This window comes from Hirundo rustica, chromosome 9 (genome assembly GCF_015227805.2).
Source record: "Hirundo rustica isolate bHirRus1 chromosome 9, bHirRus1.pri.v3, whole genome shotgun sequence".
Taxonomy (NCBI): domain Eukaryota; kingdom Metazoa; phylum Chordata; class Aves; order Passeriformes; family Hirundinidae; genus Hirundo; species Hirundo rustica.
The window spans coordinates 19,538,038-19,826,395 of record NC_053458.1 but is presented as its reverse complement, the minus strand read 5'-3'; the positions used below and the strand labels follow the sequence as shown (position 1 = coordinate 19,826,395).

General features: G+C 37.5%; 1 protein-coding gene and 1 long non-coding RNA gene across 5 annotated transcripts; one reads left to right on the top strand and one right to left on the bottom strand.

Annotated features, from left to right (window-relative positions):
* The first annotated feature begins 75,534 nt into the window (after positions 1-75,534).
* COL11A1 (collagen type XI alpha 1 chain) lies at positions 75,535-205,352 on the top strand. 4 transcript variants are annotated; one of them, XM_040072550.1, is made up of 68 exons: positions 75,541-75,928; positions 90,198-90,365; positions 94,390-94,603; positions 97,026-97,188; positions 109,499-109,627; positions 119,899-120,015; positions 120,285-120,431; positions 120,625-120,720; positions 122,899-123,144; positions 125,706-125,768; positions 126,322-126,363; positions 126,747-126,809; positions 128,358-128,432; positions 129,705-129,788; positions 129,954-130,010; positions 132,378-132,431; positions 133,872-133,925; positions 134,039-134,092; positions 134,672-134,725; positions 137,964-138,017; positions 138,132-138,176; positions 139,519-139,572; positions 139,661-139,705; positions 140,137-140,190; positions 140,674-140,718; positions 141,828-141,881; positions 143,971-144,015; positions 144,987-145,040; positions 145,121-145,165; positions 148,461-148,514; positions 149,431-149,538; positions 152,168-152,221; positions 155,182-155,235; positions 157,348-157,392; positions 157,523-157,576; positions 157,666-157,710; positions 160,054-160,107; positions 160,922-160,975; positions 164,927-164,980; positions 165,905-166,012; positions 166,752-166,841; positions 167,136-167,189; positions 172,798-172,905; positions 173,402-173,509; positions 174,571-174,624; positions 178,106-178,159; positions 178,873-178,980; positions 179,576-179,629; positions 180,554-180,607; positions 180,706-180,759; positions 187,124-187,177; positions 187,639-187,746; positions 187,933-187,986; positions 188,254-188,307; positions 188,817-188,870; positions 194,016-194,069; positions 194,434-194,541; positions 194,623-194,676; positions 195,722-195,775; positions 196,646-196,753; positions 197,369-197,422; positions 197,511-197,546; positions 197,656-197,709; positions 198,497-198,746; positions 200,374-200,486; positions 201,728-201,796; positions 202,451-202,684; positions 204,357-205,352. In XM_040072550.1, exons 1-68 carry the CDS (start codon positions 75,814-75,816, stop codon positions 204,501-204,503), a joined length of 5,571 nt encoding a protein of 1,856 aa, XP_039928484.1. In that variant the 5' UTR covers positions 75,541-75,813; the 3' UTR covers positions 204,504-205,352. The 4 variants fall into 4 exon arrangements, with proteins under 4 accessions (XP_039928485.1, XP_039928484.1, XP_039928486.1 ...); XM_040072551.2 differs by lacking the exon at positions 120,285-120,431 and having other exon boundaries at positions 75,535-75,928; XM_040072552.2 differs by lacking the exon at positions 122,899-123,144.
* An 8,597-nt stretch (positions 205,353-213,949) lies between these two features.
* Positions 213,950-285,174, bottom strand: LOC131378610 (uncharacterized). The gene is made up of 3 exons (XR_009208141.1): positions 285,033-285,174; positions 282,364-282,448; positions 213,950-214,005 (listed from the first exon to the last, which is right to left on the bottom strand). It is a non-coding gene; the product is annotated as an uncharacterized LOC131378610 (long non-coding RNA).
* Positions 285,175-288,358: the final 3,184 nt, after the last annotated feature.

The window sequence follows — 288,358 nt, the reverse complement described above, 5'->3', positions numbered from 1 at the left end:
AAGAAGGGTTTTTTTTTTTTGGTTTACAAGACTAAGGTCTTCCAAAAGTTTAAGTGGAAAATTTGCTTTACCATTTTACAATTACACATAGGAAATATCTGCTGGGCTGCAAGTAAGACCACTGGCAGGAGTGAGTGCAGCCAAGGAATCACTTCACCTCATCCCACCAGTCACCCACCGCCTGCGTTTCTCACCCTGGCTGATTAATGGTGTGCTGGCCCCACAAGGCAGCCTTGTTCTTCTCCAGAGTTGTTACACTTCAGTAGTTGTGAGTTTCTTTCAAAAGTGCCAGAATTAAACACAAGTTATAAAAGCCCCATTTCATTTTGTTTCAGGAGTCCATCCTGGTGCTATATTATCCAGAATATCTGTGGAAGTTAAAAGACAAGCTTGTTTGGTCAGGATTCCTTTGCCATTTCTGCCCTTCTCCATCAACATCCCTGATTTCCTCTTTCAGCATTGTTGACTTACAAACTAAATATATCAGTAAGTACAAGACTATTCCAGACTACTCCTTTAGCTCTTCACTGTCCCATTCACCTTGTTCATTGTTCAGTTTTATACTCTGCAGGACAAAAACCTCTGAGTATTTTCTCTTTGACTGTTCTTGCTTCTTTCTGCTGTTTTTAACAGTTGTGAGTAGATGTCCCTTCTGTCTTGCCATTCAAGACTGGAAAAATGCTAAAGCCCTCTTTTCCCACTGATTTCCCCCCAGTCCCAGCTGTGGCTCAGATGAATTAGCCAGGTAAAGCCAAAAAGTTCAGAAATGCACACAACGTTTCTGCCAGCACTAATCCCTCAGCGCAATTTGTATAATGATAGGAAAAAGGAACCAGAAATAAAAATCACTGAATGTAGAGAGAACACTGAACTTTTATGCAATATGTAACATTAAAACTATTTATTACATTGTATGACAACTTGTGTAAGCTTGTAACCAAAAGAATTAATAAATAAAACCATTATTAAAGCTCAATTGTTGGCAGTATTTCAATGTCAAGGGAGCCTCTCATCATATCATCACTTAAATTACTGCCTTCTAATAGTGCTTTTTTAAAAAATGATACAATAAGATTTTATAATGGTGTACTGTAAAATTTACAATTTACTTTGCAACAAAATATTATTTGTTTAGCTAAATTAAAGATGAGAATCATTCTGGGGAAATGCCACTTTTATTAACACTGGGGTTCTTTTAATAAATGATACCTGAGCCCATAAAGACTGTGGTTGGAAATAGATCATAAAGAATGTTATCCCACTATGGTCTGCAGCTCTGGTGTTGCAGTTTTGATTAAGATAATTTGCAGCTTCAGTAAAAGATCATCTTCTTACTGTCAATTTTGAGATACCAGTGCACCATATGATGCTAAGAAATAGATGAATGCAAAAAGGGACATTTCTAGAAAAGCAGACTTGAATATAAGCAATAAGTAAAGCAGAGTGTATGTATAATATATGGAGTCTGTGATGATCCAGAAGATTTTGCTGCTTCTCTAAAAAATGGCAATTAATCTCCTCTGATCATAATACTATCTAAGAGAAAATATGAAAACATACATTCTTCATTGACAGCCTGGTTCAAATATATGGATATGGCACATGGGACAGCAATTAGTGAACAGAGTCAGTATTATCCTCTGCAATCATTTCCAAACAAATGAAGAAAGAGGGCTGCAAAACCATATGGTACATATATTATAAAGTAACCTGTTCCATTCTTTAGACTTACTATTACTGCTTTTGACACAGCTACAGGAAATAAAAAGCTACTGGAATGCAGACCAGGAAAATGTATTCCCAGAAGGCTTCGTAGAACTAGAAGCTGGAATCATTGAGTGGAAACAGACTTTGCAAAGCAGTCTCCTATTCTTTGCTGCTTAGATGATCTGCTCAAATATAAAATACACTCTACAAATGTGGCCATATTTGGTAGCTGTGCTTTCAAGATACTTATGGAAAGAAAATAAAAGAAAGGAAAGAGAAAAATACTTTTAAAAATGGTAAGCCTCTTCATAGAGAACTGTACTGTAGACTAGAAAAGAACTGTTTTCAAGAGAGGAAGCACTAAGTCAAGCAATCCATACTTAGGATGCAATATTTGATTATTTTCCTTCTCTAGCAAACTCATTAAAGGAACCATGTTAACACATATGAAAAATATATGATCCACAAATCCTGTAAAAAATTGTTTTTTATAATATTGAAGAGTATATTGCACACATGCTGAGACATTTAAATCAATACTTCATTAACATAAATATTTTCAAATATCCTTCTTCAAAACATCTAGCATCAGTGTAGCACCCTTGTTCTGAAATGGTAGTAATTAAACAGGAATGAAAGTATACATTCTATAAATGAAAGAAAGCTTGTGAAAAAAATGAAAATTTTACTTAGTCTGCCAGTGATTTGAATTTCATTGCCAAATATGGGTAAAGCCTTGGCCTCACTGAAGGAACTGTGTCTATTGTTCATGGATTTAATCCCGTATGTTCAGAAGGAGTTAGAAGGAATTGTTACATCCCATACTAAATAGAGCCTAGAAACACTTAAGTTTTCATCAGAAAAAGAACAATAGTCTGTATGTAATATCACATTATGTGGTAATTTGTAATTTAGTGTCCTAGGTTACAATGTAAAATGTGCCCAAAGTATGTATTCTATCACCATCTACATGAAATGTTGTTGTGCACCACTGTTTCCCGTGCCCCCTCCCTCCAGACTATCTTCTGTTAATGGCCCATCAATACCGTCCTGCATGACTCATAGATAAATCTCCCCAGGAGCTATCTCTGTTTAATAGGCAATCAAGGACCCATTGCAAAACTGATAAAATGATATCAGTCCATTGTGAGATGCTCCGCCCAGGGGGAGGAGCCAAGCATTCCCACCTGGATATAATCGGGGCCTTGGGACAGCACAGGCAGCCTTACCCACTGGATTCCCAGAGGACAAGAGCTACCAGACCTTTCTGCAAGAACACTGCTTCAACAAGACCACTTCATCTGGACTGCCACCACCACGGTTTCAGGTTGTATTCTGACTCTGTCAGTGATCTTTTGTACCATTGCATGTGTTTTATTTTATTTTACTTTTTTTTTTTTTTCCTCTCCTATTAAATTGTTTTTTTCTGACTTGGAGTCTCTCGCTGGTTTTGCCTTCAAGCCAGCACATATATTTTGGCGCCCAACGTGGGGCAGGAGGTACTGAGAGAAGTCAGAATTACAATTTTGTAGTGAGGAAAAAAGAAACAGCTGTCCGCTATGATGCTCAACATGCTTTCATATATCTTATACCTAGCTCTCTACATTTTCCCGCACATGGGGCAGTATTTGCCGGTCTTAATGCTCATGTGTAGACCAGGGTATGGTACCAGAATTGCTGTATTGGTCTATTATGTTTATTGTATGATAACCTCTGAGGCAATGAGCATCATTCGGAATATATACTCTATTTTGTGTTCTTGTCCTGGTCCAGAATGCTACATCTGGGCTCTCAATAATCGCACCCAGCCCCTGTGGGGAGGGGTAAAGAATGATTTTTTCCAGTCTTTTAGGTATGGCACAGCAGTTTTCAAAAGTATTGAGTTCTCTCTAGGTGCCAAGGACAGCATAATATTGTTGTTAGTTCTGCTTTGCCTTCTCTGCACGGCCTGCACCATGCTCACCATGTTTAGAAATCAAACACTACATGGGGTGGTGCAGCGTCTCCTTGAGGAGGAGGGAAAAAGAAACAAATGCAAAACAACGGCATCCGTGTCTACACAAACTGTCGTAGAGGAAACAGGAACCGCATCTATGCAGACTGTCACAGAAGAGAAAAGAACCAAAAACAAGGCAACAGTTTCTGCATCTACTCAGACCATCACAGAAGAGAAAAGAACCAAAAACAAAGCAACAGTTTCTGCATCTACTCAGACCATCACAGAGAAGAAAGGAACCAAAAACAAAGCAACAGTGTCAGTGTCTACACAAGCTGTCACAGAGGAGAAAGAAACCAAAGGTGCCATCAGCATCTCCACACAAACTGTCACCGAAACAGAACAACCTAAACCAGTGGCAGTTGCCCCTGTTCAGAAGAAGAAATCAAAGAGCAAATCAGTCCGCATAATGACTGATGAGGATGTGGCAGGACCTTCACACTCAGCAGAAGAGACAGAGCCAGAGATCATCACCCGCTCTCTATCCCTGGGTGAACTGCGTGACCTGCGGAGGGAATTCACCCGCCAGACAAACGAGTCCATCCTGACCTGGCTGCTCCGCATCTGGGACGCTGCAGCCAATGACACCATTCTGGATGGAAGTGAGGCCAGGCAACTGGGATCGCTGTCTCGGGATGTGGTCATTGACCAGGGGATCGGGAGAACCCAACAAACTCTCAGCCTCTGGCGGCGACTGCTAACAAGTGTGAGGGACAGATACCTTTGTAAAGAAGACCTCCAGGTGCACCAAGGAAAATGGAGCACAATGGAACAAGGTACCCGATGCCTGAGGGAATTGGCTGTGCTAGAGATCATTTTCTCAGAAGACGAGAGATTTCCTAAAAGCCCAGATGATGTCCAGTGCACATCGCAGATGTGGTTGAGATTTGCACGGCTTGGACCAGAGATGTACTCCCGTTACCTGGCAACGCTGCAATGGAGGGAAGGTGAGGACAAGGTGGGCGTCTTGGTCAATAAACTAAGAATTTACGAGGATACTGTCACCGCCCCATTTCGTACCCATGTCTCATCCGTGGAAACAAGGCTGGCTGAGCAAGTCCGGAGCTTGATTGAAGAGGGCCATCAGAAACTAAAAAAGGAACTTAAGGAAGAAATTTACCACATCTCGCCAGAACCAACAAGAGTCTCTGCCATTAGGAGCAGGTACCCACCAGCCAGGGAGAGAGGATACACTCCACGGGGTAACCTCTGGTCTTTTCTTCGGGAACATGGAGAAGACATGAGGAATTGGGATGGAAAACCCACCTCCTCCTTAGCAGCCCGGGTACGTGAACTGAAGAGAGAGACACCTACCATGAAGAGCTCATCTAGAGCCAACACTGCTCCAGTCTCAAAGGCACAGAACCCCAGACAGTATAAGAAGAATGATATGACTGATCCACTTGAAGGGACCTCAGGAACATATTTACAGGAAGAAAGCAACGTGTACCATGACCAGGAATAGGGGGGCCCTGCCTCTAGCCAGGTAGAGGAAAGGGACAATCGGATCTATTGGACTGTGTGGATCCGATGGCCTGGCACATCTGACCCACAAAAATATACGGCTTTGGTTGACACTGGTGCCCAATGTACCCTGATGCCATCAAGGTATGTAGGAACAGAATCCATTTCTATTTCTGGAGTGACAGGAGGGTCCCAGCAGCTGACTGTATTGGAGGCCGAAGTGAGTTTAACCGGGAATGGGTGGCAAAAACACCCCATCGTGACTGGCCCAGAGGCCCCATGCATCCTTGGCATAGACTACCTCAGAAATGGATACTTCAAAGATCCAAAAGGATATCGCTGGGCTTTTGGGATAGCTGCTGTAGAGACAGAAGACATCAGACAACTGAGTACCTTGCCTGGTCTCTCAGATGACTCCTGTGCTGTGGGACTACTAAGAGTTGAAGAACAACAGGTACCAATCGCCACAACAACAGTACACCGACGGCAATACCGCACCGACAGAGACTCTGTGACTCCTATCCATGAGATGATTCGGAAACTGGAGAGCCAAGGGGTGGTCAGCAAGGCTCGTTCACCTTTCAACAGCCCTATATGGCCAGTGCGTAAGTCCAGTGGAGAATGGAGACTGACTGTGGATTACCGTGCTCTGAATGAAGTCACCCCACCACTAAGTGCTGCTGTGCCAGACATGTTAGAGCTTCAGTACGAGCTAGAGTCCAAGGCAGCAAAGTGGTATGCGACCATTGATATTGCCAATGCCTTCTTCTCCATTCCTTTGGCAGCAGAGTGCAGGGCCCAGTTTGCCTTCACCTGGAAAGGGCGTACAGTACACCTGGAACCGACTGCCCCAGGGGTGGAAACACAGCCCCACCATCTGCCATGGACTGATCCAGACTGCACTGGAAAAAGGTGAGGCTCCTGAACATTTACAGTACATTGATGACATCATTGTATGGGGGAACACAGCAGGGGAAGTCTTTGAGAAAGGAGAAAAGATCATCCAGATTCTGCTGAAAGCTGGTTTTGCCATTAAGCGAAGTAAAGTGAAGGGACCGGCCCAAGAAATCCAGTTCCTGGGAGTAAAGTGGCAAGATGGACGGCGGCAGATTCCCACTGAGGTCATCAATAAGATCATCGCCATGTCCCCACCGACCAGCAAGAAGGAGACACAAGCTTTCCTAGGCGCCATAGGTTTCTGGAGGATGCACATTCCTGAGTACAGCCAGATTGTGAGCCCTCTCTACCTGGTCACCCGCAAGAAGAACGATTTCCACTGGGGCCCTGAACAGCAGCAAGCCTTTGCCCAGATCAAGCAGGAGATCGCTCATGCGGTAGCCCTTGGCCCAGTGAGGACGGGACCAGAGGTGAAGAACGTGCTCTACTCAGCAGCCGGGAACAATGGCCTGTCTTGGAGTCTTTGGCAGAAGGTGCCTGGGGAGACTCGGGGCCGACCACTGGGATTCTGGAGCCGAAGCTACAGAGGATCTGAAGCCAACTACACTCCCACAGAGAAGGAAATCTTAGCCGCCTATGAAGGACTTCAAGCTGCCTCAGAAGTAATTGGCACTGAAACGCAGCTGCTTTTGGCACCTCGACTACCAGTGCTGGGATGGATGTTCAAGGGAAAGGTTCCTTCCACGCATCATGCCACTGACACCACATGGAGCAAATGGATTGCCCTCATCACACAGCGCGCCCGTATTGGAAACCCGAATCGCCCTGGGATTCTGGAAATTATAACTAACTGGCCTGAAGGTGAGACTTTTGGATTATCTTTTGAAGAAGAGGAAGAACAAGTGACACGTGCCGAGGAAGCCCCACCATATAACGAGCTACCGGAGACTGAAAGACAATATGCCCTTTTCACTGACGGTTCCTGCCGAATTGTAGGCGCTAACCGGAAATGGAAGGCTGCAGTATGGAGCCCCACACGACGAGTTGCACAAGCTACTGAAGGACAAGGTGGATCAAGTCAAATTGCAGAACTTAAAGCCATCCAGTTAGCTTTAGATATTGCCGAACGAGAGAAGTGGCCAAGACTCTATCTCTACACCGACTCGTGGATGGTAGCTAATGCTCTGTGGGGATGGCTGAACCGTTGGAAAAAGGCCAATTGGCAGCGCAGAGGGAAACCCATCTGGGCTGCTGAGATTTGGCAAGACATCGCCGCCCGAGTAGAGAAGCTGACCGTTAAGGTTCGACACGTGGACGCACATGTGTCCAAGAGTCAGGCTAATGAAGAGCATCACAACAACGAGCAGGTGGACAAAGCCGCCAAGGTGAAAGTATCACAGGTGGATCTAGACTGGCAACACAAGGGAGAAGTATTCTTAGCCCGTTGGGCCCATGATGCGTCTGGTCATCAGGGGAGAGATGCAACATACCGATGGGCCCGTGACCGAGGGGTGGACCTTACTATGGACAACATCTCACAGGTCATCCACAACTGTGAGACCTGCGCTGCAATCAAACAGGCCAAGCGGGTAAAGCCTCTGTGGTACGGTGGACGATGGTTGAAGTACAGGTATGGGGAGGCCTGGCAGATTGACTACATCACCCTTCCCCAAACCCGCCAAGGCAAGCGCTATGTGCTAACTATGGTGGAAGCCACCACTGGATGGTTGGAGACCTACCCTGTACCTCATGCTACTGCTCGGAATACTATCTTAGGCCTTGAAAAGCAGGTCTTGTGGAGACATGGCACTCCTGAGAGAATCGAGTCAGACAATGGGACCCATTTCAAGAACGGCCTTATAAACACCTGGGCTAGAGAACATGGCATTGAATGGATATATCACATCCCTTATCATGCACCAGCTGCCGGGAAAGTTGAACGGTGCAATGGGTTACTTAAGACTACCCTGAAGGCGCTTGGTGGGGGGACTTTCAAAAATTGGGAACTGAACTTAGCAAAGGCCACCTGGATGGTCAACACTCGAGGGTCAATCAATCGAGCTGGTCCTGCCCAGTCTGAACCCTTGCACACAGTGGATGGAGATAAAGTCCCTGTGGTACACATGAAAGGCATCTTAGGAAAAACTGTTTGGATTAATCCCACATCAAGCAAAGGCAGACCCATCCGTGGGATTGTTTTTGCTCAAGGACCTGGTTCCACTTGGTGGGTAATGCAGAAAGATGGGGAAACCCGTTGTGTACCACAGGGAGACCTAATTTTAAGTGAGAACTGAGTGTAGGGTTTCATTCTGTATATGTGTATATTTATCTATCTAGCTGTAAGAATGTATTAATTTAGGTATAATGTAGATGGTCATAGAATAAGGGGTGGATTATGTCCTAGGTTACAATGTAAAATGTGCCCAAAGTATGTATTCTATCACCATCTACATGAAATGTTGTTGTGCACCACTGTTTCCCGTGCCCCCTCCCTCCAGACTATCTTCTGTTAATGGCCCATCAATACCGTCCTGCATGACTCATAGATAAATCTCCCCAGGAGCTATCTCTGTTTAATAGGCAATCAAGGACCCATTGCAAAACTGATAAAATGATATCAGTCCATTGTGAGATGCTCCGCCCAGGGGGAGGAGCCAAGCATTCCCACCTGGATATAATCGGGGCCTTGGGACAGCACAGGCAGCCTTACCCACTGGATTCCCAGAGGACAAGAGCTACCAGACCTTTCTGCAAGAACACTGCTTCAACAAGACCACTTCATCTGGACTGCCACCACCACGGTTTCAGGTTGTATTCTGACTCTGTCAGTGATCTTTTGTACCATTGCATGTGTTTTATTTTATTTTACTTTTTTTTTTTTTTCCTCTCCTATTAAATTGTTTTTTTCTGACTTGGAGTCTCTCGCTGGTTTTGCCTTCAAGCCAGCACATTTAGCTATATTGATAATAATAATAACGATGGGATTGATAACATTGATAATACAATCAGGTTTGCTAAAGATTGCCATCTTGACAAAATTAGGGTGCTTTATATGTTTTACACTGAAGTATACATGCTTGTAAAAAGGGAAGTAATTTGCTGACTTATTTAAACAGGTCAGTGAATATCTCCTTGAATTGAGATATTTGTGCTCTGATGAACAGTCACACATGGCTTCTCTACACTTGCAAAACCATTCCAAAACACATAGGAGCTCCCTATGTGAGTGTGCTTGTAGGGCAGCTCTTTGGGCTGAGGAGAGCAATATTCAGTGGTCAGTGCTTGATAACCTCTGCTAGAGGATTTTATCCCCCAGGACAGTGTTATCTAAGGTCCAAATTTCCCAGAATTTATTTACTTTTTGTGTCTGGAAATTGTGTCCCAGTACAAGCTATTGCCCTGCTGCTAATTATTATTTGGAAATAAAGGAACTTGAAGTTGTTCTGACAAGGAAAAATAGAGGTTAAATTTGCTGTATATATTTTCTATCTTGTCAAGTTGACTCAGCAATCTAAATGAAACTGGTTTGCTGTAATTAGTGTACACGAAGAATTCATTTCTGTCCTTGAAATCGAAGATTAAACAGGGAAATACTGACAGAAGCAACAGATCTCCAAGGTATTGTATCAATCTCATGGTCACATCCAATTCTGCTGATGAAGAAGACCATGAAGGGGGTCACACCCTCCACTCAAACCCGACTGATTAAACACAAGTTGCCCATCAGCTGGGAGGGTGGAAGGGTGGACTCGGGGAGCAGGGGGAATGAGCAGTGACAGGGTGTAAATGAGCCTCCAAGATCATTTGTGCCTGGAACTGAGGGTACAAGTCCAGACTGCCTGTCCCCCAGCCAGCATCCCCAACTTCTCTGTACTCATCCGATTGGACATCTGCTTGATCCATGTCGATTTGCGAGGACGGTAGGCCAGGCTCTCGGAAATGAGACCAAGATGATCACCTGCTGCATTTTAACTCTGCTGTTTCTCTTTAATCTGTCAGCTCACAATTCACTGCCTATGCTTCTGCAACATCTCTGTGGAATTATAAATACACACAGCCACTCAGAACATTAAAGCAAAGGTCCCAAATATCCCACATCTGACTGCATGCTGGCCAGACAAAAAATGGGAAGTTCAATTGCTAGAGGGTGAAGAGTGACAACATTAGCTTTCCTTAAGAAGATGTAAAAAAAAGAATTGAATGCATACATAATAGAGGCAACTGCCAGCAAAGAAATTATGTTTACTTCCCTCTGAATTTCATTGTTTCCAAGAGACAGGAGTGGCAAACAACAGAGCTAAGATAGGTGTAGGTAGGCAAAAGAAGGTGTAATGAGAGATATTAAGGAGCAGAAAAAAAAAATTGAAGAAAAAGAGGGTATAGGCCAAAGAAATTTCTATTTTGTGCATCATCTTTAAGGTAAAAAACAAGGAGAAGAATGTGCTGAGTAGGTGAGAAGTAAATAAATGGGTTCAAGATGCTGAAAGGAAATGCATTTAGAATAGATTATTATGACGATTTTGGCAGCAACACCTTAGACTGGAAAAGTCCAGCCAGGGGAAGGCAAGAGTTGTCAAGGAGATGATGAGGATGAAGCAACAGCACAGGAAACTAAAGAAAGCAATAAGACTAAGTCTGCAGAAACCCTTCACATCAGCCAGATTTGAATATACTTAACTGGGATGTATGCTTTGGCTTCTGTGATGAATGTGGATCTATGTCAAGGCAAAAGACATCATTCTTTAGTTATTCTCAGATTTATGCTTTTATAAAAGAAAAAAAAAATCCCCTTTTGTTTATCCTTCAGTACTTTGTGAAAATGGAAACAAGGAAAGCGTATACTCTTTCGGTTAGTGGATAACATTCCAGTAGGAAGTATATAGGGTTCCTATTTATTCAAAGGTATGAAATGTCACTATATTTACAACAAAACCTCAGTTTGCAAAAAAATATGGTGAAGTTTCACTTGTTTGAAATTGAGGAATGCTAGCAATGATGCTACAATTTTTTGCCACCACCCAAAATTAGTAGGTTAGAACAACAGGGCTGTTGCCTGTATTTCTTCCTCATTTTAGTTGCTGTGGTTTCCGGAGGTGCCAAATCAGCCTTTCTGGCTAAAAATTCAAAGCCTGCAAGAAGAAAAAAATATAAAACTTTACCGTTTATAATGAATGTCTTGGGTCCAATCCTACAAACATACATGTAGGTAATTTTACTTGCATAGTAAATCCCATTTACTTCTCTGGAATTATTCCTATTACTAAATTTCCTCATGTATGTAGGAGTTTAGAAACCTGGATCTGTTCTTCACGGTTTCTGCCATGTGCTGGCCATGTTTTAGTAAGGGAGACACTTAAAAAAGATCCCAAACAGGAGCATGAAGGAGTCCAAAGGAGCAATTGAGAAATGGTCAAAGCAATGTAACAATGAGGACAGAAAGACTTGTTCTAGAACTAAAGCTGGTGACTTCTGCAGGAGCTACATAAATGCACTGAGAGTCCTTTAAAATTTTGCTTGCTCCTTTCCCTCCTTTTTGCAAATGAATAGAGCCATTCATTTCAATGGAACTTTTGTCTGTGTGGGTCTGGAAAGCTGTCTGAGGAACTTGCACAGCTCCTGGTAGCAAATGTTTGTAGAATCCCAAATGTTAGACAGTCTGTAATACTAATCTGGATGGCCTCAGTGCAAAATAAAGTGGCTCCCTAGAGAACACCCACCACCAAGACTAAACCAAACTAAATGTTTAGCTATACCAAATCATTGGATACTTTTAAATATTAGCAAAAGGAATCATAGAATTGTCCTTCCTTTCCCTAGGCTAATCTACAGCAGTATTGAGGGAGGTGGAAAAAAAAGCATGTGAATTCTAAGTGTTCATGTCAAAAAAAGAAAATGAACATAAGGAAGTTCGCCATTAAAAATTTAGTGAACTGCCTTCACTAAAGCAACAAACGCCGAAGACCAAGGTCTTACACGCTCTCAGATGCACACTCATAATGAAAGACCTAACTCTTTCATTATGAGTGCCACTCACTCTGCCACTGTATGCACTTTCTTTTCATATCCTGAGTATCAGTTATAAGCAGGATTTGATGAAATCCTCTTTAGTATCTGAAAAGACATGCCAAGGTCTAAGACAGTCATGCTGTAGAACACAGGACACCTCTAAGTGAAGTTTATTTCTCTTATGGCTTCTTCCTCAGAAGCTCTGCCTATCTTCCATCTAGTCGAGATTTCTACATACTTTCAGGGACATGAAAAATTCCTCTCAGCTATCAATCATTCCCTCTATTCATTTTGTTCATTTCTGGTCTCATCTCTTTTGGAAGCTTCTACACAAAATGTTTGCCACTTGAACACAGGCTATCCAGGGATCTTTGTTTTTGTTTTCTGTGAGGCTCCCAGTTCTCAGGAGTTACCTGAAGACAGTTTCTCCTTGACACACCGTTTAGCAAAGCTGATAAATAGTGAAGTAGAGTGACAACTAAGAAGTATTTTCTTAAAGTGAAAGAAACAGTCCATAAAATATCATAGCAAGGCCAATACCTGCTTAAGCAATACATGTTGAATTAATATCTTTAACTTTTTTGTTATCTCAAGGTTTCCATTCTGCCTGTGTAGTTCCTAATACATTAGCGACCTTACCAAGTGTTGCACATTTTGGAACTACTACAGTTCTTGAGTTATTTCTTTACATAGGAATAGTTGCATCAATACTAACTTGCCCTCCCAGGAGGGCATTTAAGACTGACAGAGCACACAATTCTATATGTGCATGGAGAAAGTGAAAATAAATAAAAGATGTTTTCTTACTAGTGTTGATTACATGGCTGCAGTATGTGACCATCTCTTTCCAGCAGAGAAAGGTACCTGCTTGCAGTGAGAAATTATGCATTTTATTTGCAGCTGCATTTTAATGGAGCAGGTTTAAGTAGCTTCCAGCTGTCTTTGGAAGGACTTGTCAGAATTTTCCACTGACAGGAATCTAGAGATATTCAGGAAATAGCAATAACTTTAATAAATCATGAACTGAAACCACTGAAAGCTGGAACTATTCAGTAGCTTAAGATTCAAGGAGGAGGGGAAGAGAGAGAGAAGCAAGCATGACAGAGTATGTTTGGGTTAAAAAAAGCACTTTGAAATGTAACACCTCCTGTTGTGCAAGATGACTCAGAAAGGCAACAATTATTTCAGGAGTTGTTCTGGGGCATAAAGCCGGTGACAAAATATCCATCCTTGGTGCAGGTGGGCAGGTCATATCTTACCTGACATGTCTCCCAATGAGTGGGTGTGTGCACACACTTTCATACACAGCTGTATGTACCAGAGAGAATATAGCTCTTTACACAAAATGTACTGTAAGATATCAGTCAGAACTATCTCTTTCTGAAAACAAAACAAAAAAAAAAAAAAAAAAACCCAAAACAAAACAAACAAAAAACCCCCTTATATCTTTTAGGGACGCATTTTGCCTGAAGTTTTTCTTTCAAATTTCCTCACTCACTTTTGCAGGCTCAAGAAAATTTCACCAAACAGGAAATATCTATAGTTCCTAGTGAGAGCCCAGAGCCAGCTCACAGGGTACACATGAAGTTGTGTGAGTGCTATCAACTTTCCTGGACTCTTGAAGTCCCATTTCCACGTCACTGAAGGAAAAGTGATTTGTTGCTGGGTTATTTCAGAATGTCTGATAAATCACTGCTTTATGTCAACAAATTGCTTTTAGGATTCTCTGCCTTGATGCTCAGAATGAGCTCATGAACTGAGGTCCCGAATTGTAGCTTTTAGAAAGACTCAATAAAAATGGACCTTTATAAAGGAAGTAAGAAAATTCTTCTTTGTTTATTATAATGGCAGTCAGGAGGTCAGCTTCAGTTATCCCCACATAACCCCTCCGAACTTGCTCAATGGGGATGCAGCACTGCAAAGCCAGGGCAGAGCTTAGCTCCGTGTGTACATTTCAGGAAGAAACCTTCACTACAGAGCTCAAAAGAATCCTTGTGCTCTCTGAACCAGAGGTATAAAGGGGTGCTTGTTAATATTAGTCAACACAGTCCGTTTTCTGGAAAAAAGAGCAGGGATCTTGGTAAGAACCTGTGGCAAGGCAAAATTTCTCCAAGAGGGAAAAAAAAAGCAAATGAGAATTATTAAAAAAAATACAAAAACACTACCTACTCTGTACATCTTTGTAATTCTACGACATATTCCTATGGGATTGACTTTCTGCAGGAAAAAAATCAACAGCTCAGTAACTGACACTATCATGTAGTGCTTTTAGCCTTTCAACATATTTTTGATCTTTAACATAAAAATTATTCTTTTTAAAAGTCAAAATGCAGTCAAAATGCTTTTCTTTTTTACAAGAGAAAAGCTAGTATTATCTCATTACCTGTGTGAGTCCTGTTTATTCCAAAACCTAAAAATTGCTTTAAATTGTTTCCTGGAAGAGAAGGAAAAAAGAGGCAATGCACTTGTGTGTGTGAGGAAGAGAGATAATGAAATCTTCTGTAGGGCTTTGAGAGAAAGTTAGATTTATTTAAAATTTTTTGAAAGGAGCTTGTATCTATAGGTGTGCGTAGGTCTGTAATAAAACCGGGAGTGGGTGGTACCCTGCTGTATTTAGCATTCTGCCCCGTCCTCTCACCGTGCCGGTGATCTTGTTTGGTTCGGCAGCTGCCGCCGGGGTCAGGTGAGACCGTGCGGGCCCCGGGCAGCGCGCTGACCCCGCGGGACGCTGCAGCACGGGCAGGGATGGCACACACGGGGTGGCACAGCCGCCATCCCTCGGCAGGAGCCGTGCAGGGCCATTCCCTCCTCCCACCCGGCAGCCCGCAGTTCACAGGCGTCAGGGCTCTGTGACACGGGCTGTAGGTGGGTCCGCTCACCTGGGGGGGCTCTTCCCGCAGCGTCCCGGTGGAACAGCGCCACTCGCCCCGCTCCTGGGGCTCCGCGGGCCTGCAGAGGGGGCCAGAGCATCCGGCGGGCCGTGACTGCCGCGGAACGTCCCGCTCCGGACAGCCTGGGAAGCGCTTGGGACAAAGAGAACCACAACGTCACGCAGTGTTTCAATGTACCATCGCCCTCTGAGGCATTCTGCTCATTGCAGTTTTTACTTTAGTAATTCACCAGCCGTTTTCAGCGTTCCCAACTCTTTGAAAATGCTAATTTTTTTTTGTTTTCAGCTGTGGAACGTGTGCCAATAAAGTCTTAATGATCTTTGTATTTTTAAAGCATTTTGTCAGAAGCTGAATGCAATATGACTTTTCCAAAACGGTATGGAAATCATGATCCATCTGCAAATTCTCTGTGTACCACAGTCATTTATTACTTCATACTGAAATTTGAAACATGAGAACAAAGCAGAGGCAAAGCCAAATAAAAAAGCCACACGAAAAAGGAACATCTGCAAAATTCTATGAAGAAAAATGCACAAATGTTATGAATTAAACCTTTTCTGGCTTTTCTTACAACTGCACAACCTCATGCTCAGCAAGACAGGAAGGACTATCAAAATATTTCCTATTTAATATGAAGATGTAGAAGCCCAAGCCCATACTATTTTTTTGAAACATTGAAGATGTAGAAGCCCAAGCCCATACTATTCTTTTGAAACATTGAATAAAAGTCTGCTGGCATACTCCAGAAAATCTAACAGCTGATAAAGAATGAAAATGTGAATCATAAAATGCAATATAGAGTGCAAGCAATTTTAATTTAATTTTTAACAGAGTCTTGGCTACGGCTAAGTTGACTTTGTTGAATCAACATTTTTAGCCAATGGAGAAGATGCTGCATTTCACACCTGGAGAGCATGCAGAAACTTGCAAAAAACATCTTTTAATTGGAAAACACCAGTTTGTGGAAAGAGAAAGTGCTCATGAGAACAGGAATGTTTCTGTTTTAATTTTGTTAAAGGATTCGGTGTTATTCAAAAATAATATGCCTTTTCAAACACTACTCTGGACAAACCAAGTCATTATTGGCGAGTAGGGGAGGATGACAAAGGAAAAAACAGGTTGAAATAGTAGCCAGTCATTCATCTGTAAACTCTTTCAGTCTGCTGGTTTATTGATCCTTTCTAAAGTTAAAACTTGTCCTAATATTTAGGAAAGGAAATCTCAAAAATCTGGAAGATAAACTGCTTCACAATCAGTAACTGACTGCTTACTTTGAGATATGGTCTATACCGCTGAAGTCAGTGTGAGAAGGGTTGGGACAAAAATAAGGTAAAAAAATTCTGGCCACAGAGCAGATATTACAAAGCAAAGCACATTTCAGGTGGATTTTAGGTGGTAAAATGCTAGATTACATACTTGCCAATTTGTGAATTATATAAGAAAATTGATACATTTATCTTATCTAGCAGGTGACATTCCTCAGTACACTTCCCAATATCAGCATAACAGTTGTCATATTCTGACAAATACTAATATGAAATTCTTCTTGTCCTATATATTACTGACTTCTGTATTGTAGGGTTTTGCAGGTGGGTATTGTGTGGCCACACTCTGTATGGAGAAGAAAGGAGCTTGAAAAGAAATGTCATACCACTGAAATATGCTGTGAAACCCCTTTCTCTGCAGTGAAGAATGAAACATTGCTAAAAAAACCTTCTGCTGAAGGACCATTCCCACATCACAACTAGCACGGCCTGTGCCATGTGAAAGGCCCTGGGAAACTACACTTTCAGTTTTCCTTTATTGTACCTTGCCTTAGGGACCCTTAAGCAAGAAAATATCTTGTTTCCAATAATTGGGTAGAAACTGGAAATATCTATGCAATCTTTGCATATTCTTTAGCAAAAATCTGTAATGGAAAACAAGGAGAGGTGTGCTAGCAGACAAACATTTTCCTTATGCTTTTCTGTACTCTCACTTAGAGTTTGCACGTGAAACCAGAATTTATTTATAAATAAAATACATCACTTTTCCCCAAAACAAAATTATTCTGGAAGATATTGCTATTTCTAGAAGTGACATAGAAGTGGCAATCATCAGAAGAAAAGTCCTAACCATCAGATAAATGTTATACGAAACAAACATTATGTGTTTGTGTTAAACATTTCTGCCTTTATCATTGCTATTAAACACAGTGAATGATATATTTGTACGTAGGTTTACACTTTTGACAAAAGTAGATTTGTTTTCAAGCCAAAGGCTGGATATTACATTTACAAAGACCATGGTGTTATCAACACTGGAAGCATATGAGTAAGAGTCTTTCTTGGAAAATGAATCTGAAGAAAAATTCATAAAAGCATTCATCAAGGGTAATAAATATTTTCAGAATCAAACTAATTAAATAGAGAAAGGGTGACCAAGTATTTTTCACAGAACATTAAAATCATGCACAGAATTAAGCTGCCTGAGAGGACACAAGCTGGGCTGTATCACTGTCCTTTTCATAGCAGAGATTGGGAAAGAACGTTCATAAGTTTTCAACACACTAAAAAACCACCCCCATTTCCTACCTCTGACTTACTCATTCCTCAAATCTGCACTCACTGAAGTACAGGAGCGCAGTGGGCCTGTGCCAGTAAGTCCTTGGGGGATGGAAATGCTGGCAGTGACCGTTATATTCTAGACTGTAAAGAACCATATGTCAGAGCTGCTGGTGACACCTTAGTCACCAGCTGTTAGCCACGTTCCAGCCTTTACACATAGATAGTCAGAGCTGCAGTTTCATGATACTAAAATATTTCTAAAATCGTAGAGGAGAACCATATTAAACACAGGAAAGTGTGCATAGACGGCATAAATTGAAATGTTCACGTTAATTTTCACAGACAGGGGCTCCCTTTAGCTGGCTTAAAGGTTCATGTGCTTTGTGGTCAGGGTAAAGAGAATTGCTGTCTTTATTTGCAGTTCAACTTGGCACTGAAGTAGCAAATAAACTTTGTCTATGGCTGCTTTCCAAAGCAAACAGAACTTTTATCTCTACTTGAAACTTTTATTAAAACAATGAGTATCACATCTAGCATTTATAAATTCCTTCTGTCCTGCACTAAAGTGGAGCATACAGGAAGGATAATTTGGGTAATTAGCTCAAACTAAACCCTGGGTCAGAGGAAAATTCATGCAGAGTGCAATGTGTTAATGTGGAAAGGTGATCAGATGTTGTGCTACTCTGTTCGCCCTCTTAACTCTACCGTCTCCAGAAAAAAGAAACTTGACTCAACTGCAGTTCTCTTGGGAACCCCGCTCTGGCAAGGTTCCTTTTCTTCCATTCACAGTGAACCTCCTTTTAGAAGTCATAATCTGCCCTGGAATCTGGTTTCGTATTTTGAGTCAGAAAAATACTAGCTCATTCTTCTCTTTATTCCACAGGATACACAATTTTTCTGATGCTATCAAGTATATTTAACACCCCAATAAAGGTATTGGGATCAACTTTTTAAATATTTAACTCTAATATAAATCTTGGACTCTCTATATAGAAAGAACATTTACTTGAAGTTGGATCCTTGATATTCAACACTGGTAATAGACTGTTCACTGTTTCCAGCCATTCATGGATGTATTCCAGATAAGTCCGTGACACATAAAAGAATTTTATGCTACTTGAATACTCTTATGGTAGCTGGAAGCATTTTTCAACAAAGGACCTCACTCAGGGTGATATATTTGGTGAACAAGCTTTCCAAATTATTCTTCATGAGGCTGCACTGTACTACTACACACTGGTAATGTACATGTTAGAGATGTTGTACTCGGCACAGATGTTCCACCAGCACAAGTATTTCAGGCTGAGAAACTGCTGGCCATCAATCCTGCATTATTTAAAAGGAACCCTATTTATATATCTACTGCCACTGGTATGAGATTGTCATGGAGCTGAAAGAAGTATTACCCTGACATGACAATTTAGTAAATAACAAACCCCTAGTTTTGTGGACAAACAAGAGAAAGATTCTAGAGAATGCTAACTGTAACTTCTTGACATCTTCTTTAACAAGAAAAAAAACAGGCACTTTAGGAGCAGGCAGGCATTGATTTCCTTGGGGAGGTTGATTGTCTGAGCAATATCACTTTTGTAGTATATTTGCTACATGGGGCAGAGGAACTGCAGCAGGTTTATCCTGCAGGCCTGTCTCACTCTGACCATATCAGCCTCTGTCCCACCACAGTATCCAGGAAATTAGGAAAAGATTCATTAAGTCTATTATTTTTCAGTGCAGGGTATTTCTTTCATTCCTTGTCCAGGTAATTTGGATGGACTGAGCCATTCCTAAAATCTCACACTTTTCTCCAGTATGCTGTATTTTTATGCATCAACATCACTTATCTTGTGCAAAAATTAGTATTTTTATTCCAGCTATTGCCTGCAGGAGCAGAGTCAGAATGAACCTTTTACTGAGTCCAGGGCTGTTTATACAAAATATAACTTTTCAGTATGGTGTGTTGCATCTGTGCTACCATTTTTCTGTTGCTGGAAGCTATCTAAGAAGAACACTGCGGATGAGAGGTAGGCAGAAGCAGAGCCAGAGTGATCTGGGCATTGCTGGCTATGCAGCCATGGCAAAACTCAAGAACTACCTAAAAAGAAAGTCAGATAATTGGATGTCAGCCTGAGGTAATATCTGTGCTGCTATGACAGCACAGGCAGCTCAAGACACTGGCATTTATCTTTTAAACATGACCTAATTGCCATTTCTTCCATTACTGCTAATTGTTCTAAGTGGCCCTTATGTATCAAGCTCATGTCTGTTGAATAACATCTGCTCCCTGCTCATGATGAAGTGTTTCAAGCTAGAGAAAATTTTTCTCATATGGATCCTGTAGAGCATTTGCTCTACTCTTTCTGTCCTGTGTGCTAGGAGGAAGGGCAGTGTGCAGAAGTATGTGTTTGGCCTTATCTGCAGCTGGAATAGATTCTCTAGGCAAAGGTGAGAAGCAGGAAGGACCCTGGGGTTACAGCAGCTACACTCAATATCCTCAGTGCCTCTCTGCACTGACACACCTGATTTTGGGACTAGATTTATAAAGATGCCCCAGCCTCTGAGTCTCAAAACCTCTTTGAGTCTCTAAAACTAACTAAAAGATTCAGAGAACAGAACAGAAATAATATAGCAGTAACACAAATTGCAATAGAAAACTTTAACATAAACCAGGTTTTGAAGAGAAGCATTCTTCTTCCATAAAATGGAAAGAATCACACCTCATTCATCATATGATGAATGCAATCAGAAATTGTCATTGAATTTCATCCATAGATATATGTAAATAACAAAAAGGATTGCCTCTTTTCCTTTCTTTTGTGCAGCATGTACAAATTCTGTTGTATTTTTTCCTTTTTGTTATTATATTGCCAATCCTGGATGAAAGAGCTTACCAATATATAAAAAGATCTGGATGGAAATATAATACCTGCAGTTTTGTAATTTGTCTTTTCTAAAACCCCAAAACACCATGCATAGCTCTTCCAAATTGAAATCTGCAGTTATGTCCCAGCCACAAAAACATGCCTATGTTACCATGTGGATCTCAGCAATTACAGTTTGTTTCTGTAATCTTAACCATATAAAGTCTCCAAACAGTTATTTTGGACAAAACATATTCCTATGTTGTTATTAAACCTTTTAAGATCACTTTCTATGAATTCTATTATTTCAAATAAACAGGTTGGTATTTCAGAGGGAATTAAAAAATAAGTAGTTTAGAAAAACTTGATAGTACACGATTGACTTTGTTTTGAAGAATGTTTGAGTAGGCAAGAGTCTTAAATTAGTGGAAGTTTGTGAGCCAGGTCTTTGGCCAAAGCCGTTTATGACCCTGCCCATATTGACAATTTTTCTCTAAGCTGCTCTAGAGGTGACTCCTCAGTGCTATGAACTGTATCAAGCTCCACTGCCTCTGGATTCAGCTTGGATGCACTGGGGTTTGTATGTTTGTGCCAGCTAAGATTAGAGACCAATCTGCCAACAGGCCTTGTTTTATGAGTCTATGTTATACCTCCCTGTCACATACTGTTACTCCTTACATAGTGCTGAATTCATGCTACCGTCTGGGTCATCAGAGGGATATATATTTATTAGTGTGTCCGCTTTTGCAAACACCATACTATGTTCTAGTGGTAAAATCTTTTGCAAAAATAATTTTAAATTACCATTATTTTGGTAGCACATTCCATAAGTTTCTGAGTTGTGAGTAATTACATACGCTTTATCTAGGCAATCATGTTTTTAAATGATATGAACTGTGCTGGTAACTGAAAACAATAAATAAAAATGTAAATTGGAGGTAGTTGTTCAGAAATTTTGGTGATTCTGACACAGCTGGTTTGGGCTGAGACTTTTCTTAGCCTTGTTCTATAAGCAACAATTTCCCATTAAGAATCATTTGTAAAGTGAAAGGATGGCATATTTGATAGCATTGCTCTCGCTTCAATAAGGGCCAGGAGGAGCTATTTCAACTGGTAATATGGTTAACGCATACTTTCTCAAGGTAGTAGCTCTTCTGTGTTTCCTGTCATGAGGATATATGGATTTCATTTTTTCACTCTGCTCAAGAGTAGATCCCTACTGACAAAAGTAGGGATTTTTCTGTTTTCAATTGAAAACTGTCAGGTTTTATGGAAGTAGAACAAGTTCCCCGTGGGGGCGGGGGGGGGGAAGAAAAAAAAAAAAAAAAAAGACATATTTGTGCCTTAAAAAAATTAATCTAAACTAATTTCAGAATAGAAACTTTTAGATAAATTCCTCTCAGCTTTCGACACTTGGTCTCCATTTCCCTCACTTTCCAAGACAGGTTTTATCAATAGCGCTCTTTGCTATGTGCTGGTAAATGTCTGCATAACTTATAAGCCACAGGCATCCAGGACAGAGTGAAGGAACAAGCAGTACCTGATCAAGGCATAAAATAGCAAGTGTTTGTGAAAGGTATGAGGAAGGTTTTCATGCGGCACAGTTTATCCAACTGTGAAAACATTACTCGGGATATTAGAGAGCGGTGCTCGGAGCTCTTTTGGCTGCTGACCAGGATAAATGGTCCAGGCAGAGGAGCTGACTGCAGATTAGTTACATATAAAGAAGACACAAAGAAAAAAGAGAAACATGACCCAAGAGAGAGCAGCATGTGGGTTGAGAGATTAATCAAGCATTTCCTGAGTTATTTTTCCCTGTGTCCTGCTCCTCAGTGAACTCTACTCTTTCCCTCCTCAAGTAATCCCACCTAGCACAGTTCTATGGGTTTACACACAGAGTTGCAAATGTTATCACATCTTTTTCTTCAGGATGCTCTCTGGTTTGAGACACAACGATACAATTGCTGAGAAAAAACCAACAAACCTCAATAGAGGAAGGGCACAAAGTTCAACTCTACCACCACAGCTTCTCATTGAAAATATTATCTGAAAGTCACAGGTGAAACAAACAAATATGGCTTTTCTCCATCATGACATCTCCCTCAATCACAATTCCATGACTTTTTCCACACTCTGAACATAATTCTTACTCTTACATTTTACATTTACATTTTACTCTTATAATCTTACATTTGATTCAACTGTGTGTAAGTTTGCATCTCAGATGATCTTTCTGCACTCATCGGTACTCCAGACTCATCACTGAATGTCCCCTGAGAGCTCGTCAGTCATCCCATTGCCATTCTGAGCTGTGTTCAAAGAACAAACTGAATGAGATTTATTTCAAAGTGAGAATGAGTTTGTTTAGTGATCTTGACAGGCTGGAAAGATGTCCATGTTCCAGGATGCTCATTTGTATACTAAATTTTCATCCTGTTTGGATCTGGCTGATCACTTTTATACAAAAGCATTATTTTGTCACAATCTAGTTAGGAATAGTTAAAAGCCCTGCCAAAAAATTATATCCTAAACCCAGAAGAAAGCTGACATATCCTGAAATCTATATGGAATTTGGTACTCTTGTCTGCTCTTGATTTTATAAGCAAACTGCTCAGGTACCATTTAAAACATAACTATGTGAAACATGGGGTACCTTTGGATTGTTTTTATTGCCATATAGTAGCGTGTTTTTCTGTTGCTGATAATTCCAGCAAGCTGGAAACCATTCTACTTCCGACCCACCCAGCCTCTCTGAAACAGTAGGTCTTGACTGCTGAAGTAATGTTGTACAGAAACTACTGGAATATAAATCTACCACAAAGACAATTGAAGGTGTGCAGTATTCAGGACATACTCTGCTCAGCACTTTTGCTGTCACAGAAATGTACAGCTGCAGTTCCTTGCAGAACTCAGCCCTTAGTGCATGAAATGAGGCATTTTCAGCTATACACAGAGCAAGGTTTTGTCTGACCTTTTCACCAATTATGAAGGATTGAAAAACCATAAAAGGTACCCTGGTGTAGTGATTTTTTTCCCCATTAAGGTACTCTTAATTGAGTTTTCTACTCTTTTTTTCTGACACCTAAGCTAAATATTCCTGTTGTAAATTAGAGTGGTGTTCTTATGATTTTAAAATCAGAGGACAGATAATCAGCTCTCTAATGAGCTTATGCACATGGGAGAGTCTCACACTGTAACATGACATTTGAAGACCTTTTCCACAAATCTTTAATAATTTTAACTTTGCCAAAACATGATCAAATTTTCAACTCTGCCAGCTACAATATGCTTTTCCTCAGCAGCTTCTAATGGTCTCCTGTGGAAAGTCTGATCTATTGTTTTTGTGTACAGATAAATGCAATTTATTATTGCTAACAATGGCACGTACATTAATGATACACTGGTTTCCACACAGGATGATATATATCATCTCCTTGCTATCCCACCTTTTCATTTTTTCTACAAAGTAATTAGCAAAATGTTTGACAACCTGCACTTACACGCCTGTGTCATCACACTTGTTTCCGTGTCACACTGCAGCCTATGCGCAACCTCCTGCTCTGCAAAAATGAACCCATCAAGTTCAAGTCTATTTCTTCATGCTATTTAATTCTTAAAACAGTATAATTGCAACACACTGACTACATAAAGCATTTTCTATCATTCATACTTGCTTATTTGAATGTTATTCAAATTTGTAGAAACCAGTGAAGAACAGTGTCATTTTATTAGCAGCAACACTGATTCATGCTGCCTAGTATGTTTTTAAATGTAGTTCGTCGTGCTTACAACACATTTTTATAGACAGTTGCTTTGCCATATGCATGCTGTGCTTCACAGAACCATTTTAATGTGTTGGGTTTACTACAATTAAATCTGTTTTCTGCTGGGCATTAATCACTTGGTTTTTATGATAAGTTCATATATCTTAAGTAGATGCTCTTTTACGTCTTTTATTACAAAACACTATTTTAAGATATCATTTGAAATTCACATTCCTGTGTTGCAGTAACAATGACAGAACAAAAATGGAATTGGAATTCCCTTTCAGAAGGACAAATATAAAGGAAAACATGTCAGGACTGTCAGTATTAAACTCCTCTTTAATTCCTCTATTATACCATTCCCTAACTCTTCAAAATCAAATATTTGTTATGCTCTCCAGTTCTACACCAGCGTGATTAATGCTTTCCTCTGTGGACCATTTTTAGTAGATTGTTATAACTTTCTCACATCATAATTTTGTGTGGCTTTCCCAAGTGACAGACAAAGATCAACCACCCATTCTCATTCTTGGCCAGGTTTCCCCTTAGAATACTTTGATTACTCCATTCTTTGCAAACACTACATTTTTCATTTTCCAGAGATTATTATAATAAAGATATGAGTTTGTAGAAGACTGCTATGAGATAAGTTTTCAGTTAACTTAATTTCATAATGTGTGCCAATGCTATACATAGTTATAAATCCGGAATAGATAAAGGCCCTATGTCTTGGTCTTAATGACAACTACAACCAAGTTTAGTAATAACTATGACAAATTCCACTTTTATAAGTGAAGTTTTATTTTTTTGTTTGAAGAATTATGGGGGTTTTATCTGGGGGGGGTGCGGTTTCTCCCAACAAATCTTCAAATCTACTTTTGTTATTTGGAAAGCTCATTTGAGAGCCCCAATGGACCTTGAAGTCCTTCAAGATTAGAGTTTTAAGCTTTCAAGTATAGAGTTTTATTTCTAGTTAGTAAAACATTGTAAGCATTAAATTATTGGTTGCTAAATATTAAACTTGAAAAAAAGAAGTTGTCCTTTACATTTAGCTATGGTTAGTCAGTGAAAATTGTACATTTGAAAGGTGTAGTTCTATATTTATTTGAAGTTGAATCCACTAAACCGCAAACAAATGGTTTTCTAGTCTCCTGCTTCTAGAAAATCAAATAGAAGCTTGCAATTACTGGAACTGCACAACATCTGCTGCTACACATATCTGCACACCATCTTCTGCAGGAGCTGGAGGAGTAGGTATGTCTGGGAAGTAGGTCAGCATTTTTGGGGTTTAACATACTTTATAATAACTCTCCTTGTTTAAAATATTGTTCAGTGATATAATGAGGAATTGAGAAGCATTCATGATGTGCTCCTACTTGAGTTTCTCCTGTCTTCAGCATATAACAACAACAAGAAGTCTTGTCATTAATTTGTTTGATTTGGAGCAGGTCTTTGGAAAAAATGGTCTTAGTTCTTCACAGATCTTGAATTTTGTATGGCTGTAACAGTTCATTTTTCTTTATCTGATTAAATGTCTGTGGAAAGCTGTTCAAACAGGTTCATCAGTAATATATGTCAACCATATAAAATTAGGCCAAGCACTGGCATCTGTTAGCAGCTATTTTCTTAGCTTGAAAAGTTCAGAAAAGGGAGAGCAGCAGAGAAACCAGTTCTGTCAGAGAACATTGAACACTAAACTGAGCAAGTCAGAGGAATCACAGAATACTCTGATTTGGAAGGGACCCACAAGGATCAGCAACTCCAACCTTAAGTGAATGACCCATGTGGGGGCCAAACCTTGGCATCAGTGCCATGCCCCAACCAGCTGAGCTCATCTCAGGGTAAGCACTGCCAATGGCACAAAAAGGCAGTGAAACATCCCATCATCACTTGAAATGCAGGTTTATGTTTGTTTTCTGTTGGGTCTTACATAAAGCTTTCTTTGTATCTACTGTATAGTCAGCTTGCAGTATGAAAACTGGAAAGAGCCACTTTTCTCTCTGTAAGGATATTTTTTATCACAAAAGTGTTTTTGCCCAAAAGAAAAATGTTTCAGCACCTTTTTGCAGACTTTATACATAAAGTATGAGTTCCGTTACAGTGCTAGAAAGACTGTAGGCCAACATATTTTTTTAAAAATTAATGTAAGATCCTGACATTATCAAAGTGATTAAACACACAGTAAAGGTTTGCACTCAGAGTGCACCATGCTTTGGTTATTCAGTGTTATTTTTGTGATATTCTTAAAACTGAATGAGGGTTCTTTTCCTCTTTCAAAAGCAACCTGAAATAATTTCATTTTATTAAATCCATTTTTAAATTAAAAAATTAATAGTGGACCATTACATCTGCAGCAGTATTGCAGCTCCAGATCTCACAAATATTATATAAGTTATGGGAATTATAAACCAGCTAGGAGGCCTATTTAGGATGAATAAAGAATCAAAGCAATGTCCCTAGAGAGCAGTACAGATATTTAGTTTATTGGAATGTTTTGAAATAACAGTTTAATTCAGATAAGAAATAATAATTCAGATTTGGGTCAAGCATATTTTAAAGACTTGAATTAATTTTGGCTTTCACCATCTGAAAAAACAACTCAAAAATTTTAACATCCATTAAAAAGTTTTGTTTGCAAAATCTGCATTACCTATTGAGAATTTATTGTTGTTACATGAAATATCCAACCATTTCTAGTTTAAACATTGTATAAAATTCTGCTTCTGCTAATTAGACATGCATCAGTCCCTCAGCACAAAGCAATTTTACCATGTGATGTTCTAATGTGAAAGGCACGGCACACGAAAAAACATCGGGTTTGTAGAATGAATATTTAGTTATTCTTTAGGTTGTCATTTGTGGCTTTATGAAAGAACAAATGTTAAAAAAAAGAGAGAAAGGCGTTCTCTTGCCAGTAGAGAGGGATACAGAAGATTACAATACAACGTACAACATAATCATATATTTACTGCACAAAACCAACCACAGAAATATATACATTCATTCTGAGAGCTACAGCAGATGTTCACCTACTTGAAGTTAAGGCCAACAGCTAGCCCTCCCCACCCCATAAGGCACTGCCTAAGGGGAGAAAACATCAACAAACCAAACAAAACCAAACAACAAAATCAAAACACATACATGGCTTATCTTCTCTATGGATCTCAGCTCTCAAGCTGCTCAACTTGAGGCTTTTGTGTTATAAGATGACCTAAAAGAGCTAAAAATATTCAGAATATGCAGGTAGCTGCTCTGTAACTTATTTCAACCAATGCATTACGAGGGTTTTGAAAACTGCCTAGCTGCCAATAAAAGCCATTCCCAACTCACATTCCTTTTAAATGTCACCTGCAAAGTAAAAAAAGGAAGCAAAGTTGTTCCTCCCTTTTATCACCTGATGTTTAGGTTTTTTGTCCATGAAATTCCAACCACATTCCCCTTCAGCCTGATAGGATTCAGATATAGATTGCCAAGTGAGAGATGTGGATGTGGGAGTCCACTGCCATGACCTGTTGTGCAATTTCCATTAAACAGATAGAGTCTAAAAGTCAGTAAACCATGTGGAGAGGGAAAAGTAGAGGAAGGACTGCACCAGCACAGAGGAGGAAATGGACCAGTTCTGATTTTGGTATGAATGTAAACTAGAATAATTTTTGCTTGCTCTCTCCATAAGCACACTTTAATCCACACACTGGCCTCATTCCTTAGTCCTGAGTCAGTAACTCAACAGAAGGATTTCCCGAGGCATGCAAGCAATAGGCAGCATCAGAGGGAAAGCCCATTCCTCCCTGTCCTTGCCACTCTCTACCAAGTGCTCAGGTGTGCTGGAGCAGGTCACTCTGATTCCAAAGGTTCATATGTTCATACCAAAAACTGGCTGTAGAAAGGACAAAATGGCCACCCCATCACTTAATCAACAATCTACCCCAAATATCTGATAAAATTATTTATTTATTTATTTATGGGCACTAAAAATAAAGGGTGATAGCACTCCTCCTACCTTCCAGCTACTGCAGTTAGAGTCCTGCTTCCAAGAATGTTAGTTAAGACTTCAGCTTCTTAGACAGTTGTGTCTATATAGGAATACAAGAACAAAACTTTATGTTCTTTTCCACTTCTTGTTTGTCTGGATAGCTTTCTGTCACTATTTTAAAGCCAGTGTGTATTCACAAAAATTGTTTTACCACAAGTTTTTCCCATGTCTGCATTTATTTATTCATTTTCCCATAAGAGAAGAAATAAATAACTTTAGAAATGGATTGGAATCAGTTCATGTACTAATCATTATATATATATATGAAGATGTAAAAAAATAAAAAAATGGACATGCCTGTTGCCACTATAAACAAAATCAATAGACTCTCAGACATGAAAATATAACATTTACTTGAAGGAAAAAAGAGTTCTGATCTTTCAATTGTCCTTTTAATACAACCAATTTAAACAGCTTTGAGGGAGGAAAAATAGAAGAATGTTCTAGTTGTAACTGGTGTTCTGGGCCAGGTGGCCTCAATATGCTGTGTAATTGTCAGTTCCAGTTTTCCACCCACCAGAAAAGCCTTCAATGTCTGTTACTGCCCTGTTCAACTGGTTATTGAATGCACAAAATGGTGTCTTCATTATTAGAAATTCATTGAGAGCTACCAATTGCACCACTGAAAATCCCCTAGTTTGCAATTCAAGAAGACAAAATTATTGTTAATAGTAATAAATTGTTTCAGAAAAAAATCAATTTGGAGTTGGTGTTCTGGGTATACTGATGGTATCCCCTTATTACTACAGATATATGTTTACACTCATACTTGCTAGATTTAGCTTACTTGCCACAATGAATTATTATAAAAGTCAAGGACCAAGCAGTTTCCATCTACAGAAGTGAATAATGATTGAATAATCTTTCTGGATCTTGCCAGTAGTAAATTTCTCTAGATTTTGGCTCACACATCTTTCCCTTAATGTCTTAGGTGACAAGTAAATTCAGCTTGAAAGTTGTAGGAAATACTAGTGCTGGCATATACTCAGTAGACTCAGCACATCCATCAACACCATGTATTTGTCCTCAAAACTGAATTATAAATTTTTGTTCCTTAGGTCTCCTAATGTCCTTTTCTAAAAAAAAAAAAAAAAAAAAAAAGAAAAAAAAAGGGAGTGAGAAAGATTACTCTGTTTCTCTGCCTGTGAATCTTTTTCCTTTGCTTTAAAAATCTCCTTCTTGGTGACCTACTCTACAAAAGATTATTATCAAGTATTTTTCTGGGATGGTAATGACCATGTCATATCCTTCACGAGTACTGTAAGGATTTTAAGCAGTTGAGTGTCTCATGGGAATGTAAGAAATCCTGCCACCATGTATCTGCAGTTACAGACAGACAGCACACAGGCACGGGTAGCACAAAACCCCCCAACGTCTGTCATTTGGTTTTGCTCTACCTTGTATGCACATTTTATAATGGCAACATTTCCTCTTCAAGATGGACTGGGGGAATTTGGAAGTAAGAAGTGTGTTTCAGATAGGGACTTACAAATTCAGACCATGTGCAGGGAGGTCTAATTTGATTGGTCTAAAATTAGAAAAAGCAAATCAGGTTTTGGCGGGGTTTTTGTTTGTTTGTGGTGGGATTTTTTGTTTTGTTTTGTGGTGTTTTTGTTGTGATGGTGGTGGTGGTAGTGGTGTTTGTGTGGGTTTTTTTGGTTGTTGTTGTTGTTGTTTTGGTTGGTTGGTTGGTTTTTTGGGGGTTTTTTTTGGGTTTTTGGTGGGTTTTCTTTTTTTTTTTTGGCTGGTTTGTTTTTTTAATTACTGTTACACCTTTGACTCCAAACTTTAAAGCTGCTGGTAGATATTAGCTTTTGGAGGAGGCTTAGATGGAGCCTGTCTTGCTTTAGCTCCTTGCAAGATCCCAATCTGTAGATAAGTATACGGATCAGTGCTGCCTGACCACAAGGATCTCTTCATATTTCTTAATTGGCGTATGCTTTAATTAAATGTACCTAAATTTCACAGAAAAGGACTATTGAAGGATTTATGATAATGGAAGTTCTACCATAAGGAGAAAATTACTTTCTTATCACTAAATATTTTATACAATGAGTACAGCTTTGCTTAGGGAGGCAAATACACTTGTAAACTGTTATGTCCAACCCCAAAATGAATGTGTCTGTGTCTCTCTCATGACACCTCTAGTGACTTGAAAAATATTCCCAGATAAACACAGCACCTATATGGATTCACAGCTTCTGCTAAAGCAGTCACTGTAACATGTAAACCACTGCTTTCAGACATGGGAAACATCCTGAAGCAGGTAAATTAAAAATTATTTTTACAGATTTGGAACAGTTGTCAGTGCACCACACATCTACATAGATTTATTTTATTTCACCCCAGGATCAAGGTGCAATGTCAGATAGTAAATCCTGTGAAGACACAATAACATTATAGAATTCATGCCAAGAGCTCTTTCCACCTCTGAGGCTCCCTTGCATTAACTATCAAAATAGCTGACTGCTATTTCATTCACTTGCCCTATAAAAAGCCCTCAAATTTACTAAAATTAATCTCTAAAACACATAAAGACACAATTAAAATCTTTGTGAGTTCATTTACATGGTTAGTATAAGTGAATTTAACAAAGAAAAAGGCAATTGACCAATTATAATTAACAATATCAGTTTCACCAAGAAGTGATAAACACTTCGTTGTACTTCAAAACTGGTATTTTTTATAGAGGCAGAATGATCCACCTTGCTACCCTATATAACCCTCAGATTATACACGGATCAAAGAATGAGAGCTAAGAAATATTTCTCAAAAACAGTTGGAATTTTAGCATAATTTAAATTAATTTTACTCTGGATACGATATAATTATTGCCTGGCAATATCATAATGTTCTGCTAAGGAGCTGCAAGGTGCCTACTTCCAGTGAGACAGAGATTGGACAAAAGCCAATGGGAAATCTAAATTTCACAACCTAATCTCTTGAAATGAAATCCTGCCCCCTCTGGAAGTCAAGGAGAGTTTCACTCTTGAATTTAGTAGGAAGGATTTAATCTGTAAACAGAAGAAGATTTCTTTATTGAGATCCTCTGCTTTTGTATCCTGTTGGCTGATACCTTTTTAAAAAGAAAGTTCAGTCATCTCTGTTCAGTCACAGTCCTTAGTTTTGCAAACCTCAGGGGTCCAATTAGAAGTAAGAAAAATTTAAAAGCTGTATTTTGCCACTTAACCATGGAAAACCATTTTGTACCAGACACATAAAAAACACATTTAATTGTGACAATGAATTTGCCAGCGTGAAGGAAGTTCAAGTATCATGGTTAAAAGGTAAAGTTTCCTAATGCTGCACTGTTCAGTTTTCATGGACTTTTACACTCTTATCTGAACTGTTCACATTAGCTAACTGAACTGTATAATAATTAATCATGATTTTCCCTTTCTAAGTAGCGAAAAAACAATACTATTTATACTTGTTCTACTCATTTACTTTTTAGATTACTCAAACAGAAATCCAACATATTTCACTGTTTATTGACAGACATCAAACACTGAAAATGCGTTTAACGATTCCTTCTGGCAGAGTCTTTCCTAATTACAAAAGGAGCCAAGTTCAGTGCTCTTATTTAGTTACATTCTAAAATGTTTCTTGGACTCTCTGCAATCATTTTCTTCTCATAGACTGGATGATGTCTCCAGCATGACTAGTCCAGACTCTGGATGCACGCTCTCCTGACTTTATAACAAATACTTGTGTCTGCCAAATTCAACTTGCTACAGCTTCATCTACACTGTAGTTGGAATAGAAAAAGCTAGGATATGCAAGCAGAGAGTTTGCTACAAAAAAAAACCCAAAACAAAACAAACTTCAACAAAATTACTTAAAAGACACCACAGTCTTTTAGGGGGAAGTCTCAACTGAGATGGATTTCAGAACGCAAGAAATACTTAAAAAGGAATCAAACATCTTGTCATCACTTGTCAAGTGGCTCTTTTAACACATCTGTACCTGACAGATTGCTCTCCCTCCTTCCAGGAAGAAAAAGACAGTACAACCAATGTTAATATTTACATTAAACAGGCACAACAGTCTCATGAACCATCATGATGGACAAGAGAGGAAAACCAGAGACTGTGCTGAACACGTGAAGTAAATTTTTGGATATGATCACTAGCACAGTCCACTCTCTGTTCTAGTGCTTTTTACTTCTAAACAGGTCAGTTTTATAACGTCAAATAGTCAATGTATTCAATTCACTTTTCTTCAGAATGATCCCTCCAAAGCTTTTACCCCATAATTTGCCTCTTCTTACCTACTTTTACTAGTTTCTTTGTTATAAAAGCTCCTTCAATCATTGTGCCAAAATGCAGCCCAACAAATGTTGTGGTGATTCCTGATATGTGTGAAAATTTACATTAAATGTTTCATGTTGACTAATTTAATTACTTTTCCAAATGAGAAAGCCAGGAACTAGCATTGAATGTTTTCTGCCAAGAGAGAATCTGACTCCCTGGAGTAAGTTTTCATGAGAAAAAAATATGGCCAGCTCAAAGTTAGGCATTAGATGAAAACAGATAACCTCTCCTGCAGAAAAATTACAAAACTCTTCTATCACATCCCTTGTGTCAGAAGACAAGAGCTGAAAATCAGCAGGGCTAGGAACAGTGGCCAAGTGTGTAATTTTCAGTGTAGACTGTTGAACTGTTACTTTTGCACGTCTCTCTGTAGTCTGATGTGGACAAAACTCAGATTCCAAGTGTGAGTGCTGGGACAAAGCAGAAGTAATGAAGTGTTACAGCCCAATAGGGAATGTAGGTTAAGGATTTAAACAGGCAAAAAGTGTGAAGGGCTGATGCAGATCAGTCCAGCTGCCAGAAAAAAGGAATAAGCAAGAGGGAAAGTTACCTGCAGTTATCATGTCAGAAGAGGCTACCCAGGCCTGGAGTCAGGACAGTGGCCAGTCATTTACTAGTGCTTTGAAATCTGATTTCAGTTTAAACTTTGGAAAAGCCAAGCTAACATATCCTTTTCACTGGATTGAAGAGTGAATACGCAAAACATTGAAGTTATCTGGAAAAGAAAAGGACAATGTGGGGCTGTGGATATCCCACAGGAAACTTTTAATGATAGCAGTAAAATAATAATTAGAAAAAAACAAATAAGAAAGCCCAATCAACAATAAAATGCATCAACATATGTTGTATAAAACTGGAAGAATTACAGCCTAAAAAAAGTGGTGACCTAAAATTACTCAAGCACCTCTCAAGATAATAATAATGCAGATCCAGTAAAAGATAGTTAAAATAACAAAAAAATGTTTACAATAACATCTCTAAAGATAGCAAGACAAGGGGTATGAAAATATTTTTCTTTGGATCATTTAATCTGTGGAATTATTTCCTTTCCTCCTGTTAGAAATATAATACTGAACAGAATGAAGGTCTGATGAAGAACTGAAAGCAAAGCAAGCAGGAAGGAAAGTACAATCCCAAAGGTAAATGGGTGTAATATGGAGGGGAAAAGATAAGATTTAGAGCTACAATATTACTCTCCAGTCAACTAAAGGAAATGTAGCTTTTTTTTTCTACCTCTATTACCCTCCCCACAGCCCCAAGATTTTAACTGGGTTCCTGATAAGCACAAAAAATTTTCTGATCCATTTGAAGAATCTGAAGTTATTGAAACTCAGCATTAAAATGTTTCTTTTGCCTAAGAGTAGCAGCTGGTAAGAGTATTAAAACACATCACACAAAAGTTTAGGAACAGACAGGATGGCCTGTGAAAGTGGGCAAGACTGTAAAATAAAGCAAATGTGCTACTGCAAAATTCTTTTGCCTCATTTCATGAGTGTAATGACCCAAAGCAAGAGACTAAAGTCAGGTTTGGGGCACCAGAGTGGCACTTGCTAAACACGTCATAACATTTCAATGCTTGGGCTTTAGACAGCTCAGCTACCCTAGATCACCATCCTCTGCTGAGAATTCCAGGAGAAAAAACCCAGCATTTGCTGCAGAAGTAACAAGAGGGCAGCCTGCCAGACTAACTTTTAGAATAACTGGGAAAAAGAAAACAAGGCAACAAAAAAAGGCCAAATATAATTTGAAAGCCAGGCTCTTTTAAAGATATAACTAAAGTACTTTGGAGTTTTGAGCCTAGTAGTGGGCTAGAATAATACTCTCTTGTTGCACTAAAGCTAAAGATGGAATTGGTTCAATTGGCTGCTCTAAAGGCATATCAAGAAACCATTTTTCTAGTGGGCATTATTTTCATATGCTGGCACCTGCATTCATCTCTCAAAATGAACAGGGTGAGGCCATAGACACATGTAAGAGATTGATTACTCTAATTAGAAGGGTTCTTTATGATTAGAACTGTGATATAAAACAAACAATTGAAAACCATAAATATCAGCTGTTGAGAGCCATCCAAGAGGTAGGTATTGTTACAAGAGTAATTCAAATATTTTGCTGCCATATTGGAAGATCAGAGGTGTGAGTCCTCCTCTCTGTTCATTTTTCAGATATTTCAAATAGCTCAGCATACAGAAATTGTCTGCTTTTAACATTGTTTCCAGATGTATTCTTGGCTAGCTTTCGTCTTCTATTTGGACTGATATGAATGACCTGAACCTTGGGAACACAATTATACTCTGGGACAAAAATGTTATTCTCTGCAAATAAAGAGCAAAAAGCTGCAAGGCAAAGTTATGTGGTGACTTAACATCTAAGTTGCTCTTCACCCCAGAAGACAGGGCAAAGGAAACTTTGATTACTCCACCCATTTTTGAGTTTCTATGTATGAACATATTCCAGCATATTCAAGGAGTTAATTAGATGGCTTCAGATTCAGTCTTACAGCACCGAGTGCCCATTAAACTACAGACTAGCAATTGTGTTATTGTCACACTTTTTTTTTTTTTTTTTTTTTTTTTTTTTTTTTTTTTTTTTGGGAGAAAAATAGACTAATTGGAAAAAATGTAATTGAGCTAAATAATTAAGACAAAGCTACAGAATCTGCATTTCAGCAGTGGTGACTAATCCTTCTGGTAGGGCAGGCAGGACACCCTCAAGTATTAGTATATGGAGTGTAACCCTAGAAAGATGACAGTGTATGTGACACTGCTGGGTTTGTGTGACACTGCTGGGCTGTGTGTGTGACACTGCTGGGCTGTGTGTAGTAGAATCAATATGCAACAGATCTGCCCAGAGTCTGCTTTCAGCCCACACTAAAAACTCTTTGGCCCAACAGTGACTGAGGCTAGATACAGACTGCCAGAGCCAATATGAGTAAATATGGCCAGTTCCCAAGAGCTGTCATCCCCAGAGCCCCATGGCTGTCTTCTGGCCAGCCTGCTGCTTCCTTAAAGCCAGACTTGAAGCCAGTACTTGACAGGAGGGGACTTCTGGCTTCTCAGGAATAAGCATCACTTACCGTATCACAGATCCCAGGAATTATCCCACTGATCCACAAAGACTCAATAAGCTGTAGTTTAAGCAATGCTGCTTTTGACTATTCAAGTTTCAAGTAGCTGGACTTCATCTTCCAGTGAATCACTAATCTGAGAATTCTACTATTCGGTGGGAGAACCTCTTTTTGGAGCTAATGACCGGCCAGTAATATTTATACAAGGAATTCTCTGGGGACCTCCTGTCACATACCAGCTATATATCTTCCATCTAATAAAAAGTATATTTCATCACTATACAAGAAGCCATAGCAATAAAGAGAACAGCACAATTGCAACTTCTAACCAGCCCAACAGAGAATGGAAATCTGGAAAACACAACACTGCTCCAGTTAGCAGCGCCCCAGGCCTTACCAGTGTATTTTCATCACTGAGTTTATTTCTACCATATTTCAGTTACTATTTTACAATTACCGGTATGTCCCTTACTGTATTGATTACTTGGATGATGCATTCCAAACAAAACTCATTCAAGCTACAGTATTTACGGATGAATTTCATTTGAGACTCTTGGTTCTTTAGAGGAATAAAATGCTGAGAAAAGGCTTCACCTTCCTGGTGGATACTGGGCTGTTTTTCAGAGTGAGTGCTCACTGAGAAGAAACCAGTCCCTGTTAACACTGAAACCAGCAAGGCTGCAGTGAGCTCAGAGGCAGTCTTTCTCTCTTCCCTGTAGGAATTATTTTTATAAGACAAAATTACTTCCTAGTTTTGATGATGGAGTCTGTGAGTCTGTTCTTCATGGAAGAACCATACATGTGCAGCTCACGGACAATCATAACTCTTTAGATCACTTTCTGCAATCTCCAGCTTCTCTTATATATGACTAAATATGAATTCAGTTCTACACAAACATCTAAAATGAACCCTCCTCATCATTCAGAAGTGGGATATTAAAACCACTAGACATTTGATGTTAAAGCATAATACACTAGCTTTTTTAAACTTAACTTGAAAAGGAACAATTTCTTTTGCTGTAAATAGATCAAATTTGCTTAATAAAACAATTATCTTACATATCACTGATTTTCATTTATTAAAACAAAAAATATTGTTCCTTCCAGTGAAAGGCCAGTATGAGTTCAAATATATTTCATGTCTCCTTTTAACAATTGATGTTTTCTTTTACCTAAGGGCAAGCATTAACATTTGAACACCATAAATTTAGTCTCCAAGCCGCTATGCTATTTAGTCCACTAAGAAAATGCACAGAAACTGTTTTGCTAAGCAGTTAAAAAAATCAGTTTAAATAATATAGCTGCTGAAATGAGCATCATTATTCAACTTTCTATTACAAATACAGGCAGTGTTGCAGTGCTCAGGTAGAATATGAGAACAGCTTTCCCATTTTATATCTGATTTCTGCACAAAATTTTTTTTTTCCCTCTGGAGAAGGCAAAGCTGAAAAAACACGGGTTCTCCCACCAGTGGGAATCTCTGTCCCATCAAGCAAGAGGTCAGTAGTTTATTGCTGTGGAGTCAAGACCGGCTCTTTCAGAAATGCTCCTTAATCATTCTTTTTTTGTTGTTTGTTGTTTGGCTTATTGGTTGTTTTGGTTTTGCAGCACTGGGGGGAGAGTAGAAATTCTTGTTGGGATGGGTAACAATATTTTCAAAAGTCAAACAAACAGTTGTGTCACCACATGGAGTTGTACATACTAGGAACTACATTTACCTCATTTTCTTGATAGGTTCTAAGACCACCTTTCATATCCACTTTCATCTCCCTGTTCCCAAGAGAAGTTCAGCAGATGTTGGACAGAGTTGGAAGATTTGCCATAGCACTGTCCTTCTGACCGAACAGAGACTGGTGACAACTGAGGTCACACACCAGCCAGGAATCACACCATTTCACCTGGCTGTCTGAACAACTCTTGCTGAAAATAAAAGCATAAAAGAGAAGCAGAGGCCAGTGCTTTAAATTGTTAGTCTCCTGCCCATGCAGCTGGGGTGCTTATTTTGGTTTGTCTTTAGGAATGAAATAGGCTGATACATTTTCGGTAGGTGGGGAATCAAACATACTAGACCAAAAAGTCAAAGTGAGTTGGATAAGTAAACAAAATATATCAAAGGAACTCAACTCCTTGGCAGTGGTAACAGTGGATTCCAGTGGAGCTTGTGTCTGGAAAATTGGACTCCAGGGCCCAAAGGGATTAATTTTTCAAATTTATTTTACTTTCCTGTTGCAGATTTGGAACTTTGTACTCTTAGGTCTTCCACTCATTTTCTTTCTCCCTCTAAGAAATGGATAGCAGGTCAGAGAGAAAAAGTTAAAAATATGTACTAATTACACAGTCGATTGAAAGACTTCCTTTCAACTTGGTACTATAAATAGGAAAACAAACAGAGCTATTGACATTAGTCACTATCAGAAAGGAAATTATTTCTCTGATTATTCCACATAAACTGTTTTGCTACAATTCTATTTTAAACTCATAAAGTAGCTACAGTACATAGTAAGGTAACAATTTTGTTATATTACTGTTATGAAATGCTATTTCACTATTATTCACTATTATTCGCATTGTAAGACTGCTTACAAACAGCCCTAAAAAGAGAATGTGAGCACATACATACTGTAAAACCTTTTACTAACGAGGACCTGATAACAATGTCCTTCTGGGACACAGTGCATTGTTTTGGGAAACCAGTAATCTTTAATTCAAACTATAAATTACAATGACTTGGCATTCCATCAAAGTGAAGTCTTTGCAAGCATAGCTATTTTAGTTTTTTCTCTGGCATCATTAAAGAAACAAACTCTGGATCCTCTGCCCAAAAGCTAATCAGAAGAAACGTGACAACTTTCAGATTAACAATCTTTAGAGAAATGCTCAAGGCTTCAAGTATGCTTTTTAGTCTTTTATTTGAATGTCTAGGCTTCTTTGAGCCTAAGCAAGTCTCACTTTTATAGTGGGGTTTTACTGCAAGGAACCCTCTCTAGTAATTTTATAGAATCATAAAACAGTTTGGATTGGAAGAAGTCTTAAAGATACTCTCATTCCAATGCCCCCATCATGGATAGGGACACATTCCACCAGATGAGGTTTTTAGTGGGCAAAACCAAAGTGGCAAGAATACCAAAAGAAATGTTTTTCTCTGATGACTTCATTCAGCTCATCTAAAGAAAAAAAATCTTCATTTATTTCTTTCTGTACTGAATGCAGCTCTAAATGAGTGCAAGTTAGCAGATGAAAGTCTGGTTACCACAGAGCAACAGTCAAACCCAAATCCTACAGCTGACTAGTTCATATTTGCATTTTTTTAACTAAAGCATGATTTCTAATCCAAGTTCAGTGAAATTGTTCATCTACTTGCAGACAGATCCTTTCTCATCAAGAGGTATTTTAAGGTAACACACATCACTACATTATGCCAATTCTCTGTTGCAGACATAATTCGTTCTGATTTGACTGAAATTTTAATCAGCTGCCAGGAGAGAAAGTCCTTCACTGGTGGCATTCAAAACCAGCTCATATGCGAGCTGCCTTGGGAATTAGAGCTTACATTATTGTTATAGCTCTGAATGCACATACAATGCATTTTTATCTTGCACAGCTGAAAAAAACCAGTTTTTTATGCCTTGAAAATTAACAGAGACTAATCTTATAAAACAGCTACAAACTGTATTTACACATAAATGAGTGAAGTGCTACATATAGATAAGCAGCAACTTGAACTAAGCTGAGAGGCAATTACATTAAAAAATCGGGTACTTAACCTAAACCAAACAGTTTTAGAAAGTTTTTTTGAAGGCAACATATCCTGTTTGGAGTACAGCAAGCAGTGCCTGACACAAAACAAAATTAAATCCTTCTGTCCTACAGAGTCTGGGAAAAAGCTTCTCCAGAAGGTTGTATCACACTCTGGGCATCACACTTCATGTGAAATGTATGGGGAGAATCAGGCATGGAGAAAAAGTGCAAACTTTTTGGGTATGCAGAACATTTGAAAGAACTGGGTTTATTCTCTAAAGAGCAGACTAAGGAAAGGTACAGTGAAGCACTGTGGAACAAACAAAGGAGTAAGTTGGTCTTCATATAAGAAATAAGACCAAATAGCTCATTCTCAGTCTGCAGCAGGGGAACTTTCCAGCTGTACAGCCAATGACATTGACAAAAAAGATTGTGTGGCATGTTCAGAACTCAGTTTTCCTTCCCTGGGACAGAGACAAACTTCTGTGCTCTATATTCCCCTAAGCCTTATTTGTCCTAAACCTCATTAAATGAGATTGTACTCAATGCTGTGCAAGCCCTACATAATGTAAACACAGACACATATATAGGTATGAAAAGTATTCTCCTGAACAAGAATCAACAACCAAAGCTACTTCTTCAGAAAATGTAACTTGCAACTCACACCTAAATAGGGTTTCATCAATAGAAGACTGACTCAAATGAATTCACAGTGCCTCAGCACACTACAACAGTATTGTGGTTATTGCTGATTTACCCTCGCCTTGAAATATAATTCAATGACAAGGATGAATTACTCCAGTTTTAAGTCTGTATTCCCTGAAGTCTAGGATAATAGCATAATTTAGTTTGGAAAGGACTTCCAGAGATCATTTAGTCAAACCCTCTGCTCAAAAGAGTACTTAGATCAGGTTGCTCAAGGCCTTGTACAGTTTGAGCCTTGACTATAGCCTAAGAGAGAGATCCCAACACCACTCTGGACAGAACATTCCAGTATTTACCTATTATAGGGGTTTTAATGAACTTAATTTGCTTTCCTTATTTTGAGGGATGTTACAAAAGAGTATGTCTATATTTATAAACTTGTCTTCAGGGGAGTTGACACTGAATATCAAGACATGTATCAAAAACACTGCTAATAATGTAGTTTTACCAGGCCCATCACCACATTTTCACAAAAAAAAAACCCAAATGCTTGATGAATTATTCATAAATAGGTGTTTCAGTGGGTAAGGATGACCAGGTTTGTTCTGCAGTAAGAATTAGTTAAGCTTTCCTGGATTTTGCAAGATTAGTTTTTCAAAAAACCAAAATTACTTTAAATACTTTCATTAATCATTGTTACTGAAACAATCCAGAAGCAATGAGATTCTCTCACATATAAAATTTATTTCTTTTTCTCAGTATTTGTTAAACTTATTTGGGTACTGATTGTTATATCATACAAGTGCCCCCAAACTGGATTATGGAACCTTTAAACACTTGAACTTCCAGTCAGAGTCAGTCATGAAATTGGCAGTCCAGGAATTTTTAAATCTAAGCTTTTATACTGCACAATCAGAGAATTTGTGAAACAAAATCCAGATTTGTTTCCAAATCCCATCTGAAATTTCTGCTTGATTGTTGAAAATGCTGATGGAAAGTTTCCTGTGCATGCATCAGTGGCTTATCACCAGATATTACAGGGCTGAGTTAGCCTGACACTTACCCAATTTCTTTGCCTGATTAAAATATTTCACACCTGCTGCCCATGTACCTGCACAGCCTGAATATTCTATAACCAGCATGTGCCTATACTGCTGACTATAGAGATATTTTCTGCTCTGTCTCTGAATTCTCATCTTTCCATGACCTCAAAAAGTAGAATCCTGTGAAGGTAAAATTAAGGACTTCGTAGAATATACAACAACTTCATTCTCTGCCATCTTTAAGGACAAATATACTCATTAATAAAGGGGAAAAAAAAGAAAAAGAAAAAAAGAAAAATAGGCAAACACCCCCACCAAACTCAGAGTTAAGCCCTGATAAGATTTTATCACTGAATTTACTTGGTACCAAACATATTGTAAAACTATTCTAAAAGAGAACATAGGGATTCTCCTGGGTTCTCACAGGTACAAATCATGAGGACATGGAGACATATTTGAAGGGACTAAATAATCTTCATTCCTTCCTGAAATTCTTAAAACTCTAATCATGTTCTCAAGAGGAAAATTAAGAACAATTAGGTCATATGCTTAGTCTTTCTAAAACTTCTACCTTAGTGTTTGTTGCAGCAAGGTACACCACACTTCTTAGAAATACTGGATACAGCCATGCAGCAAGCTCTGGAAATTGGTTTTTAAGTACCAGCTTTCATTCATACATTTTTCTTTCAGTGATTTATTTAAAGCAGTTGAAAGATACAGCAGTGGTTTTGCAGTAATGAAAATTCCATTTCTTGTAGCACTTGTGTCTTGGCTCCATAGCTGCTGATTTGCTCCAAAATATATTACATAATAAAATGGAATTTCCAGACAGAAGTCAGTACTTTGCTGCAAGATATATATCAGGGAAAACCTCTTCTAACGTTGGCTGCTAATTATATGCTATTGGTTCTTGACAGAAATACTTTCTGGATTACATTTATTTTTTTGTTCTCATAAAGATATTTAGAGAAGACTCTATAGCATACTTCCATTTTATTTTCCACACAAATCTATCCATCTTTTACTAGGACAAAGTGAGACTTTATAGTGAGTGAGTAAGTTTGGACTCCAGTTGGAATTTATTTTTTTCACATTTTTTCCTAATTTTGACCATTTGAGGTTTAAAAGGTGGTTTGTGAGGGAGGCATACATCAGAAATAGCAGAAGCAGCAGAACAATATGCCATAATAATCCAATATTTGATGCTGGAGCAAGGAAGAATTGCCATTTCTAAGGAAAAGTGGCATGTAGTATTCAAACAAAAGTGAAATTCAAGATTATAAACAAGTAATCTACTAGTTATTTGTTTAACTTAATCAAATTTTGTATATGGAATGCATCTACAGTTCAAGGGAGGAAGTGGAAGGAAGTCCCAATTTTATTTAACAGGGAAAAAAAACACCAAACACCCAAACAAAAAACAAACAAACAAACCAGTTACATTGATCCCAGAAAGTACACAATTTTAAAAAATATGTCCCAGTGGATATTTTAATAACATGAAAAAGCATGAAAAAATTAGAATTATGTCAATATAAAACATTATGTGATGGTCTAATTAACTGTATGAAATATGTAGGTAAAATATATTAACCTATATTCGCTATAGAACATCATCTAGTGAAATCACAGATTTTCCAAACTAAGAGGAAGATCAAATCATAAACTTATGTAATCAGATTCTTTCTGTGTGAGATACAAGCTTAGCACCACATCCTACACTTTTCTAAGGGAACGAGATGTTGGAATGCTGAGAATTGAATAAAGAACATATAGCCAGTCCCATCCCTTACATTTTTTCTCAGGAAAAGCAGATAAATCAGACTCTTTTTATTTTGGCTTTGTCTAACAGCTGAGTTAAAATATACTTTCAAAATTCATTTAGAAGACAAATATGTATTGATCAATGTGCATTCATCCATTCATATTCTTGAGCAGCATAAACTTCCAGCTGTTCTATATATAGAGAGATTGGATCAATTTCTACGTCTTTGACTAAAGTATTTTATCAAGTGGTAATAATCTCCCTCCATTCATTTGTATTTGGTAAAGAAACTCTATTCAGTTTGTCAAAATATCACCACTTGGGAAGACATACAAATCCTAGGCAAACAATGCAGTAGAAACACACTTAAAGTAATAAATATATCTCATTTTTAGGAGAGACTCTTTAGCTAAGTATTTTTTCTGGAGATAAAATGCCAATATTGTAGTTTGAGGGGTAAATGAAAGGGGTCAGTCTAGAAAAATTATAATCCAAGTGACCTTGTACACAAATGATACAATTCTTCAGTGCTTTGTCTTTCACCTGTGTTAAACCAGAGCCTAGGTGTTGCTGTCACCATGGGCAGCATTTGCAGAACCTCAGGCAGGGCCAGGCTGTGGGGACAGTGAGGGCCCAGGAACACCCTGAGTGCAGCCCAGCCCCTGGCACAACTGCCCCACAGCTGGCACAGCCTCAGGGTAGCCAGCCCAGGCTCAGAGAGGTGCTCACAGCCACAGCTCCAGACCCACAGCTGATCACCCAGAGGACTTGTGCTTTGCCCAGGAAACTTCCCCTCCATGAAAGGGTGAATCTTTTTGAAGAAGAAATTTTAACATTTTGGAAAAGTTGGTTGCTAGCGTGTTGGTTGGTGGGGGGTTATTTTGGTTTGGCTTGGCGTTATTTTAAGGTTCGAAAATCAAATCTTTCAAACAAATGCCAGAGGAAATAATTTGTCCTTACCAGACTCCTTCCTTATGTCTTGCAACTGTCACCCACCTCTTCAGTTATGTCTTCAGACACCATTCTCACCGCAATCAACTTCTAGCTCTCCAATCCTGCAGTGGGATACTGACACCTACAATTTAAATAAGAGATGAAGCTACAGCCGTATGTACATGGCAACTTTGATTTCTGTCTATCACTTTTCACATACACAGAGTTTACTTTTGCAATATTTTAAGATTTTTCCCTAAACACATGCTACCTGGAGGTTTTTTATATGAGACTAAGGTCTGGTATTAGTGAAAATGGAGCTTTTCATAATAAGTATTAAAAGGTCTACTAGTACTCTGATTGAGTTTGGAAAGATTCTTTTTTTAAACCAACCAGAATCCTGGATCTCCTTTCCCCAAAAGAGGAAAGACTATTTTTAACCTATTCCAACTCTAATACCTTCTCACATATGAAAAAGACATCGAGCAGACATGGTGTTCCTTGAAAAAAAGTAAACTTTTTACATATTTATGGGACCCCAATGTTTCATTCGAAACAGTATTAAAAGGTAAAAAAAACCCCACAAACCTAAAGTTTTTCCATATATGTTCCCAAACTTTTGCTCTTCTACAGTAAAGCCTCACTGGAAGAGTAGTGCACAGGCAATAAAAGTTTATATACTTCATTTTTGATCATTAACTCAAAAACTGAACTAAGAAAGCAGCATCTTATTTTGTGAAATCTCTAAACACCCCAGAAGGAAGAAGAGCCACCACTTCCTCCCTGGCTTTTTAAAATTTTCCTGTCACCCAGAGTTCACTCCATAGACCTCCAGTCTACAGCAGTCATAATGTTCCTTTGTTAGAAGTAAGTAAAGATATTTCACAGATGTGGTGTTAAAATAAAATTTTACTTCCTTGTGAAAGAGACAGAGGTGACCTTGCCAGTGGGTGAGGAAGAGTAATCTGTAAGAACCTCAGTGCAACAGCTACTGAATTGCACACCTTCACGTCCTTGGCCTGCAGCTGCAGTGAGCATGGCTTTTCAGGAATCTGGACAAGTGGGTTTTTTGCTGGACGTAAGGGTCTACTTAGACCTCACCTGAAATTAGTTCTCACCTCTGTGTTATCTCTGGCACATAAATTAGCTGGACATTACAAGGTCACTTGGCAAAAAATGGGTAAACAAAAGGAGCAAAAGAATAGTATTTTCAGAGTCTTCTCAAAGCAGTTACAAAATTATCACAAGGCAAAAATTTGGCAAAATACAGACTTGGATCAAAACTTTTTAGGTCTTCAAAAGCAAGCTGCAAGTATAAATGGGGACACAAAAAAATAGATAGCTGTGAAAGAATGAAAGAAATCCCCTAGATCCAGAAGGGGAAAAAAAATGTAAGAATTTATTTCCTAATTTAAGAAAAAATAAGACTGGACTTGCAAGAAAAGGTAACTGAATACCATCCCAAATGGCTGCATAGTTTTTCCCCCAAATTACACAGAGCTTCCCTCAGAGCGAGTTCTAGGATCTGTCTTGAACCTTAGGAGTAATTGATTTTTGATAGACCTGATTGCTTGTGGATTACCTCTGAAATCAGGGATTAAGAATTATGTGGCCCATACACAATGCCTTCAACAATTTTTCCTCTTAGACAAGTAAGAAATAAAGCTGAGATAATTTCCTACTATAGTGTTACCTGTTGCCTTTTTAAGTACTGTTGTTTACTTTGTTTAAGTAGTGCAACAGATTCCACAGATTTTGTTTAGTCTACAGGCCATCTTCTGAGCAACCATTTCAAGAACACATGCCAATAATTAGCTGAATATTTACTGTATGCCAGAGGCTTTAAGAGGAAAAAGAATCCTTCAGCTGATTGTAACAAATAGAATAATATTGCCAAACAAAGAAAAATATACAATAATATTCTCAAATAGGTATTTTATGGTTATGAATCAATATTTTTTTTTGCATTCTGAATTCATCATGATCTCCACTAAATATTTCTCAAAATGCCCCAGAGGCAAAATATTCAAAGGGCCTAAGGAATGTATGTGCCTTAATCAGGTTTAAAAATGTGATTTAAGGTAATTTGTTAGCTGGATACTTTTGAAATTTTTTTCCTGTCCTCTATATTTAAGGTACATCCCATTGATAACTGCATTAACATCTTATACTTTAAGTAGAACCACTTTGGGTAAGTAGTCAAATTCCCTCATATTTTGTAGTGTCCAGAAGACATCCCAATTCTTTGTGATTTCATGTGAAAACCATGTGTACTCACATGCAAAAGATGTGAGTATGTGCAAGACATTTCACTCAAAGGTAACACCAGTAGAACACAGATTCTACGAAATACAAAGCTGTCATGGGTACTCCAAATTCTGGTTTTGTATTAGTTCATTCTTAGTGACCTTATCCCAACCTCCTAGGTCAGGTTTTGAGTCCTCCACATACTGTAACTTCCAGGAATGTATCTACAAAGCTCTCATTTTGGCTTCACTTAATAGTCATGAATTGTGTTACACAGAATGAGTCAAGCAAATGTGTACATAAGCATGTAATTTGCTGATTTACCTTCCCATTTCCTTTTTTCCCCTTTTAGCTGCTTTTGAGCAAGCCTGTTAGTCCCTCTTTTGTTTTTCCAGAATTGCATGTGGAAGCAACAATAAAATCAACAATACCCTCACGATCTTCTTCTGTGTCCCAATGGTTCAGTTCAGTTTTTAGGTAGAAGTCTCTTTTTCAATATATCTGCTTTATTTAAGATGTAATTAGAAGCATGAGGCAGCTTTCCCCAGTTATTTCTGAAGCATCTGGCATTGACCACTACTTGCCTTCTGTATGTCAATGTATATGTTCACAAAATTAAAACCAGACTAAGATAATCCTTGACCAAGGTAAATGCCAAATTTGCATTCCAGGATTCATAAGTAATCTACATCTACTTCACAGCATAGGCATCCTCATCCCTTCATGGACCTCTGTCTCTACTATTATGAAAAAAGAAATTAAACCAAAGGCAGCAAGTAATAAAACCAGTAGATGGATGACAGAGCAGCCTGCTAGTGACATTCCTTTGCCTCTGCTCCATTCTTACCTCTGTCACATTAATTTATGTAAGCAGTGACAAGAAGTAGAAGAAAAAGCATATAACCAGCATCCATAACATCTGACACAAATATTTTAGTTACAGTAGAGGGAGTGAAAGAGGGAGTTTACAAACTTGGGGTTTATTTTTAAGTTTTGTGGAGTATACACCAAAGAAAAGATTTTGCTCCACTAAATAGTTTATCATGCACACCTGAAGTTAATTCATACTACCACATCTACACCATTAATTCTTCAATCAGTTAATGAGTTCCAATTAAGAACTGTCCAAAAATACAACCAGGGGATGTGACACTAGGGCAGAGTGCAGAGCCCAGGCCTAACCACAGACATGGCTGCCCAGTGCTGTCCCTCTCACACCTGGCAGGGCGGTGGGAAGCTGGCACAGCTGCTGTGCTGCTCCTGAGGGGCTCAGGCAGTCCCGCTGTCCCTCTCACACCTGGCAGGGCGGTGGGAAGCTGGCACAGCTGCTGTGCTGCTCCTGAGGGGCTCAGGCAGTCCCGCTGCCCTCTCACACCTGGCAGGGCTGTGGGAAGCTGGCACAGCTTCTCCACTGCAGTCCCAACTGGGGGATTCCTCTGCCCAGCTCCACTGCTGCCCACCTTGCCAGCCAGTGGTGCCACCTCTCTGTCCTCCCCAGCACCCTCCTGGGTCTGCCAGGCAGCTTGAGGCATGTCTCCAGCTTTGTTAATGAACCAAACCATAAATATGTAAAAGGCAGGAAAATCCCAGGCTGCTGATTTTGGTTTATATTCAGTTAGGGGCGGGAATCTTGCTGAAGGTTGTTCACACTTGTTGTTCTCCAGACTTGGTGCTGTTCATCCAAATCACACCACAAAGAAACAAATTTTCATTGTCCACTTCATCTATTGCCTTCTCCATTGATACCTGCAAGTTCTATTTAGTTCTCAGGAGGTTTTTATGAGCAGGAATTAAAAATGTTCCCAGGAAAGTTGCAAGGTCACCTTTGCACCAGGTGTCTGAGGGGCGGCTGCCGTGAGGAGGCCTGGCCGGCTCCACAGCACCCACAGTCAGACAAGCTGGGCCCTCAGGGAAGATGCTGGTGCCTCTCTGAAAGAGTATGTAAGGGGGAAATGCCACAAAGCTGGTGAGCAGTGATGAAAAAAGTGTGGTAAACAGCCCTGTGACCATGAGGTGAGAGAAGGAGGGGTGGAGGAGGCAATCCAGACACTCACCATTGTGGCTGGATATTGATTCTTGGCACTGCTTTTACCAGTGACCTTGCCAATATATTGTGAAGAAATCGTAAGAGGGTCATTGCATAAGAGGGTCATGGCCACCTATGCCACCATGGCAATACCAGAGAAACCTCACTAAGGCACTGGCCTTTGTCAGACTCCTCTAGAGCTCTGCCTCCACCTCTCCACGTACAAAGAATTCCTGCACATCAGGCCCTGTCCCCTTATATATTCCTCTAATAACCTGAGCCTCAGTCTCTCTCCTATGTGCCATCCACGCTTACTCATCTCCTCTGTGGGTGGTGGTGTCAGCATTTTGAGATGCCTGGAGAAATAAATTACAAGTTCAATTCTGCCGTTTCAAAGGCTGCTCGCCTTGCAGATCTTGCTGTGTTTGTGCATCTGTGTGTGCGCTCACATGAGTGCAACGCCTGGAGCTGGGAGTGATGGACGAGTCAACACAGGAACACAAGGAAAGGATCCCAGAGCAAACTTCCAGAAAAGGATCACACAAACATTTTCTCAGTATAAACTCTTTAAGTTCTAATTAAAAAATAAAAATAAATTTAAAAACCCAAAATAAATAATAATAAAAAAAATCAAAACAAAACCCCACAACAAAACAACACAGAACTTAATTCCTTTCTCAGCAGGCTTTATTATCTCAAAGATAGAGATTAGGTTGAATTCAATTACTGAGTTAAAAAATAAATATCTAATTTAAATAATTTTTGAACAGCAGATTAAGTAATGATATTTCCATAACCTACATTATGCATGCTATGCAACTTCTCAATGCGTAGAAACAATTTTTTTTTCTTTTTAACGATGAGATAAATTGCTAAGATCATCTTGATAAGCAAACTCTGTGATATAAAGTTTTGAGGTAAATAACTATCTACTCCAATTATGGCACATTTCTTAGCTATACCACAGGTATGCTATAAACCATATATATCTGTTTGGCATTCTGTTTATCCTTGTGGGAGATCCAGTATCTGCCATCTCTGCTTGTCTGTCAAATCCCCTCAGCTGCTCCTTGTGTGTGCTTGCCAGAGATGTCTTGTGTGCTGTGCCCTGCTGAGGCTCCCTCCTCCTCTGCTCCAGGCTGGCTTCCAACTTGTGCCTCACTTTGCCAACTGGAGATCTGCCTAAGCTGCTCTGTTTTGTTACTGGTCAATGTCCATTAATAATACCACTTCACATCATCTCACTAATCCAAAAGCCATCATTACTTAAATAAAACACAATCAAGACCTAATAGCAGGCCACCCTTATGCTGCTGGATAAGTACAAGCCAAATCAAAAAGAAAAAAAATCAACCTAAGGAAAAACCAGCAGCAATAACTACAAATAGAATTTACCAAGTTTTGGATATAAGAAACATAGAACAAACTTAGCAGGATAACATACACTCCCTCCTAATGAAATTTCTAATGGTCAGATTTTAATTTTATTAATGATGATGTAAGTCTTCAGCAATTCTACTGTTTTCCCAGATAACCATTCTGGATTTGCCCCACTGGAGCCAAGATCAGCATCCGGCCTCTGACCCCATTCTCTCACTTAAAAGCAGCTGATATGAAGTATTTATTTAGTTTAGTTTACGCTTTCCAAACTTCTATTAAATCTTTTGGGTTTGGGGCAAATTTATTCCTAGGATATCACTTAAGTTACTATCACTCCTTTCCTTGGTACTTAAGATTTATCTCTAGCAACGGAAATAAAGTGTGCTAAAACAAATCTGAAAAATACTGAGGATATTTTTTAAATGTGTAATTTTTATAAGCTCAAGAGTACTAATGATGCCCTTCCTAGTGTTCACCAGACATCCCTGTTGGCTCTAGCAAGACTTTTACCTTACACAGAGATATCTATAGAAGCTGACAGACCGAAGAAGCTTCTCATTAAAAAAAAAAAAAAAAAAAAAAAAAAAAAAAAAAAAAAAAAAAAAAAAAATCCACCCATCTGGGACCACTTTGCTATTTTCAGTTTTCCATCTTTTCACTAGAATCAGAAAGAGTCAGTTGCAAGAAAAAAATTTCCTTCTCTTGTTGAAATTCAGAAATATATAAGTCAGCACCACTGTGGTTCTCATCTCAGCTTTCAGCTTGAGGAGCTGAACTGTGGTCACTTGTTCTCTGTAACTACCAGAGAATTCAGGAAAACTGTTAAGATCAAATTATGCCTTTTCAAGGGCAGGCAACTCACATGGTAATGTGCTGAGCCACCACCAAGGAATGCTCTGGATTCTATTAATACAGGGGCAATTTTGTAGCATTTTCTCTAAATATGTAGCCTTACAAAAAAGACATTTTCATGCAGCTAACACAGGAAAATGTGATTGGAAACTTACTGGTTAAGTATAGTAACTTTGGCTTGAATAAGAGGACAATTATTCTGGAGTTTGTAATTTAGGAATTAGCAGTTAAATCATGAAATAGGTTGCTGGTAAACACTAAGTATTAAGGATTAGAATAATAGATATTTTTTTGTTACTGATACCAAGAGAGCAATTCACTATCTGTAGTATGCATGCATCAAATGATTAGACTTGCATGCAGTTTTCAGGGTATGTGTTCATGAACATTCATTTACATCTTAATTTTTTCTGAAAATTTTCTACATTCATTTACATTAATGCATGTTAAATTAAAAAAAAAAAAAAAAAAAAGGTGAAATATCATATTTTAACATGGCAACACCTAACAAGCTCTTGAAAACACATTTTAAAGTGTGTTTCAGCTCACTATAAATGTTTTGACAGAAAGTTTCCGAACTGCTTTCTCAGTAGCTTGTTATCATATAAAATATACTAAAATATATCTGTTGTATATACTGAAATGCTTTAGATAACCTGGAAGGAGTATTAAATTTCTTAAACACATATTGCACAAGTACACCTTTTCTATGGCTAATCAGAACTAGAAAGCAATCACAGCAAATCTGCAGTCACTATGAGGTGTTTCAAACTGTTCATCTAGAAAAACACAGTTTCTATTTGCAGTCCAAAATCTACAGTGCCCACAAAAACTGTGCCTTGTCAGAGCTCCACTGTGTTAAGTACCAACCCTCCCCTGCTACACAGAGTACACAGAGCTCCAGTGTGATTTCACTGTGTGAAAATGGCAGAATACTTTGGCCTTGGTAAAGAGACCTGTGTTTCTCAGACTGCCTGTATGATTTTAAATATGCATATAACATCTTAGAATTACTCTGGATAATTTTCTGAAAGCTATAGTTCAATACTCGGATGCTGGCAAAAAGACAAAAATTAAAAGAAATAATTCATCATTCAACACCGAACTAGAACTGTGGCACACACATTAAAACTGCTTCGAGTGATCACCTTCCACAAAAGGATGCTTCAGTATCACACTATGTAACCAGTTCAAGCAGAAGTATGGAATGTTTTCTGAACAAGGATAAATTTAAAAGATCAAGAAACTTCACCTTTGATATGAGTTGAACTAGATGTAAAAATTAAACATTATAATAGAGAAAATGGTCAGAAATTATTTTTCAGTGTTTCTTATCATTCAAGAAAACTGGTAGTCACATAAAGAAGTGATCATTCAGTAGATTTAAAGTTAAGAATAGGAACTGTTTTTTCACATATTGAATTTTGAAATGGTAGCATCTATAATGTCAATATTTTGAATGCAAATATACAGATTCAAAAAGAATTAAGCAAATTAGTATAAAATAGGTTTGTCACCAGCTTTCAAACATGACAGTAGAGACATTCTGAAGAGGAAACCTCTTCTATAGCAAATTCCTTTAAACTGGGATAGTGCACTGAGAGATGTTCTTACCTACTTGTGAGCTTCCACTCTTGGCCACTCTTTGGGACAGAATAAAATGTTAGATGGATCGTGGATCTAACACTTTACCTGTACTTTCCATTTTATACAATGGCGTATGAATACGTAAAAGCATCCTACTACTTTCCAAAGATACTAGAAAAGGAATTTCAATGATACAGCTTTCCCAATGATCATACAGGATTTAAATTTTAAGTCTTTAGCTTAAGTTGTTTTGCCTCTAGCTACTGTACACTTCCTCAATAGACAGGAAATCATCTCCAGTTCCTGAGTAGTCACAAGAAAGGTCCTCAGAGCAGATAGAGTTTCAGAACAGAAAAAAAAAGAGAATTACCAAATCAAACAATCAGTTTCCTGTCTTTCAGGAGCCTCGTGCCTTACTGTATAATACAATATAAACATGAGCTCTGTTTTCTCTTAGCATTTTCATTTCAGTTCATAATAAAATAAATCTCCTTATTCATATAAAAGAAATCAAATTAAAATGAAGCTGACACATTACTTTGGAAATTAGTTTTATGCCAATGATAAAAACAGATCCAAACCATGTGCTATTCTATTTTCATTCCATTCCAGTATTTGTAAGAACTGGTTGAAACAAGTGATAAGCCATTCATACTACAAGAGTCCAACATATAAAATTGACATTACAAAAACTGTCAGAAATTCATTAATTCTTCAGTGTCAGTCTACGGCCTGTTATCTCCCACACCAAGCACCCTGCTCCAGGAGGTAATTGAAGCCACCAGAAGAGCTGCAGGGAGCCTCTTAAAAAAAAAAATAAAAAAAATCCTGGGACTTGGGAGCTGCTTAGAGTCCTACCAATACAGATAGCCAGGCTGCTGAAGAACAGCAGGAGAGGCGGCAGTAGAAGATCCCTGGCACTGCCTGGGCCAGGAATGTGGAACAAAGTATTTTTCAGCTGTTTTTCTACTGGAGGATGATGTGGTGATGCTACATCTCTCTGTGTCCATGTCCAGGGTGGTTGACTTGATTGCTCCTGTCCCTGGGAACAATGACTGAAGGTTTTATAGGCAGCTCCAGAATGCAAAGACTGAAATTGCTTCAGGCAGAGGGAGGAGGTGGTTCTTAGCAGCTGGCTGAAGGGTATATATTTTCTATATTCTGAAACTTGAAAATAAAATCCTGAAACAAAAAAACAAACAAAAAAACACCCCCAAAAAGCCCCCAAAAACAAAACCAAAAAACCCCACAAACCTACAAAAAGCCCCAAAAAACAAAAAAAACCCCACAAACCTACAAAACAAACAAACAAACAAACCAAAACAACAAAAAAACCCAAACCAAGTACTTGAACTCTCAGTAGTCACATCACTCCATCCAGAGAAGTTTCTGTCATAGAACAGTTCAAACCCCTCTCTCTCCTATGCAAGAGCAGGAGTCCCTCCTCCCTCATTCTTCATTCTCTCCTAACTTTGCTCAAGAGATTATCCCTTTCCCACAGGGACAATTTCAGTTTAACAACTTGCTCTCTGATTATGAAATGCTTGTGGTTGTACTAGTGACTTGTGCTCATCACTACCAGAGCAATGTGAAGTATCTGCTTTCTCCAAAAGACTGAGACTTAAGAAAGGATAAACCACCTCATGCTTTAAAATTTAAAGACTTTTAGGGGATTTGTGGACTTAATACATTTGCATTACTTTGCAGATACTGTTCAGTATCATAAATAGATGATAATTAGGAGCAATCTATGCATCAGATTCTTTCAATAAGAATTATTTCTGCTAGTAAACATTCATCTTACTTTACACAACTTACTTAATATTCACACTTTATATGCATAAGGAATTTTATTCTTCTTTCAGTCTCTTTCACTAACTTTTCCACAGTTGTGTTGCATGAGATTTAAAATTCAAAAAAGCTGAAGGTGTGCTGAGGCAGTCCCTACTTTTTTTTTTTTTTTTTTTAATCAAACAACTTCAGCATATTCAGGCTGTCACTAAAATAGCTAAGCACCCCTAGGACTATAATGCTTGCCCAGACAAATGCACATTCCTGTCTGTAGAGACCTAGCCGGAATGTCTAGCATCAGAATTTCACATTTTGTGCAGTCAATTCTATTTCACATACTAAGCCACAAACCCATTATAGTTGCAAACAGCAGAAAGTCTGTTTTAAATTAGGTGACGCAAGTACAGTAGTAAGAGAAACCCCAGAGAGAGCCCAGATGTACAGCATATATGTACAGGCAAGGCAGCCAAGTAGGAAAGGCAGGTATCTCTTAAAAGGCTTTCCAAATTCACAGGTTTAACGAACACTGCTAATGAATAAAACAATATATTTACTGAACAAAAAGGCAATGTAGTATTTTACATTTCCCTTTTACTGAAGCTCTACCAAATATGAAAGCAAGAGAATAAGGTAATCTCAGAATGTCTTCAACGAAGAGTTAATTACAGCAAGGGCCCTCTTCCTTTGAATGCACAGCTGCAAGAGACAGGACAGTAAGAAATAAGGAAGGCAAGGCTTGCAAAGAAGACATTTAGACTCACAAGAGCTATGATCATTTACAAGAAAAATGCAGGAGAAAAGAATTAGACAATATTGCCTTTTATACTGTAGCTCCTTAAGAGAGCAAGATGGGTGCCTGAATTAATCCCATTTTTAGACTACCTGAGATTGCTCTAGCTTTAATGTGGAGAAACAAATGGCTGACAATTTTTTTTTTAAATAGAATTGTTCTATTTTTAAAGATCATGATTGATGATGTGATTTGATGTTTTAAAAAAAAAAAAAAAGTTTGCATGATGAGACTAAGCCAATACCTGTAAATCAGTGAATTAAATTAACTCAGGTCACTTTCTAATAGAGAATTGCATTAAATTATTTTATTATAAAATTAAATAAATAATTTATTTTAACCTTGGAAGTATTTGAAGTGACTTGTCACTCATCCAGCTCAGTTCTTCCCGGCTATGGTTCTAGCCACAGTACATTGTTCTACTTGTCCAAGGACAAGTGGAACAACAAACAACAAAGGAAGTTGTTCATATCAGGTTAGTGTTAGTAGAACATATACCTTTTGCTTTGTTTTGAGATTTTCAAAGCCAAGAAAAAATTGCCTTGTTGAGGTGATAAAGCCTTGATTTATATTAAGGTAGTTCAGTAATTCAAGAAGAGTTGGCACAAACACTAAAGAAGTTGTAGCTATTCACATACACACAGAAAAAAGGCTAATTGAAGAAATATTGAAAAAATAGTACTTTCACTTTTAAATTGACATTTAAAACCCCACAGAAATCCTCTACATTTAAGAAGGAAGCATGAAAATCATGCATATTATGAAGCATAAGTTAATTATGAATCACACAGTAGTTATGTCAATATGCTATCGTACAATCAACAGCTGGCTCAGAAACAATTGAGAAATTGGAATCTTTTCTGTTCGGAAAGATTGGCTACAAAATCAAGCATCTCTTTCACTCATTGAAAGGTGCACAGGATATTTATTTTGCATCAGTACACTTCAGATGCATAAAAGAAAAAAATACCTTAAAGCAAAGTGTAGTATCTCACTAAGGGAAAAAAAGTAATGTGCAAAATGTTGCATTTCTTGTTGTGTATAATCCTCTAGATCTTTCCTTTATTCCCCATATTCATCTCTAGAAATTTCTTTTATTTGCATAGGTTTTCCCGCCTCTATTTTTCTATAGTATTTTCTTGTCCTTTATATAATAAACAATCTATATTTAAAAATAAATTCTTCTCATAGAAGCTACTCCTCTAGATTCTTCAAATCCAGGAGTCAATGTTTTAAATTCATGTGACACTTTAAAGAAAGCCTGTCTTGTGGTACTTTACTAAAATGAGTCAACACAGCAAAAGAGGAACTAGTACTATTCTTAAGACATACGTACTTTGTTATTAATTTAAAAATATTTCATCTTCAAATATCACTGTGGCACATTCACTCTATAGTTCATCCTGCCTTACTATTTATGTTAGGAAAATCTTTTAGTAATAAATTTATCCAATTTAGCCTAACAGAGTCAGCCCACGATTCAAAAAAATATGAAGTCGGCAGCATATAACAGGAGTGACAGAATCATTAGGTAGATTTTTACTCTCAGCCATTTTTTTACTGTCTTTGTACAAGGCTTCTTTCCTGTCTCCAGCTGTCAGCTGGGGTAGCTTGGGAATGACATGGATGAAGGGGTTTCCCTTCTCTAAAGTACCTACCATTCAGTGTTCTCATATTCAGACTTTAAATATATCTAATAAATGTCTTCATACTGCACCTATAAATAATCACTGCAAATAGAACTGATCTTTATATTTTTTCCTTAACAAAATAAAACAAGCATCCTTTAATATCAAGAACTTTTCTAAAAATCCTAAAGCTTTTTTTTGAAAGATACTTCCTAGTGAAAGTAATGAATGGGATTTAAGCCTAAAGCAAGGTCTTTAGCTCTAGTTCATTATTGCATCCAGACATGTGGCTCTTCTGGAAGATCGGAGGGTTTTCTTCACATTTTAATTAATTTCGCATTTTAATAAAGCTGGTGTATAAGCCCAATGGCATTAGAATTTTATCATCCATATGTTTGTGAAGAATAGTGCAAATTGAGAGTAAATCTTAATAAATACAGAATAATACTGGGACTTGTTGCATAGCTTCTTTCATGCCTGAAAGGTCCAGAAGAAGAAAATGTGGGCCCAAGATGCAAGTTTTGGTATACTTTGTCAATCAATAAAAATCTCTGCTGAGGGCAAGAAAATTATCCAAGGTATGCATTACAGCAAGAAATTTGCATCAAGACAAAAAAGAAATAGAAGAAAAAACTAAAGAGTATTTATTATCAAAAAATAAGGCAGAAATATTTCATGCAAAGTCTTTTACCCAGAGACCCTAAGAATTTCTTTCAAAAGATGCACTAAAAATGAAATGGATGCAAAAACGTAACAGAGAAAATAAGAACTTTTTAACAAGAAATGACTACAAGTACTGCCTGATTCAGTCTACCAAAGCTGATGCTAATGGAGAATATGAAAAGTTACCATCAATATACCAAGAAAAGTAACAAGTACTTTCTAGGCAAACATATGATAAACTAGCCATAGATAGATGTAGACAGCAAATTACAAGGCTCTTTTTAATATTAAAGGATGGACTTCTGGAACAATCTTTCAGTTACAGAAACAACTGAACTCATCTTAGATGAAGCCTGATAAATTTAAAATAGACCTAATCTTCTTGCTGTTTAACACATTTCTTAACCTCTCAAGTGTAGGAATGCTTTCCTAATGCTTTAATGTTTTTCTTGCTTGATCTGTGTTTTTTAGCATCCATTTTGTGTTTTATGACAGCATGAAAAAATGCAGGAAACCGTATATAATGATATGATTCTCTCACTGTAATTTTGGTCTTGTGCATCTCAATGATCACATGGCTTTGATATGCCACAGTCAGTTTTAAAATGCTGCATTTAATGGTAAATGTGGTAAGCCACAATTGTAGAGCTTGGTAAAGCTTGCTTTGGCTTTGCAAAATGGGATATCAAAGAGGTATAAGATCAACTCGCCATATTTGGCACCATTAAGTTTAAGTTAAACTTGTATCCTAGGTGAATGGACAGTCAAATAAAACGATCCCTCTGGAAATAGCAGGGTACTGTACATAAACTAGAAAAATTATTGGTTGTAAAGCAGTCTGGACTGAATATAACAAACTCAGCTGGCTTGAGCTCAGGGAGTTGTTTCTTTTGCTTCATAACAGAGCTTTTGTTTCAGAAGTTGGAGACCCTGTGTTTAGCCCAGCAACAAACTCTGAAATGAATCAACCATGTGTAGGTTTGATTGTGTGTTTACCAAGGCTTCCAAGTGTGTATTATTTTGTCCTTGCATCTTAGTATGATCTAGCTGCCTGTGTACTATCCTACACTAAAAGGAAAAAACAAAAAATAAACCAAAGCCTTCCCTTTAAAATATTTTTTAAAAGCAATTGTGCCAGAAAAATACATTTCTAATCATCCAGAAGACACATCTACTATCACACTAGCTCCTACAAAATGGCTGCCCCCCCCATTCTCAAGCAACTCATCATGCATTTTCCTTCTTTCTTGATGCTAAATGGATCATACTCTATGATACTCATATTCCTTCTGTCAGTTACCAACATTTTCCTACTCCTATTGCCATTTTAATCTTCTTTCATGGTCTAAACTATGTTACACTATCCAAATTTCCCATTTCAGGTCATTATTATTATTTTAAGGTAATTTCCAACTTAAATATACACCCATCCCAGTTGAATGTGGAAGTACAAGTCAGCCTGAGGAAAGTTTATACAAAGTCGTTTGTACATTCAAATTCCAGCCAGTGTGTTCCACAAAAATAACTTTTGTGAAATCATTACCTTGGAGATAAAATAGCACTGTGCTTGAAACATACTATCTTACAGCCTGAAATTTGTGGTTTATAACAATTACTTAAGAACATTACTCAGGAGCAGGAAAACAATGGAAAGCAGAAATTGCATCTATTTTATTCAAAATGCTTTTACAGTACATGACTTCATGTACTTGATACCATCAGGAAGGGCTGGGAAGCTTCACCCAGAGATGTTAAAAACAGCTTAACTGAGGTTACCTGGCAGTAAGGGAAAGAAACTTGTACTGTCAGACACAGTTGTGCCTTGCATTTTATGCACTCCCAAGGGAGATTTGTGCTTCACTGTTTAGAGAATCACACTGTGAGTCAGTCTTCAAACCTTCCACAGGTGAATAGAAAGACCAGGCAAGAAGTTAAAGGAATGCAGATACTGACTCAATTTACATACAGCACAAGTGGCTGAAATATTTTTCAGACCTGATAAGGAAATCCAGTTAATATTTAGAAAAGGGAATAAGTAATTTGCCCAGTTTTTAGGGAGGTTCTCCAACAATCCACAATCGATTTTTATCCATTTCTAAATTCAGTTATTTTGCATTTTATTAAAATACAAGTTTAGAATCCTTGCTATTTCTTTGAATGAAAACCTGGTGAGCTCAACTACCCCGACTGATTTGCTTTCACCACTACTGAATAAGGCAAAAATCTACTAATTTTTTATCCTATCATTGCAGACACCTATAGGGATAAACTCAGGCTATTCCAGTTTAGCAAATATCCACAATATCAGCCTGTGGCTATATGGTTTGCTACGGTTTCTTCATCTGTATATTTCAAATCTTAGTGTTGTCCACCTCTTTCTTCCTGCAAAGATGACAGCAAAATGTCAAAGTTCCAAAATACTGGGAAAGCCCTCTGGATGAGTTGTTTCATGTATTTTTATGTGCGTTCATTGACACTAACTGAAGAGCACTAGACAAAAGGGAAACGGATAGTAGGAAAACTAAATTATGCTCTACACTGAAAACCCTTTGGATTGGAAGAAGCATCTTTACCTAAATACTGCTTAGGTAGATGTTCTTGGCTTTTCCACTCCTCTGTCACAAACTATTTTTCAAGTGAGAAGCAGGAAAAACAGCACAACCTAAAATAAACAAAAAGACCCCAGGAACAACTTTCATTACCTCACCAAATCTTTTCTGTGTTCATAATTTTTGGGAAAATTATGATAACCTTAATGTATAATTGATATGTTTGTTTTGTTTTCTCCTTCTGAAAAAGTAGATTAAACATTCTTAAAAATTATAAAGAGTTTGCATAACTTTTGCCTGGCCCTGGCCAATGTAAAATAGCAGCAATCTAAAGGAATTAAAAGTCCAGCAAATTTTCAGAAAACACAACAGAAAATTCGGAGGATAAACATGCCAAATTAACTTATCTCTTAAGTCTGCTGTTGAGTAACACAATACTGAAATAGTAAATAAGGATCCATTTTGCACCTGTCCAAAAACAATAGGCAAAAGACTCCTAGTAACAGACTGATTAGCAAGGGACAGAAAAAATCACAAATATGCTTATAGTAATCGATCATGGTAAAAATATAACAAAAAACCCTCTATATTTCTGGTACATCGATTTTCTTATATTTATAGTGAGAAAATGAACAGCATAATCTCAGCTAATGAAGACCAAATCATGTGCTTCTGATATCACTTATTGATGACCTCCATAGACATAAGTTTATTTAAACAACCTTGTAAATAAAAGTGGCATCAGGATGAGATTATACTGTGCATGGCCTGAATTAAAGTTCTCTTAGAGATATTTGTGTTTGGGAACTCAAGCTTGTCATTAGCCACCTTCCTTTCTGCTGATTTCTGAATACTTATTCCACAGTAGATATTGAAATACAGAGTGGAAGGGAAGTCTGCAGGACTTACCACAGCAGGAATTAGCATCAAGTTACAGCATAAGAAAGAGTGATGAAAACTTCATGATAAACCATACAGATAGATTTTCTTTTAAAACAAAACAAATATATAGTATTTTAGGCATTTTCCTCAACTTAATGCACTTAAATTGAATTATACTTTAAAATTCTTGTGATTGCAAAATAGACTGCCTTAGTCTGATGAGTCTCATTTAACAGACCTGTAAGAAGAGAAAAAAATAACCAAGAAACCCTATTTACTGGTTGGTTTTAAAATCAACCTAATCAGTTTTATTTTACATAGGAATGTTGGGCTTTAAATTCTGGTATCTCAGGACTTACTAACTCAGAGAATTTCCCCTTCTCATTTACATTATTCTCCTAGTCCTAGCTCTCACTTCTTGTTTCTTTTGGTCTAACAGACAATCTCAAACAAACTCAACATGGGAAAAAACTTCAGGTTACCATAACTGAGATGAAGCTTCACAACTGGCACAGAGAATATATGAAGGTACATTTTTATGGCAGTTCACTTAAAGAAAGAAAAAAAAGCCCCGCTGTCTGAGACTGCTCATGTCTCAGACATGCTACAGCCATGTTGTGAGAAGCTGGCTGAAAAATCAAATACAAACGAAATCAAGAAAGATGGTTGATAACTGGAGTTCATTGTAACTCAGATGTAACCATAGGAACATCAACGGCCATATGCTAAAAGCCAGTCAAAGAGATAGACCCAGCTTAGCTTCACAAGAATCAATGTATCTGCTTTAGAGGAGACTTCTATAACCCTGCGTGACAGGGTGGGGCAGGGAGCAAGGCAGGACTTCAGTCAGAATTATTTGCACCTTCCTTAGGATCAGCAGTTCAAAAGTGGTTAAAGGGTTTCTATTCCTAAGATAGGTTTTAGTAGAACTCAAACTGGTGAGAGGTTGTTTTTCAAGTAGACATAATGCAGGTCTGTTTAAAAAGGCAGCTTTAGACAACAATTCATAAATAATTTATTCCCTAACCATTATGCCTGTATATCCAAATCCTGCTCCCATGTCCAGCAGCTTTCCAGTCTTGGATTACTACACATTCATCAGTCCCTTTTAAAGCTTAAGGTAGCTTTTCTTCTCCCTGTATATGTAGCTATATGTCTGCTCCCTGCCTTATAAGTATTTCCCAGGTCTCCTGAAAACTCACCAGCTGCTTGTACTGAGCTATGAAAGTAACAGTAACACTCAGGAACTAATTCCAGGGAAGGCCAAACTTTCCTTCCCTTTGAAAAAGTTCACTAGAACTGAAGAAATCCCTCATCAGGCCTAATTTCATCGTATTATAAAGTGTAGTGCACAATGAGCTGTGACCAAACAAGTGTCACAATACACCTTCCATCACACCATGGATGGAATAAAGTGCTCAATTGTTAATTTTAAAAATATCTTACTGCTAAATTTAACTTGCTTACTCTCACAGTACAGCAGGATGTTCTGTACCACCCAGCCCTCCTGTTTGTGATTCCTGGAAGTACCACAACAGTAGAGATTGCTTAGGAGCACTTATACAAGGAGCTCCACAAGGGTTGTGTTTAATGTGTGCTTGGTCAAGAGCTCACTGATCTCTGCTCTCTTCACTTAAAATGAGACCTTTTAATTTAATGCTCAGATATTTTCTGGATGGATAAAGGAGCATACTTCTGTTCTAGGCCAATTTACTGATGAGGGAATAGCAGGGGAGGGTTTGTTTTCTGAGGCAGGTCATCTTTTCCCATGAAGTGGCCTTTACTGATATCAGACTGCTTCCTGTTTTGTTATGGTGGTTTCGTAAGGTCCCCAAACACAGGTTTGACATAGACCTATGAAAGGCTGGAATGGGCTTCAATTTTTAGCAACTCTTGATGTTTAACAACTTTTCTTTAAATAAATTATTAAAAACCTTGGATCTGAGTTATCTACCAAATCATGACCGTCAGAATACACAATTTAAATTTGATTAAATAAAAGCAGGAATTTTTTTTTTTAAAAAAAAAAAAAAAGATGAATACATTTTTTTAAAGTGAGAGGCCTAAAAAGTAAGAGAGGAAGCAAAGAACTGAACATCTATTTTTGAGGGAAATTTTTCAAAAAACAAAGTAATTCCTGCATTTCGTGCTGCTGTCTTCTGCATAGAAAGAAGCCACTGTTTTACAAGCCAGACCATTTTGCCTTTGGGGAGGGGAAGTCAGGAACAGGGAAACTCCCTGTTGAAGGGACAGCAGCAACATTCCCATGCCTGCAGCCCATTCCTGTGGCTCCCACAGCTGGAAATTAAACAGAAAAAGTGGGTAATGCAAACTTGTGGTCAGGTTTCGAAGTTAGTAGATTGTACCAGTTTGACATGTTTGAAATCAAACTGTGCATTCTTTCATTCCATTTTTTATTGTTTGATCAATGTAGGTGTTTTAAATTTTATGAATATCCACTGTGACAGCATGCTGCTGCTCTCTCTACCACCACAACCCTTAAAACATTGCCTGTGTTCCTCTTTCTCAATGCAGTTTGAGATTAAATTTCACAATATGACTAACAGTGTAAGGGTAAATAATATAAAATAAATTAGCAGCTTCGTTTTGTAGGATAATTTAATGGGTATTTTAAAAATATTTTTATTTCTCAAAAACAGCAAGTCCAATGAGTTTCAGAAACATATCATAAATTTATAGTAACACAAGTTACATTTCTAAACAACAGGACAACGAGCTACCATCTCTTTGCCATTCCTTTTTGTAATAAAGAAATAGCTCCAGAATTTTCATGGCAATTTGAGACATATTCAAAGCAGATAATACGTAAATTCCTTACAGGCTAAGGTAAGCTATCGGGGATACAAGCCTTGGAGACAAAGCAGTTCTGATAAATGAACCCTGACAGAGATGAACAAAGTGACAGACCCACAGGCAACTGAAGGTAGCAGCTCTCCTGCCTGTGAAGTTTGCCACGAATCGTAACATGCCCAGGTATTTTCACCTGCCTCTTCATTATTCTCACTCCTGTCAAAATGCATCTCTCTTGCTACACTGTTGTTCACTAAACACTCACTTTGGGCTCCAAAGGCAAACAGGCCAAATTCAGAGCTCTAGCAATCTGACACGAGCCCACAGAAGTCAATAGCTATGCTTGCTTATATATTCATTTCAATTTCGTCTCAATGTCTTAAAATGCGGGAAATTCTGACCTATTCAATTAGGTGCAATTTAGCAGAGGTTTGTAGGAAATTAAGGGATTATTTCAACCAGCAGAACTGCAAGATTGTAGCTATCTCAGATACTATCTGGAATTGTTCTTCTGAGTTTTAACATCAACACTTCATCAACCTCTTCCCCTCACTGTCCGCAGCATAGGCATCACTGAATGGTGGACACTGAATGCCTATCTATTTTCATTCAGTCATTTTCCTTTCTCAAAGAACAGTGCACTGCCAATGAGCCTCTCATTCACTGCTTCCTCTGGGTCTTTCCAGGTTTTTTCAGTACCCTAATTATCTTGGGTCCAACAGAAGAGTATATACAGAGAACTAATCATCCTTTTTGATTTTTTCATTGACTCCAACATTTCTCAAACTCAAAATGATGGTAATGTCATTCTGGTTTATATTTGCCTTAGCACCATACAAATGCCCATGAAATATATATTGATTCTACCTCTCCTATATAAACCCCCCAGTTATATACACTTACTTTAGGAATGTCTAGCTATCTTTTAGTAGTTGGAAGAAGTCCTGGGGAGAAAAAAGACACTGATAAACCCCAATGAAGTACATAGATATATTTATATGCTTAAATTAGGCACCTGCCAAAATACTAGAAGGATCATAATCATAGCTGGCTTGCAGATGTCAGAATAAATAAAGAACGGAGAGAGTATTTATGGTTAAGATAGGTTGGATGTTTTTATCTAGGGGAAACTTAAAGACAAGATTTCTATATTTCATCTGGAATGAATTCTGAGCCTTTTCCACACCTAAAAATAAAAACAGATGTATAAAACTGTATTGGCATAACAAAGCCCAGCTTTGAAAAGGCTATTGTCTGCAAATCTGATGATCCTTAAGGTCTCTCTTTAGGAGGACTAAGGGATTCTGAGCAATCTAGGGATGATAGCAGGGTATCACATATATATAATAGCCAACACTTGGAGTAATTTCTTTTCCTTTCAATTTCTCAGTCTTGTTCTCATATCTGATTATAATTTGGTAGAGAATTAAAAGACTAAATCATATAATAAATTTTGGGAAATTACTGCAGTCTTCACCTGGAATCATACTGGATACAATAAGTAAATCCTTAGTATAAAATAAACATTGCCTCCTGTACTTCACAACATGAAAATGTACAGTATAGAGGCTATAAATATATCACAGCCTTACTTTCTCCAAACACTGAGAATCTGCACCCAGCACTGCACCTGTCACACAAAGGTGATCTCTGGTTTTAATGTCTCGCAGCACTACAAACAAATAGGCCTATTTCAACCTTCAGTATTTTTGCCCACTGTATTCCAGAAATTCTGCAACTGATTTTATAGTCTTTTCACAGTAATACCTTCTGGAATGTTCAGATTTTTTTCCAAACGATGTTCTGGTTTAGCAATCTTATCTCAAGGCATTTTGTATAAATTCATCAAATGTTTTTCATTATACCTCTTTATCATTCATTATGTAAATAAGCAAAATATTTACATTCTCATAATCTATGTAAAAATGACCAGATTTTTATCCACTTGGATTTAACTAAGAATCCAAACATGAAATTCTGTATTCCTATCTTTTTTCCCACCGATTTTATAGAATTTCATTAAGAAAAAAGTAAATTAAGATATATTTTAATCCATAGTTTTATATTTTGTACCTTTTAATCTTCCTCAACCATCACTTCAGTAGGAGACCTTGTTACTTTTTGCTTCAGTCCAGACTGGCTACAAATGCATCTAATTATTTTATAGTTTGGGCAATGTGCCTGGCAGACAGCAGGGCTTGGACACCCACTGCTGCTTTGAAGATACATGTTGAAAGCAAAACTCGTCGTTTTTCTGAAAAAGTTATTAATTTTCATGGTATTGACTAGAAAATAATCACTTCCTGGAAAAAGATCAGAATATGGGCAGCTGCGATTATTACTGACTGCAATCGAATTACTGAAGCATTGTGAGCACATATTAAACATGTTTTTAAAGTGTTAAGGGAAATGAACACCCCTAAAAGTGAATGAAGTAGAAATCAAGATTTAGTCTAACAATATTAGAGAGAAAAAAGGTGTGCCACAATTTCAAAATAACATCAGATAGGAAAATGCATATGCAAAGATTTATGCTCATCCTACATTTACTGATTCTTTTGTGATTCTCACAGAGCTGCTATATTCTCCTCTGTTTGTCCTAATATCAGATGAAAATATTCACATTTTTTACATTAAACAACGATCTTGATTCACCTTTTCAAATTAATACAAATTCCCAAACAACATGTAAACACACCACCTCTGCAAGAGGAATTTTGTCCTCTGCAGAACTCTATGCCCGTGGACAGGAAGCTTAAGACAATTAGGGAGTTTTATTGCAATCCTGGTTTCACATCCCCTGTCACATGAACTAAATGCCTTCTGGGAGTTGCTGTTAACACACCCAGCCCACTGGGCTCCTGGGACTGGTCCCTAAGACTTTGTAGGGACTGTGTACCCAAGGCTGCCTCACATTTCAAAAGGGAATGGTCAGCCCTAAACAGAGTTTTCAAATCTTAGACGATTAAAAGGCAACAACTCAAATGAAAAGCTCTTCTGCTCCTAAATTTTAAAGCTGCTACATGTAACTCAACCACTTTCCTCAAAGGGGTTTCTTTATTTTCTGGGATAAAACTGGCATTTGATCTAGAGAAGATATATTACATGGCATGCTAATGCATGTGATTCAGTTTTCCTCAGCTTGGACTACTAAAATGACCATTATTTTATGAACTGAGGTGGATGATAAAAAATATTTGAAGTCTGAGAGCACTCATGTTCCAAAGCAACCTCTGCGACTTCTTTGAGAGAATGTGTCATTTTGGAGGAATGTGTTAAATAAAATGGGACCTTTATATTTATTAAAATATAAACTACTATATATTTTTTTCTTTTATCATTTATTTTATTTTTTTTTCTTTTATTATTAGTTACATGTGCTTTATGTTTTGGCCCTCATCTCCTCAAAACTGGGCAGGTATGAAATGGAGCTTCCTGAGGCACAAGGCCTCCCTGAAATGTCACCTTTGCTCTCTCTGTGTTCTTTCTTATAGAACAGGATAAAGCTTTTTCTGCTCCAAAATGCTTTAACAAGTGATCAGTTATGAGGTTTCTATGCATAGGAAGAGAAGTACAGGACTACCGTGGCTGGACATAAATTCATTTGCTGTTAGAAATTCACCTTCTTAACTCTCTCCATGCCTTAATTCTTCGGTTTAAAAGGGACTGTGAGGGTGGCAGCATTAATGTTGCCAAAACTAATAAACATGTCACAAGTGTGTGTCGCACGCAGACCATTAGTCTGTGCCTGCACTGCCTCCTTGTGTATGGAGATTGGCCACCAGTGCTCCCCCAACACATAACAATGCCAAAAAACCATGCAGAAGAGGGACTTTGGAGGCCTTTTATACTTAAACATCTGTGTTCAAAATTTGTCCCAAATCATAATTAAAAATGGACTCTGGTATGTAGATATTGGCCCACTGCTTCAAGAACAACACTGATTAAAGCAGAACTAAACAGGGACGCTGTCTTTGATAATATGATAAACTGTTGCCAATGTGAGTAACTGAGCCTGCCTACACTGTCCCCTTTTAGCTCTCCCAGCCCAGGTATTTGTTTCAATTTGTCTCTTGGAAAAGGAAATTTCAGATAAAATGTAACAAAAACAAAAACAAACAAACAAACAAAACCAAAAAACGAACCAAACAAAAACACACACACAAAAAAACCCCAAACACCCAACACCTTAGAAACCAAAAAGATACCACCAACTGAAGACAAACATTTGAAAGTGTTGTGTTGCAAAACTGTGACTCAAGTTTTAGTCAGCCACTGAAAAAAAAAAAATCCAAAAATCAGAAATGGCAATCAAAATGCAGATTTCTGGCAGTTCTGGTATGTAATAGCAATATGTAAAAACTAAACAGAAACTGAGAAATGGCATCAAATACATGTGTCTCATTTTCAGTTGCCTTAAATGAGGAAAATTCTGGTATCCCTTCTGCATTATATTTTAGAAGATGGAATACACATTACAATAATTGCTCTTTTTGTTTTTTTTTCTCTTGAATGAAGTATAATTATGATTACAACAGGCTATAATCTCAAAAAAAAAAAAAAAATACAAATCAAAAGAATGATGGTTTGCTGTATCAGATACACACTGCAGTCCTATAAAATACCGGTAGGTGAGCCTTTAAAGCTTGAGGAGTTTTGCTGAAATAAGCCTCCAAAAACTTGAATTGAATGACAAAGCTGAGCTGGTAATGCTGCAGGATACTTGATACTTCCTGCAGCTTCCTGAACAGGATGGAGATGTGCTGCTCACATGCTGTAAAACACTATTTCAGCAACATTTTTCTGGGGAGGGAGGTGTAGGAAGACCAGATTATTCTACAAGACAGTCATGATTAAGATCCAGCTGAGTCAATGACACCAGGAAACACAGTCATTGCTGCTTTTCTCCAATGAACTTCATAGGAAGACATTATTTACTGTGTTTTAACCTGAGGCCAAACACATAGCACATTCCCAGAAAAAATCTGGTCAGAATATATTCCATTCACAAATGTGAATATGTGGTAGCTCCTCAAAGAGGTCATCTGTATCAGCATTAAAACACTGCTAACTTTTGTGTATATTAAGGCTATATAAAGCAATAAATCAGGATCTTCATAGAGAATTGCAAATTTGTCAGACTACATCAATCAATGAAAAGAACAAAGTTAATGAAAAAATGGTGCCCTTAATTGTGGCAAGATTTTATGTAAATGCAGTTACTTTTCCTCACATATAAAAATATAGAAGCACACTGATCGAAAGGAGGGTTAGGGAGAAGAACATGTGAAGGAAGGTGACTGTGTGACATGGAGGTGTGCATCAAAGTAGGGGTAGGAGGCTCAAGTTCAAAACACATGCCCTCATCTTTTCTGCACAGTCAAAAGAAAGCAAAAAACTATTTTTTTTCCAAGCATCTCAATTATGACTATGTGAACAAAAACACCTAAAACAACCACAAAAACAAACTGTGAAAATAATGCTTTAAGTTCTGCTAAGTTCTGCAGTTTCTTTCCCCACTCTTTGATGCACAGAGAATCCACATGTGGAGGGTTCTCCATTCATTTCTTCCTAAATCACAACCATAACCAGAACAATAACCACAGCAAACATGAAAATCAACTGGCAATTCAGGCTCACCCAGAGAATTCTCAAGACCAACCTTTAACACCTACCTACATAACCAGCACTTATAACAAAATAATCTCATCATATTGGCAAGGCCTGCAGCATCTGGGAAAACCAGACTCTTCAATTTTATTGCTTGAAGCACTGAACATAATTCCAATCCCAAACATTATTTTCATGGCAGCAAGGGGGTGGATCAGTACAAACTTTGGTGAATTGTAACACCAAGCGTAGGCTGTTCGGCAACACTTACAGCATACCTGAACTAGGAGAGCAGCCCATGAAAACATCAGAGCTGTTCAGGGAGCTGTGCAGAATCAAACAATTATCTCCAACAGTTATCCCATATGTTTAAGTTTTCATTTTCCAAACAATACTTCCTAACTCCACCCTAACTCCTAAATTTATATGAAAACACATGGGTATCAAAAAGAATTCAAACTCCTAACAATTCCATGGAACATCCCATTTCTTCAAGCTTTGAAGAATCTTGCTTTAAACATGGGTCTTGAAAATGTTCTGTTTCCATCGTAACCTTCAAGCCAATCTTACCCCTTACCTACACTATGCCCACTGAGCAAACAAGGCATTTGCCACTGATAGCAGTAAGCTGCTTTGTATTCCCCAGCAATAATTCAGTCTCCTGAAGTCATCTCTTATACTATAACTTTAATGAAGACTGTATATAGACCTGGCAGAAAGATAGCAAACTGAAAATAAGATGCTGGAACTTGATGATACCAGACAGTTTTGTATCTCTAGACCAAATAAACTAGGTTGTCTATGAAATGTCATCACCTCAATCTCTACTACTGTTGACAGCAGCCTTCCTAACAATTCAGATGTGTAAAAATTGATTGTAAACTAGAGTCTTGACACTTTCTTAATCTTAATCTGAAAGACAGTAAATCATTACTGAAAAAGAATAAATGCCATCAGTTTGTTGCATCACTGTGTTTTTGGTTTGGTTTTGTTTTGTTTTCCTGCCTCTAAAAACTGTCCAGAGACTGACAGTAAATTAGACTTTAGATAATATGTCAACTCCATCCAGAAGACCAGACTCCTCAAGGCCACAAAACATTCCTTGTACCATTTTATTTACTAGATTCAATATAAAGATTCTCAAACATTAATCCTAAATTCCTAATCCTCCCCATTAAAATTCTTGCATTGTTAATAACTACAAGATCAATTATTGGCAACAGCTTCTCTTCATGTGAGCTGAGTCTTATTAATTCTTATTTCTGGGAACACTGTAGATGCTGCATAAAGTGCGTTCCTTACACTTAGCTATCCTTTTCCAAAGCCCTACTTTTAACCTGTTTCAAATCCTAACACCGTCCTAGAGCAAGTATTCCTACACAGACTGAAAGAAGAAAACACAACATAAGCCGTATAACAGTATCTGCCCAATTCTCACCTCTGTAGCTTGTGCAGAGTCCAGTGCTAATTTGTAATTTATACATAGCAATCTACTGTTATATTGTAAGACAGTGTCAGTCTCTGCTTTCCATTGGTACTGTTCCTGTGCTTCCCTGCAGGAGACCCTGTACAACTGAACGTTACTCAGGGATGCAGACACATTGTGGTAAAAAAACCCCAACCTCTTGTGTGGCAGAAGTCTTGTTCAGATCTAGAGAATTAATTCTAGCTGCAAAACAAAATATAGAGTCTTCGTTTATTTCTCCACCTGATATAGTAAATATTATTCCTCTTGAGGAGGAAAACCACAAAAGCTTTGGCTGCCACGTGCATTACTACAAAGATTGATGACAAGATTTTGCATTTGCATGAAATGAATTTACCTGTTGATCCTTTATTTTTCTAAGACTTAAACCCTCTCTTTTATACTAGACTTCTTCCCAGCTTACAGGAGACTAAGGCATTGCTTTCTGCCAGTTGGTATAAAGCACTGGCTTCTATTAATGTCTACCTCATTCCTATCTCCTTGCTTCCCAGAGATTCAAGATGGAAGAGAAAATTGTGACAATTTAGAATGTAAATATCAGCATTAAAGTAATTTCTAACAGTATTTTAGGGCAGCAGTTTCTACAGGAAATCACAATACAATACATCAGAGTCTATTAAATCCTCCCTGATACTCATCTTTGGCAGTTTTACATAGTTGCATTACTCAGCACTTATGACAACCACAATTCTCAAACCCCAACACTATTGCTAGAATACCAACTAGAATTGAATTAACTAGCACACAAGGGAGAAAACCCCATAGTTAATGGCAGCATTAGTCAATGATTTCTACCAGTTTGGGGGAACCCGTAGAAAGGTATTATTGCTCTTAACTAAAACCTTTGGTCTAAATCTAATTGTCATACCTAATTCCTAAGCAGTTGTCTTCTATACTTCCTATAGGATGAATACAGCTCAAGGCACAGGTTTGTATCAAAACAATTACTATTTCCAGGGTTCAATAGGAACAATCTGCCTTCTTAAGACTTGAAAATCCTCAATCCCACACCCCTGTGCCAAATCTCCCTTTTCTTAATGTTAACAATATCCCATGTTTCTGTCAACAAAGTTCTGGAAGAAGGATTCTACTAATTCATTTCTGAGGTATCATCCCTGAAGTAAAAAGCAGCACGGGTTATTTTCTTGCTTTGATCTTATCTTTGAAAAACACTGGAGATAAGAGTCTCTAAATTTGTCCTCATCTTCATGATGCTGAGGAATGGGATATGAGTTTGATGGTTGACATTTTTAACTCTCAGTTTTAACCATATAACTAAACAATGGGATAAACCCCTGCAGCAAAAGATGTGTAAGTTCCTACCAACTACAGTCCTCTTCCAAATCAGCAGACTGCTTCAAACAGCAGTTGTGTCATTTAATCCCTTCAATCCCTAACTCTAACCTTAATACTGACTTTATTCCTTACACAGGCCTAGAAGTTTTAACCCCTGATGTTGGTGTTTCTGGTAGCAACTCCCATTCAGAACTGCACATTCAGTTTAAAACTATAAGGAATTTTTCACCAGACACTGTACAAATTCAAACTTCAATATTCACACAGCAACAAATATGCATCCAGTTTCTGGCCACATCACAGATCTGCTTCTGGATCTGTGTAGGTTGCACAGTGCAGCTGCCACTCCAGTTTTGCTTATGTCATTCTCAATACATTCTCCATAGGACAGAAACAGTAATGCTAAAATTTCTGTAGTTTTGTGGTACCTGAGCTAATAAATACTGAACTATGCTGTTTTGTATTTAATTTCTTTTACTATCCTTTTTCCTCCCCAGTTCTTGGGAATCTGAAAGAAGAAGATCAATGGGCACCGTCATTCCCTAGCCCAAAGATGTTTACTGAGGGTCAGAGAAAGCTTAGCCTTTGTCCTTCAAAACCTTAGAAAATGGTACTGGGGGAGTTCAGTGAAGCTGTAAGATATTATTCATATTAGTAAAATTTATATTACCCTTCTTGAAGATGGAATCATGATAAGTAACTCTGCCATTATTTTGTGTATATGCATTGTTTATGTATTTCTCTCTCTTTAAAACTACAAGAAGGAGCTGATTAGTATTTCATCTAGCAGAGATCATTCCACAGATCTCCATCAGTGAAACAACCTTTTTACAAGGGTTCACTTCTCTGAAGCAGTATAACTCACTTTTCTTCCAAATAATAATCATATAACAAACAACTCTCAGCAAACATAGATTTGCACAAAGAACCTCTACACACCAGAAATTAGACAATGATAAAATTCCCACCTACCTAAACCAAAAGAATTAAAGCAACAGAGAAGGCAGTGTGTGATGACTTTTAAGGTGGACATTTATTTTGCAATATTCACTTTTGTGCTGTGAATAGAATTGGAAAGGGCATCAACATCTGTGTGAAATTAAAAAAAAAAAAAATAAAGTCAATATCCCTAAAATACAGGTAAACCAACCAAAAAAGCATACTCTTCTTTAAAGTGCATTGTTTATTCCCAGTGAAATAACCCCTTTATATGTAGAGAGGAGTCTTTCACTTTTGGTGATGTCAAGGAATATGTTAGGAAAAAAGTGTGACTGCAAGAGAGCCAAAGAACACCATATTTACAGTTACTTTCATTATGGTGCCTACAGCCTGAAGAACGTGAAAGAGCTGCTGCTGTGAATTTCTTGTGACCTACAGTGGTCCAAGGAAACATATTCTCTTCTCCATAGTTCCTAACCCCTCCCCCTCTCTGCCCCAAAATACAACAATGACCCATCTGTGCACATACAAGAGAGCGATTCCTAATATTTAAACATGGATTAATCTGCCAACTTTGATGTATCAAGGACAGAACATAATGAATGTCACAGCGCTTAGTCTTTCTTTTCACTAAAACTGTCTTGAAGAGTAATGAGGAACAAAAAAGCCGACAGAAAGAACAAACCACTGTGAATCACAGATGATTTAATAAATAACATCCACTTCTGTTTCTCTCTGAAAATATTTTCACTTTTTAGCCCTCTTTCAGATTCAAGAAAGAAAATATTTCTCCCAAAATTACATCTAAGAGCTGAAAATTTCTAACAAAAATCTTTAATTTTATGGGATTCATAAAGCTTATCTATGCTCTGAATCATTACCTATTCTTCAACATATTTTCATGGCTGCAATTACTTTACTCTGTACTTCACTAGAATACCATCATTACAATTCAGAAGATTATGAGCAATAACTGGGAAAATAAGATACATGTAAATCAATTACACGTAAATCAATAATCCCTAAATAAATAATTTGACAGGCAGCAAAAAATGTGTCTTTACCTAAATGGCATGTAACTTTTCTCTTGCAACTGCTGAATCTGATGGCAATTTATTACATGTCTGTGTGGCTTGACATGCTGGCATGCAAAAATAACTGAGCTAGCTCTAAATTAAAGTGGTCCTGGTACCAGAATTCATATAGAATTATACAGATTTTTAGATTAATATAAGTATGCTACCTCACCCAAATTAATACTTAGCACTTTTTCCTCTTTGTTCTGCTTTAGATTGATGTAGGACCATGAAAATCAGCGGGCATCTTTCCACTGCAACTTTGGGAGATGAACCATATCCCCTAAACTAGAATACCTGTAAAAACACTGTGTGAAATTACTATTCTCTACAGTGTGAGAATACTTGTTCTTTTTCACCACTATCTGAAATGCTTCCATTTCTTCTCCTGGGCAGAGATAGACTTTTTCCTTTTTACTACGGAAGAGTTTAGCTCAAAACAAAGTCAGAGAAGCAATATGTGTTAAGAGACTGGAAGCAGCAAGAATGCTGGTGACAAAGATGGATAATTTATAAGCATGAAGAGGAAACTTGAAACTTTATGGCATGAGATTTTCCCACAACAAAGTATTGAGTAAAAATAATAAACTGCCATTGGGACTACCTACTGATATTGTAAGGAAGGAGGCTGAAACAGCAAGTTAATCTGGTCTGTTCTACAAAGCATCTAGTGACTAAGCACTGCACAGACCAGCAGAGCAACAATAATAATACTGACTTAAGGGGACCTGTATGCAGCTAGAGTGTAAGAGAGACAATTGAAAGACAGGATGAAATATTCCATAAGAAGCCAGGGGTAGTCTCACAATCACTGGGGAGATGGTTCAGTGGTGCACACAGTGCTGTTGGGTTAAATGGTTGAAGATTTTAGAGGTCTTTTCCAACTTTAATGATTCTATGTGTAAGTTGTTGTACAGAAAGGTTGGGTACATACGGCATTTTGGTGTTCCACAGCTGTACCGTGGGTAACTACCTGGAGTGCCAGAATAACCTTGAGTATCTCTTCACTGAATGGCACCCAATGCACAGCACCTAAGGGAGCTCAGATGTAACCGTGCTATGCACCTCAGCCCCCTTAGATGCAAATCTAATGACAATGACACCAATTGTTTCAGGAAACCAAGGACAGAAAGAGTATATTAACGGAGTGCAGCAAAATGTAAAGATATTTTATAAAAGGACAATACATTTCTGAAGTATACTTTGACACATTAAAAAAAAACACATGTATTTTATTGCTAAACCATATATTTATTAATTGCTGTAAGGCATTAAAGATCTCAGTGAAGGGAGATTTAAATATATATACATACATATATATACATTTCCACCATTTCCTCATTTTCCAGAGGAGCGGGGGCAGAACCTGACCCCAACCGAGGATTTCGGCTGGACCTGCTGCACAAGTAAGCTCTGTCAGAGGTTTCAGCCTACGGGCCGGTCCCTGTCACCGACTGCTGCACAGGTGGGACAGCACGGGAGCGCGAGCGGGAGTTTTCCCGGCGAGGAGCGGGCACCTGGCTCCCGGGGCTGGGTGTGGTGAGCCGGGGGAAAGCTGTTCGGTGGCGGGCTTTTCCTTCACCACCCCGCTCCCTCCTTCCTTACAGCCGCCTCAGAGCGGAGCCCGCGGAGGTCCCGGCCGAGGGCGTGTGAGAACAAGCTGCGCCCGGGAGTGTGAGGGAGAACGAACCGCCGGGGCCGGACCTGCCGCCGCACCAACGCCAGCAGGCGGTTTGGGGGAGTCCGAAGGGCCACCCCGCAGACGCTTCATCTCTCGCGCACATTCCTCTACCCAGTCTGGTCCCGCTTCGCTCCCTCCCCTGCCGGCGCCCCCTCCCCCGCTCGTCCCCAGTGTCGCCCCCCTGCCCGTCCCCCGCCGCCCCCACGCGTCCCCGCTCCGCGCCCCCGCCCTCGCTCCGCGGGGCGCCGCGGCCGCCTCTGCGCATGCTCGGGGCGAGGGGGCCCGCGCGGAGCGGAGCGGAGCGGGCGGGGGGCGGCGGTGACCCGGTGACGGGACACCCCGGCCCTGTCCCCGGCTCGCTCCCGCCGCGCCTTCTGCGGCCCCCGAGCGCCTTCGGGAGGGCCGCCGTCCGCAGCCGCGGGGGCCGGCGGTGCCCGCGGAGCGGCTGGAGCACCGCCGCCGAGGCGGAGGGCGGTGCTGTGGGCGGCCGGGGGAGCTCCGCGATTGGCCTCCGCCCGGCGGCTGGCGTGTCAGTCGGGCTCCAGGGGTGGCCCTGGGAGCCGCTCGCCCAGCCCTCTGACGGGATGAAGCCTTTAGGGGGATGCGGAGCTCTTTGCATTTTGATTAAAGCCCCTCATCTCCCCTCAGTCTGAAGGCAGGGCACCGGGGAGGACGGGTCGGAGGGGCCTGTGCAAGGCCGGGCAGAGCGGGAGCGGGGCGAGAGAGAAAACCTCCTCTCGGTTTATCACGTATGGCTCCATAGGAGAAGTCATCTCTGGGAATATAGTGGAAGGGACGGAGCTGGTATAAACTGAAGGCGCCCGTGTTTAATTCACGCTTGTGGGTGCCCAGCATGGAGATGCAGAGATGGTCCACAAGGTGGAAAACGAGAAGGTGGCCCTGGGACTCGGCTGTGACCGTGCTCATCACGTTCGCTTTCCTTCTCCGGGCTGCAGAGGTCAGAGGAGGTAAGAAAGCAAAGGGGAGCCGGGAGTCCAGTCGCCTCTCTCCCCTCCCTGGGGAAAGGACCCAGGGCACGGCTGAGGCCGCGTTTCAGAGGAAACCTGTCAGGACTCCCGGTGCTGGGGAGGCGAGAGCGCGGGCTGCGACCTCCCTCCCAGGTGCCGCGGAGGGACGGCTCTCGGTCAGCCCTAAACTTTGGATGTGTTTTTAATGAGGTAAAGGAGCTGCACTGGCGGGGTGGGAAGATGAAAGAAGTACTTGTTGAACAGATTTAACCTCTTCCAGCGCTGGACTCTTGTTTTGTGGCGTGTGCGTCTAACTTTGTTTTGTTGAGCTGCTGAAGTTCACCGGGTTGTCACTGAAATTGACCGACAAGTATCTGCCTTCTCTTCGGAGGGGCAAGGAAAGGGAAAGTTGGGGGTGCAGGCTCTCTGCTCCGGTTTTCTCCGTTTCCCTTTAACTCCCCCTTTTTTTTTTTTTTTTTTTTTTTTTTTTTTTTTAAGTTTTTTTAAGTTTTTTTTTTTTTTTTTTTTTTTTTTTTTCTTTTGCAACGGGTTTTAGGGTCAAAATGTTTTCCAGGGCGCAGGCGGAGGAGAAAATCCACTTGCAGGGGCCCTTTGCCAGCCGTTGCGGAGGGCAGCTCCCGGGGCAGCGGCGCCCCGCAGGTGGTGCGAGCGGTGCCGGGCCCGGAGATGCCCGGGGGGGCTCGGGGGGCTCAGCCCGAGGATCGCCGGGCTCCCCGCGGGCGGTGTCAGCGCCGGGGCGCCGTCCCCAGCCTCCTCCTAACTCTGCAGCCTCCCCGGGCTATCGAGTGGTCCCTTAGGTGTCCGTGGACCTGGTGGGCAGGGTGCGGCCCGCGGGGGACTCGCAGGGGAAACAAGAGCCAGGGAGGAGCGCGGCGCCTTCAGCAGAAAGGAATCGCCGCCCCCTCCCCCGCACCGCCCCTCGCGTTCTGCGCACTTCTCCCGTCCGCACCGCTCTCCCTGGGCTCCCCGCACCGCCGCCAGCCCAGCTGGGCCTTCTGGGCTGAGCTCGCAGACCGCCGAGTGCGGAGTCTCCGGTGGTGGGAGAGTTTTCCTCTCCTACTGGGGGTGAAAACGCTGCTTCTTCCTCCCTCCCACCGGAGCCCGCAGGCGCATCTGGAGGCCAGTCTGGCTGGGACTGAGGTCTTTTTTTTTTTTTTTTTTTGGTGGGTCTGACATCAATGAAGGGGCTTAACTCTCCGAAGTGAAAGGTTTAATTTTTTATGTATTTATTATTTTAACGAGGTATTTCTCGATCTGAATCCAGAATCAACAGGCGTCCTAGAGGGAGCAGGGAGAGGTGATCAGTTTCCATTCAAGCCTTTATACCTGGGCACAACCTTGACGGTGGCAGATCAATCAGGCTCCTGCCCCCTGCTGGCCCCGTTTCTGACAGGGACTGGAGGGGTCAGATTTCATCCCTCGCAGTTCCACCGACTCGTGGAGTTGCACCAGGGTGAATTAACCTCGCGGAGCTTCAAGGACTCGGCTACTCGTTACCATGTGGAAACTAAATTTCTTCAAGAAGAATACCGTCCTCAAAGGCATGATTGATTTCTAATGCCACTTTTCACAACAGAACTGACTAAATTAAGTAGGGTTTATGTAGACTATGTTTACATAATGGGTTGGATGCAAATGACAAGTTAAAAGAAAATCTAAACCCAAATAGCACAGGAAAAATCAACAGAATTTACACTGAAATCAACAGAACTGATACTTACTGGACTGTATTCAGCAACATTAGGCAGACTTAATTTGGTTGTGGTAATTTTATTCAAAAACTAAAAGGCTGTATTGATAGTCTTCTGGATAAAGGACATTTCACAAATATAGAACTGCAGGCTTCTTTGTAGAAGCATTCAGAAAAGAAGTTAGTTCTTGACCTTTTCTGAGATACAGTATGCTATTTGCTTAGGAACTACAGGGAGCTGTGTGTTCAGGGCTTGATCTGTTATTGAAGTCAGTAAGAGTTTTTCCATTGACTACAGAGAGACTAGAATTTGACCTAATTTCTCTAACAGAGTACAAGGGACTTGTTTCTGAATCATCTGTTATGCATTCTAATCTTATTTAAAGTAGTTAAAAGATAACATAGGGCATATTTGAAAATTGGAGAGGGAAAATACCAAGGAATAAAATAAAATAGCGTGACTGGCAGGTAAACAATATGACTAAATGAAAATGCTAGATAAAATATGAATGCTGGGCAAAATTACTTGATTTTTAAAACTCTTCTAAAAAATCTTCTGTTCTTCAATTTTCTTTTCATAAACTACCTCCATGAAAAGAAAATTGCATGGTATATTCATATAAAGTGTTAATCATATAGCAGTGACTTTTTAAAGACAACAGAAACCATTCCATGTGGACAAACCTCAACAGATTCCTAAAATTCTTGACTTCTTTTAAAGTTTCTTTATTTAACAAAAAACAAAATGGAAAAAAAACCCATAGGGAAGTATGAGGTGTCTTTCATACTTGTAAGAAATGGTGTGTGAAGAAGTGTTTGGGCACTTGAGTTATTTCTTCTTTAGACAGAAAAAGTTACAGAAGTGAGAATCAACTGAATGGGAAAAGCAGTGACTCATACTTGGTCAGCTCAGTGCCCACCAGCTCTTAAGTAGCTCTTTTCAGAAAATGTTTTTGCTTTATGACTTGGCAAAAGTAAACAAAATTCAGTATTTTTAAAGACATCCTTTGATTTCCTTTCCCCTTCCTCACCTTTAATACTAAAGCTGTTCGTAATGTGTTTGGAATGAATAAACTCATTTAGTCAAAATGGCATGGCTTCAACGCTATAAATTTTTGTAAGGGCTTGACATCAATGCACTATTGTGATGCTGATTTAAATTTCATGGGCAAGAAATGAAAAATCAGCCTTTTTATTATTTATAAGCTTTTTCAAGCAAATGGAAATCTAACTCTTAATCTGAGTGAAAAAACATTTAAGAAGCCTTACTGAAAATGAGGCTATGAACCCGTATGTAGAAAACTTTGGACCTTCTGTGTAAGCGATGAGCAGATTTGTTTCTAAAATAAATAGATACTTCTTGCTGTCATCTTAGGAAATATAAAGGTTCCTTGTGCTTCCCACACACAGGCTTGGAAAGTAGTGGGAGTTCCAGGTGCAGAAGGAATACAGAACTGGGCCAATTAGTGATGGCAAAAGGAGATTTTTCTTTGTGGATGCACACTTTACACTGCTACTTATTTGTATTTGCTTCATAAGGAAGATATGGATATGTTTGTTGCGTGAAAGCTCTTGAATGTGTCCAGCTAGTCTAAACCTGTACAAAATGTGTTTTAAATTAGGAAAGTACAAATTTTCCCTCAGAACTGTTTGTGTAAAATCAAAACACTTTTGAATGAATAAATCAAAGGGTGATTTCACTAGATGCACCTAGTGGTTCTAGCTGAAGTGTTTCTGAGTCCCAAGGATCAGCAGGTGAAATGGTCCAATCTTCCCAGAATAGTGCAAGAAACACCTGCATGTATACGTCTGTTTTGCTGTGTAATTTTGATTTCTTAATTGCTTCTAAGGTAAAGTAATTATTTCAACTTAAGCAGCAGACATCAGACATGGGAAAAATGACTGGTATGTGTTGTTAATTCTCTAGAGTGTGTATCCTTGCAGTGAGTTTAGGAGACCTCATATGGATACAAGAAAGGGCTATTCAAGCTGCAGGAAACTGTCTCTTTCCTACCTCTGCAGATAAGAAGTTTCTCAACTTCAATTTTGTGTATATCTTGACAAATTTAACTGTATATAGGTGCACAAATACTCTGTGGGTTTGGGTTGAAATAATCTCTTCATTAGTACCTATGATTGAGATGACAATAAGAAAGAAAAATCTTTGATATAAAAGCTTTCCTGGTGCTATCTTTTGTTCTGATTACTAAGAAAAACCCATGAAAAACAACTCACCCCCAAGGATCCCAATTGTCTAAAACTGGTGTCTGCAGCAGATAAAAATATAGCAAAAAGGTTGTCATACTTTTTTTTCACAACTGTCATGGCCAAATTTACTTGATTTCCCCCAAAGAGAACCCTTAATTCTGACACACTTGCAGCATACTAAAGGAGCCATGACATTACTGCTGAGGTTATACCTAAAACACACTGGAGCAATTATGTCTTTCCCGGATTTGTTTTGTACAGTGGTGAACAGTAGGGTTTCCATCTGCCAGCAAGATTAAGAAGTTGCTTTTCTTTTCTCTGTAGAGCATTCTGCTTCTTTTCAGAAGAAATCCTCCTAGCATTGGTTAATTTATCATTGTTCTGAGTATTTGTTGATAATAAGGTGGAATAAATTAAGCAGAGCTTGAGAGAAATCTCTAATGTTCTAAGAATGTGAAGCCTCATGCAGTGATAGAGATTTACCCTCTGGATGGACACAATAGAGAACACTGGCTTAAAAGGAATTAGGTTAACACACATGCCTGTTGCAAGGGCTTATAACTGTTCCACTCAGTATTAAATACCAAGTTTACAGACTGTAAATGTAAGGATTAATTGTTGACTCGGTTATTACGAAAGTAGTAGAATCTGGCAGACCTTAAATTCTTTTTAGCACATTAGCACACATAAGGGACTGTAAAAACCTTTGTGAATTTCAGATCTGGGGCTTCACTGCAGGTCCAAGTGTTAATGTACACAATGTGCGAAATGGAAGGTATTTGGCAAAACTCATACTATAGAAGCAGAGTGTTTGCTGCAAACCAGATTGAAAAATGTATTATAAAAGATGAATAAAAAACCAATTTAGATCCCAATCCTGCTATTAATAATGTCACTGTCACCTAAGCTTTGTCTTTGATAGAAAATAGCTTAGTAGTAAATCAAACTATGGTCACATTTTTAAAGTAGTCTAAGTGCTACCCTCTCTGTCCCTTACCCATGTACCTTACGTTACTCAAATTTTCATAGTAATCTGATGGATTATCAACGTTCACAGTTTATAGATAGTTCAAGGCTTTACAACCTTGGTGTCGGCCTAAGAGGAATTCCTGCTAATATTGGTAGGATACAGAATTGGATCTGATTTCCTTGCATTGCTCTCACAAGATAGATGATACCTTTGACTTTGGGGAAAATATGGTGAAAGATTTTAGTTGTACAAGTTGTTTCTATCAAATTAAATAGGATTACATTAAATGGCATAGTTTCTAAATCTTGTCCTTGGCTGTATTCTATGTTTAAAGATGAAAAATGTACAAATGTTCTGTAATTTGAAAACTCCTATTTATTGGCAGATACTTTTAAACTTATTTGAATTATTTCTCAATAAATACCGTGATGACAAAACTTTTAAGTGGACTCAGTTTCTTTCATGTTTAATTGCTGAGGGAACACCTTGTCTCTTCCTGTAGCATGGACCATTTTTTGACTGTGTCTCTTTTTTATATGGTATTAGAAACAAGATACTCAAGAATGTAATACTTGTTTTGCTGATTTTCACATCTGAAACTACTGTGTCTGCAGTCTGCACAAAAAGTAGTTTTTGAATCTTTAGCAGAGGCCTCAATATAGCTGGACACTTGGAATGCAGTCCTAGAAGATTTTGCTGTGGTGCAAAATAAGAATAAGTCCACAAAAATATGGAGAGAAATGCTAAAGTATTGTGAAATAGTGGATCAATACAGATCTGCACAGATGATGAACAAGCCCAGTCTTCTGGGGGTCGTAAGTGAAACCTTTTATGGAATCACCATCAGGTCTTTAGTGCTTGATGGCAGTTAATGCTGCTGAACAAGTGATAAAAGTACAGTCTATCCAGTCTCAAGAGGGTTCTGAATAACCCAAAAGTTGCATTTTGTAGTGAAATACATTATGGTAAAAATCCTCAAAATCTAGGTTACACTTCAGAATTATGCAATGTAATGAAAACTTAAAATAATTATTCTCTTTTTTTGTGAATATGTCCAGTAAATAAATCAGCCTACAAGCTAATTTTGCTAAAAGTCTGAATGTGTAGTTGTACATAGACAATTTTCCACCGTTTTCAATATAGGATATAAGTGGTGTGGGGAGAGGATTGTGTTTCTTGGGGTTTTGGTTTGTACTGTATGAGGGTTAGAGGTTGCTCTTTAAAGTGAGATATAGTTAGTAGTTGGTGAGTATCAAAATTGCCTACTCTACATGCGTAGACTGTCTGCATAGCCTTTGAAATACTATAATGTATTTAGTAGCTTTTGCAGCATAGGAAGTCAATGAAAAAATTCCAAATAACTGGCGTGGAAACAGAAGTAGCCAGTTCTGAGCAGTTTCACAGAAGCCTCTGTTGGTGAAATAGTCAGTCCTAGGCTATTTAAAGCATTCATGTGTGCATCTGGATAATTTCTAGTTCTTGTAAGCATTAAATATGAAAGCACTGCTGTAACACCTATTTCTGAAAATGTCACCAGTCAAGATTCCAATTACATAATTCATGTAGGAAATTCATGTAGGAAAATTCTTAACAGGTAAAACAACCTTGAAGTGTGCCTCTAGAAGTATATATATTCAAAATATATTCAGTTAATCTCACAAATTCATATTCAGATTCCTAGGGAAAAGAACAGCTTAATTTTCAGGAGCACTTTGTAATTAGGCAACTCAATTGGTTTCATTTTTGTACCTTGAAGATACTCTGTTACTCACTTTTGCAGCCCATAAACCAGAGCATTCATTTTATCCACCTCTGTAAAGTCCATCTATGAAAAGTGTTGGAACCTTCACAGAGGATACTGCAGAACCAGTGCTTTGATGCTGATTCCCAGAGCAGTTCTGTTACAGGGCTGGGCTCGCAGCAGTGCTGGGAGGCAGGTGGTTCTCAGACTGCCAAGCCCAAAAGCCTCTGAGAAGGGCACCTCTTCCCAGAGCTGGTCAGTAGGAAATGGTGAGGACAGAAGAGTGCCTGATCCTTTTCTGGCCCTTAGACACCTATGGCTGAACTGCAAGGAATCATTTTTGGGATATAGAGACTAGAGCCTGCAGTGGAAAGGCAATAGAGTCCTTTGTAAGAACTGCAAATCTCAGTGAAGCAATTGGGCATAAGATGCTTTTCTATTCTTGCTTTTGGATGTTCTGTATTAGTACGTAACAGATGAAGAACACAGCAAAATAATAAGTGTAGATAATAACGTTATATGTATTTCTGTTTTCAAAGGATATCCAGCATAGCTGCCCACTATAAGTGTCCAAGAGTAAAAAATGAGAACAGAAATATTCTTACCACATTAGAAATAGCATTGGTTTTTAGTAATTGATGGCTCTTGTTTTGTATCCTAAAAGTCAACAAACTATCAGTTCATCAAATCCAGATTCTAAAGCTGCTGCTATAAAAGAGGTAAAGACCTCTTACATTCATTAGGTCTTGGACCACTTAATGAGTGTCAGTTAGAAACATTCACCATAGTAGCATTTATCTTTATTCACTTACAGAATAGATGCAATGTCCTTAGAATGAGTTCTTATAAAGATTCAAAGTTTTAAGAAAAGTAAATATACTAAACAACAATAGGTTATTATGTCTTTAATAGGTAGCATGGTTTCAAAAACCTGTAGTGCAGTGAGTACCTTTTACTTAGGTCCTTAAATATATACGTAGAAATCCAACTAGAGGTAGCCTCTTTTCATAATCTTGTCCACAAATATGAGTCCCTTCATTAGTGCTCACCAAATAGACATATTTTAGTCTACCAGGCCATCACAACTTGTAGGTTTTAAATGATCTGTTACAGTGACATAAAACTGGACTAAACTTTGAGAAAACACTCCGTTTAGTACTGAAGATTAATGTTTCAAGGCTCTTTTAGTTTTTGCAGTGGTTCCATTGGAACAGATTACTGGCAGAATGAAGCCTATTTCCATGGAAAAATATGGAGTAAAATAATAGTAACTTAGAAACATTAGTCTTCCTAAATTTCTCATATAATGCTTTGTACTTCTGTACCTCCTAACCAATTAGGAGTTATTGATTGTAACTCCAAAGGCTCTTTGAGGAGTGAACACTGATAAATTTTCACTTTCACATCAATCAAAAAGTGCATTGCTGAAGAATTATGAGAACTCAAGGATTTATCTGTTTATTATACTAAAAAAATATAATTCTGTTTAAAAGTATTCTTTACTGTATCGAAAAGAGGGAAAGGCAAAGTTACTATAGGTATTAACAGTATAGCAAACATTGAGTTGCACCCTCAGTTTGCTAAGGTGTATCTGTAAAGTAAAGAATGCTGCCTCTTTTTTTCTTTTTTTTTTTTCTTTTTTTTTCCCCTTTGAGTTTTGTTATTGTTTGCATTCAAAGTATGTCCTCCAGTAGGCAATCTGGAATTGTAAATTATGTAGGTAAACACAGTCTTTAAATAGGGAAGGATTATTGTGTCTGTGCTCACTCTCATAAAATTGAGTCTAACATCCAGGAGTTAACAGACCAAAATCTAAATATAATAGGATTTCAACCTCTTTGCTTTATTAGGTAATTGGACAGGAATAAACATATTTTCATCTAAATGAGTCATCCCCTGGACAATTTCGTATGGGAATGAGTTTTGCAGCCAGATATTGCCACCACAGATACTTTCTTGTCAGTCCTACAGGGTTCCAGTTTGAGGCGTGATGGTGAAGTCCTTCCCTCTGAATATGCTGACAGTGGTTTCCTAGTTTCAATATGCTTTTACCCTTTCTTCAATAAATGTCTTGAACTGTCTGGTCCTTAGGCACCAGCACCTTCATCTGAAGTTCAAAAGTGCTTTGCTGTACAGTTTATAGCAAGAGAACAGATGTCAAGCTTGGTACACTCCATCTGCAAAGGTTCAGGGCTCCATTCCCACTGCAGCTTGTAAGTCATTTGCAGCATGTTCCTTGTTAAATAGAAGAAAACTTAAAGTATTGGGCCTTTAAATAGGCCCATTCTGACTTCCATGGTTGTCTTTTAAGGAATAATCAAACTCACTCAAAAGTTCTCTATTCCTTGAGCAATAGATTTTTAGTCTGTATGTATTCCAAGTCTACTGAGGACTACTCTATGGGGATAGGATCACTCTAAATGTTTCACCTCTTCAGATCTAAGTAGGATGTGAAATATTGTGTGAGATCCACACTAATGTGGAATTGCAACCACTCATGGAATTGGCACATAAACTGCTTCTTAAAACAGCTGTACCCAGGTTAGAAACCTGGCTGATAGCCAGCTAGCCTAGGTGGGTCAAAAAAAATTTCTGAAAAAGCACAAGTATGCAGTAGATTTTTTTTTTTCAGAAAAAGAATTTCCAGTAATAAAGTGTTGATGGCATTTTATTTGAATGAAAAGAGTATAATATAGAATCTGTCAATTTATTTTTGACCACAAGCAGATTTAAATTACTAGTACGATACTGTGATTAGAAGATGTGTATGCTAAGAAACAGAAAATCAGGTTTTTCGTATACTTAAGCGTCAATTTATTGACACATACACATTAGCTACTTAGGGTGATACAGGACAGAACACTCTGCTTAGGTGAAACTTTACAGCTCTATTTTCAGTGTGTGTTAATGGCCTAACATTTACAAACCTCACACTGACAGTAATGTCACTCACTAAACTGATTTAAACTTTGTTAAAATCATGTTGTAGATCAAAACATTTTCAATATTGCAACGTCACTAAAATAATTAGCCTTTAAAAGTTATTGTGGCTAGAAAGATAATATGTATAGATTTTAGTCTTTTATTCAAAATGTCTGCAGCTGGTATAATTCCAAAGATGATATTGCTGCCATTAGATGCACTGTTGATCCGTCTTTTTTGGGTTCTGTGCAGTTCGCTTTTGCAGGGTCAGATAGGCTTTGTCAGAATGCAGACGTTTAATGGTGGCTGCTGAAGCAGAAACAAGGAGTTTTATTGCATTTTACTGAGGTGCTAAGTTCGCCGTGATCTCAGTTACAGACAGGATACTTATTTCATTTCAGCACCATTCATTTAATTACTGTCTACATTTAAATAAATCCAAATGCAATGAACCAGACATGACCATTCCAATGCAAAATTTCTTGCATATGTTACAACTTGTACCTTTCTTGTAATGTCTTTTCTAGCGCTCCCATAGGGAGATGGAGAATTGCTGAGCATTTTTACGGAAAACTGGGGTCTTCCTTAAGAGGAGGAGACTTGGTGTCACACATTGAATAAGTCACGAGTACAGGCTGTGTGTCCAAAGGAGTTCAGTTTCTGCCCTCCTTTACAGTTTCTCAGCCCCTCCTTTCTCTGCTATCATAACTTGTATTGTTATGGTACCTGGGAACCTCCTCCATGGACAGTTTCTACCAAGAGAAAGGCAGAGCCATGTTGTGTAGTAGATTCCAGCTCAAATGTCAGGAAGTCTAAGCAAAGGAAGCAAGTCCTCTGAACTTGAATAATGAATGTTGTTTATATTTGTGACATTAGGGCATGTCAGAAATTAATCTACTGTTTCCACCAGACTCTGCTTAGCTTCAGATCATATTGCATTGAGCAATGGTAGTAATTGTTAGGTATAATGGAATAAAAAGGCATCAGAATTGGATCCATATGTGTTGTACCAGTATTATTAATAATGCTATATCACAGATTCCATTTCAATTTAGATATTATGGAGAGAATGATATGGAAGCTATGATATTTTCAACTGTGATGATAATAATGTCTAGATTTCTACAGACTTTTTACATCTTTAATGGCATTCTATTTTTTACAATATAGGGTTATGAATTAATAGAATAGAAGGCATTGTCATAGTCTTTAAAACAAATATATCATTGTCTGTAGAGGACATTTAGGCTTGGAAATGCTAATCAAAACTGGAAGTATAATTTCACATATGTTTTCTTCCTCTCCAAGTAAACAGAAAACACATGAAGCTCCCCTCTGCTCTCTCCTGACCTTCAATGTAGAAGTGCGATCTAGTATCCAGTTTACAGCTACTTAGTGTCAGTGAATTCTTTTAACTTCTAGCACAGATATGCTGATTGATTTTTTTTTTTTCCCCGTAAGTTTCCTAATGGAAGAAAGCTAAAGGGAAAGGAAAGGAAGAGTAAATATAGTTTGGAGTTATATTTAATATGAAATGCTATGGACCAAATATTCTGATCCGTACCACTGTAAATATGGAAAGCTCACTGAGTGAATGGATCTACTTCAGTCATACCACAATAATGAATGTTGCCCCATATAAATACAAGCTGAGATCTTAGTTTGTGGACCACACAAACAGGCAGACTGCATGCTCTTAGCCATGGTGCTCCTTCTGGTTATTCTTACCATTCCCAGAAATCATGTGGGAGCAGCATGCTAGAGAAGAGGTGGTTTTCAGAAGAAACAGAAGCTGTCAGGATGCTGTTCAGTGACACTGAACACTACAGACCCTGGCAGAGACAAGCCAGACTCTGCTCTGCCCTGCCTATGAGTTGCCTTCCTACCTCTCTCCCTGGTCTTCAAAGCAGGCAGTGGTGGCTGTGCAAGGACTGCTCACCGTGTTTTGCACTTTGAGCAGGTTACCTGTAACCATTTGGGTCTGAGCTGCCCTTTTTCAAAAGCTGTGTATTTTAGACTTTTCCCACATGTGTGTTCTGTGGCAACAGCATCTGCTGCTTTCTGGAGAGGCACTGAGTATGTTATCTCAGCACGCCCAGTGAGCTCAGCAAGAATTTTAAGACTAAGCTGATAGTATCGTTGTCAAGCCTACTGAATGCTTGTTACAATAAATGAAAAAAAAAAAAAAAAAATCCTGAAATCCCCTGAGGCAAAATCTCTACAGGCAAAAAGAGGGTTTTTTTGCAGAAACCTCTGTATATGGTGGCCCCAGCAATGACACAGCAGGATTCATGTTTCTTACGCATTCCTGCCTGGTATTCCTGTTATCTAAGACTTCTAAAGAACTTCTTTACTCTTTACTTGTTGGCTAAAATGGCTATCTGAACTCTTTAATATAAATTAGGGAAGCAGTTTCTGTCAGGTCAGGCATGTTATCTTTGGGAATAGACTAATTACCATTTTTGTGTTAGCTGCTTCATGTAACTTTTCATTTCTATATAACTTGTCATTTCTGTATAACTTGTCATTTCACCTAACTTGTTTCTTCTATGATAAATTACATTTCTAGTAATTATTTTAAACTGCCTATCCTGGTATTTTATTTTTTGTGAATCACAGTTTGTGGAAATAAATAAATAGTCTACTGTGGACTGTTAGCAGAATGTTTGTTCTTATTATTTGGAATTTGTGGTTTGAAGATTGTCCTATTATTATGCTGTTTCTTGTCTGGAGGTTTTTTAGCAGCAGAACTAGCAGGGAGTAATGAATAATCTTGTTTATGGGTGAATAGTCTCCCAGTCAGCCAGGCAAAGAAAACCCATTATTCTAAAAAATAATGAAGAATCTGGTACAAATTATAGAAAAGAGCAAAGGATAAAGGAATGTAGCAGTGGTTGACTTACATGGTGAATTGAAATTTTTACTAATATTTCTAGTGACTTGTTCTACATTACTTTACTGGTTCAAATTAATATAGATACATCAAAAATAGCTGTTGGTTACTAGAAAAAATGTGGCAGTTCCTTCAGAATGTTCCTTCAGTGTATGTGGCTGTTCCTTCAGGACTGTGTGGAACACCTATAGAAAATACATTATATCCATTAAAATTATTTTTTCAGTACTCAACAGAGAAACTAGACTATACTACAGAGTTTTCACACTATAGAAACTTTTCTTTTGAGAATATTTAAACATAATTGCTTGAATTTGCTGTATATGTGGATTTTAGGTAAATTCAGGTGTGTACTGTAACATTCATTTCCATTGTGTTAGCTTGCAACAAACATTGAATATTTGGTTTATATTTAATAACACAATGATGATCCAATGTGAAAAGGAAATGAAAAATTGCAAGATGTGAATAAAAATTTTAAGAATTCACAAGCACTTTCTTTCCTAAGAAAGAAGAAGTTATGTGCATTCTAGGCTGACTGAGAAAACAAAGATTGGTTTAACCACAAAATTGAGTTTTTCATATTTGTCAGGAGATGAATAGGATGAGCTAGTTAAACTTAACTTTGCTCACATCTGTGGAAAAAGTGGTTTAAATAGTTGAATATTTATGGGCAGTGAATTTTGAACCTTAAGTTGATATTTTTTGACACAAATAAATGAATGATTACAAACAATAAATCAGCTATAGTTAATGCCACAGTGTAGTTCAAAGATGTGAAGTCAGATTTACCAAGCTCATTTCTCAGCTTTAATATTGAAAGTAATTTAAAACTTTGCCTTCCCAAGTAAAATGGCTATGAGTTTGCCAACATAAAAAAAAAAAGGTCTGCTGACATTGTGTTTCCACTAAAAAAAAAATTTTTAAAAAAATAGAATTGTAGGGAATATGAGAATGAACACCTTAATTTTTCCTAGGAGAAAAGACATGCAGTCTGCTAAGTATTTTCTCTCACTGCCTCTCTTGAAGTGCTTGTCCATTCAGTATTTTGTCCTTTTGCCATAGAAGATTTTTATATATTAAGGCTTTTTGTTGGCTTTTTTTTTTTTTTTTTTGTTTTAATTTGCATCAATATCAGTGCAATAACATCTCTGGATTTCAACATTAGATTGTTAGACACTGAGCACAGGTGCAATCTTATTGTACTTGGTCTCTAAAGTACAAGTTTGCATTTTAACTTGGAAATGATGAAAGACTGCAATTCTGTACATTTAGTCCTTGTAGGCACAGTCCTTGCAGGCACAGTTTCACTGCTTCCTTCTTCCTTTGTGTCTGAAGAAGCAGTTATACCTAGTCAGAATACATTTTAATGTTAGCAACGGATGATTTTGTGGTAGCAGATTATTAGCAGCTGAATGCTTCTGAAAGTTTTGTGCAATATCGGTTTGAAGTTCAGTTCCACTTCTCAGAAGTCACTCATTTAAAGCATTTATTGGAAGTTTGAGCCAGCAAGATCCTCAGCATTTGCAATTGGTGATTTTCAGTGTGTAGGCAAGTAGTTTGAAAATCGTTTGTCATACGTAGTTTGATCATAAAAGTCACATTGGATGGGATGAACTCTTCCATATTTAAAAGGAATAATCCTGTTAAAATAATATTATGGTGTAGGAGTAATGTGCAATACGTTTAAATAAGATGTAGCTACTGCTCTGATTTGACATACACTTTTTCAAAGGAAATAAAAGCCTTTTTGGAGGCTGCATGCCATAGAGATGCAAGATAAATAATTATTTTTGGTTGTTTTTCTTTTTTTAACTTTGCCAGCTGAACCCGTTGATGTGCTAAAAGCATTAGAATTTCACAATTCTCCAGAAGGAGTAACAAGAACAGCAGGATTTTGCACAAACAGAAGGAATTCGAAAGGATCGGATGTTGCTTACAGAGTTTCAAAAGCTGCACAGCTGAGTGCCCCAACAAAGCAGCTGTACCCAGGTAAGAGTGGCAGAAAGCTGTTATTTTTGTACATTACCTTGCTGCATATGTTTTTATGTTCTCTAAAGCCTAGCATGTAGTCCATCATCAGTAGCACAAAACACTTCTCTTATCCCTAGAGTTGAGCCTGCATATGAATGGCAGGATGGGCTCTATCCATTAAATAACTCAGTTTTTATTGGCTTCAGTTATAAAACTCTTCATCAAATTCTGTCACTGCTGGAATTGACTTGTAAGTCATGTTACCTGTCCTTTCATGATGCTATCTGATGGAAACCTGGTTTGGTGGCTTTGGCAAGTTCCCTCCTGTTTCAGTAGTGCATTTAAGAGCAGTTGTACTTCCTGGAGTAGTGCTGCAGTGGGAGAAATGAGTTGTGGTTGGCCATTGCAAAATCATTCCCAGAAGTACCATCTGGTAAGAATTACCTCAGAATATCTGGGTATTTGGGGGGCTAAACAAGGCTGGTTGTGGATAGCTGTGATTCCATCTTCTCTCAAATTTCTCTAAAATGAAATAGTCAAGTTTTGGGAAAGATCCTTTGGGTGTTAGAGAGACTTTTATTCCATTATTTTGCTATCGCTTGTCACTTGACTCAAATTGTTGAGGAAAATAATAGTAAGAATATCAAAACCAAAAATCATTGAAAATTTAAATTTTGTGTTTTGACACATCACGTGGAGTTAGAACAAGTTATACAGAATATATACAGATTAGAAGTGGCAAAGAGAAGTGCTCTTTTTTTGTCCTTCAGAGTAGCAATTGTATGGATATCACTCAGACCCAGAAAAGGGTCAAGTATGCTTTATTTTGTAGTAAATATGTGGTCCCAGAGCAACATCTATGCACAGTTCAAGAGTAGTTTACACGTTCCCTGAACTCATCACTTATTATTAATGGAAGAAGATCAAAGCAAAATTCACTACAGATATAATATTTATATTATTTTAATGCAATTCATCAAGTTCTAGTATATCATCTCAACTAAGCTGAATGGAAAATGTCCTGCTATCATTTACAACAGTTACAAAAAACAAGAAAACAATTTTTTGAAGGTGATTATGGTAATTACTTCCTTTTCAATCTTGTGGAACAGGCATTCTCTCTCCTCACCACTAGAAATCCTTATTTTTCAGGTTATTCTGAGAGAAATTTGAGTGATTGTGTCCCTTTTTCTTAGTACTCTGTAGCAGTGGAAAGACTAGAAGATATCCAAGATAAGATCTAGCTGTGAGGTGTCATTTCAGCTAAACAATACACATTTTAATGTTTCCCATCCTTGCTTTCATCTAAATCCTGTAACTCATCAGGAACTACTATATCCAGTAGTTTTTCCATCTTTTAAAAAATTAATTGAATTATTTACCAACTTTACAGAATATAATGGACCTTGATTTCACTGATTAGTAGGCATTCTATGATTGTAGTATGTAAACTGCTTAGATTTTTGTGGCACTGTTGTTGTACATGCTCTTAGTTATCTTTTACAAAAGCATAAAGGAATGATAACCTAGATATATAAAAAGATTTTTCCGGATATTTTCCCTCCAATTCTTACTGGTATCCATAGTTATTGTTCAAATAGAACCATTCCAAATAACAAGAAATTTAAAAGTATTTGAGAAGGCTTTGAAGACTATTCCAGATATATGTCCAGGAACTATATATGCATATAGTTTTATATGTTAATGCAATATATGTAGTTTTCGTGTTAAAATGTCATTTCTTTTTTGATTTTTTTCAATCAAAGCTATGTTTGGAGGAAATTTTCTTCTGATTTCTGATTACCCAAAGTAGATTCAAGCCAAAATGTTTGGGAATATTATGTCATAGCAGCAACTACAGAAACTACTGAGCTGAGACACCACTCATTTTCAGTCACCTTTCTTAAACAACTCACTTTTTCCTCTGGGATGTTGTGTTTGAAGAGCACAGGCCCACGCGAGCTGAATTATTATCACCTGCCTTAAGCACTCTCAACATATCTTTCAGATTAACAGTGCAGATAGGGCAGGTACTCAGTGCTTGTCTAACAGTTTCTTTGGCCTGTGTTGACAGTTGTCATCTTTCTTTTCCATTTTTTTGTCATCTATTTGCCATGACATTAGAAGGTATAACATACTGTTTAATTTAACGTGCTTTACCCTGTCATGAAAAATTTTTACCAATGATTCACCAGAGTAAATGAAATGTTTCCTATCTGTTGAGCTTTGATCCCTTCAAATTAAGATGTCAAAACGATGTATAAACATGTGCTATGTTACTACAGTGTTGCAACAAGCTTCCATTAAAAAGCTAGAAAGGGGTAGAAATCACATAGAGTATCACTGTAGCAGCTAAAATAAAATGTAAGACCAGGGGGTTCTGGTTTAGAAGGGTTGGATGTCATTTAAAGAGCAAGGGAAGTTCTACACATTTTGTTTATACATTGTAATTCAAGAAGTAAAAACTTATCTTCAAGGAGGAATCTAGAATCTTTGGAGTTTTCCCACAATACCTGTCTTGGAAACAATACTGGAAACAATATTTTCTCCGTTGGAAGAAGAAATTCCAAAATCAGAGCTTGATGAATTCTTATATGCTTTAATTCATTCCAAAACCACAAGATATTATTTCATTAAAGCTTGTTCTACTATTTTATTAAAATATTTAAGAACATTTTGTCCACTCTCCTGCATACAAAGCTGCAGTTATATTCATTGCCAATGTTACTATTCTATTATTGAATCTATTATTAGATTCTCATCTATTTCTTGTATGTCAAATTACAGCTGAGGCCACATGGATCCAGAGCATATTCTGAATTTTAGAATCTCAGTCTTACGCTTTGTTATTAATCCTAATAAAGTTTCACATCAAGTGAAATGCAGATTTACCACAAGATTCAGCAGGAGTGGTACTTCAGTACTTCCTTTATAAACTATATCTTCTTTTAATTTTGTTCCTTTTTAGTTGTAAAGGTGGAAACAGTGTTTGATATATCATCTCTACTTCAAAAAGAAAGCCTCAGGAGATAAGTGAAAGGCAATCTTTGATTTTCCTTATATCTCCCATTAAAGAAAACTAGTTATGTATTTTTTTGTTATGCACAATATAATTCCAGAAAGACTCAAATATATATTGTGAGAGAGAAACTAAAATAAATAGTTATCAAGGGCTACTGAAGTACCTGGGAGTCTTCTTTGCTGTGGTACTGATGCTTGTTATGTTGAGTGAAATTGCAGTACCCACTTTTAAAATCGAAGGTTGCTAAATAGAAGATGAATTTAAAAAGCAGTGAATGTGAAACTACCATGGTTCTTTCATACTTTGTGTTATTACAGGAGTTCACAATAGATTTAGAGCACCTCTCCCAAAAAGACGGGCTGAGAGAGCTGGGCTTGTTCAGCCTGGAGGAGGGAGGGCTCTGAGTACACCCCATTACAGGGTGGGTCCTTCAGTAAGCTTTAAGTACTCTAAAGCCTTTCAGTACTTACAGGGCTTATAAAAAACAGGGGTAGGGGCTATTTACGTGGGCAGGTAGTGATAGGACACAAGGGAATGGCTTTAAAGGGTAAGAGGAGGGAGCAGCATTGGATGATACCAAGAAATTCTTTACTCAGAGGGTGATCAGGCACTGGAATGTTGCCCACAGAAGCTGTGGATGCCCCAACCCTGGAAGTGCTCAAGGCCAGCTTGGATGGAGCCCTGAGCAACCTGGTCTAGTGTGTGGCATACCCTTCATGGCAGGAGGTGGCATGAGATGAGTTTTAAGGTCCCTTTCAACCTAAACATTCTGTGATTGTATGATTTACAAATTATTTTTTTTAAGAACCGTTAAGGTATACCTTTCAGGAATTAAAGTGAGACCAGAAAGAAAGAAAAAAGACATAGAAAATGTTCCTGATATAGTTTTTTATGTACTCAACTTTGAGAATTGGAAAACCCTGCAGTTTGTATGCTGGATCCTATGTGCTTCTAGAAAAAAATATTAAAATGGCTTCATCTTTTCTGAATTTATAGCTGTATATATCACTTTGTTTACAGGTGGAGGTTTTCCAGAAGATTTTTCAATATTAATGACAGTAAAACCTAAAAAGGGTATTCAGTCTTTCCTTTTGTCTATCTACAATGAACAAGGAATTCAGCAAGTAGGTGTTGAAGTTGGTAGATCCCCTGTCTTCCTGTTTGAAGACCAAAATGGAAAACCTGCCCCAGAAGACTATCCTCTTTTCAGAACAGTCAACATTGCTGATGGCAAGTAAGTGTAAAATTTTAAAGTGGAAAATGTATTGGAGACCACTGCATGTGTGATTATCTATTTACAAAGTTTCCTTAAATATTTCAATCAGTTAGTAACATAGTTTCTAGCTGGTTGGACTGGTGCAGTACCAAATTAGAGAAGCTTTACAGCAGAATACAGTTCCAGCTCCAAACAGTGCATACAGCTATAAATGAAACAAACCACCTTTCTTATCTGCCACTTTCATAAATCAAGGGTGAGGAAATAGTCATAGAAGTTAATCTGACCCCAACTAAACCTATGAAGATTCTTCCTGTGCAAGATACAAAGAAACTGTTTTCAAAAAGTCTCAAGAGGAATAGTCTCACTAAAAGAAATGTCTGGTCCATCTGAAATTGGGAGGCAGCGTGAAGACAAGTTGACAAGACAGCATAGTATTTCTTCTATCCTGAGCCAAACCAGCAGATGAATAAAATAGTTTGTGATGTCTGTGTATGGGGAAATCCTTATGTATGAGGAAATCAGGAAAGAATAAGCTGGACAATTAATCCCAAGTGCTGCAAGGATTTATACGGCACCCCCAATAAAGGAATTAATCTCAAACACCTGTTGCATTAGTAATGCAATTAGTTTTCTGTAGTTTTGTAGACAAGCAATCATTCTCTGGGAATATCACTCTAGTGCTTGTAAAAGGACATTAATTCTTTCAAAGGCTTTTTATTTGCTGTGCTGCAGTCCAAGAGGAGCAGCCACAGTCTTCAGAGATACACAAAAATAAATTTTACTAAAGCAAAAGAAAACAACTCAGTGAGGAAGGACAAAAATTGAACTGTAATGAAATATGTTCATAAAGCAAAAAAAAAAAAAAAAAAAAAAAAAAAGGAAAAAAGTAATTGTTTGTTTGGCCTAGTATTACCAGGCAATGAAATTATATGATGAAACCTAGATTTGGTTCATTTCCCTAGCAGAAGGAGTGATAAAAAACAAAGCAGATTTTTTTTAATGGACTTTTGCTAAATAACAAAGCTTTGACATGGAATTTCATCCAAAATGTTGATAAACTTGGAAAAATGAGGAAATAAAAATGAACTTGATTTGGTATACAATATCCTACAGTGAGGCTATGCAACTTTTAAATCAACAGGTGTCAATTCTAGGCACAGTGAGCTATGATTTCATGCTTTCAGCTTCTACACACTTTCAAAAGATAAGCCAACAATTTTCTTCTGACTCGGCCATTTTATGAAGGATCTAGGACAACAATCTTCATTTCAAACTGGGATATATTTAAAAAGTGTGAACAGCGTAATGTGCCTGAGGATGCATGGCCAGTTTGCTTTTATAATGATAGTGTTTAACAGCATTCCAGAGAAAACATGGAATTATAGTTCTGGCTCAGTGATACTGTTTAGCAGTCAGATCCCATTAGCTTCAAGGTGTTCCTTTTGATACACAGACACTCTTTGTAACAATGATCTAAGCTTTCTCTCTGATTTAGGCAACCCTAATGCCACAAATGCCAACTAAAATAATTTGATTCCAGCCTTCCTCTTCCCAGTCCCTAGCATAACATATTTTATATTTTTTGCCCTGGTCTAGCAAAGATTCTTTAACCTTTTGCTTCATGGTGGATTACGGAGCGGTCTGCTTTTGTGTTTAAATATTTGTCACAGCAGAGAGGCTCACAGAATTAATGTAGTCTGTCATGATGATTCATAAAGAATATAGTAGAGTTGGGCAAAACAAACAAAACTTTATTCTCAAAGGTCTGGAAAATAAAGTCACTTGTCAGTACTCTGAATTACTTCATTCACTTTTTGGTGAATATTATGTAGGCAAGGCTGTTGTTGCAGGAGTAGTGCCAAGTATTTGTAAATATATATTTATCTGGAAAAGTATCTGTGTTGGAAATGTTGTATGTATTTGAAAAATATCTATAGCTATGGGATACCTTCAAATATGCAGAAGAACATGGTAAAAGTTTGGTTGATCACACAGTAAAAATAGCAAATTGTGAATAGTAAATAACAACCTGCTGGATTAATTATATTTGCACAAGTAATTTGGAAAATCAAACAATTTCATAGAAAAGAATCTGCTGCCAGACCTTTCAGTCTATTAAAATGTAAACCACACACTGGCTTCTAATCTGAGTTTGATAATGGTCTCTGGTTAAAGCTGCAGAGGTCAGCTTGGGCTTCACCTTTCTGAGGGTGCTCACAACGAGCTATGGATCAGACTCCTTTGAGCTGAGGGACAGAATGTATACAGCAAATAGTCAAAACACTTTGTACACGTGTGTATGTATAAAAGAAAGAAATAGAAGGAGATATTTTAATCTGTGAATTAATTAGCATGCCTGAACTGATTTGATTAAAACACGGTGACCTAGTTTTAAAAACATAAATTACAGTCAAATTATTTCGCATTTTTTTAATAGGTGGCATCGAGTAGCTATCAGTGTGGAGAAAAAGAGTGTTACAATGATTGTTGACTGTAACAAAAAAACTACAAAACCACTTGACAGAAGTGACAAAACAGTTGTTGACACCAATGGCATCACTGTCTTTGGAACCAGAATTCTGGATGAAGAAGTTTTTGAGGTACAAATCAATAATGAACAAATAAAATTGAGTTATTTTGTATTGAGTGAGGGCTTAATGCAAACCAGAATAATCTTTTAGGTCAAATGCCGGTGTAATGTAGAAACTTTTTTTATAGAACCCGTTAGGGTAGGCTGAAATAAAAGAGAAGTAAAATCGGGAAGAGTATTGTTGGAAGATTTGGTGCATTTTCCTGTCCTTTGTGTTGTATCTGGAAGGTAGTTGCTTTTTTTGTCTTTCTGCCTAATGTTGAGATACCTGAGATGTTTGGGAGAATTAATCAGGAAAATTTGTGTAGTATGATACTGGATCATTGTCTTTCTGTCTCTCTTAAACATTTGCAGATATATGTGTGTGCTAACAGTATTTGAGAGCAGGAGAGAAGGACCTGGAAAGTTTTCTGTGTAATATGAATCTGTTATAGTGTTTATCCCACTTATTACTCTTTCCAGTAAATGGAACATACTTTGGCAATAAGGACGTATATGTTTCCATCATTTACTGGCCAAGAAGTACATATAGGAAGGGTAAAATGCCTTTAAGGAAGTAAGTAAATGCCAATCCTGAGGCCTTTCTGGGTAGAATGCTTATGTCAGTAATTATTTTTACAGATTAATTATGAAGCTTCTTAGATCTACACTACTGCGTTTCTTTTATAACATTGTTATAATATATATACACATATATGTATACATGTATGTATACATATACATATACACATAAATATACATATACATAAACTTGAAAAAATTAAATTAAAAATGAAAAATAAGAAATTACAGATTGATAGTTATTTCATCTACAGAACATCTGTGTTCTATCAGTGTCCACAGTTTTAGTCCTAGCTTTAAGCAGAACATGTATGTGAGAAGCTGCATAGGTATCAAGGGGTGAAATAGGAATTTTGAGTGTAACATTGTGGCATTGTTATCTTTGTTTTCCATGGACATGATGAATTGTGGGCCTTTTGACTGTGGAAATTTCTGGGGTGATTTAGTGGATCAACCAGTATGATATGTTTAGTATTTGCAGCCTAATTCACCTGTAGTCCCCAGTACAATTTGCACATCTGAGGAACATTATTTTCTGTTTGAAGATGAATTCCAAATCTGGGATGTGACAAGGATTTTTTAGTCTCCTCATGGGATAAGTACTTTTAAGTTTTCATTTGTATTTCTTTCTTAGGTGAGAAGCCAGCTTCCCCAGTATTTGTGTTTGAAAATAAACTGTCAAAAATGGGTGCAGTGTGAATATGCATAAGTAAAAAACAATTCAGAGAAAAAATTAGATAAACAAATTTATTTTTTAGTGTTTTCCATGTGATTTTAGACTATAATAGAAGCTAAAGCAGCAGAGTCTCTCTTGTTCTTGCAAAGTTTGTAGTAATTTTAAAAGTTGTCAAGCAGGGAAATGCACAATAGCTAAACATCGATGTTTGGGTTGTTTAACTCAGTGCAATCACTAAATAAAAATACCTCTCTGAAGTTTCAGAGGTGCTGAAATGATCATGCATACCTGTTTGGAAATATTTTTTTTATTATATGTGCATAAAGGGAGATCTTAATTTTATCATTTACCTTAAAAGATGGGAGGGGATGTGATAGAACGCAATTATTTTTTTGTGAACAACTGTTGAAAGAGTCAGTAAAGTTGAATGAAGACATAACTTGGCAAATTGAAATTAGTACTTAAATCAGAATTACTAGCTTAATTGAAGAAACTCAAAAATAACCCTGCATTTTTCTTGAAGTCAAACTTGTGTGAAGTCAAAATGGATGCAAGGATATAACTTTACAGAATATTGCTAGAATGAGTTAAAATTACTTTTCTCTGTGGGTGTTGTCATTTGTGGCAGGAGAGAAAAAGAAAATAGTGGTAGCTGGATCTCTGCCAGATTTTTTCTGAAATCTGGTACACTGACATGGCAAGTCAGTGCTTCAATTCCAGCTGAGACCCACGAAGAAGGAGGCTTTGGACTCACAAAAGAAATTGTGCAGCTGTCTGTAAGGTCAGTTTAGAGGCTGAATCTTAAAATTAGCCTCACTGTACATTTCTGAATTTCTTCAGTGATTAGGTTTTCTTACTCAACTGAGTGCACCTCTCTTCTCTTTTTTTATTCAGAGAAATCAGTTACCATCTTATAAGGCTGTTTTTGAAATTGATGGGGATTTAGATTTAGTCTCAAGTCTTACTTAAATTAGAAGCTTACAATCCTTTTGGGATAGGTTTCTGCTTTCTTTGTTACTGTACAGCCACCATGGAATAATTTATACCTATGATCAATTATCTGAATCTGTAGGTAAAAATGCTGAAATTAGAATGTGCCTCAAAGTACAACCTGGTTTGGAAGGGATCCACAGGGATCATTGATCTTCTCCTGGCCCTGCACAGAACTCCCCAGGAATCACACCATGTGCCTGAGGGCATTGTCCAAATACTTCTTGAACTCTGCCGGGCTTGGTGCTGTGACCTCTTCCCTGGGGAGCTCTTCCAGTGCCCAAACACTCTCTGGAACCTTTTCTGATATCCAACCTAAACCTCGCCTGGCACAGCTCCATGCTGTCCCCTTGGGTCCTGTCACTGGTCACCATAGAGAAGAGATCGGTGTCTGCCCCTCCTCTTCCCCTCTTGAAGAAGCTGCAGACTGCAATGAGGTCTCACCTCTGTCTCCTCTTCTCTAGGGTGAACAAGCCAAGTGACCTCTGTCCTAAGTCTGGCCAAACAAAACATAATGTAGTTTATTTTGAATTTGTCTACTGTTTTTCTACTCTCTAAACAGCCTTATTTTTGTTCTATTAACAAGAATTTATCCATCCCTTAGTTACTGCTGCTACAATTTCTAAAGTTTGGTGCTGTTTCCTGAAATCTATCCCTGCTTGAAAGTGTCGTGATTGTGTGTTAAATGTTCTGTTTTTCTCATTCATGGCAGCTCAGAGTGACATTTGGTGGTTTCATGGGTCTCCTTGTTAGCATTTCCGTGTTATGAACCCTGATGTATCTTGAGACCACAATAGCCACTGAAGAGACACATAACATAATGTGTCTTATTCCTTGTGCAGGAAATTCCAGAAATTATCTAGTCATGATATTAGATTTAACTGTTTAAGACTTAAAACTTTACTACAGACTTCTTATATGACACTTACAGCCTTTGTTAGCTTAAATGTAGGAAGCCCCTAAAAACAATTGCCTTTTGCCCAGTGTCAGCAGGATTAGTATTGTATCCATGCATCACAGAGGTTGTCTTATCTTGGATAATAAAGATATTTTTACTCATAATAAGCCAATGATTTGGTCACAGGAGCAGTGGAGCACTCTTCAGTCTCCTCAAACTGAATGGAAATTTAAAATGTGTAAATAATAACCTGTAGATACATGTAATGTATCTAGACTTCAGTGACCTACTAATTGAAGATGATACTGTTTCTTTTTGGTCTTGAACCAGTGTGCCGCAGAACATAACTGCTTGCTTGCATTTCTAAGGTAACTCACTCCCATTGGAAGCATGTGTACACAAATGAGTCTGAAACAGGTATTATTACATTACATTATTCTGACCTCACAACTTGATTGTATCTTTTGGAGAAGGAATTACTCTTTCAGTCATATTGCTCTAACGTATTTGCATGGATCATTCATTTAGAAGCTTCAGAATAAATATTGTTCCTGTGACGAATGTTTCACGCTCGTTTTAAAACTATGTTACATCCCAGTGGCTCAGATACTCTTTTTTTTTTTCTAATTGTGTTATTTTAAATTTGGAACACAAGATTTAACTAAATCAAATTCTTGACCATTTCCTTATATTTTTGTTCTTAATGTTAAGCTCTGTTTTCTAGGCAGTTGTCCCGTCTTCGTTCTGATTCTGGCAGTCTGACTGCTACTAACACAAGAATATGTTATAGCACACTGACAAATTTTAAGTGCATACATCTTAATTGGTGTGACATGACCTCATGGCATAACTTTCCTATGATGATCTATAATTTCTGAATAAGTAAGCATACTGGGTCTCCAGAGATCAGGTAGATCACTGAAAGAAGGAAAGGGCTGATTAATGTCCTGAGAACATGATAAATCACTGCCAAATTTGCTGGTTTTATGTATCCAAAATACAAAATATTCTTTGGTAAGCTTGCAGACTGGTGCAAAAGCTGAGTGTCAGTCCTTGGTTTTGGTGGTACCATCAGAAAGATTCTGGTTTAGCTGTAAAAGCAGTAAGTTTTCTAAATCTAGCGGACAGTTACGTGTTTTATATGAGAAAATTCCAATTTGGAGTTGTCTGCTGCTCATTCCTGAATACAAGTGCTAGTCTGAGATTTTATGACATTGTGCTTTGTTAATGTGGAAATCAATATGATGTTAAAAACAAGATAGTAAATTCAGCAAGCACTAAGCATCAGGTGCATACAAATGATGAGAAGCAAATTATAAACCATGAATGCATCTTAAAATAATAAAATTATGCTGTCTAGAAATTGTATTATTATTAACTGCCAAATTATGAGACCTTCATTTACACTGCTAAGCCCTTGCTCACTGAAGTGAATCTTTTGATATCAGTGGGACTAATTTGTAAATGCTTGTTTTTGAAAGGCTATCACAACATTCCTTAAACTTTTTTATGTGTCTTTTGAAATTAATGTCTTCTGTGTTTTCAAATACATATTGCAAGAACAGCTGATTTGTAAGTGCTTGCTGCAAAGAAGAGAATTCCCAAAATGCAAACCAGAAGGAAAAAAAAAAAAGGAAACAAAAAGAAAATATGACTGAGATGCTGGTATGCTGGTACATGGCACCTAGTAAAGGAATTTTGAATTATATCCATTGAAATATGTTTGTAGCTTAAATGTTTTATAAATAATAGGGATCTTTTTATTCTTTGCCAGCTTTAAGGATTTGTCACTCCTCATTTAATACTGTTGCTGTGAACAATACAAGTTTTTTATAAGTATTTCATAATAACTTAATACCTAATGGAGTCTATGCAGATATTTCCCTATAGACACCTTTTTTTTCCTTCAAAACTCTACACAGCAGACCAATACCATAATTTTTAGGCACTTTGCTGTGAATTATTATAACAAGACAAAACCTGATGTATAAGAGTCTCATTGAAAGCCAATGAAAGCTTTAACAGCACAGAGTTTATGGATTAAATCTTTGCAGTAATACTTGTTAATAAAGGGTATAGATTTAGATACTAGGTATTAATATGTTCTCATTTAAAAAAAAGCAATAAATCATTTGTGTACTGCATGGGATTCCTATTTAAAGGACTAGGAATAGCTAGCTGAGTGAGCAGCTGGAGATAGACTGAGTGCCCTGGCAGCAATGTGGGTTAGCCTGCACTGGGGACATGTCCCTCACATATCTGTGAGCATGGGAAACCCCAAGTGCAAGTGCAGGCTGGAACAGCATGAGTAGAACTTTACTGACTGCTCAGATTTGCTGTGCAGCTGAAGGAGAACAGAGCAGCCAGCCTAAAGTGCCCCTCCAACATGGAGTGTGAAAGAGATGTCCTCAGGATCCTCTGAGAGATGTCCTCAGTATCCTCTGCTTCCCACTGCCCTGTGGAGCTGCACCACCAGCTCATGGAGGCACTGCCAAAATTATTCCCACTGTAGTAGTGGGAATGTCATAACTGCTGCTGACCCACCAACTCTCTGTCAGACTAAAGAGAAATGTTTAATGCTCCAGGCAAAAATACATAGAATCAGCCTTTTAGATATCAACACGGAGAAAGTGCCCTACTTGAGCACTGAGAAATGAAAAGAAAACCAACACCAAAAAAAAAGCAAAGCTGACAATTTTTTTTCGTTTCAGAAGCACCTAACAAAAGAAGCTTTCTATTTGGCTTGGGGTTTTTTGCTTTATTCTTTTTTTTATCTCAAAGAATGGTGATCTGGTGTTTATTATTTTTTTATAGTATTTGCAAATTTATGTTCAATGAACAAAGGTAAATCCAGTTTCCCTTTCTTATTTTTGGAAGCAGCAGGGGGAGAGAAGAAGGCAAAGTTCTGATAATTCGTTGGAATTCAAGTTCACTTTCAAGGAAAGTTCCCAAGAAACAAAGGGATGGTCATTTAACTAAACTGTTTGTAATTACATTTAAAATTAACAACCTGGGACCAAAGAATGCTGCATGCTGCATCAGCTTCAAAAGATTTAACAGATAGGACTTATTATCACCTTATTTATTATTATGTCTAATAAATTTCACTTTTAAACAGCAGATGTAAATAAGATTTCAAAGATAAATGGAAATGTGAGAGATTTGTAGATCTTTTATCTAGAAAATAGGATATCCATGGGCACACGTGCGTGCCTGTGTCTATGTACACTTGCTATAGCACAGGCATTGTAGTAAAATCTAATCTCTCAGCCAAGAATTGCTGAGTTGACTTTGTGAACAGCTATGTTTTGAAGGTCAAAAATTGTAATTGGCATATCAACCTATTTCTTAACCAAGCTGAATTTATCCTTCTATAAGCATGGTGTTCAAAGAATCAAGAAGACATTGATTTCTGTGGAAACTTTGACTTGTACAGTATTCTACTTTCACAATTTATTGCTTTTACAGTGCTTCAGTCTGGCAGGCTCTTTCTCCAGCTATATTATGCAATGGGCCTGGGTTATGGAATATTATATTAAAAACTCCTGGAATTCCTCAATCCCTCAAATCTTTGCAGCAAGATTAAATGAATTCTGCAGCAGGTTTTTCAAAATTCTATAGCAATAATATCCATGCTGTCTAAACTTTTGTTCTTTGGAGTCTATAGCTGTACTGTCACATAACTAATTAGAGAAAGATGGCACAAATACCCAAGTTAGGGTATTTTTGCTGATTTCTGCTGATCTACTGAAAAATTCACTTTGTAATTTTTAGGCTTTAGCCATATTATTAAAATGAAAGATACTGATTTTGTTCTTCTCAGTTGCTTTAGTGCCTAGCACTGCTTTTTCTGCTTTTATCACTGTTTCTGTAAACATGTTTAAAATCTAATTATCCTTATAAGCACATAAGAGGTACTAATTTTATCCAGTGTGAATCAGGAAGATGTATTTTTCGAATTCCAACCCTCACACAAAGTTGTAGAAAGTATTTTTGGACCTCCAATATATAAACTAGTCATTGCTGGGGGCAGGGGGCGGGAGGAGGTGTTTGTGTGGTTTTTGTTTTTTTTCCCTGCAGAGCTTCTAAAATAATGCTTACCTGCCATTCCCTGAAAAAAATAACTTTCACCTCGCAGGGTTATTGTTTTATTCAGATTCTTGGAAAAGAGGTATCCTAAAAATCTGCCTCTAAACTCTTGGAGTTTCTTGTAGAACTAGAGAACAACTAGACCATTAAAATTTTACATACTAGAAGAAAACGTTAATTTCTGCACTGATTCATTCATACAGTGCCCTTACAGCCTTCTATGAATTCATACTTTTGCCTTTTTAACAATGTGGCTGTTGATAGTAGAGGTGTCTTTTTTCAAAGGTAGGAACTTTTAGATAATAAATAGACTATAAATGGACTACTTTATCACTGTAATTCTCTAATGCACCATGTTTAATTTAGAAAGCATTAGTACGATTACCTGGTTAGAAGGAAAAGAGAATTTTTCAAGAAGACAGGTAATATCTAAAACTTTTTATTAAGTCAATTAAGGTAATAAGCAGCCATTAGCATTTATGGATATAACAATAAAATAATTAATACCTTGCTAGTCAGGCCCTTGATGATTTACATCATTGAGAAAATCTGACACCATATCTAGCTGGAAATTTTCTTTGTTCCTATTTCTGCTGTGAAATCTAAGGAAAGCTCCAAAAATTTGGAATCACATGTGGCAATTACCATGACGCTAACTAAAGCAATAATCACATGAAGACGTAGCCAAAATTGGAAAGAGAACTTGTTAGTTTACTGCTTTCCTGCAACTTTGGTCTCCAATTCCTTTGTAATTCAATGCTGCATTTTTCTAGTGTTACACTGTTTTCATATCAAAGCTATTTTTCCAGTGCAGATGCCCCACCTTGTGCATTACTGCTTTGAGTTTTTTGGCAGGTCCTGAAGAGTATGTACACATAAATATTCTTATTTCAAGGTGTCACTGTGGAATGAGATTCACAGAGGAATTTTCAATGAGCGAATTCAGCACACATTCTCATTCTTACCTGGGCTGTTCCTTGTAGCTGATGTGGGTGAATGTGTGTGCAGTTGCTCCAGCAGGCAGGAGTTCTACTGGTTTGAGCATATTCTCCTAGCTCTCTAGCCTGGTTCTCCACATTTGCTCTGGCATGCAACGAAGAAGTGAATAGCTCCTCAATCAAAACAAATCTTTGAGTATTCTTGGAGGATTCTGCAAAGAATAACTTATTTGGTGGAGTACCTCTTAGAAGGAATCCTTCTGTACCATGTTTTCGCACAAGGAAAATTGTGTGATACAATTAGATATTTTATTTATTCAAAAGATATTTTATGATTCTCAGGCAGCTCTTATCATATAAACATGAGGCTGATTCAGAAGTCTCTGATTTTAATTATGCATATGTCCCTGAACTATTTTTACTCCATATTGCAATGAATATGTGAAATATTTTACAATGAAACTGTGCTTTGCCTTTGTGGGTTATATGTTGGCTTTGAAAACAACTAAGTGCCTTTTTCTATAAAAGAATTTAGGATCCAAACTAAATATTAAGGTTTAAAATTGGTCCACTTTACTTCCAAAGTACTTGTATGGTTAATACTAGATAGAAAATCTTGCTGGATGTTCTCCACTACCTCTAAGTGACTGAGATATAGCTCTCATCTTTCTTATCCCTAATTAGCAAGTTATATTAAATATGTAACAAACCACTGTTTGGAATACATTGTTTTATATATTATCCAGGATATAAAAATTGTTAGAAGGCACTAGGTTATGATTCTCAAAGGCAAACTAGGGTTTTAGAGCTTTTTGGGGCAAGTTAAGCATGCGCTTTTTTACAAGGATTAATATGGAAAGTGGCTGTGTATGTCTGCCTGATAGCTCAGCCCATGTCCTCTGCCTTCTGCTGCCGTCCCACTTACCTCTGGCACCAAAGCATGCTGGACAACTGGCTCAGCAGGGACACGAACGGCTTTACTTCTGTAACATGCTAGATATCAACTTTGAAATTGCCTGAGCAGTCTTTGCCAACAGATGGGGTCATGAGATTTTCATAGAGAAGGAAGAACTAGTCTATAGACAGTAGCCTTTTGTACTTCTTTTTTTTTTTTTCTCTAAAATACTTTTCGGAGTACTTTAAGGATGCTCAAGTGTATTTGTACATTTTAGTATATTTTTCTTTCTCCTCCTCCATTTTTGCTCTCTCTCTCTTGCTTTCATCGGCTATCCCATGAAAATTCATTTTTTCCTGAAATTTTCATATAAGAAAAATATGACATATGCATATATGATTACATACCACATATGAATTTTTTACAGGTCAACTATTGGAATTCTTAATAACCCATAATTCAGAGTTCTCAGGACTTGTGCTGGTAGATCTTTACATGCCTCATTTATAACTCCAGGTCATGAAATATGACCAGATTATTTGCAGTTTATTTGCTAGGAAATTTGTAAAACTCTATTTTGGTCTCACAAAGTCAAGCAGTTAAAGCCAAAGAATGTGTTTGTAAAGAGTGAAGCAATTCTGTGAAAAATTTTCAAAGAGAAAGAGTGTAGATTTTCCAACAAATACCTTAGAATGGTAACTAAATCACAATAATGAAATCTGCAGTAATGCGTTTGGAACTTCATGAGCTGATATGAATGACCTGATCGGAAAGGAAAGCTCTTGGACTATTCTTACACTACAGCCAATACTTCACAGAACAAAGTACTCAGAGAAACAATTTAATTAGCAAGGAGAGAAAATTGAAACAAAAAATAGAAAAGGAAAATTAATAATTTACAGGAAATACTTTTATAGTGCATCTTGAAGGAAAAAGAGGGAAATTAACATTCGGGATTCCAAATGCAAAATCTATTAGTTCTTCAGTAAACTTCTCGCACATGAATAGCCAGTAGCAATTTATGTATTCTATAAAAATTTTTGTATTCTGTGCAGGATTTTTGAGGGCCTCCATCTATGTGGAGCCATGACAGGCAGACAGGCAGGGCTGGGAAATACAGTCAATGGATCAGGAACAGCTTTAACCAATTTAGGAGCATTTACGCCAAGTGGTAACAGCATACTGAGTGCTTCTTGCAAACACACAATCCAACAGAACTCAGTGCCAAAATTCCATGGCATTCAAGAGCAGCACAAAGCTCCGGAGTACTGGCTGTATTCCTGGACCTGTGTTCTCGTAGGCTCTCCAACTAAACAGTAGTTTCAGGAGCCGTTTGGGCACGGCTCCCGCTGGCTGGCACTCCGCAGACACGGGGATCTGTCCAGGCACCTCAGACAGCCAGGAATGCTCAGGGCCAAAGAGCAAGACCATGACTTGAGCTCAGCAGGGTGAGGACAGAGGTTCTACACATCCACCTCTCGGCTCCTCAAAAAGGTCACTTACCTTTTCTGTCTTACAGCTGCCTATTCTCTCTCATTTTTTCCTCTGCCTCACTTGGATTTAATGTGGTTGGTGAAAGAGAAAGGGCAGAGCACTTTGGAAACACTTTGCTGGAGGTGGAGGGTGCATAGCCCAGGCTGACAGTGACCGTATTAAACCTCTCAAAGAACTCCAGCTCTTGAGGGAGTCATGGAGGAAATCAAAGGGGGAGTTTTTCTCTGTGTGTAGTAGGTTTTGTAAGATGTCCAAATCAGGAAGCATTAGTGAATTAGGGAGAATAAAGGAGACAGTCCAGAACTGCTGACAGAGAAACAAATTGCTGCATTTGAGTATTTATGGAAGCTTAGAAAAAATATTCTAAATCTAAATTAATTGAGACACATATGAGTCTATAGAAGTGAAGTGGGCTTAGAGTACTGTAAAAAGCAGGCTTGTAACATATAGCCATTATGTGCTATGAAACGATTTCCTACTTTATGACTGAAAATTTAATAAAAAAGTTGTAGAACTAGTAAAATTGCAGATTATTGTTTGACTTATTTTCTTTTCAGTTTGAGGAAATTTTGCTTATGTCTCTGTTTTTTCAATTTGAAAAGAAGGAATGTTGCAATTATTATTTACTGTTTAAAATATTCTACAGTTTTCTTAATTTGTTAAAGGTTACTGTTACAATAGATGTAAAGTGATTCTGGAAATACTGAGAGAATTGCAAATTTTCCCACCTGTAGATTTTCATCAGCTATGATATCTTGTCTTTAAAGACAAAACATGCACAGGTATCCTAACAAAGGTATTGATTTGCCCCTATTTTGGATAAAACCAAAATAATATCATATTAGATGTGTATAAATCTTAAAAATCACCCCCTTGTGGGGAAATAGTGAGAGATTAAAATTAATGGGTTTTGACCAAGAACGTGTGCCAATTTCCAACAAACTTATTTTTATGTGAGCATAAGAAGCTCCTGGATGAGAAAATTTATAGTGGAAATGTTGGCAGGAATTAACCTAATGCTGCTTAAAGAGTACCACTATGTTAAGAAACACACTGGATACCAGACAGCTTTCTGTGGAAAAAAAACATACAAGTTCTCTGTAGGGGATCTCAGCAGAGCCATTTTTATTATCCAGAATAGTGGGTCTCTTTCTGTGATGTTGTTTTTATGCATGATATATGGGAACAGAAGCAAAACCAGCATTTTTTATTTTACATTTTTTCCAACACATTCTATAGTGCGTATTTATACAGTGCTCACTTAATTATATTTTATTCAAATAAACTGTCTCTGGTACAGACTATTTTATTTTATTTTTATTTTTTTATTTTATTGTCCTTGGGAATGCCTATGTGATGGTAACTCAGAATTATACTGTTGATCACTTGCATGCTGAGCTGCATGCTGGTAATAGGAAGTGCCCTGAATTAAATCTTAGGAATTTAGACTGATTCCCAGTGAAGAAGTAAACAAACAGCATGAAAATCACAGATCGGGACTTACACATTCCCACTCTCTCCTTTCAAAACCAGACATGATTTTAAGCCAAAATTTTGCACCTAGTCCATTTGGTATTAATTTGCATTGTTTTGCCATGTGGACAATAGTTGTTTTCCATAACAGCACCAGAAATTTAGTGGATATGTTATTTATAACCACAGATGGAAATATCTAAGTATTATATGCCTGGTTTTCTTTCTGAATGCGAACTCTGTACTCCTGATGAACTGTAGACTACCTTTGGTTTTGTTATTTAATCTGCATATGCTTTTCTGCAGGGTGAGATCCAGCAGCTGCTGATTATAGCTGATCCCAGAGCTGCATTTGACTATTGTGAGCATTATAGCCCAGACTGTGACTCCCCAGTGCCCAATGCTGCTCAGGCTCAAGATCCTCGAGTTGATGAGGTGAGTAATCAGTCATGTATTACTGGATTTATTGCACATTAGTGGTTGTGCTGGAGAAAAGTTACCCAAGGAACACTTCCAGCTAAATGGCATGCATTGTTCTAGAGGTGAAGAAATCAGGTTGCAGGAATGAATTCATTTTTGCTGTCCACTCATTTATGTCAAGCATTTGAAGGAACCTATCACCCTAATGGTATTTGAGCAACCAGCACTCTCAATGAAGTTAGACTGTAATTATTTAAAAAAAAATTAGCAATATGAGTTTGTCTACTCATGCATATTTATTCTTCCTGCGTAGGTCTGTAATTTTACTGATGCTGGATATCAACAAATGCCACATTTAGAAGATGTAGGAGCTTGGAGTTTCCCACAATTGTAAACTTCTCCTGTTAAAAGTGCCCCATGTTTTAATGATCTGCGTGCATGAATGCATGTGCACACGAAAGTATTTCAGCCAGTTCCACCCATAGGAGCTAAACCAACAAGGACAAAACAGAGTAGGAATTTTTCCCAGAAACATGAAAGATATTTAGAGAAACCATTAGTCACTGTAGACAGTTCTCACAGCCACAAACTGAGTAATTCACCCAGGTCAAGATAGTTCCTCAGATTAGACCTCTGAGCACTTTATGTATTGTTGTACACATTCTAAGTACTTGCATTGGACAGTGTAAAGTTAAAAGCTTGTCCAAAATGTATCAAGTCATAACTGACCTTGGCTCTGGACAGCTAGTATGCACCATGTGTGATCTGACTGGTTATTACTACTGATTGCTCAAGAGATCAGCATTAAAAACTGGCTGAATTGTTCTTAGATGTCTGCTTTGAGCCTGTTTTGAGAGTGAACTTTTCCTAAACACATGGTAATTTCATTTGTTGTTACTATTTATTCTGCATGAAAATTATGTCAGCAGGAGACAAAGGCCCATAGGGTGCAGAATTTCTTTCAGAGGGGCTTCCTCCCACATCCATTCCATCTGAGGTATAGTTCAAGATGTGTCCAGTCACCTATACAGAGGCAAAGGACTTCAGGCTGCATTACAGTGTGTGGGGTCTGGGCTTTTCAGGAGGATCCCAGAGGACCTGCTGTCTGTGTGCCTGCATACCTGGATCTCCATATTCCAAACCAGAACAGATTGAAAGAATATTGCTGGTAATTTATGTAAAGACAAAAAAATAGCAAGAGGGGTTTTTTTGTTGTTTTTGTTTTGGTTTTTTTCCATAATTAAATTTCAAAGAAAATTTGGGAACTTTCATGGGTTTTGCTGCTATTTGGTTGTTCTTGGATTTAGTGGTTTATAATATGCTTTTCAAAGCCTATTTTTTCCTCTTGGCAACACACAGAGCTTGTGGGAGGACCTACGAAGAAAAAAGTAAAATCAAAGATCTTAATTTGTAGCGTAACATTTTAAAATTAATTTGAAAAGAAATTGAAAAGCACTTAATGATTAATAAAATGGAGAACTGCTGTTTCTATTTATTTCGGTTTTTTGCTGAGATTGGTGATTGGATTATTTTGCTTAGCTTTCTGGCATAAGACATGATTTCCTTGTTGTGCTCCATGAGTTTATGTGTCACTTTTTATAAATATTCCCAGTGAAGTCAATAGAACTCTTTAATGTGTAGTAGTGATCTAAAATAATCCTATCAGCAGTGCTACCAATATGAAAAATATGCAGTAGAATAAATCCAGATTGATTGAATTTATAGAATTATGGAATTGTTTGCAAAATAGTAAAAAGAAAGCTTGTGGAGGCAGGCTACTTTGTTATCTTTTGAAAAGCATCCTGTCAGATCACAGAGATAGTTTATTTTAAGGAAATAAATGAAACAAGCTTTATTTAGGTACTGAAAGAAGTTATAGAAGTGCTGATTTTTGTAAACTGTAATTGCAAAACTAAATATGATGTTAAAAGATAAAAATATATTTGCAGTTAATCTCTAAGGAAAATGATTTTTAAAATGCTTGAGTACATATTTTGAGCAGATTACAACTTTGATTAGTGATATCTAATAGAATTTATAGACTTAGACCTTTGCTAAGCTTCTGACTTTTCAACATATGAAATTTTAATTAAAAAAAAAAAAAAAAGTATTGTATGGTAAAGTACCCAACAAAGATATTTGACTCTGGGTGCCTTATTTCCAAAATTACTATAAACAATGAGCTGTCACTGAATTAAATTTTTAGTAGAGTTTCTTAGTAATTGTGCTAAAAATATAGAAATGTGTGTAAAATGGATGGCATTAAAATTTGTCAGAGTAATGATACTGCAGAGCAGTAAACAGTGATGGTAACACAACTAAAGGCAACGTTACGCACATACAAGCCAAAGAAATTACTGCAGGGCAAACATGATGAACTCAGTACACTGCAATAACAGTCTGCGTGCATGTGGTAACAGAAGAACCTTTCATCTGCAGCACATTGTCCCCATCTGGGACACTAATCATGCTGAAAGCCACCATGGAAAGATTATTGTTCAGCTTGATTGGTTTCATGGTTTGATCTTCAATGTTTTTACACAAACTCTTGTGGTAGAAAGAAGGGACGGAGAAAACTGGGCAAAAGTCTAGGCAGGATTGTGTCTTCAAAGTCTGGATTAAACCAGCTGAAGCTGAAAATATTTGTTGGGCATTAGCCTCAAAATATTCTAACATTTTTAGGAGAGAAAGAACAAATTATTAAAATGGTGAATCTCTAGATATCTTCCAGCCAAGGATAGCTACCTTTCTGAAAGTTTGGGGAAACGTTATTCATACTTTTAACTGACTCAGTTACAGAGTGACTGTAGAAAGTTTTGAAGTCTGCAAGTACGCAAGAGTTAGCCATGGTGGTCTGATGGTCCCTTTTGGCCTTATATCTCAGAGCTTTTGAATTATTGCAGTCCAGAATAAGAAACTGATACTTGGCTTAGAGATAAATTATGTGATTTCAGAGCCTATTAATGTGTGTTGCCAGCACTGATTACAAAACCCAAAGGAATTGATTGACTTTTCATCTGTAAAGTAGAAAATTATATTTGTGAAGTTGTATTTAGGAAGATGAATAGGATTTCTCTTGAAATTGCACACTTTTGTAGTCTCCTGGCAAGCTCACAGCCTAGGAAGGCATTCAGTCTGAAAAGTATTTTTAGACCACTGAAGAAGCATTGAGAGAAAAGGATTTAGGTAAAAAGATACTGGTTTAAGGGCATAAGTACTTTGTTTAGCTGCATGTAATCCTTATTGCTCTAGGCAATATATCCAGCATTTTAGGTTTTGGGGCATTTCTTTCAATAGGCTGATTTAAATGAGTCCTTTTCTGAATTTATTTCCACCCTATGCCCTCTTTCCAGTTCAGCTGGTGGAATTGTCTATATGTTTGTTATGGGAAGGGTCTAAGACTTCATCTAGACTAAAAATAATTACCAACCATAAAATCATAAAAATTATGGAATATTTAGTGTGAGTTTCCATTAAATGAGCCTGAGAGTGCATGTCACATCACTGCAACATCAGGAATGAAATATTTGTTTTTTAAAATTTGAGTTTTTCTCAAGGCCTTAAGACCTTTACTGTGTTCTCACATGTAAATTTACTGGGCGCTGATTTGTAATCATATTGTCTTTATTAATGATACCTTAAGTGCTGCAGTGAGATTTCTGTTTCTTGTTTCTTTTGCTTTTGCATCTCATTCAAACTGCAGTTTAGTGATCCAACAGAGAGAATTTCGATGCCTACTTTTTACTTACAGGATCTCTTCATGGCTGAATCAAATGCCAAGTTTACCTTAAACAAAGTTCAGGAAGCATCAAGCATCTCACAGTGGGATTCACAAAAATAGTAAGCTGTGAATAGACATAGAACTTGTGAGCCTAGAAAGGGAGGGCTTATCTTAAATTCAGCCCTTGTCTGCAGGCTTACCCAGCTGTGCTGTCCTGATCCCCCATGCCATTCTTCTCCCTCAGCAAGGTCAACTCCTGCATCCTCGCTTCTCTCTTCCTGCAAGGGGTGACCTGAGGATTTCAAGATACAAGCTTTCGACCTGATTGGGTCTTTATATTTCCATTTCAATTCAGCCAGTCCCTTTCTGGACCCAAGTGACTGTGTTATATGCCTAAGCAAGATTTATTTAACTGGGCAACCTCTAGCTACCTTTTGTGTTCAGGCTCTGCAGAGTGTGTTGCCCTTGGCTGCTGGCCAGGACTGTGGGCTCTGTGTGAGCAGCTCGGGCTGAGCTGTTGGGACAGATGCATGTCAGAACCCTCCCTATACAGAATGTTTCTACTCCTCTGGGATTTGTTCATCAGACCTAAGTGTCATTCAGTCTGAAAACAGGAGAGCAGTAGATTAATAGTAATATCCAAACACTTTACTCATTTATTATCATTTATTTCCATCTTCAAGACATGTTTTAATTGAAGCGTGCGTCAGTTTTCCTTGTTCTTGCTTGTGATTAGCCAGGTATGAATCTCTGTAGCTTGTCAAGGTCAGAGTGATGACCTCAGCAGTTGGCACTACGCAACAAGGTGTTACCTAGAAGTTCAGAAATCTTTTGGGTTTTTTCACAATGAATGTCTGCCTTGGTTTTAAGGATCCCATGTAGGTTTGAAATTATATTTTAAAACTATCAACATTGCTTTTCTAATAGATACACACCTTTGCTTTTCTTATAAATACCTTGTGAACATTCTGGCCTCTGTCTTGTTTTCAAACCCCTTTTTACTATAAATGGAAATGTATTCAATTCCTTTCCAGTTCAATCACATATGCTTGGCCAGCTCACAGACATTGGAGCAGTGACAGACCTAGCCAGTCTTCATCATCCTTGATGTTAGGCAGTATATTTTCTGGAGTATCATCTGGTCTAGTTTTCAAAGGAACAAGCGATCAGGCTTTCAGTTCTTCCCTTGGAAGATTATTCTGTAACACAGTGAATACACAGTCTGATTTCTGCTGAAGAAATGCCTCCCTAAAGGAACTAGGCTTCATTTATTTTGGATCTATCCCAAACTAATGGATTATTTGGAGATGTGAAATGTTTTCCTTTAATGAAATGAATTGGCAAATTAAGAGTGTAAATGGCCCCCAAATATATTGACTTGGAGGCTTCAAGCATCCTACCAGAACATGTTAATTTAGTGTCTTTTGTGTGTTTGACTGATCAGAAAAACTAGTTTTCTGGAAAATGCAGAAAGATTATTATTTTTATGTTTAGTTTTATCTTTATTGTTATCTTTAGAACTGCAGTTAGCTAATTTAGTGGATATTAAAAATAGTGATCTTCCTAGCTCTCTTTTTCTTTGCACAGATATATAGATTTTTTATATAAGGGAGTAATATAATAAAGAACCTTAAGAGTCTTATTCTCCATTTGAAATGGGTTGTCTCTTGAAACTGAAGATAATGTTCTAATCTCCTTTTATCTCCTTGTTTGTATCACTTTTATGAGCAATATAAGGACTATATGGTAGAAGAGACCATCTGATAAATCTTTTAACTTTACTTCTGCCCTAAGATTGGCATATTCTATTTATTTGTTTATATTACTGCAGCTGATTTTTAAAACTCACATTTTGCTTGGCATCCTTTATTTTATTGCATTTCTAAAGTGTGAGTGAGCCTAGAATATTTTGAAATCGTCTTTGTCTCTTTAGCTTGCACATGATTTAGCATAATCTTTAGGCAATGGAAAAACCAAGCATATGACTGTTTTCTGGTTTAGGGTTTAGTTTATTAATTATTTTAATTTGGAAATGTAAATCAAAATTTACTAAAATCTACATTTTGGAATGGGAGGTTAGATTTTCAGAGTATGGAGAGCAGAAAAATCAGTTTCCAAAGTAAGGTTTCCTTTAGAATATTTAAATTATTTCCCAGTTCAAATAGGCCTTGCATGCTGCTGATCCTCTGCTTCTAAAATTCATCTGATGAAGAAAACAGTTCATCTCTTTAAACTGGAATTGCATGATGATCTGGTAGTGTAATATAATCGCTCCGGTGAAGAAACCATGAGGTCATAATGGAAACATTTTATCCCATCAAAAAGCAGCAGGTTTCATTCTTCCTTTCATTTGTAAGAAAATAGTCATATGCAATATTCATTACAGGAATGGCTGGTTAGTAATTATTGGTGGTCTTATTAGAGAAGATAGAAAAGCAAGAGGAGCAAAATTGCATCACATCTGAAGTATGTGTTACCTGACATCTCTTAGCTGAAATCCCTCATTGAGCTTAACCTAATATTTATTTTGGAATTCTAGATCCTTTCTCCTATATATTCATGAGTCTTATTATCTTTCCCTGATTAGTAGTGCAACTATGATAGATTTCTGTGAATTCACCAGCTTCTGTGAACTGGGGGCCTGTGAAGCAGGGCCTGGGTTTTGCATATCCAAAATGTATTGGAGCTTTTCTCAAGGTTCGTTGAGGTCAAACTGAGTGGATCTTACCCCTCTTTCTGATCATCTGATAAAGGTGACCTTTTGGTTGTGTAGCTCCAGAAAAAGAAAGGGCATGTGCCACATAGCCAGTCTTAACTGTTGATGGCAGGGTAAGTGCAAGTTGCCAGCTTCACAGCAGGTGACTATAGCCGTTAAATCTGTCCCTGGTGTTTGTATATTTAGTCTTCATTTACCTGATTAGTCCTTCTCTAGTCCTGTTGTCTCCTGTTAAAAACGGGGAACAACCTTCATCACAGTTGAGTTGGTAAAACCATTTTGTGAGTAAATCATATTTCTAAAGTACATCTTTGCATCAGCCAGGGGTGTAGAGATGTGTTCCTCCATCAGGACAGATTGTGCCTCAGGAAATGCACCTGGGAGATTTTGCATCTATATTTAACTCTTTGCACCAGGAGCCCTGGAGTTCAATACAAAACGTATTTTCTGTTCATCAACTGTTTTGAAAGATTAGGATTGTTGGTCTTCCAGGAAAAAAAAATCTTTCCTTGGGAAAGGAAAGATTACTAAGAATTAAATTTATCTTGTAGAATGTTTAGGCTACTACATATTTTCACTTGTCCTCCTTGTATTGGCGGGACTACAAAGTACTGTGATTTCAAAACTACTTGAATATGATTTCGGCAAAGTGGCCACATGTCCTGGCTTGTAAGTTCAAGAATTTTCATAATACCCCTCTGATACTGTGCTCTCAAACTGGAAGATCTTCACATGCTTGGCAGTAGTCTGACTCCAACATGGAAATTGTCATTCCCCAATTCTCATCCATCCTTATTATTTCTTTCCGTGTGCCTTCATATTAGTGCAACCAAAATATACTCTTGTATTTGTGATCAAATTTTGCATATAAGGAAAGTTTCACTTTCTTTAACAGAAATGAGTGAAGCACGACACCCAAAAGTATTTTCTGTATGATTATGCATGATGCAATAGATCTGTCCACATACTTGGGTTTTTTTGTATGTTTTCTAGTTCTCATTCATAAGTTTCTGACTTTTGAACTAGGCCTTTTAGCATAAATATCAGCTTATTCACTACTTCCTTTTTAATACTAGCATATTTGGCACAGATATTTTTCCTTCCTTTTTTTTCCCCCCAATCAACATTTCTGTTTAGTTTATGGCCTCTGAAAAACTACGTGAAACCCACTGTTGCAATTTTATTGGTCATGTGGTTGGCACAATTCAGTACAGCCATTCAGCATACCTTGAGAAAAGCTGAGATTTGCAAAACAGTTATAATACTGAGCAACACAGAGGTATATTTTAATTGACAGTTGGTCAAAGTGACTGCTGGAATGAATGCTTCCAGTTTCAGAATAGGTTTACAATCCTTACTAAAGAGGAATCTATGTGTCTATAAGTTACTAAAACAAACTCTTAACAGCATATTCAACCTAAATCTGGCTAACGACATGGTAGTTCTCTCAAAAATGTTGCTCCACTTACCTCTTAAGATATTGGATGTTATTTAACATAGGTAATGTCTTTTGCTTGGGTTCCAGTAAAAATTGCATAGCAGTGTTTGATTCATGTTGTTTGGCTGAGGAAGCATTTAAAAGTATGGAATTTGTTACCACTGTTAGGGTAGAATGACTGAATTTAGAGAGGTATTCCTGAATACTGAATACTGTTTTTTGCCTTGTGGATAAACTTAGTTTCAGAGAAGATAAGCAAATGACTTGCAGACATTTTTGTAATTTCCAAATATATACTGCAATTTCAATACTATTCTGTAACTATTTCAAAAAGTCGGGTTTTATCTATGTGGCTATTCCCTTACTTCCTTTTTGTGGCTGCTTGTGGTCTCTTAGAAACTTGTTGTTGCATTTTCTTTTTTGGGTGGCAGTGGCACCCTTCTTTAGAGACAAGTTGTATCGAGTTGTATTTCCAGAACTGCACAAGCTAGAAAACGTGCTTTTATACTTTAACAGACCTGTAAATATATAATTGCTGCACGTGAGGCCCTTCAGCAACCAGGTATAGGTCAAACATGTTTCATTGATTTCCCTGGGGTTGGGACTGAATCTTAATTCGCTGAACAGGGAGACAATAATCACGTATTACTTACCATGGTTTTGAAGACTATAAATAGTATCAACTTTTATTGGTAATGGAAAAGATACCACTGATGAAATCAAAGCATTGCTTATGTTATATGAGGCAGATATAAAGGATATTCTCCACCTAAAATGGTATTTCATTATTTCAAATGTAGTTTGAAGTGTTCTTATTAATGTGCAATATAGTATTGAACAAGTACCAAAAGTATGTTACATCCTTTTTAAATGTTTATCAAATCTCCTGATTAATCAGTTTCTATGTGCAAGGGTAGAAATTATCAAAGGACAATTGAGCAAAAAACATCTGCCTTCTGAAGAAAAATATGTCTTCTTTTTAAGAAAAGCTGTTGATCATAGTAAGACTGAGGAGTCACAGTAGTGGAGTAATAGAAAACCATGTAAAAGGATTTTTAAGTGATTAAGGGCTTTTCAGCATTAGTCTTATGCTAACTGAGGAAATCAATTTCTGTGCATTAAAATCGTAAGTTAAAAAAAGTTATCAAAAAACATTGCCAGAGTTAAACCAATGTTTTGGTCACATGGTAGACAGAATATAGTTTGGAATATGGAGATCTATTTTAATTGGTAATTTGTTCTAACGTGTCCATCTCTTTCTGATAATGGTGACTTCTATGAATCCTCAGACTGATTTGGAAGTGTAAGGTACTAATTCTCTCTCTCTCATCAACATAATGAAACAAACAGATATTGTCTTCATTTTACAGACAATGATGCTGACTTTTAACAGGAGAGAGATTTCAGAAGGGACAAGTTCACATGAGGCCCATTTGAATATTTCTTCCTAAAGGGAAAGCAAACACTTGTCCAGACTCTGGCCATGATTCTGCCTTCTTTTAGCTCCGTAGGCACATAAAGAGAACTCGTAGCAACCAAGAGTCTGCTTTAATTTCCCAGGCCAATCAGTTCTTGTAGCTTCAAGCATGGTAGGAGTGGAAAGCTGCCCTTTCTTCTCTGTTCTGATGAGTTGTACTTGGTGCAGATAATGCGGAGACCAGGATCTTCTTGGCACAGCCAAGAGTACAGCTCAGGAGTTCCTGGCTCCCTAGATCATGCTCGCAACACTGCACAAGCCAATTCTAAAGCTGCTTTCTCTTGTAAAAGTTTGTGTGCCAAATCTTCATTCGATAAAAATTATACAAACAGAGCTATGGAGCAATTTACAGAAGCTGAATCTGAAATGAAATTACAGCAGTGAGGCATTTGCTCAGGAAATTTATACCATGGAGCTGCCTTGGTTTTCAAACTCGACATCAAACAGGAGGAAGATAGCCATGTTTACTTGTGAGCTGTGGCCTCTTTCCTGTATCTGAAAATAGTTATTCGTGTCAGATATTGACATCTCTGCTCTTCTGGTCACCTTAAAAAATTACAGGTAACAGAGGTACTATTTGAAATTTAAAGATTAAATATATATATACGGTTTCACCATATATATATTTAATATATATATATATATCTGTTGGTGCTCCCAGTAGTCAAAATTATACTTGATTCTTCTTTGCAGTCCAATAAAAGAGATATTTTTCCTGGCATTACTACTTACTTTTTTTACTGCTTTTGTGCTGTGCTTTGAAAGAAATAAGAAGCTGTGGGTTTTTTTTCCCTAAATGAATTGAATTGTTCATACTGCCTTAATTTTGTTAAACATTATTCCTAAGTAAAGGTGAAGATGCTTTCCAGTATTGCTGATCTAGTTTTCTACCACTAACATGGGAATGCTTGATATTTTTCCATTTGCAATGTAGTACACACCAGAAGATTTTATCGAATATGACTATGAGTATGGGGATGCAGATTATAAAGAAACTGATTCTGTAACAGAGGGACTCCCACTGTTCGAAGAGACAGTAGCACAAACAGAGGTAACAGAATCTGATCTGTTTGTTGTGTGGTGTCCAGCTGTCTCCTACCACATGGTTTGTCAATTTGTGTCTTTGTATATGAGCTTAATGCTTTCCTCTCACTCATATCTTTATTTGGAGCTGTAACCCTTGCTTTCAGTTGGAGATGGAACGTCTCATGGCTGACAGCATTCATCTCGTATTTGGTTATCCTTCTTTCATTCACTCTTTCTCAGTTTTCTTTTCATTTTATTTATGTTTTTCCATTCCATCTTTCATAACGTTTGCAGAAAAAGAAAGCCACGGTCAAAAAGAAGAAGAGGACAGTGGCCGCTAGCTCAAAGGACAAACCTCAAAAGGCCACCACAAAAAAATCTGAAAAATATTCATTCAAGAAGAAGAAAAGTTATCAAGCAGCAGCAAAAGACAAACTAGGGGTAAAGGTAGCCAAGAAAAAATCAAGATCTTTCCCAGACCAAGACTGGAAGATCTTTGATAATAAGAAAAAAAAATTACCTAACCCCACTAGATGAATACATCTGGCTAATACCATAACCAGAATAACAGCAATACCTCCTGAATTTTTCATACATGATTTATTTTAATAACTTTTTTTTTTTTTCATACTAGGCCAACGTTATTGACGGCTTTCAAGATTATAGCATAGCTGAAAGTGACTATGGGCCCCAGACAGAAGCTCCCTCCAGAGCTACCGAAGCAAATGAGGTAATAAGGTCTCTCAAGAAAATGCTTGTCCCACCAGGTGTCAGTCATTAGAAAAGTACAAATGCATTTGAAAAGGATGGATTTCTATGTAAAAGATACAAACTCTACCAGCATTTAATGTGATTTTATGCTTTCTCAGCCAGTATCAGAAACTACTATTTTCTTGGGCAGAACTCCCACTAATTCTGTAGAGATCTGCCGAATCTTCAGCCTGCAGAGTTCGTGATTCTGGAAATAATTCGGTGCTATATTGTGTGGGAATGTAGTGTTGCTACTTTCAGTGTGGATGTGAATGGAGCTATGTCTAGCATAAACTAGGTTAGGTATTAGACATAGTCTTCCTGATCTAATAGGAAGAGGAGTCTCTAATATTTCCTGTAATTTTTAAGGTGCAGCATAAAAAGAGCCTAACACAAGACAAAGAATGGCTTCCATCGTTGCAGCATATGGAAGTTGAGCCAGAAGCCATAGCTTCCTTTTCATAATTCTTCAGCTATCAGAACCAAATTACTTGATTTTCACTTGTTCTAGTCAAAAAAAAATTATAATTTGAACTGTCAAAAAAGATAAAATAATTATTTTGACTTACGTTGGAAAATGCATTTCTAGAAAGCAAAAATAACAGGTCTGAACATTATTTTGTTAAAATTACTGCACCTAAGCCAGTGTTGATTAATGTGTTTGCATATTAATTAGCACTAGTGTTAGAAAAATGATGGCAGATTTTAAGAAACATTTTTCACATTTTTCTTTTACCTTTTCCTTTCAAAATTAAGATTGTTGCTTAAAAGATGTACAAAACTCCCCCTCTCCCCTTTCTCCTGAATACTTGAAAAGAGAAAAAGAGTCCCTGTTTTTCTATGGTTTTCCTCCTATATATCGTGTAAGGTGAAGGTGAGCTATGGTATGTTTTACTCATTTTGCTGTAAAGCATTCTTGTGTTCAGTCTCATGTTTGCTTCTTACAAGTTGATCAATAGATATATCTAAATCATTCAGTTTCCTGGGCAATTCTAAGCTGACTGTACAATAGTAGAGCTGTAATGAGGTAGATTTAAAGTGCTAAATGCTCTCCTTGGCGAGAACATTTCTTCATAAAGGTAAAATTTGGCTTAGAATTGGTTCTGTTCGGTGTTTATTCCAGCTGTAAGCTAGAAGTCATACTCCTGTAACTAATGGAATTAGGCAAGCGTTAAATCAGAATCTGGCCTTCTATGTTAATTGCAATATATTTCAATGTCATTATTAGATCAAGATTTTTTACTTACACTGGATGTTGATTAGCTTCTGAATATTTTCAAGATCATACTACTTCATATTGTCTGATCATTTTATATTGGCAATATCTGAACTTCAATTTCTTTCAAAACTATCCTGTATGCAAAATTATCAAAAGACCTCTATAATAGGATAAAGCAATCCCCCTTTATTTCACAACTGGTTTTGTACATCTCAAATATAGCATTCTTTTAAACTGCTTTAGTGCTTTTATGTTGTTTGCTTGGTTTGACAACTTACGTATTTTAAGATGAAAGCTTAGATTTCAGAAATCTTAAAATTAATCTGATTTGTACTGATTTGTAACTTTGACTCAGACAAAAAATACATAAATTACCATTATATACATGAGTCATGACTTTAACTGGTAAATAAACTTCAAAATCATTAACAAGAGAAAAGAAGTTTAGCTCAGCATTGGTATTTATAGAAAGAAAATAATGAAAAAGACTGGGCTTAACTAAAGTGATGCTTGCACCTCCTCCACATTGCTATTGTAAAAAGATCTGAACTTATTCACTGCTCATTGCATATGTCCATTAATGAATACTTGTAAGAGTGAAACCAAGCAGCGAAATTCAGCTATATTTGGCACTAAAGTAACATTACGCAAGCAGTACACATAATACTGGATATATTGAATTCAGTGGTTTTGGAAATAAAACCAAAGCATATGAAAACATTACTTCTTTGTACTACTTATACAAAGATCTTTTAATTACTCTGAAAGGCTGAGCTTCCATTCCTTCAGACTCTAATTAAAAGACAATATGCTGTAGTTCTACTGTTCTTTCTTCTTTTGACAAGTCATCATGGTGGATGAGCGTATGCTTACATTGCTTTACTAACAATAACCCACATATTCCTCCTATTCCCAAATCTTTGCTACTGATACAAATAGCAAAATCCTGTTGAAGAAGTATTTGCTGAAGAATACATAACTGGAGAGGATTATGATAAAAAAACTGAGGCAACTGAATATGGAAGCAGAGGAGTAGACCTCAGTGAATCTGATCTGCTGGTAGATGGAGATTTAGGAGAATATGATTTTTATGAATATAAAGAATATGAAGAGAAACCAACTGATTCCACTAATGAGGAGTTTGGTCCAGGTGTTCCTGCAGAGACCGATATCACAGAAACAACCGTAAGTTGACTGGAGGCATAATGCAGAGTAATCTAATTTAGAAATTCTTTTATAATTGCACAGTCTCAGAACTGCACAGACCCTGATCCAGAACTTCTTGTACATGTTAGATATATTCCCATTTCTGATAGCTTTTGGATCAAGGCAATCCTCTTGTTTTAGTAATCTTGAACCTTTTATTTTTATCATGTAAAATTTTTGTCTCATTTGCTGAAGGGAGTAAGGGAGGGCGGAGGATGGGAGGGAAAGGAAAGAGGAGGTGGAATTCAAATAATAGATTATAAAAGGAACCGTTATAAAAATCTTTCTAAACTAGAGCTAAAGCTGGAAAAAACATAAGTTCTAATGCAGGTACAAGTGTTGTAATTAATATTTTTATATGATTACCTTAAGAAATAGAAGTGCATATAGGTGTCTAGAATCCCATGGCTTTTGCTGCTTTCCAAGAAGAAAATTCATGAGTGGGAAGGTTAAGGCCTCTGAACCCTTTCATGAAAATAAGCTTAGTCAACAGTGGCAGGTTTATGGTCATGCAGAAGTGATTTAACAGCTTGGTATATATAAAGAAAGATAGGATGACATGATGGATCCTGTGAATCATGCTCTTCAATCTGAGTTTTATAGCTCTCTTTCCCTCTGTCTTAATCATAGGCTAAACAGCAAGGCTTTTACTTTCCTTGAGTTGTGCCAAGACCTTGTTTACCAGTTTACCAGCTGTGGAATGTGCAAAGAAAACTAATATGGCTAAGACTGGAAGGAAAAAAATCCCATTTGGATTTTTTAATTAGGAAGATCCTCAATATAGTAGAAAAGGAGAATTTTGTTTGCACTATTTTCTCAGTCTTTTCTTTATTTTCTCCTCACAAAGACAAAACTTCAGTTTACAAAAGATCCAAGAAATAACAGCAACTACTGTGAGGATGCTTTTCTCTGCCAACCTTGAAACCCATCCTTCTGTATTTCATTTACCACTCCTTTCTAAACCCTGTTGGGGTCATTGTATTTTTTAATGATCCTTATCTGTGCAATGTGATACAAGTGTACTCTTTTCCTTCTACCCCAGATGGGGACACTGTGGCAGAATGACACAGAAGAGGTCAGATTATCTGTGAAGCGAAGAGCCCATAAGGCACTGTTTGTGCCTGCATTAAGCAAATGATGGTGTAGACTCTATCCCCTGGTGTAAATTTCAACTTAAAATGCCTTGATACAAAGCTGAAGGAGTTAGGGATCTTGGATTAGAACACAGGCTCTGGTCTGTGCAAGCTTTATTGCAGTTCTCATGTACTGAACCAGAGATATGTAATGTATTTAGAATAACTGAAGTTCTACCTATGATAAAAAAGATGGAAAGTACTCAGTGTCTTGGAACTTTCAGAAAGGGGAAATATTTCCAAAGATGGAAGTCCTGATGTCATTTTTTTACAAGTAATTTATGTTAATCTAATAGAACATGATTTTCTGTACCTCTTGCTACTTGATTTTTATGAGCTACCAATAGGTTTGTGAACATCATTACTAGTGAGATCTGTGCCTTTATTAGTCAGTGCAAAATGTACAGTCTGTAAATCTCTGTTTTTCCATTCCAAAATATTTCATATAGAAATACTGTTACATTATCCTTACTATTCTTACTAATCCCCAGCTATTTTAGAGTAAATGTTGAATACTTCTTCTGAAATAAAAAAATAAAAGCATTTTAAATTTTAAACTGGTCAGAACTTAATTTCTAGTAGATATGTTAGCAATCAAGAGAGGTACTTTTGAAGAAAAATACACTATCTCATGGTTTAAAAAAAATTCAGTTCCTTTTTCTTTGTTTGGAACTTGAATCTGTTTCTTCCATTAGTATGTGTTATTGACATACTGGTTTGGGTATTTCTGTTACCTTAATCTTGAACCCAGAAATTCCCACAGAGCTGGTCCTCAAAGAATTTGGCAGCTGATGCTAATTCAGATAGTGATGAGGCATCATCGGTTATCCGTGAAATATTCTTTAGTGTCCACAGTGCCACTTATCTCCTTTCTCGTTTATGCCATGAAATCACAGACCCTTCTCCGGTTACTTTACAGGTTGTGGGTGTCTAATGAATGAAATTAGGAGCTTGAAAGGTTCTGTCCACATTGAACCAAGGGATCTTTCTTTCCATCTTACTTTAGGCTGCTTAATTCTTAAAGTCATGAAGGATTATTGTCAACTGCCAAGAATATTTCCAAACAAATAAGAAAAGAAACAATGTTGTGACTTGCACATAGAAGTTTTATATTCTAATTTCAAAATTCTAATGTAAAATGGGGTAAACACTCATGGGATACAGGTCTCAAGTAGTACAAATTGACAATATCCAGTAATGGAGAAAGCACACATCCAGTTTTTGCATTTTCCATTTCTCATGTATTAAGTATTTGTGATTTATATGGTTTGTACCTGTGATGTATTTTTTATAGTACAGACCAGTTCCAGCTTTAGCTTTCAGTTACAGGTTGCTGCAATTCTTTATTGTACCACTTCCTTAGACCTTCTACTTAGTTTTGTTTTTGGGGTTGTTTTTATTGGCCAGGTGACAGGACATGGGGCTTATGGAGAAAAAGGCCAAAAGGGAGAGCCAGCTGTGATTGAACCTGTAAGTACAGATGTCAGGGGGGTTTTCAGTAGCACTATATAACTTATCTTCCCTGTTAATGTATCGTTATCAAACCTTGTTTTTCATGATGGGATGACAGCATCCACATTATCCATGATCTCTGAAACAGTCCCTGTAATGTGGATGGTAAAAAGTGATTTCTGACAGTGGCCTGTTCCAGCTACTCCTTCGGTTACATGAAGAACTCACCACATGTTCCTTAAGAAAAAGAGAAACTTGTACAGAGGAAAGCAGATCATCGATCTGATCTTCAGGCCATCTAGTAACTACATCTTAGAAAGATTTACCCAGATAACTTTTAGCTTAGGCACAGGTAACGCCATCACTACAGGTTTCAGCAAGGCCAAGGGAGTCTTCCTCACTTTTGGTGCCATGCAATGATTCAGATTCTCTTTCTAGTAACTGTAGAGAGAAGATTCCTGGAAAGGTTTATCAAAACTCTAAGAAATGTAGACTTAAGTGGTTCAGATGAAAAGATTTTCTGTTTTTCTACAAACTAATAAATGTAATGTTGTGTTTCATCCACCCCTAGGGCATGCTCATTGAGGGACCACCAGGACCAAGAGGACCTGCTGTAAGTAGATTAATCACAATTTCCTTTATTGCATTTGATTTATCCACTGTACTTTTCTATTCACAAGTTAACACAGTTTTGGTCATATTATAGTTCCCAAATGTATTTCAGACTTTGCACTTTTAGAAGGGTATATAAATACTGTCTAGAAATACTTTTTCTATAGAAAAGGGTCATCTCACATTTTCAGTGACAGCAGGCTACAGGCTGAGGGCACATGAAAATCTAAGTTTTGAATATTGATTATAAATCTTTGTAAGAAAAAACAATATGCTGTCTAATAAATGACTTTATCCAAATATGTGTTCACCGTAACTTTCCGAGAAAGAATAGTTCAAAAGTCTGCAAGCATTCAGCATAATTATGTCATTCATTTTCTATAGGGTCTTACGGGTCCCCCAGGTCTACAAGGTCCCGTTGGTCCTCCAGGTGACCCTGGTGAAAGGGTAAGTCAACAGATTATCCCATGCATTCATGGGACATCTTGTACTAATTGCTGCAAGGGTGGGTTAGATCCTGATCTGAAATAGATCCAGAGGTTAGAAACTTCAGGGATTTGAAGCTGATTCATTCAACTAAACAAATCAACTGAGAATCTGGACAAACTTTTTCTTAGCAGTAGATATGCTGTAAATACAGGAAGAAGTTTAAGTTCTGATTTGGTTGTATTTTTCTGCTTTGATGTGTTTTGAAATATACTAAAGAAACAGATACAGACATTTCATGTTGATTTGAATGAATTTTTAAAAAATCATTATGGCCTCAGCTACAGTACAAATATAGAGGAAAAAAAATCTTTCAGAATCAAAACACATGAGAATATTGAAAGTGATGGATAATATTTAGATGGTCTTGGAAGAATTTATTTGCCATATTAAATAATACGTGGCTTGAGAAACCTATCAAGTCATTAAATTAGTTAAAATTTAAGCTATATTTTAGTCTTCATGTTCTCGTAAGCCTTTTCCTACCACCACCACAAAAACAATTTTAAAACAGCCTAAATATTTATTTGAGGAAAATAAGCTACTAAAAGACTTTCCTGTGTTTTATGAATGATAGTTTACTAGTGAATTCAGCATGTCTATGCTGTATTTATATATACAAGATGTTGGGAAGAGGCTATCACTGTATAATGAAATAATATTAAAATACCAACAATGTTTTACTTTGCTAGTAAGTCAGTGTCCACGCTTCTTTCATATTTCTATCCTGTAGATTAATTAAATATTCCAGAATTTGAACTCATAAAACAGGAATTTTAACGCCTAGTAATGGAACTACCGATAGTGCTTAGTTTTGTAACTGGCTGCTTACTGAATTCATCATAAGGAAATTCTTGACTGAGCACGTCATGTGCCTGTCACAGACCAGACACGACACAAATATATAATTGCAGCAATTAGGCTGGAGGAGAATGGATTGGGAGCAGCCCTGCAGAGAAGGACTTGCGGGTGTTGGTGGACAAGAAGCTTGACATGACCCAGTAACATACACTTGCAGCCAACCGTATCCGGGCTGCCTGAAAGGAGCGTGGGCAGCAAGTCGCGTGAGGTGGTTCTGCCCCTCTGCAACTCTTGTGCGCCTCTTCTGTGACTACAGGCTGAGCTGTGGAGGAAGGCTGCAAGAGAGGTGGAGAGAGACCTTTTTTTTACAAGGGCCCATAGTGATAGGACAAAAGGGAAGGTTTTTCAATGGAAACAGAGCAGGTTTAGAATAGATATTGGGAAGAAATTCCTTATGCTGACAGTGGTGAGGCCCTGTAACAGGTTCACCATGCCTGGAAGTGTTGAAGGCAGGGTTGGATGGGCCTTTGAGCTACCTGGTCTAGTGAAAGGTGTCCCTACCCATGACAGGGAGGTTGAAACTAGATCTTTAAGGTCTTTTCAAAGCCACTCTATGAGTGTAAATTTATGTAAATGACCCAAAAGATTTCTCTTACGTTATAATCTTTTTGTTCTCACCTTTCTTCTCTCATGTCTTTGTTCTCTTAGGGTCCACCTGGTCGCCCTGGTCTTCCTGGTGCTGATGGTTTAGCTGGTCCCCCAGGTACCATGTTAATGTTGCCGGTAAGTTTTGGTTACACGGTAAGCAGCCTACAAAAACTGGAAGTGTCTTTCAAGAAATATATAGGTATTTTCTTGTTTCATTTAATTTTGTCTGTGGAATGAAAGAATGATACAGAATTTCTTTTATGGTGTGTTTGTAATTCGTATATATGGTGCCTTTTTTTTCCTCAAAAAAACATATGCTTTAGCTCCTGCATGGCTGACAGGTTGGAACCTACACAAGTGAAAACCACCTTATATTTTTAACAGTAACTATATTTTGCTACTATATGCCTGAAACAAGGAGTTTGCTGTTGTACAGAAGGCCTGTACTCCCAGCAGGCATGTGTGCTTTCAAGTCTCATTGAAATGGAGATTTTTAAGTATTCCAAATGCTTCAAATCAGACTTCAGTGTCCTCTTTGAAGAGTCAGTGCATCCTTTGAATAGAAATATATGCACATAGCCAGCTCTGCTCCCACTGGAGTCAAAGCAAAACACCATCTGTTTTAGCAGGTGGAGGAACAAGCCCAAAGCTGTTAAAGTATCTTGTGCTGGGGTGCGAAAAGCACTGTGTGCTTGGAATTAATTATTGCTAAGTGTGTGTATGGATGAAAAAGGTCTGTGTCCACTCTGGGCATAGGCACACTGGACAAACTGTTGTGGGCAGTGCAAGATTCATGGCCCTGATATCCAGTGTACCTATGCCATATCTTTGGAAAGCTGTGCTTCTTGTTGCAGGCTAGCACTTCTGCAACATTGCAAAGCTTTTGCCAGCAGTTTCATTAGCAATAACAGTGCAGGAGCACAGCAATGAGCATTTAAAATTGTATTCTGTAATTTATTCTGAAGTTGTCAAAAATTACACAAAACCATTTTATTTGAGATACCAAATGTTTTTCAAATTTGTGTCTGCCTTAAATTAAATTACATTTTTAATGTGAGTAGCTACAAGTGTACAAAGAATTAATTAATTTTGGTACATATTTTTATTGACATCTTGCTGGCAAGATGTGTCTATTTTAGCCTCTTTTTTAAATAAGAAACCAAATCCTATGAGATCAGGAAAACATTTGCTCATAAGGGATTACATTTAAACTTCAGTTACAATCACCCATGACTTCATACTCATGTTGGATTTAGTAGTTTCCATGCAGCCATCTTCTGAAGTTAGTAGAATGAACTAAAGACTGTGACCTTGTGACTTTGAAGCAGTTTGCCCTGTTGAAACAAATAAGAAGCATGATTTAGATGTGGTAAATTCTAAATCCTTTTCTTGTTTTGGTACTTGCAGTTCCGGTTTGGTGGAGATGGTGAGAAGGGCCCGACAATCTCCGCTCAGGAAGCTCAAGCACAAGCTATTCTTCAGCAAGCTAGGGTGAGCACGAGGAGCCAAAACTTGTTTTGTTTTATATCCGACTGGATGTGAAGTCAAAGATGGGGGGTATTTGCTGAAACATTCTACAACTCTGTTAGTATAGAATATGTATGCTGTCTGGCAGCTTTTTCTTGACACCTGGTGTTCTGTTGTTTGTCTTCTCAGATTGCTATGAGAGGTCCACCCGGTCCTATGGGACTCACTGGCAGACCAGGTCCTGTGGTAAGTAGACAAAACAGGGGCTCAGGTTTAAGAACATGGTGATGTAGCCATGGATCTCATTCTGGCCCTACCTACCCGTCTGTATTTGGACTTACTTTGTACTTACTTGAAATTACTATTGTATCATTAAAGTTATAATTTGTATTCTTATTCAAGGTCTGCAATGTAACCTCAATACTAAATTAATTTTTATTCTAGGTTTTCTGGTGTTCAGACAGAGCACACTGCCGGACTTAAAAAAGTAGTGAATAGCTTTACATAAATATGCCTCTACAGCCAATGTAATATTACTAATGAAATTTGTTGTAGTAAATATGAAGCTCTACAGAAAGAGCAAAAGCAAAAGTTCGCAGAATCACCTTTGCTCAATATTTAAGCTGAACCTGAAGAGTTTGTAAGACACATTCCTACTAACAATTAAGAGCCACAGATTTCTAGAAGAATTACTTTTTTATTTCAGTCCTGAATTTGACTCAACTGCTAGCACCAAACGATCTGGAAATGGCCCTGTGGATATTAAAATATCTTAGCATTTTTATGGAGTGTACACTTATATTTTTGAGTGGGTCTATACACGAGCAATTCTTTTCTAGAGTAATTCTTCCAAAGTAAATAGTAGCTACCAAGCAGAGAATCTGGCTTACAGACTCCTGATTCATCACAAATAGGTATGCAATGCTTAAAAAGAGTCAAATATATTTGGTCTATATAACAAACTCATACACTCATACATGTATTTAGTCCAAGATACCTGCAGGATCACATTCAGTCTGTACAGACAAAACTCTGGAACTGCTGCCAGCAAGGAGGACTTTGCAAAGGCTGGTATGATACTGACAGTGGTTTGGATACCTTTAGCAGAGGTATACCCTGCCTTCATACTCACACTTTTGTGTTTTAAATGTCTTCATTAATTCTTGTATGCAAAGTTCAACAAATTAATAATATTAATAGTTGTTTTGCTTCTAAACCACCAGGAGGCTCTAGAAATCCAACTCTTTGATCTAGAAACATTTTTTGCCTACAGTTCCAAGAGCAAGTTTCTTGGTCTGTAAATTCTTTTTCTGTCCAAATTCTTTTAAGACTGAAAAAGTTGGAGCTTTTACTCTTTATATGAATTCTATTTTGTTAAATTAATTAGTAGCCAGTAAGATACATTAGTAATCTATTAGTTGCTAAAAATCTTAAACATAGTGTCAAAGCCCCAGCCTAGCATTAGTTCAGCCTGGTGTTCACATGCTTAGTTAACATGGCATAAAAAATGAATGTCTGCCTACAGATAGTAAGTGTAATCAATTATTTTAATTAAAAGCAGAGCTTACACCAGAGAAACCCCAAGAGAGAGTCACCACCTACCAAAACCAATCTTCTCTCCACTGCCAGTACCAGTTTGGGATCTGATTTTCAGTTTGCTTAGACTTGAATTAATACCTGCAAGGTCAGTGGGGATCTTTCTACTCCAGGATGTGAGACTCAACACTAAACCAAGCCATTAGATTACTTCTTCCTTCCCATGTTAATGGAGAAGGATTACCAGTTTTGAAAGGTCTGCAACATTTATATCATATTAAATACATACTTTGGGTCACAACTTTCAAATGTGAAAAATTGCACAGAGTAACAAACTCCCGTATCTTCTTTCCCTGAGACTGTAATCTATGCGTGCATGCCAAGATTTTTTGGTGTATTTTGTCTGGTTTTGTGAGACCTCTAACTTACTTTCACTAATTCTGCCCCTGATTTCATGTACAGTATGAATGAATATCTGTTTTTGGCCTGTTCATGATTAAAGTTTACTCTTAAAATCTATATCTTCATTTCATAATAATAAAGAAATGTGGTTATATAGATTCTCCTCTTCTTCAGGGCCAAGTGCACAAAGGACTTGATTAAAATATCACTGAAGTTCATTACAGGATTATACAGGGTGTTTTTCATTGACTGCAGTGATCTTTAGATTGAACTCTGAGACTTATTTTCTGTACAGCGCAGAAATAAAGGCAAAAAGAGGTGGCTTTCAGCTCTGTCTTATTCCCTACAATGGATGTACTTCTGATTGTACTACATATGTTCTTACTGTGCTCATACTTAGCTCTCAAATACTAATACAGAACAAAGAGTTACATTTTGCATTCAAGTCCGTGGGAGTTTTCTTTGGTAAGAGAAATATTTCTGCCCAGTGTTCAGACAATGATAAATCAAAGTAAATAAATCTGTAGATACGAATGGTGAGTTCACACCTCCTGATCAATAGAGGATTGTTTGTTATTTCTCCTTTTAATTAATGTATGGAAATAGAAAGTAACTTGTTAGTTTAAAGGGGCTTTTGTATACTTAAACAATATATGTTTCTTTTTTTTCATCAAGGGTGGACCTGGAGCAGCAGGTGCTAAAGGTGATAGTGGTGAGCCAGGTCCCCAGGTACATTAATATTCCCTGTTATGTTTGAGCATGTTTTATCTTTAAGAAAATTTATTCGTAACAATTAGAAAAAAACAGTCAATTATATGCTTCCTGCATGCAATTGAAGAAAAATATCCTTTATGATACTTACAAAACTGATCTTAAAACTTCAATAGCTTGAACAATACTAAAACTGTAGTTAAAATCAATAGTTTGGTTATTCATTCTGAAATATGAAAGTAACAAACTTTGTATAACAAAAAGCAATTATCATATGTAGAGTGTCATCAATTGAAAAACGGTTGTAATATTGTCACTTCAAGCTCTTTTCTCTGTACAATAATGATATGTTAGTCTGCAACTGGATGACCTTGGGCTCTGAACTTAGCAGATGTCATAAAATGAGCAAGATTGAATTTGGTTGGTAATTAAACAGGCTATTTTCAGAGAAGATGTGACAGAGCAGGAATAAATCTTTAGAAATCAGTGAATGTTTTTCTTCTCAGCCTATTATATAAACTTCGCCACAGTGATGTCAAAGAGTACTGAGACACGTGGAAATCGTTCGGTTTAAACCCAAAAGCAATAAGGAGATTGTGAAAGAAATCATAAAATAAGTATCCAGAATAATGATTTTGCTAGATCTTAAATAGTGTCATGGATTTGATACATTACCAAGTGCCTGCCTTAAAACTGCACATGGATACTTGCATTAGAAAAATAAAACAATTAAACAAGAAAATTTAAAAAAAGCATTCTGAACAGTTGTACAGTCTTTCAGTTTGCTTACTTACATTTTTAATGTATTTTTTTTTCTTTTCCTACACAATATTTTTGGATGGCTTGTCCTTACTATTGCTTTTTTTCACCTGAAAATGCATTTGGATGCGGGGTGAGAAAATTTCCACAGTTATGCTCATACAGTCGTCAGTGAAAGTTAAATGTGTTTCGAAAATGAAATGTTTTTTCAGTCTAGGGTAATTCAGTCTCTCTCTAGTTAAACCCATACTGTGTAAAGCTAAGACAACGTGAGCTCTTTACTAGCACAACTCATGTTTTTGTATATATCTGAAATAAGCACTCTTTAGTTTTCACTAAATAGTTATAATGAGAATAAAATAATTCTGGTATGAGAGGAAGAAGGTTTTTCAAACTACAGGACTGAGATCTTTAAAGCCATAAAAGGAATGTAAGGAACTTACACATTAAAAGGATGACTTATGCTATGTATAGTGCCATCTCCTGAAAACTGGCCTTAAAATTCGTAGTGCTAAAGCCAGTTTGGATGCCCATGTGCTTTTAAAACTATTTGGAATCTGAAAACCAGAATCCGTCTCCTAGGGGAAAAAAATGCAGCTTTGTGTAGAAAATAATCTTACTTTGTTCTTGAGGTGAGGTTTTTTACTAGCTTTTTGCTGACATTCATGGAATTCTAAGTATTACCCTCTTTAAATTCAGGGTCCCCGTGGTGTCCAAGGTGCCCCCGGTCCAAGTGGAAAAGCTGGCAAAAGGGTAGGTAGCATACAGCTCAGTTCTGCTTGGGTAAATACCTTTTATTTAAATGCATTTAAAAATTAATTGATTCCATTGCATTTTCAAATGTTTGCCCATTTGGGTTTTTGCAGGGACGTCCTGGAGCTGATGGTGCCAGAGGAATGCCAGGAGAACCTGGTGCAAAGGTAAATAATAACGAGACCCGAGGCTTTAGTTCAGTCTTGGAACAGGCTAGACAGATTTTATGCAGGTACCACAGTTTCATGCAGGCCAACCCAAAATTCTTCTCCAAAGTGAAAATACTGAGGTTTCAGAGAGCTGGGTCAGATGCAAGAGCTGAGAATGAATCATCCATTTAAAATATGGTAATTAATGGTAATTCATAGTAGTCTGACTTTGAAGAAACTTGATTGTTGGGGCATGAGTTCTCTCTCTCTGAGTTAGCTTCTAGTTACAGAGTATCAGTAATAATAAAGTTAGTTTTGCAACTGCAAAGTGGAGCTGGAATCAAGCTTTTCATTTCAATGAGAAAATTCTTTTTATAAAGACTGTTAACTACAGCACAGTGAAAAGCTATGGTGTCTTTCATTGCTACAATTAGTAGAAGCAGATTTTGTGAGTCTGATCTATATGCTCAGCCCCACGTGTTTCATTCAGTAACAAAAGTACATACAACCCAAGGGTAGAAATTAAATTTGAGGGGAAGACACTATTTATTCAGACAATTTAATAGTCATTTACTAAAGCTGTGATTTCTTTCCTAGGGTGACAGAGGATTTGATGGTCTTCCTGGCCTCCCTGGTGACAAAGGTAACCGGGTAAGAAGAAAAATACGTACATTTATACAACACCAAACTAATAGAGTCCCAGAAATAATTCATTATTCATTAAGAACGGCACTAAGGACTGAGGGGAAAGTTAAAACAGAATGTCAGCTTTTCACTCTACAAGTAGTAGCTGTACTATCAGGCAATGTATTCCTCATGAAACTTTTGAGAAATATCAATCAGTTGACAAAAATAGATACATTTATAGTTTAAATACATTTGCAGAATTTAGATCACATCTTCAACCTCAATTAGAGCAGGTTTTGCTCTAATTTTTCTTAGTTCAGGAATTTGTCTGTTGGGCTTTAAATCTTTTCTCTAAAGGAAAGAGTAATAGGGAGAGGAAATTAGCATGAACTTTCTGTATCAGGAGCATGCCAAATTTAACTTGCTTAAAAGCTTGCTCAAAAAATGGATATGAATATTTCAATTATTAACTGAATTGTTTAGTGGGGCTTATTTCAACAACTGCAGCTTAAAGAAAGGTCACAATCAAGTCAGATAAATTAGGAAAAATTTTAGTAATATTTTAAATAATTGAAGTACTTGTTCCTTTTTTCTTACAAATCTATGGAATGAGACTTCGTCTTTCCCAAAAAAGTGCAGAAATAATCATGGCAAGGGATTTCTGCTTCAGATTATACCCCTAATGTAGGTGCTAGCACCCTGCTGAGTGTCTTTCCTTTACCGTTGTCCTGGTAAGTGCAGTGCACCATGAAAGAAACAGTGAATGGGAATGTCAGCAAAACCATTTCCAAATGTGCTAAAGCACAGTGACCAAGGAATTTTTACCTTACCCTCACCCTTCAGTGGGTAAGCACAGTTGTACTTGCTAGAAAAGCTTGGCTGTGTTGGATACCTAGTGTAGCTCTTTTTAATAGCATCAAAGGGTACTCTTTTGACTTCTGTATGCAGTGGGTAAAGAACTTGTGCTGTCATCAAGAATTTTTTTTGCTCCTCTTTCATCATCCCTGTTTAGGTAGAGTGTAAAGCAGTCAGTGCATCCCATAATGGCAGCCCAGCGTGCTCAGCTGGCCAACAGCAGAGGGGGCTCAGCATTAAGCACTTGCCGCCTGCACTCAGAGGCCTGAGCAGAAATTTGGCCTGAATCAGGCAGTGTGTGTCGACTTTGCAGCCTGGAATATTAGACTTGACTGTGGTACCTTCCAAGTCATAAAGATTTTTTTTTTTTCTAAATATTCTATTTTTTCTGTATTTCCATCCCAAAATTAAAAATTTAATACACACTTCCCCTCCCTACCTCAAAAAATAGAAAAATAAGTTTGGCTTTAAAATTTTAAAATAGTAATGAAAATATTTATTTATTTCCATATTCTTTCATCCCCCTATTTAAAAACCATTCGATTCTTGTGTTTCTGTGGAAATCTTCTGTAAAAGTATGCACTATTGTCCTTGTGAAAGCAGCTCAGTTCAAAGCCAGATAAGATGGTTATAGCTCTTGCAGTCTTAGACAGTGACAATATATAATGCAAATGCCCGGTTCTCTTTGGCTTGCAATAATAAACACAGCAAAAAAGTTAAATACTTCTGTTGAAGTTATATTTCAGCTGTAAAAGAATCAACATTGAAAACCCATAACTTTAAAGTAGAAGTCTCTCTCTCTTAATGTCTCTCTTAGGTTTGTCTCTGTCAACCACAAGTTTTCAGACAGGAGTTACTGAAAGAGATTCTTGGACTTCCAATGTAGAGTAGATGACATCATATGATGTCACATTTCTTTTAACCTTGTTATCTGTGACTTTGAACTTTTCTTACTTAGATTTACTAAATGCACAACTTTTCTTCAGTATAAAAGCAAGACACTTTATGCTTTGAAAATAGATCCAAGGAAAAAGAAATTCAGGCTTTAAGAGAACATTTGAAAGGAAGAAATAGAGCTGAAAAATTGAGAATGCTGATAATGATAGGAAGTTTTGTTCTTACTGAATACAATACCAGGAAAATGAATGCATGCCCCTGATGTGTATCTAGGTACCACGTGACTGCAAGAAGAGAAAGGTAGTTCTTAAGGGGACGAACGTTCTCAGTATTTGAAAGCCTAAGTCAGTCTTCACCTGGATATTAATTGGAAGCCAGAGGAAAGACCATGCCTCTTGTGTCATCTTTCAGAAGTGTTGTCTAACATGTAGAAAAACACATTCTCTACCTGCAGTTAATGTAAAGTAGAACCTAGCAAAATACATTAATTGCTGTATGAATTCATTCTGAAGGTATTAGAGAGCAGTTCATAAGATTCCAGTTTCTCTTCCATGCTGGGGGAGGACAGAAAGGCAGTAGAATAAAATCCTAACATCCCTGGTATGGGGGGATGTGCTCTGGGTATGTGAGGGTTACCTAAAATTCCCTAAGAAAGCTTGGAAGTGTAAAGAACAGAGCCACTGAACAGTGACTCCATATATATCTCTACCAGAATCCCCAGCAGTGGTCAGGCTCCTTGGAGACACTGATAAAATTAAGGCAAACAGCATGAATACTTGGGTGTTGTCCAGTGCCAGAAGGAAGTCACAGTCTCAAAGCCAGCAGCCCAGAAGGAGGTCAGTCAGTGGTGTTTGAGCTCTGTAGCACACTAGTTCTCTTCAGGAGCTGGGAAAGAAAAATAAATCCTAAAAGTATGGTCCAGAATCTACTGAGGTTCTGCATATATAGACTTGAAAAGTCCCAGCCTCTGAGGGGAAGTGTGGAAGTCTGGCTGCCTTCCAAAGCCTCAGACAAACCAGTCCCAAGGCTCTCAGTAGCTGGTGCCAGGGTGTGTGGTTCTGAAAGGTGGTTAGTAAATCTCAGTGTATTCCTGGGCCCTGCAACTGGTGTCTTAACTTCTGCCCCACATACACGTCTTGTTTTACTGCAATAGTACATTGTGTAGGAGAGAGGGAAGGTGGTGATGAGACAAAGGAAAATGGAAAATCACAGAATATTCTGAATTGGAAGGGACCCACAAGCATCACCAAGTCCTACTCTTGTTACGGAGTGAAATTTTACAAACACAAATTATTCATTGTTTCAAAAATGCTCATCTGTTCTTATACTAAGGTACTGAAAGATTTTCCTGAGTATTATAACTTACAGATTTGTATCACTGTGTCAAGACATGTTTTGACACATCAAACTTCAGTTAGTATATTTGTTTTCAATTCCCTTCCCATCCATTATTGTTTCCAGCAGCAGAAAGTTTCCAGCAGTTATTTTAATGACTTTCCTTATCCTTCAGGGAGACCGTGGCCCACAGGGACCCCCTGGCTTACCTGGTGAAGATGGATCAAGAGTAAGTTGCTGTTCACACAGGAAAAATCTACAGTGAATCCTCATATAATGGGAATAAGGTCTCAATAAATGTTTGGTTTTTTCTAAAGCTTGTTTTCCTTTTGCACAAAACCAGGGAGAAGATGGGGAAGTTGGACCAAGAGGTCTCCCAGGTGAAGCTGTAAGCAATTCTTTCTTATTCTTCTGTTTCTGTTGCAAACAAAAGTCACATTCAGATATTTTTCCATTCTATTGAACTGTTCTGAATTGCAGGTATAAAAATTATTTCATGTGTTTGTATATAGAGAATACTGTTTCTAGCTGAAGAGCAAACAAATGGACAGTTTTGTTGGAGTTGAAACACCACTTACAGGATTAGAATTAAGGATAAATCCAGCTAAGTGTATACAACTTCCAGAATCACGAATGCTGTTTCTCATCCAATTGTGTAAAACAGTCACTGCCGTCTTTGATACCTCAGAATACAGCCAAGCCCCTGTTCCTTTGAAAGGGTTACCTAAATATCTACTTATTAGAAAGTAAGGCCTGGGTTCTCCTCTTTTTTCACACTACCGCGCTTCATTGTGTATTTTACTCTTGCTTCACATACATAATTTCCACTCCTGTCAGTTGGAATTCTGCAGGTGCTATCACTGCAGAACAGAGTTCTGCATTGCAGGCAAGAAGTCAAGCCTCAGAAAGGGGAATCGTACCCTAAATTTCTGATCTGCTACTGCCTACTCAGAAAGCACAAAGACATCGCTGCAGTCAGTGTCAGTGATTTGTGAGTGTATCATACATGAGGAGACTGGAGACTCAGTTCTGCCTGCTTTAGCAGCAGAACATGAATGATGACACGATAATGAAAACTAGTACTCATTCACATAATATTGAACCAAAAGATCATGTTATAGGCCAAAATCTTGTTCATTTTATTTTTGAGAATACCCATTGGTCTTTTGTGAAAGATTTTGGGGATAAGAGCAAAAAAATCTAATTTTTATTTCCAGAACATCTTGTATTTATTGTAATAAAATTACTAGCAACTTTAATTACTTATTGGATCCCTGCTACAGATATAACCACTATTTTGTATTAGAACAGTAGTATAGAGTATGACACACCAGCAGGTTTTCAAAAGAAAGGAATGCACATATGTATGTTACTGTTCAGGTCAGACCTTCAGACCAAGACACAGCTGAAATTTTAGTGGAAGATGCTGTGCCAACGTTCTGCACCAGGAAATACAAATATTAATCTCCCACCTTTCTCGGAAGTGACCATAAAGAGTCTAAATCAAAACTTGCCCTTCCACTGACAACCTGTTCAGAAATACAGTGCCCTTGAGTAAAATCTGTTATCAGTGATTTTTTCCATTTCTTCCTTTCTTTCTTTCTAAACAACCATGCTGCCTTCCCTTCATCCTTCCTACTCCTTATTCCATTCCTTGGCCTGTCCTGCTCACAGGCATCTCTGGCCAGAAAAAGTCATGCAGGTGTCAATACAGGTTTGTTCTCTTGCAGGGTCCACGGGGATTACTGGGCCCCAGAGGAACACCTGGGCCCCCTGGACAACCTGTACGTATGAGCTGTCGAGTATTTGCAGTTCCCAGAAGGAAAAAAGGAAATCTGCTGAAAAGTGCTCTTGTTTTGCTGTTTGTTGTAGGGCATTGCAGGTATTGATGGACCTTCAGGCCCAAAGGGAAACATGGTGAGTAAGTAAACTGGGAATTAGAAAGATTCTAAGAACGCTTTCCACATTCTCTCATCCCTGCAACTATGCCATCCCTTCCATTTAATTAAACTTCTGTGTCAACTATTTGCATTTGTTATGATTTTAGATGGAAAAGACCAGGCTTCTGTTCTTAGTTTCCAGCCAAAAGGCCTGACCGTGCTTTCTCTCAGACTCCTTTAGCGCCATGGACTCCAGTGCTTAGGTCCTATGTGTGGGCTGTTATTCTCTGTTAAAGAAAAGGTCAAGATATTCATTAGCATGAAAAAAATTCATACTGGAGAGAAAGTTGCTGGTAGACTTTAAAGAGGGAGGAACAAAGATGAGTTTGTACTCCTTTTAGTCCTGACAATGAAGATCTGTAGTGCAGAAATGCAAACCTAATGCCCTGCTTTTTTTTTGCATGGTAGGGTCCTCAAGGGGAGCCAGGACCTCCTGGTCAGCAAGGAATTCCAGGCCCACAAGTAAGTGTAAAAGAACTCTCGAGAAATAATATGTAATGTGCAGCAAATGTTGAAGAGATGGAAATTACTAAAAGGTTAGCTTTTCATGTGCAAAACCGATAAAGCTTCAAGGATTTTGTAAATAATGCTGCAAATGTGCAGAGGGCAGTGGGAGCAGAGTTTTCAAGTAAGTTTTCAGAGGGATTTTTCATTCAGGAGAAAAATGACTCATTCAGTGTTCCTGGAATGCAGCAGGAATGGCCACACCTGGAGGAGGGTTCTGAATAGGATCTTGTTACAGACCTACTGCCAGAATAGTGGCTTGTGCAAAAGGCTCACACAAAACTCCTGATCTAACTCGTAAGTGAAAAAAAAAAAAAAAAAAAAAAAAAAAAGTCACTTATATTTGCCCGTGTGTTTAAACAGATTAATGAGGGACCTTTAGTAGGGTGAATGTTTGTACATTGTTCTCCCTGGTTTCTCACACTGGTTTCTTTCTAACAGGGGCTTCCTGGTCCTCAAGGTCCTATTGGGCCTCCTGGTGAAAAAGTAAGTTACAGCATTATTTTGTTATTTCACAGTTAGTTCTGTGCCACTTGCTTTCTGAGCTTGAGGGCTTTCCTATCTTTTATGGAATAGTAAGCTAAATTTAAATATTAGATCTTCCTGAAATCATCAAGTAAATGAATAACCAATAAATAGCCAATGGCTTTCCTTTCACTTTTTCACAAGCATAACTTCCTCCCTTTATTTTAGATTAATTTTTTGTTATTACCTTCAGAATCCCATCTGCAATATTATGCAATTTGTACTTGTACGTTACTTGATTTCACAGCAAGCTGCAGAAATTATTTTTCTTAATCTCTTTTTTATGACAAAGTATTACTTATTCAAGTCTGATTCTGTTCTTTTTTCAAGGATTATATTATGACATAGCTCTTCGGTGTAATTAGCATACTGTAATGTCCTTTGGTGGCTTTTTACTTATCTGCACATTTTCTTGTGGCTTGAAACCTGTCTTCTATTAATTTAAAAAGTCACCATTGAATTTTATGCTAATTTTATTTTTGCTGAATTCCTGCTCAATTCACTGTTTGATTTTTTTCCCTCTTCATTGTGTACATTATTCTTTTGGAGTAATTACTACTTTTTACCTGTCAGTGTGCTTAAGTATTTTTCTAGCAAAATGGACAAGTTCCATGATATCAGCATTTCCTAGGCTTTCACAAAGGACTTTCAGCTCTGAGCCCTGGGGTTCTGTACCCTGCACTCTTTGTCACTTGAACTTGTTGATAACTTTCATTGGTGAATCCTTTTATTCCTGGAATTCTAAATAGTACTTAATTTTGTACACTGGAGAGCTCTTCCCCACCTTGTGTTACGTGTGTGCATTTTCATAGGGTAAGTCCTGAAGCCTGTTCTCAGAGAGCATCTCATTGAAAGTTACGGATCATTTTTGTAGGCTAAAGATTGTAAGAACTGGCCTTGCACCTATGGTATGAAAGCATCATTCTGGCTTTAGTTTCATTTTTGGTGTATCCCTGATATCATGTCAAGGATTTAGGTGTGACTGTATTTTATGTCCTTAGCTCTTAGGGTGACGTGTGTTGGGCATGTTTGCTATTGTTTTTAAGATGTGTGTCTGTTCCTGCATTTAGGGACCGCAAGGCAAGCCTGGCCTTCCCGGCCTGCCCGGTTCTGATGGGCCTCCTGTAAGTAACGAAATATTTAATCCTTTGAATGTTTAACTACTTTTACTGAGGGGTAAATACTTCTGGATACCTGTGTTACAAAAACAAAAATGGAGGGGAAAAGCAGTGGTAGTCCTAGCTGGCAACAGCATTATAAAATCCATCTAAAATCTCAATATCATTTGAGCTGTTAAAACTAAGAGAATCGGCTGCTAAAAACATCTGTGGGCTTTTAAAATGTGGTTCCAGATGATGAAATGCATCTGCAGCATCTTCAGGGATGCGTAAATAACCTTACTAACACACAAAGGGCCAGACACCATTCCACTGTATCCTACCTTGTCAGTCTGGCAGAGCAAATCACCTGTAAAAAGGCTCACCACTTTTCTCTGAGGAAACATGGAACAGACTATGTCTTTCTCAGCTTCCTGGCCTCAGGTCCATATTATATGTTTGAGGTGCTTCTTGCATTGTCTAGACTGGGACACACCTAAGCCAAACATGATTGCCAAGGAATTCAGCTTCACTCTGAGGCTGCAATTGCTCATGTGAACAGAGAGTGTAGCCACTTGAGCAGCACGGCTTAGGCATTCAGCTTAAATTGAATCATTGGCCATAATGTCATGCCCATACACTTGCTTTCTTGCAGCAAAAACATGGGGTTTTTTATACCACTAAGAGCCATTAGACAATGTTATTTCTGAGACCTTGTCTATCCTCCCCATGCAATTATCCCTTACAGTTTTTCTTTCAGGTGAAATCTGCATTTCTTAAACCTGACTTTTAGCAAGGTTTAACAAGGTCACTGCAAATATATTGCAAATACAGAACTGTTCCCAGGGGTCTCACAATCTCTCCTTTTACCTGCCAAAGTACCAATTTAATGGAGAAAGTTAAGTGAGCAATGATAGTCCAGCTGAGTGCCTGCATCTTGAATCATTGTCTAAACATTTGAATGTTTCCCCTTATCCTTTCCTGTAAACTGGAAACAATGTTCATTTCCAAACACAGGCATTATTTGTCATCTGCATCTTGTTAAACCTTCAAAGCAGGGGGAAGATGCTGTAAGAGATAATCAGGTGTCAGCACAGGTCTGTACCTGATACACACCCCTGCTGTGGTGCGTTGATCCCAGTCAGCAGCCAAGCACCCCCCTACTCACTGCCTCACTCCTCCCACAGCAGGGCAGGGGACAGAATCACAAGGGCAAAAGCAAGAAAACTCCTGGGCTGAGATAACAACAGCTTAGAAAGTGGAAAAAAAGCTATGCACACAAGCAAAGTAAAATAAGGGCTTCATTCACTGCTGCCAATCTGCAGGCAGATGGCCAGCCCCTTGCTGGGAAATTGGTTGTGAATGTCCTGCCTCCTCCTTTCCCTGAGCTTTTATTACTGAGTATGACATCAGATGGTATGGAATATTCCCCTGGTCAGTCTGGAACGGTGTCCCAGCTCTGTCCCCTCACAGCTCCGTGCCCTCCTGCAGCCTAGTCACAATTATCTGTTAATCTTTAGTTTCATTAAATTGCCTTTCAGTGTTGCAATTTAAATGCAAATTTTGTGAGAAGGGAAGACAGTGGATTGGCTAATGTTTTGCGTGCTGTTGTATTAACATCAGTGATATAGCGCCAAGTCTAAGATATAAATTAATTTTGTTTGAAAAGCAAGTCGCAGTTTAGAACAAAGACATAGAACATTGAAACTAAATCAGCCTTCTGTTGAATCTTTCAATAAATTCTGTAATTTTAAAAATATTTTTAGGAATGTCTTCATGCTACAAAATAAATCACCCTTGTTTCAAAATCAAAGGTGAGAATCTCTTGCATTAAAAGCCTCTTACTGCTGAAAAATCAGCTAAACAGAAGGGCTGGTCAGCATATCCCTGAAACTATTGACATGAATGTAACTTTTGTCCAGTTTTTCCCTTGTTACGTAAATTAAATTGTTATTGAAATAAAACCTTTCCTCAAAATTTTGTGTGTCTTTCTAATACAGAAGAAGAGTGATTAATGAGCTGAAATTCAAATGTTTGAATAATTGTGTTTTAATAATGAAATGTCACTCCTTAAAAATTATTGCTTTTCAAATCAGATACATTTCTCTTAAAACAGGGTCATCCTGGCAAAGAGGGACAGTCTGGAGATAAAGGTGCACTGGTAAGTTTTAAAACTTTTCCATTTATTTACATAGATTTCAAAACTTCTAGTAGTTTTTCATCTTTCTGACACATTTGTTGCTTACAAGAACTATTTAAGAAGACAATAGAAAAACCATGACGCGTTAACGCTTACACACGGCATTTAAGTTTTGAAAGTCCAGGCATGTGGCCTTCTGCCAGTTCTTGTGTCTTTTGAATTTACTGATCAGTTTCAGCCAAATTTGATAGAAAGTTCAGTTTCTCAGAGGAAAAAGACCCTATCAATGTCCCCATTAGTAAAAGATTTTGTTACCTGTCCGTCTGGGACATGGGAGGATCAGCAGGGCAGCTCAGCCTCCAACAGAGGTATCATGTGTCCAGGCTTCCTGGCTTCCACCCTTCACAGAACTCAGTTTCTTTAGGCCCTCCCGTCTATGCCAGATTGCACAGATCCAATTGAGCGTCTTTCAAATATTCAGCAATATGTAACTAAAAGAATCCAGGCACCAATCAGTATTGATAGCACCATGAGCCTTTTAGCTTCCAGACTTGGGATACTTTTTTTGTTCTTTTTTAATAAGACCATGATTTTTATTTTTCCCATTATTTTCGTCCCTATTTTTGACTTGTGTCATCATCATATTTAGCCTGTAAATTTTTTCCAATAAAACACCGCTGGTTTCTGACTGGCATATTTTTGTTTGTTTCTGATTTTTTTGTTCCTTTTTACAGTTACCATTGTTTCAGATAATTTATATTATGGATAGATGCTTCCCAAATATACAAATTAAATCCAAGTTCGCAATTCTATTAATAATTTACAGTGACTTGGTGCTTTCTAATGGCTTAACTTTTCTTAGTGGCAGGCAGCCCAGTGTTATTTTGCTGTCTCATACATGATAGCGAAAGAATAAGGGTTAGATTCTGAAGAGAACTGCTTGCTAACAAAAAACTGTACAAACAAAGGCTCTTTGCTTCAATATATTTTAGGGGCCTCCAGGTCCTCAGGGTCCAATTGGATATCCAGGTCCTCGTGGTGTAAAGGTAAGATTTAGTTATTGAGTTCCTCCTCTCGCACCTTTTGAGTTTATGCTTGTGGTTAATTCTTTATACTCTTCCTTTAGGGTGCTGATGGTGTACGTGGACTCAAGGGATCCAAAGGTGAAAAGGTAAATCTGACTGCAGTTGTTTCTTTTCCCTTTTTACACTGCTGCCTCCTTCACTGCACTGTTCACAGCAGTGAATTTATTTTTGCCTTTCCCTGAAGACATACTGAGCCCAGTGCCTAAATCAGTGACCTTCATGGTTATTTATATTTACTTTGTATGCTGGTACAAAGGGAATATAAAACCTTCACTTATTAGAATGGCTTTCAATCCACTTTGCACCAGTTTAGGTAACTTCTCCCTGAAGTGGCCTTGAGCAGAGAGTTAGACATCCCCTCCCTTATTAGTAGATACTGTAGTGGATATGGAGAGGCTTGTGCATCGGAGAGATTTGTGGTGACAATACTGTTTTTAATCTGTTTTGCTGGAGCCATAAGATGGATCTGTATTTTTTATGTACATTGGGCAATGTACATTTGGGCCTTCTAGGCTCAAGGTATTTTGTCCAGATCTTTGGCTTTGCCAAAGTGACGGACACCCCCAGTCAGATCCATGTGAAGAATGCTCTTATTTCCCCTGATACTATTAATTCTGTGTGCAGAGCTCTTCCTAGAGCAAACACCAACCCCTGGGATCTGGGCTGACTCCTGATGGTCTGTGGTGGCTGAAACTGCAGCCTGTGTTGGTTTAAAGTCACCCTCTTTCTGCACTCAAATAGAAACACAACAGACACCATCAGTCATACCTGCTGGCCACACAGGCAAATCTAAACTTGAGGCTCTGCTAGCTAATATATATGTATATGTGTGTGTGTGTGTATATATATATATATGGGTATAGAGATATTTTTATATATTTCTAAAGCAGAAGACTCAGCCTTGCCAAACAGCTCTGATTCAGAACTTGGTTCAGGTGCCAAGAGCTGCTGTACATTTTTCAAGCCTTCCTAAACCACAGTTTAAGACTGCATGCTCATTTTAGAGTTGCTCAATAAATCTGAGCTGAAAAAGAGTGTTTTTAACATCCATGGAGACTGCACTATTCAAAACCCCAGGTTTTTCTTGTGCCTTATTGGATGGTTGATGTCATGCTTGGACAAAATACAAGACTTGTATATAAATACATTTCATATATGTATATCTATGTATATGAATGAATGCTTATTAGCACAACATCTGCAGTACTTCTGTGTTCCTAAAATTGATCTCACAGTTGCAGTAAGAGGGTGAATTCTACTGAATACCTCCAAAAGTCACACGAAGATATTTCATAATTTGTTCTCTTAGTACTTTAGGGGTGTGTTCACAGGCCTTTTATGACTGAAATTATTCAGCTCGCATTACATAGGGGAAAGCACTGCAAGGGAACAAAATAAATTACTTTATCGTTTAGGGAAGCCCCCATAGATCTGGAATGGTCCAGGGATATCAGAGGAGACCTATCTGTGTACTGACCAGTAAATGTGACTAGAACTCTTCAGCTTTTTTATTTTTTTGTTATCAGCAGAGGAGGAAATAGAGCATTTATCTCTCTCCTCCTACACAGAATAAAATCATCCCCTTGTAGATCTCAATAGCTGGAGCCTCACAGTGAAAACGGAAGAGTTTCAGTTCATTTGGCAGCCATTTGGTCAGTAGTTGGCACATGGTCAGTCCTTGCTGAGGGTTCTCATGTAATTATTTCTGCCCATATTACTGGCCATAACTGAGCAGCTTTGAAAACGAAGCTTTTTTGATGTATCCTTCACACTGCCTTTTTCATTTCTTTCTAGATTTTAAGAAAAGACACCTTAAAATTTTAATTTATGCAATATAAGATGATGACATAAAGCTTTGATTCATCATACAGAAAGCATAAGGAAAGTGCTTTTAGGCCTGTTTCTGGTAAATTTTTCAATGAATTAGTGTCACCTCTTTGGGGGTTTTTTTGGTTTTTTTTTTTTTACATTAACACATTTTATTGAAAAACTATATTTGCTTGTTTGATTTCTTGTTTGGTTGGTTTGGGTATTTTTGATTGGTTGGGGTTTTGTTGTTGTTGTTGTTGTTTTGGTTTGTTGGGTTTTTTGGGGTTTTTTAACTTTTCATGCCTCCTTGCCTATTTTGAGTTGTTTACCTCTAGAAGATCTACTTCTGTCCCCCTTTCTAGGGGTATTGTTGCATACTCAATGACTATTTCCAAATTCAAAATGGCTTTAGCCCTGCAGTCCATCTCACTTGGTGGTCAGGGAGAAAATAAAGCTTCTGTGGGCCCAGAAATGCAAGAAGCAAACTTCTTTTGGAACATGAGGATTAAATACAAAGCTTTCTTGCTTTTTTTTTTCTTCAGTAATGTGGAACTCCCTCCTGGTTTTATTGACAGTCCAAACATTACTCAGATTTGAAGTCAGAAGTATTCCTTTAGCATACAAAAAACTAATAGCATCATAGTAAAACATTTTACTATGTTATTATTCATCACAAAGACCTTTGCTGCCATGTTACAACTAAGCACCAGATGAAATGTGTAGAGCTCTGTGTGTAGAGCTCTTCTTTGTTGCCTGAATTTTGGAACAGTAGTTCTATGATGAGTCACACAGAATTAGACTTTTTTTATTATTACTAGGTTGGAAGAGACCTTCAAGATCATTGAGTCCTACCCACACTAGGCAGTAAATAAACATTTTTTATTAGAAATAGCAATAATGGGCACCTGTTTTGCCACTCTATTTGGGTTCAGTCTTAATGCTTATTTTGTTTCTACTTTCTTTCAGTCCCTTCAGCTGATGAGAGTAGGTAGGGCTGGATATCAAACTGCTGTACAGTGATCACTACTTTTAAGTTAAAAGCATCATTCTGTTTGGATTTTGTGTCAATTTATTAAGATGTTACAAGCAGTCAGCTTTTGATTCCTTTCATGATTCTATTAAGGTGCTAGATTAAAAGAAAAACTGCTTCAGAGGGAAGTTCTGCTATCAAAAGAATAACACTGATTTATTTGTCACCAATTTTTTTATTTAATTGAATTGATGACTATTAAAAAGGATGATAATCCAAACCAGGACTTAAGAAAGGACTTTGCAAGACAATTCATATTAAAACAGAATAATGACATTGTTTCTGCCTTTAAATGGATTTTTGAACAACTGGTATTAAGAACTTTCAAACTAAAAATTCGTTTTGTGTAGTGCACCGATATACTTTCTACAAAGCAGTAGTCGCCAGATTCAATTTTCTGGTGTTAGAAGTTCCCACTTTATCTACACAGGTAATTTTAATCTGTTGTTAATTTATTTTCTTACTTTTTTGCAGGGAAAAAAAAAAAAAAAAGGTTCCTCTATATTCCTCTAAGTCTTTACATGCATTTCTGCCTTTTTTAGGGTGAAGATGGTTTTCCAGGATTTAAAGGTGACATGGGTCTTAAAGGTGACCGGGTAAGCATTTATTCATAGCTCAAATATTCTTAAAAGTTTAAATGTTACTGTTTTGAAAGGATCACTGAAGTGAACAGAAGTACTTAAAGCAGAAATAAAATAAAAGGCTAGTATTTTAAAATATTTCTATTCCCTGTGCATGAACAAATCTGATCCAGAGATATGGTTCTTGTGAATCAAAAATGGCACAATCATGAAGAGGAAGAGAGTGTCAGTCTTGAATAACCTTTTCACTGAGCCTCTTCCTAGGGAATCTCCTTTTCCAGCTTCCAAGATCTCCAGTATTTTCCTGAGGACAAATTATCTATCTAGGCTAAATCTATCTAGGATTTCCATTCCAGCCCAGCATTTTGCACATCTCTACCAAAATGCTGTTTACGTAGCCCAATGAGCAGTTACTTCCTTTCATAGGAAGTGTTGTGGAGGTTGTAAAAAAGCTTTTCATGGGAGACTCCTGCCTGTATCTGTAGTCTGTATACATAAATAACTGTGAAGATGGTAGCCACCTAAGTACTTAGATAAGACAATTTTCTTTCTATGCACCACTAGGATGCCTTCTCAAAAAGGAAAAATAATAATACAGTTTCCAAATGCATCTGTCTTCAATCAAGACAACTAGGCTCCAACACTCTGAAAGTGATCTTCACTGTGTGATTTTTATATATATATATGCATTTATGTAACAAACGTAAGTAGTGGTATTTTCCTCATAGGAAACTGGCCAGGGCTTACAGCAACCTGATCTATTTGGAAATGTCCCTGTGCACTGCAGGAACCCTGGATGACCTTTAAAGATTCCTTCCAACCCAAACTATTGTGTGATTCTATTCTCTGTTTAGATTTACTGGAAATTGATTTTCAAGTAATTGTAGGTAATCTTTCCAATATATGCATGAAGGCCATTGTTGTATTTTAGGGAGAAATTGGTCAGCCAGGTCCACGAGGAGAAGATGGCCCAGAAGGTCCAAAAGGTCGAGCAGGTCCCTCTGGGGACCCAGGTGCTGCTGGTCCGGCTGGGGAAAAGGTCAGTAGCCAGAAATCAACATAAACATGTTCTCATAACATAGATGGAACCCATAATCTCCATCACTGAAAAACAAGCCTTCAGATCTGCAAAATCTTTTTGTGATGCTGCTGCAGCAGACCACCAGAGTTCCCATTTGATCAAGGGCTGGGAATTCTTATCTTGTGAGTATACAAAGAGTCATTGTAGTACTCCACCAGTGCATAAGGCAATTCCATTCTTATCCCAGATTGCATACTGTGCGTGCCAGCTGTGGAGAACAATGCAAATAAAATAGCTGAGCACAAAGGAGGATAAATGTGCTGCTGAAGAGTGAATTGGGTCATATTACAACAAAAATGAGTCATATATACAACAAATGGTGACTTGGAAAATTTTTTAAATGGAAAACATTTCCTGGATAAAAATGCAAAAAAGGGAAAGGGGTTGTTAAGAGGGAGGGCTGATAAAAGGATGGTGAAAACAGAGATATCAAGCGCGAGGTACAAATTTCTGTAGAATCCTGCCTTCAACAAAAACCATTTGAGTTTGGTATAAAGGATGGAAAGGAGGCTGAGAAATATGTGTGTGGGTACTGTCAGAAAGGAAAGGTGATTTCAGCAGTGGCAATATAAATAACTGGAGTTGTATGGTAATATAAAAAAGCATAAAAATGATGCTTCAAAAATGTATATGCTATAATCATGTAAATGTATATCACTTAAGTGAGAAGATGCTGATGAAAATATTTACCTTTAAATTTTTTTGGTGAACTATAGCTTTAATTCTAGTTTTGTCTTGGAAAAAATAGGAAGGAGGGTGCATAAACCGAATAAAAACAAAAAAAAAACCCACCCTTTTTTAATAGTTTGTAATTTTAAAATTCAAATTTCAATTATTTTTAGTTCTTACTCAAATTATTCACTATGAATATAGGTTTTCAACCATTTCTTCTTCACCATGACATATTTGGGTCTCTCCCAGTATACAAGTCAAGAATCTGAAGCCCTAAATATCAGAAGATATTTGGAAAAAATGTTGGTGTTGATAACACTGTTAGCTGGCCTTAGAATTTTAGACTCACAGTTTTCATTTTTCTACAAATATTTACAGCTTTTCTTGCCCACGGGAAGCCACACATCTTCTGTGGGTATTCTATGGGTACTTGGCCAGGATGGAATGGGTCAGAGGGGAATTCTTTGGTGCTGGTCCTGTGCTATTTATTTTAGTGCAAAAACTGGAATAGTCGTTGTGAATTTTTAGATCTTCCCGCAATATTTGGAAAGTCTGTAAGAGCAGATATAAATGTCTTATTCCCTTGTCATACCTATGATGTATTTAATGCAAATGTACTATTCTTGTAAGGAAAGTGATGAAATTACTGCAGCAGTTCTTATTCTCTGTGTTCATCTGATTCCATGGTAAGAAAACTCTATTTCCCAAGTAGGTCTAAAGCTGGATTTGCTTGGTTAATGAAATATCAAGTAGGGTGCAAAAAAGCCCTAGGAACATATCAGAAATGAGCTCATAATAAAAAAAAAAATCTGTATTCATACTCACAACCTAGGCAACTGGGCATACTGACTCAAAAAATCCGGGACAAAACTTTTACTGAATCTGGCAAGAGTTTGATGTGCTGTCATGCTGCAGAACATTTAAATCATTGCAACGCATGCAGCTTGTTTCAGGGTGGCAAATGACAGGCTGCATTATAAGTAGTTTCTTAAATGTAAAAATTGTTCTCAATAATATTGAGATTAATTGTCTCACCAGATACTTGTGCTTACATGAATATGATAATACTCAACATATTTATTTATGTACTGTATCTTTTACCAACAGACAATTTTGGGAAAATCTCCTTCTCTGTGCAAGTCTCTCCTTCCTATTTTACATTATCTATGGTTACTGCAGGGTGCCATATGATACTATACAGTCATCTTTTCCGTTGAGATCTTCTCCAGAACTTGATATTCTAGAACGCAGAGAAATTCTTCCCCAGAGTTCCCATCTTTCAAAGTCTGAAACTGCTTTCCCTTGCCTTTGAAAGTGGCAAACCTCATCCTCTAGAGGTCTAAAGAGACCAACTCAATGGAGTAGGGTACTGTATTTCTTTTCTGGGAATGGTTGATGTCAGTGCTGATCAGTCTTTTCTGAACATAGCAAGTTGGTAATTGTTGTTGACAAATCCATTGTCAGCAAATAATCAGTGGGGTGTAATTTATCATAGTCTCGGTTTATAACTAGTCAGGAAAAGAATGGATTCTTCAAATGCCTATTCCTGAAAGTCAGTCGTCACACAATATTAATTAAAAATAATTTCTTCTCATTTAAACCTATTAGCACCCTGATTTTTTAGGGAATAATTATTATTTAATGATCTCAACCACACAGAGCTGCACAACACTTTATGGAAGAAAAGAACCTTTGAGGTATTGGTTTCTCTGGATTCATTCACTGGAGTGGGATTTTTGTTTAAGTTTGGGGCACTAAGCCCACTGGTGATTAATTATAAAAATGAGAAATTGATTAAATATTATATTCCATGGAGTATCATCCCTCTAAGTTGTAGAAAAAATATTTTGTATAGAAGCTTGCTGAACCACAAAGGAGGGACACAGTAAAATTTAACACTGCCTTCTCATTGCAGGGTAAGCTTGGCGTACCTGGACTGCCCGGATATCCAGGGAGACAAGGTCCAAAGGTGAGCTGTAAATGAGCTGTATATTGAGTGTTTTGACACTGGTCACAGTGGCAGTTATTTCATTTCTGTGTTTGGGAATCAGGATGTGGACATCAAAGAAAGGGCCATTTTTCACATTTTCTATCTTGACAATCATATTCTGAAGTAAAATCCTTAATAATGTGGGATTCCGTATGTCAGGCTCTTTATGGAGCACCTCTTCTTACTGTACTACCCTTTAGCCTCTGCTCCTGAGTTGTATTGTGCCAGCATCAGACTGGCATGCACTAAACTGGAAAAGGAAGGAATTGCTGACCTTCTTGAAAGAGAATAGGCACTATATTGACTAAATGGATGCTGATAGTGATGGGAATTTTCAGTGTGGTACAGGGATCCCATTTGTGCCATTACTGCTTCTTCCATGCAGTAAGCCATATTTCTTTGAAACATATAGTTTAAAATTTTCCTCATGTTTTCATTTAGTTTCTTTTAATATAAACATGGCAAAACGCAATCCTTAGTTAATTTAAGTATCTATATCTATCCTTCAGCTATTTTACATATTTGGATTGCAATAGTAAATCACACAGGGGCTTCTGGATTAAAACATTTTTATGAAACAAATTTCTATCAAGTTTATCCTAAAATATCTTTAGAAAATGGGTATGTTAATTTCAGGATCTCTTTTCTGAGATTAGAAAGAAAAAAGATGGAATAAAAACAAAGTTCTACAGACACCGTGTAGAGACATTCGGGAGACAGTGTAGCTCCAGCCCCTCTCAAAGAATACCCATCTAGGTAAATTTCACAAGAAAAACAATCCCTTACCACTCCTACACATCAGAACAATCAACCTGCAGTAAAATCCTCAATCCTGCTCTAGTTTGGATTTATTTTTATTTCCAAATCTGAAATTATGGGGGATTTTGGATGAAATACAACTTCCTGACTGGCAAATTGTTTTTCTAACTCTGCCCTATACTTTGACCCTTTTTAGTCAAGTGAATGGACTATCTGAAGAATGCCTATTCACTGAACATTGCGCCAGTGCAAAATACTAAAATTATCTATGGAAAGTACTCATGAAAACTATTCACCTTGAAAGACATAGGGGTTTTGGCTTCGTTTTTTTAACTCAAAAGGTCTGAGACTTTAATCTTATTGTTCTCCTTTAGAATTATCTTTTGAAAAGTCTAAGATAAGAGTATTGCATTATTCAGTTCTGAGAACAAAAGTGATGTAACATTTCACATAAAAGTTGATTGATTCTTTTTTCAACATAACTCGATCAAGAACTTTGTTGCATTAAATTTTTATCATGTTAAAATTGAAAATAGTTCTCAAGCTGTATTCGCTGTTGCTCTTCTAATTTGTTGCTTAAATTTCCCACTTAAATTTCTCACTAGAGACTTCTTTGGAAACTGAGTCACAGGCTGGTTCAAATCAACATGAGTGAGAAAAAAGCAGCAGAAAAATACATTAGCTATGTCAAGCAAATGGGAAATTGTGTCTTAGTATTGTCAAGAAAATTAACATCATTCTTTTTGTTGATACTTGCTTTTCATCAAGTTTCTTCTAAGGATTGTTTTTAGGGTACTGCCGTTCTCTGATAATTTTCAGTGCACATTTTTTCTTAAATCCACCCCTCTTGATTAGCGCAGCTGCATAAACTACTGTACGTGTAAAATATTTATAACCAAGTTATGACTACTAGTGCCCCATCATTTGGTCTGGTTTTTTCCAGACTTTTAATTTTAAAGGACATGCTTGGGCTTCGCAGATAGAATTTTTTTGTTTTATTCTTATATAAAGTTACAACTAGTGAAGAATTAAGAAGTAAGAAAGGAAATGAAAGGAAAAGGAATATAAAAGAAAAGGGAAGGAAGAAAAATGTTACTTTTCTGCCACCAGTCTATCAATAGGGGTTTCATTAGAATCTGTGTTAGTGAAGTTGTACTGCCCCTAAGTCTTTTTTGGATAATTGGAATGATTTTGTAAAACAAGAGTCATTGGAGGAAAAACAGGAGTAAGAACAAGATAAAAAAAAAAAAAAATTAAAAAATCATTTCAAAGAGCACCAGGAAAATCTATTTTAGGTTTCTGTTATATGCACTTTGTTTGCCACTAAAATGCTAACAGCAAGCTGCACAGACCCAGATGCATTGTGACAGCAGGGACTCTGCCTAGTAAATTTTAGTGGCTAACCAAACCAAACACTCTCTTCATTTTTGTCCCCAGTCAGTTTAAAGTATATTTTATCATGGTTATTGCCTCTTCGATCCCAAGTTCCTTATGGAAAATTAACACCTTGGTTGGTGAAAAGTCTGCTGTCCCACTGAACCTCTATGCCAGAAGCAAAGAAGAAAATAATACTGTTCCCACTGGACTGGGCAGTTAGCAGAAGGAAAGGGGAGGAAAAAAGGAGGAGGAGTAGATTTGGGAGCAGTTTCAAGTCAGATAATCTCATAAATTCTGCTTATGTAAGAGTTGCATGGATCAGTTAAATGAAACTGTCCGTTGGTTGGTTTACGGTGAATAAAGAACTTGAAGTAATTAATTTACAGCTCAGTAAAGTCAATAGAGCATGTGGCAAATCCTTACCATAGTTTGGAATTACTTTTTAAAAGAATTATCTTACTGTGAGACAACAAGGCTTTGTTTGTTTGTCTTCATCATGATACAATTATTTCTAGTGGGCTGTTACTAGTAATCACTTTCCTACTTTAAAAAAGGTGCAGATATAAAGAATATTTTATTGTCTAATAAGATGACAAATAATGTCCATTCTATGCATTGATTTTTTTTTTAATGCTTTCTGGACATGAGGCATTATGGTAAGTTTATTTACAGCTATCACAGTGCAAGTTTGGCATGTACAGTATATATGACTATGGAGTTGTGCTTTATGTGTCTATTAAATGTTGGCTCTCCAGTGTTTTGCTCTTGATATCCTCTGACATTTGCATTGATTTCTTACATAGGGCTCCACTGGTTTCCCAGGATTTCCAGGTGCCAATGGAGAGAAAGGTGCAAGGGTATGATAATTCATTCTTGCATAACACTTAATTAACTTCTAAAATTCAGTGCTGGGGAAAAGACTGACACCTAAGGATAGAAGTTACTATCTAAAGAACGCTAGAAACAGGCTTTCCACATTCAAGATACACCTCTATCTTTATGTAAAACAGGACATGCTGAGGCACTCTTTGAAATTCTTTAAGGTATTAATCTAAATGTACAAGAACTTGGACACTCTCTTGCTGCACATACTGCCATATTATATAATTTGAAAAAGAGAATAAAAATCACCTTTGCTGAAGGGTTTGGGGGTTTTTTTGGACAGTATAGCTGAGTGAGTTGGCAAGAACTATTTTCCTGTATCCCATGAATTATCCTGCTACCATGCAATTTATCCTCAAGGAAATTCAACTTGTATTTAATTAATATTCTGACTTGCCACAAGGGTTTTGTTTTTTTTTTTTTTAGGCTTAGCTTCAGAAAGGCAAAATATTCCAGGGAAGATGAAGAATGTGTACTATTACATATATTAAAAAAATGTAAAATTACATCTTCTGCTGCTTTATTTGCTTGGAGCAGGCAAGGGGAAATGTGTTAAGCATGTTCTTCAAACTATAACAATTAAAAATAGATTAGAAAGAAGGACACTGTACTGTTGTCTCTAAAACTCAATTGAATATAGCAGGGTATGTTAAAAAGTTGGTGAAATTAAGAGATGAGTCAGAATTTGGAGCTGATAGCAACATCAAGTCAAACAGGTAATATATGTTATTATTCTTAAAGCAGAAATTCATTATTTTAAGATGAAATATATGAAATCCAGTAGCATTTGCATCACTTGTGTACGTTTTAAATTGTTGTATTATTTTAGCTAAGATAAAGATGTGTTGTTAAGTACAGGCAAAGCAACAAAGCAATGCTCACTTCATCTGTGTTGTGAAAAAATGAGGCAACTGCTAATAAAGGCAACAGATAGGGAAAAAAATCAAAATTATAGGATCAAACAGGATGCTTAAATTATTAAAATCTTAATATATTGATCTGTTTTCAGGCCTTCATACAGCTTTAAGTTCAGCTAGGGCATTAACGAGGTAATTAATACCATCAGACTGCTGGTACACTGAAATATGCTGATCATCAATGAGCCCATAACTGCAGGTTTTGTAATCAGAATCAGATATTATTGTTAATCTTGCCTAGAGGGTTATCATGGTGTTTTATTCTACCACACATACAGGTACTAAGAAAGACAGTCCCTGTCCTTGAGAAGATCACAGAATGAGTAGCATTTCAGAAACAATGCATAAATTTTATTATGACAAGTGAAATAAAACCAACAGGAAAAAAAAAGAATAAGAGAGAGAGAAAAAAAAAAAACCTGTCAAGAAAATAGGTGAATGCATTTAGTTGGTTTCCAATAAAAGGAACCTTTGTGCTGAAACATCTCTGATGATTTTTTGGTTGCTGGTTTGTTTACCTCAGATATTAGAAAGTACCAGCCATCAGGTTCGTTTCTCTACCTGAAGAATACTTTCTTGAATTTTAAGATTCTTTGCACTACAAAGCACAGAAATTCCGGTGCAGAGCCTAAAGAAAAAAATCACATTGAGCATGATTAGGAGATATGTTAAATCAAAAAATTAAGGACTGGTATTCTGTCAAGTTCTGTAGCTCTGTCAAGCGTGCATAATTTTGGTAGGTATTACAGTGCCCATTTCTCTTATAAATGAAGAGAGGCTTGCCCTTTCTTGTCTCTATTAACCTGTAGAGCTGTCCACAGGAACCTGGGAACTTTATTTTTAAGGCTGTTCACAATGCCAAGTGCTTTAGACTACGCAGAGGGACTCTGCTTGTTTTGTGCGAACAATATTGTTTTATTGTAGTTTAAAATGTTCTAATGCCTCTGACAGAATCTGGCTTTCAGGCAAATTTAGTGCATTTAGCCACAAGTCCCAGTGAGCTCAGAAAGATAACCAATTTTATCAAGGACCATGATTCTGTAAATTGAAATGCAAAGTAGATAGTTAAATAACATTTAAACTTAAGGGAGTTGCTCTCTGCCTCCAGTAAAAAAAACCTTATCTCACAGAGTGCCTGCTAAGATGATTTCTGTGAACTTTTCTTTCCAGGGATTGCATGGCAAACCAGGCCCCAGAGGACAGCGAGGACCAACAGTAAGTTCTTTTGATTTGCAATTTAGAAGCATCCCTGTGTAAATTGCCTCCACTATACTGTGAAGAATTCCTTTTATTAGATTGTATTATCCAGTATGTGTCATCAAGTCCATCTGTGTTAAATTGACAGGGTCCAAGAGGCTCAAGAGGTCCCAGAGGTCCCACTGGCAAACCAGGTCCAAAGGTAATTGCTGAGCACACTGTATAGATTGGCTACAGGCTGTTTCCTTTAAATAAATGGGAATCCTTGAACGTACTGTCTTTCCTTTCCAGGGCACTTCAGGCAATGATGGTCCTCCTGGCCCACCAGGCGAAAGGGTTTGTGAAAGCCACCTTTGTACATGTTTTTTCCCACCATATAGGAGTGCGATTTGAGGGTGGGAGGGTTGTTTTATTTTCAGTTCTCCCTCTTATATCTCTGTGCTTTGACCAGGGTAACCAGAACTAACAAAACCTCAGTTCCAGTGATGCTTTTCACAGAGTTACGGATGGGGTGGCTGAAGTTGGCTCACAGCTTCCAGCTGTATCTGTTATGTACACATAGGACACAGAGAGTACATACGCACTTTGTGTTACATCCGTGTGCTTCGTATACATCCCTGTGAATTACAGGTGCACTCACAGCTGAGCCTCTTCAGAATTCCTCACTTACTGCAGCTTACTGCCTGTTCATGGGATTAGCAAACACTCAAGCCACATCCAGAAGATTCTTTTTTTGAAGCAGCTGAGATTTTTTGTTCAGATCAGCTAAGAATTCCCTTGAACCTATTTTCTGCATGCTTCAGAAATCCTGTTGTTCTTTCTAAAACAAATTTTTCTGCTTGCTATTATCATACCAATCGATACACAAATCCACTACACAGCTCATTGTACAGCAGTATAAAGAAAAAAGAGTATTAATAAATTGTATTTGTGATGGCAGCACTTGAAAACCCTGTCAGTTTAAGTGGATGAGCTTTCTGCCAAAGTATTTTTGCAAGGCTTAAACTTTTCTTTCGTAGTCATGTTTCATTAAAGAGCTAACCTGTTTCCTACAGGAAGCCTAAAGATCTTCTCCCCGTATCCACAGCGAGGTCCCAGTGTTCTGTGGGAGTGTTATTCTCCAGGAGGGAGCTCCTCACGCATTTTCCCCAGCTCCATAATGCCACTTTTTTTGGCATTAGCTAGGCTGTGGGATGGAGAGAATGAGGCATAGACCAAGAGAGGAAATGTAGATTGCTTGACACTGAGGAGGATCAGAGGCAGCCTATCAGACAGGGAATAGCAGATCCTCGTGGAAGAGGAGTTTGCTGACAGCCCCAAGAGTTTGCAAGGAAGAGAAGTTGAGGGGGTACTAAAACAATGAGCAGATCAATCCAAGATGAAGGCATCCCTGGAGAGAAACTGATAAAAGTAAAGAGATGAAGAATCATAGAGCGCCATGTCCCTCATCACTTGTGTAATATAAGTGTGAGGCATATATTTGCTTCCCAAGAGGGCTGAGTGTCAGCCAAGAAATAAAACTGTCACCTCTACTCCTCTGAGACTATTTCAGCTACCAAATATGAAAATAATAAATAATATATCCTGTGTAGCTACTGTTAAAATGAAATTTAATAACAAAAATGAAAATGTAATTTTGATAGCATACTGTTAGTATTCTCATGCTTTTTCTCACATAATCCATCAGTCCACTGACTTGAAATCTGCAAGCCATATTGTGGTGAAAAGAAAAATGTAAAGCTTTTTTCCTTAGAAAAGCTTGAGAACAGGGGAAATTATTGAGAAGGTGCATTTAAATGAAAAACTTTGAGTTGTGTTCCTATAACCCAGTTTCTGAGACTGACCAATTTCATTCAGGTATTTTGTAGCTGAGTCAAATTTATTAGTTTTCCTCTATAAAGCTCTACTTTTTTTTTTTTTTTTTTTTTTTTTTTTTTTAAGCCTTATGTTATAGCCAGAAACAAATGAGGGAAATTATTTTGTTCACAGTACTTAGTGTAAATATCTATGTGTATGGATACTCATATGTGAACATACATGCATGTGCATATATGCTCTCTGTTGATCCTCTTTAGCTAAATTTGTAAAACCATGATGCATGAAATTTTTCTCTCTTCATACATTTGTATATATACAAAACTATAAAAATAAAATATTCATATATCATGGGATTTTTAAACTATTTTTCATAATAGCAAAAATGCTGTATTTAATCCCAGCTAACTCTGAAAAGTTTATTCTATTTGGAGTTTTGTACTGTTGTACTGGTTTGAAATATTACCAGGGTTTAGGAATTGCCAAATATGAATATTTGACTGAAAGTTAAAAAGATGACCAAACAATTAACTAAATCCCCTGGTTTATGCAACATGGAAGAACAGTGCTTCTAACTCACAGTTGGTTCCTACTTTATTACGCACAGGGTAAGATGCAAACATAGTTGATGTAAGTAGTTTTCCTCATTTTTTTACTGCACTCCTTCACAAGCACTATTGCTCTCAGGAAGTCCCTCCAGTGTCTGTGCATGTGAATTGTTGCTACCAATATTTATGACACTGTGGCTGAGGCTTTATGCTTAAATCCAGACATTACCTGCAGGGTTCCTGTAGTTTATGATTGAAACAAACTTTTCAATCCAGCTTGAGTAGAACTTCACTTGTTTGGTTGCCTTTAATCCAGGGACCGCAAGGGCCACAGGGACCTGTTGGATTCCCTGGACCGAAGGGACCTCCAGTAAGTATCTCTTTTATTAAGTATGTGCAGCAACAGGGCTGGTAATTTTTGTAGAGTGCCTCTGAAGTGAACAGTTGAAAATTTATGTAAGGAATGGTTTATGTAGAAATTACAGATACTCTTGTTGAGCCTTAAGGGTTTGGGCTCGCATATTTAACACAGTCATTGGTGCAGCTCTAAGCTGCAAGCCTGGCATGTGCTGCCAGCGACCATGCGACACACGGAGTTCAGGCAAAATGCTGCTTGCTGCTGTATATTTCCTTTTAATGATTGATTCAGAGGAAAAACGAAGAGGAAGGAGGCATTCATTAGTAGCAGAAACATGTAGAAGTTATAGCACGTTTGAGCTGCCCCCTGAAACAGTTTAGGTCCTCCCTGGTGTGCCTCTGCTCATGTGCAATACAAAAGCAACAAACCACTGGCGATTTTTTTTCTCCCATGCATTTGTTGCTTTTGTTTCTCTAATTCCAAAACCTGGAATTTCATCAAGTAATTCTGTAATGCTTAGATTTGTGTTGATTCATTAACCAGAGAAGAGTGGAAGTATAGGGATTTTCCTATTTTCTGAATTTACAGAAATCTCTTTTGAACATGTTTGTATTTGACAACAGTCATTCTCTAAGCATTTTTAGGACATAATAGGAAGGACACGAGGAAAAATATTGTGAAAATCCTAGCTAGCTAATATAGGAGCAGTTAAAATTTACCAAAGACTAGTCTAGAAATAAACAGAGCAGAGATTCTGACAGCTTATTGTGCACTTCTTTTGAGGATGGCTAAGAAATTGCATGATTTATGTATTTTATAATTTCAGGGTCCACCTGGAAAAGATGGCCTGCCTGGGCACCCAGGACAGCGGGGTGAGACTGTAAGTAAATGTACTCTGCTGTGTTAGTGTTGTCCTAAAGGTCGTGATAATGTGATCAAAACCAAAGAAACAGAGACAACAGGGAAAAGGGAAAGAGGCTGGCACCAAGAGTTAAGATTTTTCAGACAACTACTGTACGGTCGTTTTCTCACTGAGTGCCGTGTACCAAAAATAGTAACATTAAAAAATGTCTTATTGATGATAAACAGCTAGAAAACTGAAAAGCCAAGACCTTTGGGAAGTAGGATCAGGAACCTATCAAAATAAAACAAAATTGTGAAACTATGTAACTACTCTAGGAATCGCAGTGAATAAATCCTGGCATCAAAATGAAAAAAATACTATGTAATACTTTAAATTGAATTCTCTTTAAAAAGCACACTGTTTCTGTAGTGTCAGACTGTTACTCTTATTCCATTATAAAATAAGAACTCTCACTTGGATATTTCAGAGCTAGAGAAAGCCATAAATGAATTTATTGAGGAATTTTCTCAGCATGTAGAATATGTTTTAGGTTCCAACTTCCCTGGAAAACTCCTAGTGATTGCTGAGTCACTTCCAACACTGGAAGGAGGAGTACAGAGCTTGGAGTAACACATCCCTCTGAAAAGCTCTATTTTCTTCTACTAGTATTGTAGCATTTTGACATTGTAATGCTTTGCAATGTTAGTGGCTTTTTTGTGTATGAAACATGACTGACTCCTTCTTTGTTATTTTCCTTTGCAATGATGCAAAGACTGTGTTGCGTACCATAAGGATCAATTGTAACCATTGTTTACAATGCAGGAAGCTCAAACTTGTTCTTTAGTTTGCTGTTAAAAAGTTAGGATTTTCTCTTTTGTCTTCTGCTTCGAACATGAGGCAGCAATGTGCCAGTACAGCAAAGAAAGGAGAGAGCATCCTGTGCTGCAGCAGGGGGATCTTCTCCTTCTCTCCAGCCCTGCTGAGGCCAGGAGCAGTGTGTCCAGTTCTGGGAGAGTGGCCGGAGAGGGCCACTAAGATAATTAAGAGACTGGAGCATCTCTGCTGTGAGTAAAGACTGATGGGGCCAGGGCTGCTCAGCTTAGAGAAGGCTCAGGTCTTATCCAAATACAGAAATACCTGAAGTGAGCTGTAAAGAAGATGGAGCCAGGTCTTTTCCCTGGTGCCCAGTGACAAGACAAGAAGCAGTGGGCATAAACTGAAACACAGGAGGTTCCATCTGAACATCAGGAAATGCTTTCTCTGTGTCAGGATGACCAAGCACAGTCACAGAGTGCCCAGAGAGGCTGCAGAGTCTCCATCTGAGGTATTTGAAAGCCATCTGACATATTCCTGAGCAACCAAGCTCTCAGCATCCCGCTTCAGCAGAGCAGTTGGACAAAATCACTCCATTGGGAAGGAAGGTCCCTTCCATTCCCCCTCAGCCATTCTGACTGCGTGATACAACTTGTTACAACATACTCAAAATACAATGAAACTGTGGACACTGCTACTGTGTGAGATTTGAACCAGGTCCCTCAGGATTTTCTCAGTGATATGGTTCTCTAATTTTGTCTCACTTTGGGTTTAGTAGGGTTATACAGATTAAAAAAAAACTTGAGTAACTTAGGAGCAAGCACAGCTTTTCATTAGGATTGTTTTCTGCTGTGTGTGTTTGTAAACTTGGGCCAAAACTATGCTTAAAATATTTTTCCCCCATGGGTTTTCATATGTGTGTTTTTGTAGAAAACCAGATGGTTTTAAATCAATCAGTAAGCTTGTTGACTTTCTTTCCCTGATGAACATATCCAGTTCAAGTTTATAGAAAACTTTCATTGCACTCACTGGTAGATAAGGGTATTAAGAATTCTGTTTCTTATTTTGACACATAATTTATTATAAAGTTCATTGGTGCATATGGGCATTTCAGCAATTAGGGAATTAGGATAAGAGACATAGTCAAGCTTAACAAATTAGAGAGCCAGATTCACAGGTTGCACTCTGCAGTTTGTTTATGGAATAATAAGCTCATGTTGACAGCAACCAGGGTAACTATTCTCCACCAAGAAGAGGCTGCAACTTCTTCCCCCAGTAAGACATACACACTTTGAAGAACTGACATTGTTTGTTGAACTTGTAGACATAGGAAAGTAATATCACGGTAAATAATTTGGAATATAAGTGCAGGAATAAGCTTTATACTGAAAACCAATATTATGCCAGTTGGTCCTTAGAAGTGATTATAAATTTCAGCTATGTCAATCTCAGTTTGGCAGGAGGCGTCAACAGTGAAAATTTCTAGATTGTCTGCTGTTATGGAAGAATTTAGTGTTTCATGCTTGTGAAAAGATAAAATAGAAATATACCACCTGCGTCATCTATCAGAATTAATTGAGGGCCTTCTTGCTACAATAAATCATTTTATTAAATTGTCTCTCACAGAAAATAATAAAAATTTAAAAAAAAAAAAATAGAGGCTACTTAGGCACTTCAAAACACACACAAGGCATTAGTGTAATTTTTTTTTTTTTTTTTTTAATTGCTAAATGTTTTAGATGAAGCCATGGAAGGTTCAGGTCATCTTGAGTAGTTGCTGCTGAAATCTCCTTTGCTTTTTACATCTTTTAAAAATCTGGGTCGGTAGGAAGAGATAAGCTTGTAAGAAAAGACAGAAAGCAGGGTAGTGAACCCATCACTAGCATCAAGAAAGAAAGTATCAATGCATTCTGCAAATTGAGATAGCGGGTCTCCGCAAGGTGCTTTCAGTAAGTGGGTGATGTTCAACATTCTTTGTCTTTCCTGACAACAGGCTTAAAGCAGAAACTTTGATTGTGTGAAGGAAGGGACATGGGAATGATTCCATCTGGAACAGCTCTGATTTTCTGTCAGTAGAACAAAGGGGTGCTTTTCTCTTTTTTTTTTTTTTCTTTTTTGTTTTTTAATCCAGATCATTTCAGAGGTCTGAGAGAGCGCCTGAGTTACGGGCCAGACTGAGCCCTGGTAACATCTGGCCGGCAGACGGAACAGAATGGGATTGAGGCAGAAAAGCTCAAACAGGAGCTATCAGTCAGACTGTGCCCAGAGGAAAGCTGAGTAGGGCCCAATATTTGAAAAAACTGGGGGCAGATGACCCCTTTGCTCTGACACGGGTGAGCAGAGCAGGAGGCACACACAGGCCGTGACACGGGTGACACGGGTGAGCAGAGCAGGAGGCACACACAGGGTGACCCACCCGTGTGACTGTCCAACACTGAAAGAAAGAATACAGCATAATTCAGAAATGCATTAAACACTGCTATTGTAAAGTGATGTTCTCATTCTGTTTACTGACTAATTTTAGCCTGAAATCTGGGTCCGCTGATTAGAAAATTAAAATCCTGTAAAATTTGCCCATGTTCTAAAAAATTGTCTCAAAAATATTTCCTTTCTATTCTGTTTTTGACATTGGTTTGACATTGGTTTCTCATTAGCTTCACTCTTTTTGTGGCACTCAGGTTGCCTTTTCTGCCATTTCTATATAATCTTCACCTTCCCTGGATCTTTATTTCATTTTTTTTTGTCTCACCTCCACTTTATCTTTAATGCCCTTCCAATTTAGTCCTCCATCTGTGTCTTTCTTTAAAAAGCATTTTTATGTCAGGCTTTATGATTCATAATATACATATGTAAAAATGTATTTTCAACTGGCTTTTAGCTGCATCACTTATGCATTCAAACTCATCTAATCAAGTTCTCCTAGAGAGAACTCTAAAACTGAGGCAATTTTTACTGCTGTACCACCTCAGAGAGATGGGAACTGAGAGATGGAAGAGACATTAATCAGCATTTCATTTCTAAGCATACACAGTCAAAAAAGATTTCTCTTTTTTATTTCTGGAACCGAAGGAATATGTGACATGGAATTTCTCATTCACCTCCTCAGCACAGATACGAATTTTGCTCTTCAGTAACTTGTAAAGGATAATGTAATATTCTATAATTATTTTACAGGGTTTTCAAGGAAAAACTGGTCCTCCTGGTCCTGGTGGTGTTGTTGGCCCTCAGGTAGATAATTTCATTTCATAGTTGACTCCATGAGACCAATGTTTAGTGGTTATATTCTGGATAAGGCAGTTGCTTTTGCTATATTAAAAGGACCATATCAATGGTTATATTAACTTTTGTAACAGAAGTTGTATAGTATTAGAAATCTATACTTAGTAATCTTCAGTGATTCCACGAAAAAAGGAAGATATTCAGGTTACCCTTCCACTTTGTTTCATGTTTTGGTTTTTTGTTGGTTCATTGTTGGTTCAGTGGTTTTTTTATGCGATTATGAAATTGGTGGTTTACAGAAGTCAGGGAGATGGATTTCTCTACCATTGAACATTTTAGAAAGAACACGTGCATTTCTTGCCAGAGAAAAATTTTCAGTAACTTTTAGATTGTGGAGAGATAAATTATCAAAATATAATTTGATTTAACCTTATTAATTTACAACTTAATCAAGCATTTAGAGCTTTTATAGCTAATTCCCTTAGTGGAACTTTTCTGCTAGGGAATCTGAAGAGAGATCTTTCAAGTCTCCTGCCTTACAATTCCTATTATTCAGAAAAACAATAGTACAGAAGTGTTTGAAGACAAGAATAGTAGATGAATTTCTCTCCCGTGTCCTTTTTGTAACCTTCTCCCATACACACTGTGTTTTAAAGCTTCAGTGCTTAAGGAACAAGGTCAGGATTTCACTCTTTGGAAGCTACACAGACGTGTCTGCAGGCAAAATGCAATGCAAGATTTATTTTATAGGACAAAGATATTTTGTAAGTCAGCCTTGCCTGGAGGGAAGGTGAGGAATGTACACTAACCAATGGCAATACTGTTTGGTAACATAACAGCTGGATATTGAGAATCTGCTCCTCTCCACTTCCTCCCACACCCTGCGAGACATTAAATAACTTCAGGTGACTAAAGCTGTACTTCTGTGCTTAGGGTCCTACTGGCGAGACTGGACCAATTGGTGAAAGAGGCCATCCAGGTCCTCCTGGTCCCCCAGGTGAACAAGGCCTCCCAGGTGCTGCAGGAAAAGAAGGTGCTAAGGTATGATGTGGCTTTGGGGAGCAAACAGGAAGGGACAGATAAACTGCTGATGGTGTGGCATTTCAAATTATCTTGTGGATATGCAGAATAAAATCAGAACGCACACTGATTGGCAGGTTTCACCCAGAAGGACTTGGCAGACTGGAAGATTCCAGTTTTAGAGCTGTGTCTGCTTCCACTGAAAGAGTGAGAATTCTCTTGAGCCAAAATTTAATATTTTTGCAATAAAAAAACTTTAAAAAATTGTTTGCATATACTATGCATTCAGTATGGTGATACTTAGTAATGACATATTCACACCAAGGTAGAAAATTGCACACTGGCATTTAAAGTCAGATGTGTAGTAGTGAATAAAAGGCAGGATTTCACAGAAAAATTTAACTCCTTGCTTAATTTTTTGGCTACCATTGGGGAACAAGAAAAATATTACTTATCTAGTTACTATGTCATCCTATTCAATTTTTGATTATAAGTGGGTATCAAAATTTTTTATTTAATGTATCTTTAAGCATATTTTAATGGCTTGTGTTTTTTACTATTGGTATTCCATAACTGGTACTGTATTTTGTCAAAGTTCATTATAAATTTAACCACAGACTTGTACTGATAAAAGGATTTGTGGGTGAATAGCTGGGGGCTATTTTTTACTATAAATAGGATCTGGTAGTTAATTTTCATCACTTGTTGTACACCTGATTTTTAAACATATTCTTTAATCAAAATGTAATACGCTTCCCAGGGTGATCCAGGTCCTCAAGGCATTCCTGGGAAAGATGGACCAGCAGGTCTTCGTGGTTTCCCTGGAGAGAGAGGCCTTCCAGGTGCTCAGGTATGATACAAATACAAGCACTAGAGCAATTGCCTTGATATTTCTAAATAAAAGAAGCAATGTATTAACTCTTTTATTTCATGAAGTCTTCTACTGTGCTTAAAATAAATGCAATAAGATAATAGAGATTAAGCATCCAACATTGTCAAACAGAGTTGGCTAGATAAGAAGAAAGGAATTTATTCAAGTTTGTTTCTTTGGATCTTTACATGTTTCCTATTTTATGCATTGCAAAATTAGTCTTGAACTTTCCAGTTTTGTAGACAAGCTTTTTTTTTCCTTTCCATTTTTTAGGGTCCAGCTGGTCTGAAAGGAGGGGAAGGCCCTCAGGGTCCACCTGGCCCAATGGTAAGGAAACATAGTAAGTTTATGGAAATAAAAGCAATATTACCTAATAACCTTTTTTCTTCTCTATATGCTGTGGTGTTTTCATTAACACAGTCTGTAAAACATGAGACCGACCGGACTTCTACTAAGTATCCATACTAATAAACATGCAGGGATTGTGAAGGTAGAGAATATCTGAAGCCTCTTGTCACTAGATTGAGTTATGACATTTACTTGCTGCTCAATACTTGTCACTAATACAAATTGGTTTTGAGATGAGAGGTTTTCCACAGAGGAAAAATCCATGCATAGTGACTGGTGTACTCATGCTGTTGTGGTGGGTACCCACCAAACTCTTCTATCCCTGCTCTCCTCAGCTGGAGAGGAGAAGACAAGATACACTGACAGGCTTGTGTGTCAACATAAGGACAGGGAGATCAGCCGCCAGCTACCCTTTAGGCAAAACAGACTGGGAAAATGAGTTTATTTTCAATTAAAGCAGAGTAAGAAAGATAAGGTGAAATGAAAGCAAAGTCTGAAAACGTCTCCTCACCCTCCCATCCTCCCAGGCTGAACTTCACTCCTGGTTTCTGCTTTATCCTGCCCCCAAGCAGTGCAAGAGGATGGGGAATGGCCCTCAGTTCATCACACATTGCCACTCCTTCCTCCTCATGGGGAGGACTCCTCACACTTCCCCTTCTCCAATATGGCATCCCTTGGCTGTGAGGCAGTCCTCCCTGAACTTGTCCAACGTGAGTCCTTCCTACAGGCTGCAGTTCCTCATGAGCTGCTCCAGCCTGGGTCCTCCCCAGGGTGCAGTCCTTCAGGAGTGGTTGCTTCAGTGTGGGTCCCCCACGGGCTTACAAGTCCTGCCAGCCAAGCTGCCCCAGTGTGGGCTCCTCTCTCCACAGGGCCGTGGGTCCTGCCCGGATCCTGCACCGCTGCAGGCTCTCCACGGGGCCACAGTCTCCATTAGGCACCCACCTGCTCCAGTGTGGGGTCCTCCATGGGCTGTGGATGGATCTCAATCCCCCTCTGTTGTGCATTTTCCCCCACTTCTTAAGCAGATTACCCAAGAGGTTCTACCCCTGTCACTTACGGGCTTGGCCACAGCCAGCCCATGGGTTTATCCTGGAGCTGGCTGCTGTGAGTTCCACTGGACATGGGGGAAAGTGGAATCTTCTCCCAGAAATCAGCCCTGTAGTCCCCTGCTACCAAACCCTTGCCATGCAAGCCCAGTACTCCTGTGTTCCCTTTGTACAACCGTGTAAAATCATGTCATGCAGGAATTGTCCTTGTTGGCATTTTAAGCTCAATAATAGAGTATGCTTCAAGTTACCCATTCTCTGTTGTCATGCTTTATGCAAAGAAGTTCTACAAGGATGCGCTGGCATTCAAAACATGGTAGAGTTATTCCCAAATGTGAATTGTTTAGATTTTGACAGTCATCTTGTCGGCTTACTTCTTTCATTCCGTGCAATTGAGGTTGAAAAAGAAAAGAATCGATCATCACAGCTATTCATGTTAGAAAAAAAAGTAATGGAGGAGCTGAATTTCTATGTGCTTCAACAAAGCTCTCTTATGTCCTTGCAATTCATACTCAGATTAGAAACAAGGATAAAAAAGCCACACACAGTACAGTACAAGTAATATATGGGACTTGAATTCTTACAATGAATTATTGAATTCTTAATGCCAAAAACCTCAATTTACAGTTCTGAACACTGTGCAGTATAAATATGTATTTCCAAAAGGCACCAAAACAAAGGGTGGGATGAGATGGGATGGAATGGAATGGAATGGAATGGAATGGAATGGAATGGAATGGAATCTAACAGGGATGGTGAAAAGAGATATCATCTTACCCATCTGAAGAACCGGAAATGTTAAAAGAAAGGATGAATCAAAGCCAAGAAAGCATAGACTAGAGCAGTCTCTTCAATCTAAAGGTCGTGTCTTGATTTTCTGTTGAAGGAGCCCCTGAGGCTGGACTGCGCTCTCAGGCAGATGGTTCAGGTGCAGTGACCCAGAGCCCTTCTGAGCAGCCAGCACAGGCAAAGCTGACGTGTGACACAGCTCCCTTCGTCAGCCAGCATTGTCCACACAGGAGATGTGCTATTCCTGCCATGGGTCCTCAGAAAGACACATCACACAAGATGTGAGGCAAAAGTACACATCTTGTTTAGTGATTGTATTCTGAAAGACAAATGTTTGAATTGAAATTCAGAAGATCCGTGTTTTTCTAATTCTTATAGGGTGTGTATAAGGTAGTGTTTTAGTTGAAAACATCAGAGCTTTTTTGAGGAGGGTGTCTCAATTATCCCCATTTACCATCCTTTGGTACAAATCAGAGCTCTTTCAGAGCTCATGAGTAGTATTCCTTTCATGTGAAACTAAATTGTTAGAGAAAATCCAGGAACACCATTAATGCTCCCCAGCTCCTGGGAGTTCAGTGCCGGACTGAAATCATCATTAATTATAGTCCAGAAACACACAGAGTATGGGTATCAGGAGTACACTGCCAAGGACTTTAGTTCATAACCCAGTTCTTGTTAGGGCCACCCTTCCTGCTGAGGTAAACAATCATAGAAACAAACCCTTAGGAGGCTGAGAATTTTTTGCATATAGTTTTTCTAGAGTTTAAGAAATAGATGCAGTGGTAGCAGGAGTTGAAAGAGCGTTTGAAGGGAGAAAAAAAAAAAAAGAATTTTTTAAAATATATTTTGAGCTTATTGTAGTACAGGAAGGCCACTTGAGGTACAAACAGGACCAAGTTGCCCTTAAAGTATTCCAAGGGTCCTCAGTAGGATTTTTATCTGTTCCATCTTTAATTACTAACTTGTTAGGACAGTATTCTGTGAAAAAAAGGTGTGTAGGTGCCCTTAGTAGTGGGTTTCTGTGCACCTTCAAGAACCACAATTAAACCACAATTGCTTGCTTTTTTTTCACAGAAGCTCACAGCAGACCATGAGCATCAAATAAGTCTGAAAATATTTTCCCATCTATTTTTAGCCAGCAGTGGGTACACACAGAAGTGTAATTGTAGTGGAGTCTTCATTTGCCATTTATAATAGGAAGAGAATCCCTGCCACTGGCTGACTTCCCTCCAGTTCCCTGCCAATACCAATTGTTTCTAACTAGCATATATAGTCAATTATACGCTTTATTTGGCTGGTGCGTGCATCTGCAAGCACACCAAACAAATGACTGCTCCAAATACTGTGCATGCCAATTACTCTCTTTAGAGGGATTTGGACAAAAGAAAGAGATGCATGAATGCATGTCAGGGCAAGAAGGGGTTCTGCAGGATTGAGGGGGGGTATTTTCATGGTTTTGGGGGTTCTTTTTTTTGGGTCGAGGTGGGCTGTGGTTGCCTCTTTGTCGTTGTGGAGGGAGGGTGAGTTTTTTCAACAGTTCTCTTTTATCTGCTCTGTTTCTTGCTTCTGTTTGTTTTCTTCCCTTCTCCTACTACCGTGTGGAATGCTGAATCCTGATGAGAGAAAGCTCTTTGGAATGTCAAGCAGTCATTTTTCATTTGCTCATTTAGGAATACGATGCTCAAATTAGACTCAGAATAAGCCAGCTGTAGGCTACCCAATTATCAGTACTGAGCTATCTAGAGCTATCTTCATCCATCTGACAACATTTTACAGTCATGGGGACCTTCACTTGTAGAGCATTTTGTTAACCATCAGTAAAAAGTATTGCTACTACTATGCAGTGTATACAATAGCTGTCATTGCATATCTCCTCCCAGGAAGTGAGATAAAACCAAGGTTGCTAATGAGTTTATAGTCTGTATAGAGGCAATACAAGACAAAATATGACACTTCCATTCTGTAGAAAAGTTTAAAAAAAAAAAAAGATAAAAAGATTCCAGGATGTGAGTTCCACAAGACCAAAGGTTAACAAGTGGTTTAATAACATAAGAAGCTTGTTTCATAGTGGGATAGAGTGAACAGGAAAAAAAAAAAAAAAAAAAAAAAAAAAAAAAAAAAAAAAAAAAAAGCAACAGAGAGAACAGGCTTAAGAAAAGCTGCTTTAAATGCTTTTCTGAGTTGGGACTATAATTTAATATGTTCTGCTGTGCTCAAAGGCCATTCTCTCAGAGAAAGGAGCAATTCCTTGAAAACAAGGTGTAGTCTCTCTTCATAAGTCATATGAAATGCAAAGATAAATGTGAAAAGTTGGCTGAATAAAAAGATCTACTGGAAATTATGGCCTCCGTTAGTGTCTGCTATCTGACAGGAGAGATCTATGAGTTATATGGGTTTTTTTTCTCTCTATTCTTACATCCTCCTGATGAGATAACCTAAAATTGTTTAGCTTATGAGAGCTGACAAGATCAGAGACCATGGTAGTATGGCTGTAGGGTAATGACTTTTTCTTCTTGAATTCACTGAAGCCTTAGGAACTAAAATAACAGAAATAGGAAAGAAACTTAGACAGCAACCCAGACTTAAAAAATAAAAACCCAACACCTGGAAGGATAAAGTCATATATGATTTCCATACAAATATTTCATTTGAACATGCATGCAAATTTAGAACTTACTGAAATAACTTGCTAAAATACTTTGAGAAACCATTCATCACTCTTCTCTGTCACATTTATGTGGAGGGAAAAGCACCTTATTGTGAAATTAGTACCAGTTATGCTAATGAGGTCAGTCTGGGACAAGTATGTCATGAGTAAATGCAAAAAAAATAGTGTCCTCATCGGTGAAAACATCTTAAAATTCCAATATCTAAAAGACAGCAAATTTGATCTTGCTTAAACATGAAAAAAAGGCTATTTAGAGTCTCAGGGTACACCACCTATTACTTTTCTGTTCTGTGATGTATCATCCTGCTTCTATTATATCAATTAATGAAGTGAAATTGCCAATCATAACTTTGAAGTGTTACAAACTGTCTTGAAACTTTAAAGCTGAAATTTGGGGAAATACTTTTGTACAGCAAATATTTAACAGTACTCTCTTAATGCAAAATTTGTAAATTATTTAAAAAACAAAAAATAAAGATACAGTTTTAGTGGTTTTCAATACATAGTGCCTGTTGTTTCACCTTTAATTTGGAAAATTAAGTTTTTATCTTTTTCTGTGCTTATCTGAAGATGCCTGTACATAAAAAATCTCCTCTGTAGAACACATTAAATTAGTTACTATACTTGAATGGATTTTTACAGAGGTGAATTGAAGTGCAGAAATGCGATCATCACAGCAATGAACAGCACAAAACTACTAAAAATTTTGGTTGTGGCATGGCTTAGTTCTGTTTTTGATACGGTGGATATTCTTACATCAAAATATTATGTTAATCTATTTTGAAAACATAGAGGGAATTATGTTCTTGAAAACAGGCTGGTTTTAAGGACACTCATTATGATGAACAAACAGAGGAAGGGGTATTTACAAAAAATAAAATTAGTGTTGTATGAACTGATTTGAGTATGAACTTCAAGTCAGTCCTTTCAGGCTTTTTTCTTTACTTGCACGCACGATGGCTGCGTACCCTTCAACCAGCCGGACTCGCACTGCTGAACAGCTTCTCTGTTGACTGGCCTGGTGGAAACCACCAGCGCCGCCAGGGCTCTCTGCGAATCCCTTCACCCTCTGTGTCTTTCCCAGGGCTCGCCAGGAGAGCGTGGAGCCGCGGGCACTGTGGGCCCCATTGGTCTGCCAGGCCGTCCTGGCCCCCAGGGGCCTCCAGGCCCCGCCGGAGAGAAGGGAGCTCCCGTGAGTATTCACAGCCCGCGGAACTGTCCCAGCACACGCTTTTCATTCCAGAATGCGCCTTGCTCGCACTCCGCTATTTGCCTCTTCAGTATGTGTTCTCAGAATACCCAACCTACTCATGTTAGAGGTACAAATATGTACATAGTAAAACATTTCTTACCATGTTCTCTAAGATCAGGAAGGGTTAAACCTGTTAATATCACAGCAGGGAGTGGATATAAATTAGTCTTTCATTAAAACTTTGTACCCAGCCACTCTGTATTGGAGTACAAGTGTATTTGACATCAGCTTCCATTATTACTTCATATAATTCTCTTATATATTCTCTTCCCGTGATAGTTTTCTTTCTTTGTTGTGGTGTTTTCTGTTTCGTTAGGGTTTTTTTGGAGGGGGGGTGGTTTTTAATTTTGTATTGGTGCTGTGACTCCCTGTACTGAAGGAATTTTCATTACTCTCCTGTGATAATGTGGATTGCTTAATTTTTCTTCAAAAACAGGGTGAAAAAGGTCCCCAAGGTCCGGCTGGACGTGATGGAATACAGGGCCCTGTAGGACTTCCTGGTCCTGCTGGTCCCAGTGGTTCCCCTGGAGAAGATGGTGACAAGGTGAATCATTATAGTTGGTGTTAGTTCATCTAGGAGAAGATCTGTCAGTACAGTTCTCTGTAGCTTTCCTCAAAATAAATAGGGTGATGAAGCAACAAATCTTATCCTTGCCTCCCCCAAATTCCCTCTGCCTGTTGCAAAAAATACCTAAAAACCTCTTCTATAACCAAATGTCTGAGGGACAGATGCCATGGGACATTGGGATTTATGTTAAAGAACTAGCAGAATAACATTTATCCTGGCAAAGAAGGATGAAAGCATGGCAAAATAAGGCAAGTGATGCAAAAATTGATTTTTGCCTATTTAAGAAACTTGGTCTACTGAATGAGTAAGGTAAAATGTCTTCAGTAATATACAGAGATTCAGAACCGCCAGAGGTTGTGCTGATAGGTTGAGGGTGTCAAAATAATTATGTTCACAGCAAAGATATTCTGTTGACCTCAGGCAGAATTTAGAATTCGGCACCTTTCAGGATCATCTGGTGTGGTAGTTTGACCCTGCGCTTCTCTGTTAGCACAGGGTGAAGGTGAAGATTTCAACATTCATTTTTGTGATGCATGAGTGTTATTTATCCCACAGACAGTATTTTCTGTGACTTAATTTCATTGTCTTTTATTGTTGTTTAATGAAACTCTATTTTCTAATGTGGTTTCTTGGTGATTTGAATACTTTTGAAGTTTTGAAATACTGTACACTCCAGTTAGAAGCAGTTGTTCAATCAGAAACAGTTACGTGAGTCTGTAAATCAGGGTCCTTTCATTGTAAGTTCATATTGAAGGTGAAATGAGCAACACAGTTTCCTTTATTTAGAGCCCAGTTGCATTATACTTCAAAGCCGGGTCTTGTTGCCCTTTTCAATTCAGCAATCAATATCTGGATTAATATGACATATTATTGACCACTGCAGAATTGCTCCCTTTAGGCTTTCACACTTGAAGCAACAGCATAAAACATAGAATAATCATATCAAAGGGAACATTTAAAGATACTGTGATACTGACTTCAGCTAAGTGTGAAGGAGACCATTTTGAACAAGTCTAACTTTTAACTTTCAATTACAGGGTGAAATTGGTGAACCAGGTCAGAAAGGTAGCAAAGGTGACAAAGGAGAAAACGTGAGTAGCAAAATCCTTTGTGCATTACATCTGTTCTTTATAAATAAAAGGTATCCATGCATGAAGTATGCAGGTAGCCTTGCCACATAAATGAGCAGAAACAAAGACACGCTCCTAAAATGTTCCTTCAAAATAATTTTAATGCAACACTAGAGGTTTGTACTTACAGATCCAGGCATGTATTTAGTATTGCTCAAATTCCTAGAGCTTATCGTTATCATTCTATCGATCAGAATCATTACAAAATATAAACTACATTCTTAAGCACCCTTCCTGTGTCATTGAAATTCCTGCATTCTGCATTTGAGCTGGAGTGACCAAGAATTGCCATGTGTTCTCTTACTGTGATGAACTTTACTGACCACATTGTGTGAACGTACCCAGCCTTGGCTTCTTACCTTGAGGATGGAAACTATGGAGACTCAGTAGAGGAATCTACTAATGTTTTAGTTTTAAAATTTTTAAAGGGTATCTAATTCATGGGGAGCACAATTAACTGATGGCAGATGTAATGGCTTATACAAGTTTTCATATATTACCATTAAGCTTATTTGTGAACCTACAGCTAATCAGGTTTCTACTGTTTTAATTTGAAATTTTTCTGTCTTTAAAAATGAATTCTAAAGTTCAAGCACTTCCTTTTTTTATTTAGGCCAGACATATAAAATTAAGCTTTTTTCACTATGAAATTTCAAGTTAGAAAGAACAAAACTAGCATTTATTCATTTTCAGTTGATAGTGGTTTCTTTCCTAAAAATTCAAAATTATATTTTTTCACTTCTGTTCAATTTCAAGATAAACTGGTACTTTACTTGAACACTTTTCCTTAAGAAAAAAATTAAGAAGTAATGGCAGAAAGTTCCCTTTTAATGTTGTATTTCAACACAATTCACAGTTATCAAAGCTCTGAACTCAGCACAGGGGTATTCATGGCTAAGTATATTTATCTTGAAAACAGTGTGATTTTGATATTAACAACGTACAGAACAGTATATTACTTTTAAAAATTCACCCAATTTATGGCTTGCATATTATCAGATGATGTTTATGGGAGGATATGTACATACTCAAGCAAATCACTGGCCATAGAATTACAGAATCACAGAATGGCTTGGGCTGGAAATGAATTTCAAGATCAGCTAGTTCCAACCTCTGATCCAGTTCCACTTCAGGCTTTGCATGGGATCACAGGCACATTTCCCCTTTGACATGCCTCTTCATTAGAGATGCTTTGCATCAGAGAAATTCAGGACAAAAACACAAGCTGCACTCTTCTGTTTCAGATAATTTTAGCATAGCTATGCTGAGCATTAGACTGTGACCACAGTTCCCATAGTGAGTGCTGATGCATTTGGGCCTGTTCCAGCAGACCTGCTTTACAAATGGAGTGTCTGCAGCATTATCATTTGAGAATGTATCCTGGACTCCCAGTCTCAAGGTTTAATGCATTTGAGAATATTACACATTTTTCTGGAAATACAGGATTCAGTTTTGAGGCCTTAGTTGAAGTGAATGTAATTCCAGTTGAAGTCATTTGCACTTAACTGCAGTCATTCAACCCTGACAATTTCAGAATGTGTTTATTTTAAATCTGCTCTTCTTTCAACATGCTGACAAGATGCCTGTTGGGGCAGGGAGAAAGGACTTGTTGGTCACCTCTGAAGGGTTCTGAGGAGGAAATACCCAGCTCTGAAATTACAGGACATGAAGAACAAATATTTACAATCTCAAACTACCCACAAAAGGCCTTGGTGGCCATTTAAAGCCTGATCACAGCATGGGTCCTGATGAAAGAACTGAGTCATCTTTCATGTTTAAGAAGTGCTGGAAAAATCTTCAATTCCCTATTGAAACCAACAAAGATTTATTTTTGTGGGTTTGAAAATACTGTGCCTAACTGTGTTGGTGTATTCTAGCTAAGACAGCACAATTCTGTTGTTGATGTACTGTCCTCTCTTGGACTTCAAAACCTCCACAGTTATCACAGCTGCCTTAATCAGCTGAAGAGTCTCTCATGATTCTGATCAGTCTTTCTCCATTTGCCCTCCAGAGCAATGGAAAAAAAGAATCTGGCCATGTGTCCAAATAACTCCTCATTAATCAATTGCAGACTACGTTCCAACAGTGCTTTATATCAAAATGGGTTTTTAAATGAGTTTAAAAATGTGTAGGCCTCTTTCCAGAGCCTATAAAATGAAGGAGCACATTGAAGCATCTCAAAGAGTGTAGAAAAATCCATGCCTGCCAAATCCCTTTCTCATGGTAACACTTCCCAGTCAGCTGTAGCATTCCTCGGAGTCCTTTCATTTAGATATGTCACCACAGAGGCTAGAAAGCTTTGTTTTATCTATTGCCATCAGGTATGGGACAAATAAAACAGAAGAGAAGAAATACAGAGCTTGATGCTTCATACTCCCTAGAAAATAAAATGCTCCAAAATACGTATAAAACTCAGAGAAAGAAATAGACTACAAGACTTAAGAAGTCCCTTTATTTAATTTCCCTTATAAAGGGCACAATAATCTAATTTTAACCTTAGTAAAGTCTATAAATCCCAGAATTATTCTGCTCTAAACCAGAATTTGAAGCCTAGAAGTTACAGGCAACTTTGCATCTGAAATTGACTAGAATTAGCCAAGGCCATGTGTTTTGTGCCTTCTTAGTGGCACTCTTTATCAGTCTACTTCTTCTGGTGTTGCAGAAAGATTCAAATTACCACATCATTTAAACCTCATCATAAAGTAGTACCTTGCATTCCTGTACTCTGATAGTTTTATTATATCACATCTGCATGACTGACTTCTAATTATGTGCAATATAACTTAGTTATTATTCTGCAGGAAGAAAGAAAAAAAAGAAGTTCCTCTCACAGCCTGCTTTTTTTTTTTCCATTCTGTTGAAAATAGGCTTAGTATCAAAGAGAATATGATTCCCAGTGCTCAGCAAAAACTTGAACTTTTTCATGTCTCCTGGAGGTGAAAATAAGCTTTGTGCCATTGCAAAAATAATTAGTAGTTTCATAAAAACTACTCCAAATAATAGGCATTTGAATTAAAGATAGATTTTTAGATTATGCTTTAAAGGTTGAGGGATATTTTGCATAAAGTGCAAAACTTTATGCAAACTATTCAAAAGTTTTGAAAGTTTTGATACTTTTAATTGTGAAAAAAAAATTCATTTTGATTCACGTTCACATGGAAGTCTATTCTGAAACTATTCTATCTATTCATTAAAAATGAGCTTCTAACAAATGCCAGCATTGTCTGTTATAGATGTGAAAATCTGAGGTTTTGAGAGGTAAATAGTTTGTACTGAATGGAAAGGACTAGTGAATGGTGCTACTTCCTCTAGGGAGAGACACGGAATTGCTGAATAGATTGTGATTGTGCAGGTCGGGTTTTGTCTCATGGCTGTATTTGCTTTTAATCTCATTGCAGATGTCACAATGAGTAACTTGTCCTTTTGGATGTGTTTGTTGCAGGGTCCTCCAGGTCCCCCAGGTCTGCAGGGTCCTGTTGGAGCCCCGGGTATAGCTGTAAGTAGCTCGTTCAGAGCCAGCCCCAACCTTGCATAACTCAGTTGACACTGACTTCTTTGAACTTTTGCTCCTTACTCAGGAATAGATTTCAAAACACCACTAACAGTTCTGTCCCTGCCCACTTGCATGCAGTTCTTTACTGTAAACAAGCCATGGGTGGTACTGTATGGCAGATTTACAGCAGGACAATAATTTGAGAAAATCATTAAAAATTAAATATTGTAAATAGTGAATGGGGGCCATCCTTTCAGTGAACTTGTTTGGTGGTGTGTTTGGCAGCTCAGTACAGATGCAGTTAAAAGAGAGTGTCTCTTTTAAAAATCCACCTCATACCAAGTGAATTAATCCTTATTTTTATTTAGAAGGTTCTGAATCCTTTTACCCGGAACATTGGTAGAACTCTTTGCTACTCATATTTACATACTTATTCAACAGCTAGAATGTTGATGCAGATGTGATAGAGAGGGGGAATTCAGTGAAAATTGTTGTGAGACATGCAGCACTAATTGACCTATAATAAACCAGAGCGTGTGCTGGTGTTCTGTCTGTGTGACAGAGTTCATCCAGCCAAGATGGTGAACTTGCACTTGTAAAGACACTCGGTGTGATTCTGAGCCCTTTTGTAGTTGGTTTCCAGTCATTTCCATGGAGCTTTTCCTGTTGCTGTTATCAGAGCTGTGATTGTTTTGCTCTTCATTGTTTCCAAACAGGGAGGTGATGGAGAGCCAGGCCCAAGAGGTCAGCAAGGGATGTTTGGGCAAAAAGGAGATGAAGGTCCTCGAGGTTTCCCTGGTCCCCCAGGCCCTATTGGCTTACAGGTAAATTCCTTTATTATTTTACCTTACGTCTGTAAGCACGCTGATTTCTGTGTCAGAAACTGAATGACTGCTGCCTTCTGTTAAATTAATCATAGCATCAGTTAATTAGAACTGAAAGATCCCATACTGATGGGATTCATGCATAAACAACAAATTTAATACAGCAGGCCTTATACATATGTGTGTGTATACATACACGCACACACACACACACACACACACATATATATATATATGTCAGAGCATAAATTATCCAGACTCCCACCTGAGGTCTGGATAATCCTGGCAGTGATTTTAAAGTCACCCAGTATAGCATTTCTGTGTGCGTTTTTGGAGGTTTTTTTCCCCCTAAATTTATTGTGTCACCTAGTTTAAGCATCCTAGGACTACCTATACATTTACCGTAATATGGAAAACGGCCTTCCCTTTCTTTCCATTTTAATGCAAATAGGTCTTTTTCTTCTTATTCCACCATCCTGCCTCCTCCCAAGTTCACAGGTTTGATGTGTAGATCTGATTTACATTGTTTCATATTGATTTATAACTAATCATTCCAGGGACCCTACTTACAGTATTCTTCTCTGTGTTTTTTTAGGGTCTGCCTGGCCCACCAGGTGAAAAAGGTGAAAATGGTGACGTGGGCCCAATGGTAAGACTTATTCCTCAGTTGTCACTCTAAAAGACATAAATATTCTCCATATATTATTGTCTTTTCTCTATAGCTCATCATTTGATAAGATACTCCTGAACTTGGTGGCCGAGTATGAAACATTTTGTGCAACATAAACTCTCTCAGGGATTTACTTTGCTTTCCCACATCTATCCCCTCATCATTAATATCGAGATTTATGTAACATGAGAAAATACTGGAAAATAGATAGCAAAGCAGATGCTCTGCGTGTCTGAGACAGGACAGTGACAATCAGGTTCAGGAAAGAGAGAGAAAATGTATAAATATCACTGCACCAGAGAGTCTGGAGCTGCCTTCCTGAAGTTCAGGCTGTTGCTATTAACATACAGAATTAGGTACTTGCAGAAGATGGTAAACATTGTCTGGCTCTGTTTACTTTCCCTGGGTGATGCATTTTCCAGCTGTTTCTCCTGCTGACAGAATGCCTTGTGGGCTGTTCCTGACTGCCATGCAAGCTCTCTGCTCTCTACATTAGCCTCCAGCCCCTTGTGCCAAGTCGGGATGCTTCACTCCTGCCCAGCTGTAGGCACCACGGTGCAGTTCTGCCCCAGGGCTGTCACAGGCACTTGAACTGGACCAGGGTCTCTGTCAGTGGGGTGGGCGTGCAGAGAACCTGTAGGGAAAGAACCAATCCTCAGGGGGCCGTAAGCATCGGGTCAGGTCCAGCTCAGGTACTGTGTGACACAGCCTGGCTCTCCTGTCACCTTGGGAACTCATCCAGCGGGCAGCAATCTGGCCCTGCTCTTCCTGTTCCATGGTGAAGATAAAAAGCCCTCTACAGATTGAGTGTGTTATTTTTCATTATTCAGAAATTCTTCATGATTGTAACTATATTACATCTATTCTATGATTCTGTCATATCACATTCTCTCTTTGACACAGGGTCCACCTGGCCCACCAGGTCCAAGAGGTCCCCAGGGTCCTAATGGAGCTGATGTAAGAATCAACTTACTTTTTTGTCTTGCTAATTGAGTAATAAGCACTCTATTTTGGATAACGATTTTTGGGATAACAAATATCTTTTATCACTGTAGGGTCCTCAAGGCCCTCCAGGCTCAATCGGCTCTGTTGGAGGCGTTGGAGAAAAGGTGAGTGTGGAAAACTCCCTAGAAGGAGAAAACATTTGAATAGGAATGTGATATAACATTCATTCATTATAATTATTTTCATTGCTATTTTCAGTTCTCTGTTCAGAAAATTGTCTGCCAGGATATGGAGTGAGTTTGTTTGGGATTTGTTATTTTCATATTTTACCCAAGGAACATGCCAGATTGTATCTTCCTTGTTCTTAAAGGAAAGATGAGGTATACAGGGATATAAGGGCTTTTTTTATTGTGATTTATTTGAAGCAAGAGTAAACTATTATATAGTGCAAGCAAAAAGTTCAAAAGAGAGTCTTAAAATGCTTGTTTATGTTTATTTTATCAAGCTACATGACCTTGACCACATTAACCTATGTAAGCCTAAAAGCCTTTTGCTGTAATGTTACAGATTTAACATTATTTTTTTCTGAACTTTGGCCTGAGAAAGAAGATTCTGAGTGGAGCATAAGATGGAGGAAACAAAATAAAAATATATTCTAGACCACTATACAAATTGCTTATTGAGAAACTACATAGATTGCTCTTGAGTATTTAATGATTTGCCACAGAGTATCACATATATTCAAAGAAACACCCATGTAAGTGAATCCTAGAAAACACATCTCTAGGAATGTCAGTATTGGTATTTTTTCAGAAAGCTTTCCATATTGCTAGCTTTTCAGAACATGAAGCAAGATTTTCCTTTTTCTAACTAAAATAGTCTTTTAAAAGAATCTTCAGGTGTTTCATGTTTTGGGTTTTTTTCCTACATGCCCATCGACTGAATTACTTGCCAGCGCTCTGGGATGTGGAAAAGACCATACTAGAATAATATAGCATAATATTTTGTTTGATGGAGATGATAGCCTGTTTTGTCTCCCTCATTGTCCTTTGAGACCAGAGGGTACTGAGCCCAAACAGATGTTACTGTGTGGAGTGCTTCACTGCAGTGCTTCACTGCACTGCTTCTTTCTCAGGATGGGGCTCTGAGCATCAGCTCACCTCTTGGGAGGAGCAGCATTCTGGTATTTTCAATCTTTTTTCCCCAAAATTACACAAGACACGCAAAACACAATGCACTCCTGCTTGACTGCTTTATTAACGAGGATATTCCTTCTGATGTCCCAAGTTCATGACATTGTTCATCCAGTCGACTTTAAAAAAGGTCTTGGCCTCATGAAGGGCTGCAGGATTTGTTTTTTCTCTCTGGGAAAAGTACAAAAAATATGACACAATCTAAGAATTGAGAGAAATAAAAAGTTACTGGGAAAAGGGAGTCTGTATGTCAGTGGAATATAGAAAATAATGGGCATTGTGGGAAGAAAAACATTTGCTGTGACCACTGCTGAGAAAAATATTAATTATAACATCCATGGTAGCACCCAATTATAGTCAGTGCTTTAAAAACACCCACCTTGTATAATATTGTGGCCCATTGAACTTGATAGGAATTTTACCGTGGTCTCAGTCACCTCTTTAATTTTCCGTGTTTCATGATCAAAATATATTCCAGTCATTTTCTAAACACATTGCCTTATATTGAACTGCTTCCTCCTTTGTTTCTCCCTGCAACTCATCTGTGTGATTTAGAATCACTGTTTGTGATGATTAGGCCATGAAATTTAATTCAAGAACATGAAGTTCAGACTGTTTATCATTTGGTTGTCATTTTTTATTTTCTTCAGCTTAATATCCCATATTCCCTGCACTCGCAATGAGAAGCTTCCAAGTGTATTATTTTGGAAGTTTATATAAATTGTAATTACTTTCCTCCCTCCTCCTCCTCAAGTCTGAGTACATGCCAGGGTATTTTCCTTGTTAAGATATCTTCCTTTTTAATTTCAGTTCCATTTAAAGAGATTTCAAGCTGAGATATCATCAAGCGTTGTTTTGTCAGGGGGAGTTGCTGCAATGGGAGGACAGTTCATGCTTTTAAACAAAACATGCATTTTTTCTTTTCCTTTTCTTCCCACACATTTTTCCCCCAATGTTTTTCTTTTTATGTCAGCATGCTTTGGCCTCTGCACCCCTTTCAGGAAAGACACACCATACCACAGATAATTCAATGCAGTGAGTGTAGAATGTGGAAAAACATTTTGGCATCATCCCTGTTTGCTCACTTGCATACTTTAAAGGTTTGACCAGGAGAGATTTTTTCATTATTACAGGGGTTTCAAAGCCCCCTTATCTTCTGGCAGAGAGAAACAATTTTTTGTCACAGTGCCACGCATTTTTAACTAGGTTGTTGTTTCCCCTGCTCTGCACACAAGGGCCTGAATGTTCAAAGGCATCAGCGCTGCAAATTCCTGTAGCCCTGCATTATTAATGCCGTAACCTCCACCGAGGGCCTGGCACTTAGACTCAGCAGAACCTCTTAAATCCAGCTGCCTCATCAAAGGCAATCCCTTTCTTCTGCTTTTAATTAAGAAAAATGGAAAACCAAAATGTGCCTACACATGCTCATCTCTAATTTGATATCGAAGGTCTGACATGCAGATATCCTAAATGGCCAGGAAGTTGCTCAGGACTTCTCTCACCTGGGCCTTAGAATGTACAGAAGAATTTACAACAGAGGGGAAACAGACCAAGTAATGTTAACCCCACACTTCCACAAAACCTAATGAAATATATTTGCCTTTCTAATTTAGATAAATTTGTGATAATTGCACTGAGCAGCATGCTGTTCTTCTACCCCTTCTCCTTTCCACAGCACATTATAAACCATCAGAGTTAGAGAGCAGTGCAAACACAGCATCTGCAGAACCTAAGCATTCATTCTGTAGACCCTCAGAGTTCAGACCTGCTTTACTGCAGGAAAAAGTCTGGTGTTAGAAAACCACTATACGTATCTGGGTTTAAATTCCTTCCTATTATATTGTTCTAAAAACCTTCCCAAAGTAGTACACTAATAAGGAGTCCAAGACAGTAAACAAGTGAGATCAGTAATTCTCATGCTTAATCATTGATTTACACTGCAGCTGGAAGTGAGAAGGCAAAATCAATTGAGTATCCTGGCTCTAAGTTTAGAAGCATGTTTGATCAGTGTCTACAGACAATTTTATGTGTGCATATCATTTTTACACACATCTATGTGTAAGCACTGCTAAGTTAAGGTGCATCTGTGACAGTTTAGGCTACCTGAATATCATTCTAACAAATTACTTCTAATGACTTTACATGACCTACTGCCTGTGATTTATTCTCATCCTTCTCCATCTCTCCAACATGCCTCTAAACAAGAGCCCTCCCAGAAAACACAGCTTTTAGAATTTCTCTCCATTAAATTTAGTTCTCTACAGAGCCATTATATGGAACACATATGCAGACCTATGCAAAAGATATTCTCTTCTAGAGTTACAATTTCTCTCTCTTTTTTTTCTTTTGGTTGGTTGGTTGGTTTTTTTTTGTTGTTGAGTTGTGGGTCAGGTTTTTTTGGCGAGAATGGAAAAAAGGAGCAAAAGTAACTTTGACCCAGTCAGTTGCAAAGTTGCCTCTCCCTGTTATAAAATGAAACACCACATCCCAGAACTTAACCAAAAGGTGGCAGCCTTCCATCCGCTATCTCTGTGCTTTGTATGGACAGTTCTCTAGAACTGATCATAAGGAAAACAACACTTTTTAAACCTTAACACTTTTTAATAATGATTTTTAAATTTTAACTTTTAAACTACTTTGCCTAGCTTGGTAGAAACCATTCTGCTTGCTTCATCCAAGGAGGTTTTCAGAATTGAGCATGTCGGCAAAATGACAAGACCCTTTGTAGTTTAAGATGTCTGTCTTTTCTTTTTGAAATTCTGTCAGAGGAAGGCTTTGCCTAAGACCACAGTAACTTTTAAAAAGATCTGAGCTGGTAACAAAAGAAAGAAAAATCTCCAGTGATGGAATAAATCTATTATTAGATCATAAAATCTGTTTCCCAACCGAACATGAAATATTTCCCATGGAGAAGGTGCATCAGATTCTGAATTAATGCCATTGTTACTAAAAATGAAAAGAAAGATGAGGCCAACAACAGCTATAGATTACACAGGTTTTAGTAGCTATAAATATGCACTCTGTAAATATCAGCTACAATCTTCTCCATCAAAACACTGTTTAACTCCCTTAACAGTTATCTAAAGTAAATACAGCATTTCATAGTACCTAAGACTTGGAATATAAAAATCACTGTCTGATAAAACAAGGGCTGCATACATGGAAGAGGCACATTTTTTAGTAGAACAATGGTATAGAAATATTAATGTGAGATGAAACTTTAACTGGTCTCATCTTTCACAAATGCCCTTTAAGAGAACATCTTGACATTTTCTAGCCGTCCAATTTCTCAGTTTTGCACACTGCTGCTTGCTGGGGAGCCGCTGTGCACAGAGCCAACGTCACTGTGCGTGCTGGAGCAGGCACCCCCAGTGCTCCCCTGGTGCTCCCAAGGGTAGGTCAGAGGGAGCCCAGTGTTGCATGATGGAATGAAGATGTGCTTGTCAACAGGGAGGGTAAGAATTGTGTTGTACATCAAATGTGGATCGTCATAAATTACAATATTATTAGGGAGAAAGGCAGAAAAAAACCTCTCTCTGAGAAGCTGCCAAGGGGATTGCGCTGCACAAGTGCTTGTCAGCAAAGACTGGGCACAATCAGTGCTCTTACGGCACTGCTTTATTTTGTCCTGCCATGGGCTCACCTTTGGAAAGGCTCTACATAGTGGACTCTGGATATAGTATGGCTGCTAACTCAACATATTTTTGTTGATTCCAGACTTCATTCTCTGCCACTACAAAAATCTCATGTGATTGCTAGTAGGTTTGGACAAAACCCCAATGTTAATGATGCTGCAGACTCAGTAAATGCTGTGCAGAGAATAAGGAAATTAAGATTATGAATTTTCCTAGAAAACATACTTAATGATTATTTACCTAAAGCATCCACTACGGGTTTTGTTTTGTTTTAAAATGAATGCTGCATCACAGAAGTAAACTAATATTAAACGCTAAAAGGGATCATTAGTTTTTGGGGTTCCTACAAATTTAAGTATATCTAATAAGACATATCAGAATTTCTAAAGGTACATTCACCCTTTATAGTGCCCTTTTTAAAGGGCATTTTAATATCACTCCTAAAATATTGGTTATCTGTTAATTACCCTAGTCTGGAATTCAGTTGAGGCGTACTGAAATACTTTCCCTTAATCTAATGAAATACTTGCACTGGGCCAAATTCTGGTCCCAGTGAGGTTATCATGCTTGCTATGAGCTTCTCTGAAAAAAAAAGTTCAGTATCTGCACCATAAGTTTTGGTTTAAAATTATATTTTATGGTTTATAGTTTTATACTGACCACATGGAAATGACAGACATGCACGAATTAACTGAATTGTCATAAAATGAAGAGCGGTGTGCAGGTCACACAGGTTAGGAAGGATACACAAAATTATTCTGAGTCTCTGAATTTGGTAAATGATTGGGTAAAATGCATTTTCAGCACTGAACTACCATAGTTCATGGATGTAATTACTGGCAACATTCATTTGGTTTGGAAAAAGAATATACTTTGGGGGAAAATCCCTCCCATTAGCAGTTGGATCGAAAAATCCTTTGGGATAGGAGTATGTATTTCTTATCTAAGCACTCCATAACAATCACAAAGCATATTCTGTTATCCTTCCATGAGTTGTGTCTCTGTGAAGCTAATAATTAAATATTCTACTAACAGAAGAGTTTTCTATAAAAGTTTATGCATCTGACCACTGAGCTAGAAAATAATTGGTCATAACTAAACTTGAAAATGAAGAATTGAAAAGACAGTCCTTGAGATAATAATGTATTAGCTCAGAAGGAGACTGAATTATCTTAAATGTTCATTTAATAGGGCACAATCTTTGACTTGCAGAGATTTTCTTTTCATACAGTATCATCCTGAAAACCATCTGCTTTATGAAATAAATTCCATCACTGGTAAATACATAGCACTCACCTCTGTAGCCTGTGGAGAAAGTTTACTAACTGATGCTATTATTTCATCCTTAGGTTTTTCTTTATATTTTTCTTTTTCTTCTTCGAACAGTAGCTATAGCAATAGTCACAAACAGGAAATCTGCAGTATATGGGATAATAAAGGGGAACATCTTCCAAAGCCCAAAGGGAAGTTTAGTCTCCCTGGTTTAAGAAAATATTAGTTTGATGCATTATCTCTCAAATTTAAGACTCCAGTTCTGCAAAACCATATCATAACTCAACCCCCTCTAGGTAGACCAAATAAAAACCAGCTCTTCAAAGCTGTTTGCATAAATAAGCATGGGAAGAATATGTAATAACAGAAGTAAATTCAGAGAAATATTCTCCCTAATGATTCATAAATTTATTCTTATGCATCTATAGGGTGAGCCTGGAGAAGCTGGTAACCCTGGACCCCCTGGAGAGTCTGGAACGGCTGTGAGTATTTTGTTGTTGTGTTATAATTTATTATGGTGAACTGAGGTATCTTGCAGTGCTTGCTTTGGTAAGCATTTCCTCAGATCACTTGTGCACTTGTGTATGTTTTCTTTGAATTTTCAATGAAGAACTTACACCTTTAAAATGACATTTATTTACCTATAATCATAGCCACATCTTGTACGAACGGAGGATGGAAACTTCCCAAAAGAACACGTATTTTTCCTTCCATAAGGATTAACTTTGGTTTGCATGTCTTTCTTTCTGGAAACAGTTCACTGATGCAAACTGGGTACAGAATTTGTCACTTGACCTGCGAGGTCCTAATTTCCCACTCGCATGGCAGTATTTATTGAGGAGCGACATGGCCCTTGTCTGAAAAATGAGTTTGCCATTGTGATCCTTTTTTTTTGGCCATTCCATTTCCAGATGCCATTTTTGTGTTCATGTGTTTTCCACAGGGTCCAAAAGGTGAAAGGGGAGAAAAAGGTGAAGCTGGTCCGCCTGGAGCAGCCGGACCACCAGGTGCTAAAGGACCTCCAGGTGATGATGGGCCTAAGGGTAACCCAGTAAGTGAGCTTCATAATTCTAACCCAAACCACTGTGAAGCATTGCTGAAGTTGTGTGAATACAGAACCATAGCTTTTCCTACAACAGCACTACGTTCATTATATGCTTCATAAAAGACTTGTGATGAGTGCTACCTGCTTGGCAATGGATGACACATTCCTTGCTTTTCTCCCTGATCTCTCTAGGGCCCAGTTGGTTTTCCTGGAGATCCTGGTCCCCCTGGGGAACCTGGTCCAGCTGTAAGTATACCTTAGTTTACACTTAATTCTAGTTGACCCTGTCTCTTTCTTGTCCGGGGATGAGCTCTTGCCTGTAAGATCCATTGCTTCTCTGTTCACGCATTTTTCGAGACCTAAAAACATTTAGAAGTCTTTTAAAAGTTTTGAAAAACAATGCCCTTGGGAAAATGCTCTGTAGAAAAATAGTGCTCTTATATTTATATATGAAAGTTAGTCACTTAAATTAGCCGAGTTTTTAATTTTGTTTATTTTCCTTGAATTCTGTAGGGTCAAGATGGTGTTGGTGGAGAGAAGGGTGAAGATGGTGATCCTGGTCAACCTGTAAGATTTTTCCCTCATTTTATTTCACTTGCATGATCTCGCTGATGATAAGAAACTATCTTTTGCCAAATCAGTGGTTTCTATGCAGTCACACTCTTAAAAATATTTTAAGAGTGGATACTTTTTCTATTATACTGAAAAATAACTATTTCCTTGCAGAGATAGAACTGCCCATATTGCAGTAACACAATTAAGCAAGAGCTCAATTTCTTTTAGAAGCAGTGATGTGTTAAAGGATTTGTGCTGGAGCTTCTGAGGAGCACTAAAAATAAAGCAGCTCTGAGCAGAAGAAAGAAATGCTGCAGCTAAATAATCTTCATTAGCTGAATGAATGAAATTAAGCCAAGATCTTAAGCAGTATCTGAGCAATACCCATATTAATCATCAAAGTTCTGTTTCTGTAGGTTCTGTCCATAGAAAGGGGCTAACACATGGCAGGTGTCTGTGTATTTAAGAAAGATGAGAACTTAATCCTTTCTTACTGCTGAGTTTTAAATTTTCTGTTGCAGGGTCCTCCAGGTCCTTCAGGTGAAGCTGGCCCACCTGGTCCTCCTGGGAAAAGAGTAAGGAATTTCTCATGTTCTCTTGAACACTTCTCTTTCTGAGACACTTGTGTCCTAGAGAATTTCAGCTACGTAGTCTATTCAGGGCCACTCATACGTGATGTTTGTCATTTATTTTAAGTAATGTAATGAAAGCAATGAATAGATAGAAACAGCAGAGAAAGCTCTTCAACATGGCTAACATAGAAAATAAGAACAAAAATTCATAGGGAAGAATGTATTGCTTACCCATAAAGGTGCTTTTTCTTTTCACTCAAGAATTCAGTGTCTACTGAATTAGTCTGCTAACAGGAGTGAGCTGGTACGACAGTAACAGCAGACATCATCTTTAGGCACATGTCTGCTCTCAGGGAGCAGGAAGAATGTGTCTCTTTCCATGTCTTTAGTCTCAGAAATAAAATAATTTCAATGCAGCTAGCGTGCAAAACTATGTCATCCCCTCTGCATACAAAATTAGCAGGCAGACATTTCTGTCACTTATGAAGCTATTCCATTATTTCTAAAGCCTTTGAAGGTTCACAGGCTTTACAAATATAGCTAATCAAGCCCAGTAAATAATGTTCCAGTCCCAGAACTGTAGTAGATGCATCAACCCTCAGGTCTGCTTCAGAGAGTAATTAGATGCAGTTTTTACACTTTAAAAAACAGAAGAAGTGGCATTATTAAATGTAAGCTGAGAATTATTTAACAAAATATGTTAAATTGCTTGATTTAATGGGCTTGAGTGAACTGACATGCCTAATTAGTCGTATTTATTTTACACAGTAATCTATTTGATCCACCAACATGCAAATTATTTATAATATCCTAAATGATTATGGTAACATTAGCAACCTTACCACTAGAACTGAAATATGGCTCGATTGAATATTAGCTGTTAGTGTGTTTGTTTGACATCAAATTAGAATTTCCTGCTTTATTATACAGAAAGGCAATAGCTCACTCCTCACAGATGGGCTATATTCTATCTGACTGTACCTAGGAAAAAAAACATTGAAACACAAATTCCTCGTTCCTTGTGGTTTGACACATTTCCAATTTAGTGAAAATGCATGGTTAAACATTGCAATGTAGTCCTTTTCTGAATTTTGAGGAAAACATTTTGTAGAATTGGTTTCAACATAACTTGAGTACCAGAATGTTTCAAACTTGTAGGGAATCTGTATTATGTTGATGCTACACTCAAAAGAACCAGGGGAAGACTGAAAGGTTCATACTTAGCTAGAAAAAATGCTTTTCATTAGTTTTCATCACTTGTATGATAGAATCAATTTCAAGAAAAAGCCCCAGCAAGAGTCTTTTAATTTGGATTGAGAAGGACACACAGTTTCTGTAGTAATATTGCTATGTTCAGTAGTAATATTGTCTATGCAGTGCAGCTCTGGCTATACTACTAGAAAGCAATATTCCACCCAATTTTTTGGTTTTCTGTCTCTGATATAAAAAGCTGGCAGAGCTCAGATTTCATACTTTTTAATTGAAGGCTTTTGAAATCCTCAACAGTAGGCTCCTTATTTATTTTGTTATTAATTTTCATTCCCCTCTTCCATTCTATTGTATAACTGACCTGACCTCAGTTTTACTGCCCAGTGTTCTGAAATCATGTTTATTACCAGGTGTCAGAGTTTTGAGCAATCTCTATTTAGTTACAAAGTAACTTTCCCTGGAAAGCAAGTTCTAATAAAAGACATGGACATAAATTGTTTTTCCATTGTATCTAAGAAATTTATAAGCCAAAACCATAATCTACAAAGGGTGACTTTTGTGACATAGTAATTGACAAAGTCTTTTAAAGTGGTTTTTGTTTATTATTTTTATTTTTCATTAAATAGATATTATTATTTTACATATTCTGACTTCTCAAATGATCTGCACATGCACCAGATCAGAAAAATGCATGCTCAGAAGGCTTTATACGTCAATGTAATTTAGCTGCAAGTAATGGTAGTAATTGTGACTGCTTATCTAGAAACAGAGATACAGACTGAACCCCTCTACAGTTATATTGTTGTTATTATTTTTTTTCAGAAACTTCATCCCTTGTTCTTACTTTTGGGACTTCTTTTTTGGTTTGCCATACAGTACTGGGCAACATGTCTAGTTTGAATTCATTGATTTCCATCTGACAAATGTTAAAAACAGCATGAGGAAAAGATACCATCAGAGAGTATTTGTCCTTCAGATCAATAGTCAATCAATACAGATCAGCACAGACAGCACTCCGTGCCTGTGCTCCTCCCAGCCCTTCAGTGTGCCAGGCACTTGAGCTTTGGGATCTGCTGCTGGGCTGCTTTCCCCGGGAGTGACAATCAGATGCCAACATCACATGCACATAAACCCCCCATATACCAACCAAAAAGCATTAGAAATTTAAAGCTCAACACGAAGATGTATTTTTGTTCTCAACTGGAGGCCATACCATCTTCTTCCATTAAAAGAAGAGATGTCAATACTGAAGCAAAGCCAGCAGTTTTGCAGAGCAGAAGTTTATTTGGTCTGTTGCCTCTAAATACAGTGTTGAATAACTTAGGAAAAAATAGTGTTTCCATGAAGGAGATTTTTTTCCCAGTTTGGCTACAGCATGCTGCTGCCTCAGCAGGGTGTACTCACCACTTAAAAATTAAGCTGATTTTCTCTGTTGATTGCAAATGCACAGAGTATCTAACAATATGCCAGGTTCCTATCTCAACAGGCTGATGAAACGTGGTAATGGTTTTCTGTGTTGAAAATGTTTTAAGCCAGATGACAGACAGCTACAAACAACAACTTAAATTATTTTAATGAAATATGGATGAACAGAGAAAAATATTCAATGGGTTCACGTAACAAAAAGTGAGGACGAGCTTGTTTCTGCACGATTTCTTTTGTCTTCTTGGTTCATAAAATGCATCAGGCGGTATGTCCAGAATTACAGCGCAATGTTCATAAAAACCAGCAGGGTAGCTGGGGTGATGAGGGGGAGAATCGTGCATTAATGTAAAATACTGTTACCGAGATCCTTTCTGTCAGTGAAAATTTCCCAGCCGCTCCACGGAGGGCAGTGCAGGAGGGTAAGATGAATAGCAATGAGCAGTTCCGTGCCAGGCCAGCAGCCGCAGCCTGCGCCAAGGAGCAGCTCCTGCAGCAGCTCTGTGCCCGCGGCAGCCTTGGCACCGGCTGATAATGAACCCCCTGCTCAGCGCTCCTCAGTCATTCCATTTGTATTTTAGCCATCACACTGGGTTTAGCCCTGCTGATTAATTCATGCTGCAGCTGCATTTCTAGATTATGCAGAGACTGTGTTTCTCAAGTACAAACTGCCACGTTCAACCCTTTTCAGTTTCTTAGGTAGGGTGGATTATAATCCATATGGGAACTTCAGGGCAAGGAATTTTCAAGCAGTAGAGACAATGGGCATGTAAATTAATTCATGTAAGATAAAAAAGTCATGTTTCTACAATGTTTCTGAATTTATGCATGCACCTGTTGATCTTTCTTGTTATCACTGCAAACTGTGATCCATCCAACAAATTACAACCTACTCAAAGGGATACGTGCGTCAGACATTATTAATTCTTATTGGAACAGCAGGGGTTTAAAATATTTTTCCTGTTTTAAAGAGTCAGTATTTGGCCCAAGGCTTTTAAACTTCTCTGTATTTTGAAGAAATAAAACTAAGTCCTGTACGCCTTACAGCTCTTAAAAATACCAAAGAAAAAAGCTGTTGATACCCACAACACGTGGTCAGAGTCCTCTGTGGGTAATTCAATTCATTTGGCATTATCTTTGATGTAAAGTCTGAGCTATCTCTATTGGCCAAAAGGTTCATGCAGTGCTGCAGATGTTCAATGTCACCCTGGAGAAAGCTTAATTTCAGAAGCAAATGAATGATCTTAATATACTCCTATGTAAATAGCTATAAAATGAATATAAATTCCCAGGAATTAAAACCAGTGGAGTTGCTCAAGGTATGTGCCAGTAGCAGTGGATAGTGAAATATCAGGCTATAAAAAGTTCGGACTAAATTCAGCTCTAGCGTAAAAAATGGCTTTAGGTCAAACACTGATCCAAAGCCCCAAGATCACAAAGCAAACAGGCAGGTACTTGACTGGAAGTACAGTTCTTATCTGTAAAATTAAAATTGTGTTCTGGTGCTTTACCTTTAGGGAGCCTGAATTGTTTTTCTATATGTTGTTAAGAAGTAAAAAGCAGTAAATAAATGGAAGTGATTGAATTTTTCTTGTTTCTGGTCTTCAAAACTTTTTTTTTTTAGTTTCTACATAACAATCTGCTTGGTGCATTAATGAACAGATGAGTCTTATACAGAGTCACAAAATGACAGAATTTGAGCATGGTCACTTTCCTTTCATTTTCCTTTAAGTTGCTCATTGGTTGGCAAGAAAAAGCTACTTGTAATAAAGACATTTCCCAGGCTAAAAATTAACCTTGTAGGAGAACAGTTGGTCCATTATCTTGAGTGCATCTTTTCTAAACTAAGCATAGAAGAGAACCATTTTCAGAAGAGTACATTAAATTCTAGACACTGCTCCTGTTCATAACTGAAGCTATGAATATTAATTACCTGATTTAAAAATCAGCCCTTGATGCTTTGGAGGAGAAAAATGTCTTTTTATTTTTCACTTTCATATTTAGTGGATAATATATCAATTTTTGGCTGTCCAAATGTAATCAGGCCCCTTACTGAGCCCATCCCTGCCTCAGAGAATAAAGAAGTATTTGCCATGCTGTGCACTGTAGAAAGAGAGGCCTTTTTGGAATCAGTGGATAAACCACAGTGAATAGATAGAAGTCAATGCAAAGCAACTTTAAAATTAATTGTTATTGTACATATAAATTAGTATTGCTTTTTTTCTTAAATATCATGTTTTGTTGGTTGTTTTTTGGGGTTCTTTTCCCCAAGCTAATTCTTTGGTTTGAACCTCATCATCTTTTAGATATTCTAAAAACACAGAAAATTCTATAAAAGAATAAGAGCTGTTTGGTATTTTTTATCTTGTGAATAAAATGTCAAAAAAAGAAAATAACACTAATTTTTGTAAGCATTTGCTACTTATTAATATGGTGGGAATTGCACTTTCAGAATTCTTTTCACTGGTTATATTTGAAAAAAACTGAGACTATGAGCTCAGTGTCCTTATTTTACAGGGACCTCCTGGCGCAACGGGTGCTGAAGGCAGACAAGGTGAAAAAGGTGCAAAGGTAATAAACTGAAGATTTTTTTTTTTTTTTGAAGCATAGAAGTATAAACTATTTATAATGATGCACTGAGTGTGGAACTTTTCAAAATATGCTGTGTAGGTAATCTGTAAAATCCAAATTCAGACCCAGAATTCGTAGCAATATGTAGTGGAGTGGACCCAGCAGTGCAGGCCCAACACAGCTCACCTGTAACAAGCAAGGAGAGCCTGCTCTGCTGGCCCCACATCTCTCTGTGAAGAGACATTTCACTCAGGAAATCATCCTGTGCAGAACTCTGGCTTTTAAAAAGCACTTTGCCTCTTGTACATCCCTCCCGTGCCAAACGCAGTCAGCCCCCCTCTCTGACCTGGTCTGTTCTTTCCAGGGTGAACCTGGTGCAGAAGGGGCTCCTGGAAAAACAGGGCCAGTTGGTCCACAGGGACCTGCAGGAAAACCTGGCCCAGAGGGTCTCCGGGGCATTCCTGGCCCTGTGGTAAGTAACAGAGCACATCAGATTTCAGATGTTGCATTACCTGTATATACTCTGGTAAAGCCAGCTTCTTGTTTTTTCTAGGGAGAACAAGGTATGCCTGGAGCACCAGGTCAGGATGGCCCTCCTGGACCCCTGGTGAGCATCCTTTTCCCACATGTCAGTCATAGAGGCCTCCAAAAAACATCACCAAAAGATCTCTCTTCTAACATTTGAGAGCTTAAATATTCTGTTAAAATCTGGAGCTGAGTATATTAATGAACTATATGCCTGTATTAATGAACAAATGCACAGACTTCCTGTCGACTCAACAAGAACTTTGCAATGCATTGCTGCAACTCAGTTTTGGATTTTAAGAAAGTAAAGCTGATACATAAACATTTCTGAGGTTAGGTTTCCCTCCTTCCCCTGCCATCCTCCACACGAGATTGCTATCAGGAGTGTAAAGCCTGATTTGCAGTAGACACTGCACACAACACACTGCAGGTGGAAAGTCTGATTCTGCATTCCAAAAGCCTAAAAATTTCACATTTCATTCATGAATTATGTATTTGCCTAGGCTTTTGCATCTAGTGATATCCTGAAGTGGAGATGGAAAGCATAAGCACTGAATAATATTTTGTACATGAAACGTTATGGCATTTTCGAATATGTGCCAGGTGGAAAAGGTCTCTTATCACTCCTACCCATAGAAGAAGTTGTCCACTGCCACCAGGAGAGCAGTGGAGAGGAGACACAGACTTAGTGTGGCAGCTCTTCTCATGGGCACGTGTGCAGTGTGAGATTAACAGCCTCTGAAAAATTCATCTTTTGCACAGACACTGCATGGCCTGCATTTTTTACCTCATTCTATACAAGTTACACAAAACCAGCATTGCCATTCTTATACAGTCTAAAGATTTCTCAAATCAAGAATTTAGTTGACCCTCTGCTTCATAGGTTTCTATTCATACAACCCTTTTTAGATTTCTATTTATAAAGTAGTTTAAATACCACTGTAGCATCATTAAGATTTTTTAAAAATACATTTCAACTTCATCCTGGGCTCTAAATCACATCAATCACAACCATCAACCATTTAATGTGTACTTTGATGTGAACTGCCTTTAAGAACATTTCAAGAAAACATGATCTGGGCACGATGTTAAAATTTATTTTAACATTACTTCCCTTATTTGTACAGGGCCCACCTGGATTGCCTGGACTGAAGGGAGACCCAGGTTCCAAAGGAGAGAAGGTATGTTTTGCTAATTGGTTGTGTCTTTATAACTTCAGCCCAGCCTAAAATCTATATAAAATTAGCAGAAAGAAGCAGTAGAGTTTGTAACAGCAAGGTATAGACACATGCCTATCAAAATGCTTCCCACAGCCTTAATAGTCATCATGAAGTTTTAAGCCATAGCCAATATCCCAGAAACACCTAGAAAGAAAAAGATTACTGCTGTGTGGTAATCTATTGACCATGTGATCCTTGAGGTGAAAATCCCAAAGATATTGAAGTAAAGAGAACTGTCAGATTTACGAGAAAAAAGCAACTAGAAATAACGAGTATTGGCAATTTTTATTTTAAAAGAACAAAATATAAATATTTAACAGCTATAATACTTTCTTTTGAAATAATGGATTGGGACATCTGGGATAGCATTTTCCTATGGAGTCCCAACAATGTATGGTTGCTTGTGTATCAGAGAAAAACTGTAGAGAAAGAAACGTGAATATGGCTATGCCTTGTGAATGGCAGGTTTTGTTTATCTGCTTGGATCAGCTCTTTATGCAGCCATATCACATGTGGAGTTCTGTGAGATGCTGATAGCAGCTACATGTGACAACTGCTATGAAATTTGTACCCAGGGTACCTTGATTTCTGAACTGGTTTCAGCAAGGACTACCTTGCACTTAGATCTTTCACTGAATAAGCAGTCACAACTTGCAAATAATCTGAAAGTTGGAAAGACCATCTAACAACAATAAATACGCTTTTAGAATTATTTTTTCAGGTTGATTGTTGGCAGGCAACAGTGGTAACATGTGAAAGGGCTAATTGATGTGTTTGAAAAACACATTTACTTTAATGTATGCTAACTATATTTTCTTATATCTTGTTTAGGGACATCCTGGTTTGATTGGCCTGATTGGACCTCCAGGAGAACAGGGTGAAAAGGGTGATAGGGGTCTTCCTGGCCCACAGGGATCTCCTGGAGCCAAGGGTGACGCAGTGAGTACAACATACTTGTGTTTGCATTCAAGCTGCATGCAAGCAAGGAGTATGTAATTCCAGGCTTCCTTCTGAAAGACATAAAACTGTTATAAATATTTAACACCCAGAGTGTCGTGCAAGAGGTTAAAACTTTCTTAGGCATTGTACAAACTCAGCAAAATTAAACATCTTGAAATGAAATTACAGTGTTTGAGAAAATTAAGGAAACACATACAACCCAATATGCTCACAGAACAAGTTAGCAACAAGATAAAAGTAACAGCAGCAATCTCATCATGTTTACTAATTGCATTCCCCAAAGCAGCTCCCTCTCTTCTAGCTATTAAGCCATGGTTTTAGGGCACATGTAAAATGTGAGGTTTCCAAGCCAATCTGAAGAGGAACACAGCTGTGACAATCCACTGAGGTCAGTGTAAGAACAACTACAAGCCACTCAGATTGTCAGATAATATTTTAAACTTGCCAACTATTTTGGCATCTAGCACATGGCCTAACTCAAAACTCACCACAGGAGGACACTTAATGGGACTACCTTTTCATAGATATGATTTTTAACACAGTCCAGTATGTAGAATACTTTAGTTCTGTGCTTATTCTCTTATTCCTTTTTAGGGAATTTCTGGTCCTGCTGGTCCACTTGGACCCCCTGGTCCTCCTGGATTACCTGTAAGTAATTTCATCCAGCTCTCCTGTTCTAACCCCCCCAAGCTGTGTGCAATACACTCCAACCTGAGTTATGTGTTCTTGCCCATAGGGTCCCCAGGGTCCCAAAGGTTCCAAAGGATCCAGTGTGAGTAACTCTCCTCTATACCTTCTGCTCTTTTCCTTAGATTTTGTGTGTGTTATTTTTAAACGTTGTGTAGCATGGTCAACACTGCACTTCTTTCATTGCTCTGTAGGGTCCTGCTGGTCAGAAGGGTGACAGTGGCTTACCTGGTCCTCCTGGCCCTCCAGTAAGTAAGAATCCTTACCTGCATTACACTGACATGATGAACCTGTTTTGACAAGGGTAGAAAAGAACATTTGGGAACTAAAATATGAATGATTGTTTGAAAATTCATTTTTCAGGAAACAGATCCACCAGGCACAGAAATACTTATATGCACTGAAAAAGACAGAAGAAATGTAAAACAAAACAAAACAAAACAAAAATATATATATACCCCCCCAAACAAAGAAGCCCCTCATGCAATAATTATTTAAAGTGTTATATTGAAGTAGAGAAAACAGAACTCTACTGGTTTTTCTTCCTGTTACCATATTTATTTTTTATACCATAACAAACTAAAATGAGGAGTCCAAATCTAAGTGAAATATTTCAATTTCTTGAAATTAAATATTGTTTTCTAGACCTCAAGTGGAATTTTCAACTTTTTCATAGGAAACATCCAGAGTTTTCAATTTTCATAGAATATGTCTGTGCTTGACGGAATTAACAGAGATGCAGAGGCAACTGTGAGTCAGTTCTGCATGTCACTTTTGTGAGGGCAACACACTCTTCCCCAAAAAGCAATGTAGTGAGAACAGTTTAGAGCACAACAATGGTTTGGCCTTTTACAATTTCATTTTTTTTCAAGTTAATCAAAGCACATAGATATGAATCTAAAGGAAAAAAGGTGAAATAAAGAAATAAATGCCTTAAAGAAAGCCTATTCAAAGCATCTCCAAGTCACATTCTGTTTATTTTCTCTGCTGAAAAACTAACAGAAGACATAATTAGGTACGTTGTTTTCCACTTAGGGCCCTCCAGGTGAGGTAATCCAGCCACTGCCAATTCAGTCACCCAAGAAGACAAGAAGATCTCCTGACTATATGTTATCTGATGCTGGTGATAATATTCTGGATTATTCCGATGGCATGGAGGAGATCTTTGGCTCCCTGAATTCATTAAAGCAAGATATTGAGCACATGAAGTTTCCCATGGGCACTCAGAATAACCCAGCCCGGACCTGCAAAGATCTGCAGCTCTGCCACCCGGACTTCCCAGACGGTGAGTTCACATTGCACGGTGCAGGCCCAGAGCTTGGGCTCTGCCAGGGCACTCTGGCAGCGTTAATCCATTTTTGCTAGATGGTTCATATAGTTGCTCAACAAATACAGTCTCACTGAATCCATTTTTACAGGCAGAAAAGTTCCAAAATGTAATATGTTCTCTTGGAAAGAGTCAAAGTTCTTTAAATACATAACCCGATCTACTTTTCAAGTTAAAACCTTTGAAAGGGATGAACAAAAAGCAGTCGATGTTTTGAAAGGTGGGCTTTGCATTTCCAGGACACTCAAAACAGGAGTGTGATGAAAGAGCTTAGTATAACAAAATGAAACAGTATTAGTATTATATGAGATTTATGTTCAGTAATGATTCTCAAAAACTTTGCTAGTCTTTTAGCCCTGGAAGCAGTAATTTTCTCTACTGCATCAGCACTGTTTTTTCTAGATCAGCCAGCAAAGATGGGTGGAAGTTTCTTTGATACTGTTTAATGCTACCAAGTAGTAGTGTAATAAAATGCAAAGTAATATGAAGAGACCCAGTGTTCCTAAGAACTAGCTTGATTTTATTATTCTTTGTTGTTTTCTTCTTTTCCTTCTACATAATTTTACCCCTCTGAAAACGTTTAAATGAAAGCCAGCCTTCACTAAATTTTCATCCTTTCATAATTTTTTTCAATTGCAATGCATATTTTTCCCAGTTCAAAGCAATATTTTTTTCTGCATTTAAATGGGAGGGAAAATAGATTTTGACAGTTTAATAATATTTTATCGCTTTCACTCTAGATAGATAAGAACAGATGGTTGCCTTGAGGAGTAGTTAAGCAGTGTATGTGCTATATGAAAAGGACATATTTTACAATTCAGTACCCTCCATAATAAGGAATGGTTTTTACATTCACGTTCTTCATTTACCAGTATTTGTTTCTTCTTTAGAGCTGTCTTCATATAAAAGTAATCTTATTTTGGTTAAAATAAAAGCAAATGTGTTTATTAAAATTCAAAATTCTCCTGGGATAAGACTTACAGAAAAGAAAGACTGTTTTCAATATACAGCCTAAATCAACAGAACTGTTAAACCCCATAAATACTTTGTGCCCTATATTCAGAAGACAGAACTGAAGGGATTTGTCATTTCTCCTTGAAACCTCCACTGTTTGTTTGAAACTGGATTAGAACTGTAGTTGTCAGAAAGTCGTTTGCTGCCCTGTTTGTGAAACATCTGAAGATAAGAACCCTCATCACAGAAATCATCGTTCTAATTAGAATAGCAGATTTTAAAAAGCACTGACTGTGAATGGACCTTGGATAGGCTACAGCTCTTTTCATGCCCAGCCTTCACTGCTGTTGCAGCTTCATAACCCCGGAGTAAAAAGGTCTTTGCTCGAGGTGGATCCCTATCACTGGAAGTTTTAGGTGCTTGTGCCAGCTACAATCCCACCAAGCCCCATGAAGATGCCTTTGCATGCAGATAAGGATGCAAATCGCTCCAGATTTTGCTCTCTGACCTAAACCATTCAGATAAAATAACTTTCCTACAAACTTTGGAGGACCATTAGGTAGCAGTAAAGCCTGGTTCTTATGAATACCATTTCTACTGTATAAGGCAAATATTTTCTCATATGTCTTAGGGGAATATTGGATTGATCCTAACCAGGGCTGTTCTGGAGACTCCTTCAAAGTATACTGCAATTTCACAGCAGGTGGGGAAACTTGCATCTACCCAGATAAGAAATCTGAAGGAGTAAGTACCAATCTGTGTTTTCACTTGGCTGTTGACAGTTCCTACTATGCTGTTACAATGTTGAACTAAAAAGAATAATTACATTGCCACATTTTCATGTATCTGTTTTTCTAATTACATTTACATTTGCATATATTGGAATGGAGCGGTAAAATTGTACAGAGAGTTAACAAATACCATTTTCAACTTCAGATAGGGAAGCTATGCACCTGCTTGCTAACATTTCAGTACATTTCAGAATGCAACACAGCTGAGCAGCCACTTACATAACATGATCTAGTATTTATCACCTAAAAGCTAAACCTTCTCGTGTTTCTCTTGTGGGTTCATTTAAATCTATTCATTTATTCCTATGCAAAGTAGATGAAAAAGACTGTATTGATGCCTTAAGTTTTAGCATTCATATTTTCCAGATTCTTTACTGTATTAGTATGTAACTCTGAACTTCATATAAAGTGTTAGCAAGTTCTCTTCACAGCTTAGTTAGACAAAACAATCCTTTTCCAGCCCAAGAACCAAGGACACCATTGCAACTTCAGGCCCAAAAAGTATAAACAGTGAAATGACGAGAGCAGTCTAGGAGGATGGGACTTCATAACCTGAAGCTGTAATTGGACAATTGACCCCAATATGCAATTGACCCCAATATGTAAACGGACCAAAACTTAAAAAAAGTGTGAAAATTCGTGACTCAGACTCCAGCTTGGGTCCTGGGTAGAGCCACGGCCAGGCTCTTGTACTGCCCAAGGTGTATCTTTTGAAGGCCTTTTTCATAAATACCTACTTCATTCCTTTAACACTGTCTACCCTCTGTTCCAGGTAGCCTCTCTAGGCATCAGTATTAATAGTGTCCTTACTCACTGTTATAGATTATGTCTGCTGGGGCATATGGTGTAGAGGAAAGCTTTCTGAAATCTTGACTAAATTCCAGGGACCTGTTAGCATCAACACTGGTGAAAACTCATTTAGATACTCCATAGCAATAATTATACCAGCAGTTTATCTGGCTCTTTAAAGATTATGACCATCTCCCTCAAATAGAACTAACTCTCTCTTGGATTCCATTTGAAGGCATTCTCTACAAGAAAAACATTCTATTTTAGACCTTTAAAAGGTGGCTGAGATTTCAGGAAGAACCATTCTTTATTATCTGGTGTGATACTTGTCCCAGGTAATGTAAAACCTTCATATCTGTCAACATACGTTTCAACTACCTCTGTCTCTTCTGTTTGACCACACAGGTTAGAATTTCATCATGGCCAAAGGAGAATCCAGGATCTTGGTTTAGTGAATTCAAGAGAGGCAAACTTGTAAGTTGTCACTGCAATATAACTGTATTCACAAATCAGGTACATGTTTCCAGTGATCAGCAGATTACAGAGAATTTTATAAATATTTACATAATGAAAAGACCCCCAGCCTTTTTGCCCTAAATATTACAGCAGCTACGTGCCCTCTTGTCCCTGGATATCAGAAGCCTGGTCTGTATTGTCCCACAGTGATCCCAGTGGTCACCTGCACAGCTGGTGGTGAGGATCTGGCCTCTGGCAGAAACACCTCACCACCAAACCTTAGGAAAGCAGCTGGAGTACAGATCCCCCACCCCAGTCTAGGTAACTGGAAATATGCTGAGGCTGCAGACTGACTAACTTTATGATAAACTAAAAACGGATTACCAAACAGATTCTGCTGCTTTACACTATAAGGTAGGAGTAAGTATCTGTCTTTCCCAGTAGAACGAAGCTGAAATATGTAATTCTTCATCCTAAATATAATGCTACATCATGAAAATCTATTTACTGAGTCATAGCTGTATTGACCTTTAAAACTTCATAAAATGTTAGGTGTTGGTTGATATTGTTATTAAGGGCAGTTATATGGTTCTCTTTTGTCAAGAATAATTATGGTTTGCATTGTACCAAAGAAAACAGATAAATATTCATCTAACTTTTTATGTTTTCCAGCTTTCCTATTTGGATGTTGAAGGCAATTCCATTAATATGGTCCAAATGACATTCCTTAAACTACTGAGTGCCTCTGCCAGACAAAATTTCACTTACAACTGTCACCAGTCTGTAGCCTGGCACGACGCACCCTCTGACAGCTATGACAAAGCACTAAGGTTCTTAGGATCCAATGATGAAGAAATGTCTTATGACAACAATCCTTACATCAAAGCCCTCCATGATGGCTGCGCAGTAAGTAGTGCTTCAAAGAGTCTTTACAAAACCAACCTGTCATTCAAAGTAGAAATCAAAAAACAAAAAACTATTTTTTCATAGCTTTCTTCTGAGAAAATCTTTGTAAACACTTTACTTGTCACATACTGATTTTTAGTAGATTTTTAGCCACAGTACACTAGTGCCATATTCAATTTTCACCTATGTACCTAAAAAGAAATAACCACAAGCCAAGCAGTAGAAATGAAGAAACTTGGAATGGATGCAGGCTGTCAGCCTCACTGTGCTGAAAGCAGACTATCTGCTACTGTGGATGAGCACAGTATAAGGGAAGAGCAGAAACAAAAAAGATAATGAGAGGTGGGAGCCTATAAGCAGAATATATTTATACTAAAATTAAAGGTATACACAAACAGAGTATTTATTGAATACAGCAAAAACATGCATCACATAAGTCCTATGCATGTACCCAAACATAGTGAAATAATTTAATAGTTTAATATGTGACTTTGTATTTCCTTTTCTTGTTTTGTGTATTCAAAGCCAGTGAAGTTTGTGGATTTTACTTTTCAGAATCCTCCTTTAGCTAAAAATCCCCATAGGGGATGCATCAGCTCTCTGAGCACTCGCCTTTCAGGGTCTCTATGGACATAGCAACTGTTACCACTTCTCAGAAATAGAAGTCTCTATTTAACGCTTTGAAACAAAGACATCAAAAGAACAAGTGACAGGTGAAACCTCATTAATACTTATTTTGGGGTTTGATATAGGAGCATTCTGAAAGCAGTTTCTGAGAAGTCAGAGATACAGAATTGGAGACCTGAAAGTGCCAGGACATACACCTGGCTCCGAGGCAGAGATGCATCAGGAGGTACAAAGCACCTCGCCTCAGCAGTGAGACTCTAATGCACAACTGCTTCATGTCCGCCTTTCTATGCGCCTTGTATTTGCATTTTGCTTTTGTTATCCACAGAAGGTAAATGTAGAGCTCCAGAGAGAGCTGAAAGTTACAACTGTCACTCAACTGAGAACACTCAGGTGTGTCAGCTTGGATGCCCACCTGAACTCAAGACCCTGGTATAGCTGCAAGGGGTCTCCTATGTCTGCTGATAAGTGACGTGATGACTGGGCTGTGCGATACACAGAGGAGCTACAGAGCCTTCTTCAGGCAGCAAGGGTGTGCCTTCAAAGCTGGCTTCTAAGTGCAGCAGTTGGCAGTTCTTTCAGAATACTACTTTCTTCCCTGTCCAAACCGCTGCTCTAATATTTTGTCAGGCAGTTACAATATTTCTTCTTAGAAGTGGATCTTCTTTCTTTCAGAACTAATTAGTGATTTTTTTCACAGGGAAGATGTGCACTGCTGTGAGATTATTGTTTATTAAATAGTATAGACGTGAACTGAGAATTCTCTAAGAAATATGAAATATCTTAGATTATTTTTCTTTTGTAGGCATACTTCAGTAAGTAAAAGATGTATAGGCCATTTTCCAGCTAAAAACAAAACATTCCATATCACATTTTTAAAATGAAATCATAAGAAAACATAAGATTTAGGGTTTGCAATATCTGGTGCATGACAGGGCAATAATTTAAAAATTCTATGCTTCAGAGATAAACTACAAAGATCTACAGCACATGTTAAATGCTCAGATTTATGACAGTTTGGGTTTTTTTCTTCTTTTTTTAACAGTCACGAAAGGGCTATGCAAAGACGGTGCTGGAAATCAACACGCCCAAAATAGACCAAGTGCCCATAGTTGATGTGATGATCAATGACTTTGGTGATCAGAACCAGAAGTTTGGATTTGAGGTCGGTCCTGTCTGCTTCCTTGGTTAAGCTTAAGACAAAATCAGATCAACACAAATGTTGCACTTTGGTGCTACCAACCCACTTCACGCCACATGCAAGTTTTGAATAAGGATGGCATAGAAAATGTCTTGCTGTGTATGTATGTCTTATCTAGAAAGTAAATGTTGCCCTTGTAGGGCCAGAATCACATGACTTAAACTTATTTTGCAAAGATGCTGTGGCACAGACAGACAACATAGGGTTCACTTCAGGAACACCCCCTTTTGGATTCCTTTGGTGCTGTAAAAAACCAACGACAATGGTGCTCCTTCCATTACAACAAAGAGGTGTTTAGAAAGTGTTTAATATAAACTGTAATTATTCTATGTACAGTACTATACTGTGATTTCTCTGTCCACTTCCAAAACTTGCATGTGTCTCTGAATTGCATCTGGCTCTTATTTTACAACTACAAACTACATTGTCAATACTGTGTATGTATTCTGGAAAAAATAAAACTGTAATTGCCAGTGAAGCCAATTCCATTTCTGATTAATAATAAAATCCCTTTGTATATATTGTTGTTGAAGAGCTTTGTTATTTGAAGTTGCCAGTAAAATTAAGGTGGCAAAACTGGAAGATCTTGAGGAGCAGCACACACAAACAACTCCTTTCTGCTGATATCACTCTGTGAATTTAGATAATGAAATTAAAGCACTTTCAAAGGTGCTGTGTTCCATGGTGCTATACCTCAGACTTTTTATTTTCTATTCTAATTCCATAATTTCATAAGATAACTGTATATACCTAAAATAAACAAGTTTATATTTTTGGGTGGGGAAAATATGTAAGAAAAGACCCAAACTTCTGGGTAAGAGAACTGTTTAAAATCTGTGAAATAAATTAGTCAAATAGCTTTCTTTTTTTTTTTTTTTTTTTCCCCTTCCTTTTTTTTTTTTTCTTTTTTCTTTTTTTTCTTTTTTTCTTTTTTTTTTTTTTTTTTATCTCATCTGGATTTGTTTCTATTGTGCTTATTTGGGCTACGTAAATATAAAAACTGGATTTGAAACAGTTATTTATGGATTTTAGCAATGTTTACTTAGATGTTTATGTAAGCAATGATGGATGTTTGCTTCCTGAACTGGATCCTAAAAGTTTCACAAAACAGTCTATACAATATTTGCCCGTCCCATTAATATGAATTATTTTTCTTCCTGTTACTCCACCTGAAGGCCAGGGATGCAATATGTCTAGGTCATGTGATTCTACACAGTTGCTAAGCAACATAGGAGGGACTGCTTCCTAAAGAGCTGTCTTCAACCCAAACTCTTACAATTCACTATTCAAAGCCCACCAAAAAAACATGTTGGTTTGGCCTTCCCTCTGAACATTTTATTCAGGTAGTTGGAAGTAGAAATTACATTTTAGCTTTACAACACAAATCCTTTTGTAATTATTTTTCATAATATATGTAAGACTTGAAAAGAAATGTTTGTTTCTATTTCTTATAAATTGTTAAATTAAATAGTACTAGTTTCTGCTGGCTCGTTTCCAACTGGTATTTTCTTATGCACGTTTATACATGTAAAAGTGGGATTCCAAAAGTCAACTTCTTGCTGTTCATATTTTCTTTTATTTTTGAACCAAAGTTTGTAACTGACACCTCAAAGAGGGAAATACAAATTTTATTAATAAAATCAAGTCTTGTTTATCTGGATTGATCATTCTCTTATTTCAATGTCCAAAACTCACCCACTGGCATTACTGTAACTTCATTCTGCTTCCAGACCATCCAGGCTCAAAAAACCACAAATGTTACTTTATGTCCTGGCAAGCACTGGGCAACAGCACTGGGAAGAGAAGTGTTAACAGAGAGGGTGCTGATCTGGCCATTGCAGTAGGCAGCAGGGATAAGTTCACCCCTAGTTGGTATGGATTTGTAGCTCCAGATAACACCATCAAACACAAGACAGGAGCCTGATACTCCTTCCCCAGCCACTCACAACCTACAGTGACTGTCCATTCCTCAATCTTGTGCTTATCCTTGTAGGACTCCACTGGGTAGGCAAATGACCCTGTTGATTAATAGGAAAAGGAAGACAAGAGCAAGACCAAGACTTGGAAAGCAGCCAAACACAAAATGTCCAGCACCTTGTTTTAGACTGTGGAACCAGAACCAGTGATAGGTCCAATGACATGACATATGCCCCCTTCTCCAAAAAACCTTCTCTTTTTAATCTGCTGCCTCTTCTTTATTAACTCTGCCTATGTCTAAGTGAGATGTGAGGGCAGCTGCAATAAGTTTGGCAGAGAAGCAGCCACTTTGTCCTGCTCAAGGGGGCTGGGTTAAGTTAGGAGCTATCTAAAAAAAATCTCCTTGGCTGAGTACCTTAGGGTAAAAATTAAAGATGGTTGTGGTTTAGCAGAATCAGAATTAGTCTGCAGCAGAATGTTGTTTCTAAGAATGCAATGATGTATTCAAGCAGCCAAACAAAACCAGATCTTTTCCAGAATTAGTCCAAGCATCTTGCCAAGGTTTGTATCGGCAACATCACAAAGGAGGAAATGAACTTATGTCTTCCACACTTTTCAGCAAGGACCCATCTGGTTTATTCTTTAACCTTTCTTAAGGCCTTAATCACTTACTATTTATCCTGTCATGAAAGCATCTCAACATTGCTTATTATCAACTCCTCTTCATTTATTCTCATTTTCAATCTGTTGTTCTCTCAAAATTTCAGATTAAAGGGGGAAAAATGCCATTACATATTCTTGCCTTCAAGCAAAAATTATGCTTTTGTTTTTCCCTTGAAGGAAGTCTCCTATTAGCAGTGCTTAAAACCCAAACAAACAAAACAAGAGGGCACTTCAGAACAGAAGGAAATTTCACATCAAAACTCACTCCTGTGATAAAAGCTTCAGATCCTATAGTCTAATCCTAATAGCCATAAAAACATAAAACATCAGATTCATGATACACTGTTATAAAATACACAGAAACAAATCAAAGCTCCAAAACTATGCACGTCAAATTCCTTACTCAACCAAAATAAAACAATGATCAATATTCTTCATATACTAAATTAAAGACCTGTGCAATCACAAAAAGACTGAAATTGTTATATGACATCTGGATTTTACCTCTAGAAACAGAACTTGGATGTTCTGTGATCTTGAGATCTTGAGGGTTTACCCTACCTAAAGCAGACTGGGCAATTTGTTTTGAAAGTTTGCTTCAAGCCCCTCTAAACAGAAAGCCATCCTGGAGATGGTTTCTTCACTGCAAACACAGATTATGGTTGTGTTGCATGGAAATGGAGTAACTCAGCACATGGCAAACCAAGCCCAAAAATACTTGAGACAGGGGCAGTGTTCTGTCCAGAATAACAGGGACATACAAGAGAGATTTAAATGACAAGCTATGACTAGAGTGGCAGAAACTGTTCTGTGTGCATGAGAGGAGTTTCTTTGCCTCTTTTTCTCTCTTACCCAGGATAGGGCAGTATTAATTCACCATGACTGAGACATTCTTGGAAAACTTCATAAAATGCAATGAAGTTATTTTTTTCAAGTCCAAGTGAGAGCCATTATGGCTAACATCAGCAGTCACCTTGCACCACAAAAAGCTGCAAAGCTTCAAAAAATAAGGACAGTGAGCTCCTTAAGATTCTTCCCCTTGGGAAAAACTTCGTTAATTTTAAAATTAATCTTCACATGCTAATGGCTGGAAGGAGAAGCCATAGTAGCCACTGCTTTTCTATTGCAAGGACACTCATTTTTCTGTGAAAGAACATCTTCTATTGTAGATGCACCAAAAAAATTGAAAATTACAAAGACAGGATATTAAATGTCATGTCTATTATATTTACCTGGAAACGTGTCTTATTTGTGCTCCTTTTGAAAGCACATAAATTATCAGAGGCTCATTGTTAGTTCACTGAAAAGCAATGCCAAGATTATTGCCATGGAGTAGATTGCTCTAAAGCTATTTATACATTTTGTTTTCAATAAGAACATTGAAGATTAATACAGTGAGGAAGGCTGCAAGCTTACAGATATTCAGGCACTCTGCTCTAGCCAAAATTGGCCCTGTTTCTTTCTCAGCTGTGTGAATGAAGGCTCTGTTCTAATGAGAGAGGATGCAGCCAAAGCTCAAAATGGACATGTTTTTCCTGGGTTGTCCAGGGAGCTTTGGTAGACCTTGGCTTTGTTTCCAATATCTGAAGGGTGGAAGAAGTGATCTCCATCAGAATACACATAATTTCACTAAGACAAGAGCTTTTAAAAACTCAGCAGTGGGACTAGGATCTAAGTGCCTCCTCTGCCCCCTATTATAATCTAAGATATTATTGTTTTTAGCATCAAATAGGCAATGTAGCTAAACCTTGCTAAAGTGTGAAAGAACTCCAGCTTGCACTGTGATTAAAATGTGGATGAAAATTTAAAATTCAGTCCGTCCAATAAGGGGCTGGATGGAAACCAAATTAATTCTCTTCTAGCCCCAGAAGTTCTCTAAACTGGATCTTCTGTTGTGTTTTCAACAGTTAATTAAAAGAACCTTTCTGAGTTCACAGGACTGGGACAAGGCTGCAGAGCCTCAAGGTCATCTTAATAACCAGGGACGAACACAGGAGCCTCACACTCAGCTCCCCTCTCACCTGAAATATTGCACAGGCAGAGATCTTGCATGTGGCCTTAGCCGCCGTGGGCTGCAGCAGTGCAAGGGCAGTGAGTCGTGACTGGCAGAGGCACAGCCTGCAAGCTCTGAAGTTCCCCAGCACAAGTAAAAAGTAAACATAGATACAGCAGAGCCATAAAGCTGAGTTTTAAAATTAAAAATGTTAACTAAATGAGGAGACTCAGGAGACTAAATTTCCAAGAGATGTGACTAACAAAATAAAAACTTTACAGTATAATAGTTGTTTCTGAAATGGAAATACTGATTTCTTATTTGTTAGTTTACTCAGAATATTACTCAGAAAGCCCACACAAGTCAGCCAGGGTATACCATGGAGCTGCACGACTTCTAGAGCCTGTCCTCCTCATTACAGCAGGAAAGTATATTAAGTGGAATGAGAGGTGAAAAGATTTAGAATGAAGTTGGTTTTATTGGCATAAAAGCTATTCTGTCAAATATTAACTAAACAAAAGCAAAACAAAAGGTAAGGTTTTATAGTCTATCCTTACAGTCTCTTGAGCCTGTGTCCTTTTTTTTTTTTTTTCCTTTTTTTTTTCTTTTTTAATTACAATATCATCTCAATAGCAGCTCAGGTGAGAAAATAGCTGTGCTTTGTGGTCCTGGTGCCCAAATCAGCTCACAAAATAACACAGCACAATGTCAGGCCTCAGGCTCTGGAGAATGCATAAATAGATAATCTTCCTAACATGTACTATTCAGTAACTTTCTGATTTGGATGTATAGGCATCACTTATCCCTTTGTCATTCCTCAGAAGGATTTTAGAAATACCTACTTTGCTCTAAGCCTGCAGAGTTGTTCAGTGCACAGATATTAAGATCAAAGCTGTTTACTTTCAGAAAGGGCCAAAAATGGAATTTTGATTTGTGAAAACTTTCCATGGCACTCCAAATTCTGAAAAGAACAAAGTACATTTCACCTTCCAACTTCTCCCCCTTTTTTATTTGTGATGTTTCCATTTTAAATAATGAGATGTGTTTGTCCTACCTCTTTGAAAGCATTTAATTGACAGGGGGAAGTCCACTGGTATCCTCACCAAGATTCCCATGTGCTGGGAGACAAGAGCTGAGTACAATACTAACAGTGGCATAAAGGCACCTCTAGAAAAGAAAGACACAATAAAATAATAGTCAACATATAACAGAAAGAAGGAAAATGCAGTAGGGGAAAAAAGAGTATATAAGAAAGCAGTGGGAAAATACATGGGAAAAGAATGATAGGAGAACGTGTTTTCCTCAACATAGGGCAGGAGGGTGAGAAATCTTCATGGGCAGTCTGGGAGCATCCCACGTGATTGCTGGTACTGAAGGGCTCAGGTTTGTTTCTCATAGTCAATGCAAAGGCAGGGTGCACTGGCCCAGTAGTTAGGAGGCAGCAGCAAATCTGGTTTATAAAAAACACACCTGAAGAGTAGCAAAGATTTCAGGCCTCTGTGGGAAACACCTCAGCACTGCCTGCAGCCACATCCCTGTGCCTCACCCATCCTCCCCTCCCTTCCCACACTCACCTCCCCCAGACTCTCCTGACACTGCCTCCTCTGCAGGACCTCTGTTCTTGTGGAGCAGACACATTTTCTGGGGCACTGGAAAGCACAGGAGACTTGAAAAGGGGGATGAGATGCTTAACTATTACGATGAAGAGAGAATAGATGATGGGAGAAGGTGAGCAGGCTCAGAAATCAATGTACACCCACACTAGCATACTGCCAAACTCATAAAATATAAAGCCTGTCTGGACCATCCAATTTAGGAAGAGGCAATTTCTGTGTCCTTTTCCTACCACAGAGAAGCATACAGACCAGGCAGCACTGAGGGCTGTCTCTGAAAGGAAAGTCAGATAAAAACCCTGGGAAGAACAGTTCACACTGCTGACCCTTTGAAACCTCTCTCTGCATTTCAAAATAGACTTACTTCATTTTCTGAACACATTGACCTCAAATCAAAGCCACAATATCTTGAGGAATCACATTTGAACTAGCATCACATCTTCTCATGAAAATATTCCTGAAAAAAGCAATAAAAAAGCTTAAACTGGACAGTCCACATGAACTGAGGATACCTGAAAATGCTCCTGATTAAATGATTCTTGACTATTTTAATGCATTATGCAGTTTTGCACGTGTGCATTCATTTCTCATGTTTTGCATAATCTTTCTGATGACTGTATGCACAATGTACCATGTAGAAACAGCAACGAGCCAATGTGATTTCTCATTAAACTTAAAGGTTAGAATTATCTACTATAAAACTAAGATGAAAGCAAAATCACAAATTTGGAAGCTAAGGGCTGAAACATATGCAAGTACAGTTAGTTACGTACATGCAGAACAATAAATACATCATATAGATAGACAGCAAATTTGGATGCATGTTACTCAAGTGGAACTCAGCTGTGATGGTGTATGATATGATACATTTAACTCTAATCAGACCCATAACTCAGAGGAAGAAAAACCACTAAGTACTCAAGGGCTCTCTCGCAACACTGGAATATTTTTGATAACCAGATGGCATTCTGCCCTTTTCTGTTTAAACACTGTGAAGGAAGACAGAGCTTGATGCGTGCCTCCAGATCTCTGTAAATAAATGCAGGGCGACTCCTACACACAGAGGTCAGGGCTGTAACAACACAGCAAAAAATAGGAAAGGATGAAGGGCCTGCAAACAATGTATCTGTGACAAGGGAGAGTTACAGAGGAAGATGAGCAAGTACAGTGAGGGATCATAAAATCGTAGCGTATCCTGAGTTCAGAAGAACTCACAAGGATTGTTGAAGTCCAGCTCCAACTCCTGGCCCTGCACAGGCCCATCACCAAGAGTGAAACCATGTGTCTGGAGCATTATCCAAGCACTTCTCGAGCTCTGCCAGGCTTGGTGCTGTGACCACTGCCCTTGGGAGCCTGTTGCAGTGCCCAGCCATCCTTTGGGGGAAAACCTTTGCCTCACATCCAACCTGAGCCTCTTCTCAGCCTCACGTGAGTTACCTGAGTCCCACTACTGGTCACCAGAGAGAGAGATCAATGCCTGCCCCTCCATTGCTGCCTGTGAGGAAGTTGTGGACTGTCCAGAGGTCTCGCCTGTGTCTCCTCCACACTTACCAAGCCATGACCTCAGCTACGCCTGATTTGGCTTCCCCTCAAGGCCCTTCACTGGCTTGGTAGCTCTCCAATAGATTTAAATCTTTCTTCTACTGTGGCACCCAAAACTGCCCTCAATACTTACAGTTCAGTACTGCAGGAAATACTCAAAAGCCCTTAAGAGGTGGCTTTAGGACACTTTTAGATGTTTGTTCTGACCAAAACTCCCAGCAGAGGCCTGGATCGCCCGGCAGCAGCTCCTGGGTGATCACTCAGAGCCTGTGGGCCTGGCCTGATTGAGCACATGTGCGTGTCAAAAGAGATGCACCTCTACTCACCCCTAGCCAAAACCCAACGTTGTCTTTTTCTCAGGAATTTTCCTCCCCTCAATTCTCATTTCTCCTAAAAGCACCATATTAAAAATGTATCACCTATGGAGCTTTATGCACGTGAAAGAGGTGGATTTGTATTTAGTTGTTACCCCTTCAAAGGCATAATTAAGGTTAAAAAAACCCACCAACAAAATCTCAAACCCCACCAAATACAAACCTTGCCCTCTCCTCCTCCGAACTCGGACTCTCTGTCCATGGTGCTCGCAGGGCAATGGAACTCCAACCTTTCTCCCTTTCATGCCGTGCAAAACACCTCCCATGAGTTAGCACTGCTCCAGGGATCATTCTCTCCAGAGCTTGATGTCTGCATCCTGAGGTGAGAGACCTTTTTAGAGTGAAGGAAATGAAAAGGGTTTGTATTCTTTACCCAGGTGTTTCTGGGGTAGAATGGGCTGCAAAACCTGAGCAGCAGTGAGCATTCAAACAATATTTAAACGACTCTATAAATGAGCTAGGGATGTGTGTCATTGGTTTTGAAGCACTATCTAAAGAGTTTTTATACTGAAAACACTTCCATTGAGGCATGAGTCATATTAAGCAGCTTTGTGGTAGATACGGTAGCTCCTCTTTCATGCAATCTCTTTCTCTGAAAGCTTTGATTGAGAACTAAGCCACATTAAGGGTTTAGAGGTTGAGCCTGGGAGCTTCCTTCAGCAAACTCCTTCCTGAATTAATTGCTGCTGGAGCTCATCACCCATAATATTATTTTCAGAATCTTTCCCCTATTATCTTCCTCTGTCAGGTTTAATTCATCTTTTTGACATGACACACATTCAACGCTGTAAAAGAGGAACAAAAGTTTCACTACTTAATAGGGAGAATCAGCACAGAGTGTTTTTACTGTCCACAGGTCTGCTTTTGCACTTGATGAAATATGAAGGACAATTCAGCAGAATTTTAAAGATAAACAGTTGAAAATAAATAATTATTTTGTCCACAGTTCATCACCTTTAAGGACCATGGCAATGATTCTTCTACATTCACAGGATGTTTCTATGCAACATGTACAACAAAGTGAGGGACCTGCACCAGTCTTACACATAGACAAGAATCAAATTAACAGTTCTGGTTTAGGCTGGGCTCTCGTGACCTGATTCTCCTTAGCTGTGAAGTGTCTTAGGCTGAAGGTATCCTATAGGAACAAATGGAATGGTAAATCTCGTTCAAGACACTCAGCTGCCAGGCAGGCAAGTGGGAATTGCAAGTTAAAACACTCCTGAGTAGGGTAAAACTCCAGGCCATGGTAAATTCTTAAATTAACTAGGGTGCAAACCATGCATTCTCCCTTGCTAGGCACTGCTGCTATGGGGATTGCAAAAAAATGTCTTACCCTTAATGAGCTAGGATCCAGTTATACAGAAAATGCAAAGACACATTTTAAACACCTAGAAATGAAAGGAAAGGTTAAGACAGTCTTGATCTGTGTCCCATCTGAAAATAAACGCAAATTCTCTCGCTGGCAGATGCTTTTAGAACTTGGAAAAAACCACACCCACAAAAATTATTTTTCTCTAATGCTTTCATGAAAATACTAATGAATTGAAAAAAATTGCTTGAGCTGTAAATAAAAATTATGTATCTTACAGGTGTCCAAAATATAAATGATGCATCTTACAGGTGTCCAACCTGAAACTGTTTCAGTGGGCATAGATTTCCTCTACATAAGTGGAATATATTTAGTTTTTCAACTTCTTAAAAGCTTTTATATGACATCTGGAAAAAATAGCCCTTCAGTCAATAAGACATTGTAAATATATGCCAGTATAAAACATAAAAAATGTACTTTTATAGAAGTTACTCACATAAATATAAGTTTATATGAAGATAAAAATACATTCACTCTTCACTGTGGTAACTCAACCACTTATAAATACGCTTGATCTAATTTCAAAAAATTTACATGTTTTATGATGGTATCAAACCAAGACTGCAGAGAGCTGAAGGCTGATACCAGGTTAAGTGAAAGGGAATCAGAGCCATTCTGCTTCTCTGACTGCCATTATGGTAATGTGATCGGTACCTTGACAGATGCTAAGAAGAATAATTTTGCTGATTGACTTTTCTTCAAACCTGAGGCTGTGGGCAATCAAAGAAAATATGAACATCTGGCTGAGCTTTTGATTGCCACGCTCACTGATAAAGTGCACCCAAATAAGCAACAATTAGTACAGCTTGTGTCAAAAGACCCATCAGTTAATTCAAATTAAGTCAGGAAAATTGAATCCAATTGGCATTCATGCATATTTGTACGCAAAGTTTAAATAAGAGTCTTCTGCATTACATTATCCTTTATTTACAAGGGAAACACATGCAAAGTTTTGTGGTTTAAGGAAATATTTTCAAAAGCTTTTTGACTTTTTAAAGCCAAACCTCTGGGAAAAACTGTCCTTTCAAAGGACATATTCAGTCTAATAAACATAAAAATGTGTTGGTTTTCTCAAGTTAATATTTCCCACATCTTAAAAAATTTCACAATAATCATTTTGTCAGTAGCAATTACAATAATGCAGAACTGATATGTGGGTAAATTTACTAGCTAAGATGGTGGCCAAGATAACTACCAGACTGTAGTAGAGAAAGAAAAATCTGAAAATTGAAGACTTTGTTTGATTCTGAGTGTAAAACCCAGGGAATATGTCCTTTCTTTTTTAAAAAATAGCTTTCCTGTTGGGATTCTATTTACGGTAACAGTAAATTAGGTTGCATGAGAACCTGAGAATAAAACTAATCAAAGGCAAAAGACAAGTTGTGTGCCTAATTTTTTAAAAAAAGAAAATTTGGAAAAAAAGGTCAAATTGATTTTTTTATTTAAACCTAGTTCCTTGTAGTAAATAAACTTTAGTCATCACGTAGCAGATATTGTTTCCAAGTTAGGCTGTTAAATTTTTATTTGTAATTTGGGTGTGAAATCTGCTTTTTTCTTAAAAAATAGTGACAGTCTCTCTAGCTGAGAGGCTATCTGTGCTCAGTGAACTAGAAGTGAAAATTACTGTAATCTCATCTAAACCTCAGTTATCTTAATCTGACCTGACTGTAAAATCCTGTTACAAAATTCCAGGATTTCTGCAACGCATTCAGATGTGTGAATCTAAAGCCTAACACAAAACCAGTGTATCTCAGACTACACGGGGAACCAGGTCACGCAGGCAGCCCCAGCTGCAGCTTTGCTCATGGGCTGGGGTCACATTGCACCTGTAGCCCTACTTCTGAGTTCCCAGTGTTGTAAGAGCCAGGGAGCTCCAGAGCAGAGCTGGGAATACCTAAAATACTGATAGAGCAGGAGAGGGACCATGTCACAGGAGAAGCTTGGGTGAGTCAGTCCATTGGCCAGGACTCACATGCTGCATTATCAGCTGCCACTGATGCAATGAGTGTGGTTGGCCAAGCACCTGTTAGTCTTTTATTTTTCTTAGGTTTCTCTTGGTTTTGATGCCAAAAAATAGGTTTTCCTAATCACTGACTTCTGTGAATATTACTACGCAAACACTCTTGAGAACAATCAGATCAATTAATTAGAAAACTGTTACTATGCTGCCTTCATAAATCAAGAGTTAGCTTGTGATCCATAACTTCAAACAGTCGTTTAGCAGCTGTTTTCTTGAAGTTCTTTCCTTTAAAATACTAATGTCTCTTATCCATCCATCTTCTGATTCAGAGGTTAAGAGTTCCTCTACTAGTGTTACCTTTAGAAATATGGTTGACGGAAAATCCCCCAGGTAGTCTAATGATACGGTCCAGTTAGTCTCAAGTGCACAGGCCCCTTATAAATGCTACTCAAAAATCAGTATCAATCCTTCAGTGCCTTCAAAAGATGTGGAGTAAGGGCCATAATAACGGTGATTGCCTCCAGCAAATAACTGATCAGTGATTATACTGCAGTGGCCTGGAAGTCCAAATCCCCCTCAATAACTTTCAAAATAGATGCATGCTGGGAAATGTAAAATCATCCCTAGCAGGCAGGTCAGTAGCTGCAGTTTCTAGTCAAGTACCTACTTATTTACTGTGTTGCTCTCTCACTATTGACATAAGATTTTGGAGAAGAAAGTCTGCTAAAAAAAAAAGGGTAAGCTGCAAATCAGTAAGTCAGCATTTCAGACATGTTCAGCACAGCAAAGACTACTGTGCACCACAGGAGAATCAGCTGGCAGCCCCTCCCTTTGCCAGTTTTATTTAGGAATCTGAAAGCAGACTGAGGAGAATACAATTTCAAAGACTGTGTTAGTAGGGTAAAAATCACTCCAAGCATAAACAACAAAGCAGCATTCACAGTTATCACCTCTGATATTTATTCTCTGAGTAAAGCAGCTACTTGCTTGGAGTCAGGAACAGGGGAATACTTAGCAAAGTTTCAAGTAGTGTGGCAGTTACTTTATCACTAAGGCTCTGAATGTAATGTCATGGCATTTGCCTGGAGTTCAAGTTTCCATGGTTTGCACATGAGCAGGTTGTATTGGACAGTATCAGAAGTTCAGCACAGGCCAGGTGTAGCAGCCATTGCTTTGACTCTCCACAGTCAGTGGTGCCACGGGGGTAAGAGACTGGTTACAAGTCACCCAAAGCCCAAGTTGCCTTAGGGCAGTGCCTTCCCAGCTCATTATCTTCTGCATGCTGATACTGAATCAAAACCAGCCAACCAAACAAAATGGTTTGCCAAGATATCGGGGTTTCCCTAAAGTCTGCTCTTTGGTTGAATCCATGCTTCACCCATGGGTACAATTCACTCTCAGAAATAAAAAACATGACAAAGTTCTCTCTCTCCAGAGAATTCTTGGCAAATGAGTGCTCCATTTTTCCTAAGATAGGAAGTCTTTGCCATGCAGAATAGAGTACCTTGCTACATTTACACTTCACCCTATCAAAACTCGTAAGTAAAAATACTGGGGAAAATTGCCCATATACATACATAGATCTATTGCCAGGGATGTTATTTGCTACAAGACCCAATGAAGTAATAATATAATAAAATTAAAAAAAACTCCTTTGGAAGTTGAAAAACCGTGAGGTTTTTTATATTATAAACATAAAAGTACAAAACAAAGATTGAAAAAGAGAACTCCCAACTGTTTGGTTTTTTTAATCCTGCATTGGATTTAAAGTATTTTTATGTCAACCATCTCCCAAATATTAAAGTTTATTTTCTACTAGTATTCTTACCAATTTAACTGTCCTAGAAAGTTCTGGAAAACCAACCTTTTTTGCAGACATGTTGTACCACCATATTGAGTTCTACAGCTCCATAACCATAATAAAGTCATCATTATGTATTTTTCCCGCAAGTATAGTGTTTGTATGAATGCCTATAGCAACTGGAAATATATTGTGCCACCTAGCAGCTGACAGGTCAAGCAATGCATAAATATTAGAACACAGAAAAGTTTACTGTGATTTTAGAGCCAGATTCATTCAAAATTTTCTGATCTGGCGACTCTCTTTGTGCTATCTGTTCTCATAGGACACTCTGGTAGCTGAGGGGGTTTTTGTTTCAAAAACTTTGAGAACAAATGTTATGCCCAAAAATATTCTGTGGAATAAGCATTAGGTAGTGAAATAAATTAGACTAAGTACTACCCAGGAGTAGGTTTTACAGGCATGAGTGCTACCTGAGGTATCAGTCTCAGGGAACCCGGTATGATTTAGACCTTAGTGTTACAGCAATAATAAGATACCTTAAGCAAGCTGTCGGCTGAATCAGTCAGGTTAATCTCAACCATGTGTTAATGAAGTCATTTTCTCCACAAAGGTTGATTTTAGCCCATTAAGACAGCCCTTTTACTTCACAGTGTGCATAGTCATTGCATTTCCCTACGTTCATTTGTCTTCATTCGAAGGAGCACTCAACCACCTTGGTGCTTATTGCCATTAACAAGATTGTGGTTTACCTTAATACAGTGTCAAATGAAGTCACAAAGAGTCATGTGGATGATAGCAAGAGGAACTGCATCAGCATGCACAATGTTACCATGTAGATGAGAAATATAAATGAGGGATGAAATGCAATTTAGGCAAACACTCAGATGGAAAACAAATGTGCCATTGCAGATAAACAATTCCTGAAGCAGCTGTATAGGAGTCTTCCTTCATTTATAAATCTTGCAATGGGATTGGAAATCAGAAGAAATCAGAATGTTAAGCAATCAGGAAATAGCAGATATTTTCACTAAAGTTTTATTTCAGTGAAATTATTATCTTTTACTGACAAGACAAGCATTATAAAACATAGAGCGTTAACTGCATGAGCATCCTAAAAGCTTGTGTATTAAAGCTCAAAAGTTCATTTGGCAGAGAGACTAATAGGCCTAAAAGCTTTCTAGTTCATTTTAACACCTTCTGTTTTTCTCATTAGTGCTGGCACTGATGTTCAGTTATTATTGTAGGATCTGATAATATTTACAAACCCTTGCTACTTTTCCTCCTTAGAGACCTCATCTGAATCACTTTTGAATATCTAGCAGATGTTCAAGATACTGAGTTCTTAGAAAGATGCAAGACTTTAAATCCCATATGAAGCACAGCTATAATCTCTAACTACCGTGCTTAAAAATAAAAATTTCCTTGAAGACACTGTCTTATGTAAGTACCTGCTGCTGGCCTTATCCTCTGAATCAGCTTGTGCTGATCATGGAGGATTAAGGATCCCAGACCAGACCAATCCCACACAGCTGCACAAAGTCCCTTTGTTAATTTTGTCTCTAGCACTTATTACGCTCAACATTTCCAGCACTAATTTTGACATAACAGTCTTATATTACTATGAGTCCTTGGCCTCCAATGTTTGGTAGAAAAAGAAACGTAACTCCTGAAGCCAAAGTGTATGGATGGGAGAGGAAGGCTTTGTCTCTAGCAGTACTGATCTTAGTAAGTTTTAAAATGCACACTCAAGGGAATGTGTTCATTTGACTGAGTACTCCTCACTTCACCAAAGAATCAACTTTCATCAGCATCTCAGGTTTGCTCCCCAGCTCTTGTATGAAATGAACTCATGGGGGTTAAGAAGACTAGTGCTTTTTTACAAGCAAAGTGGTTTGTCACTGTGCAGCAGCATATGACCTGCTGAGGTCAGATCAGGTGCAGATGTGTTTCAGAAGCACTTGCAATTTTAATTTTCTCTGAAATTAAAAATGTCTACAAGATAAGAAACATCTTCATTAAAGACGGGTACCTATATGTGCTCCTTTGTTTACACCTTAATCTCCTTCCACGTTTGCCATAGGGGAGTTAATAAGATACTCAAAGTGAATTTCAGTGAACATGAAGAAGCAGCAGGGAGGTCAGAAGAAATCACTCATCTCTCACTGGTATAGCAGTCACATTATGAATGTGGATACGGAGCTCACAGGAACAAGAGTGATGCTACCTAAACCCAGAATGCCTCCATCCATCAGCAGAGTCAAACCACAACCCCACCAGCAAGGGAGGCTGCCCCAGCTACAACCACCACAAACTGTAATTTTGTGAGTAAGCAGCAGTCCAGTAAATGATTTACGTCCTTGTGTGTTAACTAAGTTCTTATAATCTATATTTCTGACGCTAACAAAGGTTTTTCCTAACTTTTTTTATAAGACTAGCTTTGGAAGCAGCTTTCTCAACTCTCTTCCCTGCCTGCCCTTCTGCACCACTTTTCCAGAAATATATTCCCATGTATTCATATTTGCTGTTTTAAGCCCACACTGGGCTTAAATGTAAATAAAATTTAATCTGCTAAACTGCTAATTGTTGAACTAATGTGTTTTTTAGTGTGTATATTTATATATACCTGCCTAGTCAAATTCCCTGACCAATGTGTGTTATCAATAGCTAACCCCAGTAGTGCCACTGCAGCTGCACCTCATAAGAATCTTGGCCTATTCTGCTCTATGAGCAGAGGAAAAGCATCAACATGACATCCCACTCCCCTTGAAATCTCACCAAATCAGGAACAAGTTCATGCAGGACAGCTTGCTCTGATTCTGTCAGTGTTTACACTTAAGGCAAAAAGGGCATGATGCTGATGACTAACAATACAAGGACACTGATGTATAAAACTGTATCAATTAAAAGGAAACATCTACTTTCATACATTAATACACGAATATAGTCAGAAATCTGAAAACCCTTTTTTATTCTTCCCAAATTAGATTACACACCTATCATTATAGTCATCATTTTATGGATATGTGGGAAAAGAACACGTATGACTGACCTTCAAATCAACCCTCAGCTTGACAGCCTAGATCAATGTATTATCCAGACTTCTATTTCTCATTCCGTTTCAACTGTCAAAAAGAATTTGTTTGTTATAAGTAGGATCTCTCCAACAACAAGAGAAAATAAAATACAGGCAGCCACCTTGCAATGTACCTTTTCTCAAAATTCTCTTTGCTTTTTAAAAAACCCCAAGTTTCCAGGCTGCTTGCATGAATAGCATCCTCAACTGTTGGACTGGAGTATTCATAATGAAGAGAGACCAACTATTTACAATGTTTCCTGGAGGACACAGAGGTGTCCTCCAGGTAAGTTACAGATTAATGGCTTTTTGCTCTCTGTATGGGAACCTCCTACTGGTTCTCACTTCATAGGTGGTCTCACTTTCAACAAAAATGTAAACCACAGACAGAAACTTCTGGACACAGACTCTACAGCGTAACTGCAAAACAAGCAAACAAGTGGTTTGCCACCACTCTTTGAAGTCCCTTTTACTTCTAATACTGTGTTAAAAAAAAGAGCCTTGACTGGAAGATTCTCCTAATTTTTCTCTATGGACATAGAATGATTGAGAAATTGAAAAAAAAAATCCACCATAATCTTAAATTACAGCTTCAGATGGCCAGTACTCTAAAACATGAAATTATTTTTAACCTTTGAAAGCCATAAATGTCACTGAGATTCCCTTGCTGTGAAGACAGGTAAGGAGTGGGTGTCTGAAGTCATTGTTAGGCCCTAACAGACTCGCATTCACTGCAGGTACAGTTTTTGTTGAAGTGCATAAGCAAGCCCTGGGAAGAGCACATGCTGGGGAGGTGTCCGTAGGCCAGCAGTAATTAGGTCCCCTAAGAATCCTGTAGCCACAAGGTGCCATTAGCATTAGGAAATGTACTGCACTTTGAAGATGTAAAAGGATTTCAAAGAGCTCATTGGTACCAGATTATCCACTACACTGGGATTTCAGCATTACTGTTTTCAACACTTATTATAAAATCATAAATAGATATTCAGACAAATTTGTAAGTTATTTCTGACAACAAATTATTGCACTTATTACTCAAAGACCCAAAACATAAGTTTTCATTCGGAATGTCTTTTTTGTGTAAGGAAGCAAAAGTTTGTTTTCATTTATTAGGGAGCCTGAAAATCTGTTCATTTGTCTTTTTCCTCTTGTGTACTCCTTAAAAAAAGTTTGTGGTCTGTATAAAAATACAAAATTCTTAGAAGCAACTCATCTTTTTTCTTCCCTGATGATACCACAAGATTCAATGAAAAAAAAAAACCCCAACAAATCACAAAAGGATTTTGTCAGCTTTACATAATAGGAAAACAGATGAGAAATGTAAGCTGCGAAAGGCTTTCTTTTGCTCCAAAACCTCAAGATTAATATGGAAGTGATAATCAAAAAACTGAGTTGAAAGGGAGTCACGCAGACATCAGAAAAAAACTTCCTTTTCTCAAGGAAGATAATGCTGCTCAGGGACACAATTTTCAGTGAGAACACCTCAGAGGTATTTGAGACTCAGCAAAACAAGGCCAGGACTGGCTGGACCAAGCTCTAGTAACAGCACCACCTCAAGTGGGGTCCCGGAGTTGGTAACTCCCAGAACCCCTTTCCAAGCAAAAGTTCTCCTACTGCCATTACTGGAACTACCCAAGAATCATCTAAGAAAAGAGATTATAGGATTTTAGTATAAAGGTTAAACATGGTAAACCCCATAAATATAGAAATAAAGACAAATATTGAAATTCTAATGCAAAAAGAGCAGTTTCAAATAAGAAAACCTACACATTGCTCAAAGCCATGCTGTAATTTAGGGCTTTTCACTGAGTTGTACATACTAAATGGAAGCCAAGAAAGGACCCACAACATTTCTCCTTTCAAGTCATCCTAACAGGAATCAGATATATTTACTCTATCACAGCAATAGTCTGTGGACAGATAAAATATTTACTAAAAGTTACCCAAATCGTCTGTCATCTGCATTTCAAAAATAAATATTTTATACAGTAGAAATCCTTCAAAGATAAGTACTATCACTTCAATATACTTTTCTTCATATAAAATTTTCCTTCCCAAAATTTCACCTTCAAGACTTCAAAATGTAACAAGAAATATTCTTTTATTTTCCCTGTTCAGCATTGTTCACACTCAGGCATTCAACTCAACGTTTAACGCTAGCAGGGTTTATAAATGGTTGGATAGTCTACCTGTTCTGCAGGTAAAAAAATATATATATATACATAATAAAAATAAATAAATATATTAAATTCCTTTCTAATACTTGGATGAGTGTATTCCCAACAGGCAAGAAACTTCTACTTTATCATCCTGAGAGCACATTTATTGTAGACAAGCTAAAGAGAGAACCCAGCATGAAACCCAGCTTCCCTTCCTCATAAAACAATGCCCGACCACCTTATAAGATTGTTCTACTTTTTTAATGAATAAATAGATCATGAGTCCATTACAGTTTCAGATACAGCAAATTCAAGTGACTCAGCTTTAGATGGGGAAGCTCATGCTACAACTGCTCATAATTTTAAAATCTGGAGATTTATGGTTCATCTTGTGTACCAGCCAATATCAAAGACATCATATCTGAAGCAATAATATTTTTCTTGCACAGGGATTTTCACACATATTTATACTGAAACCTCAGAGAGAATGATGTTTGAATCATGATGATTTCACAGTGAAACCAAAAAAAAAAAAGAGACCTACATTAACCACACTCAGAATCCAGTGCCTGTATCAATTCCCTACATGAAACAAATGACCATCTGCTCCACTTGCCCATATGAAATATAATTATTTTCTCTCTTTGCTGCCCTATTTATCCCCCCTCGCCCCCCTCCCTGCCCTAGCTTTAAATCCTTCTCTTCATATAATGCTACCCACTTATTTTTAACTCATGTCTTCCAAATTTCCACTTGGCTGCTCACCTCATCACCATATGGTAGATCTGCTCACTGGTGCTGCAGACCTCCTATCTGGGACCATTTATGAACCATCTTGTAGCTGGCACAGTCATTTACATGTCTTAAAGGCATTTACAAAATGTCACTGCCTCAGAAGAAGCTGTGGCCAGATCCATTTAAAGCTCTTAATCTTAAATTTGTTCACTCTGCAGCGGGTCATAATTTCAAAAGTTAAAATAAAGCCTGATGCTAAGTCTGGTATTATCATTCTAATCATCCCATTCTAATCTTGATGCTTCCATTTGATCTGGAAATTTCTCTTATATCGAAAAGTAGGAATATATGAGATTAAGAAACTATTTAGTATTTATATTTTTCCCCTCCAAAAGAGGAGGAAAAATGCATTTCTAATCTTAATTTGTTCCACTCTTAATTTATTTGGAGTACTAGATTCCCTCTTTCAGATGTACGGTGAGAAAAGTGCACCTAATGAGTGTTCTCCTTTTAAAAACAAAATGTAAGGATGTTTCTGACCTTAGAGGGTCTTATTGCTGAAGTTTGAGTCTCTAGTGATTCTCTTACAGCTCTCCAATACCAATCCTGGGTTTCACATAAAAGTATAAAGACTTTCTTGTAATCCAGAAACATAAGCCAAGAAACAATGCAGAGCTGCTCATCTGAGCTTTTCTAATTGTTCTTATGCCATCAGGAAAGGAATTATTGCACTTAGGTTTGTCATGATATCGTGTTGGCTTTTTTTATTTAACAATTGCCTCTTGAAGCTAAGCAAACCCTGGAGAAGAATAAAGCAATGGTGAATACAGTTGCAACACTAATTAACAGACATGCTAAAAATAATTTTTTTAGTTAGAATTTAAAAGAAAATGTATGCCATATCAAGCAGGCAGGAAATACATGGAAAATCAAGTTTTATTTCCTTGAAAATTTGACACTCTGCTTTAGAATACGGGCAGAAAATTAAAGCAAGGGCCTTGTGTGTGTCTCTGTGCATTATTTCTCTGGTGTTGATGTTTACCTCAGCTGCCCTCTGGGTAGACTGAAGAATTTGGATGAATTTATAAACTTAGCAGTAATTTCTAGGCTCTAAAATACTGCAATACAAAGTACTAGCAGCAGTCATCTGGAAGAGATTTACTGTTTGGCAGCCCAAGTTAATTATTAAAGACATAGTAGTTTTAACACTGCTGTCTCATGTTTGCAAGCAAAACAAAGGAAGCATCAGCAACAGATGCTCTTTGCCATGTTCTGATACTCTGAAGAATATCAAACCATGTTTATATATGAAATGTAGAAACTCATCTGAGGTCCTCTGCAGACTAAAAAAAAAAAACAATTAGTAAAGTCAAAAGATAAACACAAACTGGCTCCACTACTATGTTCCTCATTATACTTGATAGTGTTGTCCTTGAATATCTAGAAGTGCTAATATGCAATGTTTAAACTAATCCTGGCTCAGAGGTCAGGTCTGAAGGTAGATACAGAGATTTTATTAATCCTCTCCTATGATTGTACTCTGTTAATATTAACTCTTTTTCTCCATCATGTGATGTCCTTAGGGTCAGGCTATACCTAACCCAAATATCACCTAAAAAGGATGCTATAATAGAGATGATTAATTTGATTTGTCTTTATCTAGGTAATTACTTCATCCTGCACTCACTTTCCTTTATTTTTTGCAATTTCCTTAACCAATAGAATGAACTGGTATTGCCAAATGAAAAGGAGAAAAAGAAAGGGAGGGGTAGAGAGAGAGAAGAGGGAATCTTCATTTGTCTGCATTTCTCTGAATCTCAATTTCTTCTTTGCATTCTGGTAGATTCAATGCTAAAAAATCCTCATTAATAAATAAAAGCAACCTTCTAACTCTGTATTGCTTTTGGTCCTGAAGAACATCAAAAGACTGTGCAAACCTAAAGTAAAATGCAATCAATTACCAAGCTCTGGGGATTATTTCACCAAAGCAATTGATTTAACTTCACCACTGCAGCCGCCTCTCATTGGAAACATATCAGCCATTTAACAGCACACTCATAAAACAAGGTAACAAATTACCTCAACATTTCCCAGGGAATAACCTTTCAGTCTTCCACTAGAAGAAGACAGGTCAAAAACCAACTTTTTTTTCTTTTTGCTTCACTTCATATGATCTCTACTATACCTATAAGAAATGTATTATAAAAGAAGGGAATCCAGCTGAAGATTTCATAGAGTAGAATGTATGGCTTAGGTTCCAGTAAATAGATAATGGGATTTTTAATGACTGCATACAACAAGGATTGGGAGTTGTCACATCAAGCTGCACTTCTATTTAACAGCACAACAGGAAAATAGACTTCGGGGAGAAACACAACTCAATTCACAAATGCAGGGCTTCCATCAGTGAAGATATTCTATCCATGTGTGATCCTAGAGGGAGTACATGCAGGACTTTGAGGACTGACATTTATCTCAACAAAATGGAGAGTTCTGAGCTTGACAAGGGGCACTACCTAAAAAGGGAGACACTGTCTAAGATGTCGTATCCAAAGTAATTTGTTTAATTCTTGGTCTTGCTACATATTTTTTGTTCTGTCAAATGGGAAAGTGATTCTTTTTCTTCCTTTCTCTTGGGCTAGGGCCACATCTTACTTTTACTATGTACCTAAAGAGAAGACACTTCCCATACTGGTAGTAAGAAAATTATATTTCTTTTTCAAAAGTGCTGAGAAATCTAGAATTGCCATTACCACTCAGCAAGATACTGTGATGTTTTTCAGTGTTATGAAAATCTACGTGACATCATATAGAAATGAAGTAACTTCACTTTCACCACTGACTCCTTCTTTCTAACATTATTCAGTATGTGGATCATCTGTCTTGTATTCCCATGATCAGATATTGAAACTTAGCTTAAAACTTAACTTTTCTCAGAAATCATAATGCCAGGGCCTAGAATCTTTGTCATGTCACAGAGTTCTGTCAGGGAAATCCAGCAAGGTGAAATCATTCAAGCAAACACACAGAGGAGGATAAAAAGTCATAATATACCCAGCTGGACACCAGAGGAGCCCCAAGTGCTGAACAGCAGCTGCCATTCTGATGGAAGTGCTCATTAAGAGCTGCCAGTGTCCATGCAGGAAATGTCTAACCCCAGGAACAGCATAGGCCAGAAACTGCCAAGTGTCAAGAACACAAAGTGCAGACCACCAGCAGCATTTTAAAGCTACCCTAATTCCTGAAGATCTGTTTGGAATGGTATTCCTCTTGAAATCTGTGAGCCCATGGGTCTGCCTGACCTCCCTTGCTGCTTGTGTGGGGTCAGCTCTACCAGCATGCAGGTGTGAAAGAGCATTTCCCTTGCTCGTAAGCAGTCAGAATGGAAAAAAGATTATAAATATTGAAATAGATTCCCATCTCCACCTTCTTATATAATTTCTTTTAAATCTGTGACTTCCAATTAAACTTCTACTAAACAAGTTTAAAAAATATATTGCTGTTTTAAAATCACTGAATCCCTCTTTTTGTTTCATGCTCCCTCAAGGAAAGTTTTAAAGACTGTACTTACATATAACATTTTGCAATTGCTTGGGCATGTTGGGTTTTAAAAGTGATTAGATTTCAATTATCAATAATGACCTTGCAGGACCTCAATAATTACCACAATTCTCACAGGGTGCTTATTAGACTTTTCATGGTTTTTCCTCTTATTTAAAAAACTTTATTACTTTTGTACAGAAAAAATAATTTAGATGATTTCAAGAGGACTATTTATGCCTAAAGCTATTTACTGATTATAAAAGAGTAGTACTGTTTGCTCATATTTTATTTTTCCATATTTGCAGCTATTTAATATTCTGCCCTACCTTGCTATGTGCTAAATGCTTTGCAACTTTTAGATGCTGGATGTTAAAAATTTTAACAGTTCTTATATTCCTTTCTAGTGACATCAGATGTAATTTTTATCCTTAATTTTACTGAAGTAAGTGTTTTGGTTTTTTCTTTATATCATAATCACTTGTAACAGCTGACAGTAAACAGCAGGTGGTTCTAATCAATCTCTTTCCACCCATTACCTATTCCCATGAATGTTGTCTTTTAAGAGTTCTATGGGTTTGCATAAAACTCACATAATTTTCATTTCTGATGATCCATTATCACAAGATACCAGATGTGCATTACTTCTTCTTAATTACCATACTTAAGGCTTATGTCATAGAACTAACTGAGATAATCTTTGAGATAATTTTTGTTCTGGGTATTTTCTTGGGACACTGGGAGGACACAATACTACATTATCTCAAGATATGCTCACACAATATTTAGTAATTGCTTATAGGAAAAACAATTTGATAGTTTGAGCAGCAAAAAGAAGTCTGCAAAAGCTGCTTTTCCCATACATTCCTCAACCTTCTGCAGTCCATAGGGCTACTCAAGTGCAATGTGTTGAAGAACTACCTTCTTAAACCAGGGAAAATAAGTTTTTGTCCAAGAAAATATCTTGCTTAGTCCTGAATGATATCTCAATTTAAATATTGCTTATTCTCCCCTAGATCCTCACAGCTCTTACCAGAAATTACAACATTTTAGAACCAACATTCCAGAGACAGAATAACCTGTCTACTGTAAAAAAAAACCAAAAAAACCCCAAAAAACAAACACCCAACAACACCTAAAAAAATTGGAATTAAGATTTTTTCAAAATTTTTTAATTTATTTTTTTCCTCCAGTAAGTGTTTCTCAAAATAATGGATATTTTAGCCAGCATGTTGTTTTTAGCCTGATTTGCTAAGCCCATGCTGCCTGTATCACACCTCAGAAAGCCTCTTTTTGGAAGAGTACTGACTCTCTTGACCATCTGGGAAAGAGATGCTCAGCAAGTCTGCTGGACTGTACAGCTCACAGGTCATTAGGACCAAAGTCTCTCACAATGATCACTTTCTCTTCTAAGAGTTGCAGAGTTTTCCGACTAGTCATGGTTTAAAAATACATATAGTTTGAAGCAGATTTAAGAGTTAAAAGCATATTCAGCAGTGCTATTTTTACATTGCCAAGTAAGCATAAAACTCTGCTTAAACTTCCGAGGAAGAGAGAAGAGCTTATCTTCCATGGAAGAAGGAATGTCTGTCTCAAGAGACTGCAGTGCTTTATCTAAAGCCATTCAGAAAATGCTGTGTGCCAACCAGTTCAGTTCCACTGAGTGCTAAAAGGATGCACAGGCAGGTTTATATTGCAAACTGAGGCTGAATTGGGCAATTTGGAAGCTTGGCTTCCTTTTCTTGCCCAGGTCTCACTAATCTTAGTTAGCTGTGCTCTGCTTCACTATTCCTTAGGTTTTGTCTTATTTCCATTATTGTTTCGAATGGCACTAATACAGGAGTGCTCACAGAGGAAGCTTCTAAGAAAACTTTTGAAATATTGAATTGGTAAAAAATAATACATATTTCATTGTTTGACTTAACATTTGACCTACTGCAAATAAAACACACCTTTGTTTTCTGCAGAAATATTATGTCAACTAAAAAGTCAGTTGGCTCTAACATGGGGCCATACCTTAGGCTTTGCTTTTGTGATTATATTTTCAATGCAGCTTTTTTAACAAGGTATTTAAATTATGGTTCTGAAGTTCCCAGTCAGAAGTCAGAAATGTGTTTATTTGCAAGAATTCAGGCGAATAGTGAAAGATAATGCAGAAGTAAAAGTTTTAGAATAGCTAGCAGAGAAAACAGTTTTAAAATATTTTTTCTTAGAAAGAAAAAAATCACCTATTCAAATAGATTATGAATCTCTTCTATTCAACACTCTTAAAGCAAATTTTTCAGGTGGTATAAATTGACATGGCTTCACCAAAACCAGTACGCTTTGCAAGTCTACAAGATGGAGTCCTAACTCCTCATTATCCAAGTGACTTCCTAATACAATTTTATAGCCCTGGTATTGTTCTGAACCATTATTTTCTATGTATACTGAGACTCTCAGAATTCAATGTCTTCCAGCCATTATAATAGCTGTAATTTCATGACAGTTCTTCAACATTGGATCCCAAATTACTCAAAACTGCAAGACAAATCATCTGCACTTTAGAATCTACACACAAAGTTCCACCCAGATTTATATATTTCTTAACTCTACTGCAGATAGCTGAGAGCTAAGTCTGCTGTAGTTTGCATTAATATGGATGATCTCACCAGATCACAGATTCTTCAACAGCTTAAACAACCACTGTCATGGTTCCTAGTCTTGCAAGGGGAACCATTCTGGTATCATCATTTTCACACTTCACAGTTTTAAGTATTTCTGTCATATGAGAAGTTCTTCACTGTAGCAATATTAGATCAGTATCATTCAATAACACAGACCATTCTATCCTGTGTATCTGAAGCCATCAGTACTGTTTTCCTGGGATAAGGTTTTTGTTTATCACTTCCAGCTAAGTGGTTATGCATAAACCCAGAAAACGGGTAAGGTTTTTTAAAAGCAGGACTGTTGCAGGTAGAGCTGCAGAGGAGCTTGCAGTGCTGCTGGCCTCTAGGCAGAGACAGATTGCTCTCATTTAGACAGCTCCTTGGGGCTTTCAAAATCATGCCATGGGCCATTCCATGGGTGTGAGTTATGAGCTGCAACTCTTTGAAGAGCAGCATTGAATTTCACCTCAATGTATAGGCTCTGCAGCCTGATATATATCATGTTGACAGAGTCACTTCTTTCCCATCAGAGCTCTGTTGTTCAAATCAGTGAATTCAGAACTTATCCAGGTTAGCACCTGGGGATAGTCCCTAATTTCCTGAATTTGGTAGGCATATCTAATATAATTCAGATCAAGCTTTTATTCAGATTTCTATGCTTTTATTTCCTAAACTTTCTTGTATTTTTATGTTCAAACCACACAGTAAATTACCTGTTGTAAAGAAAAATACTACTGATGGATTCGTTACTTAGTTTGCAAAATCGACACTTCAATTCCAGCATATGAATATGCAGGACTAGATAGTGAACAAGCCTCAGCAGGGAGGAAAAAAGATGATGAGGAAGAAGTCTTTACCTGATATGTTATGCCAGCTTCATTCTGCATGCTTTAGCTTTTCACTGTAGCTCCTATTTTTTTATTATCTCATATTTATTTTTCTTCCTCTTTATACACCGATCACTCACAGTTTGTCTTCCATACAGAACAATATTGCAGTTGCATTTTCCATCAAACCATTGCCACTGGGATAAGCTATGGTAATTTCTCATACTAGAGCATATTACAGTTAGTAATAGAAAACACCAAATAATGAACCCAAGGAACAAACAAGTTACCATCTCATTAGATCTCTGTTTTCTTCTGATCCAAAATGTCCCTTCATATAACACTGGAGGTGTGTAAAGATTTCTCAAATTAACCGATTATTTCTTCTAGCAATAAACCTTCATTAAGGATAAAATACATTCTAATTTGATATAAATCTTCAGTCAAAGAGAGATGCTGCAAGGCATTCTGGACACCAGTAGTCACGGGTCCATAGACCCTTGCTAAATACAGACTTGTCACCCAGATTTCCACAAATGAAAAAACGAAGGAGCTGCATTCTTGTCTAGCTTGGCCTGCAGAGTGAGAAGTCATAAGAGAATGATGAGAGGCTCAGAGGCACTTTGTAGCTTGGCTAATCCTGCAGGGGAATGAGTGAAAGACAGGCTGCACTGTGTACCATATTCCCAACCACCTCCCAAAAGGCTTTCCAGGAAAGAAAACACTGTAGAAGGGAAGGTTTTGCACAGACAGCACGAATGTAGTGCAGAAATCGTCACATTCTCTGGCTTACTCCAAATCCCTAACAAATTTGGTCCCGCAACTGTCTAATCCTGCATCACTCCTGAAAACAACAACAACAACCAACAAAAAAAAAGGCCCACATTTGCATTCCTGGTTTTAAACGGCCTTAGAACTTTGTGTATCCAGGAAGGCAATAAACAAGACTTGGGCTGTTTTGGCTGTGCAAAGACAAGATTTTTTGGATCTTTCACCTTGCCAATCAGTCACATCCAGCAAAAAGAGGAAGTCTCAAATCCATCATTGTATTTCAAAGATGTTTGTTTCCTCTCCCAATTTTTTGAGTTTCACTGGGCTTTGAAAAAGCAAAGCCATACTTGGAGCTCCCATGTTGTCCACAGAAATTGAAAAGCCTGAAACAAAGCACCAGGTGCTTAATAATTCAGGAGATTTGGTTTGTGGGATGTATTACAAGCCAGATGCACTATTTTTCATTATCTTGTCTCATCCTTTTGCTCATTTCATATGGTACTTCATTAGGCATTACATCAGCTTTTTTCTCCTTTTCTTCTTCTGCAGTTTGGGAAACCACGATAAAGCTAATTCAGAACATGTTCAGCTACCAGAATTAACTTTATTAAGGTTTATGTAGGCAATATGTTTATTGTAACTACTGCTATTATTATAAATTATTTCTTCCGCTTTACTTTTTACAGAAGTATTCTAATAACTTTACTGTAAAAAATCAGCTAGTAGATTAATATACCAGAGTAAGACTACACCAATTTTTACAAAATTAGTAATTCATGGACTTGATGTAATATTATCTGGCTTCTATGGAATGTTGTTGGCTGTTAAATTTTTGCTACCAAGACCATAGTCTGATATGTCTTCCTTCCCCATCCCTCCCCAAAACAGAAGTTTATGTTTCAATGATTGAGACTGGTTCTTACCAGCACAATAAGAAGTTTCCCCTCCAAAATAATAATTCATTGAAATTAAAAGTTAACTAATACTTGCAAAAGCCCAAAATTAATAAATTCAAAATAGTAAAAATACAGTTCAGTATGCAAAATAGATCCAAGCACACATGTTCCTGGAAGACTCTTTTATTCCTCCCATTTCTCCAATTTCTGTATATAACAACTAGAATCTGAATTAGGACTAAAGCAAAACCACTTTGAGTGTACTTTAATATCTCTCAAAGAAATTTTGTCAGACACAAATTGTTAGTGTCCTCTCCTTGCAAATCAATAATGGAGTTGGCAGTATTCAAAGCACAAAAGGACTGGCAACTGGCTTTCTTGGCAAAAATATGCTTCTGAGTCAGCCCTCAGCATCTCTTTTCAAGACAATGCTCCTTTGCTTCAAGTACTGTATTCTGCCACTTCCAGAGCAGTGGTGCTCTACTCAATCCATCTCCTGCCACAGCATGTATTCAACTCCCACGGCTTCATTAGAACAAGTTTTCCTTCTATTCATGTTATAAAATGACTTATTTCCTTCTTCTGGATTTAGATATAATTTTTGTGACAAATACTGATTTGTAGACTACATGCTAAGCTTAATGATTTTGATTTCTTCATTTTCAGGTTAGAGTCTACTTCTCAGTTTCTAGAACGCGGTGGCTACGTGAACCTTACTGACTCCAACTAAACCTTATTTGGCTCTGAAAAGCAGGCAAGGTGAGCTGGAGCCCTCATCCATCACTAATTAACTCTAGAAAGCTGTTAAATAGACTGTAGTATTTCATTTAGACATAAATTAATCTTTGCATTTCTCATTGGAAAGCATTCTCTATTCTTTTACCCTCCAAACAGATTTGTCACTGATTCTGAAATCTGCCATACTGTATATAATCACTTCCTTTGGCAACTATCCCATTGTTATTTCATCGGTTTGAACCTACTGGGCCATTGTTCAGCCACCTTTTCTGACCTAGGTGAAGCAGGATAATTTTTTCTTATATCTGCTGAGACTTAAGCAGGTAATTGAAAAAAGTGTATTTCCAACACAGTGGATTACCTCTGTTTCTTCCCCTCGTCTTGAATTCCATTCCTAGACACGGTCTTCCATTTCTCATCCACCCCAGGGGAGGTTGTGGTTAAGCTGTAGAGAGAACTGTCACAGAATTTCAGGAGGTGGCCTGGCACTGGTCAGGGAGACTACAATGTACACAAGCCCTCTCTGGGAATGTTCTGTGCACCTTCGCAAGACACAAGTCACTTCTAACTTGCATTTCTATTGCCTGGGTTAAAAATAATACCTTCCTTTCCCTTGCAAGGTCATAGTGTTTTAAGCAGTTGTGATTTAGATCTAAAAGCTGTAATAATTTCTTCTTGCTCAGAGTCCAAAGACACCCAGGCAGTTAATTCGGGTGACAAATTCAGATGGTGCAGATTTCAGATTCTATACATCTTGTCTGCAGCCTCCCTCGTTCTGGTTCAATAGTAGTTCACAGGAGATTTCAGGCTTTTTACAATTTATGTTTCACTGCATTTCCCCTATGGACCCTGTAAGCTCTGCCAACCCCAAGAATTTCTGTTAATGAGACAGACAATTCATCTGCCATCCCATTCTCCTCAGTCTTTTAGCTTCTCAGCTGCAAATAAGAATGAAAATTATTCCTAAGCATTCTGCTTGACAGAGAGTAGGGGTTTTGAGAGATATGAGAACATACCAATGCTTTTTTTAGGAAACAGTAAGCCCTTCCACCTAATATTTGGCAGGATTTTCTCTCACCTCTCGAAAGGTCAAGATTTCCAAAGCATCTAATTTTTTTTTTTCCCCACTGAATCTTTGTGTCCTCAAAGGAAAACAACTCTACACTTAGAGTTTTAATTGCTAATCTTCTTCACAACTTATTATACAGAAGAAACAAAGGATTTAATTTTCTACATACTTGAAAGGAATCTCTGAATTCCTATCAGTGCCAATGGTAGAGGATCAAGGTTTAAGGCCCAGCCCTCAACAATCATTATCAATTCAGCTGTCTGGTGGAATCCACACAGAGACATAAGATAGGTGCTAAGCTTGCAGGGTTCTTTTCTGAGAAAGGAACAGCATTCCTAAACTAGAAACATACCTCATCTTGCACTTATATATTAAATACTGGAAAGGGCAGGGAATATCATAGTTTACAGCTAGGTGCGTATATCCAGGTCTCTGACGTTTAAAAAAGAGGAGTGCCACCAAAGTGTGCTAAATAGATTAAAAGCCTGACCATCAGGCGGGCCATCATGTCCAATTGTAAGGATACTTAATTCAAACCAGGCTCTTCAGCCTAGCCAGTAGGAATTTCATTTCCTAGAAAGGAAATCAAAACATCCTGGGTTTATAAACAGGTTAAGTGGTAGGTGTTCCACCCAGCTGCACCAAAACACCATTTTTGCTGCATGCAAAGCACTTGAAAAACTGTGTAGTCCAGGCCTCGATGGTTCTGGGGCTAAAAGTTTTGATACACTAAATTTGTTGCCTGTTGCCTACCTTGACTTCTAATCAGCCCAAAGTTCCCACTTTTTTGAGCTGCATGTGTCATCTTGAATGGGATGGAGCCATTTCTTTCCACCTTAGTCTTCCTAACCAGACACAGGTTATTCCAAAGTAAAGTAAATCTCTCTCATAACAAACCTACAAAATGACACACATAATTACTCATTCAGACAAATCTTTAATCAGCTTATCCCTTCTTTCATTAACTAGTAGCATTGCTAAAAATTATGTACTGAATATGCACCATTGGCAGGCTGGAAAAAACTCCCTTTTGTGTGATTTTTGAAGCACATCAGCCGGGTACAAAACATCGTTTTTTCCCCTTCAACCTTGACCAGAGCTAGAACTTGCTAGTTGTCATGGCAATAGAAGCATTCAGGTGGTGGGAAAGAGAAATTAGCAGATCCCAGCTGAAATTGCTCTGATAGGGGTGTTCTCAGGAAGATTTATATCCCAGGGAAAGATTAATAGTATTTACATTTTGATGTAGTTGAATGTTTTGAAAAATCAGTTAGTATGATAAATGTGAGTTTCTTATTAACTGCTATAATTTTATCCAGCTGTCTTTTGCCAGAATACACCACTGACTGACTAAACATCTTTTTTTTTAAGTTATTCTGGTAAAATAAATAGGAAGGGAATTAAGCATGTTTTGTTGTTTTGGTTTTTTTCAAAAACTCATTGCAAAAGAAAATCAACAGAAAAATTGTCATGTACAGCTAATTTTGCAGGAGGATCTTTGGTATTACTCTGTATGTATCAGAGAGTTAAACTTACTTTTTACAAGCAAGCCAGAGCAGTACTGTTATTTCAGAAGGTCTTTGGAGCTTTCAATAAAGCCAGCTTGAACCTATATTGGGATAACTTGCATCCGGCCTTTATGATCAGAATATTTAATTTTAAAAAATCCCTGTGTGATCATATGCCAGTAGCCATTTTCTGGCTTGGGACATACATATTAATTTTTATTGTAGACATTTTACTGTTGAAGTTTTCATTTTCACTGATATAAAACAATTAGAAGTAAGCTGATTTAGGTTTGAGGGGGGTTGGGGGGGAGAGTGTGGTACTGTTATTGCTTTGGGTGGGTTTTATGCGTCTGAGAACAGGCAAGTAAGAAAAATTGCTCTTTTCAATGAAGACTTGAGAAAAAGTCCTTGTGACAGGCTCAACTACACCTAAGCAGTTCTAGACAGACACTTGCTCATTGTATTCTTCTCCATTCCCACGGATGGGGACTACACAGCCTTCCTAGGAAATGCCCTGCAGTGTAAATAATCCTTATATCTGGGAAACTAATCTTAATATCTAAAATTTTCATGCTGTAATTGCCATCCTTTTCTTTTATACACAATGAATATGCAGATCTTCCTCTTTTCAGTAATCTTTAACATTTAAAGACTGTTACTATGTCTGTTCTCGGTGAGGATCCATTAAAAAAACACCCCAAACTAAATTTATCCCAGGTCATGTGTTTATACCATGCACCAAGTCACCTTGGATAACTCCACTGTTCTCTCTGGGCTCAGCTGTGAAGGGAAATACACAAAACCAGTTGAAGTTAAAAGCAAGGGGCAAGATAAAAGCTATCTCGTGGCTTTCATGAGTCAGCTGACAGGAAATAATTCCGATGGTTTCAGTACAGCAGCTATATATTAGCTTGCCTAAACAAAACAATCTAAGGCTTGCAAGTTTCTCAAAGATCTTGTCTTGTAACCTTTGTATTTCCCTTCTCCAAAGTAAACGTCTCTTCTTTAAATTGCAGTCTGGTACACGCTCACCTGGATAAAATATCCAAACTTCTTAAGCTCATGTTAAAAACAGTACCAACTATTCTATACCCTTTACACCTTGATATTTTCCTTCCTCTTCTTAACAGCAGAATGATAGATTCAATTAAAGTGCTGCTAAGCCAGGCATGCCTCACCTTCCACTCCGCAGCTGATTACCAGTATTGTAAAAAGCACAATACTTTGCACTTCACAGAACTGCCTTCCATTTTTTAGGTTTGGGGTGGGTTTTTTATATTTCCTGCTTGTCTACACTATTTTCAATTCTACTCTTGTCTTCTAATTTGCTTGCAGCCCTTCCCAGTTTGGAGTCAAGCAGTGAATGCTCTGTAAAAGGCTCAGCAATTACACTTCCCATGCAGTGCTCAATTCTGCATATCTGGCACAAAAGGGTTTGCATACTCATCTTTCTGCCATTAGATATGGCCCTAATTATGTTATGGAACAGGTAGAATGAAAAGCCAAATAATTTAATAATCATGAAAATAACACTGCCTTCTAATTCCAAAGGGAGTAGCATGGTCACCCTTGAAAACAGGCTGCTGATATGGAAAATACAGCGTGCGTTCTATGCTTTGAAAGAGGGAATTTAATTCTCTGACCTTCATGAGCAAGCCCAGCAACAGCATTCTGTGATTTTCTTTTTGTCTTTGTTTTATAGTAGTTGCTGTTATTTCCAGTGTCATTGCAATACTTGGAAAACAAAATTATCTAAGGCAGTTGGAGTAGATGATCATTGCATGTCCCCTGCAACTGAAATAGTCTATTCTATTCTGTCTATTCTACTCTGCATCTGCACAATCAATCATGTTACTGCTCCTTCAGGCAACGTTACCTTGTACTTGTATCTTGACTGTATTTTTACGTCATTTTAATGGGTGGCCAGGTATTAGTTTAAAACTAGTTACTGTTGCATTTGAAAAATTGTAATTTTTTTTTTTTTTTGATCCAAGAATTTTGTATCAGACTTCTGGAATAGTATGTAGGGGCAAGAGGTATCACACACGAATTGTATCACAACATTAAAAAAATTGTCATCTCTCTTGGGACATGGAAGAAAGAGGAAAGCCACACAGAAGATTCCCAAAGCAAGTGTTGAAACTGATAAAGATGTTCAGCACTACTAGGTCATCCTTCTCATTCCCATTTTAGAGAAAAAAAAATCATTTTTGGTGAATATTTTTGTATATTTTGAACACTGGTTTTGAAGCACTGGAGAAAAATAATGAAAGTTGACTCCTCAATTCCCTGTCTGTAATGGCTTAAGGGCAAAACCAAGGTTCTGGGTAAAAACTGAAATAAAGGCACTGAAATTGACATTAAACCGCAGATACAGGAATATCCTCATGGATTTTAATACACTTCACTCAAATTGTCTCTGCCTTTTCCTCTGAGGGCAGAATTCAGACACTGTCAAATTCTACCACCGTAGGAAAGTCAAGAAAACTGCCCCGTTTCATTTGCATGGTATCGTATTATTTCAGTTCAGGGAGCAAGCAGGCTAAAACTCTGGGAGCATCTTCAAAGCTGAACCATTTTAAAGAAATGCACTGGTTTACAATCGGGGAAATCAAATTAAATTCTGTATTCCATCCATTGCTATTGAGTCATAGTTCTCACATTTTTAAAAAACCTAAAGGAAACAACTAAGGCAGATATGTTGATATGTTTCCAAAGGCAGTAATATGAGCTAAACATACAATCACATATGAATTGCATAGGCATCAGTTAACCATTTCCATTTCACATGGTTCAATCCATTAAAAGGAACAACATACCCAACCTTCTATTCTTTGTTATACAGATTTTTACTCCCTTTCTTAATCATTCTTCCTGTGTCTCCTGCTTTGGATATTTTTAGCTGCTTTGCTCAACTCTAAGTAGAAACAACACAGACCCTAGGTGCACCTGCAGACAGTGTTATGGAGAACACTTAAAACTGTATTTGTATTTAAATGTTTGATTTCATTGTTCTTGTGATTACACTGAAAATGCATTGCTTTTTAACTACAATATTATGGGCTTGGAATGCAGAGGAGTACAGAACCAGGTCTCAAAATTCCAGTTCCTCCCTACATTCATTTATATTTCCTTAATATAAGTTCATTTTTTCATTTCCTTTTTACAGTGGTAAGTTGTCAATACAGGCAAGCTCATTTCTCTCCCATTGCAGAAAGATGTTAAGGACTGGTTATATTTCAGTTTGCTCAAAAGGTAATAATGAACACCCACTCTAAACATTTTTACCCAGCTTATGATGTTTACTCCACTGTCTTTTTCCTAAAGACTCATTAGATTTTGAAGAATTATGATTAATTGCAGAATATAATGTATTTTTTCCAACACTGAGAAACATGTGGGTTATTGTATTCATGTTAAGCAAATCATTCATTAATGTCACTTGAAGTATCTACTGTCCTCATTTACTATTTCAGGGGTCTAATCTACATGCATTTCCTTGCCAATGGCTGACCTGTTAATTGCAACATCAGCACGGCTACAAGATTTATTGTTGGCCTATTCTAGAACAGCCTCATTTAACGATGAATCTACAATAGTGACTGAAGAATTAATTAGAATGATTGTGCAGCTTATCCAACACTCTTCAAGACAGGGCAAAATAATCAGAAAACTTTTTTTTGTTTTTCAAAACTACTGCAACTAGAACACAATCAATAACGAAACATCCTCGTGCCTGGATGCTGTAACGTTCTCAGATGACGGTCATGCATTCAGCAAACACATTTCACGTGCAACATCAGCAAAGCCTGCCAAATGTTTAAAGCCATCTTTATGTGTCAGAATATGTATTTCACTATTGGAATTACTTGCAAAACTGGCTGAGCAGCTATAGGCATTAAACAGACACACACCTGCATACCCACACTTTCTGCAGTACTGTCATGATGCTGTCACATACTGCTGTCCCTAGGATCATTTCTGTTCAAAGTTATAGGATATGAATTAATATATTTACCTGACTTCAGCCTCTGACAACGTTTACAAACTTGTCTTTGACTTTTTTTCAGTTTTCCTTTTCTATCTAAACCTAATGCAAATAGGAAAGCTGCAGTAATTTATCAAAATTATTTGCATTATTAATATTTAAAGGTTTTAAGAGCTGTCCTTCAGCATGGGGTTGATCAGATGGTTATATAATATACTTCTCTTGAAATTCCTATTATAGAGCTGTTGTAGCCTTAGTGGCCTAAGGGTAAATAAAAGCCAAAGCCTACAGGGAGAGGGAACATTTGACTGTAGCAACTCACCTAACTGGAAATATCACAGGAATTTTCAGACCTTCCACTGGAACACATGAAGGAATGCTCATCTGCTGAAGGTTTATTATTCAAAACAAATCCTTCAGATGCTTCACCTATGAAATGACGTTGTGACTCCTTACAAACCTTGTCTAAAAATTATTTATCAGAGAGGATAGAACTTCCTTTTTCATTTCTCTTACTAGCTGGAAGGTGTATGTGGTGATGAGCCACATCAGAGAGCAGAGCAGAAGGTACAGTAAGGCTTGGATAACAACAGATGAGTTGGAGAGCTCTCCTTTCAGTTACTTTCTCACAGATTGTCCACTTGTGTGTTTTTCTTTCTCTTCCTGACTTACCTACCCGTATAACACACACATTAGAATAATTTAGCCTTATAAGGAGATGGTGAATGGTCACTAAATGACCAGTAGCCTTGACACTTTTGTACTTAATGAGAAGAACCTTTACCTTTGATCTTACCTTATTAGCAAAGAAATTGAGCCTACATTTCTGTTGCCAATAGTCCCCATATTTTCTTAACTCCATTTTGTCCTCTGCTCTGTCGCAACAGTAATATATCCATAAAGGTCTACATTCTGCATGAAGTTATTTACACTGAATCCCCAATATTGTACTTAATTTTAAAAAAACCCTCCCACTATTTCCTGAAATGTAGAATGATTCTTCAAAAAGTTAAGTAAATGTGGACAAAATACTCAACCCAGAAGGCAAGACTTTGCTCTCAGCTATGACTTTACAATAAAGAGACAAAGTTTTCCTGAGAAGGCAAGAACCTAGGTCAGCTAACCCTTGTGAGAGTGAGGGGTATCTTGAATTAAACTAAGATGATAAATTCTGCCACAGACAACTATTACTCATCAGAGTTCTATCATTATAAGGAAAGTAGTGATTTTCTAAGTTTCCATTCTCCTCCTGCCTCTCAAATTTCTTCATAACACCCAATTATTTTTTATTTAGTTGCCCTGAGATCTTAAGTACTTCACCTTCCACTTGTGAACCAAATATTGTTTTTACAGGCTTGCCTCACTTGATATCATTTGTGCTAAGTAGCATTAGAAAAGTATACAATGCTAGGGAATCATAAAAGGTTTTTAATTTGTTTTGAGTGTTTGTTTGGGGTTCCCCCTCCCCTCCACCCCCTAAAAATTCTATAATCTATTTTCTTGCCACTGCAGAAGCCACAACTCTTGTTAACATTCCAATGTTCTCACAAAAGAAAGCCTCCTTGTTCTCCTTCACTGCCTGGTGAATTCTATCACATCTGTGCAAAGTGCAGGTTTTGTCTTCTCAGCCCTGAAATCATTCCACTACTCCAGAGCATCACCCCGCTTCTTGCAGACATATCTATCTAGGGTTTCATTCAACAAGGAACAAAAATCTTAGGAGAATACTTCTCACATTAACCCTGTATGTGCTGACATGAGAACCCTGTAAAATAGAGACATAAATATAATTTCGTTTTGCACTTTTCACATGACACTTGCAATTTTTATGGACATTTTAGTCTCAAACATTCATATTAACTGTATTTCAGTTCAACATATCTTTCCTTTTAAACACCGTTCTGGAAAGTATTGTATTACTAATGTAATGAGTTATTTCTTTTGATCTGACATAATCAAATATCAAAACAAATGCATAGTGTTGCAGAAACCCTTCTAGTAAAACAAAATATCAGAAGTGGAAATGTAATACAGCAAAGATAAATGTCCAGCAAATTATAGCTTTCATAAGCTTTGCTAAATGTCCAAGCCAAATTACTTATTTTATGGTGAGCATAGAAATGGGCCTTGTGCAAATTCCTGATATTATTCGGGTCTCTCTTTTTCAGAAGCAAAGTTATAATTGTGTCATCATGACTGAGTGGAAATCCATTTTCTCAAATATTGCCTTCACTCCCTTGAAATAAAACCTTGTGATAACCTCTAAGGACAATGTTTCAGTAATGCAAAAGTTCATAATTTCCTGAGAATGTTCTCTTTATAACCCTGTGGAGCTGGGGACTAAGAGATGCTGCTGGATCTCGAATGCACAGCACTAATCTGTTAATCCATAAATAGATATACAGCTCAACACTTCAATTCACAGTTCCCTAAGTGAGTAAGGAAATGATTAGATTTAATGTGATTTATTTTAATTCTCCCAGATATTCATGTATGTTAAGACTGAAATTTACTTTTTGTGAGAGCCCACATATTTTATAATTACTAACTTAAATATGGAAATTATGAGAAAATGTATCTTACACAAGTTGATTATTACCTTAAAAGTCTTGGTCATTTAACATAACTACCCAATAGTGCATTTTAATTCTGTCATTCTGGAGTTGTGTTAAAAATGTTCTTTTGAAAATAAAACCAAACAACAACAACAAAAATAACTCCAAGGCTTTTAGTTAATTCACTATACAGCTTTTAGTATTGAGTAAAGCTTCTTTTCTAGGCCAAAGCATTTTACTATTGCAATAAAATATTTAACACTTGATACCAACTTTCCTCTCCCCAGTGAAAGTTTTTATATTTTCAAAATATCTTTACTTTCTTAGCCAAAATAAAATAAAAAAAAATAGATATATGCAAATAATGCATTCCTGGCTAATAGTATGAGTCCAAAACTTTCAAACCTTCTTTTTCTCCACAAGCATTCTATTTTGTCCCCTAATGAACGGTTCAGAGAAAAAAATACTGTGACTGTGTTATGATATCATTGTTAATGAGAAACATGTAGGTTGATCAGCTAGAAAGAAAAATATGGCTAAATAATGTCAGAGGTACCCAATAAGAACAGGGCTGAGACTTTCACCAGCAGCAAGGAGCCCCAGCCCAAAGCTGTGCTATCCCAGAATCACACACACAGTGGAGAGGGTTGGAAGGCACCACCTCCAAGCTCAGGAAGGTCCCCTAGAGCATGCTACTCTGGCTTGTGTCCAGATGGGTTTGAATTTCTCCAGAGTTATGTAACATGCTGCAAGAGAACCCATGACTTCTCATATTTTAAGGAGTTGGTAGAAACAGAAAGAGAGAATCAGATCTCTTTGAAGAATGCTTCTTAAGCTAAAGATTTCAGCTTTAATCAGGTCAAAAAGGAAAGTAAAGCACAAAAGAATCAAGCAAAATGGAGATATTTAAGAGATGATGCATCTAGAAGCCATGACAAGACATGATCAGACTCTTTTACGTAACCACAGAATATAAACACCGTTAAAGAGTAGATTCCTCTCCTTAGAAAGAGGAAAGTAAATTAAGTGCATTTACATAACACATTTATAAAATGACAGCCCTCTGATAATGACTACAAAATAAATAACAGGAACAGTCATATTTTACTAAAGGATCTACTTTCAGAAAAGACACACAAAAACTTGCATTCCCTCCCAAGTAAGCATCTAAAGCACTGGGATAATTTAGCCTGAAAGGCTGTGTCACATTTTACTATTTCTTCACATTGTAAGATTTATTAGGATTTCAGCAATAAGGATCTTTTGTTTCCTAATGGAAGATAAAATTGTACTACTTATGTATATCTTTCATGATATTTATAGTGCACTAGTTGGTTTGTGATTCATTTTCAACAAAGTTGCTTTAAAATCAAGTACTTTTTTTTCTGGAAACTGGTTCCTGTAGTGCCCAGATCAGGTCTGCAGGTCAGAAGGGTCTGGTGCCAGCTGGCTTTGCACTGGGTCCATGCATAGCTTGGCACCTGCCTTTTTATGAGAAATGAAGGCTAATGCTCCAAACTTCTGACTCAGGCTCAGGAGAGGCACTGGTCATGAGGCAATTTCAGGGCACACAGGTATTTTGAAAAAAAGGATAGTTTGAGGTGGGTTTCTTTCAGTATGATGTCAGCATAAACTTTGTCTTATTGTCATGTGACTGAGTTATATTCTTGGAGACAAGCAGTGTTACAAACATTATTCATTCAACATCTGTCAAAAGCCAAGATAACCACACACACGAGGTCCTTCAGCAAACAGTTTCCCTAAGAAAGCACTGTTTCTGCTCTCTAGATTTAACACCCAGCACGGAAAGAAGTCAAAATCCCCAGAAACATCAACATTTTGATTACATTTCCATCAAGGTCCAAGGATACTCTTCTGCCATAAGTTGTCACATGTTAGACTTTTCGTCTGCAGCTTTTTTTTTTCCCTGTGTTATTCTCAAGCTTTTCTTTTTTAATGTTTAGCCTTTATAATAAAGCTCCCACATGCCTAGAAATGCCTAACTTCATCCATTCTTGCATCACATTTGCCTTTATCATAGATATCTTTGTGGCTAATCATTCCCCTAAAGTTTATCATTTTACACCTTCCTCTTTCCTTTTTTCTCTCATTATCTTTTTAAGCAGAGGTGTGTTTGCATCTCCATTTTCTGAGAGCTATGAGCATATGTATGGACAGCTGCCAAAATTGAGGGGTTGAGGTGGACTTGCATGAGCATTTTTGTCTGTGACTCGCTACTTGTAGGTAATAATTTGGAAACGTGGCTTCCAATCTAACTTTTCAATTTTCTTTTAAAGCTAATGGAATATTATCTACCTTTTTATGTGTAACCTCCTCATTATAATCCTGTTCTTCCAAGTCAGCCAGTTACGTCAAATACATGACATTGTTATGAATTGAGCAGCTATTCTAGCTTCCCTTATGTCCCTGCTTTTTGCTACCATTGACTTTTTTTTATACAGGCCTTCCCAGTGCACTCTCTTTTAACAGCAGAAGATCAATCATCCTTTCATGCACGATCAAGTGTCAGAGACTGCAGTCATTCCAAGATGGATTTGCTCTACCTTTATAGCCTGCTCTTTAGCTACAATTGCACTTAAGGTCACACTCTGATTTAGCTCATTCACAGAGATTGCTGAAACATTTCTCCATAATAGGTATTTTTATTCATAATATTACTAAGTGTCCTAAGAGAAAAATCAAAATTCCATTAAGTGTTGTTTTTATTGTTTGGCAAGGGCTGTTATAATCTCAGAAAAAAATAATGCACCCTAAAATGTTTTGAGCACAACAAACTTATGCAAAGGATTCAGCAAAGGGGCATGCAAAGGCCAGGGCAAGCAGGGCATCTACTGTGAGTGTCTGTGTAGAGAACACAGGTCACAGAAGACACTCCACACTCTGGCTTTTGCAGATGGTCCCTGCTGCCACCTAGCAACAAAGGATTCAGGCTCATAGGGACTTAGGAGAAAGGAGGTAGCATGGGCATTAACGACCCCATGTCAATGAATGGAAACCTAAGGAGGGAATCTGCTCACAGTTCGGAAGAAAGGATGACCTGGTATCAAATTATCACACAGTGGCTCTGGTTTGATAACACAGGTTGTACAAACTGCTATTACCCAACAACTGTCATCTTTAAATTTTCTCTATAGAGTCATAAATCTATTTTCATGGGATAATCTCTTTGTAGCATATAGTCTTTGAAATATACTAAGGTGTGAGGTTGCTTACATCTTGTGAAATGCAGCTGTGCTACAACAGTATGACAAAAATTCAACTGAAAAGCAGTGAAACCAGTGGCTATAAAGAAAAAAGGGGAAAAAAAACACACCAAAAAAGGAAGAATGCAAATGGCAGCTATTTCAGACTGTAACAGTGGGTGATATTCTATGTTGCAGCATCTTGTTGGCAGGTAATTACTCTGACAATAGTAGTGCAGAATTTACCCTCCAATCAGAACTTTAGCCATCTACTTTAGATCATAATACGTTAATTTATGATCATTTAGATGTATTATGATCATAATGATCATTTAGATCATAATACGATAATTTACAAATACAAAACCACTAGACCAAATGATCTTGCTTAAATCTCACCTTCCAACTTATCTGTTCTGCTCTCTACTTTGTATTCCTAGTTTCATTTCTTTACTTGAATAGAAAACAATACATTTTTAAATTGCATTAGCCTTAAGAACCAAGGAGAAAGTGAGCCAAGTTTTCTTTTCCCTCAACAAGTATTGGTAGGCTCATGAACTGTGTGTCAGGTACCAAAACTAAATAAGAACAGCTCCAATTAAGTTCATGTCTGATAATTCATACCCACTGAGGACCTGAATCGGATTACAAATTGCAAAGTCACTTCTGTCCTTAATTATAGTCATGCCACCTCACTGCAAAATTAATTTCTACAGGTGGAACTTAGGGTTTGAGCTTACAGAATATTTATGAAAGTTCATGATGCATGACAAGGAGAGGATTTCACTTGGCTTTCACTTCCATCTGAACATTCACTTAGAATATGAATGCTTGTTTTCTAATTTGTACTCTGGTAGTAGAATTTTTAGGAGTCTTTTATTAAAAAAATGAGCTTCAATCCTGGAAACCAAAGCCTGCATGTGTTTGAGATGCAGCCATGGCTTTCAATTGTTTTCAAATATATCTCTAAGAAAGAATCTCAAAACAGCCTTAAGAAACTCCAAATACTATATACTTCGGTAGACTAAAATTCCCATAACTTCCCTGACTAATATTAAAACTAGTGGAGTCTGAAAATATGTTTTCTTGCAGGAATTGTAAAGAACAATTGGAATCTTCAGGGAAAGCAAACACAGCTGCAGCATCTTGAATAAGTGCCGTGATTAAGTGTACTACCACAATTATGGCAATCCATGTTCAATTTGAACTCAGACTGAAACAAGTGAGTTGGAAGGCTGCTGGTATTACCAGAAATAATGTATTACAGTGGAGAGGACAGAGAGCTTGCTCAAAGAGAGCCTAGAAAAGGAAGATCAAGGGAGCTCTATGTTTCTGCTGGAAGGTTCAACACGTAGGAAAAAGACAGTTAAGGGAGTTAAAACAATGTGGCAATAACAACTAATGTTTATTACCGAGGAGAAATTTCACCTGGAAAACTGAAAGGTCCTTTAACTCCAGAAAATAATCTAATTTAAATGTGTAATGTCTTGACCTCTTTACAATACAAAACTAAAAAATTTAGGAGGAAAATACCTTCTTGTGATAATTTCAGTGCATTTTTTCACACCAAGTTGTTCATATATATCACTGAAACAATAATCTTTCTAAGTGGAGGGGCAAAGTTATTCCTTTTCTTATTACAGCCACGTATGGGAAGGCCAGATATAAGCAAAAAGAACAGATGGGGGAAAAAAGGTATGAAAACATCACAATTTGCATCATATTTGGTAAATACAAAAATTTGGCTTCTTCTCATCAGCTGGACCCTTTATTCACTATTCATTCCTTTTATGAACCTAATTATGATGGGTTTCATCAGACAGAAAATAGCATACTTTATCTCAGCTTTAAGTCATAAAATCAGGAGGTTTCTCTCAGCTTGCTATTTGATGCTGAGTAAGTGCTTTGTCCTTTTATTCTCTAGAATACCCAACCACAAGACAGAGATGCAAACATGTAGATACAAACTGTGGGCCCAAGAGATGAAAAGCACTTCCGAAGAGTAAAGTATTTTTACTGCTTATGTTAATGGAGCTTTTCTCTTGTATTTGGATCTTTCATTGGCTCTTTGGAGCCAATCAGACTTAGCCTTTGTGAGAATACACTAATGAGTAACATTATACATGAGAAGATGGCTTAATAACCCAGTCTGAAATACTGAAAATGTATCTTGACTGACGAGAAATGTGTAGCAGCTCAGTTCCTAGAGTGAAGGACACTCTAAAGACACTTTCCCCAGCAGTAAACACCTATAGCAGAGAGACCTGGAGTTGCAATGCCTTTATTTGAGCAAACTTCCAAGTGTTGACTCAAATGCTCCCATGGTATCCATGACCTAGAAGGAAAGCTCTGCTCTCCATGTGTTCCTAGACAATGTTTCTCTAGTATGTAAGATAATTCTTTTGAAGAGCCTCCATTCTTCATTCATGTCTGCCATTCTTCTTTATTCTTACATAGAATCTTTTCTGTACACACTTTTGCTTGTGATTCATTTTCTTATTTATTTTTTAGTACCCCTATGCTGCCTGAAAACAGACCTCATATTTTGAAAATATTGATTTAATTTAAAATTTTCTTTTCGTAATTAATATGCACACACATATAACACAAAACACTTGGAAAATATGTGTATCTTGATTCAAATTCCTGAAATGCTCTGATGCAGCAAAGTCAATTTTTAATTTGCTTTAGTGAAATAAAAAATTAAAAGCTGGAATAATTGAAATCAACTGGGTTAACTGTTCCTACATTTTTGTTGTGTACTTTAGAGAAAACCTGTTTTGCAACTAGATAGATCACTAAAGTAGAACATACAGCAAAGCAAACTTACTGGGGTATTTTATCTGCATTGTTAAAACTTTGATCTGCTTGTGCATATGAAAGAAATCAAACTTATCAGCAAATTCCAGGGGTTTGTGGGATTTTGACAAAAAGAAAACATTTGGTAGGGTGTGTTAATTTCAGCAATGCTTCATTTCAAGAAACAAATTGGGGAAGAAAAATAGAAAAATCCTTGTGCTAAAGCTCTAAGTCACCTAAGCTAACTTCTTCAAAATTGAAAAAAGTTACTTTATAAATATATATATAAAAATAAGTATAAGTATAAATATACCAAATAGGAAAAATAATATCCTGAAAATAAATACATTTGTAAATATGAATAGCATATAAACATAAAATTTTTAAAGGTTAAAAACAAAGTGAAATTTTTTAGTGTATCAAGCTGAATGACTTTGAGCATTTGTAGGGTTTATTTCACTCTCCAAAATGCATTGTTTTATTTTGTTTTGGAAAGCTGAAGAAAATAATGTTTTCTTCTCCAAAATAAAATTCCATTCCTGGTCAGGTCTGGTAATTAGCAATAATAATTTCCATATTAATTGGTGCATACTGCCTTTAAAATGTACTGCTCAAATATTTATTTTTGATTGGTATCTCAGCTAAAACATCCATATGGTTTGCTTTGGAAAGATACACTGAACTTGTTTTCAAAAATAATATGGGCCACCAGATATTCACTCAGTCAATTTTCAGAAAGCTTTATGAATCAGAAACTGGCATTTCTTAAATTACTGGGTGCCTGACTTAGCACAATCTGTCATTGATTAAAAAAACGGTGAAATCCCACTGGTGCTCTTTGGAACAGGCGCAGATGGCTCCCATCTCCCTGAATAAGTTTTATTTTGTTTTACTCCTCTCAAAAGGGAAACTTGCTAACACTGTGACAAAAAACATACTACACAGAATAACAAGTCCAGGCACTTTATGTGAAACTGACACATTTTTTTAAAGGAGAACAGTACTTTCTTGGGAACTGAATTGTTTATAGGATTATAAAATGCCTAGGATGACAGCACACTGTATAGTCAGACAGTAAGTAGTGCTAAAATCCTTGCATCCCTCATGGTTTTCTCCTGCAGTTTTTTGTAGGAGATATCTCATACTTTCAATAACATAGATGAAAACCAGAGTTCCACAGGACAATCGCTGGGCTTCCCAGAAATTTGCTAACAACACACATGGAAAAATCTCACAATCTTCAGTTCTATTCTAGCTTCAGGAAAATAAATTGCTATGGTAGGCATATCTCCGGTTCTATTTCACCACGAAGAACTGAATTTTTAGCATTGCTTTTCTGTTGCTGCTCTTTGCACTTCCACCCAGTTTCAATCTTCCACTCAGTTAATCCCTTCTCACCTATTACTTACACCTGGGCTTTCCTCTCCAACCTCTTCCCTCCAACTTTCCCTATCCAGGTTTTGCTCATCCTCATTCTATCCCTGAAGGCACACACAATTAGCAACACACAAACTCACCTTACAGGATTTTTCATTGACTTGCAGGTAATCATTTCAGTGTACACCTAGAACTTGGCTTTTGTCCTCTAGCAAGTCATCAGCTGCTGTGAGTTTCGGGGAGGGGGTGGGTGTTATTACCAGAATTGTTTGCCTTTCAAACTGCTACAGCCCATCTTCAAGGAGAACTTTAAAAAGCTGATCATAGCTGCAGCTGAAGCAATGCAGAAATGCCCCCGAGTGATCTGCAGGGTTCCTCTGTAACAACCTGAGTGCCAGTCCTCTGCAGAGAAACTGGCAACAAAGCTTGAGTTAACTCAGGCGAGTTCAGCAGGAAAAGCTCTCTGCACACGATGTTTATCCAGGGAATAAGCGGGCTCCACTCCACGTTTCAAAAGTAGATAAATTCCATTAGGAGAGTTTTGCTCTGCTATAATTTTTCAGTGTATACAGCACAATTGCAGTTCTTCATTTTCACGTAGATGAAAACAAACCAAACTCACCAGAACGCAAGTATGTGCTGGTGAAATATTTTGCGGTTTAATATGTGTATTTAACCATGATTCACTGGGATATTTAAGGAATAAGGTACTTGTGAACTATTAGGAAGAAGCCTGCTCATTTGTGTCAAATACACTGCAGAACACGACTGGTCATAGTATCAATACCTAAATCAAAGCTACCTTAACAAAAATGAACAGAGAATAATAATTGTTCCTTAAGATAATAAATATTACAGAAGACTGTATGGCTTCAGAAAAAAAAGGAAAAAAAAAAAAAGATAAATCTCTACGAATAGACAGAGCAACGGGAAAAAAAGCAATTTAAAGTGGCGGTAGAAAGCGTGGATTTCCTCTAGTCAGGCACAGAAGATTGGTGTATATACAGAATTGGGGGAAAATAATACTGAATTTACAATAACAATTCAGTAAAAAAATATCTAGAAATAAGTACCTAAATATAAAGTATAAATACCTCAAAATAGGCAATAGAAATAAAAAATAGAAACCCCATTTCTAATTGAAACCTGTCTTGTGTTTAACACTGCACTATACACACTGCATTTGAATTGCTGTAATTATGTATCTGAATTATGTATATAACGAAAATGGGGTAATCAGAGGCAAGTACTTTTCCAAAATTTTATAAAGAGCAAATTTATAATATATCAACAGATGTGCTGATAGGTAGTTGGGGGTTTTTTTTTGATGAAGTGACGCTGAAAATTAAAAAGAAGAATTAATGTATGATTTGCAGTCTTTATACTTAATTACATTGGCATTGGTTGATTATAACGGCTGCTTTAAGAGATTTACTAGATTTAGAAATGTTAATGTCCACAGTTTAATCCAAGCTCTCCAGAACTACCCTTTATTTCTAGTATAGAACATACTTCATGGAAGTGTTGTGGAATTTTTTCTTAGTTTTAATTTTATGGCAAGTATCTAAACCCTCTGCATTTCTGCAGCTGGAACAGTCCTGAGGCTCACAGGGACTTGTGCTTTCTGAACTCCCTGGCATGGTGCTATCCTTCCATGCTGGAAGGAGTTTTGTAGACTGCGGCATGCCAACACTTTGGGAATGTAGAAGGAGTTCTGTATTACTAATTGGAGTTCTGGGGCCAAGAGCTGACTTAAAGAAGCCCTTGAGTCCTTCACATCAGATACCTGTTTACCTCACAACACTCAGCCTTCTACTAAAGTCACTGCTGTACTTCTTTGTATGGGAAACCAATTCTTCCTTATCTAGCTTTAAATGTAACCTAGGGACTAGACACAGAAAGAAGCAGTGTGAATTCGTTGGTGCTATATTCACCAGGGCATAAACCAAAATGGGATGCATTTTTGGATTCACTGTATTTTTAAAAAAAAATCATTTTCCCTTCATATTTAGGATCTTTTATTCTATTCACAAAATCATTCCATTTATAATATTATCCTGTAGGTACAAATGTTTACATCAATAATTGGCTTGTATGATAAAAATGTGTAATGGTGCTTTTATAGCAGCACTGTAATAGCTTTGGAATTAATGATTAACTCAAGGCTAGAGAACAGCAATTATTCAGCTGGATTTATTTGGAAGGAGCAAAATCTCCCTTACAATTGCTTTAGCAAAACAATTGCTAGAAAAGAGTGAAGATTAGAAAGAAGAAGACAGCCCCAACAAGAAAATTGTTTTTAAAGTGCCTTACAAAGAAATTGGTATATTTATCTTACCAAAGGCTTGAGAAGGGATTTGACTACTGTGTGTAATTATCATAATCAGAGGAAAACATAGGATATTTAATGGAGCAGAGCTTCATATGAGTCTTTACAATAGATATATTTAACCAGTCTAAATCTGAAGGGTTAATTAATAGACTAAATCTTTTAATTACTTCAGGCCTCTTCTTCACCTAACCTGTCCTAGTAGAGGGAACCATCCATCTTACCCCCAAGAAAACCTAAAATTAAGGTCCTGTCCATCAACACAAATATTATGTTCTTTTTTCTGTGAAAAGATCAGGTCACCAAATCTTAGGCCCAGTATTAGAATCAATAATATTTTATAAATATGAATGATCTCATGCCTTTTTAGAAATTTAGCTTTTCTTTTTCCTAACTGAAGTAGCATAGAAAACACAGTAATTGGCAACTTCAGTAACAAAAAAAAAAAAAAAAAAAAAAGGCACCACTGTAGTAAATTTTAAGTTCATCTTGATAGAAATCAGTGGCAGTTATTCATGCATTAGCACACACATTAGTGTGTCCACATCAGTACAATGTATTTTCCAAATTCTTTCCCTGGTGTGTATAACGCAGTGCAGAGCAGAGGTGCTCCTTCCCTTGCATTTCCCATTTGCACTGCTTTTCTTGGTCTCCTCATGGAATAACAGCCCCTGGTAGAACTCCTGCCCTAAACACAAGTGAATGCATAATGAATTAAACAGAAACAACTGCAAATTACATTAAACTGATTTTTCTCACATAAATGTGATGCTGAAGCACTCCATAAAGAAAAAAGCTGTGAATCCAAAATAAGAGAATTATTCTGATTTGGAAAGACACCCTGCGTAAATGTTGATTACATTTTGATTGTGTTGATTTGGGAGGGGGGTTCATAATGAAGGCAGTATATTTTTTACTCACTGTGTCTCACTTTTAAAGGTCTGCAGTAAGACAAGTGCAATCAAAACAGCAGATTTAGTTTACTCAGTCAGGAGCTGTAAGCACAACTGCTTCTGATTTCCAAACTTGCCACAGTGAATCAGATTAAAGGCCCCCGTGCTGTGAACAGCAAAGCAGGGACTGTGCCAGAGCATCAAGGCCCCTCAGCCAAAATGCTGACATTCACCGAGGTTACTGAAACACAACACAGAATTTTAATTGCCACAGTATCTTAAAGCAAACTGAGTCAAATACCAGCCTGAGTTCAATGATACCAAGTATGAAATTATATCACACTACAATTCAAAGAACATCCAAGAGTCTTGGAGAACAATGATCTGACATTTTGGAAAATCCAGGGATTTATTTCATCATGCCATAGATTTCTGTAAGTACTTACATTCCTTAGAAGCATGAATCTCCTTGATTTCAAGTGGCAGGTTTGGCTCTAAACCGCTTAGGTTCTTCTAAAGAATCTTGCTTTCTAGCAGAAGTTTCTCAAAAATGTTTCTCATGTTTTGGAGAATTATTTCACCTAAAGAACTCCTTTTCTTTTTTTTTTTTTAAAAAGCATGTTTCATTTGATAGTCATGAAAATTAAGAATATGGTTCCAAAACTTTTGGCAGTTTTTAAACTCCTAAAATTTATTTCCACTGGCATGTTTAACATCCTGTTTAACTCTAACAGAAAATAAATTAATTAACAGCTTTAACAGCTCATTTGTACAGCTCCAAGTAACTCATAAACAGACATTAATGAAAATTTCTAAATGTTTCAATAGAATCCCACTTTACTAAGCTATTACATTGTTGAAAACAACACTTGTACAGGAAATTACATGAATTCTGTTGATTTTTGCACAAAAAAAGTTTAAGAGAGGTAAATTCCCTCTCTCTTCTCTGCAAACATATACGTAGGCAGGGAATATGCCAATGGATCCAATTACTTCATTAGAAATATCCCTTGGTTCGGGTCTTCATTTTACCTAACAGGTAGCTTAACAGCTTTGTTATTAATCATGTCTTAATGTAAACACTTCGAAGCTGTTGCTATTCAGTAATGCTCATTATAAATAGTCCCTGTGGGAAACACCAGCTTATTTCATTAAAACTCCTGCCTGCTGTTAATTGCTCTTCGAAAACATGAACAAATTAACTGTGTTTTAAGAGACAGTGGTGTTAATTTGTACACTTGTGTGTTTGATTGCTGGGGTCTAATGATTTTCCTGATAATCCTCTGCTGTTGCACTCGGTGTATGATAGTTGGCAGCACCAGCCTGGTTTAATCAATAGTGGTTGAAGTTACACGGGTTAAAAACAAAAATATGGGTTTGCAACCATAGTGCTCATCATGCTAGCCAAGACACAGTATCATTCTGGGTCATGAGTAATTAATTTAAAAATTTTAATGAATCTTTTGTGTGAAAGAAATAATGCTTGTTAGCTGGGATGATTAATTTATATTAAATGAGTAAATTAAAAACTCCAGAATGTTTTTACTATCACAGTGGCAAAAATAGGATATGTGATACATTGAAGGTAAAATCAAGGAATTTCCACAATTCAGAGACATGTGGCTTTGTAAAAATTGTAATAACATTCAGTTACAATAGTGTGATAAACAAAAGAGCACTTAATTTAAATGTCCTCAATCAGATTGTTAGTAAATACATTCTATGGAATAAAAGCAGCCTCCAGTAAAATTTGCCGAATGTATAAGCAAAACTAAAATCACCTTTTTAGAGAATATTATGTAATGCCTGAAACAAATATTTTTTTTTATTATCTTCCTCACAAAAACTTATGGCATTATAAGACATTCCAGATAGTTATCTGGGCTTCATCACAGATGCCTAAAGTCCCTTGGAAAATCTGTGGTTGGAACCAAAAATGAAAAGGAATTGCATACGGAATAATAAGGGGGATATATTTATATGTCATTAAAGAAAACATTACTCTCTCTACTAAGACAACTGTCCTTGGAAGTTTTACTTTGTGTATTCAGCACTGCCCTCTGATTTTGCGGGAACCAACACTTCAGATCTAGCTAGGCATCTGAAAATTGGCAGTGTGATCAGTATTAGCCACTTGATCTCAAAAAAGCCCCAGAAAACTTAATGGGTAACACAGGAGAGGGATACTAAAAATGCTGATGGTAAGTAAACCTTATAGCATTGATACGGAATCATTTAATTACACACTAATGTGTATATTTCACATAACAAGGCGATATAACTGCTTTTCCCTGTTCCTTTGTCTGTGTTACCTTGAATATTCCAAAATGTATAGTAAATTACAGCATTTGGCTAAGAGTTGTGTTTTAAACAATTATATGATTTCCAGACCCTGGATTTTCAACACACATAATCCTGCAATTAAATCTGACCATAATCAGAGGAATATTTTTATAATACCGACGTAAGTTAAAATGTTTTCTTTAATCTTCCTGAAATTTTCCAATCATTTGTAATTTTCAATCCTCAGCTCTATTATTTTTGCAGAGCAAAAATAATTTCAGTCCCACTCTGAGCACTCCTGGTTATTCTTAGCAAATGAATAAAATAACCAATATGGTGGAGGCCCAGTAGTTGCAAATGATGGTTAATAAAAATTAGTCCCTCAAGAAGAGAATACCATTGATGACTAATTGTTTGCTCTACATATCAACAACTTTATCACATTTTTGTTAATGTGCTTGATCATGAGAATCCCTTTCTTCTCTGTAGAGTGAATGTTTTCCTAATTTGACATTTATCAGAATATCAGAACATAAAATACCACAAAGACCAAAGGACTTAGAAAAAATCTAACTTTTGCTTAAATAATTCTCTGAATTTCCTTGTGTAATCTTGATTTAAATGACAGGATCATGTTAAATACAGCCCTGTATGCATAAGGATTTCTAGCAGAGATGCACCTGTTAATTTGCAAGCCCAAGAGTGTTTGAGACACTCAGCCCTCTACTTGCTGAGTTAAGGAAACCTCAGGCTTTTTGCCCTAGGAGGTAAAAAAAGAAAACAAACAAACAGCAGCAGAACCAGTAATTCTTGGTTATATGGTTTGTTTGCAGAACAAAAGCTTTTCTTCTTTTAGCATATAGAGAAAACAGAAGTAACTTGACTAATGGCAGTCAGAAGAGCACTGTAGGGAGTAGGAAAATTTGGAGTAATTTCTTTTTCTTTAAAAAAGGGTATTTTGAGTATTTTGTTTACTTGCTTATTTACACTTTCCCTATTTCCCTTGAAAACTGCAACTTTTCAGATTCTAGCAGTACGGATTTAATAATTCATCTGAGGCATAAATTTGACATTTTAGGTCTCCACCAGAGAGTGTAGCTTCTATACAGAATTAAAATATTTATCTCAAACCAGTGAAAACCTGCTTAATATGAACTCAGCTATTCAAGAATGTCTCCCACATTCACGGTGTGCATAAACCAGATACTCTGAGCCATCTGTAAAGATCAAATCACACGCCTAATGGAGAGATATTGCAGAAGTGTTGCAAAGCCTTGGTGGACTTGGTAGCATTAGGTTAATGGTTGGAATCCATGATCTTAAGGGACTTTTCCAAACTAAATGATTCCACAATCCTACGAAAGCCATAAAAAGTGATGCTATGACTCCATAAGTAACTCAGATTGTAAAGTACAAAAATCTCTAATCCTTCCTCTCAAAAAACCTTTCCTCAAATACCAGACTCCCCAATCCTACACCACCATCATACCATCTGTGAGGAAAATGAGGGAATTTTCTGTAATAGAATGGAATTTAATAAAGGCATGGCAAATAGAAACCTACTGTGCAATCCTAGAGGTCCCACAAAGACTGAAGAAAACACTTGCTGCCAGTGCAGAAACTCAACACCATCACCTGACCACAAACCTGGTGGGGTTTGCATAAGTTTTCTTCCTTCCCGATGAAAAGGGGAGTGAATTATTTCCTGAAGATGAGCTGCATCAAAAAAATCATGATGAACTTGACTCTGCAAGGGTTAAAGGAATGAAGGGAAGTTGGTTTATATGTGCTGCACAGATTGAAGCAATGCAACCTGACAAGGAAATGCAATTCTCTGGCTCTTTCACTCAATGAGCAGGTTTAGTGTATGTTTCACAGCTGCAAGAAAATTAGATAATCTGTAGAAGAAACAAGTTTGGATCAGCCAGAAAAGACATCAAGGACAAAATTCATACTGGATTTTCATGATAAACAGTCTGAAAATGTCTGAAAATGTCAAATTTTTTGCATCAAAGAAAAACTACATGAAATAGCAATATACACATAGAATTTCCAGGTCAGTTAAAAACCAAAACCTGGAAAAACACCAAGTAAATTTTAAAATTCATCAGCATGTTTGGGATAATATGTAGCCAAGGAGATTTCTAGGATGATTCTATAACTGTCCAATTTGGAAGATAATTGTATTGTTTGGATTACCAGAAGGAGCAAAATGGAATAAGTCTCCCACAGACACTGTTATTCAGAAGCTGAGTTATCAGTGAACAGCTCCAGAGAGTGAGGCTGCAATTAAAGATGTGTGAGTATGGTCAGGAAGGCTTGGGACAGGATTTGCAGACCCCTGGACTGGGGAGCAGTGACAGGTATTTGCAGAGAAGGGTTCAGCTGGTCTGAAAAGTCACCGTGTCTGGAGACTCACCACAGCTGTTAACTTGTTCCAAAACAAAAATGGCTGGCATTTTGGGAAAGGTCATACAAGAGCAGTCAGGACACAATTACAAGCCTTAGTACATAAGAGGACACAATTACAAGCCTTAGTACACAAGAAACAGAAAGTATTTAGGATTTTTCAGTGCCTAGGTTTTGCACTGTCTTGCATTTTTCATGGTTACAGTCAAAATTAGAGGCAAAACTTGCAAATTTTTGGTCCCTTGGGATTGCATTTCAAAATTCACTGCAATAAGTGATTAACTGCTCAAGAGGGAATAGTGAAAAAAAAACCCAATAGATTCTCTGGATCTAGGGTAATTTAAAGTTTAGTTTTACCAGAATGGCAATCAATTTTTATTTTTATTTTTTTTTTTTTTTAATCCAGAAAAAAGGCTTAATCTGCCTTACTACCTGATAGAAATATTTCCTCAATATCAACATTGCTGAAACCTGTCTGGAATGTAAAATACAATAAAAAGGGGCATATTTACTGCAACTAGTAACTAGATACAAGTTACCTTGAGCTTAGCGGTTAAGGGAGACAACAGAACCTCCACAGTATATTTAACAGCGATTTATGGGAGGATATTTTTCTGACATCACTTGTTCACACCATCAGTGTTAACAGTTACATCACTTCTTATTGAAATGCATTTTTTTTCCAAGTCTTAAAAAGTTTCTGAAGGTTGGAGGGGATTTTTTGAATGCAGCATTATAGAAAGTAAGGAAAATCAACTCATTTTCCCAAGATTCCAAGCATATTGGAGTTATGTGTTATTAATATTACTGGATCTTTCATAAAACTTAAGGGAAAAAAAAATTGTGGCACTGTACATTTGGGCACTTGCAGTAAGTTCCAAAATACTACAATTAAAGAGTGCTATATTTTCTGCTACTGTCATTATTCATTGTAATATTAGTAGTATTCTGCATAAACTCAGCTAGACCAGAGCCATCAGTAAGTGTTAAAACTCTTGTTACAGCTTCCTGAACAGATTACAAGCGGCAACAAATTCAAATTATACTGCAATTTTCAACTATTTGTTGTAATAAATAACATTAAAAATTTCACATCAGCTTCTTACCAGGTTCAAGAAGTAGAGTAAAAGAAAGATTTCATCAGACACACAAACACAAATGATTGTATTATAATCCCATATACAGTATCATTTTATACTCCCTGAGCCGACAAAACCAGGTTACCTTTTTTACTTTAATTATAGAACTGCAGCCCACACTATTGTAAATCATAACGCTTGGTCTTCTCTGTTAGAGTATGAATGACCAAAAAATTCCCCCAACAAACAAGGACAAGGAGAGCAGAATTAATCTGGTCTTGAGTTTTATAATTTAAAAAGAAAATATACTATAATTCTCATGCTTGTAATTCCTGGCCTCCTGGTTTTAAAACATCAGGCATGGAGGGTCTAATTTTGACTCAAGTTTCCAAAGACAGGCTGTGCAAGGCACCTACAGATGCTGCCCCATTTTCCAGGTGATCTTAGGCTGGTCAGCTGAGAAATCCAAATCTATGAATGGTTTTTGCAGGGACAGGCTTTCCAAAATAGAAGGCAACATTTTGTTTCCACAGAAAAGTGCTCTGAGGGGTAGTATGTCTTTTATTTCTAAATTAATCCACTTGCAATGAAATTTATTGAATGAACAATATTCAAACAGAAGGTACCTGACAAGTAAATTACTAGGAAGGCAAATATGCAAGTATCCTGCAATTAAAAAAATAAATCAATCAATTTTTAATTGACATACTAATTAGTTGAATGTATAAAGCCAGACACAATGCTGCAACCATGTTTATTTAATGTATTCATTTTACCTGTTACTTTAACCTTCAGTGACAGCAAAAAGCCCCAGAATCTTCTCTACTAACAAGACCACAAAATCTCTTTTTAAACAGAACTTTTCACTGATTTAAATATGTTCCAAAATGGATGGAACAAAGTAAAGTCAGAATATTTAAGAATTCCATATATAGCCTATGCCCTGTTTTTACTGAAAAGTGAGACTTTTTTTTTTTTTTTTTTTTTTTTTTTTTTTTTTTTTTTTTTTTTGGTCACATTAAATAAAAGTAGTTTACCCTCTGCCACTGCCGAATTTAGCTGAACTGCACTAACAAAGAAGCACACGCTTACTCAAGGACACCCTGCACTGAGAGAAAAAGCCACAACATTCAGATCTCAGTAAAAGCAGAGTAATTTCCTATAGTTCTCATGGGTAGATCTGTGATTAAACTTAGGCAACCAAAACCCAACTCTGACGTTCTGACATTGATGGCAGCTTCTCACTGCCTGCTCCTTGTAACTTGTCAGAGTATAGGACATGCTTAATGACTTCAGTTAAAAAATCAATCACTTTTTCTGATGCATGTCACACATTTGTTATTGTAAAGCATTGATAAGTGTCATAGGAAGAGATATGCCTTCCAGAAAACTAGTGGAGCCTAAGAGAAGCTGAAAGCAGAAACTAATAAACACTGAGGCACACTTTAGTGGGACAGGTTAAACTCTGGGGAGTCTCTCATTCAAGAAATTGCTGTATCCACTAGTTTTATCTTGAAGTTTGTGATTAAAAATGTTTTGGTGATATCATGCAATCTGAAATTTAAAAAAAAAAAAAAAAAAAAAAAAAAAAAAAAAAAAAGTAAACCAACCAGTCTTGCATAAGCTACAGCAGGCTAGGAGCTTGTCAGAGTATCAGTTGAAACAGCAGGTTCCACATCATTAACTCTCAGTTTATATTATGCTCCAGAGATTTCTAAAGTAGCAGAATGGTGTGCATTACTGTGTAGGCATAATAGGAAAGTCAGATGTTGAACTGACCTCTTCTCACTACAATCTAGTCCATTATACTAATAATTGCACTAGAGATGTCTCTAAAGCTGTACAGAGAACTCCAGAAGAATAAAAATGAAAGGTGAAGATTATATTCATGAAGATAATATTACCTGAATCACATTGCAAAAAGACTATCAATTTCTTGGTGGGAAAATGTTCTGGGGATCAATTAATAATGACCAAAATCACTCTCCAGCATAACCAAATTATTTCTGACCAATCCTAAAGAACAAAAGAGAAAACAGAAGAGACACTGATATTCTAATCCAACATCATTTAAACTATTTGGGAAAGCCTAAGTGAGGGAGCTTCAATATTGAGAGACCTCAAGCAACATCATAAAAATGTGCAACTCTGCTGCAATTACCATAAGCATAATTAATGTAGTTTGAAATTTCTAGTGTCTGCAGGAATTTGAGATGTCAAAACAGAAAAGCAGTTTAATTTTTAATGGTTAGTATTATGTTATGCTTTTAGGGTTGACTGGGCATGCATTTAGTGCTGACATTATAAAATAATTAAATTGGAACTTAAGAAAAACAAGGGGCTGTGACTTCCAAATGAAATGGCAGGAAGAAAATGATGGATAAATAGGTCACACTACAAAATACTGGAGAAATTTACACAGCTATGGTCTTGTTCTACCAGGAGCTCCATGCTAAGAATGTCAGATATTGAAAGCTCAGCAACAGCTCAGCAAGTACCAAAGAGACTGCTCAGATGAAGGGCTCGCTTCTGCAGCAAAGCTACTCAATGACATAAAATAAAAAGACATGGCATCAAATCCCCCAGACACAGCAGTAAAGTTTGTTTGGATACAAACACCCACATGTCTTCAATTCATTTTCCCTCTTTGCTTCAGTTTTTTGGGTTTTTTTGTTTTTTGGGGTTTTTTTGTTTGTTTTTGGTTTGGTTTTTTTTTGTTTGTTTTTTTTGGGTTTTTTTTTGTTTTTGTTTTTTTTTTTAATATTTATCCACTTAGTCAATCATCTTTACTGTTGCTTACCAATTTTTAAAGCTGATAAGAATTTGATTGCAATGAGAATTAACAGTATTTTTCACTAAACTTAAGAAAAAATATATTTTCAGGAATTGTCTATTTTTCTATCTTTCTCTTATTTTATGTGGAATAATGTTTGTTACAATTTTGCAATAACAACCTCGGCCGTGGCATTATACTTAATCAACCTGAAGAAACAGTTTTGGCAATATTGATCAGAACATCCAAGGACAATTAAGCTTTTAGGTTTACCACTTAAAGCAATTATTGCTTTGTAAAGAGACTAATGATCTATTAGTCCTTTTTGTGAACCTTGCTATCATGTCTTCATCTGTGCTAACACTTCACATAGCCTAGCAAAGCTACAGAAGTGTTGGAAAGGTTTCACTGGGGGTTAAACAATCAAAAGTCCTAAATGATTGAGGTAATTGAACCTGTGTGTAATTTTAACATTATGAAGGCACTAAGACTAGTTCTATGCCTGAAGCCGTACAGCCTTGTACTTACACCATGCAGGAGATTCCACTTCTGTAAGAAATATGAGGAGAACAAATTGGCTTTTACAAATTCTCTGATAAGATCTAGACCAAGACATACTTGAACAAACAATATTGGGAGTATGTGCTCAGGGGCACTGTATCATTCTAACACTGTCAGTGACATTTCCCTCGTCTTTCAGAGACGGGTATTTGGAGGACTAACCTCATCAGGGCTATGCCATCTGGCACATACCACCTGGCATACCTGGGCTGCAATGGCTGAGGATCGCTACCTTAATTAAACACATTTTATCTGCTTCACAGGGATGCCAACAGTAATGGACAGTAGTGGCAAGGTAGATACTTGCACACACACTGCACACACACTCCCTCATGGGACCTGCAAGGCATTTGGAGAGCTTATAAATACAGAGGATATGACTGAAAGTGGTATTAAGATACACACTATGCCCATTTCTTCCTATTATTCTGATCCTATCCTTTTTTTCCTATCACTTGTCCTGCATTTCCCAGTTGTTCTATGTCAATAATTTACAAAAAGACTGTTTGGATTAACCTCACCTCAGGCAAAGGCAAACCCATCCATGGAATTGATTTTGCTCAAGGACCTGCTTCCACTTGGTGGGAAATGCAGAAACATGGAGAAACCAGTTGTGTACCACAGGGGAACCTAATCCTAAGTGAGAACTGGGTGTAAGGGTTCGTTGTATATAACAGAGTTTATTGATTTAGGTATAATGCAGACGGTAATAAAATAAGGGGTGGATAATGTCTTGGATTATGTAACCTAGAAATGCGTATTCTATTTCATCTGTTGAAAGCTGTTTTTGGGGAGATGTTTTATCGTTCTCTTGTAACTGCAGGGTGAAGAGGGGCAGATGCCTTCTGATTATGGCCCAGCCATTAAAACCAGGTGGGGCGGTGTTTCTTATCTCTTTCACCACCCTTCCATCCTCCAGGGGAACATGTTCTGATAATGGGCCATTAGGGCCCACCAATGACATGTCACATTCCATCATCCCATTGTGAGATGCTCCACCCAGTGGGAGGGGAGCCAACTGTTCCTAGATAGATAAAACTGGGAATGAAGAACAAAAGGTATCCTGTTTTTCCACTGGATTCCTGGAGGAAGACTGGACCCATCTCATCACCACTGGACCACTTCTACCCCACAGAACCACATCTGTTACTTCAGGAGGATTTATTTGGACTGCTTCCAACACGCTGATCACCAGGGTGCCAGGTTGTATCCCTGACTCTGTCAGGGTTTTTCCAGGATTTTTGTTTGCTTCCTTGCTTGTTTATTTTGTACTACTACATTTGTACTTTTCTTTTTTTTTAAATATTCCTAGTAAAGAACTGTTACTCCTATTCCCATATCTTTGCCTGAAAGCCCCTAATTGCAAAATTATAATAATTTGGATGGAATAGGGTTTACATTCTCAATTCCAAGGGAGGCTCTAGCTTTCCTTGGCAGACAACTGTCTTTCAAAACCAAGGCAAAATCCCACCAGGACTATGTATATGTTGCATATTCAAACACATTGGAAGGCTTCTGTAATGACTCTGCACAGGATTCACTGCAAAAGATAGCAACCCTTCAGCAAAATTTCAGCCAAAGCTGAAAAAGAAATACACGTTAAAGCTTTCAAACACAGAGTAACTGGAAAGTATTAACTATCTGAAGCAGGCTAGGTATTAAATGGAAAGGTAGATTATACATTTAAAAATAATTTAAATCTTCTCAGTTGTTCACAGAGTTCTTGAAAGATTTCTTTCTAGGATTTAGTACATTGATTTGACTAGATTATGTATTATCTATTTTAGTATATTTAGGACAAAATAAATTTACAGGAGCTAAGAAAAAGGTTTAAAGCCACTAGAAACTGACCATAGCATAAAAGTGAGGGAGAACGAAGAAAACCTGCCTCTGTCAGTTCTGTGTCACAGCAGTGATCAGTGAGGCAGGGCCATGGATGCTTCCCAGATCACTGCAAAGCAGGAGCTCTCTGGAGCAGCAGGAAGTGAATGTTCAAATGCAGAGGTGCTGAAGGAGAGGTCTGCACACTGAAATGCTGTGGGCTGCCAAGATGATAAAAATTAAGTGGCTCCACGTAAGTAATCTCTGTTGGGAGGGCTGGGATAGCGGTACAAAATACAAACCAGGAAGGGCAATTGAGACCTTGTGCTGTGCCACCAGATGAGAAGGGGAAAACATGAAGGCTTCATTTCTACTGGCAAATAGAGTAGCTTATGGACTTTTCTTTGACCCACTCTTAACATTAAACTATCTCATAATTCAAAGCAAAATATCTACATAAAACCAGCACAAAAGTACCTATCCTAGAAAAGAAACTTATACAAGCTTTGGGATCTGCAATACCTTATCCTAAAGCCAGACAAGTAAGAAGTCAGTTATTTTGTTGATCATCCACTATATGGTCCAAAATTAATATTTATTATTATGGTCTTCAAACACAAACATAAGCAGAGCATTGCTTTCCAAGCTACTCTTGTTCCTTCTTATTGCAAAAGAGGAAACCATTTGATTAAAAGAATTTGGTTTTCAAATCCTTTGGGTGTCTTTCTTTGAATTATTTTTCTTCCTTCTTTAGCATGCCATTTTTCTTATTGAAACACAATATACAATGACTCACCAAATCATGTTCAGAGGAGGAATCCTAGGTGGGATAAAAGAAATAAAAGACCTGCATTGAACAGAGGGAGAAAGGAATCCATAGCAATGATAATTATGTGAAAGTTCGTAAATCATTGTCAAGATCTCTCTGCTAGCACTCCACAAATATGACTTGGCATCTCATTTAATAATACTTCAAGGTTAAGTATTTCTGCCTTTCGCATTTTTATTCACTCTCAGAACTTTACTTCCAAGCCTGCAGCCTTCCATTTTTGCAATGAGTGCATTTGTAGAAGTACAGCATACCTGCTGAAAACATAGTGGTCTAATCAATTATCTTGCCTTAAAAAAAAAAACCAAAAAACAACCACCTAAAACATGATCATTTAAACAAACCCCGAGGAACACTTAACAGCATCCTAAACTGATGAAAGCCATTCTAACTGGAACATAAAATGCAAGCACACAAACAATCCCCGCTAAAATTAAAACCACGTTTGTGAAAAACCAAGATTTCTCTTGAATTCTCCCAAAACTGGATGTGAAAGTTTTTCCCCTAGCTAGATATTTGTAAATCTTGTCTGCCTGGCTCTTTGCTATTCCCATTTCAATTTTAGAGTGGGAAATGGTCATGCGATTTCCAATTTTCCAACTGTCAAAAAACCCTTACTAACTTGGGCAAAACCCCCCAATAAACATACCAAACCAAATCAAAACAACAAATTCATAAAACTCCCCAACTTCAGTCTTGCCTATGTGATCACAGTAAGTTTAATGATGGGAAAATAGATTCACTAAATATTTTAAACTGCAGGGACTGCTATGGCCAGCTGCCTAATGTATGGACAACTCTATTGAACCAAAATTTACATTTGGGCATGCAAGCACAGATACATATTCTGATTATTTCCATAGATTTCTTCTGCATATTCTTTTTCAGTTGGTCAAACTTCTTAAAACTAAAATTTGTGTTCACTTCATGTGTTGACAGTTCAGACACAGGGATTTATAACTAACACTGTGGAATTCAGAAAGCCATCTACATGCAGGAAAATTTTTGGTTTTATGCACTAAACTGGTGAAAGTGAAAATCAACATTTAGTATCCAATAACCACTAATTATAGTGAGAAAAAAGTACCTTTGTTTTGTTTTGTTTTGCTATGGATACATTTTAACACATTATGAACACATTTTAAAGTGCCACCTGATATTTACATGTTAAAGGACTATAGATTATTTCATGCACTGTGTACACACACACAGAGCCACTTTCATGTGAAAACATGCAGCTTTTCTCCCATAATCCAAGAGTGCAAGGTAAGTTGGATTTCCAAAATATAGACACCTTTGTTATCATACAAACACTGTTAACTTGTTTTGTTGTATGCATCATACCAGTATGATACCACAAATAAATGAGAAAAAAAGATGAATCCTAGTTAGTCCTGAGCCTGCTCTTTGTTATTAAGTTTTTCTGCTGCTCCCTTCACCTCATTCTCCTTTCCAGGGATCGCTTCTAGGCAGAATCCCATTATCTTACTTAGCTAACCCCCTCAGCTTTACCTTCTCAGACTAGCAGTGTCCCCTGGAAGCCCTGGAGTTCTTTCTCAAGCCCTGGAATTTTTCATAAACTGCCTCCTGCAGGCAGCACAAGGGCCAATCTGACCAAAATGCTATATTTTGCCTTTTTGCCAACCTGTATCAAAACTTAGACTCCACACAGATTCAGTGATGAACATGAAGACACAGACTGAAGCACTTTGAAAATTACTATAATGAAAGTAATCTCAAGGAATGTTGAATTATTAATGTATGGCTAACTTTTTAGCTTTCCTTTTCAGTTTTCACTTTGATCTAAGCATACTTCTTTCATTAAAGAACAACCAATACATTTTAATTCGTCATCTTCATTTTTCAATTTCTTCACTGTGGTCTGAATAAATCTAAATCATCTCATCAGATGATGTGAGATGTTAGCACAATTTCCATAATATTCCATAATATTGCTGTATAGAATGCTTGAGATATACAGGGACCAACTATTCAATTTTCTTTTCTGCTCTTTTCTTTCTGCTTCTCTCCTTTTCTATTTCTCCATAACAGAGATTTTTCTTGTTTTAGCTGGAGTTGAAATTGGGGTGATTTTTTCTGGCTCTGAAATCAAAAAGCCTCCACCTCACGCAAAGCAATCTAACCTATCAAGGCCCCACTGCACACAGCAGTTTCATCAACTGATGGCAACAAAGTTCTCAGAACAGTATTCTTTAGCTGGCTATCGATGCCAAGCCAACACAAACAGCATGAATGATTTTATGTATCTCAGGCTGTACCTTTAATATTTGATGCACTGAATGAACAGTGTAAGCAATAAAGCTTGGTGGGGGCAGGAGAAATACAGGAGATACAGAAAAATTAAAAGATGGGCAGACAAATCATAAGGCTGTGATGAAGAGCACTTATAATTTGTTGGTTTTTTATATAGCACACTTACAGGGCTAGGCATAGTCCAAGGCCTTAGACCAGACTTATCTGGAATTAAGTAGCCTTTTAGTCTCCATGCAGCTGCAGCCTCCACTACCCCCACAGCATCTCCTGTGTTGGGTGTTCCCTGTCAGAGAGAGTGCACGGGAGGTAGAGCTCTCTTAACTGCTCTGTCACAGTCATTGCCCGCAAAAGCACCCATTATTTTGATGCCTTTACTCCAAACTTTTAAAACCAGATTAGTTCTACTCCCAAAGAAAATTGCAGGGTATTTCCCCAGTAAATGCAATGCCATCAATTTCCAGCAGTTTAGAAAGGCAGACCCTTGTATTACTGGCCCCTGGTATTTCTACTTTTAGCTGCCATTCCTCAATACAGATGAACAACTACTAAACACTAGTGGTGAGGAATAAACTTGTCTCTCCTCTTGGAATACTCTTGGCCAGTTAAAGGTGATGATACAACTCTTTGCAAACCTCCCCATATCCAAAACAATAGTCTGTACTCTTCTACAGCATTCATTAAAGCATATGTATTTACACCATTTTTCATGGTAGACATGTTTTGTAAAAAGCACATTTATAGGGACCATTATTCAATAATGAGAAGATTTGATAGTGTATTTATTTCTATAATTAATAGTAAAGACATGCAGATAAATCTCAGACAAAACCCTTGCTGCTATTTCTATACATCTATAAATATAAATAGTTGGTGGGATTCTCTTTAGCATCTGTACCAGCCATAGAGACAGTCAGCTAGCTAGATTCCGTATTAATTTTTTGTCTTTGTCATTTCAGAAGGAGGTGAAGCATCAATCCTGATGTGTTCCTTTAAACCACTGTCATACAGAATAGAAGTACCCACACTATTGGGAACTGTCTGAGGAAATGTTTGTTACATATGAAGATCTCATAGTGCTGTTTCAACAATGTTGGAGTAAATTTCCCTGCTAAATTAGAGTGCCTTTCAATATTAAAATGACTACCAACCACTTACAAAAATAGACGTACAATTATTTCCGTTTTAGAAGAATAGCAGTTTTATAGCAATTTGTTCATTTGAGAGCTTAATAGAGATGAATATTAATTTTGCCTTTGACTCCACTTACAAAGAAGTGTACAACTTGTACCTAGTGACTTTGTTTCACATAAATTAATTATCTGCAGAGAACATTAGAATATTGATTTTTCTTCATTTCAATTTCAGGAAAATAACTATTGTTAATTGTTCAAAATGACTTGCAAAACAGAACCCCTTATTAATAGTGAAGATGAAGCTAACTGCATCACGTAATTTGACATGAATAATTACTATTAGCATGATGAAAACTGCTTCAGGAATCATCACCTAGTTCTAGCATTACTTCCATTTGTTTATTTTATTTTTTTAACTTACACTTGAGAATGAACATCAAAAAAGACAAGCCAGGAAGAGAAGGAAATGAACCTAAGGTTAACAAGAGCAATTTATTTCAAGAATGAAACGATGGTGATTGAAACAAAATAAGATCTATTGCTTTACTTTATCTTGTTCCAAAAGATCAGTGCAAAGAAAAGAGATTTCTGAAAAGGGAACAACCTACATTGTCACAGCTTTCAGCTTAAACCATGGAATCGCTTAGGATTGCAATTGCAAATAAATTACAGTCATTAAGGCTCAGATTTTGAAAAGGAAGCAAGAAATGCTTATATAATGTCTTGCAAATACTCTGAACAAACAACCAAAAAAATCCAGCAATATGCTGAGGTGAATACATGGAAAAGTAAAAGAGATGGATTTTGCACTCAAGTTGTTTAAAAATTGTTCTTAAACTCTTCTAAAACATAGTAGTGGTGATATAGTAGCAAATTAAGAAAACCCTTTAAGTGCTGTGGCTTGCAGGAAAATTACTGAAGAAATGGAATCTTTTTCCCACTTGAAAGAGAAATTCCTGCAGTTCTGCAGCTCAGTTGGTGTTCTAATTACACTTTGGCACAGTCATTCAGAGTCAGTGCCCAGTATATGCTCAGTTACAGAGGCTAGCATGATTAGCTCTTCTGAGTGTGAAAATTTGTAATGATGCCAGTATTTAGATGTTTGATCAGAACAAAAATTTAAGTTAACACCACTGCAAGATTTGCTGAATATCTCAATTTTTCTTGCAATCATAGTCAGCCAGAAAAATACTATTTAACTACTCTCTAGTGACAGCCTGTTTTTCTACTGAAGGAAAGCAATAGCGTAGCATCCACTGGTTTAATTTTCACTAAAAAAAAAAAAAGAACTTACTTATACTAAGAAACTCAACTTCTGTAAATGGACTGGAAAAACCACTTTTAAAACTAAACTTTCTATTTTAGAGGACAAAGTATTCCAGTTCCAGATATGCTTAACGGCAACCATGAAGTATGGATCAATAAAATATAGTAACTGTCCATCAAAAATATGAAGATAAACCTAAGAGCTGTGCAGTGAAGCGTGGAAAGACCTATATTTTCTTCTTGAATGTCACAGAGAAAAATAAGCACTTCAAAACAGTAGAACAAATGGTTGAGGTTATGTAAGAGACTGACAAGACCAAATTGAATTGTCTTGTTTATATTATTAGGAAAAGATATGAAGATCCATTTAGAATTAGCTACATATTAGCATTTCACATATTAGGAGTTGGTGAATGTACAAAGATTATTAGAGATAGAAGGAAAAAAAAAAGCTTCAAAAAATTCCCACACTGATTTTTTATAAAATACACAAGCACTTCAAACAGCTCAATTTCAAATGGATCATGGGAAGGATTAGCTAGAAAGAGCTTGCCTTTGATCCTGTATGTTTCTTAGGCATTGATTAAAGGAAAAAAAACAACAAACACCAACACCCCACTGCAGCCACCCCCCCCAAACCTTGTCCAGTAATCTGTTTGTTATCAAGCAACCACTTACCACTTCTCTGCTGAGGTGTAATAGGGTAGAGATGAGCGGCATAAGCCATGGATTAACACCCTTTTTGCTCATAAAAGAGAATAAAAGCATGGCTTATGTCCTCAAAGCTTACAAGTGGGAGGGAAGAGCTGGGTTTCCACTAAACTGAGTTGTTCCTGAAATACCCCACACTCCCAAAATGTAAAGAATTAATATAGAGTCCTATCCAACCAACTTTCTAGTCCTGAACTAATTGAACATACAGCTAAGGCTATAACCATAACTTCAATTCTGCGAATTTTCTCTTTTTACCAGTAAGGGGAATTAAATGCTATAAAGTACAGTCAGCCTCAATTCTACAGAATAGAGCTGATGGATTGTCTCAGCTTTCCTGGTGTCTGCTGGCCAGTTGTAATCAAAACGGGGTCAATGCCACAGGAGAGCTGGGCCCTCCTCCTCTGAAATATCCAAAGTTCTTCTTCCTAATAGGTTTTCTTTTCCCTTGACTTTAACCTGTGATGATAAAAATACAACATAGCTCTGCAGCATTAATTCCATTTCAGCATAGCTTTTAAACCCTTCAGAGACTGATTTTTAGTTGTTGAGGTAGAAGCCAGAGTACCTGCTGAAATCCTAATAGTAACTGCCATGTTTTATCATTATTTTAGGCAGGCATAAAAGAACAGCAGGGGACTCAAAGAAGAGAATAACAAAAAGCTGAAAAATATAACAAAATTGTTGCACCTTTTTGTAAATAACGTTTACCTAATAGGGATTCTTATTCTTCTACTGAGTATTCAAACAAGGGCATTTGAAGAGCTTGCCTTGAAGAGCTCGATTAATGTGAGCCATGAATCGTAAATTGGGAAACAATTATCTCTGACCCACACATCCACTGTCTTGTGAGGGCTTATAGAGCAAGAGAAATTCTACAGGAATTTGGCTCTTGGGGGAATCCAAAGCTAGAAATGGAACCAGTATAGAAAGATACACCAGAAAAACAGCATGCAATCTAATTCTTTAAATACACAATATCTCTCTTTTTTTTCTACTCTGTCCTTTCTGGAAATACACATTGTGACATTCTTGTTCTGATATTTTTGCTACTTTTTATGTGAAATCAAATAGATCAGTTAGATGGAACCTTCTAAGAGAGAACAACCAAGAGAATTAAAAAAAAAAAAAAAAAAAAAAAAAAAAAAGGCAAACGAGAAACGCATGCTCCACTTAAATGTCTTTACTTCACTGGAAATAGTTTCTAGTGGAGAAGTATTCTAAAAGTTCACTATACATAACCTTTAACTCTTGTCCCTCACCCCCAAATGGTTCCCCAGCCAAATGCTTTATATTTCCTAAAAATTGTGCCTTTGGAAAACAAGAATATTTTAACTGAAAAGGAAACAATAATGAATATTTTAAAAATACAGTAACAGTTTCCATGGTAGTTGTGTTGGCACACAACAGCACTGAAATTTCACTTGAGTATTTTGATTTTTATATTAAGTTTACCTCTTTTCCATGTTCACTTTCCATGAATAATCTTGCTCTTTTAATGAATATTCATGAAGTGTGTGGGACTGCAGTTGTAATGTAGCCAGCAGGCATTAGTCATTTACAGTTGGAAGGCAGTACCAGTGAAAACCACAGATGCATTCAGCCTGGCATTTTGTTTTTAACAATGGACAAACGAGGAAGGAATGTATCCTTAGGTAAGAGTATAAGACAGAGATGCACTGATGATTGAATGTGCTTGCATGACCTTTATACACTTTGGTAGCCATTCCGCCTGTGGACAGGAACAGCAGTCCAAAAAAGTTCAAACTGACATTAGAAATTATTTACATGAGACTTTTAGAAATACTTTTCCTCAGGATTCCACTTCCTCCCCCTTAGAGGTGGGTAAATGCAGTGGAAAATACATGCTTACAACATTATTGTGAGCATTCCTATTATAGATCTGGTGCTAGCATTTTTGCATCCCCACAGAGAGGCAACCCACTTGAACAAACTGGACAATCAACTATGTGTAACTTCAACAAATTGCCCTCAGGCAAGCATGGAGACCTAGAGTAATATTTGCACATGTTGCAAACTTCCAAATAGCTGAGATGTCCCAATTTTCACAGGTTTATGTTTTTAATAGGCTAGTAGATGACTTCCTACACTTGGATAGCATTTTCAACTCTTAGGTTGTGCTGCTGTGGCAGAATATGAAGTATTCAGGGGAATGCAAATAACTGAAATTACCCAGGTGTACTTCTTCTAATATATACTTAATTTAATGTAAAATGGGAAGAAAGAGAGAAAAACATAATTTAAGACTTTGTTTGGGTTTTATTTTATCCCATGCTTTGTAACTTTACCAAATTCCATCTTCTCATCACCTTCTTAAAACAAGCACACAAAACTTTATGCTTGCTGTACTGGACATGCAGCAACAAAAATCATGGACCTAAACAATGTAGGAATAAGAGCTAACATTACCTAGATATAAATCAAGTGTATATTCTAAGTTGCTCACTTTACTCTGCCCTAAACAAAACCTTTTGTAGGTTGATTTCTTTTCTTCTCAGTCTTGGTCAGGTTTGGGCTGTTTGATCATCATAATTTAGGAGAGACTTAAAGAGACATCCTAATGAGGAATTCTCTAATTGCTGCTTGCCAAGAAATCAATTAAATGACCTCTTTCAAAGTCTATCACTGACCTCATTAAACTAGTGAGAATTGAAGCTGTGACTTTCTCAATTCATTCCCTCGAGGCCACACTGAAGTCTCTCAGTGAGGAGCACAGAGTGCATCCCCAGATGTGCAGAGTGGTCACTGGCTCGGGGCACAGATACTGTGGATCTCACATGGTCATGGAGATGAAAATGGCTATAGGGGTGCTTTTAAGACTTCCTTTATTTGCTGTAGTTTGCTATGCAAAAATGGAGGGAACTTAAGCCAATGCCAGTGTTGTGTTCCTCTGAGGAATGGTTTTTCCCCTCAGAGTCCCCCTGAAACCTGTGCTATGTAGTTCAACCCTTTTTCCCTATCATACCTACTCCTGACCCTATTGGCTCAGGGCCAATATCTTTCCTTGGCCCAAAACTAGATATACCCCTGTTTCTTCCTGGTTCTCTCTCTCTCTCCTCGGCCTCCTGGAACATCACATCGAGAATAAAGCCTGGACGGAAGCTGGGGGTGAGAGCCACTCTTTTGAAATCTCTATTCTGTCTCTCTGAAATATATTTCCCTAAAACCCCTGAATAACTGAGCTAGCGAGAGCCGGGGGGTGGCTAGAGGGAAGTATATTTTCATGCCAGTTTCACCTTCCAGGTTCCCAGTTTTTATCTGGCTCCCAGTTACTACCATGGGGATTCATCCTAATGACTAGCAAACAGCTGCTGGGAGCTGCCCTGAATCAGTTCAGAAGGAGACAAACACACTGGTAGGAGCCTGTGTTTAAAGCACAGGTGCTCTGGAAGATAAGAAAGCCCAAAGGAAGTGATAAGAAGGAAGGTGATGGATGCAGCACATTGCAGCTGTGCTCTGTTCACCTGGCTGCTACAAGCAGGCTCATAGGAGGCTTGCTTCTCCCTCTGTCAGAGCTGGTGCCATTCTCTGATCCCCTCCTGTTCTGTCTCACATGATCACATGGATATGAATTGACTTTAAAGTGTCACACATGGTGCCACACTTCCAATAGGAATAATAGAAATTATTTTCTAATAACAGCATTAAACTTACAAACTACAGATGGAATTGTCAAAGAAATTGGTATATATCAACACAATTCCAAAGACCAACTTTCCTGAACTGTATAAAACCAAATGTCTTCTATAATTATTGCAGCTCTCCAAACTAAGAGTTTTTTTCAATACATGTTATATTTGTCTGCTCACCAGCTCTTAATCTTCTGAAAAAGTTCCCTAACCTGCAGTCTTAACAAATTCCAAGTTAGTGAGATTTGATTAAAGACTTTCTAGCATAAAAAGGTTTCTTTTTTTTTGTAATGATTGCATTTATCAATATGACATCCACTCACATGCTGCAGTCCAGCATAAGACTTAAGCTCTGCTTAAAACATACTTAATCCCACAGGCCTCTCCTTTGCATAAATCAGCTTGTTCTCCACATCTCACAGCACTAAATAATGACTGAACAATGTTATCAAGAGTCGGAATTAGACATCAATTCACATCACTCAATGAAAGCATCTAAACAGCAGTGAGAAATATTACCATATTACCGACCTATGACATATACAATATATCACGAACAACACTGAAAATTCAAAGGTTTAAAGTATATACACCCTGCTGAACTCAATGTTTCAGAGAAGCACTCCTAAAAGTAGTAAAATAGTTTGTTCCTCAATAGGAGTATTTCCTACTTAGGAGAACTGTTGTGGGGTTTTTTGGTGGGTGTTTTTTTGTTGTTGTTGTTTTTGTTTTTGTTTTTGTTTGGGTTTTTTTGTAAATTAGACTGGAATGTACAGGCATTTCTTTTAGATGTGCTTAGAAAGATCATGCTTTACCATAAAGAAACACTATATAAAATAATCATGAGTGTTAAACCCACACAATGAAATAACACAAATTAAAGGAAAGTATAATCTGAAAGATCCATGCTTTGCTATTTAATTGTTCTAACTTAACCTGGGCATCACTTCTGACCAGCCCAGTTGTGATAAAATATTTCACAAGTGAAGGATGTGGGCGTAAGTTAGTCTCCAAACTCTTCCCCATACCGATAAAAGAGAGAGGCCCTTAGGAGAAGGCAAGAATTTAATTTCCTCAGCAAACACTCTCCAGGAGATCTTGAAGAGAAAAGCTACAATTTAAGGCTCAGTCTTAAGAATTAAAAATTAATGGGGAGGTGTGTGTTATTGACTCTTATCCACTCTTCAGTACTAACCAGCATATTTTGTTTTCTTCTTCAAAATCAATGTGGTAGGACAACTCTTTGCATTATTTTAAATTAACAGTATGATTTTAAAAGTCTCTATTTCTCTTTCAAATAAAGATGCAATAACTCAGAAGTATCAACACAAAAATCCTCAATACATAACTGCAGCTGCAGGAATTATTTGGATTCAGATGTCTTTATCACAGCTGAGGCAGAGGGTCATAGGCTGAGGTTTACCACCCAATGAAGCTAAAAATAGAACTCTCATAGATTTCACAATACTATGAATAAAACTGTAGTGAAAATTATTCTAAAATACTACCCAGAATGATGTTGATCCCACTGACCTTACTGGCATTGATATTACTATTTTTTTTAAATTATTATTTTAATTGGAGTAGTCTTCCAAATTTGAGTCACTGCATTAGAAGAGGATACATGAAAAAAATGGTGCAAGGTTCAAGAAAAGCAATCTTTGCATGAAAACTTGGAGCCCAGTTCCCAAAGGATCCTAAAATCTCTACTGGAGTTTAATTCAACACTGAAGTTACTCAAACCAGAAGAAAACATCAGCTGCTCACTGTACAGGTCTCCAAGGACCTGAATACCTGAATGTAACTCAGTAGCATTGCTCAGCAGCTTTTCACATATATGCCTAGCTTGAATTAATTTTCATAAGCTGTTCCTAGTTTGAATTCACTTTTATAATGCTGTTCCAAGGGATCTGAAAGGATTAGACATGCTTAGAAACATTTCTAAAATGTTAATTTCCTGGGTTTGGTTCCTCTAATTTTTCACTGTACCACTACGAGGTATGTACCACTATTTGAGGGGAAAATTCAACAGATTTAAACAGTTCCTCAGCCTTTCCCTCACTCCTTTTTCTCTATCCCATCATTATGGGTAAGGCATCCTCAAGAACCACATGCTAAGAAGATGAACATCTTTGGTCAAAACTGAAAAAATAACCTGAATCATAGTTAGTTACTAAAGTATCATAGTTATCACATTAAAACTTGATTTCAGGTTCTTCTATCAATCCCAAGAGGGTGAAAAGTGAGATGTAACCCCTACCAACAAAGACAGGAACATTTAGAAAGTCACCTGCAGATGCACACTAGGGGCTGCTCCCAGTGTGAAGGACATGACTTCAGTCTGGCCTTGATGTACAGACTTATTTTCTCTGGAAATCAGGACGTAGATTCAAGAGGGGAGGAGATAGAGACCATGGACAGGTAGGGATCAAGTACTCTGGATTGCATTATCTCTTGGAGTGCCATAGAGAGTTCACGGCCTCAGAGCCAAGCAGTGATCTCTCCTCCTGAACCACCACCACTGCCAAGCTTTTGGTAAATGCTAAAGCAGAGTAGATTTGGAACACAGAGCAGAGCTTCCACTGATGGAAGCTGAAAGTGCAGCAATGGCCAGAAGGGAAGATACAGCCTTTGCTGAACAAAAGCATGTAGTAATCGTTGAAATAAAAGTAGTTAGTAAGTTACAGGAAAACTCATCTAAATATGTGATAGATTTCCCAGTGAAAAAGCCCTGTCCAATCTATACATCTTTCCTGCTGTACTTGTGTTTTTTCAAAACAATTAATTTGTCTTTGTCCTAAATGTTTACAGATACAGAGGATATTTTGTAAGATTTCAGATCATTTCCCATCTAACATAAGCTTTATTTCCTAAAATATGCACAACCAGAGAAACAGGTGGTTTAGGAAACAAATCAGAGCCAGTGCAATTACAGCAAGACTTGACTTGCCTTCTTGATGTCTGCAAAACAGATTCTAATTTAAATCCCAGTGGGAAACTTAAGAATTAGAATGCTTATCACTACCATAGTGTTCTGTGTGTTATTTCATTTGGATTTTGGCACACAGCATTAGAGTATAACTGGGTGAAAGAGTATAAATATATTACCACCCTGCCTATCTTTATTGTACTTTCTGCAGATTCTTGTACATCTCTAACTTCACCCATGTAAATACACTGAAATCAAAGGGACCATTAAGGTGATAAAAGTTAAGGAGATGCTAATATGATTTACAAAATTTGAGCCCTAAAAAGCAAGTTGTTTCAAATAGGAAGGAGTAAACACAGTCATCTCTGATTTCTATCTCCTCTGGTTTCTTCATATTTTCTTTACTTTCACAGTCTCCTTTTTATAGCAGCACCCAGCTCTACAGCCTTTTGCCTCTTTTTCTTTTTACAAACCTATTAATTAAAAAAGTGGTTAACTTAATATTACATGTAGTGAATCACAGTTGGGCGTGTTTAATTTCTATAACTGCCAAAACAGCTGCTATGCATGGTGTGTATGTCTGAGCAGTCATATCTTCATTTAACAAAGAATACACAGCCCTGTGCAAGACAGCTATTCATCACCTTGATGAATGACTGCCAAAGGCAGTGAAGTACCTTGTGGCCTCTCATTGTCCAGCACCCACAACCTGCCTCACCAGCAGTCTGTAGTCAGTGCTAACACCAGCAATCAAGCTGGGCAGGCTGGACATGTCATCCTTCCTCTGTACCATCCCCAGCCCCAGACAGTGCCCCCTCACCATCAGCACCAAGCCATTTTTAAGTAAACTTTTCTCCAACTCGATGACTGCCATCTGAACCTTAACAAAAACCCTGCTCTAATCACTTATCCACAGTTTAGTACTACTTCCCCCCCCTCAATATAAAAGGCTGTTTTCAAGTGGCACATGCCAGCTTCAGGTCTCAGACTCGTGTTAATAGCCTCTTTCTGAATCCACATCTTATTCTAGCTCATTTGTATTTGCAGTTCATGTGTTATGATTTATATATATATATATATGTGTGTGTGTGTGTGTGTGTGTGTGTGTGTGTTAATGTATAAACATTATATATATATTGCATTAATTTACACCAGCACTTCCTTACTTCACTTCATCTGTCAGTACTATGAATTAAAATATGCATCTCAGCATTTTAATCTCTGCTGATGCAGCTTCAACCTTTCAACTAGAATCAGAACATTTTCATCCACCCCTAAAAGCAGTGTAGAAAAATTCATAAACTAATCTGAATTATTTTCTAACTTGAACTGTGTTTTATTATGGGAGAAGGGAAAAATTAAACCCTTTTACTTTCATTAGAAAGACAGCATCCTACAGAGCACTGACACCCTGCTCTGCCTCTTCCAAAAAGAACACCATTTCAACCTGCTCTGTTCTGCTGCTTCTCTAGAAATCAAATCAAATTATGTCAGTCAGAGAGGGAGCATATGCTGTGACAGCACATCTGAAAATAGTGCGCACATTGGCCAGCAGTGAAAAGAGTGAGAGCTAAAATGCAGTAGATGTGCTTCACTGCAAAAACTCCTTTGAAGGCATTTGGCAAGGAACAAGTCTGAAAGCCTTCCCTTGACATCCTGGAAGATTCTTACAATTGCATCAGCAGGCATACTGCTCCTGGAGTGTGCAGTCACAGGCTGGCCTGGCTTTTGGAACTGTTCAATACCTTATAATAGCTCTCAGTGCAAGTGCCTATGTTTAGTAGTGGGAGTCAGGCCTGGAAACACAGAGGATGAATTTTCTTCCCAGTAATGGCCCTCCCCAGTACCCTTAGGGTATAGATGACCACACTGGCATGTATTGGCACCACTTTCTCAGTTTGAGGGTGATCTCTCCTGTTCCCACACCAAACTCTAATTCTCTATATATTTGAAGAAGAGGGACAGGCTGAGCCTCTAATAACAAAAACATTACTAAAAATTATGTGGGGGCTTTATGGTTCAAGTCTAATATAAAAACATCCTATATTTGGACTTACTTTACAGAATAGGCAAGAATCTTATATATATGCATGACCACATGGACACTGGTGAAGTTTTTCTACGTCATCTTAGAATCTGCCACTTTGGATGACCATAATATCTAGCATTTTTTAAAATTATGACTATACACTTTAATCCAGTGTATAATTTAATTATCATTATCTGGCACGAAAATATCTAGGTAGCTGCAGAATGAGCAAAGCATAATGTGAAACCTGAATTAAAGTAAAACTCTCTTGTGGAGTAATACATGTATCTTCTTTTTAATATGATGGAGAAAATAATGGGGTTGACATGATGGTGTTTTAAAATCAGAAACATCAACACTGCATTATAAATTATTCCATCTCTCTTCGTACTTTATATTCATGTAGTCTTAAGCACTTGTGATTTCCCATCTCCAGGCATCCTAAGTGTACTTGAGAACCAGAATAAATGCAAACTCAGAAGCCTTCTTAACCTTAAGACGAAGGAAATTCCATTAAATTCCTCATGACATTCTCTATTGTAATTTCAGCACATTCATGATAAGAATATGTAACTGCCTGTTTTCAATGACTTTTCAACCTGCTATCTGCTGGCTTGCCTATCTCTTTAATATGCTTTGGATTTCAGAGGATAATACTGATAGTTTCTGAAATGAAACTACCACAGTTTTTAAAAGATATCCTCAGAAATTAATTTTAAATATGAAGTAGAACTATCTGTGTTTAGCTTAAAATTGATTTATGGGGTCAGATTTAATGTGCTAATTTATCACATTACAGTGATTTTATAAGCTGAGAGTCTTCTTTTTAGAATACTTTGTTTCTATTTCCTCATGAAAATATTCTGTCTTTCATTTATCTGGATGTGAACACTACGTGATGGTAAATTACACACCACAAGTTTCCAGATACCATCACACCCCTCACCTTCTGATACAGAAAGCTCTCTTACAATGAAATTAACAGAAATATATGTAAACAATAAGGCAGGTTTTATGGGATTATACGCTGAGCAGTATAATAAACCAGAGGATCCCAAGTATTTTGAATATGGATTTCATACTCAACAAGATAACCAAATAATTTTCAAAAAAGGAATTCTACTGTTTATTATTTAGAGTAAATGTCTTAAAGCACTTAATTGATTTTGGGTCACAAAACCCTAATAAAAATCAGTACGGTGTAACTATTTAATTGGTTCATTTCCAAGGTAATTATGAACTAAGGGATACAGACAAGCATCCAGTGAGATCTCCTAAATACCTAACTGACCCTGTTTTCTACCTGTAAATATTTACTCTCCATGTGGAACAGAAAAGGAGGAAAAAGAGTAGTATGTCAGTTATATCTCAAAAATGTCACCCTACCTCAGCATATTTAAATTGGCTAAAATAAAAGCTAAAACAATGTGAAAATGCAGCAATATGTGATGTTAAAAGAGAAAAGTAAATTAATGCCTGCAATGAATTCCATATGATCTAGATGTGTGCAAGGGATCAGGATAGATGACACGATACTGATATCATATTGCATCACATACAGTCTAAGAAGCCAGCACAGGTATTAGTCCTTTGAACTTATTGCTAACACAAATTTTTTTTAGGGCAAAGTAAATATAGCTCTTGAAGACACAGAAATATAACAGCAGAAAGTTATGCAACTAACGCTCAAACTGTACACTGAAGAATTATAGTTTAAAATTTAAAATAACTTACTCAACCCATTTAGACTATGCTCTGCCATGTGCATAAGCCCAGAGCATCTAACATGTATTTTTGATTTAAAAATGCTGTCTCTAACCATTTGACACTGATATTTCATAAGGCTTCTTGGCTGCCAGAAATCACATCCATCTGTTATGCTGGCAGAGTGCTCAATCACAAGGTGTGCTGGATCTCTTCATTTTAGGCACCATTGCCAGAGAAACACAAACCCCTTTGAACTGTGTGCAAATGCATTCAGCAAGTACCAGCTAAAGGCTTTTTGGATGGGTCAACAAACTTTGAGCAGAAAATAAAGAACAGAGGAAAGAAAGTAATAGATCTAAAGAATGTAATAGCTCTAACAGCAGTCTTACCTTAGCTTGAAGAAGTGAGAAAACATTGAAAAGAGTCATTACCAACAGCTATTATGCTAAGTGATGCTTCCCATGAGACACATATGGGAAGCAATAGCACTATCTTCTATTTCTTCCACAGAGCAAAAGGCCACGTACATATAAATACACATGCATTTACTAAACATATACATAATATAAACATATAACACAAACATATACATATGTATAGCAAATAAAAATATTATACACACAGAACAAAGATGTGCCTGTTATACATATACGTATGTGGATATGTATATACATAATTTTTACTGACAAGCTTGCTGTGGTTCATTATAATTACTAAGGAGCAAAATCTACTTTGCTGTGAAGTCTTTTTGTTTTTCCCTGGGGGAGGAGGTAGTCACTCAATGCTTCTGCATAGCAAACACATTTTCCTGCACAGTAACAAGGGAGAAAAGCCACACAAAAGAGTGGGGCTAATCCATTAAGACAAGTTCTTTATGTTCTAGAAAACCACTGCAGCTCCAACCTTGCTTTCTTTTGAAGGAGAATTAGGAAAATGTCTTCACTTGGCCAGCAGTTTTTCCAGCCATCATTTTCTTGCTACTGACCAGTATATTGGTTCAGAAGGATTTAAGCATGGAAATCTCACTGGAATTTGTGGGGTTTTTCTCAGCAACTATCAAGATATCTTTAAAATAATTTCTCAGCTATAAAATGGGGTATCTGCATGCCAAATAATTTTCAGATTATTTCATTTTCTCCACTAAACGAACTCAGCTATGTCACTCCTTGAGGCTTCAGTAAAACATTCTAAGAGACAATTCTGAAAAAAAGGTTTCTAAATTTTAGTTTCCTTTTTATTTATTCCTTTGCACAGTCAGCCCCCGAAAAAGACTAAATTCACAGGAACAAAGCTCAGTATTTTCACAATCACTTATAGATACTTGGGTTTGCTTTCTAGAAGAGTGGTGACTGGGCACATCAGGAGAGCAAAGGAGCACTGCTAGAAGCCCTGCACACAGCTCAGGAAATGTCTTGCATTACCAGCTGTCACCAAGGGCTCAGCCCTGCGGGAAGATTCCTGTTCTGCCTGCTGCAATTCTCTCTCAGCTGTTTGGCCAGGGGCTGCACCAAGGAGCATCCTCATGCCAGCAACATTACAGTCTTCAGCGAGAACTGATCCAATTTGGCAAAAATGGGCTTTATCTCTTTGCTGACTGTGACCAGAACAGACGAAAACAGTGAGGTCCCTACAAGTCAATGCCTAAAGTGCCACTCCACACTACTTAACTGCAACTACAGCACCAATGTAATGTTCAGATACAAGCTTGTCAAGGATTAGGAGATTTTTTAGCAATCAAAAGTGCTTCATGGTATCAGCTACAGAAACTGTTGGAGGAAACGACAATGTATAGTATTAGATGTCAAAATGACAGGAAAATGTGAGAATATTGATCAAACCAGAAGAAAAATAAAAGTCTGAAGTACAACAAAATACTTCAGCTAAAGTAGTGAAACAGTAATAACTATTTCATTTTTAGTACTATTTTTGTAAGAGCAACCCCTTGAGGTTTCAACCAATTACTGATACTTTGTCATTTTTACTTATTTGAGGTATGTGCCACAGAATCTTCACCCAAGAAGCCTAGAGTATGAAAGCTTCAGTTTACTCACCAGAGAACAGTTCTTCATCGATAATTCTGCTGGTTTGTTGATCGCTGTCTTTGTGAACTTCCAATTACATGGGTCTCTTCTTAGTCTGGAGGAAGACAAAACAATTCACCTCTTGTAAATATATTCCTGGTTTTTGAACACCAAAATATGTATGCAGCCTGCAATTGCCCTAAGAAACAATACAGTGTATCAAAATTAAATTCAGAACATGACTCCATCACTTTGACTACTGGAGCAACGTTTTCCAACAACAAGATTGTTTTACAAATATTGTACATTAATGCCAATGTGAAATGTCAGTGTGTGGCTGAACACACTGCAGCTGAGAAAAAATTAACTGGTTTTCTGCAGTGTGATAGTGAGAAATGAGGATTGATGGTAACTGAGAGACATCCAATTTCCTCAGACTTTCGACCTTCCACCTGTCACATGCAGGGACACTGAGTTCTTTTTCCTTTTTGTGTTTTATCTTCTTAAATATTGCTTTTCTTCCCTAATTATAAAAGACTAGTTTTCCACAAACATTTAAATAAATTTCAAGTTCAATTCACTTATCAGATACCTGTAATACTGTAAAATGGTAAATATTACACAAATGAATAAAATAATACAATTTCTAAACTGCAAAAATATTGTGTTTTTAAATTTTAATCTGCTTTCACCTGTGGGATATGAGCCTATATCTGAATCACAGATTGGCACATAGAATTTGATGTGGAAAAACTGATGGAGTTGTACAAGTCCCAGTTTCAGTTTTAAGGATGATAATGCTTTTGGCTTCAGATCTTAAAATACTGTACTGTAAATATTACAGGACAGGTGAAAATTATCATAACCTGCACTAGTATATTTTCAAGGCTTTCATGACAGAAATGGGAAAGATACTAGCCTTGTAAGTCAGTCAGGGCGTTACATCCCACAATTAATTATTTGCCTTCTTTGTTATTACACAAACACTTCATTGAGAAGTAAAAATCTCTCTTCTTCCCAATTTCCACTTTTTCCTTCCAGTAGATCTTTCAAAAGTTACCTGTAGCATTATCAAGCACATGAAGTTATACCCATCTCCAGTGATATTTGTGGAACTGATATAGTTCTGGTTCTGAGAGAAGACCATCATTTCATATTGAAAAAAATCAATCAGGGAACTATTTCTCCCAGAGCTTTCCTGCTATTCCTGCTATACCCCAGGCAAATTACATTCTTTGCAAAAGTAACTCATAGAATAATTTTCCCAGAAAGCAATCAATAAAAGCTCCCCTCACGCCCTTCCATCTCTTCCTGCTTTCCTGATAAATAAAGCCACTAGCTGCGCTGGCATGTTTGATAGATGATTTAGGTGAATTTTTCTGAACATATTCCCTCTCTCTTAATCATAAAAGTTGCAAAACTATTATTCTGTAGACCCTATATATCATTGAAGTAGGTTCGACCTTTCAGTAATCCTGGAAACACAGCAACTGACTTAATCCTAAATGAAAGCAAACCAGCCCAGCTTGAAACCTAAAAATGCATGACAGTCACACTGAAAGTTCAGAGAGAGAAAATAATTTTCACCAAACTTAAACAGTATTTTCTCTAAATGAATAATAAGAATTGCATTATTGCTGCACAACAAATACAGATGTAACAAATCCTCTTCAAGTTTTAGGGGATTACATACATTTTTCTTACTTTGTTTATTAAATGTAGTATGCATTTTTAAAATATTCTACATTCATATTAAATTACAAGCCCATCAATTTTTTTAAAAATAAGGCATAGATACATGTACAATAATTTCCTTAGCAGTATGTCAAATTATATAATTGATCTATTTCTAATCCTAGGTAGTGATAAAGTCTTGCAATGGCAAGTAGTATTTTATCACTGGTTAATGTACATTTTTGTTATAAAGAAAGGATGTATTTAAACTTTTCCTACTCCTTAGCGAAAATTGTAATGATCTTAATTTAACTTAGAAGTAAAACAAGAGCTAATTCAACTACAAGAAAAGCTAGTCTAGTTATGTAAACCTCGGGATGAAACTTCACCTCAAATGAAACACTTGAAATGAAAATCAGACCCTTAGACTTTCTTTTTTACTGGGCCTAGAAGCAATACAGTAGCAGCTCATCCACTCAATCACTTGTGATTTCCAGAGCTTTTTTTTCCAGAGGGATGTTTAAATGATATACCTAAATGTATTTCATGCCAAACAGTCCAAGTATTAACAGAACTGACTCTGGGTCTTATACCTAAGAATAATTACAGAAATCATTTCATCTGTCATGTGAAGAACCCAGAATAAAATGAGCTGTCACAAAGCATTGAGTCATGTCACCATACACGTGCACACACACACATTTCATACACAAAATATTGCAGCTGCTCCCTTTCCCTCCTCCAGGGACACTGTCTAAGGTGGCAGCTTTCCTTGGGGAATATGCTATCATTAGATTTCCCATTTGGGCCTTTTCCATGGAGAGAGATTTTTCCCGTACCAGATTAAACCATGCTAATTTCAAACTGGAGGCAGTCACATCAAATTGATTTTTAGAAGCTGAAGAGAGGAAAAAGATGCTTGGTAGATGGTGTGAGAGGAAACAGCAATGTAATACACATTCTCAAATTCGTCCTTGCATACTCTATATTTCAGAAGCCCTTGAGATTTGCATTGCTCTGTTTACCTCATTTATGGTTTCAGCTCTAGCAATTCCCACTCTCATATTCACTGTCAGAGCATCACTGGTAGTGCCGGATTTCTGTGTTGTAAGCAGGTCTATGGCTCCTTTTTGAACTTATGCAGTAATTTCTTTAAACAGAACAAAGCCCGTTCCAGCAAAAAAACACCATAAATATTAGAAATAATAATAAAATATCTCTGACAATAGGAATAATCATCTTAAGAGTTCCACTTCACTTATGGGAAAATGGAAAGGTCATCAGATGTTAGAAGACTGTCTAAACAAAGATTTGGGAATTTCACTCAGGAAAATAAAGAATTGTGTTTAGAAGTGTCAGATTCTGAGGTAAGAGGCTGTCAGGGATGCTGCCATTACTGGGAAGACACAGAGTGAGCATTTCCTTGCCATGGCTAGATGACCGTACATTCCCAGGAAAGCAAGTGAAGGGGGGAAGCAAGAGAAAAGGGGTTCTCTCTAAAAGTCTGTGAGACTTTTAGATTTTGCTGTTTCAGACAGTAGGCTTTACTCATATAAAACATGAAAAAAATCAGTCTTATTAAAGCATTTCTGAACAATCTAAAATTACTGTCTCTTAACTGAGCTTATACGAACATATGCATCATGCATTTGTGCGTTGATATGCATAAAGATTACATCTTAGATCTCATCTTGCAGATTGAAAAGCTACCATGCAAAACATATTCTTTGGAAAACTTCAGGCTGGTTGTTATTGCTATTATGTAACCATCCCTTGCTGTGTAGCTGCTGCGGTTTTAGGTGAGATAAAAAGTTAAAAAAACACCTTTTTAATTTTTCAGGAGAATTATTTTTTTCCTTTGCTTTCAGTAACATTCAAAATTCAAACAGGAAAACTGACAAATTAATTTAAAAAGTGTTTAAAATTAATCTCCTGCCTACTAAAGCACATAATATACTACATTCCACATAACATGGCATCCAAGATGGATAAAAGCTATTTCTCAAGCATCTGAACATATTTAACTATTAACCTCTCCAAAAAAACTTCCCAATAAAATCTTCTTTTTCAATTTTTTGAAAAACTATCCCTCCCTTCGGAAAGCTGGAAAACTTTTATTACCTATTACCGTTGACAAACAGGCCTGGCTTTAGAGTTAGGATCATAAACTTTATAAACTTTTCCTGTTATTTGAACATCCCTAAAGCCATGAAAAGGCTTCACAAACTCTACTAACTCCACTACATTACACAGAGAGGTGGAAAATTCCAACATAATGGAATTATGTTCGTGGGAAGAGAGAGTAAGGTATTGATATTCAGAACAACATGGTCCTACAAATACAACAGCAATACTGGTTAACATGTCAGGATATATAATTGGTCCCAGCAAATAAATCTTTGAGAAATTTCTGGAATTTCCAAGTACACCAGCAAAAGAAAGATAGATGATGGATAGATAGATACATACATACGTACATACATACATACATACATACATACACAGACACACTTCTGCAGTGTTTATTCAAGTATATTTCATGCCTGAAAATAATTTTCAGGTATAAAGAGCACTTATAAACAACTGGTTGACTAAAGACTTCACTTGAACTCCCCAGGTAAATTTAATCTCATCTAACATCAGGCATCAAGCAATCTGGCTGCTCTGAAGGCTCCCATCACAAGCAGTGGTGAGAGCTCCCTCTGGGCAATGACACATTCTGGTTGGGACTGGCATCTCAGAGGGGTGCAGGAGCACCTGGAGTAACTTAAAACCTCAGAGCACTTAGCTCTGACTAGCAACCTGCCGGTAGGAAGAGTAAACTAAATGATAAACTCTTACTTAAAATTAATGTAAAATCCTGGGTTAATGTGCCAAAAGGAGACTTTAAATTCCCTCCTCTTGCATTGCTTGTTATTTCAGACTGGTAAAGGAGGACAAAAAATATTTAAGAATTTTTGTACTTTTATCTCATGGCTCCATAACATTTTCTTCTGTCATGGAAGTGATATAGGAAACCCATGTGAAGGGAGCAGCAAGGGAAAAAGTGTTTCTAAGCAGAAAAGCAATAGGACATTTCAATGTAGAATACTCTAGAATTTAAGCACTGTACAGCTTCCCCCATGTATCTCTCTCTTATCAGGATATATAGTTAGTTTTCCTACACTGTGTGATGATGAATATCATGAGACATCAAAGTACCACTTTTACTCTGGAATGATGACAATTCAGAAAACAGATTGCAAATTTCACTATAAATCAAAATAGTTCAAAATGTTCTCCAGATTCCTCATCCAACAGTGAACAGCAATCAACTTCTGTAGGTGTTCACTGCCACCAATTTAAAGAATTCAGCATCCCTGACATTGAAAATGGCTGAAGATACTGACCTCTGTAAAACTCCAGCAGAATGATGCCACAGCAACTCCATTTAAAAATACCTGAAAGAAATAGCAGCTCCTGTCCTGTATCTATGCCTCATATATTTAATAGGAAGGACAAAACTTTAATTTTCATTATTAGATTCCAGACAAGTAGAAATAAATTAAAAATTACTAAAATTCCTTTTAGTCATTTTGATATAAACACAGAAATTTAATTACCAGAAATGCATTACCAAAGGAAATACCAAAGTAGCTTCAGCTGATTGAGGTATGAACACTGATAAACAACTTAAAAAAAAAAAAAAAAAAAAAAAAAAACCACCAACCCACCAACACCTTTATTGTAATTTATTCTTCATATGAAAGCTGTGACAATCACTGACATCTGAGCTTCATGTGAGTGTCAGCTAAGGATCTTTCTACTGATCTGCTATGCTGAACACAGGTTTCAGTGTTTATTTTCAATGTTTATTTTCAGTGTTTATTTTCTTAGTTCTGTGATAAGAGCTATTACACATACAGGTATTCTTCCTGTTATCATTTTTATTGTATTTCATACCACCTGCATCTACATTTTCACTTCTCACATGCAACATACTGAATTTTTTGCAATACATACACTCACTAAATTGCAATAAAACAGTTGCCATTTTACCGAGTCCTAATATATTTGTATTCAGTAGAAACAGCAAGTCCACACCACAGTGATGTTAATATAACTGGGCACTAATCAGGAAATGACATTTTGAAAACCACTGTATTTTTAAATTGCATTCATGCAAAGAAAAGTCAACTAACCCACCTCCCTGCTCTATTGGCTGTTTTAATCCACAGACCTGTCACAGAGAGAACTCAACTGCCAGAAACATTCAGTGTTCGCATCACTGCTAAGATTAAAATCAAAGAGAACATCACCATTCCTTTGGAAACAGGAAAAAGCAAGGTAGATATTTTTTTTTTTGCTTTTT

What these genes read in the sequence shown, in the direction of transcription:
- COL11A1 (XM_040072550.1), top strand. Translation starts at nt 75,814, where the DNA reads ATGGAGATGCAGAGATGGTCCACAAGGTGGAAAACGAGAAGGTGGCCC. An exon ending in GAGCTACCGAAGCAAATGAG is followed by an intron (nt 120,721 to 122,898) that starts GTAATAAGGTCT and finishes TGATACAAATAG; the next exon opens with CAAAATCCTGTTGAAGAAGT. An exon ending in CAGGACCAAGAGGACCTGCT is followed by an intron (nt 126,364 to 126,746) that starts GTAAGTAGATTA and finishes CATTTTCTATAG; the next exon opens with GGTCTTACGGGTCCCCCAGG.